Here is a 217,467-nt window from a genome sequence, read left to right as displayed (position 1 = left end):
TTTAAAAGAGCACTTATCGACTTGCTGGAGTTGCTTGTTAGAGAACAACAACAAAAAAAAAAAAGCTTTGCTATAATGAAGTTTTTAATTTTATCTTTATCAATGTATAACTCTCTTTAATATTATTATTATTACTGGCCCCTCAACACAAGGATGTTGAGGATCTGGAGCGTGCCCAGAGAAAAGTGACGAAGCTGGTGAAGGGACTGGAGAACAAGTCTTATGAGGAGCAGCTGAGAGAGCTGGGATTGTTTAGCCTGGAGAAGAGGAGGCTGAGGGGAGACCTCATTGCTCTCTACAGCTACCTGAAAGGAGGTTGTGGAGAGGAGGGTGCTGGCCTCTTCTCCCAAGGGACAGGGGACAGGACAAGAGGGAATGGCCTCAAGCTCTGCCAGGGGAGGTTTAGGCTGGACATCAGGAAAAAGTTTTTCACAGCAAGGGTCATTGGGCACTGGCAGAGTCTGCCCAGGGAGGTGGTTGATTCACCTTCCCTGGAGGTGTTTAAGGGACGGGTGGACGAGGTGCTGAGGGGCATGGTTTAGTGATTGATGGGAATGGTTGGACTCGATGATCTGGTGGGTCCTTTTCAACCTAGTGATTCTATGATTCTATGGTTGAGCTATTTCTTCATTATTGCCTGCTGGAGAGGACAAGATAAACAAGCAGGCCTGATTTTTCCAGCAGGTACATACGTAAGCGGCACGACGGCTTCGAAGTGAGAATTTTTAAAAAGACAGCGGGCATCAAACAAACGGCTCTGCGGGCACACGGGCAACGACGAGACAGTTCTCCCAGCCAAAATCGGGACAAGCAGGGCGACCCCTTTGGCAGCCGAGCTGCCCCTGGGAGGCAGGAGCCGGTGCCCGGAGCATCCCTGCCGGGCGCCCCCGGGACGCGGCGGCGGCTGCGGCGAGAGCTCCCCCTCCCGTTTCTCTCCTCCCCAACAGGGCCGGGAAACGCATCGGGGAACCTCGGGGACCGAAACGTGGGTTAAGCACAAAGTCTGCGTGCCTTTATGCACGTATAAAGGCGCAGGTACGCCCACGCAGCCAGGGGGAAAGCTGAGAGTAAAAAGGGAGGCTCCCTAGATGTTTTTCCGAATCACAGCCACGGGCGTTGCGAGCCAAAATAAAGATGTGGCTGTTAACTGGTTTCTCGTAACGTCGCTGATAATGTACATTATTTTTCCCTGCTTGCCAAGCTGTTGCCAGCTCTCCATCAAGTCGCTTAGTAATGCCAGTCACCGTGGAAAACATATGCCTGCACAAGCTAACCTGTTCTCGTTTCACCTGTACCCGAGGGAGAGCCGTAATAAACAGCTATTTCAATTCAAGTATTTCGTTTGCTCAGGTGTTTAATTAAACAAAGAAACTCATTATATGTGTTCATAGAAAAGTACTGTTATGTTGATTTTTTTTTTCATTTGGCTTGAAGAGGAAATGTTCCTTTGACTTCTTGTACAGCCCACTAAGTTGATAGATTGTTTATGCCATCAGAAGCAAATAAATGCACTGAATAGTTAAAATATTGGCTCCCAATATCTTTTTCTTTTTTTAAGCACAACCAACCATTTTCATATACATGGCAAACAGACATATGAATTTCTCCCTTGCTTCACTTCCCACTTCAATGCCCACTTCCACTTCAGTGATATTCACAGAATCACAGAATCACTAGGTCAGAAAAGACCCACTGGATCATAGAGTCCAGCCATTCCTATCAATCATTAAACATGTTCTCCAGCCCCCTCACCAGCTTCGTTGCTCTTCTCTGGACTCGCTCCAGAGCCTCAACATCCTTCTTGTGGTGAGGGGCCCAGAACTGAACACAGGATTCAAGGAGCGGTCTCACCAGTGCCGAGTACAGAGGGAGAATAACCTCCCTGGACCTGCTGGTTACGCCATTTCTGATCCAAGCCAAGATGCCATTGGCCTTCTTGGCCACCTGGGCACGCTGCTGGCTCATGTTCAGTCGACTGTCAACCAACACCCCCAGGTCCTTCTTCTCCCCTTCTCCTTCCACCCATACCTTTGAGAATGGGTACATTTTCCACTCATTCTGGAGCTTGGATGAATGCCCACAGCATTGCTCACACACAGTAGTGTCTGTAAGTTCCTTTCTGCTGTGGCTACTAATCTGAATCCAGAGTTTCCTTCGACGATTAGAGGCTGTTCTGCAACATGTCAAGAGGTAGCCTCTCCAAAACAGATGAAATACAGCAGTTGAAATGGGACTAGTGGCAGGTTTCCAGATACAAAGGTTTGGAAATGCTTGGAGGTATTTAATATTGATGAATATTTCTCTTTTTTGGTGCTGCTTTCAGGTATCAGTGTCAAATCTGTACAGATTAATGGCAGGATAGAGCCTTAATACTATTAATGCTTTTTAAAGGTCTGGCAAACACAGAGAAACTTCGTTTAGATTGCCGTTCTTGCCTGAAACTTCCAATAATTCGATAAACAGAAAGAAATGTTAACTTGTTTCTCTGGTTCTTTGTTAAAGACTTCTTAGTCTTCTGTTAAAATGCTTTTTTGTTTTTTGTTTCATTTCTCATATTCCCTACACCAAAAGTAAGCAAGGAGGAGTCTTACCATCTTCAGCAGCAGAGAACACCCACACCATTAAAAATCAATCAATATTAAACCTTTAAAAAGGTATCAGCAATGCATTAAAAACCAAATTAGTAAAATATGCCCCGGACACCAGTATTGACTTCAGGGAAAAATCTTTATCATCTGTCTGACGCTATATCCTATCCATCCACTACGGTTATTCAGTGACTCTGCTGTGATGTTTTCATATTGAATATCATGCCAAAGATCAAGTAGAGGAAAACAAATGACCTAGGGATGAGTAAGAAACTTAGACACATTGTACCCGACTTGAACTCAGCTGTGACAAACTATGCACTTGCAGCCTCTAGACTTCATTACAGTTAAGGGCTGTAGCTCAGAATGAAACTTATGAAAATGTGGAAGTTTCATTTCATTCAAAACAGTTGTATACTTGCTCTGTCATACAGGTTGGTAAGAGCATATACTAAGCCCTACATTCCTGTGGGCTTCCTATTGCTTTGCAGCTGACACCCAAAATGTCGACCTCCGAAGGCTACTTTGGAGAAGGTCTGAGGTACCTGGGAGACCCTCTGTACATGCCTTTGTTTCTCACACACCTTGAAAACATGGAACTGTCTAAGTCAGAAGAAAAACTGGTGAAGGGTGGACACTTGCACACCCTGCAGCTGTCCCACAGCTGTAAAGCTCTCTCTGAAGTGAACTGAGAATATTTACACCCAAGGTAAACTCATTTCTTCACTCTTCTCCCTTCTTTTTGACTTCATTCCTTTTTTTTAATAGAGCAATCATGCTGATACATTACTGAAAATATTACTACAGTAATCTACATCAAGTTCTTCCTAAAAGGAATCCCTCCTCTCTTTGTCTTTCTGTAAAGAATAAAAGATTTTTTTACAGTAAAGACATGGTTTATACATTTCCTCATAATCCTGTATTCCCCCTGCGAGCTTTGTTGCATGATATAGCATGTCAGTTTAAGTAACATCTGTCAAGGGATGGAAAACAATTACAGGTTCTTTTCATTCATAAAAGTCATTCTGGAGTTCCTTCATCCTTAATTTTCTTGTCATGCTTTCAAAAACATTACATCATTTTGTCCAAATTACCCCCTGCATTGCATATACAAACTGCAGTGGGTTATTCATTTCTTTCCTGGACCCAAAGAAACATGTCAAGGTATCTACTGTGACATACACTAAATGATTTAGACTTAGGTAAAGTTGGGCTTTGACAAGTCATTATTTGACAATTACTCTTCTACTGCAATACTTGCCTTCCTGCCAGCAGCTCACCAGAATGCTACATGACATGTGATTCAGTCGCTTGATCTCCTCAGTTATATTTACATGAATTTTACACATCCTAATATATAATGGCAATGCATTCACATCGTAGTGGCAAAAAGTCTGTCAAAAACAACTCCAAACATATCTTGGGAATGCATAACAGAAATATATTCATGACTAGGACGTAGCACATATTTTCAGTGTAGGAAAATGTTCTTTATTCAGCAAATGAAAAAACAGCTGACATTAGAAGGGACCTCTGAAGATCGCAGAATCACAGAATGACCTAAGTTGGAAGGGACCCACAAGGATCATCAGGTCCAACTCCTGTCCCTGCATAGGACAACCCCAAAATTTACACCATGCGTCTGAGGGGACTGTCCTAAAGATTCTTGAATATTGTCAGGTTTGGCACCATTCCTGCTTCCCTGTTACACTGCTCCATCACCCTCTCACTGAAGAACCTTTTCCTAACATCTAACCTAAACCTCCCCTGGCACAACTGCCTGCCAGTCCCTTGGGTCCTGTCATTGGTCACCAGAGAGATCAGTGCCTGCTCCTTCTTCCCTTGTGAGGAAGCAGTAAACTGCTATGAGGTTGCTCCTCAGTCTCCTCTCCTCCAGACTGAAAATACCAAGTGACTTCAGCCGCCCCTCATATGACTTCCCCTCTAGACCCTTCATCAACTTTGTGGCCCTCTTCTGGACATTCTCCAGTAGCTTGGTAACCTTTTTATACCACGGCGTGCAAAATTGCACACTATACTTGAGGTGGGGCCACACCAGTGCGGAGCAGAGGAGGACATTCACCTCCTCCAACTGGTTAGCAGCTCTGTGCTTAATGCAACCCAGGGCCCTCCTGGCTTACATTCCACCTGCCATCAAACAGAACTCCTAGAACCCTTTCTGTAGGGCTGCTCTCCAGCCTTTTGCTCCCCAGTCTGGGTGTATCTGCAGAGTTACCGTGCAAAATCCAACACTTTTCTTTGTCAAACTCCATGAATGTCAAACTTCTCCCATTTGTCTAGATCCTTCTGCAGGGCCTCTTTGCCCTCAAGAGCGTCAACAGCTCCCCCCAGTTTCGTGTCATCAGGGAACTTGGTTAGTAGACCTTCGAGTCCTGCATCCAGATCATATAGTCCAACCTCACCGTTCAAAGCAAAGCAGGTTGGCTCTGTGTCCAGTCATGTTTTGAATACCTCCAAGGACAGAGACTCAAAGTGTCTCTGGACAGCCTGTTCCAGTGTTTGATCACCTTCACAGTAAAAAAAAAAGTGCTTTTTCTTATATTTAAATGACATCTGCTGTATTTCAGTTTGTGCCCTTGTGCTCCTTGACCTTTCATTGAGAAGAGCCCTTCTCCAACATCTCTACTTCTTCTGTATTGGGTATTTGTACACAATGATTATATCCTCTTCTCCTGGCTGAACAAGCCCAAATCTTTCAGCCTCTCCTCATATCAGATGTTCCAGTTCCTTCATCATATCTATGGCCCTTTACTGCTCTTGTTTCAGTGTGTCCATGCCTCTCTTACACTGGAGATCCCATAGCTTGACTCGGCACTCCAGACATGTCTCATCACAGCTGAGCAGAGAGGAAAGATCACCTCCCTCCACCTGTCAGCAGTACTCATCCTAATGCACCCTGACCTCAGCTGCAAGGGCGCCTTGGTAGCTCATGGTGAGCTTGTTGGATGTCAGTGTCCCTGGGGTCTTCTCTGCAAAGCTGCTTTCTAGCCAGTCCTCCACTTACGTTACACCAAATATTATTCCTTTCCATGTGCAGCACTTCACGTTCCTTTGCTGAACTTCATGAGATTCTTGTCAGCCCGTTTCTCCTGCAATTTATTAAATTTACTTTAATTTATGATCTTTTCGATAATTAGTGTAACTATTATTTAGGAAAATTTTGTTTTCTTGAACTGCATTTCTTTTCCTAATTAAATCATGCATGTATCATTAATGATGATAATCTACGTCTCTTACTGCCATAATCAAAAATAGATTTTGCTCCAAGACAGTCCTGAGAATCTTCTCTACACAGGTAGGATTGTTGTGTCTTAAAACAGCATCAATGTATGTATCCATCTCCATTTGAGATTCTTGAAGTCAAGTGCAGTTGCCAATTTCTTTCCACAACACTACAAGTTAAAGAAGGATTGATAATGTCCTCTGTACTCCCTTTCAGATCACCAGAGGATGCTGATGAGAGATGGTCACATACAATTTTCATCCCACTCAGGTGGCCTGGTGAAGGCTTGCCACAAAACTTCAGCTTTGGGTAACTTCTGGGAGTCGAGGGTCAGGAACTCTGTGCATAACTCGATTAGCATGCATTGAAATCCTGCCCACATAAACGTCACTCCCTACCATGCTGTGGGTTATTCTAAGTGTTTGTAGAGGCGCTGAGGTGCACCATCACTCCTGCAAGCTCAGGCAGCAACTTAGTTGGCTTGCAGAGCCAGGTCTCTGTATTACTGCTTCCTCTCACCCCCTGGGACAACTTGAAGAATTGCCTCTTGCAGACTGTGTGTCACAGCTAGCGCCTCGTAAGCCCCGGTGCGAGGAGCTGTAGACTGAGGTTTATTGGCTTTACCTGAACTCCCAACACCAAAACCAGGTTCAAGGCCAACTTCAAACCAAGCCACCCATGCAATTAGCTGGGGTCTTGTTGTCCGTTGTAACTAATATTAAAACTACCAGGTAGTATTACAGCTATTTTGCAGATGAGAAATCACTGGGAGGGAGATAAAGTGACAAAACATATGTACTTGAAGAGACTCGTGGCCTCAACTAGAACCCAGCTCTTATGTCTTGTAGGACAGCCCTGTCACCATTAGAACACGTAATCTAAGCTTCCTGGAAAAAAATGAAATGTGAGCCTCCCTTTGAACCAGCTTGACTTTGAGCTCTCTCATGAAACACCGACGACCTTTGAAAGAAAACACGGATGGCACCATTGACAGATTTTGCCTCAGTTGGCTGCAAACAAAGTTATTTGAAATAACTGCCAAAGTTGTAATTTATCAGACTTTTTCACAGATTCCACAAAGGCAAGGAAATTCAGAGTCGAAAGGCTTTCTCCAGGCAGCACATGCCAGGCATTTGTGCATGAATTGCAGGAGGGGAAATGATATGTTCCTTTTAGAGCTGTTGTTGCCATCATGGAAAGCGAACAAGCATCTGTGCTTTGGAAATCAGTGGAAGGAAGGTGTTCCATGAAAGGGGAGCATGTGGGAGAGCAGCTTAAAACGGTGAGAGCGTATGAAAGTAGCAGGAGTTCTGAATGCCACTGGGGAGAAGAACTGGAACAAGGCTGACACATAGAAAGGTGGCGAGAAAGCAAAAAGAAACGCAAAGAGGAGTACACTGAAGAAAAAAAAAAGAGAGAGATTTGGCTAGAAAATAAGACTCAGCAAATTCCAAAAGTGAAACAGGAACCAAGAAAGATGGAAAAATGATAGGGCACATGGAAAGCGCATTGATTGGATGGTTGGGCTGGTGAATGTGTAAGTTCCAGTTTTGGTGTGTTTTACTGCGGAAACAGATATAAAGCTGAAAACCAGAGGCCCAGTTAGGACTCAGAATACAGCAATCCCCTCTACACCTGCACTACACGATGTCTGTAAGATAATTGTCCTTTGTAGCACTTGCCACTGAGCTGGAAAAAAAATGAGAAGACTCAAATTTAATAATATTTAATTCAAGAGGACTGCTTACCTTAAGTTGCCATAAGTAAGGGTTGAACCCACCAGCCCTAGCGTTCTCAATTTCAGTCCGGGCTGACAATTTCCTGTCACTACACTGTGAAGTTGAATCCAGAATAACAATTTAATACTTGAGTGCCCAGAACCAGGCAGATGCTTTGCATAAAAGTGTTCTCTTGTGTGTGCTGAGTGCCTGCAGCTCCCCCCAGGAGGTGGTGGGTGCTAAGCACCTCTGAAAACCAGGTCACTGTCACTCAGGAGCTCAGAAAGGAACTGAGGTGCCAAAGTTTAAGACTAAACTTACAAGCAAGTGACATTGTCGTGGAAGAGTGCGTCTCTGAAGGATCACCATGCTTTTGGTAATTTGAATTTTGGTATGTAATAGGCATGCGTTTGTAAAATCAGATGCCTGCATAGCTTATAACACCCTCCAGAGATTATATGAGGATAAAAGAAAACAGGAAGAAATGAAAGAGGAAAAAAGGAAGATAGGGGAATGAATAAAACAGAAAGGGAGGGAAATGCTGTTCAAGCCTTCTTTGAAACTAGCTTGCTCATGCCTCAGCAGCTTTGAACGAAAATTATTAGTTAGGAGGCTTAAAATAAACATAGTGAAGTGGGTTTTTTCCCACATAACGCATAATAAAATTGTGGAATACATGTCCACAGGATGTTCATGGGAGCAAAATCCTAAATAGCTTCAAAGAAGAGCTTAGAAGAGCCGGATATGAAAGTTCTGGAAAATAGGAAAATAGATCCATTTTGGCTTATTAAACATAATAGACTTGATAGAGCATCTGGCTTAAGATGTCTCTATAGCGTGGTCAGATGGAAGCTGTGTGGAGATGCCACAGGACATACTGCCCCATACTTGCTTATTTTCTCATTCTCTTCCCTTAAGCATTTCCTAGTGGCTCTTACCAGAGACAGGGTGTATTGCCTTAGATGCTCCTTCCACCTGACCCCAATACTCCTAGATTCTATTTTGCATTAGTAGCATATGGTTTCCCTTCTATATCTTCCTTAACTGTGTTGGCGTAGATCAATTTTTCTTCCTTTCGTACAGCAGCAGTAACGATGATTGTTATAATGTTCAAATTGTAAACATTTTAAAACATGTTCTGAAGTGGCAAGCAGGCATTTTAATTACAGGGATTAAAAGGAGAAGAGATGCAAGTGAGTCAGGTGCTAGGTAAAAAAATATGCATTGCCCTTTGTACCCCGAGGGTCACCACTCTTTGTCTCCAATGGATTTACATCAGGACAAATTCAAAAGCAGACAGAATCATAATGAAAACCACCTATATTGAACAGAAGGCTTTACCTAGACCAGTGGAAAATGCATAGATAGTATAGTATAGATGAATCCTTGTTTATTTTGTTTTAATTTTCCCAATGCCAGTGCCATTTAAAAGACAATTCTTTGTTCAAACACAGAATTACAAAGATAAATTCAAATGATCTTGTTTAACTTATTTTTTCTAACTCAATTTTTAAAGCCATTTTCCTTACCATTCAGGTTAGCTTTCATATATTGAGACTTGATTCCTGAAAAGACATTAGTCACCACCTCACAGCGAGGCAGCACATGGGCACAGAGTGAGAGGAACCCCTAAGATAACCATTTATTCAAGTGCTCTGGGCTTTCAAGTTGATCAGTAAACAGCAAGCCAGTGCTGAGTCTCTGGTGCGGAGTGTTCATGCTGTGCGGCACTGCTCAGGAAGCAGGTAGTGGCTTTCTCAGGAACTGGATCTTTCAGGTATGCTTCAAAGGAGACTCATAAATAGAAAGGTACAGAAACCCAGGTGGAGGTAACAAAGGCACTGGTGACTTCTGCAAAGTTTACTTAAGAGGGAATGTGCAGCCAGCCTTGCAGGAGAATACATAGCACCTCTTCTAAGCAAAAAAATAGGGAAGGACGGAAAAAGGGGTTCAGATCTTCTCCCCTCGAACCCAGCATTACTAGCAGAAAGAATGCTTAGTACTGTATCTATGTTTTGCTTACGCATGTGAATGGCAAGCAGCAAAATACAAATAACACTTCATAAATGACATATAATTAGTGCCTGAGAAATAGGCATTTCAACCAAGAAATGCTTCCATTTATTTATTTAAATCCATATTAAATGTGTATATTGTGCATATTTGCCCATTTCCTACTATATTATGACTTTAATCCCTGGGTTGTATCACAACCTAGTAATTGTGGAATGATTTAGGTAAAGTTTTTTGATGTATTTTTCACCTAACACACAAAATCCTTTATTTTCTGCTGACCCCTCCCAAATTGCATCATCTTCTGTGATTTTAAGGGGTGCTGGGATGGAACTCACTGGAAAAAAAATCCATATAAAATCTGTAGATTTGTGGAGCAGGGGGTAAGCCTTTGTTCAGTATGACTGTCATTTCCTCTCTGCTGCATTTCACCCAGACCATGTACTCCTTCAGCAAGGGACCATCTCCTTTGTTCCAGTTTTGAAATGTGTCTGGTTGGTGTTTTCCACTGCTACTAGAGTTCAATTAAATACAAATAATAAATAGTTAATAGGTTGCCAAGCTGCAGAGGTGGAGCTAATCAGCTGAGGCTTCATGGGGTGGTTAATGATGGATTAGGAATGGGCGAACTGATAAAGCTGAATATTTAAAGGCTAATATTGTACAGGATGATGGATGCTTTGTCAGCTTCAATTGCATATGACCAGAACTAAAACTGTGCTTATCTTGCTCCTCTTTCTTTTGTAGATTACCCAGCTCCCAAACATTGCTGTTTTGAGTGTCTCTGTCCAAATTCCCCGGAGTGGAGCACTGCCCGACAGAGGAGATGACCTAAGAGGCTGTCTTACGGTTGAAATTGGGTTGGGAGGTGAAAAAACAGTAACTCTATGAAGGAAAGGCATTATTAGCTGCACACTTGTCTGCTCCTATTTCGACTCAGCTTACTGAAATGGAGGGATTTCAACTGATTTTGTTTTCTTTGCAGTGCTAACTGGTGAGCAGGTTTGAAAGGAGCTATGTTCTGTGAATGTGCAGCACAGGAGGGGCACATCCCACTGCCTGCGCAGCGCTGCTAAGAGCTACCGGGAGGTTTGGCTTCTCACCCGTGTGGTGCACTGACAAGCTACTCTATCACAGCATTATGTGTGCAGAGTGAAAAGGGTAAAACACACCTACTAATACAAAGGATCCCTACATGTCACAGCTCTATCTATTTATTAAATAAAATAAAAATAATTATGCATTTGTTACCATTTATTAACCAGCATCCCATCACGTTCTGTTATTGGCACTCCAGTAGGTATATTTAGGCTTAAAAATGAATACCTTTTAGTGCCAAATTCTGTCCAAGGCACAGGACTCCTACTGAAATCAGCTGATGCTAAATGATGCTGTTTTTTCAGCGTCTAACTATAGGATCAATAAGGCCATCACCCTTCTCAGTAGTCTGTCAGCTAGGAAGACAGGCAGCCTTGTAGACAAGACACAGACAACGAGGTCAAGAGAAGGGGATTCTTTTCTCAGTTTGCCTTAGGGGTTTTGTGAAGCATTGGACAAATCACACAATCTCTTTGTTAAACCTTCTGACTTCGAAAATGGAAATGATCATAACTGTCTACTTCCCTGGGATGTCATGGAGTAAATAAATTCTCCGTATGCATGTAGGAGTGGGAGGGAGTAGGAGGGGAGCTACCTGGATGCTTTGAAAGGAACAAACATATTCCTCTTTGTTAGCCTTCATTTTTGTAAACAGCCTTAGAGCATCCTTTAATGCAGTAAAGCATACTAAGCTCTAATGCATTAAAAAGTTAAGCAAAATCTAGAAGAAGATGCCTGTAACTGTCAAATATTAACTAGTCTGTAATGATTTTTTTTCCCTGTGATTGGTGTGTCAGCCTGAAGCTGATTTTAAAAATAGTTTGGTCATTTTGCAAAATGAGGTTGGAAAAAATACATTTTGCTTGTGTTAAAAGATATTGTTGAACTGCAACTGAAATTTGGCAAAGGATTTGCTGAGGATTTGATTGGTGTGATGTCTCAGGCTGCTTCCAATAAGAAATGTAAATACAAAAGAGGGTTTACACATTCTACTATCTGAAAAGTTGGACATCTGCTCTAGGTTTACTGGGGATGGGCAAGAATTTCCAGCAGTGGCTTTTCCTAGACCAGAGGGCTTTGTGGAAGAGAGAGCAAGAACTGAGAGAGGGTTCTGCTGTTGTTCCTCGCAGAACATAAACACGTGTGAAAAGAAAAGTTCACGATCAGGATGCAGGCTGTGCAGACAAGAGGATGACTGGAACTTAATGAGAAAAAGATGAAGAGCCTGGGACAAGAATGAAAAAGACCAGTAGCTGGTAAGGATGGTGTGGGGGGACTGAATCAAAGAAGTGAGGAGGTTGGGAGAAACTTGGACCAAGAGTTAAAAATGGACTACTGAAGTAAGAACATTATGTTGTTAAAAGAAAGGAAAGGGATGAAGGCTGAAAGAAGAGGGCCCTTAAGTATTAAGTTCTAGTGGTAGCACGTGGCACTGTGGATATCAAGGGTCTTGCCCTACTTCTAAATCATTTGGATTTAGGAGAATTCTACATGAGAGAGACAGAGGTGTTCAGTTTCTTAGATTGTAACACAAAGAACTGATTCTGAAAAGATAGTCTTCACATATTAGGAGATGGTAGGTTTATCACCCATAGAACCCTAATTCTCCTCAGTTTGTACGCATTATTTTAAGCGGACTTTAATTACATAATCATGTTAATTTTTCACAGAACACTTACCACATTAAGTACAAGAATGGATATGGCTCAGGAAATGAATCAAGGAACTCATCACCATTACAGGATGAGGTGCCTTGGAAGCTCCTCTTCAGTGCATCCCTCCGGCAATTTTCATTAACTTAGTCTTTCTACACAGAAACATGCCATTCCATTCTCTCACTTTTAGACTGTTTTTATGAGCTGAAATTCCCTATTTAGAAAAACAGTTTGTCCTGTGACACTAGCTAACTAACTAAACTGACTCAAAGGCAGCCCCTTCAAAGTAAACCTTTATTCTCTCAGAAATGGGTAGCATAGAAAGTAAAGATTTGACAGCAGAACAGTAACTCTCCTGCCATCTTTCTGGTTTCCGCAGCTTCTATTAATTCTAATCTTTCCCCTCTCCAGTTTGGGAAAGGCTCTTTATGAGATGCCACAGGCATGGTTAGCCATTGTCGACTCCACAATCAACCCCCTTCCTTAGGACAGTAACTTTAACAGTCTCATGTCCATTTTGAGTTTTGTTTCAATCGTAAGAACACTAAACACCTTGTCATTGTCACTGGAAACAGGTAAGGGTGTTTCTTTTTAGCTGCTTCCCTCCTGTAACTTCAAGAGTAATTTGTGCTTTATGTTGAAAGGCTGCAATAAGGTCTCCTTGGAGACTCCTCGTCTCCAAGCTGAACAACCACAACTCTCTCAGCCTCTGTTCAGAGAGGAGATGTTCCAGGCCTTTCATAATTTTTATGGCCCTCCTCTGGACCCAGTCCAGCAGGTTGATATCCTTCCTGTGCTCAAATTAAAGAACAATTAAGAAAACATGAAATCACAACTGCGTAGCAAAAGTTTGCACATTGAACAGTTTATGCAGAAACTTAAACTGTCTTCTGTGTTAGTCTCTGTACGCACCAGGTAGAGCACAGCCCCATCCATGGAACATCTCTCACCAGCCAGGAGCCCTGGCTCTGTGGGGGAGAGTTCCATCTCCTCTAGCCAGGCCCTCTGCCACATCCAGGCTGGCTCCCACATGCTGCTATGGGAGGCAACAGGTGGAGTGGTGAGGATGAGCAGCAGCCCTTTGGCCAGTGCAAGAGTAAAGCTACCAGAGAGTGTCCAGAGGAGAGCCACAAAGTTAATGAAGGGTGTAGAGGGAAAGTCGTATGACGAGTGGCTGAAGTCACCTGGTCTCTTCAGCCTGGAGAAGAGGACTGAGGAGGGACCACATAGCTTACCGTTTCCTCAAAAGGGAAGGAGGAGGAGCAGGCACTGATCTCTTCTCTCTGGTGATCAATGATAAGACCAGAGGAAACAGCAGGCAGATGTGCCAGGGGAGGTTTAGGTTGGATATTAAGAAAAAGTTCTTCTGACAGTGGTGGAGCACTAGAACAGGCAGGGAAGGAGGAATGATGCCAAGCCTAACAATATTCAAGAGTAATTTGAACAACATCCTCAGACATGCAATGTGTATTCTGGAGTTGTCCTATGCAGGGACAGGAGTTAGGCTTGATGATCCTTGTGGGTCCCTTCCAACTCAGATCATCCTGTGATTCTATGATCCTAAGGACTACAGGGGAAGAGGAAAGGGAGACACCTTTTTGGACATCAGGAGCTCTCAACAGACACTGCTACCCTGCCCGCACTGGAACTGGCTGCCCAGGGAGGTGATGAAGTCACCATCCTTGGGTGTTTCAAAGGCGGGTAGGCTAGTTGCACAGGAATATGCTTTAGTAGTGGACAGGTACAGGTGGACTCGGTGATCTTGATACTGAAAATGCCAGCAAATAAACTCTGAAAAACTTGTTTGGAATTGTAGAAAGCAAGCATCCTTTATCAGGCCTGGGTAACACAAGGGAATGATTTCCATTGATCATGTGCAGCGAGACAAGAGCTGGTTACAGAACAGATTTCCCACTTACACGCATGTGTAGAAATTTTCCTAGAGATCATAGAATCATAGAATAACCAGGTTGGAAGAGACCCACCGGATCATCGAGTCCAACCATTCCTATCAAACACTAAACCATGTCCCTCAGCACCTCATCCACCCGTGCCTTAAACACCTCCAGGGAAGGGGAATCAACCACCTCCCTGGGCAGCCTCTGCCAGTGCCCAATGACCCTTTCCGTGAAAAATTTTTTCCTAATGTCCAGCCTAAACCTCCCCTGGCGGAGCTTGAGGCCATTCCCTCTTGTCCTGTCCCCTGTCACTTGGGAGAAGAGGCCAGCACCCTCCTCTCTACAACGTCCTTTCAGGTAGTTGTAGAGAGCAATGAGGTCTCCCCTCAGCCTCCTCTTCTCCAGGCTAAACAACCCCAGCTCTCTCAGCCGCTCCTCATAAGGCCTGTTCTCCAGCCCTTTCACCAGCTTTGTTGCTCTTCTCTGGACTCGCTCCAGAGCCTCAACATCCTTCTTGTGGTGAGGGGCCCACAACTGAACACAGGATTCGAGGAGCGGTCTCACCAGTGCCGAGTACAGAGGGAGAATAACCTCCCTGGACCTGCTGGTCACGCCGTTTCTGATACAAGCCAAGATGCCATTGGCCTTCTTGGCCACCTGGGCCACTGCTGGCTCATGTTCAGTCGGCTCTCAACCAACACCCCCAGGTAAATAAAATCTTACACGTATTTTATTACTTTCCAAGCACTGACTTTCACGCTATTATGAACTTCACAGCAGCCAAATCTCTGCCAATTTGGCGCTGGCTGCAGCTCTACCTGACCCTGCATTTGAGACAGGGAAGGGCTGCAAACAGGTGATCCCAGAAGCAGACGTGTCTGCTCAGCACAGATCATGCTGCACACAAGACGTTAGCATTTCCAAAAGTACGAGGAGCGTGACAGTGTCTGGAGAAACGCTATTTGAAGAAAAAAACTACAACTATGCTATAAAAAATATGCTGTGAGAGAGACATCCTGCCTAATTTTCAAAAAAAACACAGTAACACGTGTGAAAATTTGACTCTGCTTTAGCTTAAATAAAAATATTCCGCTTTTTTGTAACAGTAATCGCTTCTCGCCCCAATCTCAAAGGTCTTTCCCAACCAAACGATCCCCGGGCTGCGCGACTCCCGCCGCGGGAGGGGGCAGCGAGCGCCCCCGCCGCCCTCGCTTTACGGCCCGCCGCGCTTTGCGACGCCCAAGATGGCTGCCCCCAGGGCACAATGAGCCCGCTCCGGCCGGCGCCGCGCGGTCCCGCCGCCCGCCCGCCGAGCCCAGAGCCCCGCTTTGACCACTCCCCCTCCAGCTCTGACCCCCCCACCATTGCCGCTGAGCCCCCCCAGCTCTGAGCACACCCCCGCCCCCTCGCTGCTGAGCCGAGAGCCCCGCTCCGACACCCCCTCCTCACCCTCATCCGCTCTGCGCCTCCGCCCCTCTGACCCCCCCCAGTTCGGTGCTTCCCCCCCCCCCCGGTGCTGAAGTCCCTTGCTGCTGAGCGCCCCCCCCCGCCCCTCTCGCTCTGAATCCCCCCTCACCGCTAAGCCCCCCCTATTCGAGCCCCCTCTCATCCGAGTTTCGTCCCACACACCCCCCGCCGGGGTCCCCCCGACCGCCCCCCCTCAGCCCCCTCGCATCTGAGTGTCGTCGCCTACCCAGCACCCGGCTCCGAGCTGCCCCGGTTCTGCTGAGAGTGTCCCCCATCCTCCCTTTCCGAGCCTCCCAGTGCCGCTTCCCTTTCTCCCCCCCTCCCCGGTGCCGGTTCCCCTTCTACCCCCGTTCCCCAGTGCCGCTTCCCCTTCTCCCCCCGTTCCCCGGTGCCGGCTCCCTTTCTCCCCCGTTGCCCGGTGCCGGTTCCCGGTTCCCTTTCCCTCCCCGGTGCGGGATGTGGGTCTCGTCGTGCGTCCGCTGGGCGCGGCGCGGGCCGGGGCTGCTGCGGGGGCTGGTGTCGGGCGGCCCCCCCTGGAGCCAGGTGGTGTCGGAGGCCGAGAAGATCGTGGGCTACCCGACGTCCTTCATGAGCCTGCGGTGCCTGCTGAGCGACGAGCTCAGCAACATCGCCATGCAGGTCCGCAAGCTGGTGGGCACCAAGCACCCGCTGCTCGACACCGCCCGGTAAGCGCCCCGGGACCAGCTGCGGCCGTCGGGAAGGAGGGAGGGAGAAGGTTTTGGAGCTTTCCCGGGAGCTGTGGCTCGGTGAGCGACTAAGAGGAGCCCTGGGGCGCTGAGGTTTGGCGTGGGCGGCGAGCTTTTTCCGCTCCAGGATCTCCACGTCCTTGCCGCAACAGGTTTTCCTCGGTGTATCCTCTCTCATCCCTGAGTTATTTCGCCACGTGCGATGAAGGAGTTTCCCCCAGGCGATGGGATACCTGACCGCACTTCAGAGGCTTCTTGAGCCCCATCTTCTAGCGAGTCTACTGTGTTTCATAAAAAAAATGTGCAAAAAAAAAAAAAAATCCCTTGCCAGCCGAAGAACTATGCCTGCTCCCTGACAGTCCAGAATTTTTTTAATATTGTGAGAAACACTCATTTACTGGTAAAATATTGAAAAGGACAAAGTCTTCGAAGCAAAGATAATAATGTTTTTATTTTATAATTCAGCACTGAATTGGATGCCCTTCTAAAAAAGGCATAACATCTTACAAAAGTAGTGGGTACGTGTATTAGTTTTAGACAAAAACCATATAAAACTTCAAAGAATGCTCATTATTTTTTTTGGATTATCCGGCCATGTGTGCAGACTTCCTTCAGGTTATCTCTTGACCTAAGACAACTACATCTTGCTAGACAACTGAGCATATCAATAAATTCTTGCAACTCTAAGAGAGTATTTATTCTTTCAGGTTATTTGTCCGTGTCTGGAGATTGTCTGCATATTATTTCTTGATACAAGACAGATTTATATGACAAGATAATTAAACATACAAACCAGCTGCAGTAAAACTTATTAATTAATTCTCACAATATCAAGAACAATATTGTGAGGAAACAGGTGGAAAAAGTGGTAAGACCAGTCAGCTTAAAAGCTCAAAGTGGCACTGCTCTGAACCATGTGTTTTGTTACTAAGAGCTTTATGAAACATTGGTTTGGAATATCCAGCTGGGAGTTCTTGTACATTGTTGAGATTTCTAGGGTTGCTAAGCTGATTATCCACTCTTTTCATTTTTAAGGCAAGCTGATGGGAGACTTTCATTCCTCCCAATGAGCAGAAGTTGGGATCGTTGGGCAGAGTTTTCTTTGACTGTAAAACAGGAACTGATTGGCAGTAGGTTTTTAAACAATAAAATGCCAGAGGCTTAAATAATTAAAAAAATTCAGTTTTCCAAGGGCATTGGGTTGTGAGTTTGAGTGTTTTTAGGGGTTTTTTTTTTGGCTGTTTCTTGTTTGATAGAACTGCATTTGCTGTAACTGCAAATACAGCAATGTTAGTAGAATCCAAGTTTAATACGCACAGTATTTTTTGAACAGGTGTAAACAAAAAATTAGCATGCGTTCAAAACAAATGTTCTGCTTTTCTTTTAAAGAATAAAAACAGTAGTTGTGTAGTGGTCCCTGGCAACTCCACACTTATGGTGCAATGATGTAAAAAACAGATTTGTTTTTCAAGCTTTCTGTCTCTAAATCTAGCCATCTTGACTGAAAAAAGGAGTACAGGGGACAAACACAGCTTTTTAAAGAAGCAATTTTTTTGTGGGAGGGATTCAGATATTGGCTTTAAGTAGACTTTTCTTGAAGAAACAAATCAACTTGATAATAAAAGTGGAAAACATTTGTCTTGAGAAAATGCTGGTGGGTGGGATTTTGTTGCATTGTTTTTAAATGCAGATTGTGATATTATGATAAGTTTAGTAGAGATATTTTTGTTTTATAAGAGGAGGGACAAGAAGAAAATATTTTTCCTTCTTTGGATCCAACTTTAGGTTCAGTTGATGGAATGCTGGGAATAGGAGGACTGAAGTGCAGTCTATTTGGGTTCTTAAGCTTCCACTGCAGTCATAAAAATATCATGGAGACCACGGTGCTACAGTGGAGCTTAAAATTTTAGCTTTACAGAGTCTGTTCAATGTGTCGTAGTTGCTGGTTTATTTGTGAATTAAGTTTAAATAGAGTATTTTTAGGGTGATCAGGATCTGGAACAGGTTGCCCAGGGAAGCTGTGGCTGCCCCATCCCTCGAGGTGTTCAAGGTCATGTTGGATGGGGCTTTGAGCAGCCTGGGCTAGTTGGGCGTGTTCCTGCCCGTGGCAGGGAGGTTAGAACTGGATGATCTTTAACGACCCTTCCAACCCAAACCATTCTGTGATTTTATGATTTTGGGGTGTGGTTAGAGGTTTCATAGTGGAGCTGTGATGTGTATGTGGGTTTTCTTGTTGTTTTAAGCGGGTTGCTCTGGGTGTAATTCTTTAAGCCCGTGGCCTGCAAAACACCAGTAGGAATATAATCATGAACAGAGTCAGCAGGAGTGAATCCACTCATTTTCTAAATTCATATACGTTTCAAAGTACACTACTAACCTGATGGGTCGTGCTGGAAACAAAAGTCAGTATTTACTCGCATAAAACTGAAAACATATGTCCTTATTTTGGATGTTCTTATTTGGCTTCATTGGTATTTCCGAAAGCTTTGTTGGGGATGCATTTCCAATGGCCTTGACCTTTGTATTACAAGAGAGTTTAATTACTGCTGACAAGTTTTAGTACACCTGTAGCAGTGCACAAATTGCACCTCATCTTGGTTTATGATATGATTTTGCAAGAAGGTGAATTTTGACCTTGTTCTTTCTTAATAATCTCTTTCTGAAATGCGAGTGTTGTATATTTAACTGTAAATGTGATTAATTTTAGTTATGGTTCTGAGGTCAATGCTCTAACTTAGCTGTAGCAGTTTAGGAAACAGGCCTTGATTTTTCAATACTGGATACATGTTTTATGTCACTTCATAAGCATGGATAATGATTTAAGTTTATTGTTGTGTGTTTAGGCAACTGTTTTAAAGCATGGATACCTAAAATACATTCTTTGTTGATTTTTTTTTTTTTTTTAAAGTTAGGTGATTGATATGTACCACAATTCTAATCTTTCAGACTGTGGGTGCATAAATACCGTGTATGTCTATTAAGTGCTCCAACACTCTGTGGGAACATCTGAAAAATCTGTGCAGTCGAATTGATTAATTGAACATGCTGTTTCTCAAGTTTCTACTCATTTTTGAGGTTATAAATGATGACAAATATGATTGTTTGCTGTCATCTCTAAGAGATATTAATTTTCTTTAACCTTCTTTGACTAGTGGTATTTTATCATCAGTGGTTTTGCATCTGTCCTCCCTTCCTGTCTAAATGTTTTGCCAGCCTTTGAAGTCTTCCTTAGGCTATTAGGGATTTCCTAAACATTGGTAGGAAACCCTCTGCTTTTTCTGCTCAGAAGAGGCTCAGAGCTCAGACAGCGTAAGCGATGATTGTCACCACACTGAAAGCCTTCAGTGTAATAGGAGCACTGATATGAGCAATTTTTAACCTTTTGCAGAGCTTTGGGTCAGGAGGCTGTTGCAACCCATAGGCTGTGCCGAGCACCTTAAAGAAAGCCGCTGAAAGAGAACTGTCGGTGTGAGACTGGGCATGTGGAGGAACAGCTGTTGGGGCAGTATACATTGCTTTGATGATCCCATCCATTTCTTCCTCTCGTTTGGATGCAACGGTGGCAGATCCTGCGTGTAAGTGCCAGCCATGAATCAGGACTGCAGCAGGTGTTCTGGGATGATGTGCGACCCTCCTACCTCCCACCAAGCCTGCGCCTGTCCAGTGGCTTTATATCTGTGAGCTACTGCTGACTCTGCTCTTGGGAGCGCAGAAACGGGTAACTGAGCCCTGCAGTGAGGGATTTGGGAGTTCCGCGCAATCCATGTGGTAAAGTCAAGTTTATCTTTTTTTTTTTTTTTTTAGTTTTTGGTTTCTTAAAAGTCAGCCATGTGAAGTGCGCATCCTCAGTACCAGCTCTGACTGACTTGTTCAGAGGAGGGTGAAATGTGAGGGAAAGGTTATATGTCATTTTAGAAAGGCTTTAGTGGTTAACAGATCATTGGAAGCTGGGGCATCTGGATTATATTCACAGCTGTGCTTTTGGCTCTCCGACTAGGGCAAGTCACTTAATTTTTCATAGTTGCGTTTACTTATCTGTAAAATGAATACTGTAGCATCTGTTTTCTAGAGGTGTTGCACTTCATTCATTACAACCTGTATCGATTGCTGTGATCCTTGAGTGTAAAACAGTGCATAAGCAATATTAATAAAAAATACTTTAAACAAATGCGATCATTAAGATATTAATGTTGACTGGATACTCTGGAAACAAAGTTGCAATCTGACTACTTATGGATCTTTCTGTTTGTAGTCCTGCATGTCGCTCTATGGTTCTTCAGAGCTTTCAGGTTTTTTTTCCCCCTATAATGAAGTGTTTTCTGCAGCTACTCAAAGCTAACATTTACATATTTTTACTCTTCAGGCTTTGGACTAAAGAACAATTCTTTTCAACTCGTAAACGTGTGGCCTGCTTTTCAGCTGGGAAGCAAGCAAATCTCCAGTCATCTTCCCCTTCCTTTCTAGACTAACATACATCCTTTCTTAATATAGGAAAGACTCTGTAATTGGCACAGCGATCTCCTTTTCTCCAATACTTAGTGTAAATGATGTTTTCTTGGTTATTTAATCTCCCTTGAGAAGGGTATAGCTTGCTGCCGATTGTAAACAGTAAATGTTATGGCCAATGCATCACTTTTATAATATCACTAAATGAAATGGGGCACTTCATGCACGTAAAATTATTATGGGATACCATTTAGCTCTAGCCATTCTGTCATTAGTGTGTGGGAGGAATGATTATATTTTATTTCTGTCAGAATTGTTTGTTGGTGATAAATGCTTAAGTAGACTTAGTTACAGTTTTCCTGGGTTATTGCAGAAATAAAAAGCTTCGATAGACCAGGTTTTGTTCTGTTGTAGCCTGCTTCGTGTAGATCTCCAGCCACTTTAAACATTGACCTCAAAATGCAATCCAGAGTAGGTAGCTTCAAGATTACTGCTTTTTGGTTAAAATGTCCAGTAATACTGGTTCCCTGATACTTTTATTTCTCTGTCAGCTTGAAATGGTTGAGTTTGATACCACATATCTTGTAACTTTCTGTGTGGCATGTGTTTGTCTTCCTGTGTGAGCGACTGATTTCAGTGTGGGTCTAGGGATTTGTTCCGACCTGGTGTTGATGCAATTGTCATGGCCAATTGATACTTTCTCTTAACAGAATGGTTACCTTAAAACTATACTTTTTTTTTTTTTAATAACTGTAGATGCTGTAGTTGACTACAAGTAGTTTTTTAGCAACTTGTTTCAGATGTTAATTAATTTTTTTTTCCTGGGCTAGGAAAATGAAAGTGTCTGTTTACTTGTGAGTGGTGACTTTCTCTGAAAACAGCCAGTAGGTAGATGCACAAAAGTGAAGAGCAGAGGGTCTGTCTCATTTACAGTTTCTAAACCTAAATTTTACTACAATCTCTTAAGTTTTACTGCTTTCGCTCTTAAAGATGGCTCCTCTTTTCTTTTTTTTTTTTTCCCATCCTCCATACCATATTAGTAAACCGAGGCTCAAGAAGTAAAGGCAGTCATCATCAGGATCATGGGTCTATTACAAATGTTGAAATGTTGGGAGAGGCCGAACTGATGAATAAGCAACTAGTTTTCAGTTGTAGTGGTGCTCAGTTCTTGTCTTGTCATTCACTGATAGTATTTATGTGGAAGAATTTATGCAAAGGATGTTAAATTGGCTATTGTACCATATGATTATGATGAATATTTAGCTGCTGTAAGCAAAGTAGGATCAAGTAGCAAATGTGCAGCATGGATGTGCAAAAGCAACGGTGCAAATTAGACTCTCTTGCATATGAATAATAATTTTTTGCAGTGATTCTCATTTACATATCTACATCAAATCCAGGTTTCTGTGCTTGTATTTCATATGCATAGGAAGGTCCTAGTAAATTCAGTAGGTAATGATGCTGTTTGGGATTTCCTGGTAGAATTATTTACAATGAAAACTAATATGCTGTCCTGATATTGATAATTTCTGATATTGTTGATAGGGAATGAGAGTCAGAATTTAATGTACAATTCATTTTGATGAAATGAAAGACCTTGGGATTTATTAAGCTTGGGCTTCAAGCCTGTGAGAAAGAAACTGAATGTTCAAGTAACAGATCGAAGTGACGATCGGTCTTGAAAGGATGTAGTATACTACACCTACAGCAAACTTGGTTTTACTTTAGGTTCATAGTAGCCTAAGCATCATTTTAAAATAAAGGTAATTTTTCAAGTTCACTTCTGTTCTTTTCTGCTTTGAAGTACAATTGATTTGTAATGCGTGTGGCTATTGAATAGTAAGCTACATGTACCAGTGGAGGACTGTTAGGTCAATGTTTGCTTTACACAGTAAAGCAACTGAATAAGTGGAAACAGTTTCAAAATAATTATTTCTGTACCTAGAAGAAGGTTAAAGAATCTTATTTTTGGCTATGACAAAATTAACTTTTTTTTCTTAATAGAGTAAGGGGGAAAAGAACTTTTCCTTGGGCTTTTATTCTTTCTGAGGTCTGTCTTGTAGATTGCACAAAGTGTTCTCCGCTACTCCAGATATACTCCACTGCCTTTTTTGTTAATGTTCCTGCTGTTGACTTCTCTCCTTGTTTTGGAGGTCCTGACTTTGGCAGGAGGGTGGGTTAACAGGTCACCATGAGCTTTTTCAGAATATTTTCATCCAAAAACTATGGACAGCACTGTATCCTGTACAGCACTTTGTATTTTCATGAACAGACTTACAGAGTTCACAAAGGACAAAGGTAAGCTGGGGAGTTAGATGGCTCTGTGCTTACACTATTGCTTCCTCCTAGGGGTGGCACACCATTGTCTTAAATTATTAATATCTTTCTTTTACCCTACTTCTGAGTGTCTTAGTTCCCCTCAGGGTAGGTAGACTGTCTGCAGTGCTTGCCCTAAAGGAACTGCTGCTAGAGACAAACTTGACAGACTATAAAGGAACACCATGAATTTAAAAATCGGATCTATTACAAAAAAAAATTAAGTTTAAAATCTGTTGCAGCTGCTTTGCTGTCCTTGAATTGTCCCTGCCAGTTCTCTGGCATTGACAATCACTTTAGCTTAATTGTTGTTCTTCTCTCTTGCTGTGCGGGAGATTCATCTAAGGAAAGAAAAACTGATCATATAGGAAAACTGGTGAGAGTCATTACACATCAGCTTTTATAAAACTCATGCTGTGACCTAGCTAGATTTTACTTATAATGATAGATAGGACTTAGAAATTTGCCTCAGTAACTGACTTAACTGAGAAACCCTAGGACCTGTTCAGCCTGCTGGAGGTGCTTCAGGTGAACCACAGCCATCTTTTCTTCAGTCCTTGCATTCATCTTTCTCATTTCTTTTCCACTTTAATTACAAGTGGTGGTTGTTGTTCCTATTTTGCTTTCGCAGTTCTTCAAAATAACACTGGTAGATTCTTGTCTGTGCCTGCTCTTCCATCTTGGGGGAAAAACAGAGAAAGGCCTGCAGGTAATGTGTGTTTCTTAATAGGATGAAAATGTTTAGTAAAATCTAGTTGTTCTTGTTCCCCCTTTCTCCTTTCCAGCAAGGGAAAGAAGTCATACCTAGGAGCTACTTATTCCACTTAATTTTCCAGTTAAAAAACACGAACTAGCAAACCCCATAGCTTCCACCCCCGGTTTGCTGCAAGAAGTACATCCTTTAGAAGTAGCTTTCTTCAAGATCAAGTAAAAATTACTTTTTATTCTTTGTTACTCTAAACAACCCTATAAACATGAATTGTTTGGTTTGATAGCTGCCACTAAACATACTCAAAATTAATTGATTATATAGAATTCGAACTCTTAAGAAAGTCATTCCCCCTAACAACTTCCATTTTATTTTTCTAGGTCTTCACACTCATGCTGCAGACTTGCTGGAATGACAGCTACCCTTCTCATTAACTGTTAGGACACCCCCCAAAATAATCATAATCAAGCAGTTAATGCATCTATATGCTGTCAGTGGTCCCTGAAATTGCTTGTATATTGACCTCTTTTATATTTTTTTTTAAGAAAGGGTCTGTACTTCAGTCACAAAGTAGGTCTGGGTATGTAACAGGATGTGCTTGTGTAGACCCATCCTGCAAATACATAGTCCTGATTAAGGCAATTTGAGGGTAATGGTCCGTGCCAACACACTTTGTGTCTGGTTGTCATCTGAATGATTAGCCAGTAGCAGAAGTACCATAATTAGTTGATTTGGTAAGACTGCTTAACTAAAAGTTCGGGTTGTTAGGAGCTAAATAGCATACTTGTTAGGTCAAAAACACAAGGCAAAGCTTTGTGATTAGAAGTGGAAATTCATCTCTCTTGCACATTTGAAAAATGATCGTGCTGGCACATTTGTATGTTAGTGATTATTTTTTTCCCCCAAACATGCATTGTGTTAATTTTAAATTAGCATTGAGACTGAATACAACAGAGGCACTGTATTTTCATTTTATGAAAATTCATATACTTTCATAGTCCCGAAAATAAAGGTTTCTACGCTATATCGGTGCAGGCCATGTGTTTGTTATACAGGTGGAAGCTTTTATCCCAGTAACCTTCCTGATTCTGATTCTCAACTGCTTTTCATTTGATGTGTCTTGTGAAGATGAAGGTATGCTGTGTGCATATTTTAAAAGGATTTCAGTGATGTTTATGCTACATAATGAAGTTCATATTTGGATTATTCTTTTAGAAATTGACTTCTTGATGTGAATCTGTCTGGTATGACATATTTCAGTAACTGAAAATTAATCTATAGGAAAAACATGCCTTCCCCAAACCTGTGTGGCCTTGCGGCGGTGAAGCTGAAGTGTAAGGGGTCAAGAGATTGATTCATAATTAGTTCTTGGTCCCAAGATGTCAGAGCCAGAAATACCAGGGAGGGTGTATGCTCCATGGGGTTTTTTTCTGTCCACAGGAAGAATTTTTCACTTCTTGATTATTTATAAGTTTAGGTAGTACAGGAGTCACACTCAGACTCTGTGAGAAATCGGATGTCATCTGTCAGTAGCAGTAATAATGCAAAAAGACTGTTATCAGCAATAAGGCTCAGAAAACTAGAGGAAGCTTGAAGCATGGAGACCTTTAGGTTAACTGTGGGGGAAGCCACTGTTGCAATATACATTTACTCAGGGAATGGAAGGCATTAAAGTTTCTACTAATAGAATTTACAGCATATTTTATGTGTCTTTTGTCCATTATACAACTTCATAAAACTGAAACAAATAGTTTTGCCACCTGGAAGGTAGAAAGTGAATCCATGTAATGATTATAGTGTGTCATAGCAACCAAGTTTAAAATAGTCAAATTCCAAAATAATATTATACAAATGATGTAAGAGGAAAAAGAGTATTATGTGTTACATTATAGTAACACGAACATGGGCTTGGGTTTTGTTTGTCAGTCACTTGGAATCATATTGCTGCCTGTAGATTTGGGGTAGGGGTAGTTTGTCCTAACAGAAGTGTGCATGCTCAGGGGTGTGTACATGGGGTTACTTTTTTTTGGCCATCCTTGTTCCTGTGACATTTTAATAGAGGTGAAGTTAGGTTTTCCTGTTTTGAATTTATTTTCAAATAAAATGCTAACTGAATATTCACCTTCTCATTTGTTTTTCTACTTTAAAGTCTTTAGGAGTTCCCTTGAATTTTTTGGGTGTTTTGCCAGGACTGGTTAGAGAATGATTAAGCTTTGGTAGCAGAACATTATGAATGAAACTTTAAGATGCTGGTTTTTTTTAATTAACATGAGCTTAGCATTATTGGTGGATGTCAGCCTGCAGTGTGAAGTATCAATACTTCCCTGAGCGGTGGTGAGATTTGCAGTGGGTATATGCACCCACCTCTGCTACCTTGCGTGTGTGCGGTGCTCTGAGCTGGGAGGAACTACCTGGGTGGTGAGGCAGGCTCCATCTCTGCCTTTTCTTACCCCAGTGCCAGCTGAGTCTCTGGAGATCTATTGTGAGGAATCGGCTTGTGACCACAGTGCATATGTGGATATAAATGGCTGGCAGCATGTCTCCGTGTCAGATTCCAAGTGTGGACCCAGAAATGGGTTATGTCTTCCTGTACTCGCACAGATCTTATGCTTTATAAGATTAGTGCATGTAGTTAGCTTCTCTGAATATGTTTTCATTTTCAGGCTTTGATTTTTGACAGGCCTCATCTATCCGCAGCTTTCTTTCAGATGTACCATCTTTCTAGTAGTTACTTTATAAAAAAAACCCTTTTTCAGATAACTGCTAAGAATTAAACATCCATTGCAACCAGAAGTTGAGATGTCTTCACAGTTAGGATCATCCCCCTCTCCTTCCCTCTTCTGTTGTAATTGCCAGGTGACTGACTTGCTGGAAATAGAAAGTCTGGATTAATATGTTGTCCCTCGGTGGTACCGCTGCTTCGGGTTATCTTGGTGTGCATGTAGATATTAAATATTGAAAGCTGTTTTCGTGTTCTCATGTGGTGAAGCTCAGTGTAAACAAGTCTTATTTACTGAGCAGTTTGGGAAGCGTGTACGCACCAGTGTGCCTTAGGAAATCTGCCATTTAAGCGTTTGTCCTGATTTTTCTCTGGCTGTGATAAATGGAGTGGTAGACAAGGAACCTGGACTAATCAGTGTTATTGCAAGGAAGAAGCATTGTCCTGCGAATGTGAAGAAAATCTGTTTAAACTCTTGTATCACTTAAATGCCTACCAACTGCTGCCACTAGACCTCATGAAACATTTTTTGATCTGTTTTTCAAAGGAATTTGAAAGAATTGAAATATGAAATAGTGTCTTTATGCTTTAAAGAATTGTACCCCTTGTGTTAAATCTAGAGACAAACAAATATAAGTCCTTCTTATGCAAATAATTATTAGAAAAGAAAATACATTGAAAAGGATTCAAGATGTCTTAATATTTTAAGTCTACTTGGAATTAATGTTGCCGTGCTATAGAATGTAGTGCAAAAACATGAAAGCTATGAACTGTGTTGCTGACTACTGAGAGTATAGTAAACTTCACATTTTAAAAAACACAAAGAACCAAAAAAAAAAAAAACCAAACCACTTTGGGAAATGGTGAAAAGCAAAGTTTTTTTTTTTTGTTTACTACCTCCATTCATATATAAAGACAGCAGATTCTCAAACCTAATATATGTTTCACCCTTGCCTTGTGAGTAATTTGAGGTGTTTTTACGCTTCTATATCAAGAATGGGAAATCCTTTCCTCTTGTGAGTACTAAATAAACCTTTCAGAGCTGGTCTAGCCCTACAATGGGAGAATAATAAGAAAATAAAGAGCAAGCTCTCTTTTAGCTCTGAATTCCCTAATTGTGGTTTTCATGAATTCACAAGCTATTGAACATTTATTTGTTTTTACTACTGAGATACTAAAGGCAGAAATGTGCAGGCTGGTTAGGCTGAAAGGAAGTGTAACTGCGGGTAGCCCATTGTGTTACCATACCTGATGTAATTTTATTTCAAAATGGAATTTTGCATTAAATTACCTAAAAAAGTCATCATTTGTTGATGTGAATAATTTTTAATTCTTCCCTCCCCTGTGAATGATAAAATATTCTTTCATGAGAGATCTAGATTATTTTAATTAATTGGTTAGATGTTTAAATCTTCAGATTTCAAATTAAGTTACAGGTGAGTTAAGCTCTTCCCTGGGGAACTTTTACTATGTTAGCAGTGGAGAAGAATAATATCTGATGCATAATTCTCTAATGGGCTGTTGTATGCTGCTCTGTTGAACAAGACTGCTATTTTGCTTTTGTTTTCTGGTCTGTGTCCTGCATGTCAAGGAACAACTTGGACAAGTAGAAGATATCACCAGAAACATGTTTTCCTGTCAGCCATGGAAGAGCAAGATTAAGACACACTGAAATGTACTGCTTTGTGAAGTTGTTGAGGACCGCATAAATTTAATGTAAAACTAAATGAGGCATTGTTAACTGCATATATGAAATTTTTTAGACAACAGGCAAAATAGAGAGACAGGCTTGTTGGTGTTTGATAGCCTGAGTTCAGTAGGTGTTCTTCTTGCTTAAACTGTTTCTCATGTATGTATGTAACTGTATACAGTTATAAAAAGATGACAGTATCAGTTGCTTATGGACTGTGGGGATTAAATCAATGCTTGTTTTCCTGCTCTTGAGAATGTTTACTGATTGACGATGTGGTAAATTTGGGTCACATTTGGCATGTGTTTAAACTGAGCCTGAGACTGATTTACAAAAAAGAGAATAAGAAATGGTATGTTTTTCCTTGTGTGGCCATTGCAGCCAAGCTGCAATTTATTTTGGAGTGTCTTAAGTTGTGATAAAAGATACATTCAGAAAATAAAGTAGGATAAAGAGTTTAGGCATTAAACCTTTTCTTTTTTTTAAAGTTAGCTTTTATCACTGTGCCTTTATTTGTGCTAATTACTTCCAAGAATTTTCTTGGAAGCTAGTTTAAGAGCAGAATCAAAGGGGAGGGGAAATTGCCGTAAGCAAAGTCTTTTTGTGAGAACATTTTTACAGTAACTTATGGGAGAGACATCACTAAACCAGTCACTTTTAAAATCTCTCCTCTTCATGCTTTTTTTAATCTGAATGTTTTTGGTTTCCTAGTAATCTTCCAGAATAACCTATTTCAATGCCTGCAGCGAATAGTAGAGAACAAAGTGTTTGTTCTGTAATTCAATTTATCTCGTATATTTTCTTTTTTGGTGTCTGTTGGGGACAGAGTATTAAGTTAGATGGATTCAGTTGTTGAATTTGGTGTACTGTGGACTACATCTCTCATCTTTGCCACCTCAGTGTTCAGTGGATAGAGTGCTAGCCTGTCATCTAAGACCTCCAGGCTGAATTCTTCATTCTGGCCATGTGACTGTTGCCAAGGCTTCTTTTTCTGGGCAAATGGTGACAACTTTGTGTGCAGCACCATTTGGGGCTGTGAACTTGGAACCCTGGCAGGAGCATGCTGCCCTGCATACCTGGAGGTCAGAACACACGTGTAGGTCTTATTTCCAGCTCCGTTGTGCTGTGGAGATCCTCCTCAGGAGGCCAAAAAAACATGCCCTAGCTGGGGGCCAGTGCTTACCAGCATGCAAAATCTAGAATATTAACAGAAAAGTTCATGAAAACTTTAAATGTGGGGAACTGCTTTTTGTGAAGATGGGTTTTTTTTTTTGTTTGGTTGGTTTTTTTGTTTAGTTAGGTACTCTAGGAAGCAAATGGCATCTTGGCTTGTATCAGAAACGGTGTGACCAGCAGGTCCAGGGAAGTTATTCTCCCTCTGTACTTGGCACCGGTGAGACCGCTCCTCAAATCCTGTGTTCAGTTCTGGGCCCCTCACCACAAGAAGGATGTTGAGGCTCTGGAGCAAGTCCAGAGAAGAGCAACAAAGCTGGTGAGGGGGCTGGAGGGCAGGTCTTACGAGGAGCGGCTGAGAGAGCTGGGGTTGTTTAGCCCGGAGAAGAGGAGGCTGATGGGAGACCTCATTGCTCTCTACAGCTACCTGAAAGGAGGTTGTGAAGAGGAGGGTGCTGGCCTCTTCTCCCAAGTGCCGGGGGACAGGACAAGAGGGAATGGCCTCAAGCTCCGCCAGGGGAGTTTAGGCTGGACATTAGGAAAAAATTCTTCACAGAAAGGGTCATTGGGCACTGGCAGAGGCTGCCCAGGGAGGTGGTTGATTCCCCTTCCCTGGAGGTGTTTAAGGCACGGGTGGACGAGGTGCTAAGGGGCATGGTTTAGTGTTTGATAGGAATGGTTGGACTCGATGATCCGGTGGGTCTCTTCCAACCTGGTTATTCTATGATTCTGTGATTCTATGAAATGGTTGGAACTCATCCATGATGTTGTGCAATGGATATACTTCAGTTTTGATGTTTGTGTTTGGTTTTGTTTTGTTTTGTTTTAGTTTTTACTGTCAGTTGTTGTGAAGTTCTCCATTCAATCACTACTTGCAGTTAACTTGGAAAATGCTTACCTTTTTCACTGCAAATTGTATAAAATTGCTTTGGTTATTATAAATTCAATATAAGTGATTCATATTGAAATGCAGTAACAGTTTGGGATGTCAAATAGCAAAACTATTATTTACAGGAAGTGTTGAAATTCATGTTGCTGTAAATGGCCACTTTTTATTGACATTTTGTGATACTTTAAAAAAGGCTTTGGGTTTGGTTTTGGTTTTTTGTATGCAAAGAAAGTTACATCCAACCTAATTTATTTATTTTTTGCTTCATACACAAGTGGTCCTAACACATTTTTAGACTGAGGCAGAAAGTAATCTCCAGGTAACAATATTCTGTGCTATTTTAAGGATATATGCCCTACTGATGGTTTTTAAAGCACAAAATAATGATGACATACCATGCAGAGGTCTTGCTTGCCTGAGGCAAATAGTCTGAATGTACTAGATGCAGACTTCTGTTTGCTGATGAAAGTGTTGAAATGGAGGTGGGCTTTATAGGTCTGTGGTTGGGGGTTGTAAGGGTTTGGTTTTGGGGTTTTTTTTAGTGTGGCATTTATCTTTTTTTAATTTGCTATTAATTATACAGCATTCAATTAACAGCTGAAATATTTTGCACAAAGTAAGACATGTAAGGGCTTCTTGGAAGGAAGTTTAGGAAGTTTGGAGCTTCATTGTGGCAGAAATAAGGTTCAGTTGGTTGCTTGATAATGGCAAGAAGAATGCCAGGGGAGTTTGGACAAAGCATGCCAAGCCTAGGGGCAAGGTAGCTTTTCAAGCTTGGAGTAAGGGTCCTGACAAATTCCCTAGTGAGTGGGGAATAGGAGCCTTACTACTAAATTATTAGAGAACCAGCTAATGAGAGAGGAAGGATTCAAAAGGCTAAGAAACCCACAGATTTCAAGAAGGAAAAGTAAGAGGAGTACATTGCAGAAGTCAGACTAAAGAGGAGTCAGGTGGAGTGTGCGTGCGCCAAGGGCTGATCACGGCAAGGATGTTAGAGATACATGTGAAACGATTTCAGTTTATATCCAGAGCGTTCCAATGGTTTCAGGAGGCTTTCTACTATGTAGTGCTTTTAAAAGCTAAGCACCGTGTATATTCTTTTCATCACTTTAAATTGAAAACAACAGAAAGACCTAGTTCAGCAGACTAGCAGCTCCCCTTATAGACAGCAGTTCATGAACTTTGTCTTGCAGTGCGTGTCTGTATTGTGTTTATGGTCTGACAGCCGTTTCTCTGCATCAGCGTATACCTGTCAAGTGAAATTGGAATTACTTAGCATTTTTAATACTAGTCTTCGGAGAATATATGTTACATAAAGGAATGCAGTGTGACTGGTTTTAGTTGAAGAGGTATGGGAATTATATACTAGAACAACCACAGGAAAGGAGAACCTATAGTAATTAAAACTTTGACGTAATGCAGAAATGGTGATGATGCCCAAGTGTGCAAATGACAAAGCATTACCTTACTACAGATGTATTTCACCACAGGAATAAAAAGTGCTTTCCTATTCTGTTGGGACTTACAAATCTTTAGTGTAATAGCTTTCTGTTTTGTAGAAAAGTAGCTGCAATTTTAGTTTCATCATTTGCTAAGGGATTTAATAGTTCATCTGAAATCTTATATAGACTCTTGTGACAACTCTTGCAGTTTGAGTCTCTGGAATAGAGACATTACAGCTCTGCAAAGCTTTTCCTTTAGCAAGGGAAATTCTCAGATATAGTGCGGTCTGAAAAGTTTATTCCTGTTGTCGTTAGACATTGCATTCTTGCTTCTCAGTCTTCTGGTTCAAAAGAGCTCTATGGAGTCAAAAAAAGTCTAGCAAAATGGGAGAGAGCAAGAAAATCCCTAAGAAATGTGACTCTCCCTTTCCTGGAAGACAAGCAAAAACTGTACTGAAATTGAGGAATATTGTAGAAAATGAGGTTTGTATCAGTGTACTGTGTAAGAAATTATAAACCCATATAGTCACCCAAGTTCAGAAATAAATCGGACTAAGTCTTTTTTTTTTTTTCCAAATTTAGAATCAAGGACATTTGTTCAGTATAGGGTAGGTACACAAGATATATTTCTTATTGCCATATTATTGTTATTGAAATTTTAATTGCCTCTTTTAGGGAAGAAATTCTTTTAGATTGATGGAAAAATGCCTTTGCACCTACATGAAAGTATCTGATATTTCTGCAAACTTTGAAATACTTGTGTTTTTAATGATTCAGGGAAAATTTCTTGCAGTTGAACAATTTTATTAACTGAAAATCATCTTTCCGGACCTATTGAATGGTTTAGTTCTGAAAGCATGCAAGAAATCTTTTTATTTTGGTTGGCTGCTAAGTGATGCAGTAGGATAGTTTTAACAAGTGGTTTAAGGCTCACTGTGTTGAGTCCAAGCAGAATTGGCCAGAGATGTCTTTGGATTCTGGTTTCACAAGCAGCTGAGTTGTCTGATGGCTATTTCTGCTGGAAAGGAGATGTCATGCTCCTCTCTTCCCTGCTTTTGCCTGTACAGGTCTATCCCTTCTGGGCACTGGCTGTGGTGTTGGTCTGGCCTTTCTGTGTAAGCCAGGAGAAGAGGAAAATGAGTGTTCTCTTCATTTTGTTTGTTTTGTGTTGGTCTCATCTGATTCACTGGTGGGAGGTGATTTAAAGTATACTCTCTTTCAGAGCATGATATTCCTTGTGGAGTGAAGAAATACATTGCTATATCCTACAGAATATTCCTATAATGCTCTTTAGTGAGGCTGCTTTGGAGTGGAGATGTTACTGCTTCCCTTTTTGCTGGCCCCAGCATCTGAAATAGCAACTGAGCTTCTAAACTCCAAGGCACCTTGTGTAGTTCCTCTAGGTCTCTGCTAATTTCTCCTTAGGCTGACATGAAAAAAGCTTTAACAATTCTCAGTTTCTTTCCTTGATTCCAAAATATGGATGAATGTCCTTTGCTGCTGCTGTTACTACAGATTAGTTTCATTTATTAATGTAGCTATATTGTACAAACAAACAACAAAGAGTACTATCAAGCCACAAATTCAGAGCTGTGTTTAGATTTTTCTCTGTTTACTCCTTCTCTTCATAATTGAGTTAGTTGGGGAGCAAAACTGCTGGTATTCCTTGTATGTGTCTGGCAGGAGCGATCCTTCTCTATTCCATGATAATTCTATCTTAATGCAGAGTGCAGTGCAGGAAAGGATGTCTTTTCTTTCACAGGCTCCCTTGCCTTGTGAGGTGAATATGTCAAATATGCCTTGAATATTTTAACAACTAGTTTTGTCTCAGCCATAAAAAGAGAAGATTACAGATCTCTCTTCCTCTTTAGAATAGCCAAGGTCATGCCCACTCACCTCTGTGTTTTCTGAAGTTTAAATTGGCTTAGGAGCTAAAAGCATTTCAATGCTATTTTATAAATACCTTATCTGAAGAATCTAAGATAAGTGGTGATGGGATAGGTACCCTCCCAGACAGTGTGAGTGGGGTGCTTAAAATCTTCCAGCTGTTTGTCAGATACTTAACTCTCTGCTCTGAAACTGCTGTACCATCTGTCTAGCTAAAAAAGGCCCACTGAGCAAGAAGAAAAGCATCTTTCCGATTCAGACGAGTCTGCTGCATCCTGTGAGATAATCAAGTTGCAGATGATTACAGGAACAGGGAATTTTAGATTTTATAGGAATAGCTTCATAAAAGACGTGAAAGATTAAGTTTGAATGAATTCAGCTTCTGGGTATCTCAGAGGAACAACATCATAACAGGAGCAACATCATACCATCCTAAGTTTAAGTGACATTTTTGCCTGCTTCGTAATTTTATTTGTTATTCAGGCTTGCATGTAGGTAATACGTTCCCTCTGTAAAACATGCTATTTTAGTTAATGGTACTAACCATTCATTAATTTATATCATCTATTACAAATGCCTTATATTTGATGAATAAAGTTTGGGGGTTTTTTTTCCTGAAATTTCTAAGTAGATCTGAAAGGTGCAGCAGGAGACAGGGTAAATTTTTATGTAATGTATTTGAAATAAGCAAGTTTCTTAAAAAATGAGTTCTACAGAACAATTCAATGACCGTGAAGTTGTTAGAATGGAAAAGGCCTCCGACAAGAAAAATATGTAAGAAATATCTTAGCCCTTAGTGCCACCTGCAGGAGTGCCACTGGAACAGGCAGAGAAAGGAGTGGAATGAGAAATTTGGGTGGCACTTTACAGTGTCTGATAAGAAAACAAGAAAGTCTCGCCTCCAACAAAACCCAGTGAAACATGCGCTCTTTGTCGCGCTGAGTTTCTTAACAATGTATATGTCAATTTGTTTTCAGCTTGTGAGTGACATTAGGTTTATTGGGTAGGGAATACACTGCGCATAAGGTTTCTCCACACATTTTGTTTTATGCTTCTACAATAGCAGATGGCTTAACGAAGCTCTGTTTCCTTAGACTTCTTGAAAGAAATATCAGTTATTTAAAACCATGCATCCACTATGAGCCGTTTTAGGGATGACTGGTCATTTGGTTCTGCTTCCTTTCTGAAAGTGATCTCCTCAGAGAAGAGTAATGGACCTTAAATATTTTCTTAATCTCCCTTCCATCAGCATTTACGTGAAGGTGCATGTCAGGAATAATAATGCAAATCAGCAGCTAGGCCTATTTTTTTGTGGTATTAGAAAATAATTATTTTCTCCACAGACCAGTAGGCAAGCTGAGTGTAAATGCACATCCTAGCAGCAGTCAAGTGATACATATGTGAAAGGAGATAAATAACAACTAAGAAGAATCAAGGTTGGGGTTTTGGGAGAGGAGTGTAAGCTGAAACCAAATATGGGTGAGGTAGAGGTGATAGTGTCTGGAAAATTGTTAAGCCCTATGAAGTTGCCATTGATTAAGGGTACATACATTGGCATGTGGCTTCAGCAAGATGTCTGGAGCTCTTGGAGAGCTTCACATTCGCAAAGAATGTTTTCTCTTTCCTTGTCAGAAGCTGACCTGACCTCAATTGCTTACCTATTCACCACTTTCCTCCTGACTATTGCAATGTGATACACCTGGGCATGAACCTTGCAGATCTTCAGAAGCTCCAGCTGGTTTAGGGTCTTGTGTAGTCTCTGCAGCACTGGCTGCCACAAGTTGAATCTGATCTTCCTTTCTGTGTTGACTTTCTGCAGAACAGCAAGCTAAGGTATTGGTCCTTAAACTTCGGGATACTTGCTAGTTGGGGTTCAGCCTGTGTAAAAAGCTGCAGGAAGCTGCAAGGGGAAAGCTGTGGCTGCTTGCTAGCATGCTGGAGCTCTTTGAGGTGAAAATTGTATGTGGCAGAATGTTCGTAAGGACTAGTCCTTCGCAAGAGAGGTAGGTCCTTTTGAGACTAAGGACATCTTCAACTCGTATCAGGAAGTTTTCTGGTTAGATGTCTATTGTACACAAAGTTAATCATGTAAATTTGTCAAGTATTGTGGACTTAAACCAAAATTTTCTGCCTGTGTGTTTACATGTCTGTCAGGAGTCAGTTTTCTCTGACTTTAAAACGAGCATAGGGAAATAAACGCTTCATAAAGCATAATCTGTGGCATCCTGTGCTATGTTACTGAGGTAGGTTCAATGGTTGTCTTTTGGAGGAGCTATGCAAGCGGGAGGTGAATGATGAATGCTGACAGTGTTTCAGGTCTACAGGCATCACTACTTAAGCTAAAACTGTGAGTCTCTAAAGTTCAGTAATTGCTTTGTTTGAAGGAGTCCTTGGATCAATATAGAAAAGTAGATATGGAGGGAAAGATTTCCGAGATGAGGGATCCATTGAGGACTGCAGATGCGGAGATCAGACATATGACGTTAAGTCAGGCATACAGGGTTGGTCCTGGACTTTCAGCTCGTGAAATGCTGAATCAAGAGAGATACTCTTAATCCCAGGAGAGCAGATTTATTTTTCCCATATACGTGAACTGCCATAGAAGGGACACCAAGACTAGCACAAGAGAGGCTGGGTTAGTAAAGTGGCTTCAGTACGGGAAGAATATCTTTACTCATGAGGATCTTATAGTGAGCTCCTGAAAGCAAGAAAGAAGCACTCTAGCAGGACCAAGGATAGGAAGAGGCAAAGGCTTTGCTTTGTAAGGACTTCATTAGTAAGCTCTTGCTTGTTTTAAAAAAGAAAAAAGCTGTAGTAGAGCTGTGTGTGCCTGTGATTTGAAAGACTATGCCTCTCTGGCCTGATTAACCTTGCTTTATATTTCAGAACTGTAAGAAGTTTGCAATTTCTGACTTATTTCTTTGCTTGGACCAGGCAAAAGCTAATGTTCTAAAGTTAATTACTGCTCCTAGAATCCACCAGAGTAAAGAAAACAAATAGAAAAACTTAGGTGCAATTGTAAGTGCACAGTCTTTGTCAAGATGCACATTAAACAAGTAACTTCTGGCCTTGAGTTCTTCTAGGAATGCTATGCCTTTTTATTCTGTCCTTTTTTTGACAAAAAAACCAAAATATGAAAGCAAACTTCTGATGTAGATCAGATTTTATCAAAAAGCAAGGGTGTGTGGAAATGGTGCTGATGCCCAATGGCAACCTTCCCATAATTTGCTCATTTAGCACTTACTCATTCTGCGCATTTGAAAGGCAAGTGTCTGCTCATATAAGAGCATCTGGAATTAGATGTTTCCATACAGAAGCATCAGTCCATTTCTTCTGACAGTGGGATTTTAATCTGCAGGATAATGCTGGCTTTCATTGTCATTTGTGTCCTGTTTATTTTGATCTCATCTTGGTTTAGAGTATTAATGGTGTTTAGAGAGCATGCAGGGATAAAAAAAAAGGTCTCAAACAGCAGGTTGTAGTATGTGACATCAGTTCTGCCTCATTAAGAGAAATATGCATTCAAATCTTTTAGAAGTCTAACAGAAATCAGTACTTATTTGCTGTTGCTTATTAAGAGCTAAGTAGGAATCATGAACAGTTTGAGATCAGTGGAGCAGTTTGGGCAGAGCAGAAGATGTTTCATTCTCTAAAGGTTGATGCTAAATGAAGTGTCATGTATTGTTCTGTAGCTGAATATATATTTATGTAAGCTCTCTCTCAATAATTCATTTTCAGGGGCCTGTGGAGAAGAGAATAATTCCATTAGACATGTTCTTTGAATGAAAACATATGTACTTTTGGCCCAAGTTCTCCTCTAATTTGAATGGTTATCTTCAAAAAGAATTTGCCTATGAATGCATGTGCACTGAAAAACAAGGTTGCCACTAGCATGAACGAGTAAAGGCAGATTCCAAAGCTGATCCTTAATTAGAAAAGCTTTTCTCTCTGTTTTAAGTGATGTGATTAGTCTTTCACAATGACACGGTGGGGAAGGTTTTCAGTGCAGCCTGCAAGAGTGCAACAATGAGTTCGTGTTTTCAATGGGAATGGCATGGTTGAATCCTCATGCGTTGTGCTGAATGTCTGTCACACCAGGTCAGTTATTAAGATATGAACCTGCTGGGCAAACCAAAGAGCAAAACTTAAAACACTTCTTAGGACAGTTATTTCTAGAGCTACTGGTAACTTTTGTATTAGCAAGGCACCATATTTATATTAATGTAGTTGTGTGAATGTTTTTCTTTCTATGTCCTTGGCTATGCGAGAACTTCAGAGGGTTGCTGTAGAAGTTGCTAGGATTCATAATTAGTTTTGTAAGTTAGTTATATAGTTGTTCTGAGTTTAGATTGCAGTGAATACAGTGACATTTAAAAAAATGCATTCAATAGGTTGCTTATGTCCTTGCAGCTGAAGTCAACATTTTGATATTTCTCCTCAAAAGCAGGAGCACAGGGGGAGATAGAAATTTTTTCTCTTTAAACCTTCTAAGATAATTTGACAAAACCAATTATTGTTCGTTTAGTGACAGGGAAAGAGCCTGCCTGGGCCATGAAAATTCTCAGCTTAGGGTTTTGCTTTCATCTTTCTTTGAGCCTTTTCTCCCCTCTTTGTCTTTTTTTGTTAAGGAAAGAACTAACTAGCTGAGGCTTTCTCATTTGTTTGGTTTGGTTTTGTTTTGTTATTTTAACTCTATTTATATCTGCAGGAATCCTGCTGGTAGTGAAAGTCCTGAAAGTGAATTCATTTTTCTAGTGTAGGGTTGCTTTTCAGACACAAAGCTTTCACTCAGCTAGAGAGAAGCACTAGCCTATGAAAGTGGAAGATTGCTTTGTGGCCAGGTGTCGAGAAAAGCCTTGGAGCCAGAGAGGAACAGGGAGCTTTCTCTGTATGGTTTCCTAGTTAAAATATGAATTGAGGTACTCCCATCTCCTCTTACTTTCTCTAAAATCCTCCAACAGGCCCTTACCAGTAGAGTCATGGCCTGGTGGAATGGTGTCTTGCTGCATTTTTGAGAAAAGGCATAACTGCCATTTGAAGTCAAGAGCCCTTTAGGGCTCCATTAGGACACCTTTCAAAAATTGCAGTGTTCAAAAGGTTTCTGCAGTGGCTTTCCAAAAGGAAAAAAGTGAAGAACTCTCCTGGTCTTTGGAACTCCAAAGACGTGTATGGATCCATATAGATTATACCACTTATAAAATGGACATTTGGATCTGATAGAGTTGAAGGATGCTTTGGTGAAGAAGTTTCTGTTCTCTTTAGGTAACTGAATCTTTCCAAGCCGTCATGAAATTAACTTGTGTATTCAGTTGCTTGCAGGTTGTAGGATTATCTCACTTTAAATGGTGATTAATACTTAAAGTGGTGTAGTTTTTGTATTCTACTTAATAATAACATAAAATTTTAAATCCTACATAAGAAGAGTTGGGCAGATGTTAAAACACAGACTCACAGTGACCCTTATAGTGAAAATTGTATTAATTCTTTCAATTAAAATGTATTTAGCTGTATGGCAGTTACTTTTTTTCTGGTGGGGGGACACCACAGAAGAAAAACCATGTGCTTAATTTTCAGGATCTGTCCTTTTTATTGCTGGTGGTAGCATACTGTAACTGTACAACATTATCTCAACACATGATTGCATCTTAAAATCAGAATTGTTTATAAAGGGTGTGCAATCAGGTCATAAGATGAGCTGTGAACATTGAATAATGTGCATTTACCTAGCCTAAAGGCAAATGCAAAATAATGCGGTGTGGCTTGACCTTTTCTCATTGCAGGTTAACCTCAGTCTAATTATCTTGGACAGGAATCACATCTTGGCTGAGTAGTAACTTTTTAACTCTTAGTAACTTGCTTTTGTGTTTACATTCTGGACTACTAAGGCAGAGGCAAGGAATCGGGGTAAGAACACAGGAGAAGAAGCCAGAAGTGCTTGTTGCAGCAGTGGTAGTCACCTGCTATAAATCTTATCTAAAGTTCATGATCAGTCTACTGTGTGCTGTGCTGTAGAATCTTCAGTAACGTACAGTCTGAACAGCTTTAGTACCAGTCCTGAAAATAAAAAGACATCAGTAGCTTTGTATCAGCAGTGCTGTTAGTTTGGGGGTTTTTTTTCTCCTTTTTTGACATGGTGAGAAAATAATGCTGAATTGTAAATGTGCAGCGCCCAAACTTACATGACTGTCTAAAGTGAAGCTCTTGAATTTTAATTTCCATTGGCTTTGTGGTATCAAGGGAACTACATCTTAAGGTCACGTTTGTTTCTTTAAATTTGTGTAAATTTTATTAGCAATTAGTGGGTTTGTTTCTAAAGTCTACTTTCTTTACTGACTCCAAATAAGGCTACTGAATTGAGGATTCAGTGCTCAAAAGTTGGAAGTTTAGAACAAATAAATATTCAGTTTTAAGAGATGCTTGGGGTTTTTTGTGCCCTGTAAACTCATAGCTTTGTTACTTTGCTCTGAAAGTACTCTAAATGAAGTTAATGAAGTTCCCTTCTGGCCATGCTGAGGTGGCTGTTGGGGCAATGCGCTATCAGAAAGTTCCTTTTCAAAATGTCAGTAGGAGCTTTTTTTCCTTTTCCAATGGGAAGTGCTTTCTTTCCTGTGTGTTATGCAGTGAAATCTTGGTCATAGCAATTTGAGAGACCAGCTGGAAAGTTTGTAGCTTATACTATTAAGTCAATTCTAGAAGTTCATGCAAATTTTTGGAGGTCATAGTTGTGCCAGTGTAGTTGAAAAACAGGAATTTCACTACCTCATTGCAATTAATGTGTAAGGTCATGAAACTGAGACATATACAGCTATTTTCTAGCTTTGCCAAGTGCTATATAGCTCAGCATGAAATTCTGTTTCACAAGTTATCAAAAAAATACACTGTGTAAAGCTTAAAATCCCACACTTACAAATAACTTAGTTAAGCTAGTGATGTGCCAGGTATTTCCAATGTGTTTATGCATTTATTTTGAGTGTGGCTCAAAATCTCCAACACTTTGGTCTGGTTTTTGTAGCTAGGAATAAATATACCAAATAAACAGTCTCCAAACAGGAATGAATTTATCCCATAGCTTTTCATGTGGCCGAAGCAAAATGAGAAGCGAGGCAGAGAAGTCTTGACAGATGAACTGGACTTCAAAACTGTGCTACCATGAATTATTTGAAAATGCTATGTATCTCTGGTCATTTAAGACTTTTCATAGCATGATATGGATGATTTAATGATGCGCTTGTCATGAGTGCAGCAGCTACAGCATCCCTGGGGAACTGTTGAAAACATTCAGAAAAACATTCTGGCTTTATGTTGAAGAAACAGTAGTCTTCTTTTTTCTTGTTAACATTACGGCCAGAATCCATGTTATCCTGTTTCTTGACTTTGCTTTGACAAAATAGTTTTGGTCTGGAAAATGACCAGTTTTACCCTGAAGAAAAATGTTTCTGTAAAATTGTAGGGAAAAGAGTGAAGTCTGAATTATGGTACGCTTGCAGTTTTGTTGCTTTTTCTTTTTCTTCCTTTTAACTCAAAAACCAGCTTTCTGTTTTTATCTGAAATGGCTTTACTGGAAAGTATTTTCAATGTCTCTTCAGACTTCTGTAGGGTCTACAGCTGAAGGAAAAAAAACAAAAAACAGTATAAGCCTATTCATTCATACTTTCAATAATAACTGTGAGCCAAATTCTGCTCGTCCTTTTTGATATCAGGAAAAGTTTCTTCTGTACTTTGCAGTGGACATGGCAATGTACAGTCCATCCAGTAATACACTATTTTGCCATTGAACTAGGAGACAGAAGCACCGGCCTATCGATCGCTTAAATGAAAACCTAACCTATTCACAACCCCTACTCCCTACATAAAACCAACATACTGGACCGTGTGCATGTTTTATAAGTGGTGGGGTTTTGATGGGAACCTACCTAGCAGTGGTGCTTTTTCTACATGCAGAAATTGACTGGCACAACTATAGCACAAGAAGCTGTTCTCTGGAATAAGGTGTATACTGTCTTACAAAACAGAAGGGACTTTATTCAAGAACAAATGTGGCATTTTCTGAACAGTAGAATTATTTAAAATCGCTTTCTTAAGTGGTATTCACCTATAGCTGCTGACATGAGTACTTCAGAGACCTATAGCAGTGGTCCCCAAACAGTATCTTGTGAATAACATCTCACTTACGTGATTCTTTGTAGCCCTGGAAAAGAAAGTCAAAACTGATGCTGCTACTGCTATATTGACAGGGAGAGCAAGTTAATGTGATAGTTTGTAGGTCAGGTTGCTGCACATTTTCCCTGGGTGGTCAAGTGTTTTGTATCACTGCTCTTTAGATGTTGCAGGTAAACTTAATCCTTCAATTTGCTCTACTTTCTTGTAAGAGATAGAACAGTTGTCATCTTTTCTGTTGATGCTTGGTGATGCTCAGGATGTGGTATGCAGTTCCCCATACCTAACTGAATTTATCCTTTCTGCATATGTTTAAGTGTAAGAAGCCTTGATGAGCAAGGAAGGTAAGAAAAGGAAGTCAGTGAACATCAGCTGTGCCCTCTGGTGATGGATGTTTTGGTCTCCCCCTGAAATAAATCTGTTTGCCTGACTCCTTGAACAGTGCTGTAGGTCACCTCATCCCACATGTCACCATGCTTAAGGACATACTTAACTGCTGCCCAGTCTGTAAAATGTTAATTATTTTGCACAGGAATAGGACTGGTGATCGCTGACCTGCTGTAGCATGTAACTTTAGGCAACGTTGTTGGAAATACATAACCCTCAGGTTTAGATGAGGACACATTTCTAGAGTTATTCAAAATGATTAAATGGCTATGAATTCCTGCTCAGTGCTTATAGTGCTCGTAATTGTCCATAACTTGGTGAAGGATTTTTCAGCTTACCTGTGATGGTAAAGCAGGAGTGAGTGACTCAGCACTGTGGTGGCTTGGATCCTCTTTCTTCAGCAGAACCCAAGAGAATCACTTAGCGACTGTCATTCCCCAGCACTGGGCACCCCAGTGATAGCTTCTGAGCTCTTTCAGAATAATGTGCTTCTCTGAGAAATATGTGAAAGTAAAAAACCAAGTATTGTTAGCTGAAGTGTTCTTGCTCTGGATCTTCTGGGACTTCAGTTCTAGAGAAATTTTAGGGGAATTCTGGAATTTTGTTTTTCCTAGATAACTGTGGAAACCTTTGTTGAAAGATCCTTCCGCTGAAGAATATTAATAACCATCATCTTTCACTAACCTGAATAGCCAAGGGGAAAACCTGCCTCTAAATCAGTTTAAAGCAAGGTATATTAATTGGAAAAGGAAAATAAAGCTTTTTCTCATGCTGAGTTTTACCCTTAAAATGTCACAGATTCCAGAGACCAAATGTACTCAAGTATGGAATTTTCTGTTGATTTCATGTGAAAGTTACAAGAAGGAGTGATAGACCTTGGTCAGTTACATTCCAGGATTCCTAAAAGAAAAAAATGCAATTTTAGGAATTAATTAACATTTTTGCCTTTAACTCTTTTCCAGTGTACAATGTTTCTTTCCCTTCCCTACATGCTTGATGGAATCATTTTGACTGTAAAACTTAATTGGCTTAATGCAGTTTGGCATGACTGTCACCTTTTTTGAGATGAGATAGGAGATTGCCTCTCCAGTGCTGCTTCAGCAGCCAACCTCCTCCTACTCCATTCCTAGCTTATGCAGGGCTGGGCTGGCTTTGGAGGAGTTGGTGATTGTTTATCAATCTATATGTGACCTCTGCCATAAGAAGAGCAGCTTCAGCGGGTGCTGTGATCTGTGGCACAGCCACCAGCCTAGCTCTGTCCATTCTTTTTGCTTTTCTTTCAGACCTGTCCCCCCCCACCTTGGGCTCTGAGAGCAAGGGCAGGAGCTTTAGCATGCGTGGCAGTAACTGCTGCAGTGAGGAGGAGCAAGTTTAATAGCAGCACAGCATAGGTGAAAAAAGGGGAGTTTGGGAGCCAGCGGTGCCGCAGGATGTGCTGCAGAGAGGTAAATGAGGGAATCGTAGAATCATAGAATGCTAGGTTGGAAGGAACCTCAAGGATCCATCTGATCCAGCATTTTTAGGTGATATATAGTTTAAATGAGATGACCCAGCACCCCATCAAACTGAGCCTTCTAAGTGTCCAGTGTAGAGGAGTCTACCACTTTCCTGGGGAGATTATTCTAATGTTTAACTGGTCTCATGGTAAAAAATTTTCTTCTCAAATCCAATTGGAATGTCCAGAGGAGCAACTTATACCCATTACCCCTTGTCTTTTCCATGTGACTCTTTGTAAAAAGGGGGTTTCCATCCTCTTGGTAGACACCCTCCATGTCCTGGTACATTGTAGTAAGGTCTCCCATGAGCCTTCTCCTCTCAAGGCTGAACAAACCCAGCTTTCTGAGTCTTATTTCATCTGTTGGGTGTCTTAGTCCTCTGATCATGTTAGTGCCCCATCTCTGGACCCTCTCCAGCCTGCCCACATCTCTTTTGTTTAGAGGGACCAAAAATGAATGCAGTATTCCAAATGCAGCCTGGCAAGCGCTGAGTAGAGTGAGATAATGACTTCTTTATCACTGCTGGTGATGCCCTTCTTGATACACCCCAGCATCCTGTTGGCTGCCTTTGCTTCTGTAGCACACTGTTCACTAATTTTGAGTCTGTTGTCCACCAAGACCCCTGTGCCCTTCTCCATAGACCTGCTTTCCAGCCAGATAGAACGCAGTCTCAGCTGCATGCCAGGGTTATGTATTCCCAGGTGCAGGACCTTACGCTTAACTCCACTGAACTTCATAAGCTTCTTGCTATCCCAGTCTTCCTGCCTATCCAGGTCTTCCTGGAGGGTAGTTTTTCCCTCTGGAGTGTTAGCTTCCCCACTCAACTTGGTGTCATCTGCAAGCTTCATCAGGTGCTCTTGATCCTAACAGCCAGGTCACTTATGATAGCATCAAGTCCAATATTGGTCTCTGGAGGACCTCACTTGTGACTGTTGCCAGATTGTGACAAGGGTCAACAAAGACCTTAGACAAAACCATAGACCCTTAGACAAATGTTTGTAGTCCTGTATATGTTCTTGGAACAGTGATGGTACCCTCTTAGATGAAAGAATACAATGCAACAGATGTCTTTGGTTGGTTTGTTTATTTTTTCAGCTGCAGACTACTAGTAGGATTGTAGCAGATACCCAAGAAAGATGTGTGTACCAGAAGCACCAAGTCAATTGCTATTCAAGATAAGGGCTGATTTTCTTTTCTTAGTGATACTTTATCCTGTAGTTAAATCAGCCCTGAAAAGACGACCAATTGCCCAAGCTTCATCACTCAGAGTTACAGCATGCAGCTACTCTTTCCACAAAATTGGAAGGAAATACAAGGTAGCAAAGGAGTATTTGTTTCAGTCTCTGTTCACCTCACAAGTTACATTGAAAATTTCCCTAGAAAGAGATGTAATTTTAAGAGGCTGTCAGAGGAACTTTAATTGCACAGTCCTAAAACTGAGATGCTAGTGTTCACTACAAACCATTTTTCATGTGAAATTGATGTAAGATTGTGACTCAAAGAAAGATACCAAGTCCCAAGACAGGTTCTTTTGCTATAGCCTGTTGTATATTTACCACAGCGATTTTAATAAGAGAGTACAATGCAAGAGTAGAACTATTCTGAGTGGTTTTGTTTGTGGCTACTATTATATCTGAATATAACAAGCATAATCTATATAGATATAGAAGTGCTGCATAAACTCTATATGATGAAAAAAGAAAATTATTTGAAAAGAAAGACTTTGTGCTGTTTATAAATTATTGTCTTGAGATAGCTTGTCATCAGAATCTGACATTTAGATAACTGGATATGCCTGGAATTACAGATTATGTATCTTACTTGTCATTTATACCAGCTAAATTGGATTTTTTTCCTGATGCACTGTCTCAAATGCTCCTCTTCATAGCTAAATCGAAGTGTAACAAACTCCTAAGTTGTCTTTTTTTTGTGCGTTTTGAAAATTTGTTTGGTAATTTTGATATGGCATCATTGAGTGACAAAAATTAATTTAGATGTACCATGTTTAGGTGTTATCTTACATAAATGCTTTTATATGCTTCTTGTGTTGCTTTACAGAAGGAATGCTTTAAAATGTTGTGATTTGATTCTTCTGCAAGCATAAGAAGCCTGATAAGACTGGAACACCAGTGCTACAAAATCACTGTTGCATATGGTAGTAAGAACTTGTAAATGTAAGTTAAAGATGCTGTGGTATTCAGCTTATTTTAATACGGAGTCTGAAAGAGCCATTGTCCTAATACACAAATGTGCACTGGGACCATGGTCAAGAACAGTATATTCTAGTAGATTTAATATTAACGTTAGATGAAGCACACCAAGAAGTAACATGTTTGCCCTCTCTTTTATTGCTAGGAAGAAATTTCTGTCTAATATGAAGACTGCCTACACTATTTTCATTCTTTTATCAAAACAGGCTTCATGGAGTCAATTCTAAAATGATCAATAAGGAGAGTTATTTAAACTTCTCTCGTTCAGAGTTTGCACCAGGATTGAGATTTTCTATATACAATTTATTATTCACTGACATTTACAAATTCTTATTTTTTTATTTCCAACTTCTCTCTAACTTTCAGATGCACCCTTGACAGTTATCATTTTCAGTCATTATATCTGGAGAGCAAGAATTTGATTACTTGGACTGCAAACTTTGATTTGATCTGCTCAGTGAATACAGCTGGTAACTATCCTGCTGTAGTGTTCAAGTGCCCTAAGAAGTTGCTGTGTTTTCAAAGCAGTCATTTCAGTACATGAAGGGACAGGACTGTTTTGTAGCACTAGGCAGTAGAATTGTGTTTCTGTAGAGAGGACAGTCGTCTTCCAAAAGTATACACCTTCCACTGTGGACCTGAAGGTTCACGTTTGATTTTTATCAGCTTCACTCTCCTGCTCCATTCCTGAAACTTGTAACTGATTTCCAAGTTTTGGGGTTTGACTTGGTTTTTGGGTTTGGTTGTTTTTTTTGTTTTGTTGTTTTTTTTTCTTGTGGTTTGCTACTAAACCGATGTCCTTTTTTATAACGTGATGAGTAAAGGAATAAGCTGGGGGGCTTGTTGAGGCTGAGGAGGGCTCTGCTGGTTCTCTGGTCTGCTGACACAGCGATGTTCCTGCAGTTCACTTTTGGGGTGGAGCCCATTTGGAGTGAGCAAATTACCAGTTTTGTTCTTTGAGTTTTTAAAATATGGTAAAGTTAAGGATGGGAAGCTTAAAGTGTAGAAGAGAATTTGCTGTAGTGTTACGAGCCTATAACTAAAGTTATACTTCAGTACCATGTATTGTTTTGGGAGTTGAACTAAAAGCATGCCTGTCAGGTTGGACAGGCAAGTCAGGCTAGCCTCTATAGATATTGATAGCCTTTTTCATCACTGGCTTTTGCAGGTTTATCTGAAGAATTATCCAGGTTATAAAGAGCAGTGTGTGTGTGCTCTTGAGTGGCTTTCCAGCTTCTAAGTGACTGAATAATGTTTGTGGCAGGAGATGGTGGATCCACAATTTTCTTTCAACAGAGGCACCTCTCCTGAGGCTTGACTGTTAAGGGACAGCACTGATGAGCAGGAGAGCGCATACCAACATTTTCTGTGAATTTTGTCTTGCCTCTGGGTCAGGCTGTTCATTGTGTCTGGAGATTTCTGTACAGTTTCTACTTTCTTTCAATAGATTAAGTGTTTTCAGTTTCCTCACAGCAGGGTTCTGTGTCTCTGCAGAAATTTGCCATGAGAAGGGAAGACCTTTGTGATGGTGGGTTTTTTTTTCTCTTGAAGAATGAGTAGCCAAAATACAGTAAAGCATAGAAACAGATACTGTTTTTAGGGGAGAATCCAATTTCTTCATTTTCTGCTTGTTCTTTATTTTTGATCACTGACATTTCACCACAAAATCCTAATCATGTTTCATTTTAGAAACCTCAGGATCCGCTGTGGCCGGCCTCATCGGCAGAAGGGAGACATATGAACACAAACGCAGAGGCACCAAAAGGTTCTAGCATTCTAGCTGGCTACCTCATAGTCTGGTGAAGGGAGAAAATTCAATCTCTGGAATTTTTTTTGGAATGTCATCTAACAGTGCTAAAAGTAGTATTTGCCGACTGGCAAAAGCAAAGTTGGTAGGTAAAGAAACTTGTTAAGAAGGCTGTGGATTATAATTGTAGTGGTTTTGTTGTTTTTTTCTTTTTTTTAAAGCTCTAATATGTAATTCCAGTGACATGCTTCTTAGATATGTGTACATTTTTCATTTACATTTTGACATTTAAATTTACATCATTTTATGATCCTGTAATTTTACAGCTCATCTTACATATGCTTTTTTCAATGGCAAATTAAAATCACAGATGAAGTGCGCTTAACTTGAGTAAAGAAGAAAAAAACTGTTTAGTGGGATGTGGGGGGGGGGAGTCATAGCACACAAACATATTCCTTGGCTGCAAGCTTGTATGTGCAAATTAGGCTCACTTATGAGAATGACCTTTTTCATTTTTTTCTTGTGCTAACAAATCCCAAGGCAAGTACATATGGCTCCTTGAAGTATTAAAATGTATCCCACTGTTGGCATGGTAGGAACACAGTTTGTAATACTCAAAAACTTGCCAACAAACTGCATTAAAAATATCAACTGGACTATTGGATTTCTGGTGAAAATTTAGCAAGTTTGGTAGAAGCACTTTGACTGTGATCCAAAGTTAAGTTCTATCCTTCAGATTTAAGATAATATGGTAGAAAAAAAAAGTTCTTTGTTTATCTATTTTGCCATGCTCTATCTCTTAAAAGTATATAATTTTTTTAAGTCAGGTATCTTGGAAGCATTTTCTGCTGAAGTATTTGTCCTAATGATTGTCTTCTAAAAGATACTTAATAATTACACATCTACACATTAGAGATAATAAAAAGCACCATTATATGTAAAGTAGTGGTAAGAAAATTTTATTTGAATGCATGGTGTAATTTTGACCACAGGTAGCCAAAAAGAAGAATAGAACAGGCTGGCATTTATCATAAATGTAAAATCTTTAGCAATCTTAGTATGTTTTCCAGTATTCAAATTGTCTAGAGAGTATTTCATTCATCATATCAAGTGTAAGCTCCTCAGTTACTCAAATGATTGTATGCGTAAGTAGTACAAAATGTCTGTTTCTAAAATCTTATAGAACTATGTAGAAATTGAAATGAGTTTCAAGGCTGTGCAGTTGTTTTGAGGTGGTAGCGCTCTCCGCAAATTCATTCTGGTTTACTTACGGGAACATTTGTAGTTGCATGTCATAAGCAGAATGTAGTTATTGTCATTGTGGGGATTAATCAAGTCACGGCACATCAGGCAATGTGTATATTGGATTTTGTCTTTTCCACTGTCTCATGTGAACTGAGCGAGGTCAGGCATAGTGTTTAGCTAAAGTAACAGCTGGGGAAATGGTGGAGGTAAAACCAATGCTAACAGGTAACTTGTTCCTGCAAGTCAGCACTCTATGAATATTGACAAAGTATCAGTTGGGGAAACTGCTCCATAGAAGCTCGTAAATTTGGGATGAAAGTTTTAAAAGGATCCTGAAATCTGAGATTTTACTTTTTTGTATAATTTTTTCTGCAGACGATGTAGCACTGCCAGTTCTGTGCAACAGTGGTTACATATTTTCTGGAGCATTTTGATTTTTTTCAGAAGGTGGTGATGATTTCTCTGATCCACTTTTATTTTTGCTAAGGTCTTGCTTTAATTTTCTGAGCGTATTGCTAGATGTAATCCTGAAATTATATTTGTATTTCATTCCAGGGATGCTTTATATAACTGAAAACCTAAAAGACAAAGTAATAGAATACTGGAAATCATTGTCTTATTTCATAATTGTATTTGCAGACTTTTTTTTTTCTGAAATGTCAGTACACTTGAGAGCATAAAAAGCCTGGGAGTTGCCATAGTTGTCAGTGAATTATATCTTTACATAGATTCCTTTTGCCATTGACAGTAGTAACAGTTGCTTTTTGGTACAACTGAAGAATATTTGAAATAAAAGTAGAATTATTTTCAGAAGCATTTGACATCCTTTGTCAGTAGTGGGGTAGGACAGTGTTGGTTTGGATAACTTTCTGTTGTATGGCTGCGAGCAACATTTTGTTGATCTTCATTCCAGACAAATTAGAAATAATTTTATTTATTCTTTTTAGGATAAAAGTTTAGATATTTCTATCACAATTTTGAATTGCAGTTAATATGAATTGAAGCATTAAGCAGAAACATTCTTCCAGGCTTTAAAGAAGGAATAGATGTTCTTCAAAGCAAGCTGGACTTCCTGTAGCAATTTGAGTTCTCATTTTTCATGTAACAAATTTTATCATAATTTGTCTAAGGTTAGACTACTACTGAAAATGCCAATCCTATTCTGAGTTACTGTCAAAGAGAACTCTTAGTGTTGCGAGCCACGTGGCAAGAGGTATGCTATGTTAGAATAAAATATCAGGTACACCTGGATAATTTACATAATAAAAAACGACATGTAAACTGCACGTAAAAAATATTAGTGTGTTCCTGCATATCACACACAAAGGTTTCTCCTCACTCCCACTCCACTTTTTCTCAGCGAAGCTTTAATATCAGTGCTGTATTCTGTTGTCAGAGCCTGGCATTTCATTTTTATTTGCCTGTCTATCTCTTGGAGGCAGGATCAGATCAGTAACTTAACTTTCCTTCCTTGGGACTTTTAATTCTGGGGTAAGTTTGCTTCTGGCATCTTCACCTTGAGCTCTTTTAAGTTTTCCGTAGGTGGTAGACATTGGAAAATCTTTACTTTCAGATTGACTGAAGAAGATTTCTCTATTTTTACCTTTCCTAATATGATGTTTGTCTTGGAAATTTTTTCCAAGGCTTATATAGTGAATAACAGGTTTCCTTGTACTGTAGGCGCTCGAAGTGGTAGATACACTTCTTTAAAGCAAATTGACAAGTCTGGCACGTCATTCATTTTTCATTTTTCTTTAAATTCTTGATTCTGCTCCAAGAATGACATTTTAGTAAGGTGCTCTCCATTTTGCAGTTCCGGAGTGGCTCTTTTTCCTCTGTTCTCAGTGCTGCTTTCCACTTGTTTGCCATGCAGTTGAGGTTGCTCCAGTGGGTAGAAGCGAGGCTCCTGCTTCACATTCCAGCATTGCTTCCTCTTGCCAGTTTTTTCTCCTGGACTTCAGTAATTTGTGCAGACTAAATTCCTTTAACTCTGCCCTTCAGACTTTGGCAGCAGGCAGTCCAGGAAAAATTGAGGTGGTCAGTACCATCAACACCTTTCCTGAATAACTGCATAACTAGAGTACAGCAGCTCCATGTCTGTTTTGTTTGTGTTGGTGTGCTCTTTTGAAATTGTCCATCTTTTTGTATTATGTCATATGTCAATGAAGCTGTCGGTGTGAGGGCTGCGTTGTCTTATGTTACACGTGAAGCCTAGAATACTTTTGAATGATACAAAACATGTTTTTGCCTTTCACTCCCCATTCCAAATTTGGTGGTTCTTTATACTTTATGACCCTTCATAAAATGCTTGTTCTGGTTTGCCAGTCGTTTTAAAGGGACTCTGTTAAATTGAAGTCTAGTTTTTGGAATACTAGTTAAAGGTTTTACCCTTATCTGTGTACTTCCAACTGTCTTTGTAGTTTCCCAATTTCTTCCTTACCCTTCTTAAGGGCAGGAGTGACATGTGGTTTCTTCCAGTCCTTGGGAATCTTACCTGATCACCATGACATTTTGAAGATTATGGAGTGACCTGGCAATAGTACTAAGTAGTTTCTTCAGCATTTGCAGGTGCATCCTGTTGACTTGTGCACATCAGGTTTGTTTAAGTGTTCCCCTAACCTCCTTCACCTGATAGCAATCAAGTTTATATAGCAAACATAGAAGATTAACACTGTTAAATCCCACTGTTTCCATGCTCCAGGTGTTATGATGTAGCCAGCAGGTGAACAACATTATCGTAAAATGACACAAGTGTGTTAGGATTACTTGAATGTTGGTCACAGCAGCAGACAATTACTTGATCCTTGAAGGTACAGACAACAGGGACTTTTTGCCATCTGATTACCTCCTTCTGAACAGGCTTGTACAACCAAACTGAATTTTATGCTAGTTAGCGTTGGGTATCTGCAGTTTAAGCATTTTGGAAACTGTTGGGATTTTGGCAGAACGGACCCCACTGTTAAGTTGTATTTGGGTATGATTTTCCTGGTATCAAACAGCTAAATATAACAGTAACAAAATAAAAAAAATGCATGTGATGATCTAGGTGTTGAACTTGTTGCTTACTGCAGCCCCATTTGATGTGCGGGAAGACTTCTTACCTGTAACTTAGGACGTTTGTGGCTCCTCTGTGCATGCTGAATGCTTGTTATCCTCTTGATCTTTGCCAAACCTATTCACATCTTTGGTAGCTCGTGCTTTTCCTAACTGCATTGTTGGTTGTTTCATGAAGTTGAGTGGTTTTATAGAGTTTTGAGTTGTGCGGAGATTTTTGTGAATCACAAGCTTATTACTGATAACTGCTGTGGTATTGGTAGCAGATCGGGTAGGAGCAAACCTGGAAATCTGTATTTGGGGTGAAGAAAAGCTAACTTTCTAGGTATTACTTTTGTCCTTGAGATGCTACTGCTTAGTGGAAGAAACACAAGACTTTACAAATTCTCTGCTGTTTATTTTTTAAATTACTTTGTGAGGACTTTTATTTGCAAGCAGTGATTGAAACTGGAAAATGGCATGAATTTCAGTGGAAGTTGGATCAGAATTACTGATACTTTTAATAGTTCGATGATAAAGTAATTTGTAATCTTTTTAGAATACAGGTGATACTTTGATCTAGAATGTGTAATTTCTTCTCCTGACATTCAGTCAGTAAAACTGATGTGAGGTTTGCTTCTGCCTTGCTTATATAAATATATTTTTTTTTCCAGTTTATGGTATGAAACTGGTTAGCTGAAACACTAGACGAATAAGTTGAATCTAATGGCAAGAATGTATGTTAGTTTGCACTGCTAGTCATTAGTGCTTCAGACTTTTCCAGGGAGATGGCAAATCAGATCAAATGTTCTTGATACTTCTAGCCATCTATAAAACAAGAACACTTGCACATGGTGTAGTATAGCTATAATTCAAAGATTAAAATGCAAAAATGGCCTGCAAGAATAACCTCTGCTAATTATGACATGATAAAGGTGAATTTAGACTTAGCTACATCTTCTCTGAATAATTCCAAACATAATACAACAAAAATATAATTATAAAATATGTTTTAATACCAGTGGCTGTAAATTTACTCACATTTCTGTTTCCTATTTGAATTAATTATTTTGATCCCTGTCAGATTCATATTTGTGGTGGTAATGTACCCTACATGGGAAATGCTGGGAAAACATTTATAAAAGTCTGTGCCAACGAAGTCTGACTCTATAGACTACAGTGACTTCACTGTTGAGAATCTTCGTGTGTTTATGGAAAAAAAGGTACTAGTTAAGCACGTCAGATTTGTAGATTTTGTTGCTCAAATACGCAAGTTACTTAATAACTGCTAATACACAAGATAGAGTAGTACAGCAGTTCTATTGATATGCTGGCAAGGAAGCAAACATGACCGGTCTTTACCATCTGTTTATAATGCTATATAAAGAAGACCTTACCGGTTGTCATGGAAACCAGCATTTCCAAAACCACAAGTGTTTGCTTAAAATCTCAAGCCCTCTAAAGTCTTGTCTTTTCTGAGGGAAAAAGAATAGAAAAATCTCTAAAGTTTTTCAGTGATTTTTTTTTTTCCCCACTGTAAAATGCTTTCAGCATTGTTGTGCTCTAGCTTGTTTCATGACTTCATAGATTTAAAGTGTGCCGCTGGTAACTCAGTGAGCTTATTGGATACTTAGCAATGGGCCAGGAAGAGGGAGCAGACATTTGTTGTTGTTTGTGTTTATCTTTGTAAAAGGAGATTTTCCTGTTCAGATAAACTTGCCTGATTTTCATATTGACACAGGAGTGAAAACTATGGAATGTGGGTGGAGGTCACATTGAAAATAGCTCCTACTTAAGGAAAAACCCAGATTCATCTTAATTATTAGTGTCAGACACCTAGGTCTTACTGAGAAGAGACTCTGTAGAATTAGTAATCTAGAGAAAAACATCAAAATTAAGATTATACTGGTAAGAGTTATGGTCGAGGCTTGTCTGTATTCTCCACTATTGGCTTATAATTGATTTTTTTTTTCTTGAAATAAACCCTTGAAAAGCCTTCAGTGTATAGTATTTTGTCATAGTGTCTGGAATTTTTTTATTTCTTCCTATTTGTGACTGTATGTACATACTGCTGCCTTGCATTCTGTCCTAATTCTCCCCTGTGTTTTAAGGTGCTTTTTTCCCCCACCACTTTATGAAAGGCTTCTGCTGTGTATAACCACTTAACTTCAGCAGGTAGTGACAAATCTGTAGTTAGAAGAGATGCTGCATTTGTACTAAAGGTGCTGGTCAATTTTCAACCACTTAAAATGATTTCTGTTTCTGTTTAAAAGGAAGATTTGTATTTACAGGGCTTAGTGTGTATTTGGCTTAAGCTAATTTAAGTGAAAACAATCCATTGAAAGCACAGAACTTCAAACCTCTTTTTTACTACCAGTAAAGAGCCTTCAGTGGTTTTAAGGGATAAATATTTGTAACAGATTAATCTGACTAATGCTGAAGATCAGTTAAGTTGTTATTTAGATACATTGTTTAGTACAGAAGGTTGTAAGAACTTTTAAGATCATTCTGTAATGACAATACATATCCTAACATATTTTTATGTTGCGTTTCACCCATTTGTAAAACATGCTGTGGGCGTTTTCAGTGTGAGATAATGGCCAGGAGTTGACCTATTTCATTGTTGCATTTTCCTAGTAGAGTGTATTTAATGCAAAATACATTTTCATGACAGGCTTTACAATTACAATATTGCTGAGGTGACACTGGACCTCTAGAGGTGTCTGAATTCATTAGCCTTGTGCAGCTAATCATATTTCTGTCATTCACAGAACTCTTGAAAAATGTTTGTATTGCTTTCACTTAGCAGAATATTCCTGTGTCCTGTGTTCTCAAAAAGATAGTCTTGTGCTTGAGTAGACTTGTTGATATTGGTAGACATCGGGGTGCTAGACCTCCCACAGAGTTTAAATAAAGTAAATATTGATGGAGAAATCGGACACACAGAAATTGGGCTTCTGTGTAAGTATTTGTGGTTAGAAAAATAAGGGTGCCAGACCTGCAAGCTACCGCTGGTCAGAGTAATTGCACACAGACACTAAACTGTATTTTCTGGTATTAGCTTGCCTACTAGCCACATCACATTCCGAGATCAAGTCAAACATTGACTAGGAAAAACAGCAGAGACTGGCAGTTGGTTTAAAAATACATTCTGGTAGTTTGTTTTGTGTGGTGTCTTTATTGTCATCCTTAAGGTAGTCCATTTTGCTGTGCCCCTACCACTCATCAGATCTAATGGGTGGAGGGCAGAGTTATTTTTTAAAAAATCAAACAAACCCAACGTTTTTTTTTCTGATTAATCAATATCTTTGAGATAAATCACTAATTATGCTGCCCATTAGTTTTATAGTGGTTTTTTTCCATGTCCATTGAAGGCTCTTTTCAGATGTTAAATGATCATGCAACCTAAACCCAGTTATTTTGAAACTTTAGTTTGTTGTGCCTCTTCATTCAAGTGATGAAGTTGATAGTTCCCTTCTTACCAAGCAAAACTTTTTCCTTGTTGTCCTCAGCTATCATAGTTTTTGTAGAAAGTTGAGAGTTCAGAATGATTTTGTTTGGTTCAGTTTTATTAAAGCAACTCCTCCCACTGATCCTAGGGCATAACCTGTCCTAAAGAAAGTAAGTACATCAAAAAATCTGTAAAATAATGTGCAAGTATGTAGCCAGTCTTCATGGCAATGGTTCAAATAACCTCTGCCTTTGAGAAACTGGGTAAACCTACTAGCAGGGTATGGTGGACTGATACAAGTATCTAAATGGGGTTCTGCAGGCTTCACGGAAAACTTTAGGTTTCTCTTTCAGTAATTCAAAGGCTGTGTTGTCTTCTAGGAGCTGTAAAAGCTCAGGTATGATGAAACAAGTAACCAAGACGAAGCATCACTATTTGCTTTGCACTTGCCTCAAAACTTGTAATTTCTTAAATTTATCTTTATGATAAGATTTGATTTTTGTGGGATGTTGTCCATTTGAATCTCCACAATGTTATTTAACCTTCCAACTTTTATAGTTGCCTAGAAGGATCCATCTTTTGTGATCATTAATGTCTTTAAAAGGTTGTTGGAATTTTCTTCTTGGAAGTGCTACTGTATGCAGAATACCATACGTGCAATATATTAATTCCTGAAGAAATAGGTACCTGTAGCAACTCCAGAAGGAGATCAGTCCCTCTTCTGGTCTTGAAGGGTGCTCTGGCTTTTCCTGTAAATCCTTCAACAAGTTGTATCTTAAGACTTTCTCTTATGAGAAATTAGCTCTGGGAGTGGTGCCATTGACCCCAAGTTCTGTGTGCCTCCTACCCTTCTAAAGCATGGATTTTTTACATTTAGTCCATGGGATGTTCACATTAAGTAAGCAGTGGAGTGATGAAACTTTGCATGACATTTTTCACCTTTAGTTAACAAATATTGCTTGTAGTAAACAAATTCCCGTGAAAACTGAGCAGCTGTTTTCTGCTGTCACAGAGTCGCTCAGGTTGGAAAGGGTCTTATGAACTCTCCTCAGGAGCTTCCTGTTCTAGAAGGTATGGTCCTGCAACTTTCTTCCAAGATGAAGCAACCAAGATTGTCTTTGTTATGTTTCTTTTCAGTTTGTGAAGAAAATATTAAATATTTTTAAGACACACCTTCAGTGGATTTCTGGAACTCTTGAATACTTAAATCTCCTATAAGCTGTATTTTAAGTGTACATTAAGTGATCTTTAGGCACCCTCCCCAGATGGGTAGGTGTCTGAGACTTAATAAATGCAAGAAAAGCTACTCAGGTCTGTAAAGTTCTTTGCATCATGAAAAATGCTGTGGCTTTTGTGGAACTGAGCATTTTGAGGCCTGTTTTTCAATGAAGGCTTTGGTTGTGAGCCATGAAGTATTCTTAAGACTGCCAGCCAAATGGAAGCACAGATACAACACTGTCTATAAAGTTATTGAGCAACTATGCCTGTAGAGGTACAGCTGTGAACCTACAGATTTTAGGCAAATACATCCTCACTGGGCACAACCATTCCTCTTTTGCACGTGACCAAGTTACCATCTGGTGTAGCCTTAACTATCCAAACATCATGTCATGGTTGAAATTATTCAAAAGTTGCTTCATATCATAAATGAAGGCTGTGCTACTTCTACATTGCCTTTTTAATTAGGATTTTATTTTCTGTCAAGTCCCTTCCAACCCAAACCACTCTATGTTTTGGTTTTTTGGGTTTTTTTGGCTTTGGATGAAGAGCCACTTCAGGGACAGGCCTCTGTCTTCTTCACACCAGAGTCCTTTTTGGGTTTTGTCCATGAAATCTTGTGTTTCTGTGTGATTGGCTTCACAAGGTAAATGGGTTGAGGCCTCTCAGTTGCTCAGGGGTGGACAGAGGAGAAGGGCTATTAGGAAGACCTCCCTTGTCACCTGCCCCAAGGGCACATTCCTGCAAAGCAGGACAGGAAGGTCAATTCCCCCAAGCCTGACCTGAGCCATTCATTACACAGGTCTGCTTTTACCAAATAAACCCTTTGATTACTAGACAGTTACACAATGGTAACACAAACCTGGTTTTCAGGTAAAGAAATTCTCCCAGTCCTGAAACTTATTTTCTTTACAGAAAGATGTATTTAGTTGTCCAAGCATAGGAATAAGTTTCTGGAATGCACATGTTCTTATCTGTGTCCTCCAGTGGGCTTTTAAGTTGCCATGACTTGTGGATTTCAGAGCATCCCTCCTCCTGTCCTTTCCTGTCAGCTGGATATTTAATTTGAATCCTATTTTTAAATTGTGTTCTCCTCACATGAAGTTAGTTTGCCTTCTTTCCCCCTAACTGAACCATGCTCAAAGCGCATGTCATGACGAGGCAGATCTCCATCTGGATGTGGATGTTGCAGTCGACCAGGGGTTTCAACATTATAAAGATGGGTTGTGCAGAAGGGGATTTAATATATACTTGAAACTTGAGTAGCAGGTGAAGATAAGTCACTAGGCTGCTGTAAGACATGTACCAAACAAATAAAATTGCATGCTCTGAGTATTTAAATGTATGCATGTGTGAGTGTGATCATATGGTCATGTAGTGTATCCTATGATTCAGATAAGTGCACCTATAATCCATTGGTGTAACAACTGTTTAAAAAATGAGTATGTCAGAGAGTTTTCTCTTATTTACTGCTGACAAGTCATTAATAAAGCAAATTGGATAAAAGCCCTGAGGCTGGTAGAACTCTTGCATTTCTAATAAGGAAGCCGACAATCTCACCGAATAGCTCCATGCCTTACCTCTAGTTCTACATATAGAATTGTCAGTTACAATTAATTTTGAGAGAGTGTTTTGGGTTTGTTTTTTTTTAAATGCACTTGTAACTGTGAGTGCATCCTGATAACCCTTCTGTATTCAGCAAAATAGATGTTGCTTTCCCCAGATAGTACAGATTTAAAACTGTATTTACTGTGTCACAGCTGGGATTGTCAGTTTGAACAGAGGGGTTTATTTTTCAGAACAGTTTGTATTTTGATGGAAAACTAGTCTGTGTTTTCAATGCCATTATCCTAGGCTTATGAATCTTCTTCATCAGCATAATTGATTTTGGTTGTGTTACAGGCTTTCCCAGCTGCTTTTTATTAGAGCTGTGTGAACAGGTGATTTTTTTTTTCCCTTTTGTTTGACATCTGAAGTGGAAAGGTAGAGGAATGGCTGAGCACCACCCCATGTCTCTCCCTGTTTTCCTTCCCCTCCTAGTAAACAGAGCTTGTGTATGACCTGAAACAAAACAATTGATCCTGTCAGTGGGGCACTTTCAATAAAATGCATGGAAAGGAAGGGCAAAATTGCCAGCAGGGTGGGGAGGGCAGTGATCTATTCACTTCAGCCCCTACCAGCAGGTAGATTACACACCTGGGCAACATTGGAGGGTCTCCTGCTGGCCTCTCCTGTTGGGAATAACTGATGAAAAGGCTGCAAATCCAACAGCTCTTGTTTGCTTCAGTCATGAGCGGAACATTTGGGAATACTAAAAGCATTTGACTGAACATTTAACAACCCCTTTTTGACCCTTCCAAAATACCCTATCATGTCTGTTTTTATTGGAAAATCGTTCTGTATTCTTGGTGGCTAAATTTGAGCTAGCACTGCTGCCGAGAAGTGTGTTCTCTTCTGCTACACCTACTTGCAGAGTCCGTTGACTTCATGGTTGCCTGTGAGGTTTTTTTGGTGGGTTTTTTTTTTTTTATTACTCCCATTTGGTGCCATGAAATTTCCCCCATGCCCATCTCTTACTTACAGTAGCTGTTGTCTTTGCCGTATTTCTTCTTTATTGTTTAATTTCAGAGCTTAATTTAATGAAAAAAAGGGGTAAGAACATTAGCTGGTTTTGTCTCATGCAAATAATTTAAAAATCTATGCAGTATTTAAACAAGCGTGCTCAAAAATATGAATGATGTTTGCAAAAAAATAGTCAATTTCATTTTTTATAATGAAAGTGTAAATTACTGATGGAGTCAAACCTGAAAACTATGGGAGATTAATATTTTAACTGCAAAGTCTAATGAAATGGCTGCACATGTGGAGAAATGCACAGAGCATTAAGTGAAATCCTCATGTTTGCTTGATTTATTCTCTGCAGCAGACGGACTCTGGTAGTAGGAGGTGTAATTTGCAGCACATTAGCTATTAGCCAGTGTCATTGCTTGAGTGGGTGGTGTGAGTCTCTTGTGCTGTACAGTGTCGTATTGCGCATGTGTCAGAGCCAGGCACTTCTTCCCTCGGCTGCAAGATGAATATTTTGTCAAGTGTTCTGTACTTAAAACTGTGAATCTGCCAGTTTTCAAATGGGTTATTCTGTCACATGGATAACATCTAGAGTAAATGCTTTCGGGGCTTTTTTTTTTTTTTTTTCTTTTTTTCCTTGAATCCTTAACATTTTGCAGAACCGAATTGTAGAAGTATTTCACTTTACCTACCTTTTTTGTTACGCAGTCCCCTGAAAATGAAGTATGTAATTTGCAAGATACCCAGCCTGTAACTTGGAGCATGCAAAATTGTGCTAATGTTTCTTTAGGGTACCTTGTGCATGTATTTATGGTGTTCAGCAGAGGTTTTCCAGAAGAGTCTCAGCTTGATGTGTCTCTTTTCTGTGTGCATAATTTCACTTGGGTTGCTTTTAGTTCACTTTCTTTTCCCAGAGGCACCTGTCTCCTGCCACATACCCATCAAGACTAATTGCACCATCTGGAAGACTTTCGTGTAGCTGTTACTTGTGCAGAATACCTCCTGGGAGCTTAATTCAGAATGTGAATGTGACCCCTGAAGCCATGTCAAGTAGCTGCACTGGTTTCTGGTATCTAAAGGATGATCACCATAGGCTTTATTTGTTTCAACACTAATGCGGTTTGCTTTGCTTTTGCATATGTTACATGTCAGTAGCACACCTTCAGTCATGTTTTTGATGGAATTAGACTTTGACTATTGGTTTGGTAACTCATAGAAAATCCTGTCTAAAATTACATCTAAACCATATGTAACAAATAGGCTCTATGATTAGGAGTAGAAATGACAGACATGCTGCTCCTCATTATTACACTATTTCATTTACATGTCCCGTTCTTCCTTTCCCCACATGCAGCTGCACTTCTGGTTAATGGTTCCCTGCTAAGAATTCAAGGCATTTGTTGTAGCAGTGTTGCTACTCCCCTGAACAGCTCTGAACACTTGTTTTTGTTATTGCTGTGAAACTGAATATTTTCAGCACAGGTAACTTTCTGCATCTGTTCCTCATCTAGTCTGAATCTGGCAAAAGCACAGCAATGCTTCAGTTCCAGTGCTGTCAATCTAGACAGAGGCTGATTTAAAGGCCAGCACTTTATAATCGTGTGGTGAATACCTTTCTTCTCTACTTCTGTAATACCCTGTCCCCTGGCAAGCTGTGGAGCACTGGGCGTGAAAAAAAAAACCAAACAGTGTTCTGATTGTTAAAAATATCAGCACAATTTGCTGCATTTGGGTTTTTTAAAAAAGGAGTGTTATTAATTTCTCATGGGATCTTGCATTTAGTAAGGTATTTTACCAGCATAGCTGTGTGGAAAACCAATTTTTCCTAAAACCACTTTTCTTCAAAAATAATAGAATTGTAAATAGTGTTAGGGAAATATATCCGTAATTTGTGTGCTTGTAAGTAATGTTGTTAACTGAAGTTCAAGCCAGAGAAGTATTTATACCACCACAAACAATTATCAGTTCTGTGTACAGGATACATACACACTATGTATTATTCATTATATGCATTTTCTGAGTTTTTTGCCTGACTAGTTTTGTGTCCATTGTGGCTCTGACTTTGGAAATCTATAGATTTTTTAAGTGTTTAACTTGCCTTGCTGCATTGTCTTAACTGTGTATTGGAATCTGGGAAGAAAAGTTATTTTGTTGTGTACTTAGTGTGCGTAAAGATAGGCACGTTACAAATTTACAGAATACTGAAAGCAAGTAGCTATCCTCTCCTCTTTAAAACCCCTCACTCTATGTACCCTTTATGCAAACTATGGGTGGACGTACAGGATGGCATCATGTGCTCCCAGGGAGAGTTAAGCTCGCCTGGGTTTGGGTGGTTGGGAAGTGCTGCCGGACTGGTCTCCAAAAATAAATCATTGCCTGCTCTGGGAAGTTATACAGTATCTTCCTTTGACTAGTTCTTATTGCTGTTTTATGTAGGGTTTGGTTTGGTTGGGTTTTTTTAAAGGACCTTTGAGGATGGAAGAAGTGAGAGCTGGTGGCTCTGTGGCATGGTTTCTCCTCAGGAAGTTATGTTTGGATCTTGTGCTAAAACCTGTGCTGAATGTCTACCACTAAAATATTGATTATCCATGTTCTCCTAACTTTCAGACGCATTTTAATTGGTTTATTTTAATATAGCTAGCAAGGTAATGTGTTAATTACTATTTGTATTTTACTGCTCTGTTAAGAGATAGTAATATTTAATTGCATTACTGCAGATTAGGATTGGTGGATGATGCTTCTTTCTGGTTAAATTTCATCTTTGACTGCAGATATTTGGTAGCTGCTTGGTTCTTAAAACCTCAACGTAGTTGAACCAGACTTTGTTACTGCTTGAGGCCGTACACACTTTCCCTCCCTTTTGAAAATGTATTTGATACCTTCTCTAACACCACAACTGCCCACATTACTGTGAGTATGGAGTGTAGTGCTGCTGGGCTTGGTATTCCCCAGCCCTAACTTTTCCTGTGTAGGCCTGCCTTTTTAGTCCACAGGTGAAGCAAGTGGGATATGGGCATATTAGAAAGGCACAGAACAAGAAACCGTAGCCTGGCTTGGCTCGTTAGACCTCATCAGAGCTAAAAATATTGTAGGTTGTGGTAGATAGCCGTACTGGCCTCCTCTTATGGTAATTGTTAGTCGTGTTTGTAGGCTGTAGCTGCACCAAGTGTGAGCTCAGGGCTTCTCTGGAGAGGGAGGCATTAGTCTGGAATCTGTGGAGGTGTGAAGTTCAAGCCCAGTAGCTGTCTCATACCACTGACTTGGGCAGACCCTCTCATTCTTCTCCAAGAGCTTTTTGAGATGTATAGTTGGGGCTATTTCCCATCACTGTAGGAAAGGTTGTAAAGACTCAAGAAAAAAGATGAGGTTTGGTTTGTTTTTTTTCAATAGCACAAGAGCTTTCACACAGAAAGGTGTTGCTTAAATAAATTTTTTTAAATGTTTATGGGCAGCCTGTTCCAGTGCCCAATGACCCTTTCTGTGAAAAATCTTTTCCTAATGTCCAGCTTGAACCTCCCCTGGCGGAGCTTGAGGCCATTCTCTCTCATCCTGTCCCCTGTCACTTGGGAGAAGAGGCTAGCTCCCTCCTCTCCACAACCTCCTTTCAGGTAGTTGTAGAGAGCAGTAAGGTCCACCCCAGCCTCCTCTTCTCCAGGCTAAACAACCCCAGCTCTCTCAGCTGCTCCTCATAAGGCCTGTTCTCCAGCCCCTTCACCAGCTTTGTTGCTCTTCTCTGGACTCGCTCCAGAGCCTCAACATCCTTCTTGTGGTTGAGTCACCTTCCCTGGAGGTGTTTAAGGGACGAGTGGATGAGGTGCTGAGGGACATGGTTTAGTATTTGATAGGAATGGTTGGACTCAATCCGATGGGTCTTTTCCATCCTGGTGATTCTATGATTCTATGTCTCTGCAAATGAAATAGGATACTGAGGGTATTCTTACATTGTGAAGTGGTCTAAATGTAATGAAAGTAATCCAAACTTAAAGTTACTTCTGCTGTTCTCTTTCTTCAAATGTACTTCCAAGATCAACATCTTAGATGTTCATTCAGGTGTTTTAAAGACAGTTCTGTTTTGACTTCCTTCAGTTCATTAGGGCTGCAGTTATGATCTGAAATAAAATTAGCTGAAGTGCTTAGTAATCTGTGATGTAATTCTTCATATGATTTATTTAACAAATAAAGATGACAAAAGATATGGGCTCTTATTTATTGGAATTTAGTTTCTAAATTTAATAGTGTCCAGAATGTATTATTCTTTTTTCTAGATATTTTGGCTTATGAACATAGGAAGTAGGAAGCAGCTTGCCAAGGACAGGAAGAAGAATACAACTGAAAGCATTGCAGTCAAGAAGGAAAGCTAAGCTTGCTTTAAAACAAGTTAATTTCTGAGATACTCTGTCTAAGTGGTCATTTAGAATTGTGGTTGATGTGTTTTTTTCGGGGCAGTTTCCTTCTGAGCCCAGCTCTACTTTGTTTATCTTTAACTTTTACTTTGTCTTTTATCAGTTTCTGCCAAGTCTATTCCTAGTGTACTTAGACATGTTGTATGTATTGTGCAGTATGTTCATAACCACTCTTATCTAAACGTTTTTCTTTCAGCAGGTTATAGATTTTAGTTGTACTTTTCCTCCTTTCCCTTTCTTCTCTTGAAGTACAAGGCTTCTTTGGGGTTTTTTGTACTTCAAACAACAAAATGAAAGCTCTTATGTTCCTGTCACAGTAGATCACATTGAATTGTTCTGAAATACTCCTTTCATGACATGACATGAAACAGAATATAATCTGCTCCTTGGAAATAAACAAGATTTAATCCTGAATACTTGCTTTTCTCTGCAATAGTAGTATTTCATTGTAACTGTCAGGTAAAGGATGACAAAAAATCACAATTAATAATTTCAGCTTATTTCCGTGCAAGTGTGTCTATTAAAGATGTGATGAAAAGATGGCAGCCTGAGATCTGAGTCTGTCTCTCTGCTTTGGTATGACCAGTGAAAATGGATTGGGAAAACATGCTTTTTCTTCTTTCTTTTTTTGCAGGGGGTTTGTGTATGATAGCCGAAATAATTTACAGATGCGAGGTTTGGTCGTGTTGCTAATTTCCAAGGCTGCTGGACCCAGCACAGCAGATCTGTCTTTTCAGCACAACATGGTCAGTGGAATTTATTCCAGGTATGTTGTAACTTCCTTTAGCAAGGTACACCAAGGTACAAGTGTTGGGCAACTTAATGGTGCTATTGAAGCATCTTAAGTGGCCTGTTCAGTTGTTAAGGAAGATCAGTACTAACCTAATTACAAAACTTTATTCCTCAGGATTATTATAAGCTTTCCACAGAGGAAAAACATTTCCTACTTTCTGTATATAGCTCTTATAATATCCATGCCTATGTCTTAAATGTGGCTTTTGGAGACAACCTAATTAAAGACATTTGGATCAAGATAGTTGTTAAGGTTAATTTTAGGAGGTAAGGGGGGGTGGGGTGGGGAAAGTAAAGATCCTAGAGAAATATTTTTGAGTATTTTCATTTTGACTTACTTGGGTGTTACTTAGGTACACCTTCTTGCTAGAAATTTCAGAATCAGATTACCAGTCTTGGGTAATACCAATTAGTTTAACTGAGCACATAAGTTTTGTGATAGCCCCTTTGAAGGATATTTTCCCACGAGACAGCAGTGCAGAATAGTTTTTACCTCCCACGTGTCACAGCAGAACTGAGCCTACCATTAAGTTTCCTCAGGCTCTCGCTGAGATAATTCAGCTTCATCAAGCTCCTAAATATTTTTTTAAGTATTTGAACTGAATTACTTAATACTAGTAGCAACAGCAATCAATGAGTGGTTGCTCTCCTTCATGTATTTGACAGGTAACTGTTCCACTGAAGTAATAAGTGAGATTTTGTTGAAAAAATTTAAAATTAGAATTTTTTAAATGTTTTTGAAAAATGATGAGCATTGCTTGGTTGAGGGAACAGACTGTTGTATTTTCAATGAATTGTCTTTCTGACCACTGTGATGTATTAAATGAAAATACACAAACTTAATAATGTGTTTGTATCCTAATTTTTTTAGAATTGTAAAATTGAAAAGACCAAACAGAGATGTTCAAAGATATGCAGTATCTGAAAATAACAGGAGGAAAATATGTATAAATGGGTACAGACAGAAATGAAATAAGCCAGGGGAAAAAAGACAAGGCTATAAAAGAGGCTTGTTATGGAGAGCTGTCCCCTTAGCTGTTTAATTCCATTCTTATTTTGTTTCATCCTTAATATCCCCTTAGGGTTGTGAAATTTATATTTATATGCAAATGATTTAGAAAAGCATAATTCTAGTAATTCTGTATGAAAGCATAATTCTAGTTAGTTAATTATGGCACAAGAAGTGTTTTAGTTTGTTTCATGAATGATTAAAAAAGTTTACATTAAGTATGCATCATAAAAGGAGAGAAAAAGCATTATTTTTTGGTAACTGAGTTCTTGAGTATGATGATTCTGACCGTGGAGGTAACATTTGAGCATTTAAAGCTGCCGTTGGGAAGGTGACAAGTGGAAGTATTCATTAAGGAGCAAATCAAGACCTTGAATTCATAATGAGCCAGTTGGTGTAAACGGACATTACTGGAACTATTCCAGTCCTACCAGCTGAAAATCTAGCCTAATAATCTAAGTTTGAGCAAGTCAAAAGCCATTACAATACCTGGTTTGGAGTTGCAAAGTTACTCCAAATATGAAGCAGTTTTGAATACACCCACACAGGTTCACTTAAGGTTCATTATTGTCTGCAAAAAGTGATAACTACGGAGTTGTTAAATTAAATGGATTTTCAATGACTCTAAGTTTGTAGCGTGGTGTAAATATGAGCAAACTGGTGCACAGTAGGAGAACACCGATGCGTTGTTTCATTTTGTGCCAAAGTGGCCAGTTCTTGCCCTGCACTGAAGTCACTGTGGGCTTTGACTTTGGACTCTTTTATTTATTGAAGGTACCTTTCCAAATATACTCCATTGTATAAAGCTAAGAGAACAGGCAGCTTGTAAAACTGTGATCTTAAAGGGATTTTGTGATTGTTTTATTTACTACAAATAAGTGTTTTATGAACTGTTTTCTCCTAAATAAGAACAAAAAGACATAGTTTTCTATCAGTACGTTTTTGTCTGCTATATTGATTACAGTGTAATTACATACGGTGTGTATATTAGACATACATATTGAAGGCAAAGTATATCCCTCAGTGATATAAGTGAAGAAACACGCTTAATCCTTTGTTGTTCATATAAGTCTCCAGCTTTGGAAAGTATTTTTTGAAAATAGGTTCTTGCAGATTTTCAACTCAGCTGTAAACTATACAGCTCCTTTTGTTGCCATGCCATAGAATTACTTCATCTTTATATATAATATTTTGCTGGAAATATTATTTCTGGCACTGTAATGAGGATCTTCATTGCCTGATACTTACGTGCTGTGAACGTTATATTGTGAACTGTTAGCTAAGTTAAGGCTCACTTGATTTTAGGGTACTTAGTAGTGATTAATTAATAGTATTCCTGAAATCCGAGCATGAGCTAAGTTGTTCCAGTATTTGTCAGTGATTGCATCAACCCAGTCTTTCTTTTCCCACTGTTTGTATTGGAACCAGCTCTTCTGCTCTTTTTAAATATTCAGCCCCACAGAGGATAGGGAGGTTACATCAGGCTGCTATATCTGGTACTACATTAAATATACGATCTGTGACCAGGAGGATGTAGCAGTGTGATAATTATTTAACTTAGAAACCACAGAAAAACATTGTGGACTTTTTAATCTTGGAACCTGGCATGTTCTGCGTAACCTCTTCTCTCTGTTTCATATTCTTGAATCACAATATAAGCAAGCAATACAATGACTGTAATTAAAACAGAAAGACACCGAGAGCTGAATTTGGAATAGCAATTTTTTATTTTAATCCTATTCTCCTGTTCTCTAGATGTGTTAATTCATGAGACAATTGACCTAAATGTATAAAAATAGATCAGCTAGCTGCTTAGCTGGCATCTGTTTTTTACTGGTATACAATGGAACAAAACTGATGCCTGCTACCAGCGAGCAATCCTTTCCAGAATAATGAGGACCACAATTTAGGTAGTTACAGGAACAGGACTAGCATAGTTATATGGTGCTGCCTCTGGCCGACATTGCCTCCAGCTCTAACACTTCATAATTTTGCAGGAGACGTGATCTGCCTGCATTAAGCTGGGGGCGTGGAGGTCATTGTATGCAAGGATATCACAGTAACTGCTGGATGCCTTATGAGCCATGCTGAAGATAAGGGAGGAAGTGTAATGAAAGCCTGCTTGGCATGCTTTACTCTGTACAGCCACCTCCCTGTCATGTTGCCAGCAACCTGATTTTATTCCTGGCTTTACCTCCAGCTCAGCACCAGTGATCCCAAAAGAGGATGAAGAGAAGTAACAGCATGATGAACAGCTCTATTTCAGCTACCGGACACATTTCCTAAAGTTTAAACTCTCTGCTGATCTCTTAGCCTTTAGGAAAATATTTCCTTTGCTACAGAAATGTTGCAAATGATGAAGTGCAGCGCTCACTACAGAGTGTGCGGGCAGTATCACATAAGGGTCAGTGCCATTGCCTCTACTCCAGTGAAGTGTGCATCCCATATTCCTTTGAAACTCCTTCCTGCTCTCGTGCCAAAGAGAAAGGAAAACTCACATTTAGGCAGAATCTAAGTAGTTTATCATGCTGCTAGTATCAGAGAACATCTTAGGTGTGACACAGGAGCCTAGAGCTTTAGAAGAGCTTCATAATAAGAGCTTTGAGAAGCGTTTCCTAACTGGTGTTTATACTAGAGTATGTTACTTCTCTATGTTGCCTTCCTTCAGAGCAAAACTCGCTTGGATAGCCAAGTGTACAGCTTTCTTTTCTTTGCTGCTGGAAGTAAGGTTTTTAATTGAAGCTCCAGGATCATATGGCTTCTGAACACTTACAGCTTTATGCTTCATCATTGGAGCTACATTCTTATAGTTGAAGATACCAAGGCTGGCTTGGTGTCTGTCTCACTAAATAGCCAAGGGAGTATTTTTTTCTGTTTACATGGCAATGTCAGACACTACTGGCTGGGGACTGAGGAATCTCCTTGGCTTTATACTGAGTAATGAATTCCTGACATAGCCTTTATATTGCAGCCTAAAATGCAAGTGACACCAAAAAAGCAGACTTATGCCATCTCTTCCGGTTTCTGTCCTTGGCTCTGGTACAGCAAGTTATTTTCTTCTCTCTATCATGTTTTGATGTTTTGCATCTTTTTTTCTGGCCTTAGTGCGAGTTTCAAAAATACTCTCTAGTACTGACATCCATTGAGTCAGCTCTGCAGATTTCCTTGGATGCATGTCAGATTTAAAAAAAAAAAAAAAAATATCCTTTTTTCAGTCAAATCTGCCTGTGCATTCACACTGTGGTGAATTCTGTGGTCATTGACAAGCAAAGACCTTTCTGTGCCGCCATACTCAGCAAGTGTTTGTCTGTGTATATGGAATGGAATATAGATAGTGCTATTTCATATCTGTACTAAAACCTGGTAAGCCCAGCAAAGAGGTTGCTGGATTTGTGCTATGAAAACGGGACTCTGTTCATGCCTCTTCTACCTCAGAATGATGCAGCTCCAGGAATTCATCACCTGCAAGATGAATGTGCCTTCCTACAAGAAGAAGGTATTCACTTAGGTAAACTTGTCTCTGGGTCAGAATCCTTTCTGCTGTTTGCAAGAGTGCTGGTAGTACTGTAGTAACAGTGACCTGACCATGAACATACACTCTTTTTACTTCATGTTTTAGTAATGATTTTGGAACCAGCATTGATGCTGCTTCCAACAAAAGCCTGGTTTAAGTGGAAGTAAGCAGCAGGTACCAACTCCTTGTTGTGGTAGGTCTTTTGCTCGTTGCGTTCTGGTAGTAATTCTTACTAAGTGCCCTGGGAACCCTTTGTTTGGAGATGTCCATGCACATACAGGTCACGCAGTCTGATTTCACATGCTTTTCGTTATTGTGGCTGTACCAATGTCATCTTGTTCTCACCTTCTCTAAAGAAACATTGGTTTGCACCTTAAAGGTCTCCAAGAAATACCTGTTCTTAAACAGCAGGTTAAGTCATCCATTGGTTGCTTTTCCTCTGGAAGTGTCTTTGATTGCAAAGAAGTCAGGAGGACGTAAGCATCATTCTAAGGACAGAGGACATACTACTCTTTGCAGTTCCATCTAGTTTACTCACAGGTTTTCTTTGCTAGATATGAAAACAAAGCTTTTGTTCAACTTAATTTCCTTGTCCTGAATTCAGAAGAGCTTTACAGCATCTTCAGAGAAAGTCCCTTCCATTACCCTCCTTTCAGGGTAAACCAGATGCTAGTACATCTAGGTTCACAGGGTAATTCAAGTTAGAAGGGATCTCAGGAGGTCTGTAGAACAACCTCCTGCTCAAAGCAGAGTAAGCAGTGAGGTCAGATTCATCTAACTTTCTCCAAAAAGTTCAGGTCTTTCAAGAACGTATTTTCATTATCACCTTGTCAAGAAGACTGTTTTTAAACAGATGAGTGAACTTTCTACCTCCTGCCTTTAGAGTCGTGCTCTGTGCTTAATGCTGTAGTTGGTGTGCATTTGTGACTATGTAGCTTACAAGAGGCCACACTGACATTGGCATAATCTGGCTTGGCAGGTGTTCTTAAAGTCATTTGAGAGCTGAAACATCCAAAGAACTTTCCATCCCAAGATTTTCAGAATTAGTAACATGGGCTGTGTCAAGGCCCCTCTATGAGAAGTGTAAAGGTCTTGTCTGTCTTAGGGATATGCCACCAAAAGTTGCTGTGTGTTAGTGGGGACACTAGGAATCTCTTCCATTTCTCATAGGTGACAGCTTGCCATCTGCAGCTCTATCTCTTCTTTCTCCAAAACCCATGCCGTGGCACGCAAAACAGAGGTGATGCTGTGCTCGCTAGAGCAGTCTGTAATTGCTGTATGCGTGAAAGGCAACCAGGCTGCCTCTGGGAAACTGAAGCCGTGCGAATGATGGTCCTTGGACAACTTCAGTCTATAAAGGTGAGTATGGACTAGGGCAGTCGAAGGCGTAGAGGTTATGTACTGGTTGTAGTATGCTTTTAGACCTGCAGCTTGAACAAATTTACACAAATGGACATTGGTTTGTTGACAATGAGTGTGTCCTGGCCTGCTGTTGAACCGGGGGGGTTTATGGTCGAGAGGGATCTAAAAAGGAAACGCTCTGCTTCATGTGCTTAGCATAATAGCTTATGAGGTGTGAGCACACCTTCTCTAGAGATGGAGAAAATATAAAACATGTTCCAGTTTGAGTGATAAACAGAATAAATGCTCCACAAGAATGCGTACCTTGAGCTCTGCGTTTCCTGAGGGCTCCAGTTATTGGCAAGGAGACTCTGTCCTGTCCTTGTGAATGCAACCAAACAGCCGAGAGATAACAATGCTGTTCCTGACTCAAAAGACTGTTGCATCTTTAATTTGGGTAGATAACTACAACAGCAAAAGGCTACCTTCTGGTTTAGGAACAGGTAAATGTTACTCTGTCAAAAGAGGTCTTTTACTGTGTGAGCTGTATCTTCGCTTGCTCAGCTCACCAGCGAATTCTTTCTACTGTAGACAAGCTTAAAGATGTTTATAATTTTTCATAATTATTTTAATTCTTTCCAACTGAAATGTCTCCAAATAAATCTATATTCCATTAAATAATAATTCTATGCAAAGAAACCAGATAGTCTCCTTTTAAAAGGAAGAAATGAAGGTGCAAATCCATTACAAAGCCATTTGCTTGGTGTAGGTTTATCTGTGGACAAATTGGTTTTGGATGTTATTGTAAATGCAAAACTCAGATAAAATAAAATCAAACAATGACCCACAAATTATGATACAAAAATACAAAGAGCAGGGTTTTTTGACTTCTTACCTCATTTCAGACCTTTCCCTTCTTTCAGTTTCTGTACTCTGAACTATACAGTGTATTAGCTTAGGAGATTGGATTTAACTGGTTGTTACCTTCACATTTTGAAATAAGTAAATGATGCCTAACATTTTCATGGACTTCTGTCATGTGAAGAGTGCTTCCATATTTGGAAGAACCTTTTTTTTTTCCATTACTACTTGTCTAAGTTTACTAGTAATGGAAAACTAAATTACGTTTACCTTGACCTGGTGCAATGCAGAGGGAGCGGCTGTGGACCAGAGTTTGGGAGGCTTCATGCTGCTTTGCACCTATCCCCATCAATGAAGTAAACCATGACAGAGCATTTTTAGACAAAAAAATAAAGAAGCAAGAAGTGAGAGAGATGTATTAAGACCAACAGTGTATGTAGGAGCTCAGAACTCAAAAAAAGGAAGAGCTTTATTCTTTTGTCTGCCATTAAGTATTCAGACCAGGAGTTTTAGTGTAGAATAGCTGTTGCAGTTTAAATTCACACTGGCTTATTGCATACAAGCCCTGGGTCTCAGCTGCAGATATTGCAGAGATTAATCTTATTAATGGAACTGCTAATTGGTATTTGACTTCTAATTATAGTAACAATAGGCCATAACAATCAATCCTCACCTTTACCAGGGCACATTATGACTCTTTATCATAAAAATTATTTCCTTTGGGAGTTACTGTTCTTAATCTTAACTTCTGGAAAGCTGGCTTTCAGCAAAGGTGCGGTATCCCAGCTAGCATGTGCTTTGAAAGCTTAGCTAATTAACTGGTAGAGAAAATGTATGGTCCTAAAATATTTGGTATCTAAGTACATTAGGAAGTATGATGCTCTTGACAAAATTATTTGTTTGAAAGATAATAGGGAAAATGTCTCAAAATATTTAGCAGTAGTGTCTGTTATATCTTTACGAAACATATAATTTTGTTTCCCAATCCTTAGTAGTTTTCCCCTAGCTTTTAGTAAGAGAAAATTCAAGTGATTATTCTGTATTATTCTATTTAGTTTTTGCTCTCCAGGGTAAATCCTCTGAGATTCTTAATCTCATTTACAGGACAAGTCTCAGGAGACGAAAAGCACATATAAGTTGATTACATATTCCTATTGATCATCTTCCACTCACAACACTAGAAATCAACTCCAAATACAAATCCAACAGTATTACTAATTCATTACAACCAGTACTTTTCTTCATTAACTTTTTTATTGTTTTCAGCTTGCACAGCATGTGCAAATACAGTAATTACGTGTCAAATAAGAAGGACCTCTCCTTATGCTGTAGAGTAAAATCAAAAGGCTCTGCATTAAAACTAATCAAAGACTATGCAGAGGTATGGACTCAAATCTTGTTCAAATTAAGTCTGTTTAGCACTAGATAGCTGAGCAAGGTAAACTCAGTAGGTACATTGCAGAGAGTTTTATGGGTTTGTTTGTTTTGTTTTTTAAATTAAGAAATTATCAGCATTGCAGAAAGCAGAGTAGGGACAACTTACCTTGGAGAAACCATAATGCTGCCTGCTATCTCTCTGTCCGGCTCACCGTTTTCCTGTGGAGCTTCTTCCTCCCAGTGCTTGTGAAGTAAGTACTGGCCTGCCAGAACGTGCAGCATAGCATACAAAACCAGAGCAGCCCCCAAGAAATTCTACAGTGGGTCAGGAGCAGGTGTGGGAGCCTTTACCCTCCTGGGAACTTTTCAAAGAAAGGCCACATGACCTGTGGGTAGCAAGACCTAGCAAAACTTTCCTGGGGCTTGGCATCTGTGGACCAGAGCACTGCACCAGAGCTGTTCTTTGGTGGTTTGCTGTAAAATCTTTCTCTTGCAACAAATTTCTGCTTGAGAATCATAGAATCACTGGGTTGGAAAAGACTTCTTGGATCATCGAGTCCAGCCATTCCTATCTGACACTAAACCATGTCCCTGAGCATCTTGTCTACCCATCTTTTAAACACCTCCAGGGATCATGAGTCAACCGTCTCCCTCAACTGTTCCAGTGCCCAATGACCTTTCTGTGAAAAATTCTTTCCTCATACCCAGTCTGAACTTCCCCTGGCATAGCTTGAGGCCATTCCCCCTTGTTCTATTGCCTGTCACTTTGGAGAAGAGTCCAGCACCCGCCTCTCTAAAACTTCCTTTCAGAACTTCCACATTTTCTTTAAAAGAAGTAAAATAGTAGTTGTTCTGAAGAGGAATTTCCACCCATCATGTAATATCAATCCAATGTTGTGTTGAAAGTAGGCACTTCTATGGACTGCTTGTCCCTCAGAACTGTAATGTCAATATGGCCAACTTCTTCACAGCAAGTTCTTGACTAACTATATCAATGTCATTTATTTGTCCTACGGTCCCAAAATACCTCCCATGCTTTCCTATCTGTTGAAGTACCAGCTGTCCTCGTCACAGGCACAACCTAGTAAGTTCTCCCTTGACAAATTTTACACTACAATTATGCAGTTTAAATACAGATTTCTGCAGTGCTTGAAAAATTGTAGCAATATAAAGTTAAGTAGTACAAGGCTTACTGTACCCATTAATTTATTTTCTTAATTTAATTCAGTCAGTACTCTGATATAATGTAACTGAAGTTATTACAAATTTTTTCACCTGCTGGGGTGAGGTAGGGAAAGTGGTCTTCATTATACTCCATAACAATTTGTATATAAAAATATGTACTGATATTTGGTGTATTTGGAAATATATGGACAATATGTTTTATCTGTGGTGGCAATAAATTGTATCAGAGTTGAGTGTAAGTAAGAGTGGGCCTGACTACTATTGAACAATTCCCTTCGAGCCAGAAGGTATCCTTTTTTGCTTAGATTTCATGAGGCTGTATACAGACCATACAGAATCCATTCCTTTCCACTTTAAATAATGGCATGTTGAAAGCGTAGAATCATTAGAGGTTTTTTCCCAAGATCATCAACTCCAATGATCAACACAGGACCAACATGCATACTAAATATGTTCTGAAGCGTCACATCTACATGTTTTTGAACACCTCCGAGGTGGGAGACACTGTCACTTACCTGGGCAGCCTGTTCCAATGCTTCATCACTCTTTCAGTAAAGAAATTTTTCCTAATATCCAAACTAAACTTCCTCTGATGCAACTTGAGGCCATTTCCTCTCATCTTGTCATTTGTTGTTTGGGAGAAGAGACCAGCACCCATCTCGCTACAACGTCCTTTTATGTAGTTGTAGAGAGAAAGAAGGTCTCCCCTCAGCCTCTTCTTCTCCAGCCTAAGCCATCTCAGTTCCCTCAGCCACTCTTCATAAGATTTGTTCTCCAGACCCTTCACCAGCTTTGTTGCCCTTGTTTGTGCACACTCCAGCATTTCAATGTCTTTCTTGTACTGAGGGGCCCAAAACTGAATACAGTATTTGGCACAGGTCCAGTTCTCAGGGACATTGTTTAGTGGCAGATGGGAATGGTTGGACTCAATGATCCAAGAGCTCTTTTCCAACCTGATGGTTCTATGATTCTATGCTGAATAAAGGGGCATGATCACTTCCCTGCTGCTGCTGGCCACACTGTTTCTGACACAAGCCAGGATGTTGTTAGCTGCCTTGGCCTCTTGGGCACCCTGGTGACTCATATTCAGTCAGCTGCTGACCAGCACTCTCAGGTCCTTTTCCACTGAGCAGCTTTCCAGCCACACTTCCCCAAGACTGTAACGTTGCATGGGGTTGTTGTGACCAAAGTGCAAAACCCGGCACTTGGCCTTGTTGAATTTCATACATCTGACCTTAGCCCATCAATCCAGCCTGTCTGGGTCCCTCTACGGAGCCATCCTTCCCTCATGCAGATGAACACTCCCACCCAATTTGGTGGTATCTACAAACTAACTGAGGGACTGCTCAATCCCTTAATCCAGATCACTGATAAGAATATTAAACAAGACTGGCCCCAACACTGAACCCTGGGGAACACCACTTGTAACTGGCCACCAGCTGGGTTAAGCTCTGTTCACCACAAACTCTCCGGGTTTGGCCATCCAGCCATTTTTTTACCCTGCAAAAAGTAAAGCTGTGTAAGCTGTGCGCCACCAGCTTCTCTTGGAGAATGCTGTGGGAGACAGATTTAAAGGCCTTGCTGAAATCTGAGTGGATAATATCCACAGCCCTTCCCTCATCCACTTGGTGCATCACCTGGACATGGAAGGAGATCAGGTTGGTCAAACAGAATCTGCCCTTCATGAACCCATGCTGGCTGGGCCTTTTCCCCTGATTGACCTGCACTTGCCTGGTGATCGGGCTCAAGCTGATGTGCTCCATAATCTTCCCTGGTACGAAGGTCAGGCTGACAGGCTTGTTGTTCCTCAGGTCCTCTTTCCAGCCCTTCTTGTAGGTGTGTGTCACATTGGCAAGCCTCCAGTAATCTGGGACCTCCTTTGTTGATCAGGACTGCCAGTTCCCTCAGTACCTTCAATGCTCTGTTCTGGATCCTGATCATGTTGTATATTAAATGAATGAATATTTCTTATCACTTCATTGGTATCTGGCCTTTAACTTTCAGTAGATCTTCATGTGGAATTTGACAGCTCTGAGATGCTTCTAAAGCAAGCAATAATAAACTCTGCCTCCCTAGTGTATTAGGGCATTGTGTTGCTGGACAGATAAGTTTGGTTATTTGTAGCGTATTCCAGTATAAAGGTGGGCACATGAGTACATACAGTTAGCAAGTAGAGAAGGAAAATGCAAAGAAATAGAGAGAAATCACCACTTGTTGTACTGCTATAGCCAGGATTGTTCAAGGTAATAAGAAATTTTCTTTGATATGTAAAACAGGAGGAGGAGTAGGAGAAGATTGCCTAAGAACCTCATATGTATTTTTTGTTGTTGTAAGTTGTTTTGTTTTAGAAGGTGGGAAAAAGGGTTCCAAGTTGAATCCTGGTAAAAATGTTGAATCAAAAATTCAGTATTTTAGAAACTGACTTTTCTTCAGGGGGCAAGAGCTGGGTTGAAAAAAACCCAATTTTTGGACTAACTGTGTTTGAAGTAGACATTGACTGTGAAATAGAAGTGCATGCTGACATCTTCATGTGGTAGATCATCATCTCCACAAGCAAAGTGTCTTTTTGTTTGATGTAGTAGTGTAAGAGAAATTACTAAGGAACGGCAGCAAGAACTAATCTGATGGAAATGACTCGTTAGTAAAAATGAATCTTCTTTGCAGAAACATTTTCAATGGGCATGAGATAGTATTTCAGTATATTGGAGTGGAGAATATTAGTCCTTGTTATGTTGCACTTTGGCTATTAGATTAAAAGTTAAGTTACATTGTTACTTAAGTTAAAAGGTTCTAGGTATGGATCACTTGCAGTACTAGCAAGTACAAATTTGGTTGCATTCTAACTTTAAGTTACTAGAAATATGTATGATGATAGAGGAGGAATAAGTAGCTACAGAATTAGGGATAAAGGTTTCAAGAATACGAATACAATGTGGTATTGTAATAGCGCTTCATTTGGGAGGGTGCTTAGGCAGTTGAAAGAGAAATTGGAAAGATGATGTATTTTTTTAAGGTTTGCAGCCATTAGAAACTTCTGATCAGCACTGTCAGTATGATTAAGGAGCGTCCTCAGTGCACAGGAGATGTTTGGAGCTTGATTGCCCAATTCTTGAAGTCTATTAAAGTATTTGCAGTTGTAGTTTTTAATTTTTCCAAAAACTTGGACAAATTTCTGTGCATTTTTGTGGAAACAGAAGATGCAGCCGAATAAGTGATTCATCTCATATTTCTAGAAAGGGAAGAAACATAAGAGAGTTTCAGATACTGTACAGTGCTTCTGATTCCTTGCTCTTAATTCTGTTTCACCAAAGCAGTGTTCTGTGGAAAGCTTACTTTAATCTCTTATAACTGGAATTTCATTCTGGCTTCTGATATCCATGCAACAAAACCAATACAAAAAGTTCAGCTAAATTCATGTGCTGTTCCAATCAGCAAATTGAATTTTAGCAAAACAACAGTAGTGTCTGCAATTAATAGACAATCCTATTTTGTGGACTCAGTTAGAAATCCTGCAGAAATTATATTTGTTCTTGAAGGTGGTTTATTAGCTGCGTCGCCACCATCACTTACTTGGGGTTAATGTTGCTTGAATTGGTTGATGTCATTTTACCCCTTATTAAAATGTGTAGATTGAATCATTCTGGCATGAAGGGACCAAACAATGAAAATATGAGATTTTCAGAGATATTTTACGGAATTGCTGTAAGTAAGGTAAAAATAGGTGGAAATTGTGCCAGTGGTATCATATTAATAGCAGGGATTTTTTTTCATCAGAAGACACATTTTCTCAGTATCACACAATACTCCATTTGCATAAAATATATACTAACAATAATGATAAAACTTTGCAGACATCAACAGCACCAAATGCTTGTTACTATGCTGAAATGGTCCCAGAAGCAGCAGTCGTTTCCTTGCTCCAAAAGGTTTATTATCCTTTCCCTGCTGGCAATTCTGTCAACACACCTGGTGTAAGGGGGCAAGGTCTCCAAGAAGTCTGCTGTCTCCCTTTAGCTATTAGTCTCGTTCCTTGTACGTGGCAGGCAATATCCATCTGCTGCATACTTCTGCTTTGTGAGAAGCAAAAACATTTCTGTAAAAAAACACTTTAATATATGGTATTAATGTCCCTATCCAATTCTGAACAGGGAAAGTTCAGGAGGGGAGAGGAGAGCAGGTGCAATAACCATACTTTTAATTGCTGACTAACATAAATGAAGATGCAGCTGTTCAGAATAGGAGAGGTTTTCTTACTAGTATGAGGTACCTATGGTTGTACAAGCAGTGTATGTTTTGTATTGTTTTTTCCTCTGTGTATTGGATATTTATTGGTATTTCAGAATATAAAGTATGTTTATTTAAGCATGTTAAAAATGTATGTATTTATATATATAAAATAGGCCCTAACTCTATCTGGTACACTGTATTCTGGTGATTGAAGTCTTATGTTTGAATGTGTTTTCCCTGTGCAATTAGATGTGTGGACAATCTATTCTTTTAACAAGACTGCTCATTTATCAGGTGTTCGTTCTTCACTGCATAAAAAAGGTTACCTTTTCCCTCTCATACAGAGATTCTGTGTCTTTCAAGTGTCATTAGTAGCAGAGCTTTAATGTCAAGGTTACTGCACCTTAACTTTCAGCTACATTGAATACAATTACAGACAAACTCTTCAGAGATATTTCAGAGGAGCACTTTGAGGGAGAAGTCACGCTGGCGGTCTCTGCATACTTGACAGTACACAGTAATGGCAATTTCTGTTATGTTGGTTCAAAGTGTCTCCCATAGTCATTACAAATAAAATGAGAGCCATGCTTCAAAGTCTGGGAGGTCTGAGAAACAATAATATAAGGTGAGAGAAAGTATGTTTATGAAATTAACTCTTAGTAACCTGTTTCTTCCATTTACCTGGAAGTGAGACCTTTTATTTCCCTTCATATCCTTGCAGTTGGTTGGTTTCGGTGCGAGTATTTAAATATTTCAGTTAAATAAAACAGAGTAGTCAAAACAATTTTTAAACTGTGATGTGAAATTTATTATGGAATAGGTGCATGAGATACAACTCAAGGATACTTGTTGTCAAGGGCCTGTAGAGCAAATCTGGGTAATCTTGGATGGGTGGGCGTCCTGGGTGATGCCTAGGCATTCCATAAACAGTCTGGCTGACGCATGCTGCCTCATAAGGGAAGTATCTTGGTCATTTCTGTAACAAAATATGTGATTTTTCTCCATCTTCATGCTCCTTTTGATTTCTGCTTTGTTAACCACGCTGTCATCCAGTCCACAAATTAATCCTTTAGTTCATACCTCATCTTATGAGATTTTTCATCAACATACCTTATTCAGTACCGAGTCTTTCTGTCTTTCCTTGCATTGTGCATCTTAGCATCCCATTTTTCCCAAGGCCATGCTGCAGCAGCTGTTGCCAAAGCTTTTGATTACCTCCTATCTTGTCTGTTTTGGATTCCTGTTCACAATATCTGCAACTTGCTTCAGTAAGTCAAAAAGAAGACCTTTTTGGTAGCTCCATTTTAAAGTCTCCTTTTAGGTTGCTCTTCTTCTACCCCATCAGGTTCAAATGCTTTATTTTTACTGTCACTTTTCACAAATGTAGTGCTGCTGTTTTAAGAAATCAAAGGTGGTACTGTCGTTTCTAGAACACTGGTAGCTGTGACGACGTGGGCTTGCTTTTGATCAGCTTTCTTAGACTTTGCCGTTGGTTTTCCATTTTTTAGTCAACATTAGAGAATTTAAACCTACTCTGAATTGTATGGGAACTTAACATGAAAATAGCTATACAGAATGAGTCAGGGGCTTGCGTTTGTTTCACTTTTCATATTTATTTCATATTTCCTGGTGTCTGCCTGCAAAAAGGCTACCTTGCTAGGGTGAGTAGTTTTGTCAGTATTGAAATGGACTGCACAAATGACAGATAGTAGAACTTCATGCAAAATATTCTTGATAGAAAACTGCTTACTGCATTTAGTTATCAGAGTACCAGTTCAGTTACCCTAGACTTGCATTGTCTGGAATTAATGGAATTCTTTCTAATTTTGTAATTTTTTTTTTTTAAGACTCCATTAAATAAAACACACTTTTAATGTTTCTTAATTGCAAATCCCAGATAAGATTTGTTGGCTAGTTGAGGCAGGAAATTGTTTAGATAGGATTCCCAGACTGGAGAGGTGCTGTTAACACTGCTTCGCGTTCTTTAGCCGCTGACTGAGTGTTCACCAAAGAGGCAGGAAGTCCAGTGCTTGGCTACCTCAAGAATTTGAAAGGATGTAAATCACTAGTACTCCTCTGTCTGAAGTTTCAGAAAAATCCCCTTCACACAGGAATATAGGACACTGAGGTCAGGAATGCCTGAGTATGTAATGTTGTTTCCTTCCCAGTAACTTTGTGGAGCAGGAACTGGAGTCCAGGTGTCCCACCTTTCTCTCCCGTAGTCTCCTGGAGACTGACTTGGGTTTTTTTCACTCTTTTGCCATCTGGCTGAATTAATAACTCAGTGGCCGAGGAAGGGACGTGTAAGGATACCCTGGCCTTGTGAGCCAGGTGGCTGCCTGATGCAAGACCCAGATTTCCTAGTGATGCTCTGCATGCTTCAAAAGAGGAGCTTGGGCTAAAAAAGCAGGTTCTCTGCTGTTATGTTGTCAGGTGACACGTTCAGTGCTTCAGTCTTCCCTCTCACAGTTTTTTGACTTCCAAATGCTGGCTTGCACTTAGAGTTTGGGGGACATTGGCATGTTTGTAAGCGATAAACATGTCCTTGCTTGTGCTGACAAATGTTCGCATTCGCCCTGTTATATCTTTTCACCCGTGTATCTGCTATAAACACAGAAAGGCAGGAAAATAAATGTCTCCAACAGTCATTTTCTAGCTGGAGGTAAACATATACAGCTGGGTAGAAAGGTACCTTGTCTCTTATAGGTGTTTTCTCAGAGTTGGCACTCCAGCTACTTGAGACAACTGTTTTTCCAACCTGCTGTGAAGCATGATCTGCCTTTTGGACACTTAAATATTTCTATGCTTATAAAATAGCAAATTGAAAAGTAGATGAGAAATTTCAAAGCCAAGGCTGAAAGTTCAGTTTCAACTTTGAGCTTTGTGCCTTTTGTCACATTCTATCACAATGTAACTTGTTTTCAGTTAGTTTTATTAATTAATAATACGGAGTTTGTTCATTTAAAATAGGCTGTGTTTCTTCAGGGCAAATGACAGTGAATTTCATTCTTTTTAGCATTGTGTATTAGATAATAGTTGAGAGAATAATAGATTCCAGGGACCTTTGATCCACCATTACCGTACAATAAAAATACAACTTACTTTTTTTTTCCTTGTGACCATAATGATTTTAACCTTGTGTACTAATTTGAATGGGCTTGTGGAGGCAGAGTATTAAATGAGACACAAATGAAGGAAAAATTGCTAATGCTGCCACTGTATATCTAATGAGCACTGTGTAATAAACCATAACCTCTTCAACATTTCTGTGGAAAATGGCGTGATTATTTTGGATGGCTGGCCCTTTGTGTATGGCTCATTACCATCTGGCATAATGTGTATTGATATAGCCTGTAATTGTCAAGTCTTATTTGACATGCTGCCTTTAATAAATGTGACTTGCATGGCTAGAACCCCCTAATGGTTACGTGGAAAACTGTAATTAAAGAAAATATGTATACTTAGGTAAAATCCACACCCTTATATACATAAAATTATTTTATAGATGGTCTCTGTTTTTCCGTATCTCCTGTTCTTTGTGGAAATACTTGTATATACTTCTAAGTTAGTACAATGTCAAATAGGTTGCATTACCAATGTGGATACCTAAATGTGTAAAGGCAGACATGAATCCTGAGTGTAGGTCGCTTCCTCTTGCAGAAGTTGCTTAAAATGAATTTGAAATGTTTATTCTTTATGTGCAGTGAGATAGAATTAACCTCAATATACCTGTAATTCCCAGCCTGGTGGTGGCTTTGGGCATTCCTGCGCTGGGAATGAGGGGTAACTGTAATGGGCAAAGTGGCTCTGGTTTTATGTGTTTCCTAAACAAGGTGGCTGAAATAAATGCATTTGCAAGTCCCGATGCTGAAAGCATCTGTAGATCCTTAAAAGAAAATTGGATGCTGGCCAACAGTAAGTTTTTGGATACAGGGACCAGCGCTAACTGCTGCCAAATCTGAGTTGTCTTTTGTTTATTCTCTGAGAAGTTTCTTTCCATTGGCTTTACTGTTCATGAATACCTGAATAACTGAGACATCATTTCACTAGTCAGATTGGCTTGCAGTAAAAAAACAACTGTAATCAGGTCTGATACTTCTGCTTAAATAGGATTTCATCAGGTGTTGATTTCAGTTGTCCTGTTGTCACAAATGGTGTTCCCCTAGGCTCAATGTTGGGGCCAATTCTCTTTAATATATTTATCAATGATCTGGACCAGAGGATTGAATGCACCCTCAGTAAGCTTGCAGATGAATCCAAGTTGGGCAGAAGTGTTGATCTGCTTGAAGTTAGAAAGTCTCCCCTGGGGGTTCTAGACAGGCTGGATCAATGAGCTGAGGCCAACTGTATGCGGTTCAACAAGGCCAAATGTGCATTTGAGCCACAACAACCTCACACAACGCTACAGGCTTGGGAAAGGGTGGCTGGAAAGCTGCCTAGCAGAAAAGGACCTGGGTGTGCTGGTTGATAGATGGCTGAATATGAGCCAGCAGCGTGCTCAGGTGGGCAAGAAGGCCAACAGCTTTCTGGCTTGTATCAAAAACAGTGTGGCCAGCAGGGCTAGGGAAGTGATTGTCCCTCTGTAGTCTGCACTGGTGAGGCCACAACTTGAATCGTGTTCAGTCTTGGGCCTCTCACTACAAGAAGGACATTGAGGTGCTGGGATGTGTCCAGAGAAGGGCAACGAGGGTGAAGGGTTTGGAGAACAAATCCTATGAGGAGCAGCTGAGGGAACTGAGGCTGTTTAGCTTGGAGAAGAGGAGGCTGAGGAGAGACCTCATCACTCTCTACAAGTACCTGAAAGGAGGCTGTAGCAAGCTGGGTGTTGGTTTCTTCTCCCAAGTATCAAGTAATAAGCAAGAGGAAATGACCTCAGGTTGTGCCAGGGGAGGTTTAGATGGGATATTAGGAGAAATTTCTTCACTGAAAGGGTTGTCAAGCATTGGAACAAGCTGCCTGGGGAAGTACTTGAATCATGATCCCTGAAGGCATTTAAAAGACGTGTAAATGTGATTCTTGGGGACATGGTTTAGTGGTGGACTTGGCAGTGTTAGGTGGATGGTTGAACTTGGTGCTCTTAAATGTCTCTTCCAGCCTAAACTATTCTGTGATTGTTGGAGAACACATCGAGTGCCTTCACCCTAGTCTTCTCTGGATTTTCTTGGGTTCAAGCTACTGGATCTTATTGTATCTTTGCTTGATAATCTGACTGTTTGTTTCTGTCAGTGTTTTTTCTGTAGCATAGATACTTAAACCGTCTTTAAATGGCTGTGACCAAATCAGTCTACAGATTTGATATCAACCTTCTCTGTACATTAAACAGATTTCGTTTCTCACTTTGTATGTTTTCTTTCACTCTGATTGTTGGTGTTACTCTTCTCAAAACTTTTTCCTGCTTTCCCAGATTCTTCCTAAATGAAGTTTGCCAGGCATCAGAAACGTAGGGGTGACAGAAGCACTACTTCTGCTGGTATTCTTATCTTAAATCATGAGTAGATCCTGTTAGTCTTTTTGACCACAGTGGTACATCCTGTATTTTAACAAATTTTTTGGGATTATTTGTTCCTTCACCCTCCTTCCATGGTGTTTCAAGCCTTCAGTCTTTTCTTTCTGAAAGAGTCTCAAGTCTTGTATGTACGTGGTCCACTAGCTGTAATTATAGCTGAGATCATTTGACTGATCTTTTTGCAAGGCACATTAGTACTTCAGTAAAGCATGTTGAACCAGCACAGTTGATTCTGGATGATATTGAGGATGATTCATTCTCTTCGCTGTTTATCAGCTGTTTCATTCCTTTTCTGTTGCCTTCCCTCCTGAATGCAAGTTCTCTGGACCTACTGACTATAAAATCTTAACTACTGTTGCTGCTCATGAGCATTATTAGTCACTACAGAGCTACAAGATACTTATACTGGTTATGTAAATATATTGCTTAAAAATGTTACGGGCTTTCTGAAATCCTTTTGCTTTTGTGTTGCTATGCTTCTGCCCACCCTTACATAATGAACAACTGCAGTTCTTAAAACTCCTTGTGGTTTGAGGTTTTTTTGGTATATCCTTTTTAAATTGCCTTTGCTCAGCTTCCTTTCCATCTGTACAGTTTTTTTATTCCTTCCTTTATCAATTTTCTTCCTTGCCTGGTTTGTCTGATTTGCATTTGTTGCTATCAGTTTGAACTAGAGAAGGAGGGAATTATAGCTGGTTTGGCTTTGTTTAAGCCATGATTTCTTTGCGTTTTGTTTTGTTTTTAATCAGCTTAGTCTTTTTAGCTGAAGAAGTGTGCCTTTTTGGTTATGCAGCAAAATATTCTGGAATAGTTTCTGAAAACTATTCACTTTTTTCTGTTTTATTTATCTCATTCAGCTTGTTTTATCATTGAAAATGCTGCTTTTGTATAATATTATATGCTTATGAATATTTTATATTGTGTTTATAAAGCACGTTTATGTACTGCTATTGTTCTGCTTATATTGGTTTCATATAATAAATGTATTAAGATCATGTTCACTTGTACCTAAGTTTTTAGTTCTGATATAAATTCTTTGTAGCAAATTAAAGTTTTAAAAGAGAATTCAAGTAGAATGCAACATTTCTTGAGCTAGGAAATTTCCTTTTAGAAGTTCATGATAGTGACAATATATTATATTGCAGGTACGCATCATTCAAAGTAAATTCTTGTGTAGAGTCTGCATCTCTACGTAATGAGAAAAATAGCTCTTTAAAGAAGTAAACATCTTAGCTTTTGGTATGACTTGATACAGTGACTGATATAGTCTACATAGCTGTTAATATAATCATTAGCAGACACCCGACTAGAATTTCAACTTCTCTTATTTATTATAAGTTTGTCTTGATTGCCTTATAAAAAGACAATATTGTGTTTGACAGCTTTCCTTCATTTTGGAAATGTGAATCATCCCATTGGGATAGCCAGTGATTTTAAAGTAGGAATTGTTATCCGATTTTAATAATGCCAAATTTTAATAAATTTGATATTATACTTATGAATTAGTAGCTCTAATTTTTTTTATTGATTTCTTGGAATCAGTGTTCAAGTAATCCAAGAAATCTCTTTTTCTGGGTATCTTTTTTTTCTTTTTATCTCCAGGTGAATACTCTTGTTATTTCTCTGATTTGATTTGTTAAATTAGGGAAGCCAGACCTCCTTTGAAAAGAAAAAAAAAAAGAAAAGAAAAAGAAAAACTGTAACACCTAAACTGTTTGTTTGTGTAAATAACGGCTCATGTCCAAAGTCTACTTTTTCTTCCACAGAGCCTCTAAGATAAGGAGAAGCAATCGATGTCACCCTCTGTAACACTTTTTAGTGTGTATGAAATCTGTAATAACTGAAATAGGATGTGAAGCTATTTAAGTTTCTCATATCTTCGTTTACAAGGTTCACAGAACATACCCAGGCTTGCCACCATATCTCATGTCTGGTTTGAGGAATGCACATGTTCATTTAATACCTGTCCCTAGCAAAATATCCTTTGCATCCTCCTTACTATGAAAGCCCTAACATGACAAGGACTGTCTTTATAGGGAGTGTATTTGGCTTCTTACCTTATCAGCCCAGCCTGCCTGCTCCTCATCCGTTCACTCAGCTGGATTGTCACTGTTTTCCTGGATCTTAGTATAGTTAGGTGTTTCTTACTGCGCAGGCTTCCTCTTGATATTCTGCTCTTTATTGTTCCCGGCCTGGATGTCTGCCTCCAAGTCCTAGAAAAATTAGTTTGATTTATTGGTGCTGGTGGTATTCTTCTGCTGGCTTCTCTGCTTAATGTTTTCTTTTTTAAACTGAACTTTAGGCTAGTGATTCTTAGATCATCTTTGTCTAGATTCTCTCACGTGCTTCCTAGAATTGATGCTTTGGTTTGAAGTGCCCCTCTCCTTCCTTGCCGACCACCCACAATGCTTGGGGAAACTGGCTTGCTGAATTCAAGTGAACGTCTGCCCACTAAAAGAACAGCAAACATTTCCAAATCCTATAATGGGCTAAGGGAAGAGCTTACTGAGACAAATCAGAGGAAAAAGAAATTACACAACATTCAGTGGTGGGAAGATACAGAATGAAAATGTAAGGTCTTTTCAAGAATAAATAAGGAAAAATAGATGAAGGAATACAGGTAGATGTTTAACTTCAAAAACTTTGTGGTGCTAGGAAGGGAAGAAGATGAAAGAGGTAAAATGTAGCCAGTTCAAAAGAAACTGATTGACAGGAATGAAATTGAACAGCGTAGTCAATAAACTTCATAGAATTGATGTCTTTTGACTTCATTTATCCCTCAAGTGGAAGATGCCCCGACAGTGGCTTAGAAACCAAGACAGGAGAAGCTGCAGAAGTCTTGGTCTCTGACTTTGTTACAGGATAGCAGTGGGCAGATATTTTCTGCTGGATAACAGACAGGAGTCATGGCCATGCCATGAGTGTTTGGTGTTGTGCTTAAGTCTGCTGCTTTATCATGAACATGTTTCCTGTTAGTGAAACCACAGCACCTGCCAAACGTGTTGCTTTTTAAGCACCTCCCATCTCACCCTTTAATTTTGTGTAGAAGAGACTGTACACAGAAGATGAGAATGAGACTTTCAATCACCATGATGCTGTTTTTTACTCGCTATACACTGTTCCTTTAATCATGTTTTTATTAATCATGATGTTGACTTCGACAGTTGAGTCGAAAAAAGAGCTTCTAAAAATCTTGGCTCAGCACAATGACCAGAGCACACAGGATGAGCTTGAATTTCATGTATGCACTTTAATATCTTTACAGGAGTTTTTCCTTCTGTTCACAAAAAAAGCAAAATCTGTTACCAGGTTCTGCCCAAATACTTTGTCAGTGCTTGACATTAATTCTTTAATTCTTTAGTTAATGCTATTTCATATGTAGTTTTTCACTGAAGAACTACTACCTCTTTTTTTGGATTCACAGGTACATATAGATTCTTATAGTCGTTGCTAGCGTGGAATGGATGCCGGGATTGGTTTACGTATGTGTTTTTTGAAAAACCTCGCATGTAAGGTGAACAAAGTTGGTGAAAGGTTTAGAGGGAAAGCCGTATGAGAAGCAGCTAAAGTCACTTGGTCTGTTAAGCCTGCAGAAGAGGAGACCGAGGGGACACCTCCTTGCAGTTTACTTCTTCCTCACAAGGAAAGGAGGAGGAGCAGGTGCTGATCTGGTGACCAAAGATAGGACCAGAGGGAATGGCAGGAAGATGCGTCAAGAGAGGTGTAGGCTGGGTACTAGGAAACGGTTCTTCACCCTGAGGGTGGTGGAGCACTGGAACAGGCTCCCCGGGGAAGCAGGAACAGCGCCAAACCTGGCAATATTCAGGAATCATTTGGACAACACCCTCAGGCAGATAGTGTGAATATTGGGGTTGTCCTATGCAGGGACTAGAGTTTTACTTAATAATCTTTGTGGATCCCTTCCAACTCTGGACACACTATGATTCTATGACAATTCATACTAAATTAATCCTTTGTATATAGAGGGGAAACCATTCGGTTGCGAGTCACAGAAAATGTTTGGATCTTGAGTGTGTACTGCTAGTTGCTTTAATTCAAAGGCTTAATGATAAGAGTTCTTGAAGAATTTTTGATCTATCAGTTTCATTGTCTTTGTTTCCTGCAGTTGCTTCCATTGCTGAAGATTTTAGAGTATGAATTTTAGTGGCTAATTCAAATTTTTCATCCATTTCTGTGAAATATTATGCCTACTACTAATACTGTAAATTATTAAGTTGTTCTTTGCATAACCCATCTTCCTTTGAGAAAGCCAGTAGATTTCTGATGGTTAGCTGATAATAAAAAGTAAAGTGACTCAAGTTTTCTTGCTGTTACTGAGAGGCTGAGTTTCCATCACAAATATTGCGGAGGAGTGCTTAAGCTAAATACTCTTTTGATCACAGCAACGCCATTGCGCTATTTAATGTTTCAAGTCTATCATGTTTTGCAAAATGCTATTATTTCTTTTTAGAGTAGGACTTGAAATTAGGGACTGGAGTCACTTGTAAGAACTCTTAGAGAGATCTTATTGGCTAATGTTTCATTGCTGCAAGTCCTTAAAGATAACACGAACAACAAAGAGGGTATTCAGGATGCCAGGAGGGAGCACTGCAAAGTTGATTTTGAAAAGTTGCACAGGATATTTACTATCAAAACTCCACAGAGTTTTGTTTCAATATTTTGCCAATCCGCCTTACCATTTCTTATGGTTTTGTGTAGGTGTTAAATCTCTGTTGAATTCTGCCTGAGATGTTCATCTCCATAATAAGACCATTAGTAACAGTGATACTGTGATAAGGCAGACTCCCAGGCATACAAGTAGGAAATTTTAATCCAAAACAAAATTGTGAAATGCACATTTTGAGATAGAAGCATATTTACAAAGTTTCTCCATTGCTACTGTATTTTTCTCCATAGACATGATGTGTGTGGGGTTTCTACAAAATCTGTCTTCCTTACTTGGGCATTGCAGCAGGAGGATTATGCAACTACTGCGTAAGTTTATAAGGGCAGATATCAAAGATTTCTTGAAGTATGCTCAGCAGTTTAACAGAGTTCACCAGAACATCAGTCATCTGTGTGAGTGCACTGGGGGAGGAAGACAAAAGGAAATTGCATGTTTTATCTTGTTGCAGGATGTCTATATAACTTCATTTTACTTATTTTCCTCCAAGCTGATGTTTCACAGTCCAAGAGTCAATATAGCTCTCATTGACCTAGCTGAAGAGTTTTTAAATTACTCGTGCAAGTTAGTGTTTTCTTTGTACTTTCCAGGATAACATTTACAGCCTGAGGAGATTATAACCTAAGGGATAATTTATAGAAATCATTTTACAGAGCTTTAGTTTAGTTGCACTGTTACTAAACTTAGAGGAAGGAGGGGTCAAGAGCAGAAAAAGGAGGCAACTTACATACTGCTCCTTTGTGAGCACCACAGGCAAGAAAAGTCTGTGAATTCAGATTTTTCATGAAGAGTAGACAAAAAAAAAAAGAGCAAAGAACAAGTCTGAAGATATTATCAAAGACTAGAAGAGGAGGAAGAGTATTCACTAAAGTGGTAGATAGTAATTACCTTGAAAGGATAAAGAACCAGTATGCCCTGTTGTCTTGTTTGCAGGCTGCCCAAAGAGGTTGTGGGGTCTCCCTCTTGGGAGATATTCAAAAACCATCTGGCCACAATCTTGGCTAGATCTCTAGGTGGTCTCCTTGAGCAGAGGAGTTGGACCAGATGACCTCCAGAGGGGACCTTTCCAGCTTCAGTGATTCAGGGATTCTCTTAGTTGAGGGAATGGAATGGGAGAAAGCTGTTTTCCAAAATTAACTCAGCTTAAATAATGGACCTATCAGCAGAACTTTTGCCTGTTTGACTGTGACCCATCAAACCTTTGTGGTAAGGTCCCCCCAGTACTGTCCAAGAATCTGAACTACTCTCTTTGGAACGACATTACTGTGTGTTGATTTTTGGAAGAGGAGAAAGAAAAGGAGGTTAGGCGATGTGTGGAGCTCAAAATGATGTTGTCTTTGAAATATGATGTCTGTACATGAGCACTTTGGGGCATTTTGGCCCCTCACCACAAGAAGGATGTTGAGGCTCTGGAGCGAGTCCAGAGAAGAGCAACAAAGCTGGTGAGGGGGCTGGAGAACAAGTCTTATGAGGAACGGCTGAGAGAGCTGGGGTTGTTTAGCCTGGAGAAGAGGAGGCTGAGGGGAGACCTCATTACTCTCTACAACTACCTGAAAAGAGGTTGTGGAGAGGAGGGTGCTGGCCTCTTCTCCCAAGTGACAGGGGACAGGACAAGAGGGAATGGCCTCAAGCTCTGCCAGGGGAGATTTAGGCTGGACATCAGGAAAAAATTTTTCACAGAAAGGGTCATTGGGCACTGGCAGAGGCTGCCCAGGGAGGTGTTTGATTCACCTTCCCTGGAGTTGTTTAAGGCACAGGTGGACGAGGTGCTAAGGGGCATGGTTTAGTGTTTGATGGGAATGGTGGACTCGATGATCTGGTGGGTCTCTTCCAACTTGGTTACTCTATGATTCTATGATTTGGTGATAGTTTGTAGGGAGCTTTTGCTTTAGTTGTGAAGGTTGTGAAAGACAGCTGGGAGTATGTTGGCATTAGAGAAAAAGCGTTTCTTATCCTTAGCCTGCTTCCATTTAGCGACTTTGTGTTTTAAAATTGTTGAGTATTTTCCCAGTACTACTTTGCTCTAAGTAATTCTTGTGGCAGCCACTTCTTTGTTATTTGAGCATGGTCTCTGGAGCAAGAACAGGATGGAAGCAGTAGGAGTTTGTAATCCTCTTGCCCTGTTGTTTCTGCTTTTGCACTCCATCATATGTTGTTGTAAGTCCAGCATTGCATGGGCATTATTTTTTGTATTTTGGGGTTAACTGCTTTCAAATTCAAAATTATTTAATCACCAAATCGTGCTTCAGATTGAGAAAGCTGTATATAGCTTAGCCATTCAATAGCGGCTTCTTAACAATGTGCGTTTTTTTTGGTTTTGATGCTTCGCAAAGTCTTGTCAAGAGCCCTTCTGTATCTGTAGCAGCACTTTGGACTCCTTAGTTGCAGCTGGGTATTATGGGGGTTACTGCAAAAAGAGGTTGAGAAATCTCTTCCCTGGGATTTCTGCAATAGCATTGGTTCTTAGATTTTTAGTTTGCTAGAGAGAGAGGATGGAAAAGCGGCATATGAGATCAGAATTGGACACACAGATTATCTGCCTAATATGGTTTTCTCCTTAGCACAAATAATGTGAATACTGTTTGGAGAACAAATGGCTTCTAGAAAAAAAAATTGAAAAGTCTGGATAGCGAGCATTTGGAAAGCGCGACACTGATGTATTTGTGTAACCTTTTCATGAAGACTGATGCTGAAGTCAAAGAGGGGATTTTGATTTCCTTCATTAAAAGCTTATTAAATGAAGAAATGGGACAGTCGTTGTTTTGCTTCGATAGTTGGGGGGTCACAGAGGCGGGCCTGATCTCCTCGGGATATTAATGCCTGCTTTCAGCTGGGGGAAATGAGCCGTCGCTTGAGTTAGCTGCAGCTTTTTGTGCTCGTCACTAGGGATCCCCATATGTCCTGGGATCTGCGGCAGTCGGAAATGGCAGAGCTCAGGCAGCAAGGAGCAGAGGGCTCTCATTGCTATTCATAACAGGTAGCTCGGCTCAATCTGCCCAGAGCAAGTCTGTTTAATGTTGATCAGCTGTCCATCTGATAAACCCAGTTGATATGGACATTTCCTCCAAGGGCTGCCCTGACAATGACAGCAGGAGCATCGGGATGTCTTGTTAGTCTTTTTCTCCGAGCTGGAAATTTTATTAACCCTTTGTTAGAGCTGAGCCAGACCAAACATGATTACAGTACTGCGGCTGTAGGTTAGGCACATTTCTCCCTCTCCTCTTAGAAAAACAGCATCAACCTTCGGTTTTGTTGTCTGCATGGGGAATGGCTAGCTGTTCTGTTTTCAGATTGTTTTTCTCTGCATTGAGCAAAAATTCTGAATTATGAAGGCGGCTTTTAAAACAGCTTCGGTTTTTTGTGTGTGACAAAATACATTGGGAACCTCTGTTTATCTTCTCCCCCCAGCTCATCTACCTTTTTCATGCCTTCCCAGGCTGCATGGCTCTACTCACTCTTCTTTCTTGCTAATTGGCACAGATCACTGGCCTGAAACTGTTGCTGCTGGGTCTCTTCACAGGTCAGACATATTTGGGGCAGAAGGTTACTTTAGATTAATATCATTTGGGGCGGTTGCAACACATCTGCACAGTGCAGAGGAAGCAGTATTGATTTACTCAGTACTGTGCCAGTAGTGAGGCAGAATCTAACCTCAGTGTCTATCAGCAGGTATGTGCCTATGTGAAGGTATGGAATGTTTGGTTGCTCAATGAATCAGTGCTTGGCCACATTTGAACGTGCATAGGGAGCATAACGTGCCTTTGTAGTAAGTTACAATTTAATTTTAACTTTAAGGCCTTTTAGTCATCTGTCTAGTTGAGGGCATGCATTGTGGTTTTGCTCATATGTGAAGTTTCCGTGACATAAAGGGAACTGCTTGAATCAGATAAGATATTAATGTGCTGAAAATTTTATAAGAGGGGGACCTGCATGTATCTAAGTTTGCAGCGTTAAGAAGGTGCTCCAGTGGATTACTCTGTCCCTCCTCCCCTTGTCCCCACTCAGTGATTATGTCTATTCATTGGCCTGTTGTAGTTCTGAGCTAAGGTGACATCTCTGGGCTCCTTGGAGTGACAGTCACTAACTATCAGGGTTTACAAGGCTGAATTGCAAGAGGAGAGGAAGAGAGGGCTATACTAATGACTCTTTTCATGCCTTTTCCAAAAGATGAAAATAAATAGAGGGCAAGTCTTTCACAGGGATTTGAAACCCCTTAAGTAAAAGTGTAGCATGTTTTATGTTGGAATAAGAAGTGATTTGTAAACCTGTCCACATAAAATTGGGTCTGCCTCTTTGCTGGACAATCACCTTTGCTTCTTCTGACCAAGCCATCTACTGATATATGATTCAGATACAGTTTTAAAATGTTCAGCTATTTCTTCTTGCCTCCCTACACCTTTACCCCTTGGCATTACTGAACTGCAAAGTATCCTTATTATTAATTCAACGCTAATTTGAGCAGTCATTTATTGCAGCATTCTTAAGAGTGTTCAGATCAGCTCGCTTGTGACTCCCCTGCTGATGTGTCCTTTGTTCTTTCCCATCAGTACTTTCTGCTTGGCATTTTGTTTGTGTTGGTATCCCTCAAGCTTCTAGAAGTAAAAGCAAAAAAAGAAAGCACCTTGATGACTGTATTGATTACTTGGCTTTATTTTGCAGAATTCCAGCAAAGAACTGTATTCCTCCAAATGGAACCTGTGGTACCCACAGCTTACCTGAAAGTACTTAGTGATAGTTCTCTGTACTTAACACCTCCCAGTTGTGGCTTCTAGAAGTACATAGAAGAACTACATGCTATTTCATAACATATCAGTTTAGCGCACATAGTTGACTTTTTTTTCCTCCTAAGAACTGATCTTTTATTCATAGCATCAAAAAAAAATCGTATAATTCCTTTGCTTTGCTTTCAGTCAAAGAAGTCTGGCTGAGATTACGGAACTGATCCACACTGCCTTTCTTGTGCATCGTGGCATAGTGAATATTGGTGAGCTCAAGTCCTGTGATGGCCCGCTGAAGGACATGCAGTTTGGAAATAAAATGGCTGTTTTGAGTGGAGACTTTCTTCTAGCAAATGCTTGCACAAGTCTTGCGCAATTGCAGAATACCAAGGTAAAAAGAAAAAATTCTACTGCCAGAGCAAGTAACTATTAGCAAACCTTCTGCAAGAGAGGCTCTTTAAAAATGAGCATTAATGATATATATGTATACATGAAGCACCCTTTAAAAAATCAGCATATTCACATTATCACTATAGATGAATTGACAGGCTGCTGCTGCTGCCGTGAACGTGTTTGCCATTTCCCATTAGAATTACTGTGGTGAGGCCTTTAGTGTGCATTCTGAAGCACTGTAGTAAAGCATGAGTGATTAATTCGGTGAATTTAACACATATGCAGTGGCGCCCTCATGGCATGCAAGACTACGACACCTCTGGCAGGCTGCCAGCTGTAGACATGTTTGGTTTGTTGTTTTGTTTTACCTTGTGCTTTGTGAAAGGTTTGTCTATCACAGGGCATTCTTGGGGGAAAAGGCTTCATTTCATTGTCTACGCAGCTCTCAGGTGACTTTTTACTCTTAATTAAATTACTTTGTTGGGCATTTGGATGCCCCTGAGAATTGAATTGCCCTATTAATATGGTTGTATTTGCTTCTAAAGGGCAGCTGCCATCCAGCTGCTCAGCCAAACTCTTTGAAACTTAACAGGCAAATGTTTTTTGTGACAAATTGTATGTATGAATGATCTTAGGAAATGAGACCGATGGAAACCTTAAGAGATAATCTCACTAGTTGGTTCTTCTTTTCTCCAGGTAGGATCAGCTATAGCCAATGATTCTTGACATGAGTTTATCTAGCTTCTTAAAACCTTCTGCGGTTGAGTGTGACTCTTGGGCGTTACTGTATTAGTCTAGTGTAATACCTAACTACTTGTATGGCAGAAGAGCATGGAGTGCCATTCCAATGGACACAGAAAACAGTTCTTTTCTGCAAGGGTACTTTTAATACATCTGAAAATTGCTGCTATATCATAATGTAAAATAAATGTTTGTCACGCGTGCAATTGCCAGTAACCAACAGTTTTAATCCTCACCTTAAGGAGTTTATTGTTTTCAGATTCTAATGCTGAAGCTCCTTGTGATGGTAGTTGACTGTTTCTGTACTGCTTTGATCATAAGTGTGACAGTTTCTCTCATAAGTGGTGTCATTCTGTAACATGGAGCCGAGATTCAGGAGAAGAGACAGAAAATTCAATGTCAGTCTGCTGGAATAGTGGGTTAAGCTATTATGGCAATAACTGGCAGTAACTATTAAATAGAAATGTTTTAAATAGTGCAAAATTTTTGTCATACCATAACCAAAGTGGGGTAAATTGATTTTACTAATTATTGTTGAGTTGTATCCTTTTTTTTTTAGTACTTAGCAACATTCTAAAGCCAGACCAAAGGGTATAACCCACCAATTTTTTTTTTTATTTCGGTGTAAGAGGACACCTTTATAGAATGTAGTGCCTATTACTTTGTATTTAGTACATCACTAACTATTGCAGCACCGATGTATAATCCTCACAGGCTTGCCAGGAAACAAAACTACAGAGAAATAAAGCACAAGTGCAAAGAAATACTTTTTTTTTTTTTCCAAGCAGTCATTATACTGCATGTCGGAAAATTCTGCCAAAACATTTTAGCACTTTTTTTCATTTTTCTGACATCTAAATACTTTCATAGCTTCTACATACGATAAGTGGGATGCCATTATAGAAGCTGATTGACTTAGTAAATTATTCTTTTTCATACGTCTAACCCTACCAGCAAAGTTAGAAAAATTGAAGTACAAGCTATAGAAATCTCTTGACAGGTGCAATGATTTAAACATGCTGTATTTATTCTTTTGTAAATGATGAATTTTCAAATCTGGCATCTGTTTTTCAGCAGTGTGAAATAACTGTGACTTTTTTCCTTCATAATGTTTTGTTTTCTTTGATGTAAAATGTAAAAACCATAGTACAGCTTTTTTGCTAGCATTCATTTGGTGTCTCAGCAAATTGTCTAATGAAATGAGCAGCAATATATCGTCCATAGTACTGACCATGCATGGTGGGCTATAGCCTCTATAGACATGCAGATGTCTTGTATAGGCTAGAATTTAAATAAAAGGGAGTTTCAACCTCAACTGGAACCACTGCTACCTAGATAATCTTATTGTGCTGTTAAACTCTTGTCTAAGCTTGTGCATTTATCTCTGTGTTTCTCTCAGGGCCGACAATTAGATGTGAAATTCTGTAGTCGTAATGAAATGCAGAGCTATTTTATAATTGCCAAGGGTAAAATTAGCAAAGTCAATTATTTTCCCTTAGGCTTTTCCCTGTAGATATTAAAAGGCTGCAAGGTAATTGCCTTAGGTAACACTTTGATTTTTAAATAACATTAAATATAGAAATTGTTGTTAATTTGTAGTAATTTTCCTCCTCTTGCTACAGTAGTAAAATATAACTGTAATGTTATTAACAAGATTCAAGGCTCCAGGTTTGGGGGGTTTATTTTAAAATAGTGCTCATACTTCTGATACGTTTGCTAAAGTTATACAAAAGAAGGGGGGCTTGGTTCTTTTTTAATACCTGAAGCACAAGAACTCAAAATTTTTTGAGAAGTCAGTTAGGAAGCCTCCTGTAAGATAAATTCTGCTATTACGCTATTATGAAGTCAAGTAAAATTCTGTTTTTTGAACACACATAATAATTCAGAAGGAAGCATTCTCATTTACCACTTTGTGAAATTATGAGACATTAATTATGTTTACAAAGTTGGCATTGACTGGGGCTTAAAATAAAGTACTGAAAGCAGATGCAACAGCATGCTACATTTTTGTAATGATGGCAAAGTTCTACTTTTACTCTCACAGTGAAAACTGTTTAAAATGAGCAGTAATTTCTTCAAAAAACTTTTACAAAGCACTAGATTGATTAGAGCACATATATTTACAATTCTTTTGTACATTCATATTAACTTTTTGATCACCTTATATAAATGATCCTTTGATCCTTTTTTTTTTCTTTTTGTCTTCCTTTTATTTTGTCTTTTCTTGGCCTGCTGTTTGCAGTGATTAATTATGTTGTTGATTGAAGATAATATACCTATAATCTTACTTCAGAACTGCATCTTGTAGTAGATTGGACATTGCTGACATGTGGATCTTGGAACAGAATTGAGCCCTAAGAGGAAATGGGTTGGGATCTTTCAGTAGTTGGTATATCAGCAGTGGGCTTAGGAATGATGAGCCTTTGACAGGGAAGAGGCACGCTTGATTTTTGCTGCTTAAGCAACAATAGAGTAAGACCTGGTAATGTGCTGATTTATTGTTTTGGAGTGTGTTTATATGGGATGATAGGGCTGGTTTAATATATTTCCTCATTGATATTGCAGTGTTTTGATACTAGAGTTGTCATAAGGTATTTGTAAAAATAAACATGTAGATGTGGGAGAGTTGGAAAAGTAGATGATGCTTGCCTAACCAAATAAAGTACCTCCCAACTATCTTGTGGGATATGTGACCATATGCAGCTTAAAATAAATATCTGAATAACTTATGAAATGTGAGAGGGTATGTTTAAGGGTTACTTCTTTGTTGCCTTCTCAAAGTAATATAACTTCAACATCTGTTATCTCACTTTGCCTAGCCAAGGATGTGGGAATGAAGCTGCTAACACCAACTTTTATTGCATGAAAGTGATTCTTTGACTCCTGTAGCAAAAAGTGTAGGTTTTGTCTTTGATTTCTGCTAAAGCAACTTTCACTTCCTGTGATATTTTTAGGGTGGTGTTCAGATGCAAACATAGCAAACGTAACAAGCATTCATTGACGTTTTTGTCACCTGTCAACCAGATACATGATATGGACGTTTTAACACAACTGATGTGTGAACATTGACCACAGTACTATCAAATACAGTGCTTTATGTTGGAAGGAACCTGTTGCAGCATTAAAGCTGGGCTTCCTAGCACATCTGAATCATCAGTTGTCTTATGAAACTATGGAGAGGATGCATAAAAAATGTAATTGTGACTAGTTTTGATCCTCCCACACTCTGAAGGCAGTAATACATTAGACTTCAGAAGGATGAAAAGATGTGTTTTAGTGCAGTCCCTCCTGTAATGTGCTCGTGACTACAGAAAGTGATAAAATAATCTGTAAATTTGTTGGTTGTAACTCCATAAACTGATAACAAGGTATCCTTTGTAACCCAAACAAACCACAAACCAACCAACCAAAACCAAACCACAACCATACAACATATCCAATGCGAAAAATAACCACACACACAAAAAAAAAAAAAAGAGGAAGAGGAACATAGCCCAAAACCCTAAAATACATGTAGTAGTAGTGTTCTCCATTGTTCTTACTGAAATTTTGAGGATGACTCCCTGTTTTTCCCGGGTGTAATTCAGTGAGTTCTTGTTGGAATGATTAAGCTGTTCACAGAATCACTTCAAAATCTACAGTCTGAACGTTTGGAATTGAATTTAAGAATCTTATCTGTCAATGCAGAGTTCTGCCAGAAGACCACATTATAGAGCATTTTTTATTAAGCATTATTTGTTTATAAATAAACAGTGGCACAGATGTAGTACTTATATAGTGGATGCATTTCCTTAAGTTTATGTATTCCTAAAGGCAGAAATGTGTTGAAATAGGTTTTGTATTTGCATAAACGTCAACAAGTTATTCATGGAAGTTTTCCTAAGTCTTCCCGTTGCAAAAATCTGAATATAGGCTGTGCTGCATAAAATAACTGCTTATCTTGAACTATGGTTTCTACTCCTGTAGCATTAGTTGTGGTCCTATGGGGAAAGGCTCAGTTTTGAACTTGAGCGACTTGCTTCCTTGCTGACCAGTGAAGAATATAGAGTATCCCCTTTCTGGAATTACATCGATTGGTCTTTCAATATAAACTGACACTCTTGAGAACTGACAAACAAGTCAGTGAAAAATCATGGACTGGCTAAAGAATTTATCCCCTGGATCAATGGTAGTTTTCTGGTCCTCTCTTCCAATCTGAAAACTTATTCTAAAAACGTGAAGAGAGCATACCATCAAGAATCCTTTAAGAACTATCCTTTTTAAAGGAAAAGTCTTGTTGCCTATGTGAAGGCAGCCATCAGCAGCCACTGACTTGGAATAGGTCTAAGTTATTGTCCCTCAGAATAGTACTTTTCATTTTGTTTAAGGTGAGTAGAAGGTGCTTCTTGGTGCATGTGGTTGTGAGGCGAGTTATTTTGATAGGAATGGTTAGACTTGGTGATCCGGTGGGTCTTTTCCAACCGTGTAATTCTATGATTCTGTGATTTTCAGAACAATGAAACAAGTTTCAAATCATCTGTATATTTTTAATTATTCTTAACTCTTCACCTCTGCTCATTATCAGCTTCCTTCTTCTTCTCTAATACAAGCTGCAGTCAGAGATGAGTACTTTCAAAATTATCAGCTCATGGAGCAGCTGGTTGACCCTGAGGCATGAATTTGGTAAGAAGCAGAAATCAAATTGGATTAAGAGACTCAGGCTGTAAAGTTTGATATTGAAGTTGGGTTCTTGAGAGGAAAACAAGTGAAGAAAAACAGCATTAACATTTTTTTTCTAGAGAACCGGGATAAAGAGCTTTTCTGAAGTATATTATCAGGTCTGTCTTGCCCTACCTTCTCCTGAGGCACCATTTGGTGATAACGTACTGGTCTAGATAGAGAGTGGGATAGTATCTCTTGCTGAGTATTTTTGTTCTAATTTAGTATTTTAGGGTGCCTCAGGGGTGTGTCTCAAAACCAAACACTACTGAAAAACATACATATATTTGAAGAGGTCTGAACTAATTTATGGAAAAGTGCACTTAATGATCACTGTTTTATCTGGCTAATGGGGGAGAAGAAAACCAAGGAAGAATTGTAATGTTTTTGAACCTTTAACCTAATATGAGATGACATAAACCAAGAAAGCCGTCATGATTGCATTATTACAGAACAAAACACTTATTTGGGCAGCCCTAAGTAAACAGTTCTGTACCTTAAAATATTAAGATACGTACTTAATATTGACATACAGCTTAGCATGGATTTTATTGGAGAATGCAGACACACTTTCAGGACTGAGAAATACATCATTATGATCCATATGTAATTATTAATCAATTGTTAAGAAAAATGTTATTTATTGTAATAAATTATTTTTAGGTTGCACCAAAATTTAATAATTTGCATCCACTTCTGAGAGGTAAATTTTATTTTTGTTTACCTTAAAGTAAAACATATGAGAGATTCTAATTCAAACAAACTTTATGTCCATTTAATGGACACATAGTTTGTACTGCCTGATGTTCTCAAACACTGAATTTTTAAAAAGGTTTATGTAGTAAGGTTTTGTTGACGGTCATGTGAAGTTCCTTTGGTAGCAAAAAACTACTCTATATAATAGTTGATGGAGTGCTGGGGAAGAAAATCCTGTATGTTAGAGATAAAAGATGAGAATTTGGTGGAATCAGTACTTGGCAATCAGTTTTTTCCCACACAACTGCCTTAAAACTTTTGTCTAGCATTTCTGCTGTCAGTCGAGGTAACAGTTCTTGTGATGATGATAAAATTGTAGAATTATGCTGGTGAGTCTCCTGATTACTGCATTGTCCTCTTTCCATTTCCCCTTTCCATGCTTGTGTCAGTGAAACAGTTCTTTAGCAATAGCATTATTTGCTTTTGTTTTCAAGAAGTAAATTTAAAACCCCTGAAATAACACCTGAAGAGATGAAGCATTCAATTGTGTGAATCACAGGGCTTGTTTTTTCACTTTTGTTATCTATAACTGGTAATATAATTAAATATTTGTAAAATTTCATTATCTTAATGGCTGCAGTTATATGTTTGAAAAGTAATCTTAAATTAGACGATTAGGTGACACAGTTTATTAATTTATTTAATCAAAATTCTTAAAAATATATTTAATTTGTAATTATAGCAATAGGTGAAAAGGAGTTTCCCTTTTGATCTGTAAGAGTTCTGTTGCATTGCAGTGAAAGTCAGTTTTGAGAGTACAACTGCTTAACTTTGATTCCTAAGCAGCACATTCCTCAAATAGGTCTATCCTTTACCTTAGTGGCCTTTTGCACCTGTACTTGTTTTTAAAGCTAATGCTTTTGTTAAGCGTTCCCAAAGCTAGACTCCACTGGGGTTAGTATAGTTCTGTATTTAAAGACTTCATTTTCCTGTGGTTCTTGGCCATGGAACTGCTGGAAAATTTTATGTTTAGATTTCAGTCTGGTTTTTGTCCACCCACTTCTGTATGAAAAAATTGTTTAAAAAGAAAAAAAGGATAATTTCTGACACTTCCCTTATGGATGTGTTTGAATTGCAGCCACTGCCTTGTAGCAGAACAACTGCTGCAGAATGTGGAAGCACTGAGACTTATATCAAAATACATAGTCAAGGATATCACTGTTAATCATCAAATCTTAAGACTGAAGCTCTTTCCCGAAAATGTACCACAAGGATGTTTTGAAAGCATCAAAACATGGCACTGTGGAGAACATTTTGAGAATAATTGTGAATATTTGAGATTCCATCTCAATGTTGTGTTGACTAAGCAAGTAACAGTGTCAGAGAAAAAGCTATGTACTGGTTCTTATGGATTTTCAGTAGACTTCTAAAGATTTTTGTACTGGTTTGTACAAAGTCTGTTTAATGTTCTTGCCTCTGAATCATCTCACTTACAATTTCCTTAACCTGCCTTCCTCATATTAGCAATCAGATGTGTCTTTCTGCCTCTCTGGTTTGCCTGGCAGACCAAAGTCAGTGTTTGCTGGTTGAGTTCATGAACTGATTACCTATCATTATTCTAGATAAATATTGTCCTTCTCAGAGGTAAACCACACAGCTACACCTAACACCTTGTTAGATAGTTCTTTATCTGATAGAACCACTGTATGGCTCATTCTAATTAACCTAATGGTGTGGAAAATACTAATATTCTATCTACAGATGAAAGAGAGAGGTTTCTTCAGAGGTAAATCTTGAGCATCAGTGAAGAAGAAAGTGAGAAGTATTTTGAAGACACTGAAGAAAAAGCTAATTTTGTTGCGAGGAAAGACAGAGGTCATGCAAGATCTTGGGGCTAGTTGCTCTACCTGGGAAATGCATTCTGGATGGTTTGGGTTAGAAATGTCTGTCACACTGTTCTTTACTGCAACTATGTGCGACACTGAATTCGCAGCTGTCTAGACAAATGGTTTAGGAGTCAAAAATACTTACAGACTCTGGTACATCTATATGCATATTGTATGTGTGTATTTATATATATAAAAATAAATTTAATTGAATGTTAAGGCCAAATTATGGAGGAAAGGTTCTTATGTTGGTTTTTTCAAAGCCAACCTCTCCTACTTTAAAAGAAACTTTAAAGAAGTTGCCTTTCAGAGATTTAAGGCAAACATTAAGAAGTGGCTGTATTTGATATTTCCTTAACTGTCAGCAAGAAATTGTATCCAAGATGTTGATCTCTGCTGGAATATGTAGGAAATGGATATTCAGACGAAAACAAAATTTATTCTGAGAAATTGAGTACTGAAAACTCATGGGTACATGTTTTATTCTGCATGAGATGCGCACTGTGAGAAAGGGCTTTCAAGAGCCAGCAGTTCTGCTGCTTCATTCACCACCTACTTAGAATGGGTATTACCACTGTCCAGGTTTCTTAAAACAGAGATGTTCAATACAGCTGTCTCTCTCACGGCCATGAATAATCATCATTGGGATATTAATTGCTAAATTGCGTTATCTCATATACAAATGCTAAAATTAAAATGGATTTTTGTGAAGTTGCAGAAGGTGAGTGATATTTGGGATGCGAATTTCATTCTTTTTATAGCTGGAGCAGTGAAAGATCACAAGTTCCATTTTCTTGGCTTTATTTAAAGTCTTTTTCTTAAGCATAATAAGATTCATATTGAGAGTGCGTAGTAGGATAAAAAGCAATCAAATCTGTTTCTAGTGAAATGCTCTCTTAACAGTATTATCTTTTTGAGTGATGACTTAGTACATATTAATCTACATCTTTGGATGAGTGGGATCTTAGGGCATAATTGGTTCTAGAGGTGGACTGTCATGACAGGACGTTTAATAAACAACATTGCAGAAGGATTACAGTGGTTAGTATATCATCTGTCCCCCTGGAGTACAACTTCATCAGAGAATACACTTTTTAAAAGTGAAAATAGTTTTTTGTGATGATTCAGTTGCAATTCAAAGTTATTTACAATAGTGATAAGAGTATTTGGCACCAGCTTTGTGGCCTTGGTTTATTATTTCAAAGACAAGAGAAGTTATTACTGGTGCTGTGGATGTGAGGATGCAAAATCAGCTGTGGTTCTCCTCCACCAGCTGCTGGTATTACAGAGTGGTTGAGGTTGGTAGGGACCACATGAGATCATCTAGTCCAAACCCCTTGAAGGGTCACCTAGAGCAGGTTGCTCAGGACCACATCTAGATGGCTTTTAAATATCTCCACAAGATGGAGACTTTACAACCCCTTTGGGCAACCTGTTCCATTGTTTGACAATCTCACAGTAAAGTGTTTTCATGTGTCCAGATGGAATTTCATGTTTTAATTTGTGTCCGTTGCCTAATACTGTCAGTGGACACTGTTGAAACAAATTTGTCTTCCTCTTCTTTGTTCTTTCCTAGCGGGTCTTTATACACATTGTACTACTAGGAGAGGTTAAATTATACGTGTCTTGTAAATAGGGTGATAGATTATATAATTCTTCCCTCTTTTTGCGCTGCTCATCTTTAAAATGAACCTTCCCAGCATCAAATTTTTATTAAATTGCCTTCACATCTTGAGTGGCTTCAGTGTAACGATATAATGTAGTGCATAGAGTTGTAGTAATAATGCAGATGAGTTAGTTTGTTTTTAAACAAAACTCTGAGGTCTTTGACATCTTATTGGCTAGCAAGAAGATTTGATCTTTGGATGAACTGGAGCTGGTTGCTAATACTAATGCTTTTAAATTCAGCAGCCATTTGACTTGGGGTCTAGAATCTGATGGCTGCTACCCCTCGTACAGTGGGGTTTTGATTTGCTAGTTTAACAAATATCTGTAGCTTCATTTGGTTGATTCCATCTGTCATGCTAAATAGTGGTACTTCTGATTCCTGTGTATTCAGATCAGCCTATGCAAAATAGTTAATACCAGTTGCAGGTAGAATTCCTGTCAACTCAGAGCTGATCAGAATTTTGTTTTTTTCATTTGTGAACATATCCCAATTTAATGGTTGTCTGCACCAACATGACTGGAATTAGTGTTTTACAGCCATGCTCTTCTGTGTCGTTTATTAATGAGGAGAGTTTTATACCTACAGAACCCTGTAGTCATGATACTTTCTTTGTTCGCTGCTTTATTTAGAAGAAAGATAAGTTATGAAATTTCCCCATCCAAAAGAGTCAGGCTGAAGAAATCGCATACTTCTCTAACCTGAGCCACTCATCAACACTTGATTGAGTGCTTTTGTGCATGTATAGTAATACGCTGTGCAAGGTGCCACGTGGAGTTAGAGAAGGCAGAATGATTTTTCTTCTGTTGGTTATGTTATTGTTAAGGAAAATGACTGGATTATGCACTATAAAAGTCGTTATACTAGTGAAAACCCCTTCTGCAGATAATGTTGCATCAGCATAAAAAGGGTAACTTAACACTGGTGAAAATCCTCAAGGCAGACTGACCCTAAGGTAGGTATTTGATGACACTAAAAATATTCAGATTGCTGATTGTTTTTTTTTATGTCTAAGAAGTACGTTTTCACAGAGTAGTGGGTTTGGGTGATGTGTTTACATTGCACGTTTTATTTTACTCTTAATTCACCATTAACAGAGTAAAGAAAACCACAAATGTATTTTCCAAGAGCATTTAAAACTTGCCAGGAAGCAAATCACTGTGAGGAATAGTTTCTGTGTGTTTCAGCTAAGAGAGGGACAGGTTCAAGAAACAGTAAAGCTCAAGATTATTTCAAATAGTAAATCCAATAGAATTCAATAAACATTACATTAAAAAAAATCTGTAGGCTGGCACACTTTGTTACCTGTATGACTTATGATATTTGAGGAGATTACCAGGAAAGAAAATTCAATTCCAGAACTCCTTAGAGGTTTTGTTTCCTTTTTTTAGATATTATTGAACAATCAAAATCCAATTTCAGCTGTTTACTGAGTTTCATCTTTAGCTTCCCAGTGTTGTAGTGTTTCTGTGTCAATGCAGGTGAATATTTAATTTTCAGAACTATCCATGAATTTTTTAGTGTGGAAATACTTCTAAAAATTTCCCCCTCGTTTGGGGAGGGAAGTCAAATGCAAGTCGAAGGGACTTTTATGTGTATATTTAATGTTTCCTGACTATCTTATTTGTTTCTTTACTGGTACAGAGAAGTCTTCCTACATTTTCAAGTCTACACATCAGCAGCAAGGAGTAGGGTCTGTCGTAGTAGTTGTGTGAGGAAAGGATATTGTTTCAACACCAGAGAAAGACTAAGAAAGGAAGGAATTGCTTGTGGTCCTTCTTGAAATTAATTTGGCTAAGCTAAGGAAGCTGTTGTAGGGCAAGGAGCCTATGATGTCGTTGCCATCACGGAAACGTGGTGGGACGACTCATATAACTGGAGTACAGCTATGGTGGGGTACAAACTCTTCAGGCGGGATAGGAAGGGTAGGAGAGGAGGCGGGGTAGCCCTCTATGTAAGGGAGGACTTGGACACCGTTGAGATGGATTGTGGTGATGAGGAGATTGAGTGCCTGTGGGTTAAAATCAGAGGAGCCCACCAGAAGGTAGATTTTGTGATGGGAGTCTGTTACAGACCACCCAGCCAAGGAGAAGCAGCTGATGAGCTCTTCTATAAACAGCTGGGGTTAATCTCTAGATCAATACCTCGCATTCTTGTGGGAGACTTCAATCTTCCTGGTATCTGCTGGAAGTACAATACAGCAGAAAGGAAGCAGTCTAGGAGGTTCCTGGAGTGCGTGGAAGACAACTTCCTTACACAGCTTGTGAATGAACCAACAAGGGAGGGTGCCCTCCTGGACCTGCTGTTTGTGAACAGAGAAGGCCTTGTGGGGGATGTGGCAGTAGGTGGACGCCTAGGACTAAGCGACCATGAGATGATAGGGTTTTCTGTACTAGGTGAAGTGAAGAGGGGGATTAGCAGGACAGTAGCATTAAATTTCCAGAGGGCAGACTTTGAACTCTTCAGAAGGCTGGTTGGCAAAGTCTCATGGGAGACGGTACTTAAGGGCAAGGGAGCCCATGAGGGCTGGGAGCTCTTCAAAAAGGAAATCCTAGCAGCTCAGGAGAAAGCCATCCCCATGTTCCGGAAAAAAAGCCGGCAGGGGAGAAAACCAGCTTGGTTGAACAGAGAGATCTTGAGGGATATCAAGAAGAAGAGAAATGTTTATGGGCTCTGGAAGAGGGGTCAGGCCTCTTGGGTGGACTACAGGAGGGAAGTGAGATTGTGTAGAGAAAAAATCAGAAGGGCTAAGGCTCAACTAGAAATCAGATTGGAAAAGTCTGTGAAAGATAACAAAAAATCTTTCTATAAATATATAAATAATAAACGGAGGACTAGGGAGAGCAAACAGTCCCTACTGGACGCAGAAGGAACAACAGTGACAGGGGATGAGGAAAAGGCTGAGGTACTTAATGCCTTCTTTGCCCCAGTCTTTAATTGTAAAGAAAGTTGTTCCCTCTGTGTACAAACCCAGGAGCTAGAGGAGCAAAATGAGGCTCCCATGATCCAAGAGGAGGTAGTCAGAGCCTTGCTAGCCCAACTAGACACCCACAAGTCCATGGGGCCGGATGGGATTCATCCAGGGGTATTGAAGGAGCTGGCGGATGTGCTGGCCAAACCCCTTTCCATCATCTTCCAACAGTCCTGGAAGATTGGGGAAGTCCCACTGGACTGAAGGCTGGCTGATGTTGTGCCTGTCTACAAGAAGGGTTGCAGGGAGGATCCAGGGAACTCCAGGCCTGTCAGTCTGACCTCAGTGCCAGGGAAAGTCATGGAGCAGGTGATCTTGAGTGCTATCATGAAGCACATGCAAGAGAACCGGGTGATCAGGCCCAGTCAACATGGGTTCACGAAAGGCAGGTCTTGCCAAACTAACCTGATCGCCTTCTATGACAAAGTGACTCGGCTGCTGGATGACGGAAAGGCTGTGGATGTGGTCTTCCTGGACTTCAGCAAAGCCTTTGACACAGTTTCTCACAGCATTCTGCTTGGGAAACTGTCAGCCTCTGGCCTGGACAGGCGCACACTCTCCTGGGTGGAAAACTGGTTGGCTGGCCGGGCCCAGAGAGTGGTGGGAAATGGTGTGAAATCCAGCTGGAGGCCAGTGACAAGTGGGGTTCCCCAGGGCTCAGTGCTGGGTCCAGCCCTGTTCAACGTCTTTATCAATGACCTGGATGAAGACATCGAGTGCACCCTTAGCAAGTTTGCGGACGACACTAAGCTGTTTGGAAGTGTTGATCTGCTGGAGGGTCGGGAGGCTCTGCAAAGGGATCTGAACAGGCTGGACCACTGGGCAGAGTCCAATGGGATGAGGTTTAACAAGGCCAAATGCCAGGTCCTGCACTTGGGGCACAACAACCCTGTGCAGCTACAGACTAGGAGAAGTCCGTCTAGAAAGCTGCCTGGAGGAGAGGGACCTGGGGTTGTTGGTTGACAGCCGACTGAACATGAGCCAGCAGCGTGCCCAGGTGGCCAAGAAGGCCAATGGCATCTTGGCTTGGATCAGAAACGGCGTGACCAGCAGGTCCAGGGAGGTTATTCTCCCTCTGTACTCGGCACTGGTGAGACCGCTGCTTGAATCCCGTGTTCAGTTCTGGGCCCCTCACCACAAGAAGGATGTTGAGGCTCTGGAGCGAGTCCAGAGAAGAGCAACAAAGCTGGTGAAGGGGCTGGAGAACAGGCCTTATGAGGAGCGGCTGAGAGAGCTGGGGTTGTTTAGCCTGGAGAAGAGGAGGCTGAGGGGAGACCTCATTGCTCTCTACAACTACCTGAAAGGAGGTTGTAGAGAGGAGGGTGCTGGCCTCTTCTCCCATGTGCGGGGGGACAGGACAAGAGGGAATGGCCTCAAGCTCCGCCAGGGGAGATTTAGGCTGGACATTAGGAAAAAATTTTTCACAGAAAGGGTCATTGGGCACTGGCAGAGGCTACCCAGGGAGGTGTTTGATTCACCTTCCCTGGGGGTGTTTAAGGCACAGGTGGACGAGGTGCTAAGGGGCATGGTTTAGTGTTTGATAGGAATGGTTGGACTCGATGATCCGGTGGGTCTCTTCCAACCTGGTTATTCTATGATTCTATGAAATTAAAATCAGGAAGGATGAGGAAAAAAGATATATCCGTTGCTGTGTTCTTCTGAACGCTGCTTCCTGTCTTCCCCCAGGAGCTTCATCCTTTCCCTGATGTTCCCCTTGAAAATATCTGGTCAAACGTGGAGAGACACTGTATTACTGCTCTGAAACAGAGTGGTCTGTGTAATCAATTCCATTTCAGCTGTTGTATTTAAAATAAAACCACCACACATTGAATGGAGCTCAAATGCATTCATTTTTTTTAAACTAGAATGAGAAACAGGAAAAAATACATATGCAATATTATGTTGCAGTGAACTTTAAGCAAAATATTTCAAAGACAAGTAAAGGGAACAGAGTGCTTGAGTTGCTAAACTGATGGCAGCAATGTCTGTTTTTTTCATCCAAGGTGTTTAGAAATCTCATCAAGGATGAATGGGGCCCAGAATCCATTCTTTTGCTGTGTTTGGAGGTGTCTGGATCATATCTCCTAACTTTGAAGAAAGTGATCTACCAAGATGTTTTCTATTCTCTGGTTTCCCTACAGTCCTTCTAGCTTTAAAGTTTCACTTTAATTAATTACTTGACTATTTCTTATAGACGGAACTGGGTTTCCCAGGGCAATCAACTGCAGGCAAGAACTGTGCCGCTGTACCCATAATGGTGAACGTGTGGCCCTATTCTGTGTCATCATGTATGCAAAATGCTTTGGGAATTCTCAACACTGAAATATCTTATAGGTGTGTCCTGAGTGAACTATCTGAATTATTTACTTTGAGTTCAGGAAAAGAGGGAGGAAATTCAATGTGTGGTTGGTTGAATGTCCTGAGTAACTTTCTGAACCACTAAGAAAATTACTGCTGCTTTGTTTTATTTCTTCAATCAATATTTAGAAATTCTGAGTCTGAGAAGCTAGAGTCAAAGTGAATTTAAAGAACATTGAAGGTCCAAAGGTGTGTGTTTTTGTCAAATAAGTTACCATACTGGAAGAGAACAAATTATGTTTCATCGAGCTTCTGATCATCAAACCCACAGAGCTCTTCTGGCATAGAAGCATACCACAGGCTTCTGGGCTATTTGCTATTTGTGTAAATCTGAGAGGTAAGAGCATGAGCTTGCTCTTGCTGTGGAGTCAGGCATCCCATGCTTGTCTCCAGAATTTACATCATTTTACACTTAGTCTACCTAAAAGTAGGAGATACTTGTGTTTGTTTGATCCATCTCTTCCTTACATTCATTGTAAATTGATGGCCTTTGTGTTGACCTTTTAAAAGCAGAAGAGATCACATCTCTCTAAAAGTTGTTGAAGTGATACCTCCATAGGGAAAAAAACCACCCAATCCCTTGCAGAAATGTTGCAGAACGTGTATTTAAAGGACATGAAGTTATTTGCATGAGCTTTCATTTGTCGTTTGCAAGGAAGTGGTCATCCCCTGGGCTGCTCCTAGCCCTGTGGATGCTCTGGGGTAGCAGAAAACAGAACACTTTGGAAGATGCTAATGCAGAGTGGAAAATGAGAAACAGAGTGAAAGTTTGTTTTCTTTCAGTACAATGTTACTCCTGCTCCTTTTGAGTACATAAGAGCGATCGAGCTTCTAAAAAAGCGTGTAGAGGAGAGGAAAAACAGTGGGAAGAGAGAATATGGATAGGCTGCCTTTGCTGTTGTTTTCAAGCACTTGTTCTGGCAGTTCTTCCCATTCCCTATCTTTGAACTTGTTAAAATGGAGATCAACCTTCAAATGAGAAGAAAAGCAGTTGGGAGCACTTCATTTTTCATCTACCTTTCCTGCTCTTCAAACTTGCTTCTCAGAAATGTTGGCAAGTGGAACAGGGCACTGGGCAGGCAAAAAGGGCACTGATGAGAGTAAGAAATAGCTTGTATCCTGTTTTCTGCTTTACCACTGACATACTGCATGATTTTGGGGAAAATCATTTCCCTGTCACTGTTTTCTCCTTGTATAAAACAGAGAAATAAGTTTTCAGCAGATGTCCTTTCCTTTCCAATTTTCTGATTAAAAGTGCTGCATAAGAACTAGTCAGTGTATCATTGACTGCGTGAATACTACTGAATCTGTAATATTATTTCTTCCTCTATGTCAGTTTGGGATACAGAGTAAAAAGGCCTGGTTTCCTCATTTTTCATTGCTTTCCCCAGTGCTTAGGACCTCAGGCCACTGGTGTTATGCAGCAGATGCTTTTCATAGATCAGATTAAGGGTTGATAAAGTAACAGAGCCTCATGCAAGCATCCCACTGTGCTCTTGAAACTGGAATTTCATTACTGGTAACGATCTGTATGGTCTTGCATTTACCTTAGAAAAATGTTATTATTAAATGAAAGGGGGGGAGCTATTTGGAAAGAAGAGAGGTAGTATTAGTACTAAATTCTTGCTAACATATAGCGTTCAATATGTCACTGAAGGCCTAATGTTATTTAATGTATGGATTCTTCTAAATAGTGGATGTGTAATTCTCCTAAGATGTTTTATAAACTATAAGAGGAAGAGGTACAATTGTTCACAAATGTTTCACTGAAATTGTTTTAAGTCAGTTAAAATTGCCTTTGAGAGTAGAGTTGCACTAAAAAGAGAGAGGAGTGATGGAAAAAAGAAACCCCAAAACAGGGTCCTGCTCAGTCTAGAGTTTCAGGCAAGAGAGGAAAAGGTCTGCTTATCCAGAGCCAGATGCATTGTTAAAAAGTTCATACTATCACTTTGACATTTAGAGTAGGACTCAGTGTCTTTGTGAATTCCTCTTCATATTACCAGTGTAGGTCTCTGAGCTCAGACCATTTCACAAACCATAACATTTTTTAGTGAGTGATTGATCTGTATTATGTGTCTGAGCCATCAGAAGAATCTTGGGATGTTGCTTGTATAAACTGTAATACAATCTGATCCTGGGCATTTAGTTACAGACTTTCATAGACCTATTGGCGATACTCGATCCTCCTGGATTTGGGAATAGCGCTTATCTGATACCTTAAAAAAAAAAAAGAAGGGGGGGGAGGCAGAAAAAAAAAAAAAGCTCCTCATTTTCTCTGTTCCCCACTTAAATAACTCAACACATCTGGTAACACTGTAGGATCATTGTCCTTTCAGTTCCCCTGCAGCTCATATTGCTACAATATTTCTTTGGTATCTAGTTTCCTAAAGGGCAATGTGATTTTTTTTTTTAGCCTGTTTTTATAGGTCTTGCAAATTAACCCATATGCATTGCAAGAAAAAACATGACTTTTAATCAGCACCATTTCTAAAGTTAGCGCTTGCTCTGTGTATATGAATATGTATATGAACCAATGTTTAAAAAAAAAAAAAAGAAAACACAAAACCTTTCTGCTGGTACTCAAAACTAGCATACAAATGTGGTTTTATTATCAAATGAAGTATGCCTAAATGTTAAAATATCTTTCTGTTGGGGGTTTTATCATTTGACTTCTTGTCTTCAGTTACAAGAATGATAAAAATTGAAATGAAATCTTTTAATTCAATAAGAACTGCATTGAATTTTAGGAAGCAAAAAGAAGAATCAGATATAGACTCATATGCATAGGAAATTAAACGTTCAAGAAATTAAAACTTTGTGAGCTACTAAAGGGGTAGCCTTAAGGTGTGCTTATTTGAAATGCCTGCATTTAATTTTACAATAAATCTGAGTATTTTGTTCCAATTAAGACAGTTCATGTGCACGACTTCAAATTGTACAGTAGTTCCAGGGAGACTGTGGGCTACTTGTTTTACATTCTGGATCAAGTTCAGATTTTTAGGCTTCGCTTGAATAAAATAAAAAGTCTGAACCCTGAAGATAATACAGATTGATAAATCTGATTTAAACATTCCCGTGTTGCAGACTTTCAGTGTATGTGGTACAGCTGAGCCTCAGGCCATGCACTAAATACATCCACAGTGCATTCCCAGGGCACCCGAATACCAAATGATCACATTTGAAAGGTTACCTTTCTATGGATTCTGACTTTTCTGTATTAGCCACGAAGATTAGAATTTTAACAGCTCCCAATGAGAGGTATTGTGAAGTATTTACTTGGCAGGAAAAAAAACCAAAACAAAACAAAGCCCAGCTGAGGTACTGTCTCATATTCATGAACTGGGATTTATTAGTTCTGTGAATGTCCTTGTGAGAATACACTCTATAGTTCACGCTGTAGAAAAAAGAAAAGAGGCTTGTTTTTTTATTTATATTAACTGAAAACTTTGATAGAAGAGTTAGTGAGGTAGGGATTTTAGCAGAGAGACAGCATCACTCTTTTGCAGTGTATATCCCAGTACATCCTAATCTTTCACACCTAGCTGTCTTCAAAGTTACAACCATTTGTCTCTCTGGAAACCTGACAGTAGCTTTGTTAGTAAATTTGGTGATTGTTGAAGATGTAAGGCTTCTTCTCATTTTCTTTTGCAGGTTGTGGAACTCATTTCAAGTGCTATTGGTGACTTAGTTCAAGGTATATATTATGAAAACTCAAAATCATCTGAGGTAAGAATTGCAGTATTTTACATACCCAAGAAGTTTGGTAGCATTTAATGTGTGACTACAATAAATGTGATGACTTTCATGTTTGTTTAAAAGGAGGAGGGAGAGGGATGAGGAGAATTAGTTGCAGTCCTGGTGGTCAGCAGTAACATCATTAAGACACCTATGAACTCTGGAAGTTTCTAGAAATGCTCAAGGAGGGACTATTTTATTTCTGTGAGTGCCTAATAAAACAATATCATGTGTCATTACTAAGAGCTCTAGAAATGCCTTACAATGGGCTTCTCCCAAACACTTCCAGAGTTTTCTAGCCAAGGTTCTGTTAGAGGTGTTTATTACAATGTTGTTGACATCACTAATATTTTCATGTTAAATCTCTCATTTCCAAGCCCAAAGATGTTTACAAAATGCTTCATCCCAAACGTATATCAGGTCCTTCCTTCTTCTGAGTGTTCACCTTTTGTTAGTACAAACACGAATGTTATCCTGAAGCAGTAGGACTGTAGCACTGTACTTCTCACCACCAAAAGTCATGATGCACATGTTGCAGGATTCAACATGAGCACCGACACTGACTGCCAGCGTTTCACACCAAATTATCTTGTCTTTCTTTAAGGGCAGTTACAGATGTGCTGTGTTATTGTATGGCAAGAACTGTAATGAAAATTGGCCAAACTTGATCTAGGTTGTTGGGGTTTTTTTACCAGAATATTTAAGGAAATGTGTAGAGACACTTCTTGAAGTCGGCTCGCTTTGGCAGGATATGTGAGCAAAAAAAGAGTTCTTTCTTTAATTTGCTATGACTGCATCTTAACACATGCAAAAACCTGATAGTTTAAAGTTGCCATGACCTCTACAGGTTTTATGATAGTCAGTTTTCACTGTATAGGAGTGATGAGCAGGATGTATATGTGATCTTGAAATCCACTGGAGTAGGTAGATTTATTTACAGTGATATTTTCTCATGTGCCTCATTTGCTTCAGAGACCTGAATCTTAACATTCAGTAGGTGAGATGGCTTGAAGGCTGCAGAAATATTTGAATTTGTTTCTTTGTTGTGTACTTAGATTGCAGCTCTGGTTTAATAATGTTGTGCTGTAGTATGTAGCAAAATTAATACCGTAGTGGAAGCCCTGATCACCTTGGTTACTGCCACAGTCATTACCTGTGCTGGTGGCTCTGCACCAGACAAACCACAGTGGGCAAATGGAGCGTGCTGTCAACTGACAGCAGTTGGACCCTGGAGGGTGCTGCTGCACCCAGCAACTCTGCTGCTCACTATTTGTCTCTACTGCTCTGCAGCAGAAAAAAATGTTTTACTTGCCTAACCTCGTTTAAGCTCATACCTCTCATTTTGTTTGAAACCAGTTAGGTAGGAAGCAATCACGCTGATGAGTTGAGCGTTTTCCTCAGAGGAAGCAAGAGCCTCTAGCAGGAAAGCGGTAATGGCACACTGGGGAGATGCCTGGGGCTGTGGGCTCACCAGGTGGCACGGCTGCACGCCAAGGAAGATGCCTACAGAGCATCCTCTGGCACCTCTCAGGAGCAGTCCCTGGGTGGAAGCATGGCAGCACTGCAGTGCTGGGAACTTTGTGGTCCTCCTGCACCTGCTATGTTTAATCCATGAAAAATCAGGCTAAAGCCTTTGGGATTGCTCCCAAGTACTATGCTCTGGGTTATGTGTTAAAATCGATGGCATCTTTGAGATTTTTGCAAATAATGATTAAAATTATATTTTTTGTATTCAAGTAGATTTCTAAATACAATTAGAACACATATAAATCATATTAAAAAAAAAAAGGCCAACTACTCTTTTGTGTGTAGAAGTAAAGCTCTATGAGTTCATCTCAGCTATGAGACTGTGTTTCAATTTAACCATAGCCCCTGTATAAATGAGAAGTGGCATGTACTGGTTGGGGTTCATGCAGTATTCTTAGTCTTCTTTTTTCATAGTCTTTCTTGTTCTCTTTATTTCTATTGGATTGCAATCTACCTATGTAGATGGCAAAGAAAGTGTGAGAAAAACTAAGCACAACTGCACAATATTTACCCTGCCTTGGCTCATCTATGAAGAGCAAAGCTTCAGTGACATTTTATCTTTGATGAGAGCTGAAAGTATATTATGCCCTTCCTAACTCAAAACACAATTAGCTTGATGACCTAGTAGATGCTGAAAATTACATCACAGTGTCTGAAGCTTTGGTCTTTGTGATGGGCAGTACATGGGTTCTGGTCAGACCTAGAACAAACAAGCAAGCGTGGGATCTGTTCTAATTTTTATTTGTATCTTATCCTCTGAGAAATTTGGTTCCATGCTGTATGAGACACACATCCCTGCTGCTTTCTTTGCACTATTCTGCTCAGGCAGTGTCCCATTCATGCCCTGAATATCTGTTTAGCAAAGATTGCCAAATGGACTAGGTCAGTTGCTGGTCTGTCTTATTTTTATCTTTGTGCATCATCCTCCTGACCCTAATTGCAATTGGTCTGAAACAAAAAAGTGAACTACATTTCCTAGAGATAAGACAAATGCTTTAATCTGCTCTGCAGCTATATCTCAAATATTAAACTTCATTTCTTTTTAAGAGTAGGGCATACGGATGTTAGTAATGGTATTTTCATTGCTGGGAATGTCTTCAGTTTGAAAAGCAGGATATCTTCTCTTCTTTTCTTCCCCCCCCCCCCCTTTTTTGAGGCAGGAAAACTATACTTCATATGTTAAATGTTTTTAATGCAGTTGTTATAAAGCTTCTCAGTACCATAAAATAGCCTGATTTATCACCCAGCTTTTTTGAACTTTGCTACGTGTTTACCTAGATGGTAAACAAAAATACAAAAATAACACCACGAAATTAAGCTTTCTCTTAAGTTAATGTTTACCAAAAAAAAGAGAAAGTTTCAATTTATTCAATTAGGATGACCCATTTGACCTAACAAAACTGACCTTATTTACTCATGACGATAAATGACGGATATAATTATTTGGCAGCTCTCATTACTACTTCTTTTTTCTCTGTAAAACCATATGTGATTCTACAGCCATCCCATTTTAGTACATTCTGTTTGGTCATTCTTCATCTTGTCTGCATGCGGAGATCTGTGTGAAATGGGGAAAATAAGATAATATTTAACTTTTCACCTTTATTTGAAGTGACGATCCAATCTACAAAGTGTAGGCTTTGGTTGCAAAGACAGCCTGAAGGTAAGGGCTGCTACTGATGTTCAGAGCACCAAATAGCACTGTTTTAAGACATTGCATTAGCAATATTAAGCTAATATTTTGGACTGTAAGCTGGAGCAGAAAGGGGTGATGTGATAAGCCTTCGCAGCTTTATGTGCTAAATCCCTTCTCAACTCAAAATTCTGTGAGTAAAGGGCATTCTTCCCAGTTCCCACGTGTCTTTCCTAAATTTAAGTCTAATTTGGGAGTAAAAATTTTTTCCTTAGTAAGTGCAGAGATTAAAGTTGTCTAATCTTGCCTTCAGTCATGATCGTGGTATCTATTTTTAACAGAAAAAAACATTGCACTGAGTCTTTGTTTCCTACTTTTAAGAGACTGAAGGCTTCTAGAGTGTTTGCTAACTCATGGAATACTGTTGCACTTTTAGAAACCTTCTGTCTTAATTTCCCAGATCATTTAACAAATATTAATGAAGAATGCTTAAAACCCCTTTCAGTTCACTGAAGAGGGACAAGAGATACAGGGAAGCTCAAGGTCAAACAGCAGAATCAAGAGCAAGACTTGATTGTCTTGGCTCATATGCTTTACCTGTGAGACCGTTCTTGCAGTCTTAAAGTGTTAGGGACTTTCACAGGAAACTGCTTTGTTAATTTTTCCCCTCCTCACCTTCAAAATACATAGCTGATGCCAAATGTGTATTACCTAAACTCATTTTTAGTCTCAGAATGGGACTGTTATGTAAGACAAGACCATTTCCTGCTTGTACCACTGATGGCTAGAAGAGTTGTTAGGTATTTTTGAAAATTACGATGCAGTTGTGTGAAAATTATGCATAACTAACATATAAAATAAGTATAAAAAAGAAATACACTAGTGGTAAGTGCTCAATTTACCAAGTAGTGAACTAACAGCCATTTGTTTGAGCCCAGCGTAGGTTTTGTTAATGAATGTAAGTTTATTTTCCAGCGAAGCACAGATTGCATGCAGTGAATTGTACCAATTCTTCTTTGATGTTAGGTCACCAGTCCTGCTTTGAGATACTGCATGTGTCCATCAACTGGCCTGCTTATGAGTCTATGTTATAAGTAAAGGATTTGCTTGTAAGTTTTACCATAGGAGGTAAATCAAGTGTATTTTGAGTCACGTAAAACACCTTTTAGCATGGCAGCAAGCAGAGCTTTCACTGTTTGTTTGTTTTTTTTTTTTTTAATCAAATGTTTCTGTTGTCAGGCAAAAGGGAAGGGTGAAATATGGAATTTGAGTAAAGAGCATCTGTGAAAAGAATGGGTAAATGTTTCACAGGGGAGAAAGAAAAGCATAGCTAGAAAGGCGGCCAATGCTATTTGTTTACTGCTTTGGTTCTTTTAAACACTAAGCTTTTCCAGAGAGATTTAAAAGTAACAGATGTGGAGAGATATTTAAATTTATTATAAGTTTTCAAACTTTTATTTTAAATGATGTGCTACTTTTTTTTACAGTGTCATAATGAAAGCAGTAGGTAGTTGGTGGCATGCTTTATTGACCCATTTCTAGACACCCTTATTCCTTCAAAACCTGTGAAGATCTGTATTAATAGACCAATAAAACACGCCCTGTCATGTTCAGCAAGCAGGAGTACATCTGTGCAAGCTTATGTGAACCACATGGAAGATGTTTTGCAGGGTGTTGCTACTGGTAGAGAGATAGTTGCACTGGATCTGATTTATGTAAAATAGAAGTTCTTGAACTACCTGATTTCAAGCTTTAAAATGCTATTTAAAACATTTTTTGGTGGATTATTTGCCCATTGAGAATTGAACTGAAGTTTGATATAAGTAGTTCAGACATTGGATCATTTTGTCCAATAGCAGATGGCTAAGAAAGAGCTGCCATGGCATGGAAATAAAGTAAAGGCTCCCTTACAAACTGAAGTTCTGTACTGAGAAGACTCTTGAGTTCTACTACTTCCTGGTTTTGCAAATGGTTTCATGCACTTTTAAGACATTCATATTTTCCTGAATATGTTTTTAGCTGAACTGCATATAAGCATCATCTTTGGTGTAACAAATCAAACTGAGTTACTCCAAGTTCTGCTTTTAGACTGGGGATCTTTGTTGCCATCACTAAGCATCCTGATGGTTACGATTGCATATTTTGTCCTAAAATTTCATTTTCTAAAAGTTTTTGTTTCTTGTTGCCTAAGATTGTTTCAAACCCAATTTAAATTATGGAAGTTGCTTAACAAAAAAATATCAAATGGCTGATTTCCTTCTAACGAAACAGTAACTGACCTTGCCATTAGTAAAATGGGAGAACCCTCAGCTGTTCATAATTTCCTGCAGGAAATGATGATCCAGAGCTGGATTTGGATGTTTTCTCTGTACTGCCAGGCCACCATTACCCAAACTGTATCTGGACTTAGATGGTTTCTTCCAGGGATGCTGAGGGGGGCTTGGCTCTTTTCATCCATCTTCTGCTACTCAAATGGCATCAGGGTTGGTTGTGATCTGGACCCATTTCTTGTGGGCAGAACTGTGAATTAGCTAATCAAATGTCTGAGCAACATCAACTACAGCTTAAATTTATTTGTGTTTAAAAAGGCTTTTATATGAAAGGCTACTAGGAGTCATCTTGTTTTATATTTATAAAATATATTTATATTTATGCTTCGAAATATCCATTGCTGACAAAACAAAACAAAGCTTGCAAAAGAAGTGAAAGTTTCTCTAAAAATAACAAGTGCTGTGATGAGATCAGGTTTCACAGACTTTGCAGTGTAGGGGTGATTTAATTTTTCCCTTGGTGCTTTAAAATAACATTTAGATCTTGCCATACATACCCTTGTTGTAAGAATGCAGTTTAGTTGTTGGGCAGTTTATATATAATGTGAGAGTTATGCTTGGGGGAAAATGGCGTTTGGATTGTTGGAAAACTTTGCTGAAGAATGGTTGTGTCTGCCTTTGCCTTCTTAAGCAGCAGAAGCTTTAGGGGTACGTGTTCATAAGAATTTCTATAATTAAAATCAGCTATATTTTGGCTTGGAGGCTCCTATGTTAAAGCACATTCATGTAGGCATAATGTCTTTTTACAACTGACTTCTTTCTGTAATGCAGAGATTCACTATACCTATATTTTTAAGATTTCTGTATAGGGTTTGCATGGCAAGGTCATGGTAGCAGAAGGGGCTACAGAGATGGCTTCTCTGATTCTGTGAGAAGCTGCTGGAAGCTTCCCTTGTGCCCACAGAGCCAATGCCAGCTGGCTCCAAGACGGATCTGCTACTGGCTAAGGCTGAGACCATCAGCAACAGTGGTAGCGCCTCTGTGATAATGTATTTAAGAAGTGGAGGGCAGGAGACAGTGGGAGAGGGGAGTGAGAATAAGTGAGAGAAACAACTTTGCAGACACCCAGGTCGGTGAAGGAAGAGATGGAGGAGCTGCTCCGGGTGCTGGAGCAGAGGTTGCCCATGGTGAGGACCATGGTGAGGCAGGCTGTCCCCCTGCAGCCTGGGGAGGTCCACCCATCTGTGGCTTATGGAGGACTCCACACCAGAAGAGGTGGATGCCTAAAGGAGGCTGTGACCCCATAGGAAGCCCGTGCTGGAACAGGCTTCCAGCAGGACCTGTGGTCCTGTGGAGAGTGGAGCATGCCCTGGAGCAAGTTTGCTGGCAGGACTTGTGACCCTGTGGGAGGGACCCGTGCTCTAGCAGTTTGTGAAGAACTCTAGCCTGCGGGAAGGACTCACATTGGAGAAGTTCATGGAGGACCATTTCCCGTGGGAGGTACCTGGTGCTGGAGCCAGGAAAGAACACATAGAGTGTTCCCCCTGAGGAAGAAAGAGCAGCAGAGGCAACGTGTGATGAACTGACTGCAACCCACATTTCCCATCCTCCTGCCTCGCTGGAGGGGAGGAGACAGAGAAAATCAGGAGTGAAGTTGAGCCAGGGAAGAGGAGAGGGATTGGTGGGAAGGTGTTTTAATACTTATTTTTATTTCTCATAACCCCACTCTGATTTGTTTGGCAATAAATTAATTTCCCCTCATCAAGTCTGTTTTGCCTGTGACAGTAATCAGTGAGTGATCTCCCTGTCCTTGTCTCAACCCATGAGCCTTCAGTTATATTTTTCTCTCTCCTGTCCAGCTGAGGAGGAGGAGCGATAGAGTGGCTTCAGCAGGCACCTGGAATCTGGCCAGACTCAACCCACCACAATTTCAATACCATATCTTCAAATACATCTTGGGGTGTTTTTATTTGGAAGCTGAATGTCTGGTTTAGGTGCTTGAAGTTCCTACATGGTGTTCATGTAGTGGACTATAAATTTATTGCGCCATCATTTTCAACCCCGTGATGAAATTCAGACTTGTTTAAGAATATACTTTTATGACAAATCATAGAATTTTCTTCCGTGTATATATTGAGCTACAATGACTGTTTAAGCTCTTTTAGTTCCTGCAGTTGATAATGTCTGCATTTCTGTTACTGCTCAAGGGCTCCAGCAAGCTGACATTTTCAACTTCTTCTGAAATAATTTTTAACTTCAGGATACCTTTCTAGAATACTTCTGTCTTGGTTGGATTTAAAACAAATAGTTATAAAAATCACTGCCAATTTTCAATCTCTTCCAGCAAGTTTTAGTAAATACTGTTTTTTCGCTGAGCAGATTGGTTGTTAAGGAAAGATTGTGTTGTATCTTCCAAAAGCTCCTGATTTTAAATTTAAAATAAATTGATATATATCTGAGTGGAAAAAAACACACTTGTTTTATAGGAAACTACTTGAATTAAATGCTCATTTTGACGTTTTGCCAGTCATGGGAATTTGCATGCTCTGGGCTGAGGTAAGATATTAAAGCAAAAATACTACAGTAAAATGAAACATGAGGAAAGTTTAGGCTTGACTTGGTAAGTTATCATATGCATAATAGCAAACATGTGGTTTCTCTGTTCTTCACTTTCCTTGTATAAGTTAATAGTGAGTCTGAAAGCAAAGGCATTTTGATACAGCTCTGGGTTACTTGGCATTGCAGACTTCTACTTTTTCCATTAGTCTCAAATTATACTCTCCCTTGTAACACAGCACTTCTGGGTGATATCCATAAGGGAGGAAAATTAGAGCTGAACGGATGGATTCTATTTCATTTGTTACTGATTTCATGACAGATAATGCCTTGCTAGAAAACTATAGGGTCACACAGAATTACTTCTTGCTCGTTCCCAAGTAATTTAATTGACATCATTTTGAGGGAAAAGGCTTGTTCTATAAGAGAGTTTTTGATATTACTCTTTTAAGGAATACTTTTTGGCTTAGTGTACACTACAGATTCAGCTGAACTGAGAAACTTTTTTATGTTTATATGCTTGAAGTTTTTTTCTTTCTGTAGCTTCTCATTACTGAGTTTAGCTTTTTCTAAGCAAAACAACTATGTTCTTTTCTGGGTTTGTTTTTTAACTCCTCTTTAGAAAGCACCTAAGGTTGTGACAGTAACATGTATGTGAGAGAGATTACAAGTCATGTCTAGCTTTGAAGACCATTAGTAAAATAGTGGCATATTAACACCTTGTTAGCCAAAGGACCTGCAGTTGAATTTGGGTGTGGGGGCAAAGGATTGGATTTGTGTTAATTAAAATACTTTGTGAAAAGTAATCCAAGTTAATATTTTTGATAGATTTTTCAGAAGTGTTGAGCATCTCTGACCTTACAGTCAAGGTGATAAAGTTAACTAGAGGCATCACTGAGATCTCTCTCTGTCTCCTGGGAAAATTAATACCTGACGTTTCCAAATCACATTCCTTATCCTTAATAAGGGAGTAGAAGAGGTACAAATCCTCCATCACAGCCCTTCATTTTTTCCAATGCAGTTCTATAACAATTTTTAATACATTTTGTAATTATATTTTCTTGACTACAAAGTAGAAATTGTAGAGACTTCTGAAGTCTGTTTGGGATTGTTCATTCTTAGTAACTGGCAAGGGACTGAAGTGCAGATTTACTCTGGGGGTGGGAGGTTGTTTGGGTTTTCTTTTGTCTTTTTTTCTTTTTTTAATTCCGTCAGTCCCTCATGAGGAATATGGTTGGCTGTTAATGTTCAGTGTAATGATATAGTCATTAAGAAAAGGATCTATGTTGAATCTGTTGACACCTCCGTGTATTTTGCATTGCTCTTTGTGAGCAGAAAATGAAAATGTTGTTTGTGGAAGCTGCCAGTATATTTATTCCGATGCTTTTTATTTACTGAATAAAGAATGCCCTTCTTTATTCAGTGTTGTGGCACCCAGAGTTTTGTTACTCACCACGTGTCACGTTGTCCTGTGCCGCACTGTTAACTTCTGTAAGCTGACACAGCTCTAATTTTTTGTGTTTTCATGTAAGCCTTTGTTTCATTTTCAGGAGAACTGCCTTACAGATGATATCGGCATATCTGCATGGAAGGAGCAGGTTTTCCTGTCGCATAGTGCCTTGCTGGCAAAGGGCTGCCAGGCTGCGATGGAGCTAGCAAAGCACAGCGCTGAGATTCAGGACATGGCATTTCAGTATGGAAAGCACATGTCTATGAGTCACAAGGTACGCCTTTGCCTTTTGTTCTGAGATCTTAAAAACGGAAAGGCTCGTAAGAGATGTTGCTCTTGAGCTCAGTCACACACACTGCCACAATGCTGCAGAGCTTTCCCAGCAGGTCAGTGGCATTGAGAGATTTGACTGCTGCCTCATGTGAAGATGTTTGCAGAAGCTGCTCATACGAATAATGCTTATGAACTGACGAAATCACAGTTCTGGCAGTGTAGCTTATTTCATTCAGGGCTCTGTTAACGTCCCTCTAGCACGTCTTTATGTAGCAGCGTAAAACTCTACCTTCTCTGCTCCTACCTTCTTCCTGTAGTCGCTGTCCTAGTAGCAGGAGTTCCAGAAGGAAGCGTTTGTTGGGTCTCAGCTGCCACCGTGCAGAGATTTGTACCAAGAGGCTCAATTACTTGCAGCAGCACATGAGGCTGAGGCATGAGCTGCAGTGGCTGAAGGACCTGTGTATATTCCCTTCTGAATAATCTGCTCTGGAGGTAAACTTCCAGGAAGGGTGGTAGGGCAGTAGGGGGATAAGGAGGGAGGTTACTGGATATGGACTGGAGCAGCCTACACCTCTCCAGCAGTAGAATTCCCCAGAGAAGGTGTCTGACCTCTGTTAAAACTCTTTTAGACCACAGCTAGAGTTAGTCCAAAGGAAAACATGCACAATGTGGATTTTGGGTTCTTGGCACTCTGGTTTTGCCCTAAAGATGTCCTCCTACTATATTGCACCGCTTGCAAGTATAAATATAGCTTGAGACAAGCAGACAGACCTCCCATCCTCTTCAGCTGAGTTGGTTTAGACAGTTTCTAGTTCCTCCAGGAGAAGGAAGTGGTTTTATAAAGAGCAGCTTTGCTGCCATAGAAATGCCACTATATGCTAATGCTAGGTACAACTCCATTAGGAAATTGCTTCTAGTGCAGACTACAGCCTTACTGTTTTGTGTATTCTTTCATATTAACACATCCACCATTGACATGTAGTTGTGTATAAAGGATCGCATTATTTCCACAGAAAGCTCCTAGCTATGTAAAATTTCCTTTGTCAGAGGGAAGGTTGTAATGCATCAGCTTCCTCGGGTACTGAAAAGTACAATATATTAACCTTCACAAATTAAAAACTGATATTCTTCCCACTGGCGACTGGATCGTTCTTTATTTATATTTTTTCTGCTTCCTGCCACTCAAAAATTGCTTACCTGGCTGTGTGGCATTGCTTGCCTAGCTCTGCAAGCTGTCCATTACACATTCCTTTCCGGATTCTCCACATGCTTCTCTTCACCACAACTTTCTGCCACTGCAGTGCTTCCCCCTCTTCCTGTCCCTCCCCTAAACTTGAGAAAGTGTGACCAAGGTGCAAGTGTCAAAGCAGAAGGTGGTGAGTAGGTGTAGGATCAGGATATGGACCTTGATTTGGTGAGTGGGTGGATGTGTATAGACCATTCCTCCAAATTGAAGAAGGATGTTCTTCTCTTTCAGCTGCATTCAGACCTTCAGCCATTTGTTAAAGAAAGTTCTAGTGACACCATGGCCTTCAGCTTGAATTCTGCTCCTGCAGTCCTGCATCAGGAATTCCTTGGAAGGGAGGCATGGATTAAACAGATCAGAGAGGTAAATTAAAACATTATTTAGAATTTCCCAGTTTTACCATTTGTATCTCTCTTCCTATCTATACTTTTAATTTGCAAAGAAACTTAGAAACTAGCAACAGACCAGACGATATAAAGGTTACCTCTGCTCACTAATACTTAACACTTCTTTTCCGTGTTTTCAAGAGGGGGAAAACTAGCGACCTGACAGTCAAGCTCTATCAAACTTCTATCTGTTGGTGCTAGAAGTAGATTCTTTTATGTGGAGCATATGTCTGTTCCTCTGCACTACTTGTACAGTCCCACATCTTAGCTTAAAGCTACTTTCACTGGCAGCCTAAACCAGAGAACTTTGCGTTGCAGTAGTTGAAAAGTAGGCACTCATTTCCTTCTGCCAGCTTGGCTCTGGGAGCAGTAATTTTGGAGGCAGGGAGGAGATCTGGGGAACTTAGCTTCCTGATCACTACAAAATATTTGTGAAACCTAGCTGGTTGATGTCCTTATTCTCAGTTCTCTTAATTCAGCTGCTTTTTCCTGTAGCTTTTGGGTGAAGAAGGCAGTTAGAATAAGGTGGCTCTGTGATGTAGATCTGTTTTATGTACCGCGTAGCACAGGGGGTTCAGATCATATTATTTCAAGATGTGCTTGCTGTTGGCTCATTTCCTTGCTGGTTTGAAAGCAGGACTCTCGGGCAGAAGGGGTGGAGTCTGAGCTTCTACCCAGTTCTGCATTCATGATGGCCAAGTTGCAGCCTGCCTTCACACGCGTAGCCACACAGGCAAAGCCTCTTCAGCAGGGAAATTTTGGCAAGTATGTGCAGAATCTACAACCTTACAGTGATGTGGAGTAGAGGGATCTTAAAGTGACGCAAACTAGAAGTGAAGCAAACATTTTGTCATTTTGAAATTAAGGGCTGGTAGTTTACTATGTATGGTGAGAAATTTTGGAGTTCTACGGTCTCAACATAAGGTTCATATGTGAGTTGAATGTAAATGGATTTGGATGATTGTAGCTGGAGAATAATGGTATTACCAGAGTGCAATTTATAAAAGCTTTGAAACAATTTCCCATCTGCAGAATCTAGAGGAGGTTGCAGGATTTCAGGAGTGCTGTCTGTCTGCGTACTAATTCTCATACCAAAAATGGGCATTAGAGAAAAAATGAGGCAGTTCTTTCTGAAGGGGAGAGAGGAAAGGTGGCATGCATTGCGTTAAAGTGTCTCCTGGCTACTACTTTAGCTAAATACAAAATGGAACACCTCGTCCAGGAGCCTTTCCTGGCTTGTGTTGATTTAGAAAGGAAAGTTATCTTTCATTAACTACAAGTTCTTCAAGATGTCATCCGTAGTCACATTTACTCTGTGACATTCAGCGCAGGCCAAGCACTTCAATCAGAGATTGTAATCTGAATGAAATTTAGAGACTAGCTTAAAAGGGGCTTGGTACGCATATAGTGGGAAGCCTTGTTATAGGAGTTAAAAAAATGTGTAGATATGTAGGTGTATGTGTGTGTATCCATGGATGTAGAAATACATACATGAATGAATGATTAGCCCTAAAGACCTAAGTCTCTCCCGTTCTCACTGACCTCACCACCAAGCCCCTCCACTTTCGTGCATTTAAAACTATTCCAAATGAATTGTTTGGTCAGGTGTCTGTCTTGAAAGGAATATAGGTTGGAGTAGAGTCCTGAAATGCTTTTTTTAAAAAAAAAAAACCAACAAAAAAACCAAAACAACAAAAATCAACAAAACCAAACAACCCTAAGTGGTTCCTAGTAAGCACTGTGGTAGACAAATAAGTTCTTGAATTCTCTTCTTCAGAGAAAGTTGAAATAGTTGCTGAATGCAGTCTCGCTGCACTTTTGGAAAGCCCTGTATTCTTAAAATTTAGCAGATAATCCGAGATTATAGGATGGAGAATTTTCTAGGAGTCAAAAGGCAGAAGAGCTGGTCACTTTTAGCCACTTACAGGTAACTATCACTAGACAAGAGCAAAAATTCTGTGGGTTACACAGGCATCCAACATATAAGCAAGAAGGTACAAATTATTAAAATTTTAGTGAAGGAATTAAGCAGAATCCCTCAGGAATAGGTCTAGAATCCATCTTAGCTCATAGCATTTGTAATTTAAAGGGAATTCATCAGAAACTAGAACCATTTCATCTAGGCCAAAGTAGTCCACATGCCTTTCACCGTATCTTTCTGAGCCTTCTCAGAAAAAGCAGGGTGGGAGGAAGAGCACTTATCAAATGCTTTATCAACCATTTCTGAAGTGTAGGATTTGAGAACACACACACAACATACAGGCTGCCCAGGGAGGTGGCTGAGTCACCTTCCCTGGAGGTATTTAAAGGACAGGTGGATGAAGTGCTGAGGGGAATCTGCTTATCTGATGCATTTTGAGCCATTTCATGGGGGATTTAGGGATCCTTCCTCCTGGCAAGGTGAGTTGATTTCACATCACCTCATTTACTGATGGAGAATGTCATGGTATTATTGTCCCTCACTGCTGGCACATGGTGATCTTCAGTGTTCAGGAGGAAGGCTGTGAGCTGAGTTGGCTGTTCATGTCTCTTAATAAGCTAGCAAGCAGCTGCTTTTCATTGAGGGCTCAGGGTCCCAGCGTTCAGAGGCTGAGCTGTCCAGCCAAGCAGTGAGACCTAGAAGGTTATCCAGGTTTGGCAAGTGTGCATACGTTTTGCAAATCATGCTTAATACCTTTAAGGGAGCTAAACCAGATGCAGAAATCTGATGTAAAAGAGGCAGGGGTGGGAAATCTGTGTGTCTGAAATAGGGGTCAGTAAAAGTCAAAACACCCAAACTTGTGTGAGGATAAAAAGGTATCAAAAAAAAAGCAAAGGTGCAGCAGTGAAAGAAAGCTTAAGAAACAGATTAGATAAGCTTGCTGCTTGGACTACCATGGGCTTGAAAGCTTGAGGGGGACAGAGCATTGGAAGATACTCTTGCTGTTGTAATGTGTGTTAGATGCAGGAGAGACACTCTGAGCACACATCTTCTGTGTGTTGCTGAGACCAAAAAACATCTTCCTCAGCATGCTGGCAAATTCTGTGCTGCAGTGTGATCTGCATATAGGCAGATGATATCGTTTGTTAGAGAACATTTGTGGTGTGTTCTGGTACATGAAATAACTACTAGATATATTTTGAAGAAGCTGTAAGATCCAACCAGTATAAATAAAAGTTCACAAATCAAAAAGATGGGAATATACAAATCGGAAAGCAGTTATTGGCATTGGTTTTGCTACTCCCAGATGCTATCAGGCTGTTTTCTTAATAGGCCTTCCAGAAATCTGACTCTAAAGGAGCTTAAAGAAAGTACTAAAGAAGTTTTATGGATCAGTCCCCTATCTCCTTCAGTGAAATCAGTTTTGTTTTCTACTGTTTTCCTTCCTGTTCCAATTGCTTAGTCTCTCATCAGTTCTTTTCTCTATTTTATTTTTCCTCCCTTAAAAAAATAATTTATTTTCCAAATCTGTGCTATCTCTGCAACATCTCTTCAAAGCTCTGCTTGCCACATAGAGTTCCTCTGCAGTGCAGGTCAGCTGCTCTCTCAAGTCCCCATGGAGGACATGGAGAGGTAGCTGTCCCAGTCTACATCTTTTCAGGAGACACATTCCAGAAGAACTGAATTTTCTGGTCTTCCCTGTGGAGGCTAGAGGGAAAGAAAGGGTGATTTTATTTTATCAGTGTGCTTGAAAAGGGGAGAGCTGGAGTTGGATGAGGTGATAATGACACAGCTGGATCTGATCTAAGGGAAGGACTTCAGGTTAGTTAAGCAGGAATGCGTCTGGCAGAGCACTGCACTGGGTGAGAAAGACAGAGACTTCTTCTCTTCTACATGGTCCTGTGACAAAAGTGAGGAATTTGCATTGCATACTTTTCTGAGTCTGAGCAAGAACTAGTTTAAAATTTATTCATACTTCTTTCTGAATGTGCTAGAAGTTATAAGTTGTAGTACCTGCTGCTTCAGGAAAGGGTGATGCTGACACTTAAATGCAATTCTAAACCAAAAGCACCTCTAACATTAAGTCTGGTAGCGCTGACAGGGTCCTGACACTCCTTTTTGAGAGCTCTAGGCTATTACCTTTGCGCAGATCCTTATAGATAACCAGAGTTTTCTTTTAAGAAAATAAATCCTGTTGTTGCTGATATGAAGTTTATTTCACAGTCTTGTGGGAGAGAATAATTAATACAAACAGCAAGATTTCTTAAGACCAAAACATTTTGGATTCAAAAAATGTTTAACTGCAGTCATAATCAAAAACCTAAAAATTACATTGAGGCTCAGCAGTTCTCATCTCAAACAGAACCGTGTTGGATGAGCCGGTAACACATTTTGTTGTATTTTAGTATATGCTGTATCAGCTTACTAAAGAATGTTGGTTATATTTAAGGTAGCAGCTCTTTTAATTGCATTCTTTATTCTCATAACTCTAGTTTGTACTACGTAATGTCTTATAGAAAATCTCTCTTTCTCTTTAAGGCACAAGGAAAAGGAAATATTATGGACTACAAAAAGGTTGGTAAATTACATTTAAATCTTCTTGTTACTTTCTTCTGGGCCCCTCACCACAAGAAGGATGTTGAGGCTCTGGAGCGAGTCCAGAGAAGAGCAACGAAGCTGGTGAGGGGGCTGGAGAACAGGCCTTATGAGGAGCGGCTGAGAGAGCTGGGGTTGTTTAGCCTGGAGAAGAGGAGGCTGAGGGGAGACCTCATTGCTCTCTATAACTACCTGAAAGGAGGTTGTAGAGAGGAGGGTGCTGGCCTCTTCTCCCAAGTGACAGGGGACAGGACAAGAGGGAATGGCCTCAAGCTGCACCAGGGGAGGTTTAGGCTGGACATTGGGAAAAATTTTTCACAGGAAGCGTCATTGGGTATTGGCAGAGGCTGCCCAGGGAGGTGCTTGAGTCACCATACCTGGAGGTGTTTAAAAGACAAAGATAGGTAGATGATGTGCTGAGGGACATGGTTTAGTGATTGATAGGAATGGTTGGACCTGATGATCCTGTGGGTCTTTTCCAACCTCGTGATTCTGTAATACTTAAATTCTTGAGCCACACACGTGACTGAGAATTACTTCTTGAACTGAGGCCTGAAGAGTGTTACAACTATGACTGATAGCTGGAAGCCTATCACACAGGTACAGGTCAGACTTAATGTAATTATTCTGTGTTAAAAAAAATTTGTAACTTGGATTATTAGAAAAGGTCTATGTCCTTCCTTCCTCTTAGAACATAAAGAGGATCTCAACTTCAGCTTCCTATTTAAAATCATCCTGCTTTTATTTTTTTTTCTGCAATAGAAGAAAACTGGTACAGCTGTGACTTTCTAATCCAACACTGAGAGCACTAAGTATTTTTCTTCTTCAAATACATCTGAGTGTGTGAGACACTTGTGTGAATGTTTAAGCTATGCTACTTGCTTTTGTAAATCCAGAATGGTTTTTTTCCTTTTAATTGTTACAATTGTTATCCAAAAAAATAGAGGGATGGGAAGGGCAGAGAACAGCATCTAAAATTGCTTATTAAATATTTCTTGGCATGTTATGTATTTTGACTGACACTTTTCAGTTTTTGTATCCTCCTCATGAAATTTAAAAACTTAGAGTATGCTTAGGCAACTCTAAATTTTCCTTTGACTTAAAGGAAAGGAAGGGAGAAAAGCCCCCAGATTTGAGTAATTGACTTCAGCCAGAAAGCTCATGATTTTACCAGCTCTGGGTAATCATCTATTACACAAGCAGATATTATGAGTTTAGTAATGATAGTGAAAAATGGTCCATGGTTTTTGTGAGCTCAGGCAATAATTTACTTTGGTTTTTATAGAAGTCAGTTTCAAAGTTATGATGTCACATCCCTCTTTTCTATGTTTCTTCATTTAAAATAACAATGGTCATTAGTTACATCCATGCTAACTGAACCCAGTAACCTTTAACTTGCTCAGCATGATAGCTTGGCCAGCACACACACACAGCCAATTAGAACACATCTCGTGCAGTGCAGATTAATATTCTTTTTTCAGCCTTTGCTGTGTTGTCTTTATTTCAACAACACTACAGTCAGTGTTTTGCGCGTTGCTCTGTCTTTTCTTCTTGGCATCAAGGTCTCCTCTCATCTTTTGATCCAGTTGCTAGAATTACTGCTACATTCCTAATCAAATCTGGGGGCTTTTTTCTCATCAAGTCTCCAAAATATTTCCTCTTTAATTTTCTGAAAGTGAAGGTTACGAAAACTAGCTGTAGAACTTCTGAAAATTTGTATTATTTTTGTTCTCTTAATTTTATTATGAACTTAAATGAGCCGCTTAGTTGAGATAAAAACATTGTCACTTTGGTTGAATTCATAAATACGTATATAAAAAAATCATTAGCTGTTTTAACATGCTTAAGAATACTTTACCTTACTTGCTGTAGCTTTTAATTAGACTATTGAATGAAGGCAAATTTGAGAGATTGAGATCCACCCATTTGACATGCTTCCTTAAAAGGCAAAGGTCTTATTTTGTTTCAATTTTGAGACTGCTCAAGAATTTTGAATTGCTCTTTTGAACAATGTTAGAATTGTTAAATTTTATGTTAAAATTGTATCCCTGATTTTTTGTCACCGATGAAAAATATCTAGATAGCACTAAGAAATTTGGTGAAGGTCTTGACATAAATATAGAAAGTGAAATAATTTCTATCAATTTAATGAGCTACGAGACTGTCATGTCGCTAATGTCACTATGTTCTGCAAAATTTTTTAGTTTTTTTTTTTGCCCAGCTTTTCTCAATCTTTTTATCAGGAGGACTTCGATATCACTTTGATATTGTCTGTGTTTCTGAATATGTTTTGCCACATATGTATCTGAATGTTTCACTTTTTTTTTCCTACACCATCACACCACATCCAGACAAATTATTGATCCATCGTTGGGATGTTGAAGGTCTATTCCAGAAATAAAAAGTAGTTTTAGCTTCGGTTTAGTGCTGTTCCTCAGATAACAAAGGGGAAAGTACCAATACGTGGCAGGGACAAAATTGATGTATGTCATTGAAAGAGACAGCAGCTTCCCGGTTGCCCTTATTTATGTGTGGAATTTTGGCAAAAATCATAGACTTCTTAAAATCAAAAAGCTTTTAGACACTTTGCATCTGCTTTGCATGCAAGATGAGCTGTGTAATTTTAAAACAACAAATTGAGATTCTCAATTTAATTGTTACTATTTTGTAATATTGATTAGAAACTGCTGAAGTCAAGGCCTTAATGGTGCCTGGCATTATACAGCCTTGTTAAATGAGTGTAGAACAGGCACAACTAGTAGCAGAAATGAGTAAGCCAGGAATAATCCTTGTTTTCTGGCCAAGACTCTAGAAAAATTATAAGATAAGGCTAAATAAAGAAGTAAATCCTGTCTATCTTATGACATTGTGAAGTGATGTGTTTAAAGGCTTGCCCAGCCCATATAGAGAAGGAAGAGCATAAGCCTGTGTCCAGCCACAAAAACTGTGAGAGTAGATGCTGAGATATTCCAAGGTACTTAAAAAACAAAGGAAGAATTTGACAAAGTTGATGTGATACATTATGGTGCCTTTTCAAGGTAGTATTTCTGCAATCTAAAGCATCAGTGCTTATTGAGCACGGTGTTCCCAAAACATTAATGTTACAAAGTAGGAGCAGAATGTGAATTCACTACAATTTTAGATAAGGTATCACCTAGACAACACAGGCATTCTTTTTATTATTCACTTAGGCTTTACTGTAGGAAACAATTTCTTAGTTTCAATGCCTCTACCTCATAAGTAGAGAGATGGGACACAGAATTATAATCTTTTGGTTATATGATGGACTTAAAAGGGTAAGTCAGTAAAGCAAGAAGTAAAGTTCCCATACATATGTGCCCACATGCATGGCTAGAACCACGAATGGACTGTGTAAGGTCACATGGCCATCTATTGCTCCAAAACTACCTCTGCGTAGTCCAGTAGCTTTTAATGTGAGAGATGGAAGCAGACTTCAGAGCAAGTTCTTGAACTCATATCCCTCTTTTCACAGAAAGTGGCTGCTGTTCTTGTTTGTGGTTCTGTTCTTGGCCCAGCAGACCTCAAAGGGTTGAATGGAAAATGTTCCAATTTCAACTATTTGGTGCTTATGGGTGAAGGATAGGAAATGGAAGCTTGAAACCGAGGTGCTGATATAGAACTCTCCAATGGGCAGTCTCTTTTCCAAAAGGCAGTCTGCAAGGAACAATCGGTAGCTTGTTGTCGTTTATTTGCAGGACATGCCTAGAGCGTGTGGGTGCAGAGGGAGATAGTGGAAAGCAGCCTTAAAGTTGGAAGGGCTCAGAAGGCATCCCTTTCTCCATCTCTTAATTTGCTGGTATAATATGACTGAAGAGAAAGAAGTGACAAGAAAGGAAGGAGGAGGCTGGAGAAGTAGACCCCAGTCTCAGTCAGCAGTTTGTCGCCCTGCGTGAATTCAGAGCATTCAGAATTAAAAGCCCTCAGTACTTCCCTCCTTCCCATGTATTCTTCCTTTTGCTCTTTCTGTAACTCTTGATCAGAGCCATCCCTCCTTCCAGTCAAAGACTAGGGAATGAGAAGAGAAAAAAAATGAAATAATTCATTGCAGGTTGAATGGATGAGGCTGGACTTAGCACAGGTGGAGCAGGCTGAATGGAGCAAGGCTCTTGATATGCACTGTTCTCATTGCTCAGTCAGGCATCTTGTTTTTCCCAGACTGTGAAGATGATGATGTTGCTTTTTCTTCAATTCGTAGAACAACCTTCACAAATAAAACTTTGGGGTTCTGAGCTTCATGTGTACCAGACTAGGCCTGACAGTTTTGCCAATATGTGAATATATTGAGGAAAACAGAAGGTGCTGAAGGAAAACAGTTGAGGAGGGGGGCATCAGTTCTTGTCTGAGTCTTAACTTGGTTGCACTATTGCAGGACTATTCTTTAAGCTGAATTTATATAACCAAACCCCAGTTGGTGATTTTTCAGATTCTTGGCATCTTTAGAACAAAGTAGGGCTTTAATGCCAGTGGTCTGAACAAAAGCTTATAAGTTAAAATGCAGTATTCCAGCATATCTAGCAATTCAGCTAGAGAAAAGTGTGTCAAAGCAGTCTGTATTTTGATTTATATTCCCTTTCAATTATCGAATACCGCTTTGAAGAATGTTGTGTTTTAATGATGGATGAAATCGTTCCTACAAATGGAAATGCATTTGATGCACAAAATGATGCCATGTAAGTAGAGATTAAAAGAGCAGGTTCCTTTACTTAGAAGAAATTGATGAGGGAGCTTAATTCAAGTTTACAAAGTAACCAATAAAACCTGTTCATTTTACTTTTCTGTTTATTTGCCTCAAAAATTAGTTGTTCCTGTTCAAATGAAATTTAAAAAATAATACTTCTAAACTGGGTACATGGATTTTTCTTCTATGTACTTAGTTTGTAAAATTCATTACATAAAATCATTCAAGCTCAAAAATTGAGAGAGGACATGAAAATGTAACTGTAATACAGCTAACAGTACAGCTAAAGGCTTAAATTAGGGTTTTTTGCATACAGCAGGGCTATTGAAGCCTGGTTTCCTATTAAGTTATGTCCTGTATTTCTTTAATAACTAGGTAGCATGCAGTCTGGTTGATCCAGGCTCGTTTGCCTCAGTGTATGCTTACTTGAGTTAGTTAGCTGATTCTGTAAATGGACTATAAAACAGGTAAGTTTTTAAGGACTATCCATTGTTCGTTACATAAGAAGATCTCTAACTGGAAAGCTGAGGAAGGACCTTGCCATATGAGCAAGAATTTTTTGTTTTGATTTTCCTTGAACTTTGCTTGGAGACATTCAGTAGTGGATTAGGCTGATTTTTGTATAGCGATTCCTCTGCATAGTTTGACATGAGCATTGCAATTGTTTTGGCTTCAAGGCACTATGCGTGTCTAAGAGCTTACACGAGACAAGCGTGTAAATGGATTGTGTTCTTGTGTTGGAATTCTCCTTTTTTCCAGATTTTGGTGTTACAAGTCATAGTAAATATATGCAGTCATATCTGCTTAAACTAAGTTTCTCTTGATCTTCAATCAGGTTAAAGATTTAATTTTTTTAGGAGATATTTTCTTCACTGTTTACATCTCAATATGTACTGATATGAGTAGTACCAGATATGCTAAAACCTTTTAATGAGCTTTAGCGAATTGGCAGTTTGCTTCAAAATGTGTAGGATCTACCGTCTTGCCAAGTTATGCCTCAAGGAAGGGGGAAGAAATACCTTTTTCGGCTGCTGATGTACCTTATCTCACCTGTCCCCACCTTTGCTGTGGAGCTGTGGTTATATGGCTGATCCCCATTCGTTAGAAGATGTGTTGAATTAGCTATGCAATGCATTTATGCCTCAGGTCAAGTTCCTTTCCAGCACACAGTGCAAGAAGATTCTAACTGAAGTGGAGAATAAAAATTTTATGAACTGGGACTTGAACACTCAAGTACTGTAATATGCTTTCAGCTAATTTCATCTCTAAATACAGATAATGAATCCACTTCAGTTTGTATTCAGATAAGAAATGTCATTCATTTTGTATGAGTGCAAGTATCTATATAAAATGGGTGACTTTTACAATTTGGTCTTGGCTTAGGTATTTTTTACATGATTTAAACTAGATAGATAGGATTATATTGATGTATTTGTAAGTGAAGTGAGTCGTTGGGCCATGTATTATAGAAAAACATAGTTTATAAAACCCTGTATGATTAGTTACAGTAGATATCTGTGTTCAAGAAAAGACCTTTTTTTTGAAAGCTGATAACAGTGACGTAACCCACCTATGAAAGCCAGGTAGGACACATTAAAGATCACTGAACGCTGTCATGCTTTTGGAATGATCAAATCCTGAAGATCTACCTGGACTTGGTTCCCAGGCTCTGGCATGAAGCATCAGCGTGGAGCTGGTCTGGGGACACCTGTATTTTAGAGCTGAAAAATACAGCAGTGTTTCCTCACAGTCTCATGATGCTATTGAGGAAAAAATAATACTTTTTAAAAAAATACCTTAATAAATACGATTACTAGTTAGAGCTTCAGCTAAATTGAGGTACTGGGAGAAAAACAACATGTTTTGTTTGACATATTTGTTCATATTATTTCATAGCAATTTAACCTGTCATTTACCCAAGTTTTTTAGGTGCCAAATCTTTCCAGCAGCTTGCCATGAAATGTCTGTTATTCCATGAAAATATTTTCTTTCTCATATGATGTATCTGTGAACCGTTCTCAAATTCCCTAGCCTCACCAAGACCATGTTTGCATGGATATAGCTCAATATAGTAAATACATCCCATTTTACTGACAAAATTTGCTTTTGTCCACTGTAAACAATGTAATCATATGGGATGTAAACAGAAACCTGTATTACGAAATACGAGAGTTTGACATATGTCATCTTGTTTCCAAAACCGGGATGGAATGAGTGTGTATAGAATCCAGTTTTTGACTGCGGAAAACGGTAGAGCCAGTAAGCGGCTGGTCTGTCAGTTCTGCACGGAAGCTCTCAGGCAGTGGCTTAGGTGTCAAATGCCCTGATATCTAAAAATATATCTTTTTTGTTGTTGTTGTATTAAGCGTGCCCTTAGGAGAGCTACCAACTTTCAGGTGATGAAGCAATGGGTAATGTAGTTTAAATTATCTGCAGTTTTGTTGTAGTGGGGAACCAAAACAGAGCAGCTGAGAATATTTCAAGAGCTTTGTCTGTTGGCTTCAGTTCTGGCCTTTCCCTCGGGAAGGGGTGGTGGTGGCTCTTTGCCCTCGGAGACGGCTGCGCGTGTGGCACTGCCGACACCCACCCCGTTGTGCCTGTGTTTTCTGACAGCTGCAGGAAGCAATCAAGGCTGGCAAAGGTGTGACTTCTGCCATCGACCTCTGCCGCTACCACGGGAAGAGAGCGCTGGCGGCCCTGGAGCACTTCCCCGCCTCCGAGGCCAGGGCTGCCTTGGCCAACATTGTCTACGCCGTGACCAGGTTTCCCTGACCCGCCATCCCGGGAGGAACTGCTCTCCCTCCACGGACAGGAGCAACCCTGCACTGTTGGTCACCTCATCCTCCCCGTCCCGACTGAGAAACGTGTGCCAGCTGCCACCGTGACCAGCAAAATTCGGGAGGGGGAAGAAAAAAAAGGTCACAGTCGGCTTTCACTTGTCATGCCAGAAGCACACTTGAGGCTGCACCGGTAGAAATAATTAATGAGTCCCGTTTCTGTGACCTCAGCAAATGGACAGGAAATAAGTCAGTATTGATTGGCACAGGCAGGGATGGCGCCAGGGTGGAGACCGGTGGTTTTCCTGCCCGAGGGATGGAGGGGCGTGAAGATCCAGGTGTCACAAGAAACCTGCTCGAACCTGCCCAGAGAATGAGCTGCCGAAGCCAGGAATTAATGTACCCGCTTATCAAGGGGAAGGGCAGTTTGGAGGATTAATGGGGGAAAATCCTCTCTCTGTGTGCACACAGTCGTGTCTCCTCACACTTTTCATGTATTCAAATGTAAAATTACCCTGTGCCTAATGCTTTCCGTATTTGAGAAACTTGCTGAGAAAATGTGTCAAGCATGGTAAGTAGGAGCTTTAAAATATTTAATCAAATATTAATTTGGCTCTGTTAAGGGAAGTGACTGCCTGAATTTTATACTGTGCGTATAAAATATGTTCCTCTGGGTCAAAGAATGAGGTTTTTCCAACTCTTCTTGGGGAGGGAATAATCCCTTCCTCAGATCAAGCAGTTTGTTTCAACACTGTCTTACACAGAAGAATTTCCTAGGTTTATGACACTTGCATTCATTTAAGCCAAATAAATGTTAATTTGTAAGGCTAGACATAGGCCTTTGGCAGAAAGGAAGAAGGAATATTCTTCTGTGAGTACACTCTTTCACCACGCTGAATAAAATGCAGAAAATATTGGAGAAGTTTTGAACCTCGGTGTGTTGAATTTTCAAGTCCAATTACAGACAGCATATAAGGTGTATCAGAAGCCTGGAATTTGAGACCGTCTCTGTTTTGTTCATAGGAGATGATTTTTGTGGTTTGCATGCATGCAATCTGAGACTGCCGTTGACAAGAAGGCTGAGTTTACATAAATGATCTAGATTGAGACTCAGCTACCTTTCTTCCTTCTGTGGTGTAATTACAGCCCAATCTGGAGACAGCTAGCACAGCAAACAGATTTCATTACATCGCTCACTCAAACACTAAGTGGAGTTATTTCTGTTAAATTCTGTCCTCCCTCCTTCTCCCCCTGCACTCCTTCCCCCTGTCACACAGCTTGTTTGTCATAGACCAGTGCGTTGCACTCCACTGAATGGAAAATAAAAATAAAAACTCTATTCTCTAAAAATATACTGAAAATACATCCTGCATAATGTACATAATATTATGTGTAATTTATGCCTATATTATACCATAACATTGTATGTATAATTTGCACCCTTGAGGTATGATCTTTGTATGGGAGCAGCACTCAGAACTCGGGACTCGCTTTATTCTGGAGAACAGCTTCAACACCAGATCACTTCTTGCTTGCACTTTCTTTCATGCCTGCCCTGGCATTTTCCCTTTTCCCAAGACTGGCATTTCTGCCTGTGCTAGTGCCACTGCAGCAGGAAGGCTGGAGACAGAAGAGGAGCACCCAGAAGCGTGGGTTAGCCCGGGGACTGGCAGTCAGAGGTATCTGCCTTAGCTTCCCACTGTACATTTTCACCTGTGAAGTTCCCTAAAGTTCTGCTAACGTAAAACCTGTGCATGAAAGAAATACCTAAATTCAACCAGAGTCATATTTCAGCTTTTTTGGCTCTTGTTAGGAGCCATATGTCATCTTCTCTTTGTCTTACATTATGCTAAGGGGTTCATAATGATTTAGGGCTGCAAGAAGCTCAAGTCTGCTGGAGATACTCTGAGCCATCTCAACTCAAGTCACCTCAGTTGTGTGAAAGATATATCAAATATATGCAGAATTGGGTTTTTTATATATATATACACACACACACACTGCAAAACGGGTGTAAGCCTGGTTTATTTTTTCATGGAAGTACAATTTTTTTATTTCTACTTTTTACTAACAAAGGCAAATCAGCAAAAATTCATGACTTTTTTTTTATTTTTGCTACCAGAATGTTCTGATTGCTCTTAAAATAGTCTTTAACCTTATTTATATATCATTTATATACATATAATATATATAAATGTATATATACACATATATAAAAATAATATAATATGATTTAATAATATGATTTTAATAAATAATAAATAATATGATTTTATATATAAATCATATATATATGATTTATATATATCATTTATCAAGTAATCATATTTAATATATTTGCCTGTAATTATTTAGAAAATTTGTTGTCTAATTTTCTCCAGGTAAACTACAAGCAAAGTATTACGCCTCTCTGCCAGACTCCTGGTGAACTAATCACTGTTGTGTATTAATATACTCCCTACACCTTATACTATTTCTGACCAATGGTGGAACCTTAAGGCTGTTCTGGTTTCATTTTTATCTCCTTGATTCCTTTTCCCACCTGCCCCTCTAAGGAGGTGGATGAGGGGGAGGCCTTTTGTCTGTGGGTGGCTGTGGAAGATATTCACACCATTTACACCAGTCATTCAGCCATCTGAAGCTGTGTGCGCTCTTGCCTGGAGGATGATGGGGAGCAAGAGTCTGTCTCAGGTGCTCAGAGGTACCATCCTCTTTTACAGGAAAGCCAGATTCTTCATTTAAGGACCTGACATTTATGGCCTGAACGCCAGCATGCTAGAGCCTCTAATCTGAATTGTATCAGTTATAGTATAGACACTTTATAATATATAAATTATCATCCATATGCTTGGATTACAAAAAAAACAACCCCAATGAGATAACTATATTGAATGTTGTCTGCTTTTTAAAATTTTCTAATGACCACAAGCTTGCAGAATATACATTGATTAAAGTATTTGGAGAATGGGGTGGGTTTACTTTTTAGCAAAGTTAAGGACATAGGCTATTTCCTTCCCATGCCCTTGCATTTCAGGCAGGCTTTGGCATAGAAAATAGCACCTATTTTTTGTCTGCTTTCCCTTGGAGCCAATGCTCCAAACCAGGGACTCAAACAGACATATAACTCAGCTGCACTTCTGGACTTATCTCAGGTATTGTATTCCTGGGCTGCTCCACAGATGTGCAAAATACAAGACAAGGTCCTAATTGCTCATTAAACTGAACTAAATTAATCTCCTACAAAGAGTACAGCTGCACTGGTTAGAATGGCTGTTTCATAGGTCTGCAATGGAAAGTCATTTAACTGCTGGCTGAGTATTTCCAGCTCCACAATTGTGATAACACTGTCTAGGAAGGTTGTTTGGAAAATGAGGTACTTGGAAGAATTGAAATGTTGGCTGGAAAGTCCTGCTGAAAGTCATCTTGTCCAGTCTCCCCTTTGAAGTCAGCTGTTGTCAACATGAAGTCTGGTCTTGGAAACCACCAGGAATGGAGCTTCAGCAGGTTCCCCTTGCAACTCGTCCCAGTGCTGCCTCACCTTCCTTGTGAAGGAGTTTTCCTGATGTTCAGCATGAACGCCTCTCACTGTAGCTGGTGTCTGTAGCCCATTGTTTACTACCTGCTATTGTCAAAAATTGTTTGGCTCTGCTGTCTTTGCTGATTCCCTATCCTGCAGCTGTGTGCCGTGGTTCAGTTGCCTGTGAGCCTCCTTTTCCCACTGGGAGAAGCCCCAGCTCTGTCAAGCCTCTTGTGGTGGCCATGGGTGCAAGGCCAGGACTAACGGGGTTGCCCTCCAGTGACCTGCAGGACTTTCATATCATCCTTATTGGGCTGTGAGCCTAAAATAGGTCAGATCAGGAGCAGCTTCTCTGGGTACACTAAGGAGAACAAACATTTACCCTGATGTCCTGGGTCTTGTTGGCATGGAGTTAATTTTCTTCACAGCATCCCGTGTGGCACTGCGTCTTGGATTTGTGACCGAAATCGTGTTGCTAGCACACTGATGTTTTAGCTGTCGCTCAACAGTGCTTGCACGGCACCAAGGCTTTCTCTGCTCCTCACTCTGATGCCCAGAGAGTGGGTTGGGGCTGGACCAAGGGCTAAGAGGGAGCACGACTGAGACAGCTGACCATGACTGACTACAGAGATACTCCACACCATATAACCTCATGCTCAGCAATAAAAGCGGGATGGGGGTGTTCAGGGAGTTCATTGCTCAAGGAACGTCTGGGCATGAGTTGGCTGGTGGTGGTTGCTTTTGCATCATTTGTTTTTCTTTATTTTGCTTTGTTTTCCTTTTTTCCCCATTTACCTATTAAACTGTCTATAACTGAATCCATGCATTTTCTCACTGCTGCCCTCCTGATTCTCTTCCCCATCCCGCTGTGGGGGCAGTAGGGGCTCTGAGGTAGGTGCATAGCTACATCCAGGGTGTGTCCACCACAGTCCTTTTTGCCACCCAGTGTGGGACACTTAGGGTTCAAGATAACAAGACATTTGACCCGGGTGTGCTAGAGGGGACTTATTACACCTGTTCAGCTGTTGCTGGTCATGATGTTGACTTATTTCCTCTTGATGCAGGTTTATTTGTTCTCTTACCCCCTCCATGTCATGCTTCCTTTCTTGCTGTACATCAAATTTGAGAGCTTGTTAAAGGCTGGGTTTGGCCTTTGCAGTTTGCTGTGCTGTGTAGCACTCAATTGTGTTTTGCCTGGGAGAACTATGATGAAGGCGCTGGCCCTGAGTCTAATCTGGTATTTGGTATCTGCATTGCTGCTGTCCCAGTACTTCAGGAACCACCTCGTGGAGACAATTAACAATTACAACTTTTCCCTCTTTTCCTCTGAGAGCCAATTTGTGGAGGAAACAAAGAACAGCACCTTCCCTTTTATTGCCTGCAGAGCGGGTGCTTTCTACCTTGTTACAATTACTCTTAGGTATTTTGAATATCCCTGGGTAATCTGAATGCTCACATTGGTGTGTCTCAAGAATCTGTTTCCAGCTTTTCCTGAGGTTAATTGTCTATTTAGGAATATGACGCAGAGATGTGCCCCGAGGCAGTGTGGTCATGGGAGGCAAGGTGCATGGAAGAATATGGACAGGTATCTAGAATGTTTTTCACCTCCAGTGGTTTAGGTCTTGATACCCTAACAAGTGTGGGATCCTGATGAAGTGGCAGAGCATTTGAGAAAAGGATGCCCTGGCTCTGCTAACAGGACACAACTTCTCACATCGTCCTGGGCCTGCCTACCCCACTGTTCAGCACCTTCAGGGAGGAGAGGGGGTTTCTCAATCTGAAGAGCTACAAATGTACACTATGGCTAAGCCAGAGACCCAACTCTCAACTGTATCAGTCGCCCCTATAATCAAGAAGAAACTGGAAGTCTACTCGTTCAGTCAAACAGGAAGAAACTTCTTCTAAAAGGAGCAGGCAGGGGAATTGGAGAGGCAGCAGGTTGTGCAGCAGAGCAGTCACAAGAACACGAGGGGAAAAAGACAGAAATAAACGAGTCAGAAACCACCCACTGCCTATCCTTGAGTAAGCTGCCAGATCTGCACAAAGACTATAGCTGTCAACCTGGTGAGCTAATAATCAGCTGTATGCTCTGATGCTGGAATACTGGGGCCAAGAGTCAGGAATTAGAGAGCAAGGAAGCCCAGCAGTTAGGATCCTTCGCAAGGGACTGGGAAAAGGGGCAACAACCAGCAGTCTCTGGAGGCAGTTCTTGTCAAGCACAAAGAAAAGGTCTCCCCTCAAGGAAGATCTTGTAAACTATCCAAACAAAAGAACAGCGACTAGCAGTGCTATCCAGTGTCTGAGAAAATTAGCAGTGGTAGAGGTGAAGTACAGCAACCTGAACAACAACCAGGCATCAAAAGACCCAGCTGAAGTCCAGCACATGCAGTCCATGCAGCAGAAGTTTGTATGGAGTGCACCATTGACATATACCAGCCTCCTGGTGCTAATGAGGTAGCCAAACACCGAAGCTCCAGTTGTGGGTAGTTGGCTAGCCAGCTCCAGCAATTCAAAGAGAATCTCCCTTTCACCCCTTCAGGCCTGTGTCTCTGCTGGGGGGAGACTGCCTCAGCAGTTCCAGCTATTGAAAGACGCTGTCTTCCTCCTTGCCCATCCCAGCCATCATCTCGGCTGTCAGGTGAGCTGTTCTCTGCTCGGGAGGAAGGGTACCATGGGCGCATCTGCATGCCACCCTGTGGTTCTGTCTGCATGACCATCAGCAGGATATGAGGGAGTGAGATGGTGAACCCACCTGAAACTTAGAAGCTGGGCTGTGTGAATTGCCAGGACAAGCAGCAGCCAAAAAGGGGTCAGTACAGGACAACTACTGCTCTGGTTGCTGTTGTACACTTCCCAGACAGAGTAAAAGGGCTGATCCTGCTTCTGACCTGGATAATGGACTCCTGGTTTGCAATTACAAGAATCGGGTAATGAATACTCTGACTGGGAATAGGGGAGCCCTGCCTCTGGCTAGGCAGAGGAAAAGGACAACCAGGTTTATTGGACTGCACGGATTCGATGGCCTGGTCCACCTGATCAGCTGGCCATGTTTCTCCTAATGCAACCCAGTGCGTGTCTTGCCGTATTTGCAATAAAGTGTGCACACGTGGCCCATATTCAACTTAGTCTCCAACTTGATAGAAGTTGCTAAAAGATTGAAAAGCTCTTTTTAGCTTAATGGAAACATTAAGGAAGCATTCTTTGGAGCAGCTGGGGAATGCTTCTTCCTCAAAGCAGTGTTAAAAGATGCCAGACCAGACTCCTCAGGGGTAAACTTGCTGGTGAGATCTCTCCGTTGCTTTTTTCTTCTGAGCAGATAGTGTTTGAATTTTCATAGATGCAAAAGGCCAACTCAAGCAATGCTGTCATACTGCAGATTTATCAAGGAATTGGCTTCTGGGTCAGAATCACTAGCTGTCACTACTCTCACCGGCTACTTCAATCTCACAGAAAAGTGAGGCATCAAACTTCCTTTTTATTCTTTGTAGTCTTCAGAGTACTTTTACCTGCACACTGACTTATGAAAAATAAAGAGCTAAAGCTTTTTGGTCTCTCAAAGCAGTTCAAAGGAAAGAGTATTTCCAGTTCAGGAAGTCATCTTCCTAGCAGTCTTTGCATTAAATTATCTCTTCCCCCCCCAGAAACCAGCCTGTAAAATGCATTAAATATTTACATAATTAGCATTCACATGTTTCTCTTTTAGGGTAAACCTGTTTTTCCAAAACTAAGAGAAATCAGCCATTAAGGAAAAATTCTGATAGCAAATGCCTTCAAAACCACCTAGAAGATAAAGCAGAATACTTGCTGCAAGTTGTGAAGGGAAGCTTTCTAAACAAATTGGCAATCAATACACCAAAGCTTTGTGCAATCACCTCTGTCCACATCTTTACGCATTAGTACCTGTGCACGACTCTGCCCGCAGTTCCCATTGCTGCCAAATTCAGAGCTACTGACATCAGCCAGAGGAATGCTTTGGCTCCCCCACGTGTAGGAGATTCGTTTTCCATGCTTGGAATTGACTTTAATTCCTTCGTATTTGCAAAATGCTTTTGTCAGGGTACATCTCTTAAGGAAAGGGAGCCTTTTTCTCCATAAGAAAAGGAGACAAGATAACTTACTCAACCAGAAAGCAGTATTCTATAGTATTCCTCTGACTTTACATGATGAAATTGCAAGTCTATCTGCAGCAGAAAAGAGGGATCATACCATGCAAAAATGTTGCTCTTGCCCAATAGTGACAGGTGTCCCGCTGATAACTAAAACAATAGTTCTCAGATTTATCTGTTTTTTTAAGGAAAGAGTTTATAAAATTTGATTTGAAGCATATTTTGATATGATTGTATAGAACTGCAATTTTGCAGCAACATTATAAAAAATCTTGCTTGAAAATTTTCTTCACTACTCTATTCCACTTCGTCTTCCTCCCTTCACCCCTTCCCCCAAATATCAAAGACTAAAATACTCTGCTTCATCATTAGAAAAATGGTCAACATTTTTAGCTTTAAAATTGTACAGAAAATTGAGTATTTTACTTGCACTGAAGAGAGTACTTAAAACTAGACTTTTCTTACGACTTTGATGTTTACAGCAAATTACTTGCATGAACTGCAAGGTTCAAATTTTAGCAGTTATTAAATACCAAATTATTAAAATGAAATGTTATGTAGAAGTAATTAGAAAAAATCTAAAACAAGCACTGATAAATTACATTACTCTTCTTTTTTTCCTCCAGAAAAACATAAACACTAATTTAAAAAGCTTTACTCTCTGCAGATGAGTGTGATGCTTTCTATATGTGACCAGCTTCTCCAAAACAGCGTGATTAGGAAATGAAGCATTTTTCCCTCTTGGCTGGCTTTCATGAAAGCTCTCCAACTTGCACATTGTGTCTGAACATTTCTTCATTCATAGCATGTACCCATCGAAAACTGTTTTCTCTTTGCAGCATTTCAGCTGTACTATTTATAAGCTGGTCGAACAATGCTAACTAGAGGCAGTAAAAGGTGTGTATTTCATATGCAAATCACTAGCAATAATTTTCTACAATTACACTTAGTTGCTTGCATCATTATTTTCAGCACCAACATAAAAAAATGGGCTTAGCAGGAGAAAATTACAGAAAAAATGTCTGCCTTAGTAAGACTTATTTTTAATCAAACAAGTATGTTGCTTTTGCCAACCTATTGAAGTTAATATATTAACATTTCATATTAATGTACAAAAACTATGGATATCCCTATCTCTGTATGCCCACAAGCTATAGATGTTTTTTATATGTGCATACACTGTGATAATCTTTGCAGGAAAATAAACATAGGATTTAAAGATCTAGTATTTCTTAAAGACTGCTACTGCTAAAAGTGGTCACATTGCTAATGACTGGAAATATATTTTATATAAACTTTTATGAAAAGAAGTGGTTATTGTAGCCATAACCATTAAGCAGGTGTTTTTTTCTGTTCTTCTTGTAATTCCAGTTCTACATCCCAACATTTCTTATTAAAAAAAAAAAATCAGTCCAGATTAATGTTTCCAATTTCAAAGGCAAATTTCTTTTCTGTTGGATAAAATACATTCGCTTTTTAAATCTACGCTTGTTCTCAAAGTCATTACTCTAGTTTGGGTTAAACCATTTAGAAGCCAGGAACCAGAGATCCATGTTAATGCAAATTCAGAAGAAAAGGCTCCCATGCACTCGAAGAACAAGGTTCAAGAGTAGGTCCCCAGTAGTAGTGAGGGTAAAGACTGAAAAGGGGAGGATCACCAGCTGCTTCTAAGACAGTGACTTGTTTGTGAAATGCATTGCATAACATGATGGTCATGATAGAAGCAACCAGGACACAAAAAACCTAGGAAGGCTGTTACAGTTTCAGGTTCTGAAGCAATGATGATTCCTTCCATGGAGATTCCTGCAATCTGAATATTGCTACTTCCATTGAAGTCTCAAAGAAAACTGGTTTGCTATGTTACTTACCAAAATATTTTTTAAAATATTGTTGCAAATATTTGAACTTACATACCCTAATGAGGTATGAGACTATGCAACACGACCAAAATATTATTTCTGTATATATGGAACTGAGTGTTATGCACACAAAGAAGAGTGTCGTGTTTGCATTTGATTGGGAGATGTAAACATCTTTGAGAGAAAAGACTTTTCAGGCTACATTTACCTCTTTGGTACATAACACAGTATTTTGACAAGCAGACCTTTATGAGGTAAATGTTTGATCAGAGATAGTTTATGGTGTAGATAATAAAATGACTGTGCATTAAGTGGCATTACTTCTTTTTAAATGCAAAGCTGTAAGATAGCATGCAATGGTGCAGTTCTTGGCTGAACTAGCATGAAGAGAAGAATTTCATTGCCAAGAGATCAAAAGAGGCTTATTTTTCCAAGAGCAAAATTACTCTTATTTGTCAGTTTTTAAACAGCTATGGATGCAACTGATGTATAAGTAAACTGCTGCAGCACAGAAGGGGATTTTAAGTTGCTCACTGGCTTAGTTACTCTGCTCTTGAAGGTCCTTTACATTTCTGTTCTACTCCATCTTCCACTGTAACTTTGATCTGATTTTTATTTTAAGCTTTTATATTCAAATTCTCCTTTCTCTGCTGCTCAACTGTTATATATCTACTGTCTGGTGTTACTTCAGGCTAGAAAAGGGGCTGTTTTATAATGAATGTTGCTTTCATCAAAACTTTTTTTCTGTGAGCTAAACTCTTAAGTGTAAGATTTCCAACCCACATGCACTTGAAGACGAACAGGCTTGTTTTTCAAATCCAGGGATGCCACGTGGATTCTCTATTTTGATATCCTTGATATAGCAGTCAAGACAGTTAAAATTGTTTCTTGTCCACCTTGGCAAAGTCTAGCTAAGTAGTGATTTTGAGAAGTTTCCCAAAGCAGCTGTCATTATACCCAAGAACAAAATGCACTGTTCCTATAAAATTTAAAAAAAAAAAAAGTATCATGTAACAGTTTTGTTTCTGAGAAGAAAACCCTACAACTATATTAACTGACACTCTAAACTAGTGTTTCCCAATGAGCGTAATATGTTGCTGGTGAAACCCTTCAACACTGCTTGCAGCCATAGGAAGTTTAAAAATATATATGAACTTCATGTGTCTGCCACTGTTCTTTTCTGCCTGGGTTATAGCAATGTATGGATATTGCCTGCAGCATGTTAGTTGTTCAGTATTGTTGCCTGTGGGCCAACAGAGGTTCTAAATATTACTGTGCAATGTGTCCATACCTGTCCTTTCAGTCTGACTGGCAGCAAAAAGCATTAAGGTATGTGAAGTTGGTTATCATGTTTCCTTATTTACCATTAAATATTTCAGTTTTTATAAACTGTGAATTGCAGATCACCTTCTTACTGCAGATCAGATGAGTTATTTGGACTGGGGTTTTTTAATGGTACCTTTAAGAGTCTCTGAAAGTCGTAAAAATTACTTTGTTTTTTAATTTCAATCCAAGGTGGAAGATTTCAAAACTTGTGTGCCTTCTTTTTTTGGCAAATGTACTTGGTCTCTTTGAAGTTTATTTATATCAAATACACGCTTAAATAATTTAAGGTGAATTCCAAGGTGCCTAATTTACATACCTACCCGATTTCGGTGAGTCGCTGCCTGACGCCTGACATCGCACACCGTATAGAAGTTCTGCCAGACACCAAATGCAGGGACAGGGGTCCAGCCTACCCGACTTCCCTCTAGAGGGCAATCCAGCCCATTAGATCCCGTCCCTTTGAACCTGAGCTGGCCTGGAGGAATCCACAGTTAAAACGTTCGCCTCCATCCACTGGGCAATCCCCAGGGTGAAGCACCCTTCCAGTGGGAGTTTTCAAAGCACACTCGGGTAAAGAAATTGCGGCGTGTTCCAGAAGACAGCTGCTGGGCTCTGGGCTGCCTTGCAAGAGAGGGCACCCACCTCTGCCTGCTGCACACACAGTGTGGCCAGCAATGTGGGAATTACTAGAAGTCATCCCAAGAACAGTCAGAAGGAAGCCTGATTCCCAGTGGATTCTTGTCATTTTGAGCAAGGGGCTTGTTTTCCCATTAAGATCTTAATGTAAGACGTATGTTAAGTTGCAAGGAACTGGCTCCACACACCGTAGTGCCATCACTGCTAAGGCTGTTTCTCATCTGCTTTCCTTCTGGACTCCTTGACTCGTGTCTGGCTGCAAGGTGGCCTAGTTTCAAGACGTGCGGCAGAGAAAAGTGATAGACGATGTAGCACAGCAATACATTTACACAATCAAACTGCCAAAATTAGTTGATGCTGAAAGTGTTTTCGATATCTCAATGCCACATCTCGGCCTACTGAGTGCTGCAGGCTATTGCAAGGATCTACAAGAAAGAAGACTTGCTGAAGGTTTGGGGTTGGATTCTTGCTTAAACCAAATGAATGGAGCACAGGAAACAAAAAGGCCTCTAAATTTAGGATCATTCTTTTGCTCCATGTTGGCGTTCTAACCTTCAGCATGCTGAGCTGTTCCGACTCCCAGCTCAGGGCCTGCCGCAGTGACAAGCACTGCCAGCTCTGCTGCCTCCCTGCCAGCCACTGTGGTTCCTCACCGCTGTCCAGGGAACTCTCTGGCTGACTAGATCCTTTGAACCAAGACAGAGAGCGCATTCTCCAGGGGGAGGGCCTGACACCTTACAGTTTCTACGGGTAGATGTCTAAGGAGCCTCCAGAGTCCACCTTTATAAAACTCCATACAAGTGCAAACAGTGCTTTCAGCTTCCCAGGGGCTCAGAACACACTTTTTGTCGGTGGCAATGGCTGAAGTCTAGTTGCAGTTTGGTCAAGTGAGAAATGGCCTGTTGTACTTGAGAGCAATGGTGGTTTTTTTTTTTCTAAAGAGTTCTCTTGCTGTAGCACCACAACTCCCCTCTCCGGTGACCTGGAATTTTCCAGAGATTGCCGCAGTGTTGCAGAGTGGCTTTTGAGCCAAAGGCATGAAGTGGGGGAAAAAATGAACATTTGAATAAATGGCTTGTGTAGCACAAGTTCAAATGGTGAAAAAAATGGGACTTGTCTGTCTGGGAAGCCAATCTAAGCTTCCTACCTGCATTGCCTGGAGACAACTTGGTTCACTCCAGTTTCAACGAATGCTGTTATCGCAACAATATGCTCATGCTTCTTTATGCTTAGCTGAGGCCCTTCAGGTCTCCTCCTGGGCTTGGGTCCCTAGTAGCTACAATGCCTCGGGCCAGCACTATAGAGCAGAAATGAGGTGGAGTTCAAGCTGACAAGTATTTTCTCAAGGGCTCTGAAACTGAGTTTGGGATTCCACTGGCTTGCTCTTGCTTTATGGTTGCCTTTCCTTAATCCCACTAAGTAGAGCATTCAAGTAAAATCCAACTGAGATCCAGCAGTACTTAGCAGCTGGGCCAGGTGTTAAAACATCGTACCCTTTAACTAAACCTTCAGGTAGCTTTACAATAAAGGGAGAGGGAAAATCATACCGTCAACTTCAGTCTTCATAGTGCTAACAGATTGGCAAAGTTATTGGGAAGTGCTCTTCATCTCTAAAGAGTGAATGAACTGCTAACTGCAGAACACTTGTCTTGTTAATGAAATGTATCCTTCATTCAAGTGATTCATCAGAGGAGTTACAATACTGATAGTTCCTGCTTCCAAGGGCTCCTTTAAAAGGCTGCCTATTAATAACAATAATAAAAAGAGCAGTCAAAGTTAAAATCAACAAACTATTATGTGTTAGGATTATTCATGGAATGCAACATTGTAAGCACGCTGCAAGCGCGACACAATCAGGAGAATGAAATTTCAGGGAAAATACTTCTAAAGGAAATGCTGAAAATCTGAAATGGTGAGGATTTTTTAACTTGAAGACCTACTCTTTGCACTCTTCAGTTCTAAGGAAATATGAAGTACCTAGGAAAGTGCTGAGTTAGTTCTGGGGTAGAAGATTTATCTCAGATTTTTTTTGTTTTTCCAGGAAGTTATTTCTCAAATCACCTGCGTGTTTTTTACTAAAAAAATAAAAAAGTAGACTTCTTATAGTGAAATGCAGTTTCAGAGATAACAAACAAAAAGATCTGTTAAATTCACAGCACTGCTCAGAGCTCATGTGTCCTACCTGCACTAACTTGCCACTTGCTTGGTGGGTGCTTGCCTTGCTGCTTATAGCTGATGTATCTTTCCTGCTGGAATCCATCACCCTTTGCAGGAGAATCTATCCTCACCCGTTTATTTTGCAATAAAGTAACACCTTAAGACGTCCCTCCTTTCACTCTGGAAAACATGAAACAATTAGGATATAATTGGAGCGCTTGCCTGCGTGCTCTTATTAAACAGCAAAATGAATCCATGCGACAGGAATGGCAGCACCAGCTGAGTTTATTGTGCACGTAAAGCATTTAATGAAAAGCTGTCAAGTTTGATGTGTCAGTACTTTCAGAGTAACGGTTACATATAGCCAAAAACTCCAGCTGCTGTAGCTGGTCATGGGCTGTGGAGCTGGACTTCCCTCTCCCACATTTATGGTTGTTTTTCTTGTTTTAATTCTTTGGGAAACGGTTTGTTTTCCTACAAGCTGTTAGTGGGAAGCGCACGTGTGATCCGGCAGGCTAATGCAGCGCCTTACGCGCTCCTGTCAAATCCAGGGGAGATAAAATCTACAAGGATACTTAATTAAAAGAGAACGCGATCTCTCTTTTTATAAATCATCGCTCTGCCATCCTGAACATGGAGCGCGGAAACGCTCTCTGGGTAAAACGGTGCAGGAGAAGAGCATAAAACTCTTGGATATAGATTAAACCAACTTGCTGAAGTAACTTTTTGTTTTGAGCGCGGGCTTCAGGCGAAAAAAAAGGCACCAAACCGCAGCCCTTCGTGGGAGAACCACCCGGGCTGGACACGGGGCTCCGGGACCCTCGCTCCCGGCCCTCCCTGTCCCTGAGGGAGGAGGGGGGAGGGGGTCCCGGAGCCCGCGCTGCCGCCCGCCACGCGCGCTCCACGCCGGGCGCGCGCGCGGTGAGGGGGGCGGGCGAGGGGGGGAACGGCCACGTGCTCGCTGCCGCGCGCCCTCCCCACGTGCCCGCGCGTGGCGGGAGTTGGGGGGGGAGGGGGAGGGGGGGGGCGCGCGCGCGGGGTCCCCGGCGGGAAGGGCGCGTTGGCGGCGGGAGCCCCGGGGAGGGCGGGGGGTGGGGACGGAGCGGGGGGAGGGAAGGAGGGGGGAGCGCGGGGCCCTGCTCCTCCCCCCTCCCCTCCCGCCTCTGCCCCTGCCCCGGGGCGGCGGGTGGCGCTGGCCGCGGCGGCTCGGGGCTCGGTGTCCTTGTGCGGAAATGACACACGGTCCCGTCACGTCACGCGAGAGCGCAGCGCGCGGACCCCTCGCACACAAAGAGCGGGGGGGAAAACGCGGGCAGCAGCGGCGGCCGCTCCAGCCGCCCCCGCCGTCCCGGGGCTCCCGCGGCCCCGCGCGGAGACGAGGTAAGCGCCGCCGCCCCGCGGCGGGGAGGCACGGGGAAAAATTTGGGGGGGGGGGGGCGGGTAGCAGCGGGAGGCGTGGGGCCGGCCCCTCTCCCGTCGGCGGCCCGGGGGCCCGCGGGGCGTGGGGGGGGGTGGGGGGCTCTTTGTTCGCGGCGCGCGGCCCCGGGCGGCTCCATCGGCGCGGCGCAGGGGGGGGAGCGGGGGAGGGGGTGGGGAGAGTGGAACGGTCACGCCGCCGTCACCTCCAGCCTCACCTTCTCCCCCCCCGCCCCCCCCCCCGGCGCGCGCCGGCCACATAGATCCGCCCGGGCAAGGGTTCGGACCGGAAGCACCAACCGCTGCCGCCGCCGCCTCGGGCTCGTGGGTCTGACCGCGGAAGCGGCCCCGGCCGCCGCGTGCGGGGCGGCCTCCCCGCAGCCCCCGCCCCCCCGGGCGGGGCCTCGCGCCGCGCCGGTCCCACGTGGCGCCCGCGCCACCGCCCCTCCGCGGGGGGGACGCACGCAGGGTGACCTGAGCTGTGAGGGAGCCGCAAAGGTCATCTCGTCCGAGACCTGGGGTCGTCGAGTCCTCCTCCCCCGGCGATGCAGGGGAGCCCCCCGGCAATGGGGGTGAGGGGGCCGCAGAGTCACAGAATGGCCTGAGTTGGAAGGGATCCACAAAGAACAGAGTCCAGCTCCTAGTGTCGTCGAGTCATGGAATGGTAGAATAGTTTGGGTTGGAAGGGACCTTAAAGATCATCTAGTTCCAACTCCCCCTGGCGCTGCAGAGGGTAGGGGGACCCCCGGCAGTGGGGGTGGTGGCGTGGAATCACAGAATGACCTGAGTTGGAAGGGACCCACAAGGATCGCTGAGTCCTCCTCGTGTCCAGCTGTTGCCCCCCCACTCCGGTGCCGGCTGGTGAAGCAGCGTGGGGTCAGGCTCCCTGTAAAATCGAGGGCTGGGCTCAGGCTCCCGCAAAGACGGTGGCGTGGGAGCCGATGATGCTGTGGCCATCTGTATCACTGGGTCTTGCACCGTGGGGACCGACCACTGCCTCTGCCCGGGTCACCCGCCGCCTCTACCCTACTTTCCCCCGCGGTGTGTCCACACAGCCCTTGGTAAATAGAAGGGGACAAACTCTGAACCAGCAGAATGCGAGCCGGCGGCGGGCCAGCAGCCATGTGACGGCTCCAAGGCTCCAACATAGCGTTGACGCAGTCGCGGAGCTTTTTGGATTGAAGTGCGAGTAGAGTTTGTTGCTGCTGCCTTTAAAAAACAGTGTAAGCCCGACTCTTGGGGCAGAGACATTTAAACAGTGGAAGAAAAACTTTTTCCCTCCTTCTGAGTGATACCTAAGCGTCAGATTATAAGTTTATGTGAACAATTACATCTAATAAAACAAATAGTTACTAATACATGTTGATCCATTTTTCTTTTCTCTCCTGTTAAATCAAACTCAGCAAACCCCACACTTTTTGTCTTTGCTAAGTATTTTTATAGCTTGGGTAAGCCCGGGGGATAAAAATAAGAGAGTTCATTGCAGTTTGGAGGACATCTTAAGTTGTACAAAGTTCAGATGGAACAATGTTTTAAAATAAAAGCAAAGAATGAGGGGAGAGAAAATGAAGCACCGAGGAAAGCAAAATGTTTGTAATTGCCCAGGGGAAGACACCTATACTAAGTGATGTTAATGCTGGAAAGAAAGTTGTCTAGTATTTTGCTGACCACTGCAAGGTTATGTCGGTGTTTGATAAAGTACGGGGCACAGGCTGAGAAAACTTCAGCTTTGGGCATTGAGTTGGAAAACTGGGGAGAGGGTTTGGGTTTTTTTTGTCTGGTTGGTCATTTTTTTTTTCACTCTAATTTAAACAGCATCTGCAGATGTAAGTAAAATGAAATAAAAAAAGACACAAATTGAGAACATGCCCTCTTAGTCCTTTTGGCAGAATGCCCTTGTTGCAGGCTGGCTTCAGTGGAGACTTCAGGCTTCCTGTCCTCCTCCACAGGACAGCAGTGGTTGTCAAACTATGCTAAGTACATGGATTTTATTGTCTGTAACAGCAACGCTTCCAACATCTGCTGGTTCTTTTAAAGATATTTTTCATCATTTTAGAACTTAATATGTATGCATTTAATAGTTGGAACACAATTATAATGTTGGAATACTGTTTCTTAAGGTACTTATTTTTTCAAGTGTCAGTACTGGATATCAAGAATAAATTTTACTCAATCTTCACTCTTGGCTCACTCATAGCACCCTACTCTCTCAAAATTGATATAATAGAAAGCATCTGCTTTTAGTATTATTTTTGTCTGCTTGTGTTTTGGTCATTGTTCAGTTAACTGAGGCAACATTTCTGTTTCTTTGAGGTGGGTAGTCAATTTTAAATCGATTATCTGTTTTTTAAAATTAAGGTGGTTTCAGGTATCAGACTTCTTCAACCTTCTGTTTTATCAAGTGATTTCTCAAGACTTTTCAAAACGTTCTGTTTTATCAAGTGATTTCTCAAGACTTTTCAAAATCTTTACTCAGAAAAGTCACAAGTTATTAGGAAGTATCACTAAATATATACAAAGTACAGTCAGGTGTACAAATCAAGCGATACAAATTCCTCCCTCCTGCCTCCATTTCTGTCTGTTACAATAGCTTTAGGTGTAATTTCTAAGTTAGTAAGTAACAGTTTGGGCAACAGAGTAACAGTGACCCTTTTGAGTTACTTGCTTATTCTGACCATCATACCAGTGGGTGTGGCAATGAGGTTTTCAGCAATAGAAGGATACTTAAATAGAGAATAAAAGTATTAATGAAGATGCAAAAAGTCCATGAAAAAAGGAGCCTGCATTATTTTGGGGTTTTGAGAAGGCCTTGTCTAAATTTTGTAATATTTAAAATTGAATTATTAGCCCGTGGAACTGAATGGAAGGCCAACATTACCTCTAAGAAATACATTTTACAGCTCAATTTTGGAGTACTATTTATGTGTAATTCAGTTGAATTGAATTTGAGTTGCAGTGTTTTTCACAAATTGGAGGAATCAGATTTAGCCCAAGGATAACTGCAATATTGAAATTACTGAACTCAGTGCTACAGCTAGGAAGTAAAAGATGCAGATTGTTTGGCTCACAAAGCAGAACCTAGCACCCAGAGCTCTCTGGGTTTGCTTCTGCAGCCCAGCAGGAGGGCTTTTCAAGAGGCAGCCTGGAAAGCAACACACACCTGGAGCAGGAGGCAGCTCCTGGGCAGCCTGAGCAGAGGCGTGTGCCATCAGTCCTGCCTCCTCCTGGGACTGCAGGGCTGTGTGTTGAGAATGGGTGTTTGCGCTCATTGTTTCAAAGCATCACACAGGAATCATTCTTCTGCGGTGCCACGAGGGATGGTATTTCACGCTATCACAGGGTGTTTAGAGCAGCCCTCGGCTCACCTGCTGCACAGGGCGAGACGACTTCCACCTATCCACACCAGCTTTCAAGGCTGTGGGCTTCCCTTGGGAAGCATTGATCACGTTGTGTGTTTTATCCAGTGCTTCATATGAAATAGATACACATACAAAGAGACAGGGAGCAGAACTTCAGATGCTTGCCTGTCTGGTGAGTGTCTTAACTATCAGATTGATTAATCATTGTCCCTTGCTGAGGATGGTTATATAGCTGAGAATTTTGGTTGGCTGTGGGTAAACCACACTCTTAATTATGTAGCATAATACAGGTGTCATTTTGTGATGAAGTCCTGTTACGGGAAGGAGCTGCTACTTTTGGCTGTTAACCAGCAGTTCAATGTATAGATCTTATAAATTTCAGCCAATGTTTCCTCCTTAGAATATCAGCTTTTTTGGCATTCCCATCATTTACTCAACTTTACCTATGCTTTAAGAGGAGTGTTGAATCTTTTACTATATGGTGAAAGCAAGGTAATGGAGCAGCTTATTCCACACACACTATTAAACGCATATTTAAATGTTACTAGCAAACATCCTATCTTATCTTTTGGCCAAAATGTGAAGAACAATTCACCTTTTCAGAAGCAAATGACACCCAAGTAGATACTTCTCATTGAAGCCTGAGTTGTATATATGAAGCAATGTACCACCATGAGGCTTTAAAAGGAATAAACATCACATAGAACACAAAGTCTAAACCCCGATATTTTTAATAACATCCTTATAGTCAATGAGAAGAATTAGAGACATTCTTTCCAACCTATGCAAAGATGCTTAAAATTTTAGTGGAATGGTGTGCATTCAAGAAGCAGCATCTACACATTTACAGTGCATTAATGAACTGAACGGTTCAGTGTTAGGCAAGCATTTAAATTATAAGTAGCAAAATTTATAAAACTGACAACAGACATTATATTACAGTGTATAAGTTGAGGTAATGATTCATTTAAATTTATAATTGTAACTATAATTTACAATTATTTTACTTATTTAATCAGAATTTTTTCCCACATACAGTATGTGTGTACTTTTGTGCTATTTTGCATGATTTTCACCTTTTTTTTTTTTCAGTTCTCAGAACCTATTGCATTAGACATGGTAGTTTGAAAAGTAAAGAGGGAAATTTTTTTAGCTATGAATGACAGAACACTAATATTTTTTTCTGGTGGACTTCGGTTTTTTTAAGCCAGAATTTGCAAGGATTCCATCAGACTTTCTCTAAGAATGATTGCAAAGGCAGAGAACTGCCTTGATCTTACAATACCAGCAAGATCTTTTGTCTTCCCGTTGTGCTCTTGCAATGGTCACAATCATAAGACAGGTACGGAAATTATCCTCCAAGGCCAACACATGAGTAGTTGTTAGGTGTTAAATAGGAGGGGGAGAATGCATGTCATGGGATGATTTAACTTAGGCTTATGAATGTCTATGTCAGTAACTGGATACACTTTTATGCTACTTTTAAGTAGCATTATACATGATACTAGATGATATGAGACTGAAATATGTTTAGAGTATGATTTGCAGTTTTACTCATAAAATCTTTTGTACCTAAGTGCTTTAAATCCTTAAGGCTTTAGTGCATATTTCAGCTAGGCACATTTTTGATAAATGGATCGCATTTTTTTGCTCTACTTGCAACAGCAGCATTAAGGTGGTAGTAGTTAGTACTAAGTGCACAGAGAAACATTCCAAAACCTCATTTTTAAGGTATTCTTTCATACTTTGGATCTTGCAGCACTGCACTATGTACTGAGGTTCCCTGTTAGCAGGTAATACCACTTCAGTGTTGAATGTTGTTACCAAAGTGGTACAATGATACAATTAAGTATCATAACCTGGTAAGTCTTAGGAATAGGGGCACCTGTCTCACTGAAACTAGTGAAAAGTAAGGGAGTGTAAAGTCCCTTCATTGAGGTGTCTCATTCCTCCTCTAATCTGATGAGAAGAAGGGAGAGCAGGATCTGTGGGAAGGAGGTTCGGCCAATAGTGACAGCCAAGGTGTGCTGGGACCCCTCACTTTTTTCCCCATCCCCCATGCCTTGACCAACCACTCCTCTTCCCACTTGCCCTCCAGCATGCTATAGCCTGGTGACTAGATCACTCTTCTAGGATTTGGGGATATGGATTCTTGTCTATGCTGCAAAAGCATTGCCATTGGTAAGTGAAATGCCCAACACTTATTTATGACAGTCCTCTATGAAAATCCCAAAGTTCTGAGTGTGTTCTGAAAATGAGTGTTGAATCTTAGCCAGTAGGCCAGTTGCAGAGGGGTTCCTGATGGAGCAGGCCCAGCAGGGCTCAAGACGTTTTTTGTGTGCAATCCACTGGAAACTTGGTGTCTAGAACCTGTAACCACCTACAACTTAACGTGGCAGCTGAGTGGAATTTCTGCATCTTCCTGCAAGCTACAAGGTCACAAATCAAACACACTTAGATCGGTGTCTAGAATTAGCCTGTAATGCATATTCAGCTTATTAGAAGTAGCTTAAGTTGAAACAGGATAACACAATCCTGTATATCACATCAGTTCTCTGCAAAGAGGTTCATTGTATGTTAGTTTAAAATGAGTAATACTGTTGTTTGCATGATTGCAATGTTTTATTCACTTCTCTTAGAAGAACAAAGCTTTAATCACTTTAAGAAAGACATTCTTTTTGGCTCATTATTTTTAACTGTTTCAAGTTCTGGGCCCCTCACTGCAAGAAGGATGTTGAGGCTCTGGAGCAAGTCCAGAGAAGAGCAACGAAGCTGGTGAAGGGGCTGGAGAACAGGCCTTATGAGGAACGGCTGAGAGAGCTGGGGTTGTTTAGCCTGGAGGCTGAGGGGAGACCTCATTGCTCTCTACAACTACCTGAAAGGAGGTTGTGGAGAGGAGGGTGCTGGCCTCTTCTCCCAAGTGACAGGGGACAGGACAAGAGGGAATGGCCTCAAGCTCTGCCAGGGGAGATTTAGGCTGGACATCAGGAAAAAATTTTTCACAGAAAGGGTCATTGGGCACTGGCAGAGGCTGCCCAGGGATGTGGTTGATTCACCTTCCCTGGAGGTGTTTAAGGGATGGGTGGACGAGGTGCTAAGGGGCATGGTTTAGTGTTTGATAAGAATGGTTGGACTCGATGATCAGGTGGGTCTCTTCCAACCTGGTTATTCTATGATTCTATGATTCTAAGTGTCAGGATGTGTGGGTGAGTGTGGGGGACTGAGCCAAAAGGGATGTTTGTGTCTTCCCGGATGCGTGCAGGCATCTCCCAGGCTCTGTTGCCTGACACCTAGCAGTGGCTCAGCACAGGTATCTGTACAGCACCAACACTAGTAGCTATCAAGGCAGTTTAGATAGGAAGGTGAGTATATGGTGATACATCAGCAAGGTGTTTGTTTCGAGACATTGATTCCATAGAAATTATAAACTACGTGCTGTTTTCAAGAAGTCCATTCTCAATATATGAAATTTAGGCAGTAAAATCTAAGGATTTATTGTCTGCATTGTGCAGATGAGGTCCATTTACCTCTTCTTCCTTGATTGTCGAACTTGTCCATGTGCTGCACATCTTCCTATTCATTCAGCATTAGATTCATTCATTAGCTAACAACTGAACTGGAAGCAGACTGTTATTAATCAAAAGTAGAGCCTCTTCTGAAGAAAAAATGTTAGTTATTCACTTCATTTTTAGTGTTCACAGGGGTAGAATCCACATCAAGGTTGGAACAGTTATTCTTTCTCAGTATTTGAGCCATGTTTTAGCATGAGCATAGAGAAACAGTGTGTTAGTTTACCTATTTTATACCTCTTAGGTGTTTCTGACCTGTTAATACATTCTTTGGAATTTGACTTTATACATAAGATGGAAACCAAAGAACCCAGGGAAAGTGCTTCTAAAATAACTTGGTTCACAAATTAAAATATTTACAAGCAAGTTCCTAAAACTTGGACATTAAAGTTTATGTTCATATTTTGTAAATCATGACTTTTTTTACTGATTTAGGTGGAAATACTAGAAGTTTCAGCTAAAATTTGAAGATTTGATGCTTAGGCTACAGCAGTAATTGACTTCAATAGGATCAGGATGTGGCTGTGTAGTTGCTGTTGTACATGTTGGTATGTTTTGGAATCTTCCTTCCAGGGCCCCTTTTCACTAGAAAGTAGGATGTACTGCAGCACCTACCTGTATCCCAGTAAGATAGAACTGTCAAGGCTGGTTGCTCAACCAGTCACGGCTGGAGACCTGGGCTCCCAACTCAGCATAGGGTGTTCATCCCTTCCTAGAACTAGCAAACTGCTGTCCTGTAGATGGCTTTGAGTCAGTATTAGGCTAAGGATGGTAACTATCTTTGTCTTGTGTTTTGAAAAGACATATAAGGTAAGAACGAAATGCATTTATATACTCAACATGGCAAAGAACAACTATTCAGTGTTTGCTTTACTGGATGGATTTCTTACTCGACTGCTATTTGCACCATTTTGTTCCTGGTTCTTTTAGGGGTTTTTTTTGGTTTTGTTTTTGGTTTTTTTGTCCAGCTTTTTTATTCTCACAATTTGAGGCAGAATGCTACCTCAAAACAGGTTTTGACACTGCTGCCTCTTCTACAGAGGCAGTAATTATTATTCATAAGTACTGATTCACTTTTAACAGTATTTTAAAGAATCTGAAATATTTTATCTTTGGTAGACTTTAAACAATCAACAAAATTATTTTTAACCATACTTAGGCAGGCTTACCTGCATGGACATACACACACACATGCAAGCTTCTCCATTTTCCATAGGACCTCATTTCTTATGGAAGTGATGATGCAGTTGCTCTGTTGATATCTCTGTGTCTCCTTGCATGTTGAGTCCATTACAATCCAAATTTGAAGCGAGTTGATGACATAAATAGATGATAAGTGAATTTTCATGAAATGGTTTGACCAAGCCAGTGACTTGCTGTTACAAGAGAGATTTTAATTCCTCCTTTGCTTCCCAAATCTTGTGCATGCTCCTGAGCTGGGCCTTATGACTTGCCTTACCATTTAACTCTCTGAATTAGAAGGAAAATAACCCAGCAAAAAAAGAAGTGAATTGTTTCCTGACAGTTTGTCAAGCTGGAAGAGCTCACTTAAGGCAGGCACCCATGCTTGACTGAGGGAACAGGTGGTACCATGGGGCAGGAAATCAGAGAGGCAGTTGACTCCTGTCTCTTGACAGAAGCCATTGTATGTGCTTCATTTTCGCATAATACCTAAGTTCTTACAAATATCAAAAAGAAGGAAGGAAAACAGATAACGAGTAAGGTATTACCAGGGCTTCCAAAACTGAAAACTTTGGACCTTATGCTTGGATTGACACGAAGGAGTACAAATATGAAATCCAGTATTTCCAGCCCTTGTTGATCCTGATGCTTTTTGGATTATTGCTTTTAACTGTATTCTGGTGGTTTTGTGGGGAAAAAAATATCAAAATAAGTTGTAACACTTTGCTTCGAATATGTGAAACAGTGTTTTGACTTAATATTATTTGACCTGAGTTCGGGATAGCTTTAGTGTTCTTGTTGTAGTGCCCTTTAGAAAATTAGCTGAGGTACGTGATTTACTTTAGTTTTCAGTTTTTCCATTTTTAAAGAGTGGCTATTCAGATCCTCCTTTATTTTCTCCTTCCATTTCCCTTGTATTCTCTCAGACAAATTCTCCTAAAGCATTCTGCCCATTTGAATAACAGTACTAGCAGGAGTTAGAACGAAAATATAATTCCTATATCCCCTCCTAAATATTATGTGCTGTTTCCCACCACCACCACCTTTATATTCTCCCTTTCTGTCTCTGTGTTTACCATCTTCTAGAGTTTTACTGTAATAGAGCAGCCTAGGATTATCTGGAAAACCATTTTGATTTCCCTTGCAGAATATTCTGCAGTGATGTTGGCTGATTTGCTTACTGTCACCTCAGACCCGCACAAAAAGACTCTTTCGCACTTCTTGAGCGCTGATATATGTTGATCTTGTACCACATTCCTTTGAGCTAAGCCTAGTGCAGTAAGGGAAAGTGTTACAAAAGTCTAGAAACTGAATGTCATTGTATCTGCTATATGAGGGCAAAATATAAACGTTTAGTACTACGTGCTTTTCCTAAGATCCAACATAGCTTTTTGATGGTGCTGTACAAAGTACACTGTCTTAGGATTTTTTAGTAAAGAGCTGTAGTGGCTGTCTAAATTCATAAATAACGTTGAGTTAGTAAGACCAAGTATTAAGCCCAACCACTGCTTATTTAGGTGGCTTAGAAGTTGGTGAGGGCTACTTGTGTCTCTTGCTGTCATGTCTTTACAGATTTTGCAAAAGTGTGAGTGAAGTGATTATAAGATGACATCATTTATAGGTGGATCAATTAATAAATACAAGTCCTGAAATTGTGGTGAAATTGGGGATTGTGGTGTCTAAAAAGGGTTAGATATTTAAGGGGGTTGTAGTAGCTCTGTATCCAACTGAGAGAGATTTTTTTCTGGTGACGTGATAATGAAGAGAATCTCATGTTGTCCTCTTAAGGATGCCCTTTATAATCTGTATATAGGACCATGTTGAAGATAAGGACTTCAGAGGATACTTTGGCTTCTAAGGTGGCCCACTATGAGCTGGTTTTATAACTCCATGCATCTTTGGTTTGTGCGTGTGTCTGTGCTGCTCATTGTAGTGCAATCATACAAAATCTTATTGTGAGCAGGATCTCATAGTTACCATTAACAGCCATCAGTTACTAATGAAGAAAAATTCTTAACACAGTAGTCAAGTGTTTGCAGAGTTTTTTAACAATATTTTGAGATTTAAAAAAATAATAATTCTATTGAACAATATTGAAAAGTAAGGTAAAGACTTATTTTTTCCCCATCCAAAACAGATTGCTTGTCTCTTTCTTTCCTCATGTCTTTTAAATTTCATTATAACTCACACTCCTGGGCTAAATATACACTTCTGATTGACTGGTTGCTTTGTGCATTTGCTCCAGCCAGAGAGAAGCCTGCCTTGATTTCAGACCTCGGGTAAAGGATGGGTGGGAACGTTTGAAATAAAACTATTTGAAAGAAGACTTCATCTGTGGGAAATGTAAATCAGTAATGTTCTGGGGCCAACTAAACACAATGCTGTGTGTAGATGAACATGAGCGGTGTGTCACAGTGTAACAGTCACCGGCTTACCAGCCGAGAGTGTCGGTTTGCAGCTATGTGCCCTGTAACAGTCAGTGAGATCTGGTTAGGTTGTTTGCTTTGGAGATCTTAAAAAGATTTAGGATATCTCTTAGGAACGTGTCCACAGATTGATGTTTGCCCACAAGTAATTTGCAAAATTACTTTTCAAGGTAACAGAAATACAACTGAGTCTTCCATGTGAGAAGTAATGCTAAAATCATGCCAGAATAATACATATTTTGCTTTCCCTTACAAAAAAACATTCTTATATTATTTTGAGGCTGACAGTTAGAAACAAAAGTAATTGCTGTAGATCTACAGATTGTTCTTGCTTGATTGATGCAATCTATATCAAAGGATCAAAGATTTTTAAGTGAAAACTTACTCCAGTGTATATATTCCAGTTCATGAGTTTTCCTTCTGTAATGACTTTGGGTTACCCACAGTGTCAATATAAAAACATTTCAGTGTAATAAGAAGTAGTGACTTGCTTCAGGATGGAGAATTTAATCCAGCTAACTTCCTTTTATATACTGCCAAGATACTTTGTAGAGAAGGTTAAAATTACGTTTACTTTTCTCCATGCCAGAAAAAGACATATAGTTTTGAATACATTCCTACCTGTGTAGTCTGCAGTATGGTTTGCATCTTGACAGATCTATAGATGGCCATTAAATGTATTGAAAATACCTAGGTTCTAAAAATGTACAGATAGGAAATTATCCATGGGCTGTTAATTACATTTAAAGTAATTATAAAACCAGATTTAGGTATTTCCTGATTCCAGAAGATGCTGATATTTATTTCTGTATTTTTCTTTTGTTCTTTAGTGAAATAGAAGATGAATTCAGCTGAAATCACTGATGATGATGAAGGTAAAATGTTATACTTTGTGTAACTTATGCTCAGGCAAAAATACTTGTTAACAAAAACCTTTGTAACCTGATAAAGAATGCACTTGGATCAAGAGAAATTACATTAATGTTTTTTAAAAAGATGTGTAAACCACACTATTATCTTTGTTGCTCATTATATTTTCTGCTCTACATCCTTCTTCCCCCTTGAAAAAAATCTTCCTACTGTAACTTTATTTGTTTATGCTTTAGATGCTTCTTTGGGGAAGGAACTGGATGACATTTGCTGGATGATTGAATGATTCCTAGCGTAATAAAAACTTGACTTTGGGGTGGCCTCATCATACGCTTATCGTACAAGTCATAAAAAATAACCATGTTCTTCAAAACACATTTTCATAAAAAGAAACAAGCCACGAAATATTGTATTAAGGGTATAATGGTTTTCTGGAGGGAATACTTTATCTTTCTAAACGTTCTCTCTTTCCAGTAAGAATTCCTAAAAAAAATATTGTGAAAGTAGAAACAGAAAATGAAGATGAAGCTCTAGACTGCTCAGTAACATCCAGATCTGCTGAGAAACACTCACTGGATGGCACAGTTACTTGCCTACAGGATTCCAACAAACGGAAGCAGACCTCACTTGGTTGTGATGGTTCAGGGAGCCAGCAAGATGTCTTACCCAGTGTGAAGAAAAGACGCTTTACACAAGAGGTGACTTCTCTATCCATGACTGTGTGATTTTTGTGTTGATATTTCATAGGCTAAATTCATTGCTGCTATAAGCAAAATGCAAGTCATTTAACTAGATTTGCAGTAGTAATGCATTTCAGTCAAATATGGCTGATATTAACCCATTTTGCACACATTACTTGTCTAGGTATTTCTTTCAAGAATGTGGGAGAAATCATATCTATGAAATATAGGTTTATTCATTCATGTGGAGTGTACGTTTTGTCAGGGAATGTAGGAGCAGGTAGTGATTTGGGTTATCTGGGCATGACTGATTACAGTCCCTCTCACATCACACAGTCCTTCAGCTGGATCCTCAGTGGCAGAATCAGAGTTGTAATTCTTCCTTCTGTAACACGCAATTTTGGTGTCAGTGAGACAGGTATAGATTTGTGCATTACTTGAAAGATAAAAGATGCAGGGATGCAGAAGACTTCAGTATATCAAGAGCAGAATGTATTACAACTTCTGATGCAGCATCCCACTTCTGACAATCCAGGTGTTTGTGCATCTGGTGAAGGACATGCCCAGTCTCTTCTGTTACCCTGTTCTAGAGTTTCACCTCTCTAGCACTTGGAAATTTTCATTAATCTTTGCTGAAACCGAGCAAGTTTCTTTTTGTCCTTGTTCTTTTCAGTAGTTCATCAGTTCTAGAAAAGTCTTCTGCACGTGGGAAAATTGGTGGGATGTTGTCTTACCTTCAGCCCTTCCTTTCCAAGACTAAAATTCTGTTTCTTCAGCTTTTCTTCAGGAGTCACCTTGTATTTTTGTTGTTCTCTTTGAGATTCCTGAAAGGGTACTGTCCAGTGTCGGATAATCACATCTCTTCTAGCGCCCCCTAGAGCAATATAAAACCCCCCTGTTTTTCACAATCAGCACCTTATTAAAATAGCCTAGATTCTAATTCATCCTTTTTTGAATAACTTCAGACTCTGGGTTATATTTAGTTTATGATCTACTCTAATGCACATATCCTTTTCTGCTGTTCTGCTACCTAGCTAGTTATTCCGTGTTGTATTTGTGCATTTAATTTCTCCTTTCTAGCCATAGCTCTTCGTATTTCTTTCTTGACTGTCATCTTTCTGACTTCTTGGGGCTGTATTTTTCCCTGAATGCCTATGGTAGGTAGGTCTTATTACATGGTTTCTTTCTTTTCTTTTCCTTTCTCTTTTTCTTTTTTACAATAGTTTTACTTACATTCAGATTCTTAGAAGAGCTTCATAATGGCCTGTGAACTCTGCTTGCTTTGGATTTTACTGTTTGCTTTTTGCCTTTAGTACATTTCTAAATTTATTTGAACTGACTTATAACTTTGGACTTAGAATATCAGAAACAGACCCAGTAACAATGATGAAAATTCATTCTTCACTGTCCCCAATGAATCAGCATGTTAAATAACGAATCAGAAACAGCCCTCAATCCTAACATTTTAAAGTTAATTACTTTTCTAGTACCAATATTTTGCTTTAATTGATGACTTCATTAATATTTCTGTTTAAACAGAGGACAAAACTTTAATTATTTTTTGAGACTATTGAGCTTGTAGTTTATTGTAAAAATATAGGCATCTATGTATGATATAAATGGAGCTGTACTTTTTATGTTATGTAACTGTACTGTTGGGCCAATGATTATTTCACTACATGACTTTCTATTACAAGACTTTTCTCTTCTTTTTTTTTTTTCTTAATTCTGATTGTCATTTCATAACCAGAAATTCATTTCCCCTATTTTTTTTTAAGGAAAAAAACTGTAGAAAATTGTAAGTTTAAAAAGTTTATTTGCACGTCACTTCCAAGTTCTTATGTGTTTGATAGAATTATTTTACATGTTTCTTGCTCATATATTTATTATTCTTTACTCATATGCTAGAGTATTATGTTCTGTATTCTTCCAGATATTTAGACTTTGTTCGTTAAGCATAATGAAGGTCATAAGTTAGCTGGACTTTAGCACTGAGCAGAGCAATAACTAAACAACTTTTAAAACTTGGCGTAGGGCTCCGAGAGATCATGTGAGACACTGTTTCACAATTACTTATATTGGTCCATGTTTACTGAAATACTGCATTTTGCAAATGTTCAAAGAATATATATTATATAAAAACTTACTGTGCAAATAAATATAAAAGCAGCACTATCTTACATACATTGAGTCTCATGGAACAATATATTTGCTTATTTTTTGATGGTACATTAAAACTGATCATCTTTATGGGTGTAGTATTTTCTAAAATACACTGATGTTTAAAGATCAGTGTTACAGAAAACTAATTAAAGATATTAAATACTAGTTTAATTGGAGGATTTATGAAAAGCCATATATTTATGCTGTGGATAGTGCTGTCCCCAGGTGGACAAGACAAGATAATTAAAAGGAAAGAAAAGGAGAGTGTATCTGAAATAGAAAATCCTTAAATATATGCCCAAATATGTTGTCATCTGTTACTCTAAAACTGATTATATGTCTGAAATGCAGATAACCAAATCTGTCCCACAAACAGCTCCAAACACTGAACTGTAAAGGGCGAAAGTAATGCTGCTGTCACAGCAGAGAGCCACTGTAGTTCTTAGTGTGAACACTTCTCCCTCTTCAGAGCATCATGTCCAAAACTAAGAATGCAAATTTTCACCATGCTCACTGTTGAAGTGCAATAAGGTACTTAGGACAATGAATTTGTGCTGTTTAATACACTTTCTAATATTGCTTTGCCCTGGCTCTATCTGTACAATATACATTAGTAGAAATTGCCCGTGTTTCCAAGTTTTATTATATAATGAATTAGGGAAAAGGTACAACAGGAGTTCCAATGAAAACTGACAGATGACTAGTGGTCCATGGCAAGCTGTTCAGTAGACAAGTGATTGAATTAACCATACTCTGTATGTGAAGAAACATTTGGAATATCCTCTGTAAATAGGAGTGTTAACAGAAGAGCTAGCCGCTTAGATAGCAGGTATGTGTAAGAACTGTATTCCCCAGAACTGCAGTCTTATTTTGTTCTTTTGTTTTAAAACAGTAAAAGAAATTTGTAGTTCAGTCTGAGTATCTGACTGGGAGGCACAACTCTGTTTATTGTCAGAGGAAATTTTCATCACCTGCTTTCAGTCTTCTAAATGGGACCTGGAAGTCAGGTGTCGTAGGCACCACCACAGCTAGGGACTCTGCACACTGTGAAATTTATTGTCTTTGTTTTATGCTTTCACTTTATTATCTGTCCATCCACACAGCTTTGGTTGTGGAAACACAAGGTTTTCTGCATTGGGTTGCATGATGTGAATGAGAGCAGAACTTGGAAACACAACTTCAATTTAATTGAGTCTGCTGGTTTCTGAACTTGGAGGGGAAAACAGCATGTTCTCTCTGAACCTCTTTTGAGTATACATTACATGAGAAATTAAAAAGCAATTAGATTTAATTTGTCACTGCAGTAAGCAGATGCCAAGTGTGAGTATTCATAGGGACCAGATTAATTTCATAAGTGTTACAGTTCTGTTTTTTTCAGAAAGGAGTCTTAATTCAAGTTCCTCACTGTAAGACACAGTGCAGTCTTCCACTAGAATTTTGAATTGGCTCTCAGCTCAGACCTTAAGTTCCATTTGTTTTCAGATTAAAGCAAATTCTGTGGGGTTTTATCTTATTAATGTCATTCCAAGCAAAATGTTTCAGTGTAGTTGTCTCTAAAATCTGGTTTCTTGTGTTTGGATTCTGTACATTGGGTTTTGATTCTGTTGTATCTACTTCACTTCCTAAGAATTATTTGCAATATCCATGTGATTGCAAAAAAAACCAGCCCCACCCAAGCACTGCATATTTGCTATGAGTTGATGAAAAAGCTTGCTTCTGATTTCAAGCAATGAGGAAGAGTTAGAAATCAAGGACACTAATCCCTTAAGAGCTCATTACTGTTTTTTATATAAATAATTCAGAAAATTAGAAACCCTTGAGTCTAAACTTCCCTGCCTTTAAGAAATAAAGAAATCTTAGGCTTCCCTTCTTAAAAAGTCAATACCAAGCTACTTCGCACTTTGATTTTAAGTTTTTTTATTTAAATAGATACCTTTTTTTAAATTAGTCATTTTTAGAACTTGTTCAGGAGTTGTACACCATTATAAAGATAAAAAGACCCCTGTATAAACCTTTCACTTCAGAAATAAGAGAATAAGCATAATTTCAGTGTCTTACAGCCTTTGTGGTATTTTCAAAAGCTAAACTACAGAAAGTGCTGGAATATTAAATGCAGTTGTTGGAGGCAGTGGCAAGGTCACAGGACTAGGAGTCAGAAAATCTAGATTCTATTCTTGGCTCTGTTGCTGACTTGTTGCCATTCAAATTCTCTACAGCCCAAGAGCCTCATATGCAAGGTGAAGCATATTGACACTTAATTTGGGAGAGTACTTAGAGCTCTGCGGGTAAAGAGTACTAAGGATTATTATTGCATTTCTATTCCATGGAGAAAGCCATGAGCCAAAACAACAGCAAAAATTGTCCTAAATAATACTTTACTGTAGTTTTATTTTTGGTTTTGGTTTTTTTTCCTATTGAATTTATTAATTTTGCTGTATTTAACAGAACTAAGTACTCTGGAGAAAATTTTACTTTGCAGATTTTTGTAACAATGCCTGCTTATTAACAGTATTATAGCTAATATTTTTAAGGTATTCTTACTAATCCAATATTTATTTATTCAAAGGGTCCCCTTTCAAACATGAAGAACAGAGATACTGGCTCACCCACTCAGGTAAATGCGGAGCAGACAAACAAGAACAAGAATACTAATGTACCATGGCTAGGTGAAGAAGATTCCTTCAGTGATATAACCACTCCATCTTATAAAAAACCTCTCTATGGCATCTCACACAAGATCACAGAGAAGAAGAACCCACCAGGAGCAGAGCAGTTTGCTTCTTATGAGTTGTTTGAAAAAATCAACCCCAGCAGTCCCTCGCATCTTCGGACTTTGAACGATCAACGCAAAAGGGACTCAGCTGCAGCCATTGCTGTATCAGCAGCCGCTGCAGATTCTGATGCAAATATATACTCTTTGATACAGAAAATGTTTTACACACTTAACACCCTGAACACTAATATGACCCAGCTTCACAGTAAAGTTGACTTGTTGTCTCTGGAGGTTAGCAGAATTAAAAAGCAAGTCAGTCCAGCAGAGTCTGTTGCAGACTTCAAGCCTCCCCCAGAGTACCAGCTGACTTCTGCGGAGCTCAAACAAATCATGGATCAAAGCACGTCGGGCGGAGACTTAGCTTGCCGGTTGCTAGTGCAGCTCTTCCCAGAACTCTTCAGTGACGATGAATTTAGCAGAAGCTGCAGTGCATGCGGCTTTCTCAATAAAAGGAAACTTGAATCTCTTCATCTGCAGCTTATCCGTAACTATGTGGAAGTTTGTTATCCTTCTGTGAAGAACACAGCTGTGTGGCAGGTGGAGTGTTTGCCCCAAGTCAATGATTTCTTCAATAGATTTTGGGCTCAAAGGGAAATGGAAAACAGTCAGCAGAATGTACAGTCGTCCAGCTTTTATGAGACTGAGCAGGTTGAATCCTCCCATTATATGGAGGATAAAGAGCAGGAGGAAGCATTATCCTTGGACAGGAGTAATGTCATTGCCTCAGATTACATGCTGGATGCTCAGGATCTCAATGAATTTTTAGATGAAGCTTCTTCTCCAGGGGAATTCTCTGTTTTTTTGTTACACAGATTGTTTCCAGAACTCTTCGACCACAGAAAATTAGCTGAAAGGTACAGCTGCTTTGGAGATTCTGGGAAACAACTGCTGGATCCTCATCGGCTTCAAATAATCCGTAGGTACACTGAAATTTACTTTCCAGATGTGCAAGATGATGAAGCCTGGTTGCAGCAGTGCGTTCAACGAATAAATGATGAGCTTGAAAATACATATATGGATGGAAGTGAATGTGATCAGATGAGAGATGACTGTTACGATTCTTCTAGTTTACCAGATGATGTATCAATCATAAAAGTGGAAGACAGTTTTGAGTATGAAAAACCTGGCAGACGCTCAAAAAAAATCTGGCTTGTACCCATAGACTTTGACAAACTTGACTTTCCCCCTCCTGATTTTGATGTCCCTGTCCCAGATTACCTGTTGAACAAAGAACAGATTAAAAGCATATATGAAAGCAGTCTTTCTATAGGCAACTTTGCCTCTCGATTGCTTGTTCTCTTATTTCCTGAACTGTTTACTCATGAAAACTTACGGAAGCAATACAACTGTAGTGGATCTTTAGGCAAGAAACAGCTTGACCCCACTAGAATTAAATTAATTCGACATTATGTGCAGATACTGTACCCCAGAGCAAAGAATGACAGAGTGTGGACATTGGAGTTTGTTGGGAAGCTTGACGAGAGGTGTCGGCGAAGAGACACTGAGCAAAGGCGCACATATCAGCAGCAACGGAAAATCCATGTGCCGGGGCCCGACAGGAGGGAATTTCTCAGCTATGCAATAAACCCTGAGAGGTTTCGAGAAGAATTCGAAGGGCCACCACTGCCACCGGAAAGAAGCAGCAAGGATTTTTGCAAGATACCACTCGATGAACTCGTCGTTCCTAATCCTGACTTCCCTGTGCCTTCTCTGTATTTGCTGTCTGATAAGGAGGTAAGAGAGATAGTGCAGCAGAGCCTGTCGGTCGGCAACTTTGCTGCCAGGCTTCTTGTAAGACTCTTCCCTGAACTCTTTACTGCAGAGAATCTCAGACTGCAATATAACCATTCAGGTGCTTGTAACAAAAAACAGCTCGATCCTATCAGGCTGAGACTGATCCGTCATTACGTGGAGGCAGTTTACCCCGTGGAGAAAATGGAAGAAGTATGGCATTATGAATGTATACCGAGCATTGATGAAAGATGCCGGCGTCCTAACAGAAAAAAGTGTGATATACTGAAAAAAGCAAAGAAAGCAAATAAGTGACAGGCTCTTCAAATTCCTAAAACTTTGACCACTAAATTATTGTCAGGATTATGCTTTGGTTTAGACTGAAGGGCCTGTCAGGAGCCGAGTGTGCTCAGCATCTAGGAGAGTCAGGCGCCAAGTTGTGTTATAATGTGTGTGTTGCATCGATGTGGGCACCGCAGCAGTGGGAAGTGGCTTACTACATTTGTACCTGGGTAAAGACCATAATTCATTGGTGGTAGAGATATCAATGATTCAGTAAGAGCATGATTTTCACCGGTGCAAATACATGTATTGAGACTGTATTACTCCACTCCCCATTTCTGCATCTTCCTGTCTTATCACCTTCTAATAATAAAGATATTTTTTTAAATCGTGCTCTTCAGGGGCAATTTTTTGTTACGCCCTTATAAACAGTCTTCTTAGTTAATTCAGAGTTTGAGATGTAAACTTAATTTAAATTTTAAAGTGCCATGTTCATTGGAAATCATTGGAATATTAGACTTTGCTTCTACAGTATTTGCAGCTTCACATTTGTTCTTGATGATACTGTGATAGTGAAAATAATAATACTGTGTCAAAGAATGGGTCAGAGTGGTGTCGTCTGCATTTTTGACTGTTAACCCAGGTTTTATTTCTAAACCCGAGAATTAACTGTTGAAGAATTGAGACGTGAGCATAAACCTACTGTGAATGTTTGTTCTATATTGGCACCACACGCTTCATCCTGCCCCTGTGAGTTCTCTATTTGTTTTGTCCAGTGTCACTGCTGGCGTGACAGAGGGTGGCTCGACTGAATAAAGCCAGCAGAACAGACCCAAGCCTATACCCGTGGAATGTCTTGCCATTGCCTGCTTGCCACTCTATTTATAAAATAAGAAAGACGACAATAAAAAGACCCAAAACAAGAACTTAGAAAAATTTTATACCTTACTCTCTATGAAAATAATGATTCCAAAGGTTTCCAGTATTTATTTTAAATTGCATTATAAGATGTATATGCAGAGATTGATTTTGTGATGGAATTGTTTCAGGTTCCCCACATATGAGCTGTGGTAATCAACGTAACTTATTCTTTGTGTGAATGCAGCACCATCTGGGTATTTTGGATGTAGGCATATTGAATTCTCTCTCACTTTGCCAAATGGATTTAATGTTATTAGTAGCTGTTTGGAGGCATAACTCTGTATGTATAACTTAGGTTCATATGGTCAAATTTGCATCGTTAATATGTTCAAGTGTAACAAGGAACACCCAGAACCCAATGTGAATTTGCTGTATGATTTGTCACTGGAGAGTGCTGCTTTAAAACTAGTTTTCCTACTTTTTTTTTTTTTTTTTAATTTTAGTACTGATAAAAGTGGTGGGAGAGAGTCATGTATGGAATTTTAAGACAGTAAAGACAGCAATCGCTTACTGACTGTCACTGGAACACCTTGGAGCAATTGTTGATGTTCTCTGTGGTCCTTTTGTTGGTTACTTAGATGGGTCATAGTATCAAATTTTAAGTCTGTTCCAGTGTAATTTTGTATTTTAGCGTTTGTAAGAAAGTACAAAATACTTGGTATTTTTACTTCAGATTTTTAGAATTTATTGTTCTTAGAGTCATATTGATCCCTTCCTTTTAAAAAAACAAAGCGTTCTTTCCTAATGGCAAGAACTAGTAAAAGTATTATGTTAAACCGTGAGTAAATCAGAATAGCTAGTAGCATTTGCTCATTTTCCCCATATGCTGGCAACATTCTCAAAGGATGTTTAAAGAAAGTCATGAATGTACTAAATAATCCACTGATAGTGTTTATATCCATTTAAATGTTTCGTGTTGGTTTAAATACTAGCAGACCATGCACAAAATGGATATCAGAGCAAATATGGCTATAATAAAATGAAAACATTTTACCAAAGATAAAGAACTGATACCACAATGTCTGCATCTTATCTTTCATTTTGGTTCATAAATTTAGCAAACTGAATGTACCAGAAACCAAGACTTTCTCTTGTAATTGTATGCTACCTAGCACCTCTGTGAATTTTTTTACATGCACTTTTATGGGAGATATAAAATGACAGAAATTATTAACAGCTGCTTAATTTGTTGCTGTGAATAGCTGGCCAGAAGGTAAGAAATGTAATTATATTTTCTTACCTTAATGTCATACACATTTCACCACTTAGTCATGCCAAAACTCCCAGAAGTATTCAATATATATTAAACTTTTGTACAATTGCCAGATGTTACTAGCTAGCATGCAAATTTGGGTCATACTGCCTTTACTGTAGATGTTGACATTAAGTAAAAAAAAAATCAGTGCATTTGTATTATCTACTAAGCAGTGCAAAAACTATTTTCACCTTAAAATTCACATTTTTGAAAGTGAATTATTGAAAGATTTTTATTTTTTCTTCTGTCTAATTGCTGTGTACATTCCTTTTATCTCACTCTTCACAACGCTTTCATGATCTATTTGATTGTGTGTTTTATAACTGATATCAAGAAAATACAGACATATGAATAGTGACATAGTTCATTAAAGCTCTTGCAGTACATCTGAAGTACAGCCACTTCATCCAGTTGGTCAGTCTTGTAAATAAATTAAAGGTCTATTATTTTCATACAAGAGGAATGTTGTCTGGTGATTGCTTGAGTCCAAGCAGGAATTTTTTTCCTATACAGTCTGTCAGTAAGATCTGAGATAACCTAAGCTAGTCAGACAGCACATAAATTAAAATACCCTGGTTTGCTGCAGCTGCTTAAAAAGGTTTTTCGGTCTTTCAGACTTTTTATGTTCAAAAGAATAAACTTTTAATTTTGAAAGTGAGGCTATGATAGGAAGAGTGGTAGATACTGAAGTGTTTGGAACATACATAGCCATGGACACTCTGACTTCCTGTTACTTTCTACCTGCCAGGTCAGTAAACCCTGTTAAGGTGCGTATCAAGTGTTTTGACTGCTTATAGTTTAACTATATCAGCTTTGGATAAGCACTGAATACCTCACTTCTAACAGTCTCTAAAACTGTAATATATCATGGCTCCATATTTTTGTGTCTTACCCATTTTCTACAAACTCAAAACTTAGAAGTTCTGTGAAAGATGCAAACCAGCGCATCAAGAGGGAGGTCAAGTACACAGCAGTTCACTGCCCGCTAACTGTATTCAGGTGACAGAATCAACAAGTTTGCAAATGCAAAAAATCTTTACTTGAAGTCAACCACTTTGTGACACTAAGACGTTAAAGCCACCGAAGTGTTTAATGTTCTAGGAAATGCTTGTCAATGTTTTTTCTCATCCACAAAATGAATATAACTTATTTCTAGATATGTTTTTTTTTTAAATGTCATTTGTGTCATTTCAACTATTGATATTTATATTACGATATAGCAGCGAGAAACAGAGAATTATGCTCAGCGCTCTACAAAGGCACATCAGGTCTAATTTCATGCTGAAAGGGATTAATGTGAATTCTACAGCCCTGAGAAGCACAGCAAATAATATGCAGGTTTTATTCATAATTTATTTTCATTCAGACTTTGTTTCACTGATTAAAGGAATGTGAAAGAGATGGAAAATTCAATGTCTTAAGCTTGCCTGTGCTAAGGATGGAGCATAAATTGACGTGTCATTTTAGTTGATTGCGTTGAAAACCTATGGAAGAACAGTGGCAGGTCCAAGCCTATGATTTTTTTTGAGTAAATCAAACAAACTCCATCACTGTCATTGCCAAAATTTTTTCAGTTCCTTGGTTTGACTTTCTGATTTTTTCCAATGTTACTTGCAACTCATTTAACACCAATGGAGTTGGAGAATTTCCTCAAGAACATTCTGAAAACATCTTTCTAAATGTGCTTGAAGTTGTTTAAAATAAATAGCTGACATGATGGTTTAGTTCCCTCTCTTAATTCTCTTACGATTGTTTTTGCTAAGAAAGGCAGAAAAAGAAAGAACTCCCCATATGTTTGTCTTTATTCTTTCCTACCTACTTTTTCGTCCTAGTAAAACCAGATAAATTACTAGTAGTAACAGTGCTTCTGAAATCCTCACCGTACACCCTCCATTATAAAAGCTGTTCATCTAAACGTCTCATTGGTAGTGATAGTCTTAATTTATCACAGAAATTTCTCACAGAACACATAATACTCATAATTATCTTCGTCACAGCTCATCTAAACCCTTGGAAAGGCCATCTCTCCTGCAGCAGCAGAAGAGCTGTAATAGAACAGAAGTAAAGCTGTTCTGAAGAATATTACATGTTCTTCTCCTAGTTCTTTCCTACCACAAAGCAAACACGATTAGAACAAACATGCTTTTTTTTTTAATTATGTTTTCCTTATTTTTTTAAAAATTCAGGGTGTATTCCCAGTGAAAAACATGGAAAAAGTCACCAGGTATCCAATGGCACTAAAATTTGTTAATAGAGTGAAACAAAATAAATTGTGATTGCCAAAGACTGGAAGCAGATCAGCTAATTAATATCTCTCCCCCGCTCCAAGTATCAAGTAATCATTCCCAATTTCCTTCACAAATTTCATTATGGCAAAACAACTGTTTGTCATTGTTTGCAGAGGAATTTGTAGTTCTGTGTAGTGGTCTGACATGCCACTACAGAAAAAAACCCAATCCCAAGAACCAAAGAAACCCCCCCAAACAATAAAAACTAGAAACACTTTGGTGCTTTTCTGTTCTATGGAAAAAAGAATTGCCTATTATTTGGGGAGGCGGAGTTGTCAGAGTGTAATGCCCCTCTCCGTGTTCATCTGTACGCAGCAGAACTTGGAACCTTCATGGAGTCACGAGGTTGGAAAAGGCCCACCAGATCATCGAGTCCAACCATTCCTACCAAACACTAAACCATGCCCCTCAGCGCCTCACTCCTTCACGAGTGTTTGGTCTGTGCCTGCTTTAGGTAACCAGGCGGACTCTTCTGCCAGACCCGAGTCCAACTCCTGTGTAAGCAATTCCAAGATATTCTTTCACAGGATTCTCCTGGGCCCACATGCAGCATCTGCCTCTTAGAGGACCAAACAGACTTCTGGGTCAAGGTCATCCCTCTGCGCAAGGGCAGGTGTGCTGCCCATTCTGGGCCTCGCGTAAGGTTGGTTGCATCTGTGGATAATGCAGAGGTGGCTTAGGCAACACAGTCGTTTAGGCAGCCTCCAGTGAACTTGTCAGTCCCTTCCCAAGCCATCCAAACCTCCCTTCATGAGCTCTCAGCAGCAGCTTCATGAAAAAGCCCTTGCGTATAGTTCCTCCACCATGCAGACTAAGAAAGGCAGATGCACATGTCCTGGAGATTCATTACCACAGTGACAGAAGGGCAGAGCCTTGAACACCTTCAGGAACAGAGCAGTCACAAATTCTCTGGGCAACCTGTTCCTTTTCCTCACCACCCTCATGGTATTAAATGTCTTCCTTAGAGCCAATCTAAATCTCCCCTCTTTCAGTTTAAAACCATCAGCCCTTGTTTTCCCACTACAAGTCTTAGTAAAAAGTCTGTCTCTGTCATCACCAGGAGAGAGCCAGGTCTTTCTTGCAAACTTTTGTCTAATTTACTTACCAGTAAGATTTTCCAGAAGTTCAAATCTAAGGGATTTGGCCTAATGTATTCCCGTTCTGGCCAGCTCTAGAAATTACCCCTCCTGTGCTCTTTCTTATCTGAACAGCTTTCAGGGATGCAATTTCCGTGCCTACCTTGGATGCCAGGCAGGTGTCGGCTTTTTTGTTGGCTCTCACTTTTTCCTACGGTGAACAAACCCTTTAAGAAAATTCTTTTCTTCATGTCTGTGCCTTGGCTATCCCCAAACCCCAGAGCATCCATGAGGTTTATGAATGGGGTCCTATTCTGGCCCTGTGAGCTCTGGTATGTAAGTTACTCCTGCTGGGGGTCCTGGGCAGTGTGACTGTACATACCAATAAACACTCAACAGGCAAGGAATCATCGCTAGCAATTGGAGGTCACTGACATATTGCTCATATGTTTCTACTCATTTCTCTCAGCATCCCTGGAGATTATGAGAGCCACCTAGAACAGCAAAGGTAAGTTGGAGAACACAGGATGCATCTCATCTCTTTATTTCCATAGCACTTGTGCAAGCTCCAACAAATACAGCTGAGACTGCAATGCCTGCTATGTTCCTCTGAGTGTTTGCAATGCCGAATCCTTTCATTTCTGCAGCATTAAGAATCACCAAAATCCCCTAGGAAAGCTTTCTAGGATCATGCCCTTTTAAAAACCAATTTTTTAAAAGGTCGCTATGCATCTAAACTGCTAACTAGACAATTATCTGCATGTTTAAACATCTACAAAATAATTTAAAACAAACAAACATACAAACAAACAAAACCCACAAAACACCACAGCTTTGTAGCTACGTCTGAAGAAAGCTAGTAATTATTTTAAATCCCACACTGAGCAGCCACCACTTCCAAGGCTATGGACAGCAGCAGGGAGGGCCTGCTTAAACACAGTCATTGAGTAGCTGTTGGCACTCAACCCAGTAGTTCCCACGCTCCTGGCTCCTAAGCAGGTGAGCAGTGTTGCTTCCTTTCACCTCAGAGACATCTTATGCAGTAAAAGTCCAGTTGTCGGTTTACCAGAGGTTTTATGTGCACATCATAGTCTGATGCTTAACCAGAACACTAGGTTTGCTTTGCAAGAATCAATCTGCCTGTCCATTGGGATTTCAGGAACACCCAAGACAAAGTGTCCTGGATTCTGTTCCAGCTGCTTGTCCTGGGCTATCTCCTTCCCTCTGCACTCTTCAGAGTAGGCAGGGAACAGACCATGAACTGAATGAACAGTAGCTACCTGATTCTACTGGCCAGCTTCCCTGTAGACGCACACCTGCAGGTGGCTGTCTATATGTATATAAATGGAATAAAAATCCTGTCTGCACCACAGTTCATCCAGCAAGTTGCTTGTGTTGGGAGAAGCACGTGTTCAACACAAATGTGAGTGGTGACTCCTGAGGTGTCTGTCCTAAGTGACAATATTTTTGTGTAGTATTATCCAACCTTTGCTTGGACCCTTTCACCACCTAAATATTCTTCAAAAAAAGCCACCCTCAAATTAGTATGTGACAAAACTGAGATTTCATTTTCCTCTGCACAGCTACTTAAACAGTAAAAATCAGCAGTACCACGTGTCTCCTCACTGTTCTGCCTGCTCCATGACAGTAGAGTATCTCTGCCATGATTCAGTCTCTGTCACGATGAAGTTTCCTGCTTAGAAATAAGAGCTGCCATCAGCACCCTTTGTACTTTTGGTACAGCAACAGTGTATGTAAGCATGGAGTCGCTATTGTTAACCAAGATCAAACCAATGAAAAAGGAAGCAATTTTATGTAACTGGGGTTTTTATTCCTATAATCTCCATTTCATGAATCTACAGATAAAACAGAAAGCAGTTCTGCTTGTTGTGATGTCAGTTTTAATGTAACCTTTCTGATAAACAAAACTAAACAGCAATTAAACGGTGATCAAATTAGTCTTTATTGGTTCATTACATGTAACATCTGTAAGGAAACTGCCTGGAAATAGAAGGGCTGTATCTTTTATCCCATAATATCATGAAACAAAACTAACAGCAAGAAATGACAGGCTTATTGCACGAATATTGAAGTACAGAGCACAGGGAAATAACATTCTAACACAAACCCTTAGAAAAGGGTACTGTAATTTTGTTCAACCAAAATTCGTATTTAACAACAAATATAGTTTTCTGCAGAAAATCTTATGCTGCCACAAGCAACCCTGTTACTTAAGTACATCCTGTTTGGGCACTTTTAAGCTTTTCCAGCGTCTCAAAATTACTTTGTATTTCTCATTTTCAGTTTTGTCAGATACCTTTTTCAAGACTACTCGCATAACTACAGCAGTTCCTGTTTCTTTATCTTCACCTACTATGAGATCCAGCGTGTCACCAATTTTTACCTGTGAACAGAAAGAGAAGATAGTGATTACAAACATTCTCTGGGGAAAACAAACCCTTGTACTCTAGGTCCAATTTTAATTTTGTTCCTTTCTTTCCATTCAATACTCTTAACTTACAGGAAGTGAGTTAAGGAGAGGAGGAAGGAAGGCAATACTAGACCCATTATAGTTCCTCCAGCTATGAACTTCCAGGAAAGCCCTGGTAATAAGCAACTAAATGTCTCATGACCTTCTCTGCCAAGAGCTTTACCCTTCCTGTTCAACAACCCAAAATTAACTCTATGAAAAAGGTGTAGTGTAGTTGGTTTTTTTTCTGAAAGACATTTCCTGCAAACCTTTTGGCATCAACTCAGACAAAAACCAGCAAAACATGAAGTTCTCCCTCCGGCTTTTAAAACAGTTTCAAGAGCTTTAAAGAACAGAGTGCTGGTCAACTGTGCTTCTTTCAAAAGTTACAAAAGCAGTATGACTCTTCAACAGCTAGCCCTAACTTTAAGGCATCAGGAATAGAAAACTTTGATGACAGTAGCCACCACCTAGGATCACCCTCATATACAGGGTGGGTGCAAGTATGCTGGTCACCATTCTGGTGAGCTCTGTTGTGAAAGAGTATGGGCTGCAGCCCTTCTGGCTCTTCTCCTAACTGTGTCCCCCTGTGCTCTGTTACCGACACAATAACCTTTCCTGAGCTACCTCAGTTTCAATCCCTTTCCATCAGCAAACATTCATATTTTCTTTAATCATGTGCCTGCTCCACCCACATCTCAGATGTGGTCGTTCCTACTCCATCAACTTCACATCTATCACCACTTCATTCAGCAACTTAGAAAGTTCTGTCCTTGCTGCCATCTGCCTCTTCCGACTTTCTGCCTTAGACTTCACTGTCAAATAACACAAGCCCCCTGTCTTCCTTAGGGAATAATGTCTTACCCAGGGAATCACAGCCACACACACAAAGCTGGAAGTGGTGTTAGCAATGCTATTCATTCACCTGTGCAGAGCTATTTAAAGGGAGAAGAAGAGGTCATGCCTTAGTTATTTTCTTGTACAGTATTAAAAGATTTAAATTTTAAAAAGTCTTACAGTTCTACTTTTCTTCCACAGTTTTTCTCCATTCAGCCTGAGTTCATTATTGTAGAATGCATCTTCTACTTTACTGAAGAAAAACAAGGTTTTATTGCATTTACAGTGTGCAGCAGACTGAACACAATTGTTTCTTTGCAGATAGATACACAAGACCACCACTCAAGTGCAAGGCACACACGTTAATTTGCACATACAAGATACCTTTATTTAAGGTCAGGACAGACTTGAACTGGAAGTAAAGAAAACATTTTTCACAGATATTAAATGAAATAACAGAGTACAGCTGCTCTGTGCCACAGGAGGAAGCAGTAAAAAGCTGTTTCTAAAGACCTGTCTCCTGATTATCCAACAAAACACGTCCCCTTTCCTGCACCAGCCAGTTCAATGATTTTTAAGCGAAGTTACACTGATATTCTGTTCTAACAACACTGCAATATAAGGCTTCTCTAGGTAGCATTAGATCAAGCATTGCAATATATTTATAGAGTGCACATTTACTTGGTTGACCTAGTATGTTAGGTTTATAATTACCCTCACCTATTTCTACAGCCATTAGCTACAATTAAGCCAGTAGCTTATTAACTTACTCCCTCAATCTCAAATTAGATCCTTTTTTATTACTTAGTATTTTGAGTTTTCTTTATTTTAAAGAAGTAACTGATAGAAAATGCCTCCTCAGCAATCTGAGAAATACTGCAGACAGCAAAAACCAGAAAACAGGCTGTTTCAAAGGAGATGAGGTGAAACAAACAAGAACACCCATACAACCAAACTCTATTTTCAGACAGTCGAAACAGCTACATCAAAAATAGCCACCCACAAGCTCAGCTATTCCAGCAATAAAAGGGTATACACCCCCAAATTTTAGATAGACGACATCTTTCTCATTAGCAGGCTTCTTCCATACTTACTTTCTTGCAATGTCCAGACCAGATTTCAGGATCACATCATATCGAAGAGACTGCACGACTTTTTCAAGATCCTTGTAATCTTTTACTACATTGGGGTCATTTTCAAATTCATCTTCCAAGTTGCTTTCATCTTCATCCTCTTCTTCCTCTTCTTCCTCTTCTTGTAAAGTTTCTCTGCTTCTTTTAGAGCTTTTGCTACTTTTGTTCCGCAAAGGAAGTACTGAGATACTCTCTGGAGAAAGTCTTAGTGCACAGTGTTTTACTAGGGAAAAGCTGAAACATCTTCTGTAGTTTACCATGCTTGCCTGGCAGCTACAGAATACACTTCTCCTCCAAGAGGGATACAGTTTATTACAGGGGAATTTCTCCCACAGTCCAAACCAGACATTTAGTTTTCTGAAGGTAGTGATGGGGAGTCTGAAGCCAGTCATAGCATACCCTAAAATAAACCAAACATCAACATGTAAAAATGAGCAACTGCTTTGATTACTGGAAGGATTTTTCCAGGTATGACACAGTAAGTTACTACAAAAAGATGATTATCTAGTTCACACAGAGCAAAACATCATCTAAAATCACAAGGCCATACTGGCTTTATGCTCTGCCTTTCTCATACACTGTCCACCATTCCTTGAGAGGAATGGTTGGACTCGATGATCCAGTGGGTCTTTTCCAACCTGGTGATTCTATGAAAAGCTAATATAAAAGCTGAAAACACCAAAACCACTAAACCCTTCAGTGGAATACTCCATTAGTAATTAGAGAATCATAGAATAGTTTGGGTTGGAAGGGACCTTAAAGATCGTCCAGTTCCAACCCCCCTGCCATGCGCAGAGACACCTCCCACTGGATCAGGCTGCCCAAGGCCCCATCCAGCCTGGCCTTGAACACCTCCAGGGATGGGGCAGCCACAGCTTCCCTGGGCAACCTGTGCCAGTGCCTCACCACTCTCATAGTGAAGAAGTTCCTCATGTCTAGTCTAAATCTGTCCCTCCCCAGTTTATCCCCACTGCTCCTAGTCCTATCACCACAAGCCTTTGTGAACAGTCCCTCCCCAGCTTTCCTGTAGCCCTTCAGATACTGTAAGGCTGTTATAAGATCTCCTCAGAGCCTTCTCTTCTCCAGGCTGAACAACCCCATCTCTCTCAGCCTCTCCTCCTATGGGAGGTGCTTCAGCCCTCTGATCATCTTTGTAGCCCTCCTCTGGACCCATTCCAACAGCTCCATATCCTTCTTACATTGAGGATTCCAGAACTGGACAGAGTACTCCAGATGAGGTTTCCCAAGAGAGGAATAGAGGGGCAGAATCACCTCCCTCAACCTGCTGGCCACGCTTCTTTTGATGCAGCCCAGGATATGGTTGTCCTTCTGGGCTGCAATGGCACGTTGCTGACTCATGTCGAGCTTCTCATCAACCAGCACCCCCAAGTCCTTCTCTGCAGGGCAGCTCTCAATCACATCATCCCCCATCGTGTACTGAAATTGGGGATTGCCCCAACCCAGGTGTAGGACCTCACACTTGGCCTTATTGAACCTCGTGAGTTCCACTTCTCCAGCCTGTCCAGGTCCCTCTGGATAACAACCCGTCCTTCTGGTGTGGCAACTGCAAGCTGACTTGCTGAGGGTGCACGCAATCTGTCTATATCATTGATAAAGATATTAAACAGCACCGGTCCCAGTACGGACCCCTGAGGGACACCACTTATCATGGACCTCCATCTGGATATCGAGCTGTTGACCACTACTCTCTCCATTTCTGGTGTTCAATATTAACCGTCCAAACACATTTGTGTCACTTTCCTCCCTACATCGGAAATAAAATTCACAGGAGAAACAGAAGCAAAGTTAACTATGTCATAAAAAGCTCAGGGAGACCTACATTTGTCATGACTCACTGTCAATAAAACAACTCTCTCAATTCTGCAAGAAAACCCAGAAGAGCCGGGGAGCTTGGAACTAGATGATAGGGGAGTTGGAACTGGATGATCTTTAAGGTCCCTTCCAACCCAAACTATTCGATGATTCTATGATTCTAATCAAGCTCCTGAAGCTCAGGCTCTGTTCCCAAGGCTCTCCCACCCCTCCAGCATTGCTGGGACGGGACAAGCAGGTGAAAACACCCCTCCCCTCAAAAATCCCAAACCTCAGACGTCTTTCAGCCCCCTTGGAAAGTCTTTTCCAGCCCTTCCCAGCCAGGCGGAGCGCGGGCTTTCAGCGCGGTGTGGAAAGAAACCCAGGAGCCCTCAGGAGACCCGAGCTCGCTTTCCCTCGGCGGAGGCGACCACGGGCCGGACAGGAATAACCCCCTCGGCTTCCTCCCGCTGAAACACGAGCCCGCGGCGCCCGTGACGCGCGGCTCGGAGCCCGGGACGGCGCGGCCCTCGCCGGAGCCCCGGGGACCCGAGTTCCGGAGCGCCGGCTCGGACGCGTCAGCGGCTTTCGCGGCTGATTTCTAGCGCCCGGTCTCCCTCGGGCTGCCCGGCGGGCCCGGCCCGGCCCGGCCCCGGCCCCGCGGCTGCTCCCCGCGGCGGGAAAAGGGCGCGGGAAAGGAGGGAAGGGCGGGAGCGCGCGAAGGGCCGCGGGGAAGGGAGGAGGCGCGCGCACGGGAAAGGGCGCGCGCACAGGGCGTGAGGCGCGCGGTTGCGAGCCCCGGCGCCCCCCGTGCCCGCGGGGAAACCCGCTCGCCGCCCCCCCCGCCCCCGGGCCGAGCCGCGGGTACCTGAGCGCCGCCGGGCCCAGAGCCGCCGACCCCGCTGGCAGCCGGAGGCGGGGCCGCCGCAGCCCGGGCCGGCGCCCCCTGCCGGGCCGGAGGAGCCTCTGCCCCGGGGCTGGGGGGGCGGGAGATCTCGGGGGCGGATCCGGGCCCTCCGGCTCCGCGCCACCGCTCTCGCGCCCCACCGGGATTCGAACAAGCGCTTTCCCGTTACGACTTTCTGCCCCGTTACTTTTCCCGGCGTGTGCTGGGGCTTTTGGGTGGGGCAGGGCATCCCTCTGTCCCAGGGCATCCCTCCTGCCCGGCATCCCTCCAGCCCCAGGTCATCCCTCCTGTCCCACGACATCCCTACTGTCCCAGGGCATCCCTCCCGTCCCACAGCATCCCACCAGTCCCACAGCATCCCTTCTGTCGCACATCCCTTCTGTCCCAGAGCACCCCTTCTGTCTCAGGTCTTCCTTTCTGTCCCACAGCATCCTTCCTGTTCCAGGGCATCCCTCCCACCCCAGGGCACCCCTGACACCCCAGGACATCCCTCCCGCCCCACCGCGCTGCTCCCCAGCTCTCCACAGTCACAGCACTCGAGGAGCAGTGGTGTCAGTACTTTTTCACATCGTTTTGATTTCACACAGCCTCCGATCCACCCTTTGCAATACTTGGAAAAATATTTAGCTTCTATGAGACCAGGACTCCTGCACCTCAGTGCCAAGGACCAGTCTGTGTTTCCATAGTCATAGAATCATTAAAGTTGGAAGAGACATAGAAGAGCATCCAGCCCAGCCATCAGCCCAACACCACCATGCCTACTAAACCACGTCCCGAGGTGCCACTTTTTGTACATCTCCAGGGATGGTGACTCAACCACTTCCCTGGGCAAGCCAGTTCTAATACCTGCTTGACCACGCTTTTGGTGAAGAATTTTTTTCTAATATCAAATCTAAACCTCACCTGATGCAACCTGAGGCCACTTCCTCTCATCCTATCACTTGTTACATGGGAGTAAAGACCAACACCGGCCTCTCTACATCCTCCTTTCTGGTAGCTGTAGGGGGTAATGAGGTCTCCCCTCAGCCTCTTCTCCAGGCTAAACAGCCCCAGTTCTCCCAGCTGCTCTTTCTAAGACTTGTTCTCAGACCCTTCATCAGCTTTGCTGCTCTCCAATGGACACACTCCAGCAGCTCAATATCTTTCTTGTGCTGAGTGGCCCAAAACTGAACGTGATATTTGAGGTGCAGTCTCACAGTGGGGGTAAAATCACTTCCCTACTCCTACTGACCACACCATTTCTGATACAAGCCAGGATACTGTTGGCCTTCTTGGCCACCTGGACACACTTCTGGCTTATATTCAGGTGGTTCTCAACCAACACCCCCAGGTCCTTTTCCACTGGGCAACTTTCCAGCCGCTCTTCCCCAAGCCTGTAGCATTGCCTGGGGTTGTTTTTGACCCAAGTGCAGGGCCCAGCACTTGGCCTTTTTGAATCTCATTACAGTTGGCCTCAGCCCATTGATTCATCCCTCCAGACTCTGCTCAAACCAGAAAACAGTGGAAAACTCTCACCGGGGAAATGCCTCCAGCAGAGGCTAAAGTTTCCTGACCACAGATTAATTTGAAAGGCTTTGGCCATCATGACAGTCTAATCCAAATCCCATTGTGGCCTGGGTTTCCCTTGTCCTTATCTTTGTTACTTTCCTTCACATTACCTCTCCTTCATCCCTTCCACTTTGGCATTATTGGTGGTAATACATAATCCCTTCTCTTTGGGGCTGAGAAACTAGGAGAGGTCCAACTCTCCACCTGTCTTTTCCCAGCTTTCTCTCTGTTGTGCACCAACCACGCCTCCCCTCAGCATTTGGGAAATTCTCTGCATCCACGCAAAACTGATAGGAAACCCAGCCCCATCAGGTTGGCAGCATCTTGCCCTGATGTGAGTGACTGTACAAGGCTCAGGGTAACTTTGGCAGATGGAAGAGCTGCACAGCAGCTCTGCAATTAGCATGGGCGTTATAAGTGATTGCTTAATTTTACACCTATATAAACTTTGTCATAAAGCATTTGAATGAGTGGTTTTACTGCCAGGGATATTTTGTAACTAAGCAATTCCTTAGTAAAGCTATGTCCCCTCCTTAGAAACATCACCAGGCAGGAAGTTGCAAACATCTTTATGTTCTTTTGTCTTTTGATTGTTCCAGTGCAGAGTTCTGTAAGGTTATGACCAATTTCTCTTGGGACTATATCTGTTAGCTTTTTAGCACTTCCCTCCTATATGTCTTAAAATACACATACACCCTTATTGAGGAAAAAAAAGAAAAAAACATTTGGTAGGAGTAAGTTGCCTGCATTTGTACAGGCACACAGTGAGTCAGAACAGAAATGAGTGTCTGAATAGCGGGGATTCCCTGAGCAGAAATGCTACTTCCTCTGGAGGGGAAAAAACCTCACACCCAATCCCCCCAGAAAAACCAAATTCATCTTTCCATATACCCCATTCTTTTCTGAGCTCTTAGAACACGATTTGCTTCATGTAGGATTAAAGTCATACTCTAACTTTGCTAAAAGTGAAGATAACTTACTCTCAATGAGCAAAGATACAAGTATTAGAGCCTTTCTAGGTTAGTCTGGCATTATACGTCTTTAGTGTATCTTCATATTGAAAGGCAAGGTAAAGGATGTGCCTTATGTCACTGTCTTTTATATTCTTCAATTACAATGACATAGCAGCATCTTTCAAAAGCATGAAGTAATCGATTCATTGATCAGCATCCTTTTCTGCAGGCCTTACTGTTTGCAGAATGTTAATAGTGTGGCACTCAAACAGGTTCCCCCCTGCACATAGAGAAAATCTAGCTTGGATGTCTCAAACAGGTATCATGCATCTGATTTATCTCATCATCTTTGTCGTTCTTGTTTAATTTCCTAGTCTAGCTTCAAGGACGACTGTTCTAGTTGTACTGATTAGAGGGTACATCATGCTACTGTTATGATTCTGTCACAAAAGCAGACCCTTACCAAGCTTTTTTCTAGGATTCATCCAATCCAGGACTGTAGAAGAACTTCAGTGTCACAGGGTTCTTGTCATCAGATTCCTGCGATGCCGCAGAGGAAGAAGTGACATGAAAGCCCTTGTCTTTAAGATTTGCACTCCAGCTGCATGAGGGCTTGGCAACTCCCAACCTGGGTCACAGAGTGGGCTTTTTTAATGACTAAAAAGGCAAAAATGAAGGCAATATTCATTAGTCCTACTTCAATTATATTAAACTGTAATTGTAACCGAAACATTCCGATCAGATAAAGACCACAGTTTAATTTTTCTCCTCTTCCAATTTACCATTAGATGGCAGTGAATAGCTCCTGCTCAAAGCTGCAGGGACCTCGGGCTTCCCTCTCCAAGGGGTTTGCTCAAACACATGCGAGTCATACTTATATCTGATGAGGGTGACCTTTAGGCTGCTTTCAGGTGATTTGAAACTTTATATATATATTTTTTTTTTTTTTTTAATCGTGACACCTCGGTCAAATGTTTCAGCTTTGATAAGGAACAACGATCATTCCTCTCTGGTAGATTGATGGTGGGCTGTGTTTCCTTGAGAAGTCTGAGTGAGAAAGTTGTCTGAACACAGTGTATTCTTCTTTCCACGGTTGTTTTCACAGAACTGCTTCTCTCTTCATCTCCACTGGGAAGTCAACTCCTGTCTAAGAAGAGCAATTCCTGTCTTGTTTATGATTTTCAGCTTCTGTATTTCAATACACTATGACATTCATAGAAACAGAATGGATTGAGTTGGAACGGACCTTAACGATCATCTAGTTCTAATCCTGCTGCCATGGGCAGGGACATCTTCTACCAGATCGTTGCTCAAAACCCCACTCAACCTGACCTTGAACACCTCCAGGGATGGGGTACCCACAATTTCTCAGGGCAACTTGTTCCAGTGCCTCACCACCCTCACGGTAAAGTATTTTTTCTTAATATGTAATCTAAATCTCCCCTCTTTCAGCTTAAAATAATTACCCCTCATCCTGTCACTACACTCCCTGATAAAGAGCCCCTCCCAAGCTTTCCTGCAAGCCCTCTTTAGAGAAGGCTCCTATAAGTTCTCCCCAGAGCCTTCTCTTCTCTAGGCTGAACAACCCAAATGCTCTCAACCATTCCTCGTATGGGAAGTGCTCAAACCCTCTGATCATCTTTATGGCTCTCCTCTGGATTTTCTTCATGTCTTTCCTGTGCTGAGGTCTCCAGAACTGAACACAGTACTCCAGAATAAGTCTCACTCAAAAGGAAATTACTCTTTTAGTTTGATAGCTCAGAGAGACAGTCCTTGATAGCTTTTGACCTGTGTGTTGGAATCTGTAATTGGGAATTCTGTTCTCACTGCCAAGGGTTTTTTGTTACCTTTATTTTCTTGCAGGGTTGGTCAAGTGACAGCCGTGGATCTGCTGACACTCACTGCATCTCACCATAAAGTCAAGAGCACCATGTTGCCATTCTAGCCCTGTGGGTAGCACTGACTAATATTCTGCAATGCACATCTTATCAGATCACTTGTCACTGCAGATTCAGCTTCAGCATTACCTTACTGGAGCCACACGCCTTTTAAATTGCACTGTTTATTTCAAGGTGCACTGAGAGGTGACTGTACAATGTTCTATGCATATTTATGCAGCCTTAGAAAACAGAGTGTCTCTGTGTGAGCACCGCCTTTACATTTGCCCTTATTCATCTGAATAATGAGTTAAATCTCCCTGAATGCTAGTTCACCTCTTCCAGTGTTACCCACCTATTATAACTGCTTAGATGCTTTCTTTCCTTAGCCCATACTCTGGATGCAATTCCTCTAGCTTGTTGCTTGCATCCAGTCTTCAACCAAATAATGCTACTGTCTCTTTCTCTGAAACACATCTCTGGAAATGAGTCTGTCATGCAGCAGAAACTCTTCTCCTGGCCCTTCTACTGCTGCCTTTTCAGCTGGCACACCACTTTAAACTGGTTTCTCTTTCTTACACGTTTACCCATATCATCTTCTGTGCCATTTTTACTCTAAAACATGGGGTTTATTCACTTCAGGGTACACCATGTACACTAAAACTTGCCTCTATTTACGAACTTTTTGTGTTGCTGTTTTATTTCTTGCAATAACCACAACATTTTCTTGCAGCCATGTTGGCATCCTGCACAGAGAATCCCTTTCCAGAAGTGGGTGAGGTCTCACAAAGCACCTTTGCTTGAAGCTCACCTACTTATTCCTTGAAAACTCATCTTTGATGTTGTAGATAGATAATCAGATGAGTAAGGCAAGATGGATGAGTTCAAGGTATTGTTTTATACTTCTTTAAGTGATGAAGATATAGGCACTTGCTAAACCAGCATTCCTTTCCCCCCCGCCATCCTTTTCACCACCTGACCAATCTGGCTTTTGTCTGCCTGTCATTTTTTACAGTAGAAGGCCACACTAAGCCATAATGGGAAAGAAAATGGAGATGGACAATGCATACTGCTCTGACCAGCGCTAAAGAAGCTGATAGAGGCTGCTCTAGTAAGTCAGAGCATGGTGACCCACCTAAACCAGAAATACATTGCTTCCTTGCCAGTGCAAATTTGTGTTACATCACTGGTTAAGAAAATGGGAGGAAAACAGTGAGTAACTTCCTTCGGTCAGCCTGGCATTCAATCCAGCTACTCGGAGATTAAAGGTTCCACTGCTAATTCTTCAGCTCTCCAGTTTGGTGAAAGGTTTGCAATGAGATTTGTTATTTTCACCTCACTTTCTTGTTTGGCGTAGTGATTTTTTTTTTCATTGGAGAAGTTAATATGGTGTTTCCCAGGCTTTCTGACCTTCATTTGTTCTGTAATGGACAAGCGCAGGTCCTGCTGGTTTTGGTTGCTGCTCTAGGATTTATCCAGCTACTGCTAGCAGCAGGTGGCAAATGAAATAAAAAAGGAAAAGCAATCAATTAAATATTTGTTGTTTTAGCTTTACTTATTAGCCTTAAACCTACACATTCCATGTTAATTAGTTTGAATTATTTGTTTACTTTTGTGTTTCCTCTGTATTGTCCTCAGATTATTTGCTTTACTATTCAGAACACAATGTTCTCTTCTCTAATTGATAGCAAGTAATTCAAGATATATGCATGCGAGTCTAACGTAATTGTTTTCTAACGAGGAAATTTAGATTGTTCCTCCATCTGCATACAATTATAGTTTACTTTCTTTTTTTTAACATATTTTGTGTCAGGTTTGCTTTTAAAAGCAGAAAAAATATCTGCTCAAAGAACTTGTGGCCAAGGGACAAAGAACTTGTGGCCAAGGGACAAAGCTGTTTTGATTAGCATTTATAAATATTACTGCATTAAGAAATTAAAATGGATCTGTAAGTTTCAATACACCTTTGATATAAAAAAAGAAATAATATAAAAAAGGAAATAATATAAATAAAGGTACAATAGGGAGGGACAAGAATAATCATACTGCTTGGTGTCAAGGCTGTTTCACCCTTTCACAGTGCCCAGCTCCAGAGGTACAAAAGATGTGCAAATTAAATCACAAAGTAGGAAGATCTGGGATGATCTGTTTCCCAAAGAAGTGTGTTCTTGCAACACTTGTTCTCATCACTATGTGACCACTCTTCCCCTGCACCTTGCCTAATGATCCTGTGTGACAAAGAGTTCGCCATCTGAAAGATACATGAGGTCCTAACACTCAGTGATACCTGATACGTGTTTCCTTTCAGCAGTTAATCTTTTCAAATCCTAGACTGGTCCCCTTTCCAATTATGAAATGGGGAGAAGAACAGATCTACCGTCTAGAACTCGTCAATTTATACACATATTAATCATATTTGTTCCCATTTTGTCTTCTAAAGTAAACAGCTCCAACTTCCTCTGTTCCTGTTTATCACATTTCTCCATGGTTTGTTCTTGTTACCTTGCTATCTCTGCCTGTCTCTTACTCAAACTAGAAATTATCCAGAAAAGGTTACAAAAGAATAAGCCTTTCAGGATGCCATGCAGCAGTCACGACTAGGAATGAATTCTGAAACAGAGTACACTGCAAGGCAGCTCCCTTTTATAGAGACTCCTGTGGGTAAAAATCTGCTCTGTCTTGTGGCAAAGGGAAGGCAGTAAATAAAGTTAAAAAATAAGGAAACAATAACAAACAAAAAAAGGGAAGTGGAAGAATACTGGGTTCAAATTGCAAGATACAGATTTTCAACATTTCTCAAGAGAAGATAAAGACTCTACTGTTACCAATAAAAAAAAATGCTTGGCTAAAGACCTAGGTCTTGAAATATGTTAGGGATAGAAGAAATCCCAACAGTCATAAACTAATGATGGTTAAAATTACTAATAAGGATGCAGAGATTTGCAGTGAACATTCTTTCGTTTGTTTGGAAAGAAGCAGGATGAAGTAGTAGTGTAATATCTGGATAACTAACTAACTGGGCTGTGGAATACTTTTCACTAACTTTTTCTGAGAATTAATGTTTAATCCTGCCTCAAATGAGAAAACAGAGAAAATGACCTCTGACCATTTTTACTTCTTCGCGTCTGTAGGCTGTTCTCTGACATCGTGCCTCATGAGCTGAAGGAAAACTCCACCTTGTTCTTGTCCCATACCAAGCAGCATGATCTCAAACGATTCCTGAGTGTGATTCAGGGGTTGGCCCAGGCCAGGGAAAACTACCTACCAACAGGCAGTTTAGATACAGCCACCCTTTCTGATGGCTAGGAGAGTTTAATAGTATGGATGCGGCTAGACATGTCAGTTGTCCTCAAGGCCAAAGAACAGGCTTTGCTACCATTTAATTTGTTTATATTGATGTCACCTAAGAGTTTGTTTGACTGAGGGAGAAAGGTGTGCTTTCAATCACACCGAGGCCACACCTAATTGTGCAAGCTGACACCATCCCTTGAAGTCTTCCCAGAAGTCAAAAGATCCATGGGTATTAGGGTGGCAACTCTTAAACATTTCTTCTTCTAGAATCACAATTTCACTTCTGCTCAGACTTCCAGGTTTATGATTCTAGGACAGGAAGCCATGGCTTTGTTTGCTTCTGTAATTGTATGCCTCTAAATAAGCAGCCCAATGCTTTTTGTATCCCATCGACATAGAGGGGAAACGGTGGCACTGATGCAATCTTGGTCTAATGAGGGTTTTGATCATGTAAGCAAGGCTATGTCTGAAGACGCATACAGTTGAATCCAATCAACATCTATGACTGAGTGGAGATTTACAGTACTGCCAATCATGCCTTCCATTAAAAGCTCTACTAACATAAAAACCCTCCACTGAAGGGGGAATATAATCCTCAATATATATTCCAAGTTCTTTCCCAAGACGCATACTGAGCAGCTTTGTTCAGTTGTCTAAAATCAGCTTCAATCAGCCCGCTCCCATCAGTATTTCAATCTTGTTTTGCAGGATAGTGAGTGTGCAACTGAAAGGAAGGGTGCTTTGAAAAAACCTAGCAAATTTTGATTAAAAGGCTGGAGCTCTGATGCTGCTGTAAGATAGGTCCTTTCTGCTAAACAAGGAGCAAGAGAAGGGCGAGCCTAGCTTGTGAAAAGATAATGTTCCTATACATTAGGAAATAGTGATCCATGATTTTCTCAAGGCAAAATACATGTCAAAAAACGACATGAAAGAAACTTAACACCAGACAACGTAAACATATATCAGCATATGCTGGTGAGTCAATGCACAGTGGAAAGCTGATTTCTCTCTTCAAAGTTGTCCTGTGAAAAAAGATCAGGTGTTAATATATAAATGCATAACATGGTCACAGACATGGGTTAAAATAGTATATAGGTATAACCCAGATGAGTATAGAGAGCTGCAGTGCACTCTGTCATGAGCTTAAAATGGGTAAAAACCTAGGGGTGGGCCACAGGGTGTAAGAAATTCTAGTCTCTTTACAGCCAAGGAGAGAGAAGAGCTGGCTAAGAGCACAGGATCCAGTTATTCTCATTAGCAATTGATCCTCCTAAAATGTTTAAGCTTAGATGGATCAAGATTGACAACTAAAAGGCACGAGAAAATTAAAGGTTAAGTCAAAATCAGTTCTCATGAATTCCACTCAATACTCTGGCTACACTTATTTTGCTAACACTTGTCCAAATTAAAATACATTACTTATACATCTCAGAGGCTACCTCTCTGCTTCCTTTTATAGATGACTATTTTTTTTCCTGCCAGTCATATCAGCTGATCTGTTTGTTAACACATTATACAAAGCAGCACAAATTTTGCTTCTGATTGCTATATTGAAAGTTACGCCTGTTGCAACGTTCAATCAAATTAAAAATCACTGGTGGAGTATACAGATGAACTTACATTTAACCAGCAAGATCGAAGTACTTTTCTCCCTTCTCTTTGTTACGCTTTCTCAACAAATATTTTGTATTTAACTAGAACAGGTGCCAAGTATGATTTTGACACAGAAAAAAATAAAGTATGTAGAACAATAAGGATTTAACAATAATATTTAACAATATATCTTGGCATCATAAAAGCTCTTAGAGCACACTGCTATCAAAAGATGTTTAATCAAGAAAGTATCTTGTCTTTTCTGACATAAAAAATCTGAAGTGCCTTTTGGCCACCAGATAGCAGTGCTTCACTTTGTACAGTTCTCAACTCAATTGCAGTGTTTCTCATCTTGTAGAAAAATCCATATATTGAGTCCTGGTCTCCTGCTCAGATACATCTTTTGCAGACTTCATTATAGACTTCAGCTGAAAACAAAAGTAAGGATTCTAGAATTCAGTGTCCAGATGATTTATGTGTTCATGAGGAACAAATAATATTGCAGCCTTCCTAAATAGGGAGAGCTGGTTGTAAGAATATAATGGAACATAGGCACTATAATTATTACTTCCAGTGACAAAAGTTTCAAAGAAAATCTTGGCCTTAAAATATTTTTAGTGCTTCTTCCTTGCTGACGAACATTTTCTTATTTGTGTTGGTATTTCAAGAATAGTTCAGAAAGGCATGTTTTTTGGCCTCAGAACATAAACGTAATGTAATTTTATTATTTCAGTAATTTATAATTTCTGCCAAGCATTTTAAAACCTTTGCATTTTTATTTTAAATGCTATTAAAGGAACACACTTAATAGTATTTTTAGTATATTTAAAATGATATCTCCATTTTCACCAAAACTTGTTAAAATGCCAAAAGCACCATACCCTGCAAAACAATAATAATTAGCAGTTGTATAATGCTGTGTTGGTTCATGACACCTTACAAGAACCCTGCGTCATCCTCATTTTTTATAAGCATCATTCCAGACCTGAGGTAAGGTACACCGGGTAGAAAGAATGGGAAAGACCATCTGATAGTAATTCCCTCATCCTCATCTGTCCCAGCTTTGACATTAACATGTCTCAGCTGCTACTTTAACCTGCAACAGCCATTTATGATCCGTATGGGATCAAGCAGCAGCTCTATCACTTCCTTTTCTCTCAAACAAGGCTGGGGAGATTATAATGGAAACCATCAGCTTTACACTAGGATTTTCTTCTCTTTGGCTGTCGTAGAGACCTAACTGGATTTCCTTCTTTTTGCACCTCCTCCAGGGAATCTTGTGTCAGAATAGTCTGAGCCCTCACTTTATTGCTACGATTCACGTGACCTCTCACAGGGAACTGCACCTTTTTGCAGAGTTAGCCATATCTCCTGAGTAAAAAGCTGACCTTCCTTCCAATTTGGGATTTCTTTTTAATCACGACAGCTAAAGCAAACTGTTAGCAAGGGAAATTAGCAGTAGGAAAGTTTTCAGCTTTTGTTTTAAGTTGATCACAGTTTTGTCTTCTTCTATTTCTGTAATCATGAAACCCCATATTCTGGTAACCAGCTCTCAGCAGATGACAAGGAAGTATTCAGAGATATAAGACCCTCCCTTTGGCGACTGTTCCCATAGTTACTCTATACATAGACTGTGTTAGGAACTGGACTGTGAATAGGATCAGGGATTTACAAAGAACAGGGAAATGTTACTTCAGGAGTCCTTAGAAGAGCTTTCATCTTTGTATTTGAGAAGAGGAGGCTGAGGGGAGACCTTATTGCTCTTTTCAACTATCTGAAAGGAGGTTGTAGGGAGGAGGGAGCTGGCCTCTTCTCCCAAGTTACATGGGACAGGACAAGAGGGAATGGCCTCAAGCTCCACCAGGGGAGGTTCAGACTACATGTGAGAAAGAAATTTTTCACACAAAGGGTCATTGGGTACTGGAACAGGCTGCCCAGGAAGGTGGTTGAATGACCATCCCTGGAGGTGTTTAAAAGACGGGTAGACGAGATGCTCTAGGGCATGGTTTAATGGCAGATAGGAATGGTTGGACTCGATGATCCAAGAGGTCTTTTCCAACCTGGTGATTCTATGAAGGACTGATATTTTGGGTAGCACAGCTTGCAAAATTCCTTTATTCATGGAAAAAAAAATAATGATAGCCTTGTCAGCCATTCTGAAACTATTACTGTGGGACTGGGTTTAGAATTATATATTTTGCCTAACACAAGTCCCAGCATCCCACTCTGTGGCACACGGCCATGTTTCCTGTTCCATGTTTCCTTGGAATCACATTCTAGTAATGCTCATGGAAAAGCAGTCCTGCCCCTGGAGATGGCAAATGAGTATGTAGTGCTGAACGTGGATATCTCCTCTTCACACTTTGTTCTGCAATAAACATGAACGCATCGAATTTTAAAGTCTGTTGATTAGTGGGAGCTAACAGGACACCTTCCTCTTCTTTTAAACGGAAATAACCACTTCCAACAATAAAATCAGCTCACCATTTCCTCTTTTTGTAGTTTATAAAGTGGATACAGACTACTTTTGTTAACTTGTCTGTACACTGAGTTACCTGACTGATTCAGTGAGGCACTGGCACAACCTATCTTCAGTCTTTTAAAGGAGGAGATACAGTTTAGTTACAGTATTTTCTATGCTGGGACCTCACATACTCGAGGCTGTGGCTGGGAGAACCTTCTGTAGGAGAGGCCTCTTACTCTTTAAGGTTCTCCTGGCCACAGCCTTGAGTATGTGAGGATCCAGCACAGAAAATACCGTAGCTAAACTGTATCTCCCAGTCTTTAAGAAATAATGGTAATAATAAAATATTTAGATTCAAAGAGTGCTTGAAATTGCAGCCTGTGGTCTAAAACCCCAGGACTCGTGGTGAGGCAGCTCTGAGCTTTGTTGAATTTGACAGGGGACAGGACAAGAGGGAACGGCCTCAAGCTCCACCAAGGGAGGTTCAAGCTGGACATTAGGAAAAAAAATTTCATTGAAAGGGTCATTGGGCACTGGAACAGGCTGCCCAGGGAGGTGGTTGAGTCACCTTCCCTGGAGATGTTTAAGGCACGGGTGGACGAGGTGCTGAGGGGCATGGTTTAGTGATTGACGGGAATGGTTGGACTCGATGATCTGGTGTGTCTCTTCCAGCCTGGTGATTGATTTTGTGATTCTGTGAATAAGACAGGTCCTCAACTCCACTGTTCCCATCACCTGGAAATACTTACAGCCTTTCTTTTTTTTATCTTTTCTTCTCTCATCCACGATTTGCTTTTTTTTATTATTTTCCTGTTATTTATTTTTTTTAATAGAAAAAGCCCTGTGTTTTCATAAGCAGAAGGGTTTCTCCAGAGCCCCTCACGCCTCCGCAGTCCCGTCGGCACCAGACAAAGGCACCGCCGCCCGGGAGACCTGAACGAGGGCGAAACAAAGCCTTGGGGTGTGCCTGGGCAGGGAGGGGAGGGGGAGGAGGAGGGGGAAGAGGAGAAGGAGGAGAGGGGAGGGCGAGCGGAGCCCTGCGGGGGCGCCGGGGGGGAGGCAGCGACTTGCGGGGCGGCGGGCAGGGCGGGTGGGAGGAGGAGGAGGAGAAGGAGGAGGAGGAGGAAGGCGGTGTCGGGGCGGCACAGGGAGCTCAAGCGGCTATAAAAGCGCCGGGCGCGACTGGAGGAGGAATCCGCCTCTCCCGCAGCCCCGGGATCAGCATCTCCAGCGGCAGGAGCGCGGTGGGACAGCGGCGGGACGGGCATGGGGACGGCGCTGGCGGCGCGGATCGGGCTGGGGCTCCTGCTCCTCGCCCTCCTCCTCCCCGCGCAGGTGAGACCCGCAGCGCCTCCCCCGCCCGAGCCTCGAGTGCGAGGGACGGGGGAGCGGCCGCCCCGACACCCCCGGCCGCCCCGGGAGCTGGGGATGGGGCTGGGCAGCCCCACCGGGAGGCTCCCATCCCTCCATCCCTCCATCCCTCCATCCCTCCATCCCTCCATCCCTCCATCCCTCCATCCCTCCATCCCTCCATCCCTCCATCCCATCCCCGGCTGGGCTCGCCCTCAGCCCGGCCAGAGGGGGATGTCGCGAGGTTGGGAAGGGGTGGAAATCGGTCCCTCCCCGAGCCCAGAGCGCCGGGACGGCGGTGACAGTGCCCAGGGTCCTCCCGGTCAAATGGAAAAGTGAAATAAAACGGGAGTTCGCCGCCTTTCTTCCCGTGGGGTCGTCGAGGGAAAGTGGCGGCGGAGAGGCGTGGGATCTCCCGCTGATAAACAAAAAAAAAGAGGGATCGATCCCTCCAAACCCCATTTGGCTGCGAGTTTTACATCTGGTGGGCGGCGAGACCCTGGTCCCCCCCGCCCTGAATCGGAGGCGGCTGTGGGTCCGAGATCCTGGTCCGAATCCTCCTTCCCTCCCTCCCTCCCCGCGTGCGGAGGTGATGGGTGCGGGAATTCTTTGCCTCTCCATGACCAGGGGCTCCCGAACAGCGGGTCCTTGCGTGGTTCCTGGAGACCACCTCGGAAAAGGGTCAAGAAATAGCTCAATATCGTGAAAATAAACGGCGAACGGATTGCTGGGGGGTCTTTTTAAGCATTCTGTTCCCCCTCTTCTTTGTGTTTAAGGAAGGGCGTTATCCCTGCTCCATTGTGCTCGGTGGAGTCTTGCCCTTGGCAGTGAGGAGAGCGGGATCAAACGCTCTGGGGGGCACAGGATCCGAATCTTTGGGGTACTGGTGTGTGTCACACGCCCATTGAGATCTGTCTGGGGTCCCCTCTGATGTGATGTTCTGGAACTCGGCTCTAAGCCCTTCCTCTTCCACCAAAAAAACCCCCCAAACCCCTCGAACTAGGCTTTCTGTTTAAAACTAAGAAAACTTTAAACATGTATAACCAATTGTCAAACCGTAGCGGACAACCTGAAGACTCAAAAAAATTTCAGGGCTGGTTGGGACTTGCCTCATATCCAGCTTGTAGGTCATTAACTCTGCAATCATTATTGATCATTTTTGGACTGGTTTCAACAAACTTCCACACAGCGCTTTTTATCCTGCAGTCCTAAATTCCTGCCAATGTGTTGCTGGTTGCCAAAAAAACAGGACTACTACGAGCTTTACACCATCCTGAAGTTCTTCTATTGTATGCCCTTTTTTTTCGGTAGAAAATAAGAAGAAAATTACTTATGCAATTCTCCAATACATTTCGCATTGAATTCACAGCTTCAGCGTTGAGGGACTATAATTATTTTTTTTATGCTAAAGAATATTTTCTTTGCAGCCCTAGAAATATGAGACAATGGAGACACCTTTTATGGAGAGCATTTATTAAACTAGCTGCTCTATTTTAAAGATGCCTGTTTTTACTGCAGCAGACTGTCAGCTCTTACCAGAACACTCGGGTATAATACAAGTTTGCTGCCAACAGAACTAAAGCCAAGCTTGCTAAACTATGCTCATTTTTTGGGAGCAGATAAGCGATTCTTGCCCTTCTTTTTCATTCTTGTGTCACATGCTTTTTTTCACTGGAAGAAAAGAATACATTAGGTTAGCTTTGAAAGTGTTCCTGTGCGTGTGTAGGAAATAGCTTGATACTGGGTGCAATTTTTTTGTTTTATCCCTATAATGCAGAGTGCGTGTGGGGGGAAGTTGTATCTTTGGTTTTGCTCTTCATCAGCATTTTTTTAAATTTGCTGATACTATGTGATCTTTCCGCTGCATTTCCTATTTGTAGGCTTTAGTATGCCTATCGGTTATGATTTAATCAGTGTAGTTCCATTGTGTTAAGTTCTGCAGTTCAGTGCTATCACAGCAAGACAGCAGACAAGAGGGGCTGAAATATTACATCCACTTGTGTCAGCCCCACCACTGCATGAAAGGAATCTCCAAACCAGCACCAGGAACACTATCAATAGGTTCTTCATCATTGTTTGTTTGTGGCTTAGTCTGTGAAGACGATGAATTCATGCAGTTGTCCAAAAGTCTTATGTTTATGTATCCTAAGATTCGTCTTTGTATAGCTTTGTGTTTGTGCTTTTTTTTGGTGTGGGGTTTTTTGAAACCTGCTTCTCTGTTCTGCCTTTTGATTTAGGGCAGGGTTTTGATAAAGTGATAGATAACAACAGAAAAACATTTAGAAAAATGTTAGATTGACTCGTTTAACAGATCCCATGCATGTAATTCACGATGTCTTTGTCTTTAAATGCACAATGAGAGGCACGAGCAATTGTATGTACCGTATCTGAGTACTGTGAGTGGAGCTATACATTGTTCATTAATACTAGTTTGTCTTCTAATTTTAAAGCAAACCAACCCACAAAATCTTTTTTTTTTTATTTCCCCCTGCTATATTCTAGATCTACTGCAATCCCAATGGAACAAGTCCAACACCTTCAAACAATTCTTCAGCAGGTTCCATTTCTCTGTCAACTATCACAAATTCAGTGAACAATACCACCACTCACGGACATGGAAATTCCCTTCAGTCAACCACAAGTCTTTTCATTCTCTCAGTTTCTGTTCTGTATTTTTGCTGTTAAGAGACTCTGGCATGGAAATGGCTACCACTCCCCACCCAGTTTCCTGAACCAACTGAGATAGCTAAATCTCCAACCCAGCATGAAAATAAATCGGTCCAAACTCTGCATCCAAACAGCTTTGTTCCACTCCATACTCAAATTAGTACCAGTCTAACCTAGAGAAGCACTCAGTATTCTGACTTTCCAAAGCGGACCAGTGTGAAAAGACCAACTTCAGCAAGAAGGAAAGATGAGCTCTTTCACCGAATGACTTGGAATTTGAAAAACAAAATGGAAGCAAAAAGACACAGTATTGACTACTCCCTGATATAAAGCTGAGAAGAAATGTAGTATCTCATAATAAGGGTGGATGATAGCACCCAACCAAGTAAAAAGGCTAGAGAGTTCATCTACCATTTAGAATAAGGACTTAAAGAGATTTGTTTTCCATTTAAATGCATTAAAGTCAACAGGTTCGTAGAACCGCCAGAAAACACAGAAAAACTTGAGTGGTTCTCTTTCTTGCAAAACCTAAATGGTTATAACCTATGGGTAGCAGGATGTATACAAAAGAAACAAAATATCAGTGAAAAGGGTTTCTTCTAGATTTCATTTGCATGACATTGTTATAAGGCTAAAATAAAATACCAAATTTTTGTAAGCTTCCTCTTATTTAACTTCTGAGTTCTAACCAAATAGCTAGCCAGGCAGGGCTAGCTTTGAAATAGCTAGAACCCACCAGTTCTCATAAGAGTTGAATTATTTGTGGTGGGAATTTGAATTTGACATTTTATTTAAATTGTTTGTATATTAAACCATATGTGCCAGAGGTTGGAGGTGTGGGAATATTGGGAAAAGTACCAGGAGATTTTTGCAAATGAAGTTCAGACAAAAAAAAAAAAGTTAAGGGATAAATGTTTCCTCTTTCCCTTATTTCTCCTCCCAAGTTGTACAAATTGTATGAGTTCTTTTTGCTCCTGGAACTTTCCTTAATTGTGAAGGATTTATGGAATCATTTGAATAACGTTCTAGTGCTGCTTTTTTTTTTTTTTCTTTTTTTTTTTCCTTTGGCACAAGGTGAATAGCTTACTGTTTATTTTTTTTTTGAAGAGTTTTAATTGTGGTAGTTTACTTTAAACAAGGGCTAATATTTGCAGTGGGGAGAAGGAATGGGGAGAGGAGAGCAAACCGCCAAAAATAAGAAATTAAATGATTGGATGTTTGGAATACAAAGACTGGAGTCTGAATTTAATCACTGAATTTAAAAGTTACCTTTGTAAATACTACTTTTTTAAAATTTTCTGAATCAAAATTGCTACACTTGCACAGATTGTTTCTGTATTATCCAACACTTTAGATAAGAGTATCTGGTACTTGATCAAAGCAAGCTTTGAGGAGGTTCAACTACCTTGATGAAAATACCTTGTCAGAAAAAACAATGTGGATATGATCACATGTGAGTCCACATGATCATATCACTGTGTATAGATATTTATCTCAGTATAAGATCATGTCAAACATGAGTGGCTCTATTTTTTTTTAAATACACATCTGTCTTTCCGTTACATTAACACCAATCCAGAGCATCATATATTAATAGCAAGCTAACAAATTCATGTCAGTAAGTGTACATGGACATTTCCTTATGCTTATCATTTGTAACCAGTAAAATGTTAATGATTGTATTTTTGTGTTTGTGTAATTATGCTTTGATTTATTAGCTACTGATTTTCATTGGAAAAAAACCTGTAAATAAAACGATGGACAGGCAATGCATTCTAGATGCGCTTCCAGACACTTCTACAAAAATTTGTAATTGCCTGCATAAAGTGAATGAACTGTTAAGCAAGACAGTATGTGTGATTAAAAACCTCAAGGACTAGAAATGCTGAAGTGTAATTAGTTTTATTTCTCTGCAAGGTTTAGTGACACTGGGAGTCTGGATTCCAGTCTGAAATATGCGGGTGAGGTTTGGTGGATATCTCTAGTAACTGTAGTAGGTTTTCCATACTTATTACAGCCTCTTCCCTTTCAAAGTACCCTTCTGTTTTCACTTTAAACAAATAGTGGTTAAACAGAGTTTTCCTTTATTTCTTATTGTGGCAGTAAGTTACTTTCCTTAATGGCTAAAGCTGTTTTTCAGCTTCTGGTTATTAAGTATATGAATTAACTGAATCCTTAGTATAATGATATCCTAATACTTGAAGTTTTGCTGTGCCTCATGAAGGACAGAGGCTGAAAGAGAGGAATTTGTGCAATATTCTGCTGAAAAGCAAAAGGCCAACAGATGAGAACTCAAAACTGAGTAGTTACTGTTCATGACATTCCAGAGTTGTGCCTTTGTTGTTTTTCAGGTATACTCCTTTATAACAACCCTTAAAGGCCCTACAATCTTAAGTAATTATCTTTACTCCCTAGATGTGAAGAAATGCGTTTAAAAATGCCTGGCTACTTAGGCATGCTGTGTGACAGTCTGCATTTTTCAGTTGGGAAAGAGGCCCCTGGGAAGGCCTCCCGAGGCTCTGGAGGGCATGCAGCGCGGCAGCCTTTTGATTGTATTGCTTTACTTTTCCAGTAGGCTGAACAAACGCAAGGAGCGGGTTGAGTTTATCAAAGCTCACAATGTGAATGTATCTTGGAATCTGCAGGGAGCATTAGAGCACATTGTTCCCTTGTTTAGCTTCTCTCTGAAAGCTTCAGAAGAAAGCGTGAAGATAAAATATTGCACCAACCATTACCTGACTGACTATTGTTTCTAAAAAACATCAAACTGAAAATAGGCTCTCCCCACAGAGAGACCAGGGGACAAGAAAGGCTGCAACAATCGTCCTTAAATCTTACGTACCAGTAAAATAAATGAAATATAGGAACACATTTGAAATTGATCTTGCTAAATACTCAAATGCGTGGGGATGGTTGGCTTAATTGGTGGCATGCCTTTTTTTGTCCCTTTTCTTTTTGAGGAAATAGGGCTGCATTGTTTTTTAATGGCATCTAAAAATTTGTAACCTCTCTTGAGGTTTTTGAGCTTTCACCAGACCAGATGAGTGATTTAGAAAAGCGTTCTGGTAATCTTTGTTCTGAGCCGTTCTGTCACAGAACAATGGAATTGGTGATGAAGAAATCCACCCAGGGAAGGAGGATGTGCTGAATTTATTTAATGAAACGCGAAGGTGGGAGGGAAGAGAGGAGAATGGAACCTATTCACTTCATGACTAGTCAAGTTTTTAATGACACCTATAATAGCTGGAACCAGATCTTGCGTATGCCTCTCACTCTCACAAATCTGTCCTGCTGGAGTGTGTCTGGATAATGCATACTGCAAGGACTCTGAAACAATTCTGCTTCTGTTTGATGCATAGCACTGCTTTCCTTGTAAGCTCCTGCCAGCCACATACGTCCTCAATAAAGTATAGTGTTATTATTTGAATGAAACAACCTAAAACGAGTACTTACAGTTTGTGTTCAGTGTGCTGCCCCTTCCTTCACAACATCATGTTCTGAATAGCCCTTAAGTTTTTTCAAATTGCTGTTTTCGGCTGGCTTAGAAATCTGCAGGGAGTTTGAATGAACAACTTTCATTCAACAACAATCTCTGCAAGGTGAAGTATTCTGGGCCACATCCAATACCCATAAGCTTCTGCTAGTGGCTTCCTTGTTTTCAGCAAGATGAAATCACGTACCCTGAGCCTTTCTCCACATGTGAAAAGCAGCATGCGCGGTGCTGCTGTGTTGTGCTAGGGATAGCCGCCTTTTGTCTACATGGAGACAGGATGTTATTAATGTCTCGATAGATGAATTTTCAAATGAACTCAGGACTATTTGACAAGCCATTCCCACCTTTTGTCCTAATCCTTCAGCCACTTAGGATTTGCCTGTGCAATGCAAATACTCTGCAGCCAGCTTGAGATAGTAGCATACTCCCTAGTGTCATTAGTACAGAATTTCATATGGAGTCATTTCTCCCAAGAGGAGTTATTATGCAGCCTGTTGGTCTGTGGAAGGACTCAGGAGAAGGAGCGCTGGCAGGGCCTGGCTCTTTGTCATGTATCTTTCCAAGTCAGCATTTCTCTGCGCTCAGGTTACATCAGGCTTGGTAGCAGAGCTCACAATGACACCTTGTATCTGAAAGCAAGGACGTATATAAACATGCAGGTATTAGAGGCGGTTTGGAGTGATTTGCATTTTGTGTGCTTTCAGGGATTTGATTTCCCATATATGACTGAAATGATTTAGGCAGCAGGCTTTGTCATCCAGCAACTTCATTGAAATGGATACAATTGGGAGTATTTCTTGTTTTTGCATTAAAGATGACTTTGAAACAGGATCAGTCAGCCCTGCCTTGTGGCAGCACGAAGCTCTTCATTACAGAGCACACATCATACAGGTATTCTGTGCTCGACAGATGAAGAGGTAAGTTATTTTAAATCCAGCATTTTACCCGCAGCAGTTTAAAAGGCGGCACTAGACTTTCTGCAACACGCGCCTTAAGAAGCGGTGGTTTCATCATTATGCAGTAGCCTTGGGAAAGATACTTGATCCTTACTATGGTTATCGGCCTTCAGTTTTCCAAGTGAAGCCTTCAGCATCCTGCTCATGAATGCATAATTGCTCTGGTTTAGTCTTCATCAAAATGTTCAGAATAAATGACCTGGAGCTGAAGAAATAAACCACTATCAATTTTATACAGCCCAACCAAAATCCTAAACTAACACCATCTCATCTATGAAGGGTCATTCAATTCTCTCTTAAATCCGGCAGTACGGCGTGCAATGTATGTGCTACAAATACATGAATAAAACATTTTCAAGCTTTTCAGAAGCAACCAGAGACTCTTTCTTTTATGCTTTCAGCTTAGCAGGAGCTATGCTTTAACAACTGATGGATGTACAATATAAAAATTGAGCACACAGCAGATTAAATCGGTGGTAGCTTGATTTTGCTGCATAAACTGAATGATCACATTCCACCAAAATCTCTCTTGAATGACCTAGTGTGAAAAGTATCCTTTATATGGCACAAACTATTAAAGGAAGCAACGCCTCTGTAAAGCAATTGTTCTGTTTGCTTCTTTTCAACAACTCTCACTGAAAACACAGCGTGGACTTTTTTTCAGATCACTTAGTGTGCATAATTTGGACTTAAATTCTGGGTTCATTATACTGAAGTATGTAAATGTCACATGGCAAAACCTGTGTTTTTTTCCTCCTGAACTATATGAAATGGGATTATTTTTTGACGAGTAAGACTGAACTTTGAAACTGGAGGGGTATCTATGCCAGACTACAGTAACAATGCATGTTGTCTGATTAATTAGACAAGTAGGATTCAAAGCTCATTGAGTGCATACAGCTATTGATAGCATTAAGAGATGTAATAGCAAGGATTAAAACACAATTTTAAGATGTGTAGAAACCATGTTTTGAGTGCCCTTATAGTTTCAGGAGCCGGAATTTCCTCAGCAGGAGGATTACCTGGTAGCTGTTTTGTTGCGAAGCCAGCCTGAGGCATGTTAATAGGCATGAAAATGGACCTGATGGACTCTTTGTTCTAGCACGGCGGTTTCAGTGGCTTAGTGCTTAAGTACAAAGAAGTTTTTGAATAATGAACAGAAGTCCTTTGGTGGGACTGTGAGAGTAATGCTAAGATGTGGTGGCGTTATTATCCTGGGATGTGATGATATTTACCGTCACGTATCTACTGATGATCAAATTTGCTGTCATGTATTTGTTATCTACAATTTTTTTTTAATATGCTTTCTAAAACTTGCTGGCATTTAGTGTAAGTTTCCAACAGTATCTTCAAACTCCTTTCTAAGGCTACTTTCACTGCTCTGATTTTGTTATCTTTCCTATTTTGGGAAACAAGCAGGAAACTACATGCAATGCAGTACATTTTTTCAATTTGGAATTAGTCACTGTCTCCATTCCAAAATTCTCAGGCTTTCCTAAGGTGTGTCCTCTTGCAAAGTGGTGCCAGTAAAGGAGCCAACATGAAGCATTACTGAGATGACAGACTTGCTTTTTTTCCCTCCTACCTGTCTGTGTTTTTACTGATACATTAAAATATCAAAACAGCATTCATTTTCAGGACGCAATATAAAATCCACACTAATTTATCTCTGTTAATCTGGCACTGATCTAAGCCCTCTGCCGTAGTTTCACAGTAAGCAAATGAATGTTGCTGACATGGTGGAGGGACTGGATGATAGGTGAAGCATCTACACAAACTCCTGTGACCTGACTGAGGTGTCAGCTTTGATCCCAAAATGCTAATCTTCTAGGGGTTTGGGATCTCATTAGGTAGCTGATAGTGGTCTGTGAGTTTAATTATTATTTCAAAGTGTTTACATCTAGCAAGTCTGTTTTTACTCATTGATGCGGGCTGACATTGTTCAACTTCTATTTAATTTCTTTTTATTTCTTCCAGTCTTATATCATGTATTTGTCAGAGCAGAGGCAGACATTGCTGAGTGGCTGCAAAACTCATACTAGGCGTTAGCTATTTGTCAGCAGGTTTTACACTGCTTTCAGTAACAGCTGTAATTAAAGCCCAAGCCTTCAAATGTAATTCGGTGCCTCTCTTCTAATTCCTGTTGAAATCAGTGTCCCTGTGGGTTGTAACCTGACTGCCTTCTGTATAAAATTAGTGTATAACACTGAAAGATTTTACAGATCTTGAAGGAGCTCTGATGATTTTGAAGGGAAACAAGCCCCTTTGGGGTTTTTTTGTTTTGCTTGCATGATTTTTTTCCTGGAAACTACGACTGCTATGGCAGAAGGAGTGTTTGGAAATATCTTTCCATCAAGGTGGTGATGTTCATCCCTACTACAGTGGGATGGAAAGTTTTTTGGAGTTTACCTCTGCCTGGTCTCTGCAGCCCATCTGCACTCCTTCCAATGGAACAATCCTGCCCCAGGTGCTTGCAGGCGGGGGTGAGCACTCTTCCAGAGCAACAACACCCCTTTTTTTTGGTGCAGCCCAGGGACTGCTGGGGACAACAGTCAGGTCCTAAGTTCAGGCCTGAGCTGGTCACTGCTTGCACTGAAGACCCCAGTGATGGGTTTATACTGATTTCTGAGAAGACAAAAGGAAGGGCTGTGTGAGAGGCTGACAAACTAGGAATTTGGAAAATGGCGTTATCTTCCAGCTGGACCCTTTACATTTAATTTTCAGTAACACTGAAAACGTTGTATTTACTCTTACTTTTCTTTATGTTATTGTAGCGCTGTAGATGGGCCCTGAAGAGCTTGCAGTCTTACTTCAAAAAAAGCGAAACCAGCAGATGTAGAGACAAGGAATAATGTGATTCCTCACAGTCTAAGCACACTCCAGCCTTTGGGACACGAGTGCAACGAGTGCCCTCTTCTCTTCTCACCTCCTCACTGGAGTAGCAAGGTTCTCCTGCCATATAACCCACGCTGGGGTGAGAGGGAGATGCTAGCTGCAGCTAAGGAGCCGGGCAAATGCCCAGGGTGAGATCACAGCAGCAGATGTCACCCTGGGCTGGAAGCTGAGGGCAGGGAGCACCCTGGCTGTGCACCTGTGGGGAAGTGGGGGCCTGCGGTCAAGGCATGCACCTCTGAACTCCCCAGCTCACAAGCATCACCAGGAGGTCACGAGCAAGCTGAGGGAAAAAATCACTATCCTTCATTCAGCTCCCATGCACCCATTTTTTCCAATACAGTGAGCAGCTTGGGGACCTCCAGCACAAAAGTAAACCGAGAGAGGCCAGAGGAAAGCCACAACAGTGATCTTGATTTTGGAGCACATCACATAGGATGAAAGACTTGGAGAGCTGGGTTTGTTTGGCTTGGGAAAGGGAGGAAGAATTGGAATTTATTTGCTGTCTTGCATGACCTAGATGATGAGGTGGGGGTGCTAAGGGAGGATGAGGAGAGGGCAGGATGGCATGGCAGGTAGTGTGATCTGGTGGGAGAAAAGGCAGCATCAGGAAGGGACTGAAAGAAAGAGGTACCTGAAAAATGCCTATAGCAAATCCTTTAACACAAATCTTACAAGCCCCAAAGAAGATCTATGTCTGGTTTTGGACACTGTACTTAACAGATGTGAACTGGTAAAATTCAGAGTAGAGCAATGACAATCATGGGAATTGCAGGTGGAAAAAAATAGGAAGAGAGGAGCTTATTTGGTTGCTAAAAGAGGAGTGGGACACATAACGAAACCTATAGGTGAAAAGCAGTTATTAAGATAGAGATTAGCCTATCCTTCCTGCTTGCTCTGAAGAGAACAAGTTGCACACTTCAACTGCAGTAAGGGGGATTTCAGCTTAGCAGTAAACTTGAAAGAACATCTGAAGGAAGTGGCAGAGAATATAAAGAGAGATTGCTGGGGTACTTGTGGATATTTCTGAAAGCAAGTTAAATAAACATCATTTGGGAACAGTTTAGATCTAGCTGGTCATATCTTTGGGCAAAGGGAGGGCTGGATGGCCTCTCACAGCCCTTTTCCCCCCTCTGATTCTGGGATAATAGTGTTGATACAATCCCACAGCTTGAAGAGCATGTGTTAAGAAACCCTTCTTTTCTCTCAACAAAAAAATTCTCCAGTGTAAAGTGTCCTTTTAAACCCAATAATCTGGATGAATGAAGGAATGAATGAATGAACAAATGAATGAATAATGCTGAATCACTCTGGTTTCCCACCTTTGTGAGTGCTGTATCCCTGAATCTGTTGCTTGGATATTGAAAGTCCAGATGGATCCTCTGAGATTTAATAAAGGTCTTGTCAGCTTAAATGTGGTGCCTGAGCGAAACACTACCTTTCTGTGTTCCCAGTGTAGGGATAGGCTCTTTGTTTTCACTGTATTAACAAGATAAATATAATTTCTGCAGGCTCGTGATTTTATTACGGCATTTTGTCCCCTTTGGAGTCAGTTGTCAAAGGATGTTTGGAAGCATGTCTCCTCAGCTGGTGATGATAAGACTTACGGATATCTCCAGCTCCAACCCATGCCTCCAGTTAGCAAATCCTAATAACTAGATCGGCCGTTCAAGCGCTTGGAGTAGTGCTGTCCTGGGTGTGTTTGAAAAGGGGCTAAATGCAGCTCCAACATGATCCTAACCACAAGCGGTGGAAGGTGTGAAGCCTTGTGTCTCTTGCACAAGCAGACGTAGTTCTTCCAAGGCAGGAGGGTAGACTTCATCCGGCACAGCACGCCTTGGAGTTGGAGATCTGCAAAGCATGTGTCAAAGAGGCTAATATCTCCATAGTGGGTGATAATGGATGCCTTCTTCACCTCAGGTCTGAGGAGAAGTTTGTATAGTGGGAGACAAAAGAACAGATCAGCCAAGAATTTGGGGGACACAGAGAAGGGTTTCAGCAAATGATGTAGTTATTTAGGACTGGCAGAGTCATTATAAAGATAAAGGGAAATAAAGAAATATAGACAGCTTATGTGGGTAAAAGTCAGCTAATTTTAAGGATGCTGCAGAGTGGGTATAAGAAATTGTTACGTGAAGTGAATATTTCATTGCTTTTTAAGATAACTTTCTTCCACTCTAATGAACAACCCCATGAATACTGAAGCTAAGGGAATTCTGGTGTCTAAAAGACACCTTCCATGTGAGCTGAGCCTTTAGAAATGTTCACAGTCTCTCACATGAAATAAGCACATACTGTTCCCAATTTCTTAACTGGGTATTTTAGAGGATGTCTCTCCTTTACCTAGCCCCCTGTTTTTGTGGAATAAGTTAGAACTTAATTCTATTTGGGGCTTTGACCTTCCTCTTAAAGCCTTTTTAGATGGACCACTGGGTTTCAACATATGAATTAAAGAAATGTAAAGATGGAGCTGCACCGCATGGTCATGTAAGCTAAAAGTTAGTTAGCCAAGTTGGAAATTATGGGAATTCTAAATAATAAGAAAAACCCATCATCTATTTGATGGCATAGGAAGAGGGGAAGGAAGAGAAAAACAAGTTCAAAGAAGCTGTTTCTCAACGCATCACTCCTTGAAATATGCTTCTGTATGTAGCAATACTTAAATAAATTGGTGATAAGGCATTTGTCAAATGGCCAAAATGTACTGTGCCTGAAATTGAAAGAGGAGACACTGAAATTTTAGTAAATGCACAGGAGGCCTGGAGCTCATAATATACTGTGAAAGGTTTGTTTGTCTTGTCTAATTTACATCTTTCAACCTTCCATTTTCTGTAGGAGATAGACAATGAATTGCGTTTTTAACCCAGCGAAGATTCTCTAATGGTTACTGTAGTCTCTGTAGCCCATTCAGCGTATTCAGAATGCAAATCAGTTCCACATCAGAGACTTTTTTTGAGGGTTATCATTACAGGAGGATGAGTAAAGCACTCAGATTTCTTTTTTAACTTTAGGTAAAGGTGAATCAAAAAGTGGACAGATCTCTTTATTTGTATTTTTAAGAGTCTTTTTAGTGCTGTTTCCTATCAAACATGAGAAGAAAAAGAGTTATATTTCTAGGTATTTGGGGACCCCTTTGAAGCAGTGAGCAAAGGAATGTGTAATCCTTTGAAACAATCTATTGTTGAAACTATCAATTATTTGAACATTTTTTCAAAGGCAAAACAGGGTCCTTACCAGACCAGTTTTGTGTCTTGCTTTTCTTGTTCTGATAGATTGTCTATCTGTAGTGTAATGAGAAGATAGTCAGACTAGCTCAATGTTTAGCACATGGCACTTTTCATCTTCAAAATGCTTTGTGAACATCAAGAAAACATATAAACTTATGTTTCTCTAGTGAATACTTGTGTTGAATACAAGCAACAGGGCACGACTTTTTGTAAAACCTTGTGGGAGTTATGTATATACCAGTGTTAATATTAAAACCTTTCAAATATCAACTAGGGCAAAATAAGACTTATTTGGCAAAATAAAGGGAGACCTGTTGGATTTCTAGTGATTAGTAAACTTGTCTCCTAAAGGTTTATTATTACTGATGTCTGGTTTTGTAATTTTAATTCAGCTTTTTGTTGAAGCCAGATACTGTATCACTGAATTCTGATTGAGGCTATTATTTGCAATGTGTAGGGACAAATGAAGTCTTTTGTGAATCTCATTCTTTTTGTTCTTTCTCACGTTTTGCTACCACTTTCAGGATATATCAACAGAGGTGAAAAATCTACCTAGAACTACCTAGAATATGCTTGGCCCTGGCAAGAAACACAAGGAATACATCATGAAAACCTCCTGTCTTAGACATTTGTTGTGAGGAAACTGTGTTAGGGGGTTGCTTATTCTCTAAAGAGCTCTAATCTATTTAGGAGTATGTAAAGGTTGTGGTGCCAGGAGGAGTGATGGAGAAGAAATGGACCATTAATTGTTCATTTCTGGATATCAGATATAGCTGGATGCTTATTTAATAAGACTTAAATAATGATGTGTGCTGCGGTTAGAGAAATGAAAACCTCTTCATCTCAAAGGAAGAAATAACTTGAAAGGTCAAAGACACAGCACCTGGAAGCCTTCTGAGGAGCAGTGACACTCTTGCACATGTTCATATTGTTGAATGTTGAAATTTGTACATAAGAAAAAAGCAATGATGCACAGAAGGATACTAAAATGGGATGAAAACTTCTCTATACATGTTATTTGGTTTACATGGCTTTTCTTGCTTTCTTCTTATTTTTCAGTCTAAGCAATCTCTTTTTGCTATCTTATCAACTTTCTTCTCTACTGTTCTGTTTCTCACGTTGATGATTTTTTTTCTTGTGGTATTCAGTGCAATAATATATGTCTGTTTTTGACATCTTTAGAACTAGCTGTAATGTCTTAATGCCTTCCCCCTCAGTTTTAAACTGTGCATATTTTGGAGAGGTTTTTTTATGACCTAGGAATTGGTACCATAGCCGAAGGATTTGTCCCTCTTCCTTTTGCCCCAATCCTGGGTTTGTTTGTTTTTCCTAGAAGAAAATCTTATATTTTAAATGATCATGTAGAATCAATCCCTTTTACAGTTTTCTTTTAAATTTTATTATCATCCTCTATTTTAAAATCATAAATAGACAATACAGACATTGAAATATTCTGAAGCTGTTGAATCATTACAAAAGCTCTGTAATTACATTTACTGTTAATGGTTTTCATTAGTATGTTTTTTGTGTTTACATTAGTCCTTTCATCCAAAAGGCTTATGGTACTATATAATAAAACATCCATTACATCTTAAAACATCCATGGAAGACAAATGAGTCTTCCGACTTGCCTAAGGTGTGAGACAGGCACTGAGACAAAGGCCACTTACAGGACAGGAGCGATGAACCAGTAACAGAAGGAATAATAATTCTCATGAGGCCTGACTTCTGCCCTTACATTTCAACCATCTGAATTTTTTTGTGCAATTTTGAAAGACCTGTATCCATATCTCACAACATCACAAGCATTGTTGTGCAGGGAGGAGCCTCCCTTTGCCCAGGGAAGTATGAAACAGTTGGAGAACAAGAAAACCGGGAATTTCTCTGATCAGAGGCTGAACAATGGGGACTGGGGTTACAGAGGTTTAACATGATACGGTGGTGTGTATCTCCTTTTTCTCAGCTCCTGGTAGAACTGATTGACAGAAGCTGGAGGCAGTGCTACTTGAAAATTCACCTGAATTTCATTCTGAGTTTAAGCCCGTGATACAGCTCTGCTTTGGCGGCACTCTCTGACTCCTTTGAATGAAGAAGAACACATCATAGTGCTAACATCAAATACTTCTAACCTATCGCTAGAAGAAGAAGCCAGAAATGAAGTCATTTGAATGAATTGTGTCAGCAATCCTGGATATGCAATTTTTTTCTTTTAATAAGAGAAAGAAAAGATGTTCACAAGAACTTGCTTGGTGCTTTCTACACACCTTGGCACTGGAATGCTTCCAGTTAATCACTAATTTACTGGAACCAGAGCAAAAAAAAATCAACACCTACTGTTCTGGAGAAGTCAAATGCCTGAGCTATTTGTCATGAATGGCTTCTGCTAATGGCACGATCTTAAATCTAATAAATAAACACAAGTTTGCATTGATCCCTGGGAGTAAGAAAGAAGGACAAGTTACATATTAGGTTCTACATTCCACTGATAGACAGGTTAAACTTCTGTCCAGAGTACTTCCTTGCAGTGCAGGGACTTTTTCTTTGGGTAAGTAATGTCCTTGGTGACAGCACGAAGCCAAGTGCTGACACCGGAATTGAGGGACCTCCTTTCGTGCGTAGTTGCTTTTGACACATTCTAGACTGGAAGATGCAGTTTCTTTTTTCAACTCATCATGTTAGAGCAGCTTGTCTCTAATGCTAGAGCTAGAGCAAAGGAGATAATACGGCCTTTGAACTGCTTTCCTTGCAGGAATCGTACTTTGCATCTGTTCATGGAGGAGGAGAAATTTCGCTGTTCCTAAAGGAGTGACTCTGCTTCAGGAGGGGATAGAATTATTCACCTGCTATTTCTTCCTGAAAGCAAGGTCCTTTGATCTGATGAAATAATAGCATCATTTCTTGAGGGCATGGAAGTAGTGTTCTACAGAAATTTGACTATCTTCTAATTAACCTGACAATGTCTTTCATTTTCCAGGCTTGCCAATGTTTCACTGCAGCGATGCTACTTACCCAGTTCTGTTACTGGTCAAGGTGGCATTAGGAAGGTGGATTTTAAACCTGCTACCAGTTGCATAAACATAAAACAAAATGCCCCTGCTGCAAAGACCTTACATTTGAAGAAGACTTTATACAATGGTTGAAGAAGCATTGTTGTTGTTTCCTGCCTATTTGAAAGCCCAAAGAAGACTTTATACCCACACACAATCTAAAGGGGGAGGAAGAGCATTGTACCGATCCACTTAAATCTGACCTTCCTTTTTTTCTCAGGTTATTTGGCTTTAATTGTTTTGATAGTCATTTGTTTTCTTGACCTCAATCCAAATTACAGCTCACTACTTCAAGTGGAAAATCTATTTACAGTAAATCAACAATGTATGAGATACAAGATCATCTATTTGTGCGTATCTTTGACTCAGAACTATAAACAATTTCCTCTTGGAATCTAGCTTCATCCGTTTGGGCTGAAATAATCCAGCATTCCCATTAGAGGGTTATTTGGATAAAAGCAAGCAAGCACAAAGCTATTGATGACTCAGTAGGTAAATAAGTTGAGGAGACTTGAAATAAACACTTTCATTATACTGACAGTAATTTCATACGACCATATGAACTGACTGCAATGTAATAATGAATTGGGAGAGTAACGCAAGAGCCAACCTGGCAGAAGAATAACATGAGCTCTGTTTAGAAGGAATATAAATGCAGCATCAACCTACTCTCTGTCTTGATTTCAAATGCAAATTACACCAAAAAAATGTGAAAGGCCAAAAGGTAAATAGAAAATGGGAATTCTTTCTTTGTTCCTGAGACTGAACATCATGCAGAAGCAACATTTTGTGAATCTTATTCACACTTTTGACCTTAATCATATCAGTTTCCAAGGCAAATAATTTGTTTTTCAAAACAGTCTATAGTTCTTGTGACTGATAAAACAGACACCTAAAGTGGTGGAAATCATCATGCAACAGAGAGACTATGAGGTATTCTTAGTCTGAAAAGATCCCATCCAATAAGACATTAAATTGTGTGAACTAGATTGACTATAAGGAAAACTGACTCCTGAGAGTAAATGTCAGGAAAGATATATTAATGTACAGTAATGGAGTTAGAAGATAGTTTTGTTTCTTTTTCTTCTGTTGCAAATTTAGTAACTACTTGCACAAAATGTCTACTAAGTGTCTTTTAAAAAAACACAAATCAAGCTAGACTATTCCTCATATAAAAGCTTGAAGTAAACTATTTAAAGACTGATTGGAGGTGTATAGGAAGAGAAATTTATACCAGAGGTTCCTGGACACTTCATAATTATGAAAAATGTTTGAATACAATGACTATAATTTATTTGTCTTTTGTGTTCCAGGAGAATTAGGCTAAACATTCAGTTGATTCTTACCCTATTTTATCCCAATTTTTTGAATGAAAGCAAGGAGGAGAACCTGCATCATACTTCTGGTCAGTCTTTCTTGAATAACGAACATGGTTGACATGAACGCACTAACCCAAGCCTCTCTCTTCTGAAGTGTTAGAGCAGAACTGGATGAAGAACAGCCATTCCCTCCCACAGAAAGTTCTTGAGCTTTTATAAGTCTCTCTGTATCTTCTGTGGAAAGAAAATACAAAGCAACCTCTTTCAAATGTCTTTGTGAGAGGGGGTTGTGTTGAAATGCCTGGTTTGAGATCAAAGACCTCAGGTATCCAGTTGCGGGGGGGTTCAGTCTGGTCACAAGCAAAACTCTGTTGAAATGTTCACGTTCCTCTGAGATGTTTCTTTTTTGATGTAGCGGGATATTTGACGAAACATCACTTTGAAAATGTTCTGACCAGGTCTATGTCTTTGGTGACTTTGTGCTAGGAACAGAGGAACTTCAGCAAGGAGAGCTGATATACGCAGAGCTATGAAAGGGCTGGAAAACGAATAAGAACATTTAATAAGCTGTTAGTTCTATACAGGATCCAGCCTGCTTAATTTGAGACTTAGGTGCCTACAGCCTGAGGCTCAGAGAATAATCCAGCCTGTCTGCTTCTTACACTGCAAGGCGTCTTTATGTGGCACTTGAAAATCTCCTGAGCACTTATTGTAGTCACCTATTCATGCCTAAAAGCACCTGTTAGACAAGAGACAGGTATCTCTTGCTCCCCAAAGCTGCTGTGGTTCAGGCAGGCAGGCACCTGAATGACGTGTCTGCTCTGGGGCAGCCTGAAGGCTTGGAAGTAGTACAGCTTAGAAAACTCAGTCTTTCTTGAGCTAAGTAATTTTAGAAATCCTGTTTCTTACCTTACCTTATTAAATACTCTCATCATGAGAGCATGAAAATGCCTATCACCTCCAATCATTCCCTTTACTCACAGCAGAAAGGAGCGCCTTCGTATACAGAAAACATCTCTAGAGATCGTGCTGGGAATTACTGCAGTTAGGGCAGGTGGATTGACCAGCCAAGGCATCTAAAGCAAGACGGTGCCTAAAATGAGCACTGAAGTCAGCTCTGTGTTATAGCCCCGTTTCTGTACTCTCCGGCCTCCAGCATCAGTGGTGGTAAGGTCAGGCTTTTAGCACGTTGCTGCCTTGCAAGTATGTTGATGCATATTGATAATTGTAGGTGATGTGCAAGTGACACCTCACCCTGCTGCAGGTGGTGGGTGTGGAAGGCAGTGATTGATTTAAGAGATATCTGCATTTGTGTAGATTGTATTATTTTCATATTGTGCAGGTAAGTGGAATGGAGAAAGTACAGTTTTGTGGAAAAGTTGGAAAGGTTTGGAAAGTCATGGCTTTTTTCTCCCAGGTATAGTAGCCTATTCTCTCGATGAATCACATCTGCAGGCACTTATAATAACAGAAAATCAAGAACCCAGAAATAACCTAAAACCATTTCACTGTCATCACACTAACAGACTGATATAAAAGTTTAATCACTCTTGTAGATTCATCTGTAGTAAACCGAGAAATTAGAAACTGGACTTCAGAAAAAATTACACATAGAAATGGAATTTATGGATCCTGAACATCCTCACAAAATCTTTCGGTTTTGTCCCAGAGGAAGGTGGCTTAGTGTCAAACCTACTGGGCAAGTATTTGCGGTAACCTGGTCCCAGCTCTGCCCCACACAGTCTTTATTACTTCTTTGGCTGAATGGTTACTTCTATATAGTCTTCCTCATCTGTAGAAGAGATGTCATATATCTTCTTCCTTCTAGAACTGTCTCTTACGAGTATGGAGGAGGCAATTTTATTTAGTGCCTCTGAGCTTCCACAGTATGCAATTATCAATGTTAATGTCTTCAAATTGAGGGAGTGATTGGATTGAGCAGACTGCTTTGTTGTTTGTGTGTTGTGTAATTGTCAGCATTCATTACAAACAGGTATGTCTAATTTTTCCAGCTCTCAACAAGCTGACTACAATGATGGTATTATGGGTTGGGTTAAACTGACTGGAACTGGTGAGTGGAATGGCTGATCTTCTGTTATGAGTAAATGCAACAAAAACAGAGCTAGGCAGATCAAAAAAAAAGGGGGAGGAAAAAAACCCTTGTTCAATACATAAGCTGTGGATTTTAATTGCCTGCAAAGGAGCTGAAAGCGTGGAACTTTGGTGGGATTTCATGGGGTATTGTTTAACTATCTGCACACAGCTCTCTTCAGTGAGCAAACAGCAGGTGAGAGGCACAGAAAACAGCAGAATTGGAAATATGCTCTAAGAAAATGTACGCAAGAGAGAAAGCATTTAGGCAGTGTGGCTAGAAACTGAGAGCAAGGAGCAAAGAAACACCTCCTGTGCCCAGAGATCCTGGGCTTTGGCCAGCCTGTATGAATAAACAAGATTGTATCAAAGAATCTGTCTTCAGCTAAAGTACTCTGACAGTTGTATTTCATCAGGAAAAATATTGTTGGTGCTTAAGAATGCTGCTGTGTATCTTCTCTCTGGCATAAATGGGAGGCTGAAGATACATTTGTCAAACTGCTCGCAAATAAGTTTATAATCAGTGAAAAATAATACCAAATGAGGAAACATATTTTTTAAAAAGAAAAGCTTCTCATTCCTAGATGTATCTACAGGTGCTAATATTTACAAGAGCAATATCATTATTTAAGGGTATACCTGTCCATTGCTTCTTTTCCTGCATTTTCCCTGACTTGCTTTGGCACAGGTGTTACAGCTTGCCAAAGAAAAGGGATGTGCTTACAAGCCCAAGGTCATAGACTGTATTTTCAGGCACCCAGGCAAATCACCTGGATCCAGAGCAGCGTGTACCCATGTTGGGCAGACGCCAGTTTACAAAAGGTTGCAGTCACTGGATGGTGGGAGGCCCTGGGGATGCAGGGAAGGAAATCAGTCTTGCGTGTTTTGGGAGCCGGTGTGTCGGGAGCTGGGAGGAACTGGGTGCATTCCCCAGGGGTCTGACGGCTCAGAAAACAAGCCCTGCTGCTCGGTACAGACACAATCGCACCTTTGTTCACTGTGGTGGGAAGGACAGTAGCTTGGTGCAGAGAATGCCATGGGGAGGGCTGCCAGGTGGCTGTGATGCCCTGCCCAGCACAGAGCTACTGCCGCTGCTGAGCACAGAAAAGAGAGAAAAAAATCAGATTTGAAAAGCTCTTCTGAAAGAAATTCTCCAGAAAAAAATGCGCAAACCCAGACACTGGCACTGTTTTGAAATTCAGGGCAACGTTTCACTTGATCTCGATAGTAAGAGGAGAGAGCAGAAAGTGTTAATTCTTCATTCATATGCTGGGGATGGTTTAGCTTTACGGGGGTTGTACAGCCACGCTCTGAGAAATTACGAGGTGTCACAGAAGGGCAGTTAGGAGAAATGTAATACTCCTGTTAATAAAGGCAGATGTTACTTGTGTGTCACTTCAGGTAATTCTTACACACCCTTAATTTTGTGGCTCAGACTAAAATAAAGTTCAGCTGGCTAAAATGTTATCTGGGAATATACAGAAAGATAACCTTAGTTGCAGAGTGATTCGGCTGAAATGGGTTTAAGCACTTAACATGGAGTAGGCAACAGTCTTGTCATCTGCACACAATTAAAAACATCTTGTTCACACACATCCTAAATTTCTTATAATATAAATAACATCATAGCTATGGATTGCTCGTACAGCTCAAGGTCTGAACTGCAGAAAATAACATCATATTTTCAAATTGCCACTGGTGTTGCAGAGTAGCCTTTCAAAAGCATGAGTGAGAATGAATTTCAAAGTTTGCGAGGCTGCAAACTGAATAAATAAATTGGGCAGAGTTTGAGGAAGTATTTGGTGCTGGACTTAGTCTGGCCCCACTAATGTCTTGTTTGATCACCACAGTCATTTTGAAAACTGTATCCTAGGCACAGGGAGAAAAAAGACCTACTTCACCCTATATAAACGTTACCAAGGCTGTATTTATCAAGGGTGCTGAGACAGGTGTCTGACCGTTAGAAAATACCAGAAGGGGTATTTCCCCTGCAAGTTTCATTCTGCTCTTTATTTGTGTTTCTGCACGCTGTTAGTGCCAAAGAGCACTGGCCATATCAGGGTGTTACAAATTCCTCCCCTTTAACCACAATGACTGCCTGTAAGTCTGGTTGGCACTCTGGAGGCAGCTTCTTATCTCTGTTACAATGAAAGAAATGCAGGAGGTACTTACTGCACTGCCCAGGGTTTGCTTCTGCACAAGCAAAAGGAGGAGTGGGAAGCTGGTGGGCAGAAGAGGGGGGCAAAGAAGCAGTTAAGGAGGGGTGGCAATTTTTCAAACAAAAGAGAAGAAAAGGTACAGCAATACTTCTTTTTATGCATAATGTTTTACTCGAGTATCTTAATGATGTTTTGTGGGTGCTTTCTTTCTTTCTTATTTTTTTAATCTATTATAATAAAAGCAGGTTGTGTAAGGTTTTCAGGTCTCTGACACAGGCTCAGCTTAAAAAGCTGACTTTTACCCAGTGCTTTTGTATGTTTTGCTTCTCTGCATACACTTTGCTCTGTGGATAGCAGTTAAAATTCTAGTGGGCTGCCTTCCTATTAAAATACCTTTAATTTTTATTGGGATAACTCCCACTTGAAAATGGTTTAGAACATAAAGGTGCTTTGCTCATTTGAGAAAAAATTAAACTGTACTTCTGATGCAGAAGCAAGATCGTTTGGGCAGCTCTCTTTATGCA

The 217,467-nt window shown here is 40.4% G+C and overlaps 3 protein-coding genes across 6 annotated transcripts; 2 read left to right on the top strand and 1 right to left on the bottom strand.

The window, feature by feature from the left end:
• Window positions 1–15,807: 15,807 nt before the first annotated feature.
• Window positions 15,808–136,187, top strand: PDSS2 (decaprenyl diphosphate synthase subunit 2). Its single transcript, XM_069851669.1, has 8 exons — window positions 15,808–16,367; window positions 64,209–64,340; window positions 92,981–93,179; window positions 111,849–111,923; window positions 121,469–121,642; window positions 123,119–123,250; window positions 127,733–127,768; window positions 135,102–136,187. The coding sequence occupies exons 1-8, from the start codon at window positions 16,138–16,140 to the stop codon at window positions 135,258–135,260; spliced, it is 1,137 nt and encodes a 378-aa protein (XP_069707770.1). The 5' UTR covers window positions 15,808–16,137; the 3' UTR covers window positions 135,261–136,187.
• Window positions 136,188–149,988: 13,801 nt separating this feature from the next.
• On the top strand, window positions 149,989–173,217 carry BEND3 (BEN domain containing 3). Of its 4 annotated transcripts, none has more exons than XM_069851648.1 (4): window positions 149,990–150,246; window positions 161,649–161,693; window positions 162,163–162,386; window positions 167,098–173,217. In XM_069851648.1, exons 2-4 carry the CDS (start codon window positions 161,660–161,662, stop codon window positions 169,348–169,350), a joined length of 2,511 nt encoding a protein of 836 aa, XP_069707749.1. In that variant the 5' UTR covers window positions 149,990–150,246; window positions 161,649–161,659; the 3' UTR covers window positions 169,351–173,217. The 4 variants fall into 4 exon arrangements, with proteins under 4 accessions (XP_069707752.1, XP_069707749.1, XP_069707753.1 ...); XM_069851650.1 differs by lacking the exon at window positions 149,990–150,246 and adding an exon at window positions 156,939–157,003; XM_069851651.1 differs by lacking the exon at window positions 162,163–162,386 and having other exon boundaries at window positions 149,989–150,246.
• A 3,579-nt stretch (window positions 173,218–176,796) lies between these two features.
• On the bottom strand, window positions 176,797–182,041 carry MTRES1 (mitochondrial transcription rescue factor 1). The gene is made up of 4 exons (XM_069851645.1): window positions 181,978–182,041; window positions 179,259–179,697; window positions 178,345–178,417; window positions 176,797–177,261 (listed from the first exon to the last, which is right to left on the bottom strand). The coding sequence occupies exons 2-4, from the start codon at window positions 179,687–179,689 to the stop codon at window positions 177,085–177,087; spliced, it is 681 nt and encodes a 226-aa protein (XP_069707746.1). The 5' UTR covers window positions 179,690–179,697; window positions 181,978–182,041; the 3' UTR covers window positions 176,797–177,084.
• Between the last annotated feature and the right edge of the window lie 35,426 nt (window positions 182,042–217,467).

This window comes from Phaenicophaeus curvirostris, chromosome 2 (assembly GCF_032191515.1).
Source record: "Phaenicophaeus curvirostris isolate KB17595 chromosome 2, BPBGC_Pcur_1.0, whole genome shotgun sequence".
NCBI lineage: Eukaryota > Metazoa > Chordata > Aves > Cuculiformes > Cuculidae > Phaenicophaeus > Phaenicophaeus curvirostris.
This window is presented reverse-complemented; position numbering and strand designations above follow the sequence as displayed.

What these genes read in the sequence shown, in the direction of transcription:
- PDSS2 (XM_069851669.1), top strand. Translation starts at nt 16,138, where the DNA reads ATGTGGGTCTCGTCGTGCGTCCGCTGGGCGCGGCGCGGGCCGGGGCTG. An exon ending in GTCAGTGGAATTTATTCCAG is followed by an intron (nt 64,341 to 92,980) that starts GTATGTTGTAAC and finishes CTTTGCTTTCAG; the next exon opens with TCAAAGAAGTCTGGCTGAGA. An exon ending in ATATTATGGACTACAAAAAG is followed by an intron (nt 127,769 to 135,101) that starts GTTGGTAAATTA and finishes GTTTTCTGACAG; the next exon opens with CTGCAGGAAGCAATCAAGGC.
- BEND3 (XM_069851648.1), top strand. Translation starts at nt 161,660, where the DNA reads ATGAATTCAGCTGAAATCACTGATGATGATGAAG. An exon ending in AATCACTGATGATGATGAAG is followed by an intron (nt 161,694 to 162,162) that starts GTAAAATGTTAT and finishes CTCTCTTTCCAG; the next exon opens with TAAGAATTCCTAAAAAAAAT. An exon ending in AAAGACGCTTTACACAAGAG is followed by an intron (nt 162,387 to 167,097) that starts GTGACTTCTCTA and finishes ATTTATTCAAAG; the next exon opens with GGTCCCCTTTCAAACATGAA.
- MTRES1 (XM_069851645.1), bottom strand. Translation starts at nt 179,689, where the DNA reads ATGACTGGCTTCAGACTCCCCATCACTACCTTCAGAAAACTAAATGTC. An exon ending in GGTCTGGACATTGCAAGAAA is followed by an intron (nt 178,418 to 179,258) that starts GTAAGTATGGAA and finishes GTTTTTCTTCAG; the next exon opens with TAAAGTAGAAGATGCATTCT. An exon ending in TGTGGAAGAAAAGTAGAACT is followed by an intron (nt 177,262 to 178,344) that starts GTAAGACTTTTT and finishes TTCTGTTCACAG; the next exon opens with GTAAAAATTGGTGACACGCT.